Source organism: Salmo salar, chromosome ssa01 (assembly GCF_905237065.1).
Source record: "Salmo salar chromosome ssa01, Ssal_v3.1, whole genome shotgun sequence".
NCBI lineage: Eukaryota > Metazoa > Chordata > Actinopteri > Salmoniformes > Salmonidae > Salmo > Salmo salar.
The window spans coordinates 153193197-153464762 of NC_059442.1; the positions used below are offsets into that span (position 1 = coordinate 153193197).

General features: G+C 43.2%; 3 protein-coding genes across 3 annotated transcripts; all 3 read left to right on the forward strand.

The window, feature by feature from the left end:
* The first annotated feature begins 1532 nt into the window (after positions 1-1532).
* Positions 1533-204737, forward strand: LOC106568667 (laminin subunit gamma-3). Its single transcript, XM_014139189.2, has 28 exons — positions 1533-2088; positions 10208-10512; positions 49509-49639; positions 52462-52628; positions 58504-58692; positions 59028-59145; positions 63852-63950; positions 76733-76869; positions 77018-77137; positions 87548-87746; positions 90495-90604; positions 93305-93541; positions 162948-163136; positions 163710-163955; positions 168786-168939; positions 169853-169995; positions 171043-171221; positions 176184-176379; positions 178850-179103; positions 180565-180641; positions 181101-181235; positions 188470-188719; positions 188853-188996; positions 191502-191604; positions 199056-199258; positions 199415-199555; positions 202075-202174; positions 202940-204737. Exons 1-28 carry the CDS (start codon positions 1713-1715, stop codon positions 203200-203202), a joined length of 4965 nt encoding a protein of 1654 aa, XP_013994664.2. The 5' UTR covers positions 1533-1712; the 3' UTR covers positions 203203-204737.
* Positions 204738-207547: 2810 nt separating this feature from the next.
* LOC106568681 (allograft inflammatory factor 1-like) lies at positions 207548-242079 on the forward strand. The gene is made up of 6 exons (XM_045692325.1): positions 207548-207706; positions 207927-207988; positions 223644-223710; positions 226680-226721; positions 230140-230302; positions 239961-242079. The coding sequence occupies exons 1-6, from the start codon at positions 207682-207684 to the stop codon at positions 240046-240048; spliced, it is 447 nt and encodes a 148-aa protein (XP_045548281.1). The 5' UTR covers positions 207548-207681; the 3' UTR covers positions 240049-242079.
* Positions 242080-249246: 7167 nt separating this feature from the next.
* Positions 249247-270698, forward strand: LOC106568674 (5'-AMP-activated protein kinase catalytic subunit alpha-1). The gene is made up of 9 exons (XM_045692326.1): positions 249247-249636; positions 254437-254578; positions 262079-262172; positions 262648-262792; positions 263014-263101; positions 264213-264437; positions 264811-265330; positions 267162-267288; positions 267569-270698. The coding sequence occupies exons 1-9, from the start codon at positions 249540-249542 to the stop codon at positions 267895-267897; spliced, it is 1767 nt and encodes a 588-aa protein (XP_045548282.1). The 5' UTR covers positions 249247-249539; the 3' UTR covers positions 267898-270698.
* The last annotated feature ends 868 nt before the right edge of the window (positions 270699-271566 follow it).

The following is a 271566-nucleotide window of genomic DNA, read 5'->3' on the forward strand; positions in this document are numbered from 1 at the left end:
ACTGCAGGGCCTGGATTCACCTCTACATCACCAGAGGAACAGAGGAGGAGTAGGATAAGGATGCGGCTAAAAGCTATGAGAATTGGTCCTTTATGACGAATAGAGAGTAAAAGGAGCAGGTTTCTGGGGGCAATAAAATAGCTTCAATGTATAATGTACAGACAAAGGTATGGTAGGATGTGAGTACAGTGGAGGTAAACCTAGGCATTGAGTGATGATGAGAGAGATATTGTCTCTAGAAACATCATTGAAACCAGAAGATGTCATAGCATGTGTGGGTGGTGGAACTGAAAGGTTGGATAAGGTATAATGAGCAGGGCTAGAGGCTCTACAGTGAAATAAGCCAATAAACACTAACCGGAAGAGCAATGAACAAGGGATATTGACATTAAGCAGAGGCATGCTTAGCCGAGTGATTATAAATGTCCAAGTGAGATTCAGACAGCTAGCATGGCCATAGGTAGCAAGCTGGCAGAAGATGGAGGGAGGTCTGTTTTTTAGTTGGTGTAATTGATGTTAGCTCCGGGACCGACGTTAGCCAATAGTCACTCGGGTAGCAGCTAGCTAGCTGCAAGATCCAGGTGTAAATGTCCAGAGCCTGCTTTAGAAATCCTGGGATATGGAGAGAAAAATAGGTCCGGTATGCTCTGGTCTGAGTAGCGCTGTACAAAACTGCCGATAGCTTTTCGAGCTAAGGGATAGCTGATGACCGCCAACAGTAGCTAGCTGAACTCCAACGTTAGCCAGTGAACTGGCCAGCCTCTGGCTAACCTATGGCTAGCTTCTGTTGTGGATTTCAGATTTGAGGTAAATAATACTTCTTTTTTTTTAATTGGAGAGTGTTTTGAGGTTGAGTTTTTAGAAAAAAATATATAAAAAGATATGCGAGGAAAATATGTAAATATATATATACACGGGACATGACAAGAGGAGGACAACGGACGTCTGACTGCTATGCCATCTTGGAAATGTAAGATAATAGATGATAGGTTCTGAATCCGTTCAGCACCTGTAGTTATTCTGAAGAGTCTTACTGAAGTCAGCAATCCCCACTGTGATGCTAACCACTAACACAAGTATCACCATAATCATCATATTGCATTTCGTCATAACTGCTCATACACTCTCCAGTATAATGCAGATTGTGCCATGGAATGGTTTTAACAGTCTCTGTATTGGCCCCTATATTATTCAAATGGTTAATTTCAATGCTACTAGCATAGTGTTCTACCACTTGGGTAGTGTTCTGTAGGGGGAAAACGTTTTGAAATGGAGTGAAACAGGGAGGTGGTGCCTAAATTTGTCCAGCACAGATTTATGTTCTCTTGCCATGGTGCGCCCTAATGAACATGACCATGGTTTTACTGTGAATCTGCATCATTGCATTGCACTGGGGACAGTAGTACTTGCTGTAGCCAGCAGGAGGGGGAGTGTACATGCCCCCACTTCCCTCTCTTTCCTACCCCCTCTGTCTGTCCCTCCCTCCCATGTCTCTCTCCTCCTATCCCTGGTGAGAGGGGTTCACCCAGTAACTTCACTTAGTTCACAGAAGGAGAACACATGTTGGAGAAGAAAGGGACAAGGAAAGAGAGAGTGACAGAGAGAAAGAGAGGGAAAAACAGAGGAAAATAGACTTCTCTGAGACATCTGCAGGATTACTCTAATAGTGTGTTTGGGTGTGTGTGTGAGTCTGTATGTGACTTCTGCTGGACATGGATACCCCACTGACCACCCCACTCCTCCTCACCCTCCTCCTTCGCTCGCTCTCCCTCTTTCATGGGGCCATGGACTCCTGCTACGATGACAACGAGGGTGTCCCAAGCCGCTGCATGCCCAAGTTTGAGAACGCAGCCTTCAACCGCACGGTCATGGCCTCTAACGTGTGCGGTTCACCCCCGGAGGACTACTGCATGCAGACGGGCTCGACGCGGTCCTGCCACCACTGTAAAGTGTCGGACCCAGGCCTCAGCCACAACGCCAGCCTGCTGACGGATTTCCACACGGATGAGGAACCCACCTGGTGGCAGAGCCAGTCCATGTTCTACGGAGTCCAGCACCCTAACTCTGTAAACCTCACCCTGCACCTCAGTAAGACCAACCCTCTCTTTAAGTCTCTCTCACCCTGCACATCTGTAAAAAGTACACAATTGTTCACAATTAGTTGAGTTTGATTAATCCTGGTCCAGGTGTAACTATACAAGCTCACCCTGCATGCACCTGGATAAAACCGATGCTTAAGCTCTCTCTCTCTCTCTTATGCTCTCATAGGCTTCCATAGGCTTCCATAGGCTTCCATTGGCTTCCATAGGCTTCCATTGGCTTCCATAGGCTTCCATTGGCTTCCATAAGTACCCCGAGGTTGTGTTCATAATAAGTTGTGATAGGTGAATCCTCAAGTGGTGTTATGTTCAATTATTTGTATTTCATGTCATAGGTTACACAGGCTACAGACGTTTCCTATTGTTTAGTTCTGCCTTGAACATTCATATTTAACCTACACTTCTTTAAAATGACAAGGCGCTGCAAAAACTCTTTTTTGAGTTCACCTGCCTATAGGCTATGCTACATCTATTAGAATCCTGTATTGTCGCCGCATTTTAACAATTCACAGAATTGACTACGAGGAGTTCAATGACAGAAAGAGACTTGACAGTGAGGAGTTAAATTATATAAAGTGACTTGACTATGAGAAGTTAAATGACAGAAAGAGATTTGACTATGAAGTGCCAATCACCCTGAGAAAAAGTATCTAAAGCAGAACACGTCCCTCACAACCTCAACATTCTGAATTCCTCCACTAATGACACACACTAGTATTCCTCCGATAATCACTCAAAGCTTCTCTTCAGAAAACACCATCCTGTCCATCGCCCGTCGCCCGTTGCCCCAGGCATGGCTTAGTGTCACATTGTTGGAGTAATTGCAAGCATGTAGCCGTGAGGCTCAGGGTCTGTCTGGAAACCTTTCAAAGTGGTCCGGATGCATCCAGTAGAGTAGAGCACATACTGGATCACATTCAACAGAGCACATCTAACTCATATTTAGGTGTTGGCCTAAACGGAAGGAAGGGAGGGAAGGGAGGAGAATAGATAGTATACTAATAGACACAGTGTACCGTCTAGCCATACTTCCCACAGGTGTGATTACAACCTCTGAGGGTTTAGAGCTTGACTTAGTCACCTCATACAAGTACTTGGGAGTATGGCTAGACGGTACACTGTCCTTCTCTCAGCACATATCAAAGCTGCAGGCTAAAATTAAATCTAGACTTGGTTTCATCTATCATAATCGCTCCTCTTTCAATCCAGCTGCCAAACTAACCCTGATTCAGATGACCATCCTACCCATGCTAGATTACGGAGACATCATTTATAAATCGGCAGGTAAGGGTGCTCTCGAGCGGCTAGATGTTCTTTACCATTCGGCCATCAGATTTGCCACCAATGCTCCTTATAGGACACATCACTATACTCCTCTGTAAACTGGTCATCTCTGTATACCTGTCGCAAGACCCACTGGTTGATGCTTATTTATTAAACCCTCTTAGGCCTCACTCCCCCCTATCTGAGAAATCTACTGCAGCCCTCATCCTCCACATACAACACCCGTTCTGCCAGTCACATTCTGTTAATGGTCCCCAAAGCACACACATCCCTGGGTCGCTCCTCTTTTCAGTACGCTGCAGCTAGCAACTGGAACGAGCTGCAACAAACACTCAACCTGGACAGTTTTATCTCAGTCACTTCATTCAAAGACTCAATCATGGACACTCTTACTGACATTTGTGGCTGCTGTGCGTGATGTATTGTTGTCTCTACCTTCTTGCCCTTTGTGCTGTTGTCTGTGGCCAATAATGTTTGTACCATGTTTTGTGCTGCTACCATGTTGTGGTCATGCTGTGTTGCTATCATGTTGTTGTCATGTCGTGTTGCTACCATGCTGTGTTGTCATGTGTTGCTGCCTTGCTATGTTGTTGTCTTAGGTCTCTCTTTATGTAGAGTTGTGTTGTCTGGCTTGTCGTGATGTGTGTTTTGTCCTATATATATATATATATATATATATATATATATATATATATATATATATATATATATTTTTTTTTATTCCAGCCCCCGTCCCCGCAGGAGGCCTCTTGCCTTTTGGTAGGCCGTCATTGTAAATTAGAATTTGTTCTTAACTGACTTGCCTATTTAAATAAAGGTTAAATACATAAAAAAAATATAAGTATACTACAGTACTACAGTACCTAATCCACTTCCAGGGGGAGCAGAGAAGGAGGAAGGAGAAGAAGATAGAAAGATGCGATTTCTATGCCTACCACAGTCAGGCTACAGAACAGGCCTTTTATTACTTATGGTTCAACCATGTGATGGCATAATATCAACTAATGCCATCCATGACATACAGTACATGACAACCACTGTGGCCACATAACCTTAGAATTGCTATGATTTCTCAAGATGACTTAAAGCTGAGATCATCGCTAGTCAAAACAGCGCCACTGGCTACCGCAGATGCATTTCTTATTTGTTTTAAGGAAATCAGCATCCAGGATTGTGGTAAAGATAATACAGTCATAGTACATACTCTGCATGGTGTGCAATGATGTCAGATGGAAGAAAAAACTGTTGGTTGTTTGCAAACGGATGTGACACTTTCACCACTATGGAGTCCAGCTTTAAGTCCTGCTAAATAAGTGGGAGTAGGATTTCAAGTAGGATGACATTAGCGCATTATCAATGATGTTGTTAAATATTAATGGGGACAGAGATTATACATCAATCAATCATGTCAGAGTCCATTGTGACTGTAGTGGAAGCAAATTACTTTGTGACCCTTACCTTTCTCCCTCAAGATCTCTAAGGCTACCTCCCAAATGACACCCTATGCCCTTTATAGTGCACTACTTTTAACCAGTACCCATAGGGCTCCCGTCAGAAGAAGTGCACCATACAGGGAATAGGGTGTCATTTGGAATGTAGCCCTTCAGTACACCCACTTTATAAAGACTAGCTTTTCCTCCTATTCATCTTGTGTGTGTGACATGTGTGTGCAGAGTGAGCTCACATACATCAGTCAAACAGGATGGACCCAGCAGAAAGCAAAGGGAATTCTTTCTTCTGACAACTCTGAGTATAACCAACTTCCTCTCTATTGTAGGTGTAACGAAAATTCCAACCTGAGAAAAAAAAAGGTTTTGCTTCAAAAGAGAGAGAAAACGATGACAGGTCTTTGAAATGTCATAGTGTATGACTGACTGTCTGTGGAAGAAAGAAGTGTTTAAACCATAAGGTCTTGGAGCAGGAAACTCGTCTGTCTGTCTGCAGATATTGATTTTTACTAGGAGGAAGGAGGAGAGCAGTGCTCTATGGCTTTGTTGGTCATAATCTCGGGTTACTTCTCTCAGACAGAGATAGAGAGGCTAGGGAATGTCTGGTAATGTGTAATTCAAACACACCAGTCCTGGGTCTAGTAGACCTTAGTCAAGGAAGACCATACTACATTACACTGTACGGTCACATTGTTCAGTCTTTAGCCTCTGGGTATTCTGTCTCTTTCTCTTCAGAGTTATTCTGAGTAGCCTCCGCCTGGACTGGAGAGAGGTTTCTGTTGTTTTTGTAACAACTGAAAAACGTTTTATTCAAGTCAACATCCCCCATCCTGTGTCTCTCACAGAACCAGGGTCACAGTGTTTCTTCTTCCTCCATATTGAATACAGCCTGACCGTGTCCCATCTGTGTTCCACTGGGGGGGCCTGCCTGGGCTGCCCTTCTGTCTGTTTTCCTTTGGCTCTCCAAACAAAACAAGACCCCTCCGTCTCCGAGGGGGTCGCTGGGACGATAAACACAGAGAAACACACCAGCGGGACACAGAGACACACAGTTCAGCCAGGTCCGAAATGTGTCTGTGCAGAGGTAGGGGGGGAAATGAAGGAGGAGGAGGAGGAGGAGGGGGAGTAAACAAAACATGAAGAGGAAGAAGAAAAAGAAAAGAGCGCTGGGAGGTCTGGTGGTATGTAATTGGGGTCAGTTTGTTCCCAAGACACACACACACACACACACACACACACACACACACACACACACACACACACACACACACACACACACACACACACACACACACACACACACACACACACACACACACACACACAGCTTTTTGTCTGCAGCTGGTTTCCATTGATTGATGCTAAAAGAAAAACATTCCCTGTCTCAGATGTAAGAGAAGGATAAGAGCCTCCCATAGTTGGCACAGTAACACACTCACAGACTGACTCGACACTCAACACACTCACAGACTGATTCAACACACTCACAGACTGACTCGACACTCAACACACTCACAGACTGATTCAACACACTCACAGACTAGCTCAACACACTCACAGACTGACTCGACACACTCAACACACTCACAGACTGACTCATCACGCTCACAGACTGAATCAACACACTCACAGACTGGCTCAACACACTCACAGACTACCTCAACACACTCACAGACTGACTCAACACACTCACAGACTAGCTCAACACACTCACAGACTGACTCGACACACTCAACACACTCACAAACTGAATCAACACACTCACAGACTGATGCAACATACTCAACACACTCACAGACTGATTCAACACACTCACAGACTGAATCAACACACTCACAGAATGACGCAACACACTCACAAACTGATTTAACACACTCAACACACTCATAGACTGACTCAACACGCTCACAGACTGAATCAACACACTGAGAGACTGACTCAACACACTCACAGAATGAATCAACACACTGAGAGACTGACTCAACACGCTTACAGACTGAATCAACACACTGAGAGACTGACTCAACACACTGAGAGACTGACTCAACACGCTCACAGACTGAATCAACACACTGAGAGACTGACTCAACACACTCACAGACTGACTAATGACCTTTGCTGAAGGAACAATGCAGTGCAGAGGGAAAACTACTGATCATACACAACAGTCTACATACACAACAGTCTACATACACAACTGTGAACACACTCTTACTACTGTTTACGTATACTGTACCTTGTTACAAGAGACTTTCAATGCAAAAAATAAATAGATAAAGCTAAAATGTTTCTGGGGCAGATTCACACATTGGCCATATACTATCTGATCCTCCGTGACCAAGACCTTACACTTTCTTTTTCAGGCACAGACAGTTCAGTGACATCATTCCTTTACAGCTTGGTAAAGATAATCTACAAAAAGAGAAAACTCTCCCCAAACTCTCGAACCGAATAGAGAAAATGAGCATCCTGTAAACATCCAGTGTAGCCTAGTAAATATTGAGTCTAGTGTGGTGATGTTGAGTTTAGTCTAGGTCTGGGCCAATCAGGACAAATCAGAGCCCAGGCGGGGTGGGACACACAGCTGTGTTATGAACAGGTGGCTTGGCTGGAAAGGGGTCAAAGGTAGTTCCTACTCAACACAGTCATTATGATTCAGCTCCTCAGCTAAACTGTTTCACTTCTGCTCAGTTTGGAGAGTGAACACAGATTGAATATTGAACATAGAACAATTGTTCTATCATTTGATATTCCATGTTAAACTCTATTGGGATCCATAGGTAAATGGATCCATAGGTAAACGGATCCATAGCTAAATGGATCCGTAGTTAAATGGGTCAACTAGAGATACTGATAGAAATATTGCAGAAAACACACACATACTGCATGCACAACATACAGGCCCTTCTACTGACGGATGGACTAAGCGGGCTCATCAGAGAAAAACACACCTCTCAATTAGACTGAACATCATCACAGGGGACACAAACACTCCTTTTCTCTTTTGTATCCGTTCCAGCTGGACTAAACTCACCTCATGCAGAGAGTAAATGAAACTTAAATGATTTGAGTGCTGCTGTGGGAGAGATACTGTTGCTGACTTGGAAAAACAAGAGAGGATGTCTGGAAAGACAAGAGAGGGTGTCTCGAAAAACAAAAAAATAGGATGTCTGGAACGATGAGAGTAATGTGAAGATGTCTGATACCTTGGCAGACAGGAGTAGACAGATGTCATTAGGCTTCATATCAGGGTTGGGGGTATTCTACTTGAAGGGTTCAACTAAGGCCTAAGGGACAAGAGTCCTATATGTAGGGCCCTCTAGATAGTGTAGGGTGTAGGGTCTTATTGTTGCCTACTAGGTCAACCAAGAGGAAATAAGATGGGCATAATGCTCAGTGGTATAGAAAATGGCTGAACTACACCAAGTCAAGAGGAAGCTAGTGTTCATAACCAGTGTTTTGGATGCTCTGTTCTGTTTGGATGAAGGTGGTTGATGCTCAACATAAAATCAACTCCAATTCACACACATCCAACATCTAGGTCAATAATCATACGCCTTTACAGTTTACTTGTCAAGTAAAATGTGGGATGGAAACACGCACTAATTCTCAGCATCTTCTCAGGCTGGAGAGCCCATCAAGCAGCAGAGCAGCCACAAGTGGCCATGCAAGCACGACAATTGTGCAATATGCAGAAATATAGGGCCTTCATGGTTTAATTGAACCCGGCTTGTGAGACTCCTTTCTCCACTTAGTATGCAGCTCAAACAAAATGACAAAAAATGGCTGCTCACCCTGGGGCCTCAATTAGACTACAACACCAATTACAGCTAGAAGTTTCCAGAGCCTGCCAAATCCCCTTCAGACACCCCCACGAAGGAAATTCAGAGGAAATCTCGACTTTGCCGGGGATCCACCAGACAGGGGTTGAATTGAGCTTTTCTCAGCTTTGGCTTTTTCCTTTTATAAGGAGTGTTTTAATGAAATAATGAAATAATTTAGTTGAGTTGAGAATCATACAAAATCCCTGAGATAAAAGTGTGAGTCTTCATCCCCCCTCCCGCCCTCCATCTTTCTCTCTCTCTCTCTCTCAATCCATGCCCCCACCTCTCTATCTATCTATCTATCTATCTATCTATCTATCTATCTATCTATCTATCTATCTATCTATCTATCTATCTATCTATCTATCTATCTATCTATCTATCTATCTATCTATCTATCTATCTATCTATCTATCTATCTATCTATCTATCTATCTATCTATCTATCTATCTATCTATCTATATATATATATATATATATATATATATATACATATATGTCTCTCTCTGTCTCTCTCTCTCTCGCTATCTCTCTCATACACAAACACACACTCTCTCTCCCTCTCTCTCTCTCCCTCCTTCTCTCCATCTGTTTATCTATTTATCCCTTTATCTCCTCCTCTCCAGCCTGATAGATGTTTAATAAGGCACTAGAGGTACATCAACAAATCAATGACATCTTTAATTCCGTGGCATGCACAGTCCCCACTTGAAGGCGTCGGATGTTATGATTGTTTGTTTGTTTATTGGTTGGTTGGTTTACCTTTGAGGCCCACCGTGGTGTGCTCAGCATACCCACTAATCAGGGCCCTCGCTGAGGTGTGTGCCTTCTTGCCTGTCTGGAAACCATGCCGCCGATCAGATGTGAGGTTTTGCTAAATCGGTCCCACAGGAAGCCCATGAATACTCTGCGATGTTGTCTGGCTGTCTGCTTTCCAAAGGCTTAAGTTGCTTAATATTATTAGTGTAGCTATCAAAACAGACATGTATGTTTTGCTGACCCTTGGTTCATGTCTGGTCTCATACCAGTGCATGTAATGAGAGATTAGAGGAGATTTGTATATTTCTGGGAAATTAAGCTGATTCCCTCCCCATTGTTGTTGTTCATCTCACCAACTGATGAGATGATTCATGTTGCATAGATTACCCCCTTCTTTCCAACCCTTCTCTCCCATTGTAGCAGTAGACTACTAGGTTACTAGAACACCAGGCCACCAGGCTACCAGGCTACTAGACCACCAGACCAACAGACCAACAGGCTACTAGGCTATGAATACTACTAGGCTACGATTTTTTTTATATAGAGTTGCGCCTTTAATTTTGTCCCTAGTTTAGAGATATACATATATTTATTGTTTTTCATCTGAAGGGTATCACGTAGACCAACACAAATTAGTGGTCCAACAGAAACCCTTTTATTGAGAAATGGGGGGCAATGCCCAATGTCATGTGACGATAGCTCACAGGCACATCGCCCTCTACATAACATTACTGTAGACCAATTCCTGCATCCCCTCCACACTGTAGTAGACTGACTCCTGTATCTCCACAGGTAAAGCCTTTGAGATCACCTACGTGCGCCTCAAGTTCTACACCAGTCGACCGGAGAGCTTTGCCATCTACAAGCGAACAAGTGAGGATGGACCATGGATGCCCTACCAGTACTACAGCGCCTCCTGTACCAAGACCTATGGGAAGAACGCCAAGGGATACATTCGCCCGGGGGACGATGAGAGGATGGCAGTCTGCACAGACGAGTTCAGTGACATCTCCCCTCTGACCGGGGGCAATGTGGCCTTCTCTACCCTGGAGGGACGACCCAGCGCATACAACTTTGACCAGAGCGCCATCCTACAGGTGAGAGAGAGAGAGAGAGAGAGAGAGAGAGAAAGAGAGAGGGAGGGAGGGAGGGAGGGTGGGGTGAGGGTGTGTACATGTGCGGATTAGTGAAAATCCACTTCGACTGAGGATAACAGAAATTAGTGTAGGAGGAATAAGACCATAATATAGTATTCAATCTGACTACCTAATTTTTTATGCTATATGACCATAAATTAATCCATTGGCTCTAACCACTCAGAATACTAGAAGTTACATGTTCTCAAGATAACTTTTATGCAGCTATTAAGAAGTGAAGAGACAATGAGACAATGAGTCCCAGAGTAATTATTGACTTCATTTTAGCTCAGAGATGCACATTTAGAGGCCAAGCATATACAGTATGCCATGTGTAGTGTGAATAACATTTACCATTAGACCTTACATCAAAGAATAATTCAAGAAATATTACTCAGAAATATGAGGACTTCAGTACGTATCCAATTAAAAGCGATCAGATTTATTACAGTTATGCAATAAGTGTCACGCGGAACGGAACAGGTGAACCCAAGAGCAGACTCAGACGAGGAGACTGGGATGAGGTAACCAAGGTATTTATAGAAACACGGCGGGAAGATTGAGTGCAGGCCAGGGGAAGCTCGGGCGGGTTGCCGGAAACCAGGTACGGAGACTGAGGCTGGAGCGAGAGGTATTGGGACAGGGTGAGCAAGTCCGGAGGGGAATCCAAGGGAGCGTAGAGTGGGGAATCCAGGATAGAGTAGCAGGACTGACGAGAAGTCGGACTGGAGACAGGGACCAGAGTCAGAGAGGGCAGAATGAGTAGAGATTACGATCTGGCAGTGTGGAAGTGGCAGGACTGAGTATTTGTAGAGGTCTTGATTATGGAACAGGTTGCAGCTGGTGGGGATTTGCTCTGACTCCAGCACACCTGTCTCCGCCCATACAATCACACACACACACAGAGAAAGGGAGAGGGAGAGAGCACTGGGGGAGTGGCAGCAGGTCAAGGAGACACAGGATGAGCACAAGAGGGCGTGGTAGGAGCAGATGTGACAGTACCCCCAAGGGTGCCGCTCCTCAGGCCCCTATACCTCCCAGTCCACCAGGTACTGCCAGCCGCGACCCCGACGGTGCACATCCAAAAGCCGCCCGACGGTATAGGCAGGATGGTCATCGATGGAGGAGCTGCTGCAGGAGGAGACAGGGGACTGGAGCAGACAGGTTTAGCCTCACTAGGGTAGGGGGCACTATTTTCACCTCTGGATGAAAAGCGTGCCCTAAGTAAACTGCCTGCTCCTCAGGCCCAGAAGCTAGGATATGCATATAATAATGTCTGTGAATTTAACAGAACTGATATGGCAGGCAAAAATCTGAGAAAAATCCATCCAGGAAGTGGGATTTTATTATTTTTGTAGTTTTCTATTGAATGCCATTACAGTATCCATTGACTTAGGACTCAAATTGCACTTCCTATGGCTTCCACTAGATGTCAACAGTCTTTAGAAATTGTTTCAGGCTTGTATTCTGAAAAATGAGGGAGTAAGACCACTATGAATGAGTGAACACTGCAGTGTCCCAGAGGTTTTTCATGCGCACGACCGAGAGCACGCCTTTCTTGTTTTCCTTTTATATTGACGAAGCTATTGTCGGTTGAAATGTTATTGATTATTATGACTAAAAACAACCTGAAGATTGATTATAAACATCGTTTGACATGTTTCTACGAACTTTACTGATACTTTTCGGATTTTTCGTCTGTCTGTTGTGACTGCCTTTGAGCCTATGGATTACTGAACAGAACGCGCGAACAAAACGGAGGTTTTTGGATATAAAGAGGGACTTTATCGAACAAAACAAACATTTATTGAGTAAATGGGAGTCTTGTGAGTGCAAACATATGAAGATCATCAAAGGTAAGTGATTAATTTTATCACTATTTCTGACTTGTGTAACTCCTCTACTTGGCTGGTAACTGTTTGTAATGATTTGTCTGCTGGGCGCTGTTCTCAGATAATCACATTGTATACTTTCGGCGTAAAGCCTTTTTGAAATATGACACCGTGGTTGGATTAACCTGTTAGGGCTAGGGGGCAGTATTGACACGGCTGGATAAAAAACATACCCGATTTAATCTGGTTACCACTCCTACCCAGTAACTAGAATATGCATATACTTATTACATATGGATAGAAAACACCCTAAAGTTTCTAAAACTGTTTGAATGGTGTCTGTGAGTATAACAGAACTCAAATGGCAGGTCAAAACCTGAGAGATTCCTTTACAGGAAGTGGCCTGTCTGACCATTTCTTGAACTTCTTTTCCATCTCTATCTTTTACTAAGGATCTCTGCTCTAACGTGACACTTCCTACGTCGTCCATAGGCGCTCAGAGCCCGGGAAAAACCTGAATGTCTTCATCCCAGCCCCAGGCTGAAACACATTATCGCCTTTCTCAAGTGGCCGATCAAGGGACTGTGGGCTTAGGCGCGTGCCCTGGCTGCCCCCGTCTTTGTGATTTTTCCTCTGTTTGACGAAAAGGAGATTCCCGGTCGGAATATTATCGCTTTTTTACGAGATAAATTGCATAAAAATTGATTTTAAACAGCGGTTGACATGCTTCGAAGTACGGTAATGGAATATTCAGAAATTCTTTGTCACGAATTGCGCCATGCGCGCGACCCTGATTTACCATTTCGGATAGTGTCTAGGACGCACGAACAAAACGCCACTATTCGGATATAACGATGGATTATTTTGGACCAAACCAACATTTGTTATTGAAGTAGCAGTCCTGGGAGTGCATTCTGACGAAGACAACAAAAGGTAATCAAACTTTTATAATAGTAAATCTGATTTTGGTGAAGGCTAAACTTGCCAGTTGTCTAAATAGCTAGCCCGTGATGGCTGGGCTATGTACTTAGAATATTGCAAAATGTGCTTTCACCAAAAAGCTATTTTAAAATCGGACATATCGAGTGCATAGAGGAGTTCTGTATCTATAATTCTTAAGAGAGTCTTTGAGTTTCAGGTGCAAAGCAGAGGGGTTAATGACACAATCAATCTCAAAGGGACCAATGAATCAGGGGGCAAGTTTCCTGGAAGCCACTTTCAAAGGCAAGTCCTTCGACGAGAGCCATACCCTTTGGCCTGGAGTGTAGACTGGAGCTGAGGCACGGTGACGGGTAGCTTGTAATTGGGTCCTGGCAGAGGCACAGTGAAGGGCAGCCCAGGCCCTCCTCCAGGTGCGATGACAACGGCGAATGTGGTCATGGACTGAGGGCACCGCTACCTCAACCTCTTGGGCAGGGAACAAGGGCGTTGATAGCCCAGAGCACACCTGGCCTGGCGTTGATGAGGGTGTTGTGGGCATATTCAACCCAGGGTAGCTGAGCACTCCAGGAGGAAGGGTTTGCCAAAGTCAAACAGCGTAGGGCAGTCTCCATCTCCTGGTTGGCCTATTCGGTCTGTCCGTTGGTCTGGGGGTGATATCCAGATGAAAGACTAACATTAATACCAAGTGCTGAACAAAAGGATCTCCATACCTGGGATGTAAACTGGGGACCCCTGTCGAAAACAATGTCTGTGGGAATGCCATGCAGCCGAAACACATGGAATACCAGCAGGTCCACAGTCTCTCTGGAGGATGGAAGCTCGGAGAGGGGAATGAAGTGAGCCGCTTTGGAAAATCTGTTGATAATTACTGATTACTGAGCTACCGTTAGATGGGGGAAGGTCAGTGACGAAGTCCAGAGCTACAGTTGAAGTCGGAAGTTTACATACACTTAGGTTGGAGTCTTTAAAACTCATTTTTCAACCACACCACAAATTTCTTGTTAACAAACTATAATTTTGGCAAGTTGGTTAGGACATCTACTTTGAGCATGACAAGTCATTTTTCCGACAATTGTTTAGAGACAGATTATTTCATGTATAATTCACTGTATCACAATTCCAGTGGGTCAGAAGTTTGCATACACTAAGTAGACTGTGCCTTTAAACAGCTTGGAACATTCTAGAAAATTATGTCATGGCTTTAGAAGCTTCTGATAGGCTAATTTACATAATTCTTGTCAATTGGAGGTGTACCTGTGGATGTATTTCAAGGCCTACCTTCATACTCAGCGCCTCTTTGCTTGACATCATGGGAAAATCAAAAGAAATCAGCAAAACAATTGTAGACCTCCACAAGTCTGGTTCAAAACACCTGAAGGTTCCATGTTCATCTGTACAAACAATAGTACGCAAGTATAAACACCGTGGAACCACGCATCCGTCATACCGCTCGGGAAGGAGACGCATTCTGTCTCCTCAAGATGAACGTACTTTGGTGCGAAAAGTGCAAATCAATCCCAGAACAACAGCAAAGGACCTTGTGAGGATGCTGGAGGAAACAGGTACAACATTTTCTATATCCACAGTAAAACGAGTCCTATATCGACATAACCTGAAAGGCCGCTCAGCAAGGAAGAAGCCACTGCTCCAAAACCGCCACAAAAAAATCCAGACTACGGTTTGCAACTGCACATGGGGACAAAGATCGTACTTTTTGGAGAAATGTTCTCAGGTCTGATGAAACAAAAATAGAACTGTTTGGTCATAATGACCATCATTATATTTGGAGGAAAAAGGGGGGGCTTGCAAGCTGAAGAACACCATCCCAACCGTGAAGCATGGGGGTGGCAGCATCATGTTGTGGGGGTGCTTTGCTGCAGGAGGGACTGGTGCACTTCACAAAATAGATGGCATCATGAGGGAGGAAAAATAGATGGATATATTGAAGCAACATCTCAAGACATCAGTCAGGAAGTTAAATCTTGGTCGCAAATGGGTCTTCCAAGTGGACAATGACCCCAAGCATACTTCAAAAGTTATGGCAAAATGGCTTAAGGACAACAAAGTCAAGGTATTGGAGTGGCCATCACAAAGTCCTGACCTCAATCCTATAGAAAATGCGTGGGCAGAACTGAAAAATCGTGTGCGAGCAAGGAGGCCTACAAACCTGACTCAGTTACAGCAGCTCTGTCAGGAGGAATGGGCCAAAATTCACCCAACTTATTGTGGCAAGCTTGTGGAAGGCTACCCGAAATGTTTGACCCAAGTTAAGCTATCTAGGCTAGTGGGCGGTATTTTTACATCCGGATGAAAAGTGTTCCCAAAGTGAACTGCCTGCTACTCAGGCCCAGAAGCTAGGATATGCATAGGGGGAAGGGTAGAGGTCTTGATTATGGAACAGGTTGCAGCTCTTGGGGATTTGCTCTGACTCCAGCACACTTGTCTCCGCCCACACAATCACACACACACACACGGAGAGAGAGAGGGAGAGGGAGAGAGTACTGGGGGAGCGGCGGAAGATCAAGGCGACACAGGATGAGCAGTAGAGGGCATTGCAGGAGCAGATGTGACACTTTATTCTTCCTAGAGTATAATATCTGAAAATATGGCAGCACTCCTAACAAGTTTCCTTTAAGTGTCCGTCCCTCCTTCCCAGCTCCCAGACATAACTACTGCTGCGCACACATAAGAAACATACACACTTCAGATGTTGACAGCAACCACCGCAAGTAAGATAAAGCCGGATTCCACACACATGCTCTCTCTCTCTCTCTCAAGCTTTCTTTTGGTTTGTCGACATATGGACAGCAGTGTTACACCTCCCTTTACATGAGGGGGGCCAAGGGCTGGTGGACATTGGATCCAGACTGACAGCTTTCCTTCTACATGCTGCACAGAGACTTCTGTATCAGCAGGGCTTGTGCTGGAGAGACACTGCATGGACTGTTCTGAGGAGAGCAGGCAACCTTGGGTACGACAGATTACTGTTGGATCTGGAGCAGGTCGATATGTCAGCCATTACTCTGTTCTACCACGCTGTGCTTTAGGAGTGGACAAATCTGTTGACAGAGACGTTTCATGGATAGCATGGATAATGGAGGAGCCACTGTTTCACAACCCAGCTTGCAGGCCAGGCTTGTGAGAGCAGGGTTCACTAAGTTGGGTGACCTGAAAGAAGAGGCAGGGTGGAAATCTGCCAGCGACCGACATGGAGGCTTTCTCCATAAAGTCAACCAGGCTGCTGTATCAGGTGGTGGAGGGGGTCCATGCTGTACTACCAGGCTCGTTCAGAGAGCTGCTGGGGAGTAGGCAGAGACTGACCTACCGCCTTTCACCATTGCTGCCTCTGCAGGGGAACACCAAGAGTGTAGCTGGAGACAAAAAGGCCACAGCCAGCAAAAAGGCAGCTCAGAAAGACCTTCTCTATGGTCTGAGGGCATCGGGGTGGCCGGGGAGTTGGGACCAAGCTTTTCTCTGAGAGGATGTAGGCGATCCCAGTATAAGCCTCCCATAGAGAAGCGTATTGTTGATCTACAGTGGAGGATTATTCACAGGCTAATCGCTACAAACAGATATGTGTCACTCCTTGATCCATCATTGGGAAGGAGTTGTCTGTTCTGTGGGGATGAGTAAACAGTGAAGCTGTTTTTTTCCCAGGCTGGTAGGGTTGTTTTCCGTCCTGAGTGGGTGGTGTTCAGGAATTTGGTTGGGACCGACTCTGATTGCTTAAATTTGTCCTATTTCAGACATGCACAAGTGTGTAATTTATACACAGGCGTGAATTGGAAATGTGTTTTTTGCATGCCTCACTCTGCATGAGACATTCGGAGAGTGAGGTCACATCCAGGGTCAGCCATTATTAACGGCACCCCTGGACAATAAGGGTTAACTGCCTTGCTCAAGGGCACATCTACAGACATTTCACTTTGTCAGCTCAGAGATTCAAACCAACAACCTTTTGGTTGCTGGCCCAATGCCCTAACCGCTAGGTTACCTTCCACCGGAACCGTCTGGGGGACTTTGTTGGGGTGTGGACATCAGGGGGGTTCTATGTACAGTGGACAAGGAGGGGGGCTTGGTTCTAACGTTCTTGTCTGTTAAAATGAAATAAAGTTTGTACTTTTAATGATGTAACTATTAGGCCAATAAAGGTACTGTATTTTTTTATGGGAGTACTACGGAAATAATGATGTTTAAGGTGTCACAGAGATCATCTATTTGCGTCACAATCATACTCATCATTATTAAAAACAGAACGGGTCATGTCCTTATGAGAAGGATTATAAACAAGTCATTAGTCATATTGTCATATTTATGAATTCCTTCCGTATTCACTGTTTAGAATATTATGTGTGTGTACGTGTGGACATTTAAGAGTTGCTTTAACACACACACACACACACACACACACACACACACACACACACACACACACACACACACACACACACACACACACACACACACACACACACACACACACACACACACACACAGACACACACACGCACGCACACATATTAACCAGGATGATCATACAGTGTAGCAGCAAATAATCCTCTCTCAATTCATTTCAATTCAATTCAATGGGCTTTATTGGCATGGGAAACATTATGTTTACATTGCCAATACAAGTGAAATAGATAATAAACAAAAGTGAAATAAACATTGAAAACACAACAGTAAACATTACAATCACAAAAGTTCCAAAGGAATAGAAACATTTCAAAATACATATTATGGCTGTTTACAGTGTTGTAACGATGTCTCTTTCTCTCTCTATCTCTCATTCTCACACACACACAAACACACACACAGAACCATACAGAGAACCACACACACACACACACACACAAACACACACACAGAACCATACAGAGAACCACACACACACACACACACACACACACACACACACACACACACACACACACACACACACTCACTCACACACGTATACACACAGACACACTGGCTAACGCGCCTGTGCCTCTAGAACGGCAGCTGAAGAGGATTTCATGTTATATTTAGCTCCGATGAACATTGATGACGAATTAATAGCTTTATGATGATTTAGTACCAGGCTGTTGAGGGAGAAACGGGGAGAAAATGGACACAGTAAACTGTGACTAAAGATGAGGAAATAAAGCACCTGCCTTTTGGCTCTCTTCCCTCGACAACTGCAGAATGTGTGTGTGTGTGTGTGTGCGTGTGTGTATGCGCGCCGCTTGTGTGGTTCTGCAACTGTGTGTTGGATGTGCAGACGGTTTCATGCTCAATAAATAGCTAATAGATTTCAAAGCCTCTTCAGCTCAGTGAAATGAGCCCATGAAGTCTGTAATGCAGAAAAACAATAGAGAAGCATTATTCTATCAACTTACTGTAGGGTGTGACCTGAACTCTTGTACCTCCTTGTGGAAAGAGATTCTACAGATGGTGCAGGTGTGACATATGCCTGACAACCCCCAAGGCGGTACAGCACCCCCTCACTCACTTGCACACACACACACACACACACACACACACACACACACACACACACACACACACACACACACACCCTCTGGCCTTAAAGAGGTTCCTGTTTCCTTCTCTCATCTGCTCTAAAACCTTTTAATATGTGACATCTTCCCAACCTCCCAAAGAGAAGAAATAACCATTCTTTCTCCAAAGTACTTCTATTCAGAAAACAGACTGGAGACAACGAAGAGAGACAGTAAGAGAAGAAGAGAGACAGAAAGAGAGCCAGAGACAGACAGGCAGTGAAGGCCCATCAGCCAGCGAGGAGAGGAGAGGTACACTATATATACAAAAATATGTGGACACCCCTTGAAATTAGTGGATTCGGCTATTACAGCCACACGCGTTCCTGACAGGTGTTTAAAATTGAGCACACAGCCATGCAATCTCCATAGACAAACATTGGAACTACACTGGCCCATACTGAAGAGCTCAGTGACTTTCAACGTGGCACTGTCATAGGATGCCACCTTTCCAACAAGTCAGTTCGTCAAATTTCTGCCCTGCTAGAGCTGCCCCAGTCAACTGTAAGTGCTGTTATTGTGAAATGGAAACTATTAGGAGCAACAACGGCTTAGCCGCAAAGTGGTAGGCCACACAACATCACAGAACGGGATCGCCTAGTGCTGACGTGCGTAGCGATAAAAAAATCATCTGTCCTCGATTGCACCACTCACTACTGAGTTCTAAACTTTCTCTGGAAGCAACGTCAGCACAAGAACTGTCCGTTTGGGAGATTCGTGAAATGAGTTTCCATGGCCGAGCAGCCGCACACAAGTCTAAGATCACCATGCACAATGCCAAGCGTCGGCTGGGGTTGTGTAAAGCTCACCAATTAATCTGGGTTTGGTAGATGCCAGGAGAATACTACCTGCCCCAATGCATTGTGCCAACTGTAAAGTTAGGTGGAGGAGATATAATGATCTGGGGCTGTTTTTCATGGTTCAGGTTAGGCCCCTTAGTTCCAGTGAAGAGAAATCTTAACTGGCCGGCACAGAGCCCTTGACTGGCCTGCACAGAGCACTGACCTCAACCCCATCGAACACCTTTGGGATGAATTGGAATGCAGACTGCGAGCCAGGCCTAATCGCCCAACATCAGTGCCCGACCTCACTAATGCTCTTGTGGCTGAATGGAAGCAAATTCCCATAGCAATGTTCCAACATCCAGTAGAAAGCCTTCCTGGAAGAGTGGAGGTTGTTATAGCAGCAATGGGGGGACCAACTCCATATTAATGCCCATCATTTTGGAATTAAATATTCGACAAGCAGGTGTCCACATACTCTTGGTCATGTATTGTAAGTAGAGTAGAGGAGGAGAAAAGAGAAGAGAAGAGTAGAGAAGAGTAGAGAGGAGATGAGAGGAGAAGAGAGGACAAGAGAGGAGAGGGGGGAGAATAGTAAATGAACTAGAGTATTAGATTATGTTTAGTGTTAGTGAGGGGTAGGAGCATTGTGTGGGGAGGCAGTGGTGGAGAGAAGGATGGGGTATAGAGGAGAGACACAGGAACTTTAAAGAGAAAATCTGCACAGAGGAATGGATTTGGGCTTCTGAACTGAGAGAGAGAGAGAGACGAGGACTTCTGACTTCTTCTGTTCTGTTATGTCTGGGGAAAAAAGAAAGAAAGAGAAAGGATAGGATTTCTGTGACTTAGCAATAACCACTTAACTCACAGGCAAAAAAAAAGCTTTCCGGTAGCTTCCTTCGTTCAACAACCAAGACCATCTTCCCCACCCCTCATTCCACCTTCCTCAGTACTACCCAGTATTATTCTATTCTCTTCTTCTCTTTTGGTAACAGGGAGGCTGAGTTGCTGTTAAGAAGCAGAGTTGTACTGTTCTGATTCATCCAGATTGCGTACCAAATGGCACCCTATTCCCTATATCAAATACATCCTGGTCAAAAATAGTGCATTAAAAAGGGTATAGGGTACCATTTGGGATGCAGTTACTACTGTACACTCAGCATTAGCCCAGTGCTATTTCTTTCTCTGCTATCCTATCCCATCCTAACAGGGCTGGGGCCAGGGCTGGGGCCAGGGCTGAGGCTCTGCTACAGTAATGTCTCCTTTTGTTTGGTCCATCTCTCTTTTCTCCCAATTGAATTGTCTTGTAATCTGTCAAAATAGGATGTTGTTTGTTTACGTTTATCGCCTGTTACATAATAGGGTTTGAATTTCATTATTGTGACTGCTAACTGGAATTTGAATTTTCTTCACAGGAGGGGTGATAAAATGCAGTGTCATTGTGTGTTGCTGGGGGGGGGGGATTGTTTGTGAACAATGAGGAAGGGATTCACAGCAGGATTTTTAGTTTTAGTTTTAGTTGTATTACTTATCCTTTAAGACGCAATTACTAATACTGAGATAATGGGATAATTACTATAGTTTGTTGCCCAAAGGCTATGAATGGCCATGGACATGTTGATTAATACAGTAATTCAAAAAACATAGTCTACTCCTTGTATTACTGTACCTTCTCTCATGACTTAAATACCCTTTAAGTAAGCCCAAATACATATCAGATGTTAACATGGCAAGTTCATGAGTAGAGACATAATAACAGCCCTGTGGGACAGACTGTGGCATGGCTGCCTGGTTGCCTGGCTGTTCAGTAAATGGATGCTGTAGTTACACTGAAGCCTGTGGCGTGCTCCTAATGGGCCTGTTGGTCATATTTCACTGTGGTTTGGATGTCATCGACCCCCTGATTATAAAGCAGAGAGAGATCAATATGGAGCAGGGATACACAGATAAGGTGGCAAATCTCTCAGCAAGCCGGCATGCTTTCTCCCTTATCTCTCTATCCCTCTGATTCTCTCTATCTCTATCTCGCGCCACCTCTTTTGATCTCTCTCTTTCTCTCTCTCTCTCTCATTCTCTCTCTCTCTCTCTTGCTCCCCCTGTCTCTCTCTCTCTCCCTCCCATCTCCTTCCCCTTATTTTTCTCTCTCTCTCCTTTTTCTTGTCACTTATGCAAGAAGATGAGAAGTCCTATAATTGACTTTGATCTGTCCCCTCATCAGAATCAATGGCACTCGTTCCTTTCATTACATTCCGTTTTTTCTCTCTGCTCTATTTTTTCCCGACCCACTGGATCGTTCAGTACCAGTGAATGAAAAAGAAATTAATTAGATGTCATTTTCTTCTTGCGTTCATAGGTATTTTGTGTAACCTCTGGAGCGTGGCTGACATGCCACATTGTCACAGGGATGAGCTGACCTTTAGCTAGCCCTTGTATATAGCCAAGTTATCGTTACTCATTGTGAATTTATTATTACTTGTATTATTCATTGTTTTACTTTTCTATTATTTCTCTAATTTCTTTGTCTCTGAATTGTTGGTAAGTGAGCATTTCACTAATAGGCTTCACCTGTTGTTTACGAAGCATGCGACAAATAACATTTTATTTGAAATTGCTGAGCGAGAGACAATGGAGAGGGAGGAAGGCTGCTCTGCTCTGGTCTACTTCACCTGCAGTCAGCGTGACGCAGAGTGGGCCTGCAGAGGGACCCGCAACCCACTGCCCAGGCCTCAGGCCTACTCTATGGTTAATTTTAATGGACTACTTCCGCAGGATAAGATGAGAGAGGGGGGACATTTTACATTACATTTTAGTCATTTAGCAGACGCTCTTATCCAGAGCGACTTACTGTAGTGAATGCATACATTTCATTTCATACATTATTTTTTATTTATTTTTTCGTACTGGACCAGGCCTAGCTGCTAAATCAACAGATCCCAGAACATCCAGGGCTATAATATATCATCCTATTATACATCCTCCTTTAACCCCTATAATATATCCCCCTATAATATATCCTCCTTTAATATATCCTCCTATAATATATCCCCCTATAATACATCCTCATATAATACATCCTCCTATAATATATCCTCCTATAATACATCCTCCTATTATACATCCTCCTATAATATATCCTCCTATAATATATCCTCCTATAATACATCCTCCTATAATATATCCTCCTATTATATATCCTCCTATAATATATCCTCCTATAATACATCCTCCTATAATATATCCTCCTATAATACATCATCCTATAATATATCCTCCTATAATACATCCTCCTTTAATATATCCTCCTATTATACATCCTCCTATAATATATCCTCCTATAATACATCCTCCTATAATATATCCTCCTATTATACATCCTCCTATAATATATCCTCCTATAATACATCCTTCTATAATACATCCTCCTATAATACATCCTCCTATAATACATCCTCCTATTATATATCCTCCTATAATACATCCTCCTATAATATATCCTCCTATAATACATCATCCTATAATATATCCCCCTATAATATATCCTCCTATAATATATCCTCCTATTATACATCCTCCTATAATATATCCTCCTATAATACATCCTCCTATAATATATCCTCCTATAATATATCCTCCTATAATATATCCTCCTATAATACATCCTCCTATAATACATCCTCCTATAATATATCCCCCTATAATACATCCTCCTATAATACATCCTCCTATAATATATCCTCCTTTAATATATCCTCCTATAATATATCCTCCTTTAATATATCCTCCTATAATATATCCTCCTATAATATATCCTCCTATAATACATCCTCCTATAATATATCCTCCTATAATACATCATCCTATAATATATCCTCCTATAATACATCCTCCTTCATTTGCTGTTCACTCCTATAGAAAAGAGAGAAAAACACTGAGCCCAAAACTCTTCCCAGAAATGTCCTTACAACATTCCCACCTTTATTTTCAAAGCTTTTAAGGCTACCAATACTTAAGTTTTAGTGATTGAAATGGTGAAGTGTCATTTATGATAACACTCAATAACATTGAATTGATATATAAAATATTTGGTCTATTACGTTGTAATAATATTTAAAGAAGCCACGCAGCTCCATAATATACAATTAATCCCTCCACACAAATATGTGCTTTTCTATTTCCAGAATCACCCAATGGTGGAAAATCCCCTTCACTCTTTCCTGAGGGAAAGTTAAAGAGTGGATCACTTCGATTTGAATTGGATTCATAAAATTGTGATAAAAAAAAGGCTCTACTTACCATGTGTGTTTTTTAAGAGTAAATGGGTTGAGTGGGGGTTGGAGAAAGGTAAAACCATACTTACTCTCCACATTCAGAATGTCAACAGACCATACAATTATCTCTGTTGGTCTCTTGGACACGTGGCAGCTAGTGAGGCCGTTTCCCTGCTGTAAAGCGTATACAGAGAGCTATAAATATTTCATAAGTCTTAAAATGGGAATCGCATTCTGTCTGCTTTATTAGCATTTTAATCCGTCTGTAGACTCGCCGGATGCGTTTCCTTTCCCTGCCTGATGGGCCCGCTCCCTGTATAAAGACTTCACAGCCATTATTCCCCACGTTTCTAAACCTCTCTACTCTCCATCTTAGGGATGCCATAGAGGAGAAATACTGAAAAAAGGGGAAGGGGAAAGAGTGGGTGCTTACACACAATGGTTGGATGATAAATAGTTGAGGAACACTGGGCTAAGTGTACTGTGTTTTCTCTGTGTGTTCCCATAAATCGCCCCGAACTCCCCAAAAAACATTCAAAACAGGTCAGCTTTAATCGTGTTGTGTTTTCACATTGATTAGTATCAGCTTGCGTCGTGACAGCGCTCTCTGTTCTGCCATTAATCTACAGCGGTAAACATGTTTGCCTGATTCGTCATTACCAAACAAATTGTGTGGAATAAGAAACACTCACCTTGTAACAGAGTGTTTAGATGTTCTTCCTCTGAAGTAATGGCTTACTTCAAAGGGTGAGGCTGTTGTCAAGTTTGTAAAGCTCTTTTCCCCCTCCTTTTCAATATCCACACAGAAGATGAAAGCCACTCTATGAATTCAAATTTAATTTGTTCAGTCATCCATAAAACGTTTTCTCTCTCTATACCCTTCCCTCTCTCTCCCCCCTCTCTCTCCTTCTGTCTCCCTCCCCCTCTCTCTCTCTCTCCTTCTGTCTCCCTCCCCCTCTCTCTCTGTCTCTTTCTCTCTGTCTCTCTCTCTTCCTCTCTCGCTGCTCCCCTCTCGCTCTCACCTTCTCTCTCCCTCTTGCCCGGGTGAAGCTGGAAAGCAGTGTAGCAAATTGGAAGTACGGCATTGAATGACAATGAGAGAAACTGAAGAAAAAAATACATATTGGGGGCAAAGAGAACTTAAGCAATCAAACTAAAAAGTTATTAAGTTAGGATGGAGGCACACTGCTCTCTCCTGTCACTGTCTCCATCTGGTAGTCCTCCAAGTTAAATCAAATCAAGTCAAATCAATCAAATCAAAGTTTATTTGTCACGTGCGCCGAATACAACAGGTGTAGACCTTACAGTGAAATGCTTACTTACAGGCTCTAACCAATATTGCAAAAAAGGTATTCAGTGAACAATAGGTAAGTAAAGAAATAAAACAACAGTAAAAAGACAGGCTATATACAGTAGCGAGGCTATAAAAGTAGCAAGGCTACATACAGACACCGGTTAGTCAGGCTGATTGAGGTAGTATGTACATGTAGATATGGTTAAAGTGACTATGCATATATGATGAATAGAGAGTAGCAGTAGCGTAAAAGTGGGGTTGGCGGGTGGTGGGTGGCGGGACACAATGCAGATAGCCCGGTTAGCCAATGTGCGGGAGCACTGGTTAGTCGGCCCAATTGAGGTAGTATGTACATGAATGTATAGTTAAAGTAACTATGCATATATGATAAACAGAGAGTAGCAGCAGCGTAAAAAGAGGGGTTGGGGGGGGACACTATGCAAATAGTCCAGGAAGCCATTTGATTACCTGTTCAGGAGTTTTATGGCTTGGGGGTAAAAACTGTTGAGAAGCCTTTTTGTGCTAGACTTGTCACTCCGGTACCTCTTGCCATGCGGTAGTAGAGAGAACAGTCTATGACTGGGGTGGCTGGGGTCTTTGATAATTCTTTGGGCCTTCCTCTGACACGGCCTGGTGTAGAGGTCCTGGATGGCAGGCAGCTTAGCCCCAATGATGTACTGGGCAGTACGCACTACCCTCTGGCCTACCACTGTTGTGTCATCTGCAAACTTAATGATGGTGTTGGAGTTGTGCCTGGCCATGCAGTCATGGGTGAACAGGTGGGGACTGAGCACCAGTGTTGTGGATCAGCGTGTCAGATGTTTTGCTACCTACCCTCACCACCTGCGGGCGGCCTGTCAGGACGTCCAGGATCCAGCTGCAGAGGGAGGTGTTTAGTCCCAGGATCCTTAGCTTAGTGATGAGCTTTGAGGGTACTACGGTGTTGAACGCTGAGCTGTAGTCAATGAATAGCATTCTCACATAAGTGTTCCTTTTGTCCAGGTGGGAAAGGGCAGCATGGAGTGCAATAGAGATTACATAATCTGTGGATCTGTTTGGGTGGTATGCAAATTGGAGGGGGTCTAGGGTTTCTGGGATAATGGTGTTGATGTGAGCCATTACCAACCTTTCAAAGCACTTCATGGCTATGGACGTGAGTGCTACGGGTCTGTAGTCATTTAGGCAGGTTGCCTTTGCATTCTTGGGCACAGGGACTAAGGTGGTCTGCATGAAACATGTTGGTATTACAGACTCAATCAGCGACATGTTGAAAATGTCAGTGAAGACACCTGCCAGATGGTCAGCACATGCCCGGAGCACACATCCTGGTAATCCGTCTGGCCCCGCAGCCTTGTGTATGTTGACCTGTTTAAAGGTCTTACTCACGTCAGCTACGGAGAGCGTGATCACACAGTCGTCCGGAACAGCTGATGCTCTCATGCATGCCTCAGTGTTGCTTGCCTCGAAGCGAGCATAGAAGTGATTTAGCTCGTCTGGTAGGCTCGTGTTACTGGGCAGCTCATGGCTATGCTTCCCTTTGTAGTCTGTAATAGTTTGCAATCCCTGCCACATAAGACGAGCATCGGAGACGGTGTAGTATGATTCAATCTTAGCCCTGTATTGACGCTTTGCCTGTATGATGGTTCGTCGCAGGGCATTGCGGAATTTCTTGTAAGCTTCCGGGTTAGATTCCCGCACCTTGAAAGCGGCATCTCTACCCTTTAGCTCAGTGCGAATGTTGCCTGTAATCCCTAGCTTCTGGTTGGGGTATGTACGTACAGTCACTGTGGGGACGACATCCTCGATGCACTTATTGATAAAGCCAGTGACTGATGTGGTGTACTCCTCAATGCCATCGTAAAAATCCCAGAACATGTTCCAGTCTGTGATAGCAAAATAGTTCTGTAGTTTAGCATCTGCTTCATCTGTCCACTTTTTTATAAACCGAGTCACTGGTGCTTCCTGCTTTAATTTTTGCTTGTAAGCAGGAATCAGGAGGATAGAGTTGTGGTTGGATTTACCAAATGGAGAGTGAGGGAGAGCTCTGTACACGTCTCTGTGTGTGGAGTACAGATGATCTAGAATTTGTTTCCCTCTGGTTGCACATTTAACATGTTGATAGAAATTTGGTAGAACTGATTTTAGTTTCCCTGCATTAAAGTCTAGGAGCGCCGCCTCTGGGTGAGTGGTTTCCTGTTTTCTTATTTCCTTATACAGCTGACTGAGTGCAGTCTTAGTGCAAGCATCTGTCTGTAGTGGTAAATAAACAGCCACAAAAAGTATAGCTGAAAACTCTCTAGGCAAGTAGTGTGGCCTGCAATTTATTACAATATACTCTACTTCAGGCGAGCAAAATCTAGAGACTTTCTTAGATTTCGTGCACCAGCTGTTGTTTAGAAATATGCACAGACAACCCCCACTCATCTTACCGGAGTGTGCTGTTCTATCTCAAATCAAATCAAATTTATTTATATAGCCCTTCTTACATCAGCTGATATCTCAAAGTGCTGTACAGAAACCCAGCCTAAAACCCCAAACAGCAAGCAATGCAGGTGTAGAAGCACGGTGGCTAGGAAAAACTCCCTAGAAAGGCCAAAACCTAGGAAGAAACCTAGAGAGGAACCAGGCTATGAGGGGTCCTCTTCTGGCTGTGCCCGGTGGAGATTATAACAGCACATGGCCAAGATGTTCAAATGTTCATAAATGACCAGCATGGTCAAATAATAATAATCATAGTAGTTGTCGAGGGTGCAACTAGTCAGCAACACAAGAGTAAGTGTCAGTTGGCTTTTTCATAGCGGATCTTTGAGAGTATCTCTACCGCTCCTGCTGTCTGTAGAGAGTTGAAAACAGCAGGTCTGGGACAGGTAGCACGTCCGGTGAACAGGTCAGGGTTCCAGCAGGTCTGGGACAGCAGGTCTGGGACAGGTAGCACGTCCGGTGAACAGGTTAGTGTTCCATAGCCGCAGGCAAAACAGTTGGAACTGGAGCAGCAGCCCGGCCAGGTGGACTGGGGACAGCAAGGAGTCATCATGCCAGGTAGTCCTGAGGCATGGTCCTAGGGCTCAGGTCCTCCGAGAGAGAGAGAAAGAGAGAATTAGAGAGAGCATATTTAAATTCACACAGGACACCGGATAAGACAAGAGAAATACTCCAGATGTGACAAACTGACCCTAGCCCCCCGACACATAAACTACTGCAGCATAAATACTGGAGGCTGAGACAGGAGGGGTCAGGAGACTCTGTGGCCCCATCCGATGAAACCCCCGGACAGGGCCAAACAGGTAGGATATAACCCCACCCACTTTGCCAAAGCACAGCCCCCACACCACTGGAGGGATATCTCCAACCACCAACTTACCATCCCGAGACAAGTCCGAGTATAGCCCACAAAGATCTCCGCCACGGCACAACCCAAGGGGGGCGCCAACCCAGACAGGAAGACCATGTCAGTGACTCAACCCACTCAAGTGACGCACCCCTCCCAGGGACGGCATGGAAGAACACCAGTAAGCCAGTGACTCAGCCCCCGTAATAGGGGTAGAGGCAGAGAATCCCAATGGAAAGAGGGGAAACCGGCCAGGCAAAGACAGCAAGGGCGGTTCGTTGCTCCAGCCTTTCCGTTCACCTTCACACCCCTGGGCCAGACTACACTTAATCATAGGACCTACTGAAGAGATGAGTCTTCAGTAAAGACTTAAGTCTGCGTCTCTCACATGGGTAGGCAGACCGTTCCATAAAAATTGAGCTCTATAGGAGAAAGCCCTGCCTCCAGCTGTTTGCTTAGAAATTCTAGGGACAATTAGGAGGCCCGCGTCTTGTGACCGTAGCGTACGTGTAGGTATGTACGGCAGGACCAAATCAGAAAGATAGGTAGGAGCAAGCCCATGTAATGCTTTTTAGGTTAGCAGTAAAACCTTGAAATCAGCCCTTGCCTTAATAACAGGAAGCCAGTGTAGGGAGGCTAGCACTGGAGTAATATAATCAAATTTTTGGGTTCTAGTCAGGATTCTAGCAGCCATATTTAGCACTAACTGAAGTGTATTTAGTGCTTTATCCGGGTAGCCGGAAAGTAGAGCATTGCAGTAGTCCAACCTAGAAGTAACAAAGGCATGGATTAATTTTTCTGCGTCATTTTTGGACAGAAAATATCTGATTTTTGCAATGTTACGTAGATGGAAAAAAGCTGTCCTTGAAACAGTCTTGATATGTTCTTCAAAAGAGAGATCAGGGTCCAGAGTAACGCCGAGGTCCTTCACAGTTTTATTTGAGACGACTGTACAACCATCCAGATTAATTGTCATATTCAACAGAAGATCTCTTTGTTTCTTGGGACCTAGAACAAGCATCTCTGTTTTGTCCGAGTTTAAAAGTAGAACGTTTGCAGCCATCCACTTCCTTATGTCTGAGACACAGGCTTCTAGCGAGGGCAATTTTGGGGCTTCACCATGTTTCATTGAAATGTACAGCTGTGTGTCATCCGCATAGCAGTGAAATTTAACATTATGTTTTCGAATGACATCCCCAAGAGGTAAAATATATAGTGAAAACAATAGTGGTCCTAAAACGGAACCTTGAGGAACACCGAAATTTACAGTTGATTTGTCAGAGGATGGAGTCTGTCACTCCTCAACAGGCCAGGCTTGGTCCTGTTTGTGGGTGAGTCCCAGAAAGAGGGCCAATTATCTACAAATTCTATTTTTTGGGAGGGGCAGAAAACAGTTTTCAACCAGCGATTGAGTTGTGAGACCCTGCTGTAGATCTCATCACTCCCCCTAACTGGGAGGGGGCCAGAGACAATTAATCGATGCCGACACATCTTTCTAGCTGATTTACATGCTGAAGCTATGTTGCGCTTGGTGACCTCTGACTGTTTCATCCTAACATCGTTGGTGCCGACGTGGATAACAATATCTCTATACTCTCTACACTCGCCAGTTATAGCTTTAGCCAGCACCGTCTTTAGATTAGCCTTAATTGGCGTTCCTCTAGGATAGGGGGCGCTAAAGCGATTTTTGAAAAAAATTTGTGCCCATTTTAAACGGCCTGCTACTCAAACTCAGAAGCTAGGATATCTATATAATTAATACTTGTGGATAGAAAACACCCTAAAGTTTCTAAAACTGTTTGAATGGTGTCTGTGAGTATAACAGAACTCATATGGCAGTCAAAACCCCGAGACCGATCGTAACAGGATGTGGAATTCTGAATTGTGGACTCAACTTCACATCTTTGCCTATTAATCACACCGTGAGCTATGGTTCATTGAGCACTTCCTATTGCTTCCACTAGATGTCCCCAGTCTTTACAAAGTGGTTTGAGTCTCCTACTGTTAAAACTGAATGAATGAGACGCTGTTGAAATTGGTCACATGAGGAGGGCCATCACCATTATGATGCCGGCGGCCCTGTCTACCCTCCCCTTTCGAAACGTTTTGAAACACAATGCAATCGTCCCCCTTGAATCTTATTGGCTCTCTTGTTGAAACAGGCCCTGAAGATTTATGTTATACAACGTTTGACATGTTTGAACGAACCTAAATGGAAAAAAAATGCTTTTCTCGAAATAGCTGTCCCGTGGCCGACAGAAGTTTTGGAGCAGCCTTCAGACGCGCTAACAAGAACAAGCTCTTGGAACATAAAGGAGTAATTTTTTCGAACAAAAATACATTTGTTGTGGACCTGGGATTCCTGGAAGTGCTTTCTGATGAAGACAACCAAAGGTAAGGGATTATTGACAATAGTATACAAGACTAGATGTGATATGCGATTGTTCCAAGATGGCGCAGACCTATATTTACTAGGTAATTTTCTGAGTATCGCATCCCCTTATATCGCAATGTGTGATTACCCAGTAAAGTTATTTTTAAATCTGGTATTACAGGTGCTTTCAAGAGATATTCATCTATAAATCTTAGAATGACAATATTACATTTTAAAAATGTTTTCGTATAGTAATTTAATAAATTGTAGCACTGTTTCACCGGATGCATTTGAGGGAAAATAGTTAGTCAACGTTACGCACCGATGTAAAATGCTGTTTTTATATATAAATACGAACTTTATCGAACAAAAGAATGCATGTATTGTGTAACATGATGTCCTAGGTGTGTCATCTGATGAAGATTGTCAAAGGTTAGTGCTGCATTAAGCTGTTTATTGGTTATTTGTGATGCATGTGGTTGGTCGGAAAATGGCTATGTGGCTACTTTTACGATATACTCCTCTAACATAATCTAATGTTTTGCTTTTGCTGTAAAGCCTTTTTGAAATCGGACAATTATATATATTTTTTTGTAATTATTAAATTTTGTTATGCTAATGGCGATATGATTTTTCGCTGGATGTCCGTCCCGTATGCCGCACAAGGGTTAACGTCGGTAGCCCTGCCCCCTGGTAGACAGTGTATGATCGCTGGATGATTCGTTTTAAGTCTAATACTGCGGGTAATGGAGTCGCCAATGACTAGGGTTTTCAATTTGTCAGAGCTAACGGTGGGAAGCTTCGGCGTCTCAGACCCCATAACAGGAGGAGTAGAGACCAGAGAAGTCTCGGCCTCTGACTCCAACTCGCTTAACGGGGAGAACCGATTGAAAGTTTCTGTCGGCTGAATATGCGACACCGGTTGAGCATTCCTACACCGTTTCCCTCCAGAAGCCATGAGAAGGTTGTCTGGCTGCGGGGACCGTGCGAGGGGGTTGATACTAACGTTACTATCTGTACTTACTGGTGGCACAGACGCTGTTTCATCCTTTCCTACACTGAAATTGCCCTTGTCTAACGATTGCGTCTGAAGCTGGGCTTGTAGCACTGCTATCCTCGCCGTAAGGCGATCGTTCTCCTATATATTATGGGTACAACGACTACAATTAGAAGGCATCATGTTAATGTTACTACTTAGCTTCGGCTGTTGGAAGTCCTGACGAACCATGTCCAGATAAAACCTCCGGGGTGAAAAAGTTGAATGAAAAAAAGTTGAGTGAGGGAAAAACTAAAAATATACGGTAATCAAAAAGTAAAAACCGTGAAGTTGTCAGGTAGCAAAGTAAGATTGGCAACAAAACGCACAGCAGCACGTAAACAAGTCTGTATTGCCTGCATACAGCCTATACACCCTGTCATCCGATCTTGCCGCGTATATCCCGCTAGCTGAATATCCATGTCGTCATTCAGCCACGATTCCGTGAAACATAGCATATTACAGTTTTTGATGTCCCGTTGGTAGGATATACCTCGTCTAATTTATTGTCCAATGATTGCACGTTGGCCAGTAGTATTGACGGTAACGGCAGCTTTCCCCTTCTCCAGGTCTTGACAAGGCATCCGGCTCTTTGTCCTCTGTACCTGCGTCGCTTCCGCTTTCAAATAACGGGGATGTCGGCCCTGTGGGGTGTTTGGAGAATGTCTTGTGCGTCCTCCTTGTTGTAGAAAAAATCTTTATCTAGTCCGAGGTGAGTGATCGCTGTCCTGATATCCAGAAGCTCTTTTTTTGCCGTAAGATACGGTTGCAGAAACATTATGTACAAAATAAGTTACAAATAACGTGAAAAAACACATAATAGCACAATTGGTTGGGCGCCCGTAAAACTGCTGCCAAGTCAAGCCTCAGGGAGAGAGAGAGAGAGAGAGAGAGAGAGAGAGAGAGAGAGAGAGAGAGAGAAGGGGGAGGTGAGAGAGAGAGAGAGAGAGAGAGAGAGAGAGAGAGAGAGAGAGAGAGAGAAAGAAAGAAAGAAAGAAAGAAAGAAAGAAAGAAAGAAAGAAAGAAAGAAAGAAAGAAAGAAAGAAAGAAAGAAAGAAGGGGGAGGTGAGAGAGAGAGAGAGAGAGAGAGAGAGAGAGAGAAAGAAGGGGGTAGGTGAGAGAGAGAGAGAGAGAGAGAGAGAGAGAGAGAGAGAGAGAAAGAAAGAAGGGGGAGGTGAGAGAGAGAGAGAGAGAGAGAGAGAGAGAGAGAGAGAGAGAGAGAGAGAGAGAGAGAAGGGGGGGAGGTGAGAGAAGGAGAGAGAGAGAGTGTGTGTGTATCAGAGTGAGAAAGAAAGAGAGAGTGAGTCTCAGAAGGAAAGAGAGGGAGCGATTTGGGGCTCTTGTATTAGCTGATGTAAGTTAGGGGCCTCGGGCTACTAGCTGATGTAAGTTAGGGGCCTCAGGCTGCTAGCTGATGTAAGTTAGGGGCCTCAGGCCACTGGCTGATGTAAGTTAGGGGCCTCAGGCTACTAGCTGATGTAAGTTTGGGGCCTCAGGCTACTAGCTGAAGTAAGTTATGGGCCTCAGGCAACTAGCTGATGTAAGTTATGGGCCTTAGGCTACTAGCCGATGTAAGTTATGGGCCTCAGACTATTTGGACTAATATAAAACTGTCTTTGCTCAGAGTCTGGCTAATACCCAGGATGGAAATGATACTACAGTACTCCTCTCCTCACACAGTGGCTGGGCTGTAGAGTGGTCCACATTGGTTTTACTCCGGCTGGGGGAGTTTATAACATAGATAGATCATGGTGCCAAACTAAGCTTTGTTGAACAATGGCCTTGCTCTCTCAACGACGAACAGTATCATTTAATCCTCCCCCTCAATCAGCATCATCACAGCATTGTGAGTCTGAATATTGTGAGTCTGAATCCATGGGAGAGAACAGAACAGAACAAGTTTTTGCTGTGGTTTGCACAAATAATAAGCAATGAGCTACTAATTAACCTTCAGTTCTGTAAGTGATATTCAGGCCTATGTCTGTGTTGCCTTACACAATTAGCATTGTCCAACCGACCATGACTAATACTACCAGCAGCATATGATAATGGTTGGTTGTGATAATGGGATTATTTGCTGCCACACTGTATGAGCATCATGGACGGCTAACGGCTAAATAATGTGTGTATGCAGTATGTGTGTGTGTCTGTGTGTGTTAAAGTTACTCTTAAAGATCCAAACGCACACACAGACACACACAGACACACACAGACACACACAGACACACACAGACACACACAGACACACACACACACACACACACACACACACACACACACACACACAAAGACGCTATAAACAATAAATACAGCAGATATTCATAAATAACATGGTATGACTAACAACTTGTTTATAACCCTTCTCTTAAGGACATGTTTCATGAATGGTGTTAGGGGTAGGAATGGCAGATTTCTCCATCCCCTTCTCTGGTCATTGTATTGGGCAGTTCAATGGGGAGAAATGTCTCAGTCCCTGGAGCAAAAACATTGTGCTAACCAGGAGCATGAGTACAAGACATCAATAAGCTGCTCCCAAACATTTTAAATCTGCATCAGGAAATCTTGTCTATCATAGTTCATGTGGGATTCAATGGCATTATGAAAGCCAGCTTAGAACAGTTGAAGATGGATTTTAAAGAACTTATTCGTCTCTGCTTGACACCAACAAACACACCATAATATCTGGCCCTGTGCCCTCCCTAAATTGTGGCATTTAATGTTTCAGCAGACTTTTAGACCTCCATAACTGGCTAAGTGACTATTTGAGCTATATGGGTGTAACATTTATTGACAATTTTGATACCTTCTGGAAACAAAGCTTGTTTTATAAGGCGGATGGGATCCACCCAAATCATTTGGGTTCCAGGGTCCTGGGATAGGATAAAGTAATCCTTCTAACCCCCCCCCCCCCAAAAAAAAGATATAGATGTACTATTGTAAAGTGGTTGTTCCACTGGATATCATCAGGTGAATGCACCAATTTGAAAGTCGCTCTGGATAAGAGCGTCTGCTAAATGACGTAAATGTAAATGTAAAATAAGGCTGTGTTGAGACAATGACTTATCAATGACCCAAGCCCAGCTCAGTTAATCCCTACCATTGTCTCGCTGAGTTGTCATAATGCTTCAGCAAATGCACATTATCCCAGGGGTGTTGGAAGACACAATGTAAGTAACCTAATTGATGTCCCTCTAACTGCCCTGAATGCCTCTGTTGATCCTACAACTATTGCAGCAACTATTGCAGGAACCAGAATTATACTGTTAGCACTGAGGAGGTGTGCCCTAGTAGGAAGTCCACTGTGGGCAGCTCACCCTGCACTAACATAAATAACATGAACATGACTAATTCTGCTAACCTTCCCAGTAAAGCAATGAAAACAATCAAACATCCCAGAAAAGTGCTAAAAATAGCTCACGTTAGCATATATAGCTTAAGAAACAAGGTTCATTAAATCAATAATCTGCTAGTAACACATGACATTCATATTCTAACCATCTCTAAAACTCACTTAGATAATACCTATGATGACACAGTGGTAGCAATACAAGGTTATAACGTTTACAGAAAAGACCGAAATGCCAGTGGTGGAGGTGTTGCCATTTATATTCAGAACCACATTCCTGTAAAGATTATACAGGATCACGTGTTAATTTCTGTTGAAATAATATGGCTACAGGTTAATCTACCTCACCTAAAGCCCATTCTTGTGGGAAGCTGCTATAGACCACCAAGTGCTAACAGTCAGTATCTGGACAACATGTAAAATACTTAATAATGTATGTGATATCAACAGAGGTATATTTTCTGGGTGATTTAAATATTGACTGGCTTTCATCAAGCTGCCCATTCAAGAAAAAGCTTCAAACTGTAACTAGTTCCTGCAACCTGGTTCAGGATATCAGTCAACCTACCAGGTTAGTTACAAACAGCATAGGAATAAAATCATCAACATCTGTTGATCACAGCTTTACAAATGCTGCTGAAATGTGCTTTAAAGCAGTATTCAAATCCAACGGATGTAGTGATCACAATATATTAGCCGTATTTAGGAAAATCCAAAGGCTGGGCCGAATGTAGTGTATAAGAGGTCATACAAGAAGTTTTGTAGTGATTCCTATGTTGTTGATGTAAACAATATTTGTTGGTATGTGGTGTGTAATGAGGAGCAACCAGACGCCGCACTTGACACATTTATGAAATTTCTTATTCCAGTTACTAATAAGCATGCACCCATGAAGGAAAAGGAACCGACAGAGATGGTCCTTAGAAAACTATGCAGTAATTTGTTTTTTTACGTATTTTTTCTTATTATGTTAGCCCAGAAAATCTCAAGTGTTATTACATACAGCTATTGGATATAAAAGCGATGTCAACTTACCATCATTACGACCAGGAATACGTCTTTCCTGAAGCGGATCCTCTGTCGGCGCCATTTCCTTTGTCGGCGCCATTTCCAGACGGAGCAGCCTACTGGTCAGACTCAGAAGGCGAGCACACCATCCACCGCTTCCGAGCATATTACTCGCCAATGTCCAATCTCTAGATAACAAGGTGGACGAAATTAGGGCACGGGTTGCCTTCCAGAGAGACATCAGAAATTGTAACATTCTCTGTTTCACGGAAACATGGCTCACTCGAGATATGTTGTCAGAGTCGGTACATCCACCCGGTTTCTTCACGCATTGCGCCGACAGAAACAAACATCTCTCTGGTAAGAAGAAGGGCGGGATTATATGCCTTATGGTTAACGACTCATGGTGTAATCACAACAACATACAGGAACTCAAGTCCTTTTGTTCACCTGACCTTGAATTCCTTACAATCAAATGCCGATCGCATTGTCTTCCAAGAGATTTCTCTACGATTATAGTCACAGCCATGTATATCCCCCCCACAAGCAGATCCCTTGTCAGCCCTGAAAGAACTTCACTGGACTCTATGTAAACTGGAAATCATATATCCTAAGGCTGCATTTATTGTAGCTGGGGATTTTAACAAAGCTAACCTAAGAACAATACTTTCTAAATTCTATCAGCATATCAAATGCACGATACGAGCTGGTAGTATTCTGGATCATTGCGATGCATACAAAGCCCTCCCCCGCCCTACCTTCGGCAAGTCTGACCGTGACTCCATTTTGTTGCTCCCAGCCTAAAGACAGAAACTTAAACAGGAAACGCCCGTGCTCAGGTCAATACAATGCTGGTCTGACCAACGGATGTATGGATTCCACGCTTCAAGATTGAAGCGTGGAATCCATATGAATCCATACGCTTCAAGATTGCTTCAATCACGTGGACTGGGATATGTTCTGGACAGCCTCAGACAACAACATTGATGTATATGCTGACTCGATGTGCGAGTTTATTAGCAAGTGCATCGGAGATGTCTTACCCTCTGTAACTAAAACCTTCCCTAACCAGAAACCGTGGATTGATGTCAGCATTCGTGCATCATGGCAAGGCGACCGGAAACATTACCAAATACAAACTGTGCAGCTATTCCCTTTGCCGGGTAATCAAACAAGTAAAGCGTCAGTATAGAGACAAAGTAGAGTCGCAATTCAATGGCTAAAACACTAGATGTATGTGGCAGGGTCTACAGTCAATCACGGATTACAAAAAGAAAACCAGCCCCGTTGTGGACATCGACGTCTTGCTCCCAGACAAACTAAACCCCGCTCCTCCGCTCTCTCCACTGGCTTCCAGTTGAAGCTCGCATCCGCTACAAGACCATGGTGCTTTCCTACGGAGCTGTGAGGGGAACGGCACCTCCGTACCTTCAGGCTCTGATCAGGCCCTACACCCAAACAAGGGCACTGCGTTCATCCACCTCTGGCCTGCTCGCCTCCCTACCTCTGAGGAAGCACAGTTCCTGCTCAGCCCAGTCAAAACTATTCGCTGCTCTGGCACCCCAATGGTGGAACAAGCTCCCTCACGACGCCAGGACAGCGGAGTCAATCACCACCTTCCGGAGACACCTGAAACCCCACCTCTTTAAGGAATACCTAGGATAGGATAAAGTAATCCTTCTAACCCCCCCCCCCCACCCCTTAAAAGATTTAGATGCACTATTGTAAAGTGGTTGTTCCACTGGATATCATAAGGTGAATGCACCAATTTGTAAGTCGCTCTGGATAAGAGCGTCTGCTAAATGACTTAAATGTAAATGTAAATGTAAACAACTTCTTTGCTCGCTTTGAGGACAATACAGTGCCACTGACACGGCCCACTACCAAAGCCTGTGGGCTTTCTTTCTCCGTGCCCAACATGAGTAAAACATTTAAACGTGTTAACCCTCGCAAGGCTGCTGGCCCAGACGCCATCCCTAGCTGCGTCCTCAGAGCATGCGCAGACCAGCTGGCTGGTGTGTTTATGGACATATTCAACCAATCCCTATCCCAGTCTGTTGTTCCCACATGCTTCAAGATGGCCACCATTGTTCCTGTTCCCAAGAAACCTAAGGTAACTGAACCAAATGACTGTCGCCCCATTGCACTCTCTTCTGTCATCATGAAGTGCTTTGAGAGACTAGTGAAGGATCATATCACATCCACACTACCTGATACCCTAGACCCACTCCAATTTGCTTACCGCCCCAAAAGGTCCACTGAAGATGCAATCGCCATCACACTGCACATTGCCCTATCCCATGTGGACAAGAGGAATACCAGTCAAGGCACAAGGCAAGACCCAAATGCAGACACAGGAGGCAGATGGGTGGAGTCTTACAATGTTTATTCATCCAAAGAGGTAGGCAAGAGAATGGTCGTGGACAGGCAAAAAGGTCAAAACCAGCTCAGAGTCCAGGAAGTACAGAGTGGCAGACAGGCTCGTGGTCAAGGCAGGCAGAATGGTCAGGTGGGTACAAATTCCAGAAACAGGCAATGGTTAAAACCAGGAGGACTAGAAAAAGGAGAATGCAAAAAGCAGGAAAACTGGAAAAATGCTGGTTGACTTGAAAACATACAACGAACTGGCACAGAGAGACAGGAAACACAGGGATAAATACAGTGGGGCAAGTAAGCGACACCTGGAGAGGGTGGAAACAATCACAATGACAGGTGAAACAGATCAGGGCGTGACAATACCTATGTAAGAATGCTGTTCATTGACTACAGCTCAGCATTTAATACCATAATACCCTCCAAACTCGTCATTAAGCTTGAGACCCTGGGTCTCAACCCTACCCTGTGCAACTGAGTCCTGGACATTCTGATGGGCCGCCCTCAGGTGGTGAAGGTAGGAAACAACATCTCCACCCCGCTGATCGTCAACACTGGGGCCCCACAAGGGTGCGTTCTCAGCCCTGAGTGTGGGGATGGTGGAAGAACATCACAGGGTCAACATCACAGGGTCAATCATCAAGTTTGCAGACAACACTACAGTGGTAGGCCTGATTACGAACAACGACGAGACGGCCCACAGGGAGGAAGTGAGGGCCCTCGGAGTATGGTGTCAGGAAAATAACCTCTCACTCAACGTCAACAAAACAATGAGATGATTGTGGACTTCAGGAAACAGCAGCATCCACATCAACGGGACAGTAGTGGAGAAGGTGGAAAGTTTTAAGTTCCTCAGTGTACACATCACGGACAAACTGAAATGGTCCACTCACACAGACAGCGTGGTGAAGAAGGCGCAACAACGCCTCTTCAACCTCAGGAGGCTGAAAAAATGTGGCTTGTCATCTAAAACCCTCACAAACTTTTACAGATGCACAATTGAGAGCATCCTGTCGGGCTGTATCACCACCTGGTACGGCAATTGCACCGCCCTCAACCACAAGGCTCTCCAGAGGGTAGTGCGGTCTGCACAACGCATCACCGAGGGCAATCTACCTACCCTCCAGGACACCTACAGCACCCGATGTCACAGGAAGGCCAAAAAGATCATCAAGTTCATCAACCACAAGAGCCTGTTTACCCATCCAGAAGGCAAGGTCAGTACAGGCGCATCAAAGCTGAGATCAAGACACTGAAAAACAACTTCTATCTCAAGGCCATGAGACTGTTAAACAGCCATCACTAACATAGAGAGGCTGCTGCCAACATACAGACTCAAATCTCTGGCCACTTAAATAAATGGACTTAATAAAGGTATCACTAGCCACTTTAAATAACGCCACTTTAATAGTGTTTACATATCCTACATTACTCATCTCATATGTATATATACTGTATTCTATACCATCTACTGCATCTTGCCTATGCTGCATGCCATCGCTCATCCATAAATTATATGTACATATTCTTAATCATCCCTTTACATTTGTGCTTATTTGTGTGTATAAGGTAGTTGTTGTGAACTTGTTAGATTACTTGTTAGATATTACTACATAGTTGGAACTAGAAGCACAAGCATTTCGAGGGGGGAAAGGAGAAGATTAATTGTGTGTTGTCTGCGTAGCAATGATAGGAGAGACCATGTGAGGATATGAGAGCCAAGTGACTTGGTGTATAGCGAGAATAGGAGAGGGCCTAGAACTGAGCCCTGGGGGACACCAGTGGTGAGAGCATGTGGTGCGGAGAAGGATTCTCACCATGCCACCTGGTAGGAGCGACCTGTCAGGTAGGACGCAATCCAAGAGTGAGCCGCGCCGGAGATGCCCAACTCGGAGAGGGTGAAGAGGAGGATCTGATGGTTCACAGTATCAAAGGCAGCAGATAGGTCTAGAAGGATGAGAGCAGAGGAGAGAGAGTTAGCTTTAGCAGTGCGGAGAGCCTCCGTGACACAGAGAAGAGCAGTCTCAGTTGAATGACCAGTCTTGAAACCTGACTGATTTGGATCAAGAAGGTAATTCTGAGAGAGATAGCAAGAGAGCTGGCAAAGGACGGCACGCTCAAGAGTTTTGGAGAGGAAAGAAAGAAGGGATACTGGTCTGTAGTTGTTGACATCGGAGGGATTGAGTGTAGGTTTTTTGAGAAGGGGTGCAACTCTCGCTCTCTTGAAGATGGAAGGGACGTAGCCAGCGGTCAAGGATGAGTTGATGAGCGAGGTGAGGTAAGGGAGAAGGTCTCCGGAAATGGTCTGGAGAAGAGAGGAGGGGATAGGGTCAAGCGGGCAGGTTGTTGGGCGGCCGGCCGTCACAAGACGCAAGATGTCATCTGGAGAGAGAGGGGAGAAAGAGGTCAAAGCATAGGTTAGGGCAATGTGAGCAGGACCAGCGGTGTCGTTTGACTTAACAAACGAGGATCGGATGTCGTCAACCTTCTTTTCAAGATGGTTGACAAAGTCGTCCGCAGAGAGGGAGGAGGGGGGGAAGGAGGATTCAGGAGGGAGGAGAAGGTGGCAAAGAGCTTCCTATGGTTAGAGGCAGATGCATGGAATTTAGAGTGGTAGAAAGTGGCTTTAGCAGCAGAAACAGAGGAAGAAAACGTGGAGAGGGGGGAGTGAAAAGATGCCAGGTCCGCAGGGAGGCTAGTTTTCCTCCATTTCTGCTCAGCTGCCCGGAGCCCTGTTCTGTGAGCTCGCAATGAGTCGTCAAGCCACGGAGCAGGAAGGGAGGACCGAGCTGGCCGGGAGGATAGGGGACATAGAGAGTCAAAGGATGCAGAAAGGGAGGAGAGGAGGGTTGAGGAGGCAGAATCAGGAGATTGGTTGGAGAAGATTTGAGCAGAGGGAAGAGATGATAGGATGGAAGAGGAGAGAGTAGCAGGAGAGAGAGAGCGAAGGTTGCAATGGCGCAATACCATCTCAGTAGGGGCAGAGTGAGTAGTGTTGGAAGAGAGCGAGAGGGAAAAGGATACAAGGTAGTGGTCGGAGACTTGGAGGGGAGTTGCAGTGAGATTGGTAGAAGAACAGCATCTAGTAAAGATGAGGTCAAGCGTATTGCCTGCCTTGTGAGTAGGGGGGGACGGTGAGAGGGTGAGGCCAAAAGAGGAGAGATCCATGGCTACATGGAACTCTACTCCACATACATAGAGCCATGGCTACATGGAACTCTACTCCACATCAGAGATTTACATTCTTCACAATCCCCAAGTCAAGAATAGACTATGGGAGGCTCACAGTACTACATAGAGCCATGGCTACATGGAACTCTACTCCACATCAGGTAACTGAAGCAAGCAATAAAATGTGATAAAAAAAAATAATACACCTTATGGAACACACACACACAGCTAATGGGGATCCTTAATAAATACAAATACCTGTTCTGTTTTTAATAATGAACAAAAACCAACGATTGTGAAGGAAAATAGATGATCTCTGTGACACCTTAAAACATTCTTATTTCCTTATTATTCCCATGATATGGACACGGCTAAGAGCTATAAGCATTAGCATAACCCCCTGTGTGAAGCTTCTTCATGAAGCTACATCCTGTCATTGTCTGACAGCAGGTTTTAGACAAACCAAGAGAGAGAAAGAAATAGAGAGAGAGGGAGGAGGAGAGAGAGAGGGAAATAAGCATCAAAAAGAGGCTTGGGAGGGTTGAATCATCCTGAGTTGGTTGTTTTAAATCTATGCCGAGGAGGACTCCAGGATATAGTTGATCAAAGACTATTTCCTCTTACTTACTTCTGTTCTTTAACTTTTGCCTCTGGAGACATGAGGCTATTTATAACAGAGAGTAATGGTGGATGGATCCCTGATCACCTGCTTTTGGCTATTGATCATTGGTCAGAATGTATCACATGTCAGGAAGTGACTGCAGTAAGATGTCATCATCGTGAATTGGTTTCCGAAGCTGGACGCTTATCATCGACCAATCAGCATTCATTCGTGTCTATGATACAGCACAATGTTGTTCTCAGAATTCTGACCTAGACCCCAGCAAGGTGAGGGGGAAAGTTTTCTGAGACTAACTTCAAACTGATGTATCTCCCAAACTCTTGGCTCTATTCTAACCTTGCTGTGGTTGTTGAGGTGTGAAACAAAACAAGAAGGAGGGAGATAGAGCAGTTGAGAGAGTGAGAAAATGTATGGAGAAGTTATCTGTTTTGTTTCCCATCATTCCATTCCTGACCTGAATTTGAATAAGCTCTCCCCTGTATTCTTTCACTTCCCTATTCAAATTCCTTCTTCAAACATGGTTTGAAGACACTCGCTCCACTGGCATAAGTTCCTCTCCTTCTTTGCTCCTCTCCTCATCTTCCCCTCCTCTTCTCCTCCCCTCCTTATTTCCCCCTTCCTCTCCTCAATTTGTTACCAAACAGCCAGCACCGCCCCTGCTCCCCCACCTCCCCACCACCCCCCTTTTAAAACCCCCATTCCCTGTTTTCCCCCATTGACGATGGTACTGGGAGCGGCGGGCAGGCGGGAGTGCGTGAAGGATGAACGTACGCTTCCACCGGCAGCCCCTGGGCACTGGGGTCGTTCGGCAGCATCCAAACCCCATTAGCAGGAGCAGAGCCATGTCAAGCAGGGCCAAAGTCGATAAGCAGGCCCCAAAACAGTAGCTTGCCAGCTCCACTCTGCTCTGCACCGTGCTGCTGTGAAACAGGCAGCTCACAAACACAAGTCACACCCTCCTCAAGGGCTCCCTGAGGAAAGTGCCACCAGAAAGGGAGAGAGGGAGCGAGAGAGAGGTGGGAAGGAGGAGAGAAAGAAGTAGTAAAATAAATGGTTGCGAAAGGCAAGATGTCAAGGTAAGGTTGGGGGCATATGAGGAGAGAAAGAGAGACAGAGAGAGACAAAGAGAGAGAGAGAGAGAGAGAGAGAGAGAGAGAGACAGAGAGACAGGGAGAGACAGACGGAGAGACAGAGAGAGACAGAGAGAGACAGAGAGAGAGAGAGAAAGAGAGAGACAGACGGAGAGACAAAGAAATAGACAGACAGAGAGACACAGAGACAGAGAGATAATAAAGTAGCAGGAGAGTGAGAATAAAGGATACTTACTAATCACCACATTAGCTTTCCAAAGGACGTTGTCCACATATTACAAATGACCACTTTCTATGATTTTATTGGTCTAATTCTCAGCTACTTTCACTGTTATGTTGACCTGGATTTGAACATTTGATCCAGCTCCAGGCAGTAGTACCCATCCACAATGTTAACACGTCTGACCCAGGTCTAACCCAGGTCTGGCCCTGTTGACCCACATAAGTCACCAAGGTCCAGGAGTCCTACTGTTTCTGCCCCTTTAAGGGTTAAAGGGGTCATGGGACACGTGTTCTAGATTTCCACCAGGCTTCATGATCATTTGACTTCCACTAGTGTTCCAAACAGGCTTCATGACCATTTGACTTTCCACTAGTGATGTGCGGGTTGACTCATAACCAGTCCCCACGGTTATATCTGTGGGTTGGACGGGTTTAGGGTCATTAAACAATACCTTAAAAAATCCATAAATGTGTAATTATTGTGCAATTTATGTAGTCTACATTGAGGTTTTTCTTTCATTATTTTAGGCTATCTGGTATTAGTGCATAAGCCTAAGCTTTAGGGCTTAACTGAACTCACGCCAAATTGCCTACACAGCCAATCGCCAAATAATGCTTTTGGTGACGGCCAGAAAAAGTTAACATCAATCCACGGAGGCAAAGAGGACATTGTTGAAGTTTAATTCAAGAAGACAAAAGCTGCGAAAGGAGAGTTGAAAATAAAGAAAAGGGATGGCCAGAAAAGTAATGTTTTGAAAAGATTTGGTGAAGTGGCGAAGAGGATGATAGCAGTGTTAGGTGTGATGATTGTGAGGCGTTATACAAATTCGACAGTCACAAGACAGGACTTCAAATAGGCCTATGGCATGTCAAGGGAAATGTAGCCTACTGTTTAGATGGGTTAAATGGAAACTGAAATTTTGTTCATTGACTAACCAGAATAACCAAGTGTTTTTTGGCAAACTCCAAAGTCCTCTGATAATAGTAGTCCTTAGGCGAATCAACATCCCTGTGTTTTGAGAGAAATATCTGAGTTTTACAGGTGTTGCTCGCGGTTTGAGCAAGAAAACAATAACTGACTCGATAAATTTAACAAAGTGATGTGGATAAAATATATATGAAGGGCCTATATATATCAACTTTCACAATGAATGCTTTTGTTTATATGTTTTGTGCGAATTAATTGGACATCGGCAAATGCATCATAAAACATATTGTGCCTATTTAATGAAACACTTTCTGTTAATAGATCCCAAAGCAGCATACAACTGAGCAAAACATTTGGACAAGTTCACTTTCTCATCCATAGCCTAAAAATGCATATCAAGTGCAAGTTAGCTGTTTTGGCTCACATCTGAAGAATGGGGGGCATTTAGGATGTCTTCTACTGCGGATCACTAAAATATTCGAATGATTATGATCACACTTCTTCAATTCAAATATTATGGCAACACTATACCAAAGATGGTTTGATATGGTTTAGAAACTTGCGAACCAAGCTCAATTTGTTAGTGTAGCCTGTTATCGCCTGGACTTGTTGAAATATCTTCACACCTAGAAAAAACCTCCAGGCATAACAGTTGATTTATTAAAAAAATTACAAAATTAAAAAATAATTACAGGTGGCAGTTTGGTAAAAACTTATCCCACCTGAATCATCCTCTGGAATAATGGACATTCTGGGGTAATAAATACATAACCAACATTCTCTAGTAATACTAGCCCATGCGAATAGGGCTCAAGCATTAATAATAACTCCTGCAGAATTAAACATTTGATATAAAATTATATACCAAAGAAAAATTTGGACTTGGGAACAGGAGTGGAGGAATATGGTTTATTTCTTTCTGCACCTTGAGAGAATGCAATGCTCAGTTAGATACCATCTGTAGAGGTGCTGTCTTCATCATAAAAGCTGATAGTATTTCTCCCACATAAAATATGCATCGAAGATGAACTGAAATCTTATCAGAAACACATTGGGTTGTTTTCACAGCTTTGTTTTTCCTTACAACCAGTCAAACTTATGTCATTTGGACATTTTGCACAGAAAATCTTTCCTGTTTTTATTTTTGTTGCTTTATTATATTTTCTCCCCAGTCCCTTAATGTCTTTTCTCCGTGAAAGATGACAGAGAAAACTTTACCGATGTCAATTAGATTGAAGCATGAATTCTATTACATTATTCTGTTGAGCAAAGGTTTATTTTGTCTTCTAGGGCAACATATAATGACAAAAGAGAAGTTACATGTATCTAATTACAGACAAGTTGACTGACAAATAACCTACCAAAATGTCAGAAATTATAAGCAGACACCTATTTAAATCAGGCAAAACAACCCCCTGTCAAAAAATCATTCCGCAGTCTTTGACTGTAGCCTCTAGCGCATTTTCTATATTTGCGGTTTAGGGTTGGGTGTGGGCCTCATATTTTCACTTTATCACATGTAGTTGGGCGGATGCGGATGGGTTATTAACAGTTGTGGGCGGGTGGGGTGAACAAACAGCTGACCCACGCACCACTTCTCTCCACCAATCACAGGGTGAGAACTTAAAGTGGCTGACCTGCTCGCTAACTCACAGGTGGCCTTATAGAATCTCTTACTAACTACACTCAGAGAGACTCATAGACAGCCTGATAGAATAATAGTATTTGAGGCAGTGCTAAATATAACATTTTACTGCAGTAGCAGTGCTTTATATACACAGTGACAGATCACACAAAACAAGTTGTGAAGCTAACTCGAGAGGACAATTATTGGTTGCATTTTACATTAACTTGTCCAAATAATAGTTTAATTTAATTTAAGTTTTTATTGACTGTATGGTTGTTTATTCCATGTGTAACTCTGTGTTGTTGTATGTGTCGAACTGCTATGCTTCATCTTGGCCAGGTCGCAGTCGCAAATGAGAACTTGTTCTTAATTAACTAGCCTACCTGGTTAAATAAAGGTGAGAAGAAAAAATATATATATACTGCTCAAAAAAATAAAGGGAACACTTAAACAACACATCCTAGATCTGAATGAAAGAAACAATCTTATTAAATACTTTTTTCTTTACATAGTTGAATGTGCTGACAACAAAATCACACAAAAATAATCAATGGAAATCCAATTTATCAACCCATGGAGGTCTGGATTTGGAGTCACACTCAAAATTAAAGTGGAAAACCACACTACAGGCTGATCCAACTTTGATGTAATGTCCTTAAAACAAGTCAAAATGAGGCTCAGTAGTGTGTGTGGCCTCCACGTGCCTGTATTACCTCCCTACAACGCCTGGGCATGCTCCTGATGAGGTGGCGGATGGTCTCCTGAGGGATCTCCTCCCAGACCTGGACTAAAGCATCCGCCAACTCCTGGACAGTCTGTGGTGCAACGTGGCGTTGGTGGATGGAGCGAGACATGATGTCCCAGATGTGCTCAATTGGATTCAGGTCTGGGGAACGGGCGGGCCAGTCCATAGCATCAATGCCTTCCTCTTGCAGGAAGTGCTGACACACTCCAGCCACATGAGGTCTAGCATTGTCTTGCATTAGGAGGAACCCAGGGCCAACCGCACCAGCATATGGTCTCACAAGGGGTCTGAGGATCTCATCTCGGTACCTAATGGCAGTCAGGCTACCTCTGGTGAGCACATGGAGGGCTGTGCGGCCCCCCAAAGAAATGCCACCCCACACCATGACTGACCCACCGCCAAACCGGTCATCCTGGAGGATGTTGCAGGCAGCAGAACGTTCTCCACGGCGTCTCCAGACTCTGTCACGTCTGTCACGTGCTCAGTGTGAACCTGCTTTCATCTGTGAAGAGCGCAGGGCGCCAGTGGCGAATTTGCCAATCCTGGTGTTCTCTGGCAAATGCCAAACGTCCTGCACGGTGTTGGGCTGTAAGCACAACCCCCACCTGTGGACATCGGGCCCTCATACCACCCTCATGGAGTCTGTTTCTGACCGTTTGAGCAGACACATGCACATTTGTGGCCTGCTGGAGGTCATTTTGCAGGGCTCTGGCAGTGCTCCTCCTGCTCCTCCTTGCACAAAGGCGGAGGTAGCGGTCCTGCTGCTGGGTTGTTGCCCTTCTACGGCCTCCTCCACGTCTCCTGATGTACTGGCCTGTCTCCTGGTAGCGCCTCCATGCTCTGGACACTACGCTGACAGACACAGTAAACCTTCTTGCCACAGCTCGCATTGATGTGCCATCCTGGATGAGCTGCACTACCTGAGCCACTTGTGTGGGTTGTAGACTCTGTCTCATGCTACCACTAGAGTGAAAGCACCGCCAGCATTCAAAAGTGACCAAAACATCAGCCAGGAAGCATAGGAACTAAGAAGTGGTCTGTGGTCCCCACCTGCAGAACCACTCCTTTATTGGGGGTGTCTTGCTAATTGCCTATGATTTCCACCTGTTGTCTATTCCATTTGCACAACAGCATGTGAAATTTATTGTCAATCAGTGTTGCTTCCTAAGTGGACAGTTTGATTTCACAGAAGTGTGATTGGCTTGGAGTTACATTGTGTTGTTTAAGTGTTCCCTTTATTTTTTTGAGCAGTGTATATAGTGTTTGAAAACAATATTGTAGACTTAATTAGTCTTCACTATGTTTCCATCTTGCTATAGAGAAAAATCCCCTGCTTTTCTTTTTCTTGAAGTCGAGTTGTCACATGTTCTCATATATGTAGTCTTACAGGCTAACTATATGAAATAAGAATCAACATCATACATGGTGTTACCCAATTCCCCTAGTCCTTGGTACGGCATGCTAGCCAGTAGATCTTGAGGCAGGCGTACAGTACATGCACCCAACTGTTCCACATGTTGTTCGTCTGAGGCCTATCCTCTCCACTCTCCTCCCGTTCCTCTCATTCCCCTACTCTCCTACATCAAACACCACTCAGGGGAGAGTGTACAGAAAACACAACACAGGATTAAAACAGGCTTTTTCGGGATGCCGTACAGTCCACAGAGTCCCCAACCAGCCAAGTGAAAGACACAACGTTTCTGTAATCTATTTGTTTTAAAGTTGTGAGGAGAGAAATATTCCCTTATTCCATCTTTTCTCCTTTTGTTCTCTCCTCAACTGACCCTGTTTTATCTTCCTCCCCCTATTTCTCTCTTCTGTTTACCTTAATCCTGCTGTTTGTCTTTCCTTCTTTCTTTCCTCTCCCCTCCCTCGCTTCGTCTCCACCTCTCACATTCTATTCTATTTAACTGTTCCAATTCAGCCCCTCCATGGTGCATGCAGCCTTATATACTGTAGCTGTCATCATATCTGTGTGCTGCTAAAACCTTATCCATTATAATGAAAGAGTCTGGGAACCCTGTACCAAGTCTCCTCTCTAGCTTATATCATCTCTTTATCTCTTCTGCTCATTTCCTCTCTATTTATCCCCCTTTTCTTATTACTTGTTCTTCTATTATATCTCTTTCAGAGCCACACCCTGCTCTTCCCCTCTTTCTCTTGACTCCCATTTGCTTTCTATCTTTCTCTCTCTCCCCCCTTTCTCTCCCATCCTGTTCTTCCTCCACCTTCTGACCGAGCCTGAATCTGTCTTTACCTTTGCTTTTGTTCTCCATCTCAACCCATTACTTCCCTCCAACCGCTCTAACCCTTCCCCCCCATGTCCCTCTCCTCTCGGTCCCACTCTGTAGGAGTAGCTGACAGCCACCATCCCTCCATCCCCTCCTCCTCATCCCCCTCTCCTTGTCTCTGTCTCATCCTTTAGGAGTGGGTGACAGCCACTGACCTGCTCATCTCTCTGGACAGGCTCAACACATTCGGAGATGAGTTCTTCAAGGACGCCAAGGTGCTGCGATCCTACTTCTACGCCATCTCCGATTTCTCCGTAGGCGCCAGGTAACACACACCTGACGTCTAAGAGAGAGAGGGAGAGAAAAAGGGAGAGAACAAGAGAGGGAGCGAAGAAGAGAGGGAGAGAAGAAGAGAGGGAGAGCCTGTTTGCTTTGATTTATCTTTGTCTTTGCTCATTTCTCAGACAGACTCGACTATGAAACAACAACCCAGCTCGTTATAGTGCCCCATTTGATAGATAATAAAATAGATATTAAAACAGATAATAAAATGCTTCTCCACATTTCGTCCCTCTCTGTATCCTTTTTACATAACAAATAGTCTAACTCAACACAAGCCCTCTATGGTCCTGGACAGTAGATTGTAAGGCTAATAGATAGAACACACTCCCTCCCTCCGCCTACCAAGTTCCCCCACTAAAAAGAACAGAGCCACATCATCCTCCTCTGTCCCCATGTCTTTTCCATCATTGTCCCTGCTCTGTCTCTTGTCCTCATACCTGGGTTCAAATTCTATTTGAAATCATTCAAAAACGTCAAACCCGGTGCATCTGGCACTCCGGGTAGACCAGAGAAAACACTCCATGTATTTGAAAGATTTCAAATAATATTTAAACACAGGTCTGCTGGTCCTTGGGCTTATTCCTCACATTAACGAGAAGGGACAACAGGAGGCGGGCAGCACAGACAGGATGTCCATGGGCACGGCACAATAACATGAACCTTATTAAGTAGTTGAGATGAAGCCTTCACCCACTGCTTCAACAGGATCTGACACCTGTCATAAGTGTTTATGATCAAAGCGAGGGGTGACAGTCTGACAAATGACCCAACAATGTCACCATGACACCTGAGGGAATGAAGGAGGGCAAGCTGACAACTTGTTGGGCTTGCGTAGTCAGCCTAGCTTGTTGGATTGGCCATAGCAGTGCTAGCACTTGTCACTTGGTCAATTCGCACACTGATTGTTATGAATGGGCACAATTAGTGTCAGGGTATGTCAATGTGTTGGATTAAATGGTCAGCTAGTGGAGTATAGTACCGTAATTTCCGGACTATTAAGCGCACCTGAATATAAGCCGCACCCACTGAATATAAAAACAAATATTATTTTGAACATAAATAAGCCGCACATGTCTATAAGCCGCAGGTGCCTACCGGTACATTGAAACAAATTAACTTTACATAGGCTTTAACGAAACACGGCTTGTAACAAAAATAAATAGGCTTTAACGAAACACGGCTTGTAACAAAAATAAATAGGCTTTAATGAAACACGGCTTGTAACAAAAATATAATAATTAGCAGTAAGCTTTAGTTGTCTTTTTGCACTGAGTCAATTCCTCACGCTGCTGTTTCCAATGTCTTATCATCGACTCATTAAGACCAAGCTCCCGTGCAGCAGCTCTATTTCCTTTTCCAACAGCCAGATCAATCGCCTTCAACTTGAAAGCTGCATCATATGCATTTCTCCGTGTCTTTGCCATGATGAGGGTGACAAAATGACTACCGTAATCAGAATGATGGGAAGTTTGAGAGTGCGCGATTTTATCTAAACAGTAAACTAAAAAGTTGTTTGACCTTAACCCGTTCGGCAATTTCATTGGTCTAATGAAAGCTTCATGCCGGCAAAAAACTGAGCACGTCACAGAATGTGTTTTTTCGAGAGAAAAAAATTGAAAGCGGGAAAAATCCATATATTAGCCATGTCATTGTTTAAGCCGCGAGGTTCAAAGCCTGGGCAAAAAGTTGCGGCTTATAGTCCGGAATTTACGGTAACTCAAAATAGTAAAAAGAAATGGTCCAAAACTGACGGACTACTAAGCTGCTATATGAGCTATTCTCTGTGCCATATTCATTATTGTGGTTGTCAAGATTACCTCAGAGTTTACTACTAGAGACATCAGTTGGTGGTTGGGGGCAATTTTCACTTTCTTACTAACAACTTCCTTGTCACAACAACAACAACAGAAACAGAAATAACTGATTGGGAGCCGTTAGCATAAAGAGTCTGGATCTGGGACAGCTGGTTAAATCTGACAGGGACAGGCGATGATAAGCCCCCCTCTTCCCTCACAGAAAGTCCCTCTGCAGAACCAATGACAGAGGATGCTCCCCAAATGGCACCCTATTTCATGCAGTACTTTTTACCAGGGCCCAAAGAGCTCTAGTCAAAAGTAATGCACTATATAGGGAAGAGGGTGTCAGTTGGGATGCAGGCAGGCACTATACAGAGTCAACACAACAAGGAGAATAAGACACTGTCATCCTCACGGTGTCACAGTAAAGATAGGGCCTCAGCTAACAGCTATTGGCCAAACATCCTTGATCATTAAATGACTTCTAGACATAGGAAATTGTATTTTCTCGACTGGTTGGAAAGGATATGTATAACTTGATATATAGCACAATAACTCTCACACACACACACACACACACACACACACACACACACACACACACACACACACACACACACACACACACACACACACACACACACACACACACACACACACACACACAGTGACTGGTAGTTGAAGTTGTTTATGCTCAGGGACATCTTGTGCAGACGAGAGTTGGACACACAGGGGAGATGAGCAGAACAGTATTCACTGAAGGGGATAAAAACCCACGTTATCCAAGGCGATGTACTGTATCTGCCACTGATAGGTAATGGGAGGTGAAAAGTCACAGTGAAAATACTTTCTCACTTTACATCTCCTCTGTTCTGTCCTATTCTCTGTTCTCTGTTAATTTCCTTCTATGTGTGTGTGTGTGTGTGTTTGTGTGCGCTCAGTGCATATAAGTTTGTGTCTGTAAATGTGTGTCTGGGTACACACACACCTCTCCATCTTTATCCGCCAGGTGTAAGTGTAACGGCCATGGCAGTGAGTGTGTGTTGGACGAGCAGGGGGCTCTGGTGTGTGACTGCCAGCATCACACTGTCGGGGTGGACTGCCAGAGGTGTCACCCATTCTACCAGGATAGGCCTTGGGCCAGGGCCACCGGAGACTCTGCCAACCAGTGTATGAGTGAGTATTGGAGATTGGTTTAGTTCAGTCACCCCTGGGGAAATGTATAGTTGGTGTAGTGTATGAGTGAGTATTGGAGCCAAGTTCCTTTAGGAGTACATAAAGTATGAGTGAGTACCCAGGGATTTGTTCAAAGAACCCTGGGAGAAGGTTATAGAAGAGTTGGAGGGAGGACAGCTGAACCCTAGGAGTAGGTTATGGGAGAGTTGGAGGGAGTACAGCTGAACCCTAGAAGTAGGTTATGGGAGAGTTGGAGGGAGGACAGCTGAACCCTAGAAGTAGGTTATGGGAGAGTTGGAGGGAGGACAGCTGAACCCTAGGAGTAGGCTACAAGAGATTTGGATGGAGGACATCTGAACCCTAGGAGGAGGCTATAGGAGAGTTGGAGGGAGGTCAGCTGAAGGCTGGGAGTAGGCTATAGTAGAGTTGGAGGGAGGACAGCTGAACCCTCTGAGTAGGCTATAGGAGAGTTGGAGGGAGGACAGCTGAACCCTTGGAGTAGGCTACAAGAGAGTTGGAGGGAATACAGCTGAACCCTAGGAGTAGACTATAGAAGAATTGGAGGGAGGTCAGCTGAACCCTAGGAGTAGGCTATAGGGGGGTTGGAGGGAGGACAGCTGAACCCTTGGAGTAGGCTATAGGAGAGTTGGAGGGAATACAGCTGAACCCTAGGAGTAGACTATAGGAGAGTTGGAGAGAGGACAGCTGAACCCTAGGAGTAGGCTATAGGAGAGTTGGAGGGAGGTCAGCTGAAGGCTGGGAGTAGGCTACAAGAGAGTTGGATGGAGGACATCTGAACCCTAGGAGGAGGCTATAGGAGAGTTGGAGGGAGGTCAGCTGAAGGCTGGGAGTAGGCTATAGGAGAGTTGGAGGGAGGACAGCTGAACCCTCTGAGTAGGCTATAGGAGAGTTGGAGGGAATACAGCTGAACCCTAGGAGTAGGCTATAGGGAGTTGGAGGGAGGACAGCTGAACCATAAGAGTAAATTATGGGAGAGTTGAAGGGAGGACAACTGAACCCTCTGAGTAGGCTACATGAGAGTTGGAGGGAGGACAGCTGAACATTGATGTACAGTAACCCCATAACACTGTATTTACAAAGCATACCTACTGTAATGATATTGACCTTATCATATGTAAATGTAGGTGTTGGTGTAGCATAATGTAGATGAATTCCACCTGCACATGTGTACTGTAAGAGTCCTTGTGTGTATGTGTGTGTGTGTGTGTGTGTGTGTGTGTGTGTGTGTGTGTGTGTGTGTGTGTGTGTGTGTGTGTGTGTGTGTGTGTGTGTGTGTGTGTGTGTGTGTGTGTGTGTGTGTGTATAGGTTGACATTTATTGTCATGAATTTTGTTCTGGAGGCAGCTCTAACCATAATCCCCACCTTAACTTAACCTTACCCAAACTGCTAACCCTAACCTTACATTTTTGTTTTCATCCATTTTTACAATATATACAATTTTTGCAGCTGGCTCATCTAGCGGAAATCGCTCCCTTCCGCCTCCAGGTCAAGATTCATGACAATAAACATCAACCTGCTGCTGTATGTGTCACGTCCTGACCAGTATAAGGGGTTATTTGTCATTGTAGTTTGGTCAGGACGTGGCAGAGGGTGTTTGTTTTATGTGGTTCGGGGTTTGTTGGGATATGTATTTATGTAAGAGGGGTGTTTGTTTTATGTGTTCCGGGGTTATTGGGTATTGTTCTATGTATTTCTATGGTTTTTCTATGTTGTGTATTTCTTTGTTGGCCTGGTATGGCTCTCAAACAGGTATATCGTTGTTGCTGATTGGGAGTCATACTTAGGTAGCCCTTTTTTCACCTGTGATTTGTGGGAAGTTGTTTTTGCATAGCTGTGTGTGTAGCCTGCAATACTGTGCGTTCATTCGTTTTCTTGTTTTGTTTCGTTAAGTGTTCAATAAAAGTTAAAATGAGCACTCAACCCGCTGCGCCTTGGTCTACTCCGTACGACGACCGTTACAGTATGTGTGTGTGTGCGCATGTGTGTATATATGTACATGTGTACATGCCTGTGTGTGTGTGTGTGTGTGTGTGTGTATAAATTAGCGTGAGTGCGAATATCAGCGCGGTTCAGGCTTATCGCGCTGTGCACTGAGTGGTGAATGGTTCTTTTGAACACTGCTGAGGAGGAATTGTAATTGGTTGGACTGATAAACCCATAAAGGAGAGGCCTCGTTAATTGTTTTTATGTTTGATTCTATTAAGCAACAAGCTTGTTTTAATTACACTCATCCTGTGTTCTAAATAGCACCCTGTTCCCTATATAGTGTACTACCTTTGACCAGGGCACATAGAGCTATGGTCAAATGTATTGCACTATGTAGGGAATAGGGTGCAATTTGGGAGGAAGCCTGAGTCTCTGTACCAAACAGATGGCTTTTTTAAATAGACTGCCCCATGCAGCTGCACTGTACTGTAAAGGAAAAAATGAATATATTATTAAATACATAGAAGAAAATAAGCACTGAATGTGAAAGAACTAGAGAGTAAAAGTGAATGCTCTGTGTATTATAACGTTCACCCTCCATATTCAGCGAGATAGAAACTCATTTTGCCGCAGCTTACCGGGCCAAGCTCTGTCTCTCTCTTCTCTGCCGTGTATGGCATGTGTCTGGAACCAGTACCATATGCCCCTAGTTGTCAGAACACACACACTTTAATTGACAACGGGTGTCTTTTCTCTGCCGAGAGAGAGAGAGACAGAGAGAGAGAGAGAATGAGAGAGACAGAGAGAAAGAGAGAGAGAGAGACAGAGAGAGAGAGATAAAGAGAGAGAGGGGTGGAGGGGAAGAGAGTTGAGCAAAGTACACACAGACACATAGGCACGCACAGTTGTTTATATTTATGTTGTCGCAACATCCTTCTGGTTATTACTAAGTTACTTAGCAGACATAAGTGTCTAATTTAGCTTACTATCTACTTCCTAGTTAGGAAGCCATTTTACTAAGTGCACCTGAGATACCTGCCTTGAATACATGTGTAATTACTCAGGCAGATTCAATCTATTTGCAGTCAGACACATTATCACTCATGATCATCTTTAAAGGGTATATATGAACAATTTTAACGGGGAAAACAGCTTTTACAAAACAACTCAACATCCAGCCAGTAGCCTATTCACAACCAACAGTAATCTAATTTCCCCCCATTTAAGAAATCACACTATTGATGGATTTCCATCAATTGCGCTGTGACATCATTGGGGGAACCACTCGCTGAATTCTTGGCATAGTAATCAATGGTCAGCATTTTAGATCATGTAGCTAGGCTATCCTATGAAATAATTTTGCAACAAAATGTTCTGACACAACAGCCCAGTAGTCAAATGACATGTCACCACGTTTCATTTACAGATGTCCATGTCCATAGAGTGATAAATAGATGACAAGGTGCTTTGCAAAGTATAGGACTGGCTATTTATCACTGACATGTGCAGATCATAACAGCTGTAATATCATAATAATAAGTCCTTTTTTAATGTAAAATATGAGACGCAGGGATGGATTGATTAGGGGATGTTCATTCAACAAACAACCAGTTAGCTGTTCAACTCAATGCCAATCAAGTAGCCTACCCAGTACCCATATGTCCAAAAGGCTACTGACTGGGAGTGTACACTCATAAGCTGTGAATGGCAGCTGCCACGGTCTCTCCTTCGAAAACACGCCATGGTCTCTGCCTAGAAAACTCCTCAGACTAGCCTGTCATTCAGGCCATTATTGGAGGGACAGCGCAGTGCATGAACAAGGCAGGAAGAAAGAGAGATAGAGAGAGATAAAGAGAGAGAGTGAGAGAGAGAGAGAGAGAGAGAGAGAGAGAGAGAGAGAGGGGGGGGGGAGATGGCAGCCCACGGGACCACTGAGGTTGTAGGTGCGTACATTTTCCACCTCTCAAAATGTATGCTACTTCTAATAAAATTAACAAAGCACTCACTAGCCTAGCTAGCTACTGTAATGAATAGCTAGATGCAGATATGTTGATTACAGAAACTGTGCAAAGCTGGTGGACATGGAAATCAAATACGTCATTCTCCTCATTGATGGGCCGGACACCACTCGGAATAGACTTGAGCTTCTTCGTCTCCACATTTCAGCACCACATCCAACTTCCAACTATGCTAGGCTACTTTAGCTACTACTAAGCTACCTACTGTATTATGGTCACATCCGGCTACGTTCAGACAATGTTCAGAAATGCTACAGTCACTTAAATACATCAATAAAGTAGTTTAAAAGAGGTAGCATACCTTTGGCTGGATGCCATGTTCCAGTAGGCCTAAATGAGCTTAAGATGAAGTTTTCAACGGTGATTATTATCCAACCAAGAAGGTTAGGTAAGGTTATGTCTATGGCCACCAATTACATGGTCAATGTTGCAAATGTGAAGTGTAAGCCGTTGATCATATAGGCCTCCCACTGGGCACACACTAGTTGAATCGACGTTGGACCAACGTGGAATAGACGTTGAGTTGACTTCTGTGCCCAGTGGGCTGTCGCATATGTGGATGTTCAAAATAGAGATTTATTTGTATTTCTAGAATCAGATACCTATATAATTGACTAAGCAGGTCCATCTTAATTCTGCTATTAGGCAATGGGATATTGATTACATTTTCCCCTGTTTTTCGATGGCCTCTGCTATAGTAGACTATTATGCTGCAGTTGATTGACTCGTTCCCAGAGTGACCTCCATTGCTTCAAAATTACACATTTCCAGAACGTTTTCAAAAGAATGTTCACAAACTGTTGGTTTAAGTTCATATTGTTTCTTTTTTAGGAATCAAATGTTAATATATAGAATGAAAATAAGACTATGGTGCCTGGTGAAGAATGTTCTTCTCCATGACAACTTGTTTCATATACACCCCAAGGCCTTTTTATACCTCATATCTTCACGTCTGCTACAGCTACTATAAGCAAAAATCAACACATGTAAATAAAGTAATTGACTGTAGTAGGTGTTTTATTATGTCTTATGTTTTTCACATTTTAGTCATTAGCAGAATCATATCCAGTGGTTTACAAATCAGACTTTCATATCTTACTGTGTAGGCCCACCTGTATGCTCCCAAATCCAATAAACTGAGAATGACACATGTAAGGCATGGATGGACTGTAACTATGCAGCACTGGTTTAGACCTTGATGATCTTTCTGTGGCTCTGGGGCCTATCTCTAGATAGAGTCTCGTTAATATATGCCTAATCTCTATACACTAATAGCAAATACACTCACTTCCTACTCTGTAGAGCAAAATTCAACTAGAACGGAACCTCTCTTCTCTTCAATCAGGGAGGAATAATCATATAGTTATTGCAAACTTAACAGAAAATTTGATGTGTAATAAAATAGGATATTTTCTAGAATCCTGAACCTCATGTAGCCAGACAGAGAGACAGCAGAATACTGCAGTGGAGAGGAAATGCAGAGTACTCTACCAAGCCCTGTGATTGGAGGTTATCGACTGAGTAATCGTCTCTTGTACAAACACTTATTAGCGTTATCACGGTGGCCCCTGACTAAGTGATTGGCTGATCATTAGGCCCATGTGAAATGGGATTAGAAATGTACCTGTACATTAGGATCCAATCCCACACGCATAATCTCTCATAAACATACAGTAACCCCATCCATTCTCTCTCACCTTTCCTCCCCATCTCACTCTGCCTCTCTCGCCATTTCCCTTCCCTCATCTCCTCCCTCTCTCTCTCCCCTCCCTCTCTTTTTGCTCATCCTTTCCCCTCTCTTTCTTATTTACCTCTCACTCTCCCTCCCTCCCTTCCATACCACCCACCCACCTTCTCTTCCTCTCGCTATCCCCCCTGTCTCTCTCTCCTTCTCTCTCTCTCTCCTCAGAGTGTAACTGTAGTGGGCGAGCGGATGTGTGTGTGTTCGATGCGGAGCAGTATCGCAGCACAGCCAGTGGGGGGCGCTGTGTGGACTGTAGGGACCAGACTGATGGACCGCATTGTGAACGCTGTAGAGAGAACCACTACCGACGGTCACCACAGGACCCCTGCAGCCCCTGTGACTGTAACACCATGGGTAAACCATGTATTTTAGACTGCTTCATATTAAGGCATCATAAACATGAACTAACTATCTATCTATCTATCCATCCATCCATCCATCCATCCATCCATCCATCCATCCATCCATCCATCCATCCATCCATCCATCCATCCATCCATCCATCCATCCATCCATCCATCCATCCATCCATGTCTCTCTCTCTCTCTCTCTCCATCCCTAACTATCTCTCTGTATCTCACTCACTCACTCTCTCACCCTGTCATTCTCCCCCCTCTCTCCCTCCCACTCTCTCTCTCATTCTCTCTCTCTCTTTCTCCCTCCCTCCCTCCCTCCCTCCTCTCTCCCAGGTTCTGTGAGTTTGCAGTGTGGTGTGGAGGGGAAGTGTGAGTGCAGACCCAGTGTGACAGGGGAGAAGTGTGACACCTGTCAACCTGGTTTCCACTCCCTCAGCCCTGGCGGCTGCAGGTACACACACACACACGTACACAGAAAAATAAACAAACACTTTGAAGACAGAGGGAGAGTAACAGAACAATGCAGTTTTTTTTAAAGCCTATTTTTTCTGTCTGTATGCGTCTAATCTACGACCATGTTCAGTAGGCCACAATAATGTGGAACTATCTGCCGGGTCTGTACATTGCACTCCTGAATGCAACCCTATGTGGGGTGTGTGTTCATATTTAATTTCAACATGCAGACATGTTATTTTAGAAGCACATCTTAACTTTCCTTGAACCTCTGGTGTAGAGTAGAGCAGCAATCCAATTCTAGTTTGTGTTTATTGATTTATTTTGTCATGCTGCAGTGGTTCTAGCCATTAGAAACGCACTATCCCTGACCCTATTTACTTCTGTAGTGTTGAGGTGTACACCAGGGCTGAGCAGAATACCAAAATGTGGACTTTCATCCAGCTTGCAACAACTATCCACTATTGCTGGTGTTGCTAATTCATCACTACTGTTACCTGATCTATTACCAATATCGCTATTTGCAATGTCCTTACTATAAACTTGATATAGTAAACAGTAACTACACCTATCCCAATGATATAGTGAACAGTACCTACTCCTATCCCCTTGACACAGTAAACAGTACCTACACCTATCCCCTTGATATAGTAAACAGTACATAGACCTATCCCCTTGATATAGTAAATAATACCAACACCTATCCCCTTGATATAGTAAACAATACCCACTCCTATCGCCTTAATATAGTAAACAGTACCCACTCCTATCCCCTTGATATAGTAAACAGTACCTCCTACTATCACTTTCATATAGTAAACAGTACCAACACCTATCCCCTTAATATAGTAAAAGTACCTACTCCTATCCACTTGATATACTAAACAGCACCTACACCTATCCCTTTAATACAGTAAACAGTAACTGCTCATAACCCATGTATATAGTAAACAGTACCAACTCCTATCCCACCAATATAGTAAACAGTACCCATTCCTCTTAATATAGTAAACAGTACCTACTCCTATCCCCTTGATATAGTAAACAGTACCCACTCCTATCCCCTTAATATATAAAACAGTACCTAGTCCTATCCCCTTGATATAGTAAACAGTACCTAAACCTATCCCTTTAATATAGTAAACAGTACCTAATCATATCCACTTGAAATAGTAAACAGTACCCACTCCTATTCCCTTGATATAGAAAACAGTACCCACTCCTATCCCCTTAATATAGAAAACAGTACCTAGTCCTATCCCCTTGATATAGTAAACAGTACCGAAACCTATCCCTTTAATATAGTAAACAGTACCTAATCATATCCACTTGAAATAGTAAACAGTACCCACTCCTATTCCCTTGATATAGAAAACAGTACCCACTCCTATCCCCTTAATATAGAAAACAGTACCTACTCCTATCCCCTTCATATAGTAAACAGTACCTACACCTATCCCTTTAATATAGTAAGCAGTACCTACACCTATCCCTTTAATATAGTAAACAGTACCCACTCTTATCCCCTTCATACAGTGAACACTACCCACTCCAATCCCCTTAATATAGTCAACAGTACCTACTCCTATCCCCTTAATGTAGTAAACAGTACCTACTCCTATCCCCTTAATATAGTAAACAGTACCCACTCCAGTCCTCTTAATAGAGTCAACATTTACCACTCCTATACCGTTGATATAGTAAACAGTAGCCACTCCTATCCCCTTAATATAGTAAACAGTACCTACTCAAATCCCCTTAATATAGTAAACAGTACCCACTCCTATCTCCTTAATAGAGTCAACATTTTCCACTCCTATCCCCTTGATGTAGTAAACAGTACCTACACCTATTACCTTGAAATAGTAAACAGTACCTAAACCTATCCCTTTAATATAGTAAACGGTACCTACTCCTGTCCCCTTGATATAGTAAACAGTACCTACACCTATCAGCTTAATATACTAAACAGTACCTACTTCAATGCCCTTGATATAGTAAACAGTACCTACACCTATCCGCTTAATATACTAAACAGTACCTACTTCAATGCCCTTGATATAGTAAAAAGCACATACTCCTATCCCCTTGATATAGTAAACAGTACCCACTCCTGTCCCCTTAATTTAGTAAACAGTACCCACTCCTATCCCCTTGAGAAAGTGAACAGTACCTCCTCCTATCCCCTTGATATAGTAAAGAGCACCTACACCTATCCCCTTTATATTGTAAACAGTACCTACAACTGTCCTATTATTAATATAGTAAACAGTACCTCCTCCTATCCCCTTAATATAGTAAACAGTTCCCATTCCTATCCCGTTGATATAGTAAACACTACCCACTCCTATCCCCTTCATATAGTAAACGGTACCTACTCCTATCCCCTTAATATTGTAAACAGTACCTACTCATAACGCCTTAGTATAGTAAACAATACACAATCCTATCCACTTTATATAGTAAACAGTACCTACACCTATCCCCTTAATATAGTAAATGGTACCTACTCCTATCCCCTTAATATAGTAAACAGAACGTACTCATATCCCTTTAATATAGTTAACAGTACATACACCTATCATCTTGATATAGTAAACAGTACCTACACCTATCCCTTTAATATAGGATACAGCACCTACTCCTGTCCCCTTGATATAGTAAGCAGTATCTACACCTATCCCCTTAATTTGGTAAACAGTACCTACTCCAATGCCCTTGATATAGTAAACAGCACATACTCCTATCCCCTTAATGTAGTAAGCAGTTCCTCCTCCTATCCCCTTGATATAATAAATAGTACCTACACCTATCCCCTTGATATAGTAAACAGTACCTACACCTATCTTTTTAATATAGTAAACAGTACCTACACCTATCCCCCAATATAGTAAACAGAACCCACTTCTATCCCCTTAATATAGTAAACATTACCCACTCCTATCCTCTTTATGAGGTAAATAGTACCTACACATATCCCCTTAATATAGTAAACAAAACCTACACCTCTCCCCTTGATATACTAAACAGTACCTACTCCTATCCCTTCTTACCACCAAGTTGTTCCTGCAATGCCTCTATGACGCACCACCAACGCCTCCTCTCTGGCTGTCTGTTGGACCTCTGGATTTGGCAGAAATCAATGTCCAAATCAAAACTCATTGGCTCCTTGGCGACTCAAGGTGGTGGGAATTTTCATATCACAGCATGGACGATGTTTAGCTGAATCATTCACACTGCAGACTAAAGAAAGGAGAGCTAGGAAGGACAAACACACTGAGGTAGAGAATCACAGCAATGGCTATGTAAGGACCTCCACTGGTTTATAATACAGACACTCAAGGACAATAGGCATACACTTAATTAAAACTTTTTCGGGATTGGTGTCCCTTCCGAGGGACGGTTGAGCTAACGTAGGCTAATGCAATTAACATGAGGTTGTAAGTAACAAGAAAATTTCCCATAACATAGGCATATCTGATATTGGCAGAAAGCTTAAATTGTTGTTAATCTAACTGCACTGTCCCATTTACAGTAGCTATTACAGTGAAAGAATACCATGCTATTGTTTGAGGAGAGTGCACAATTTTGAACATGAAAAGTTATTAATAAACAAATTAGGCACATTTGGGCAGTCTTGATACAAAATTTGAACAGAAATGCAATGGTTTATTGGATCAGTCTAAAACTTTGCACATACACTGCTGCCATCTAGTTGTCAAAATCTAAATTGCAGCTGGGCTGGAATAATACATTATGGCCTTTCTCTTGCATTTCAAAGATGATGGTACAAAAAAAATACAAAGAATGGTTGTTTTTTCTTTGTATTATCTTTTACCAGATATATTGTGTTATATTCTCCTACATTCCTTTCCCATTTCCACAAACTGTAAAGTGTTTCCTTTCAAATGGTACCAAGAATGTGCATATCCTTGCTTCAGGGCCTAAGCTACAGGCAGTAAGATTTGGGTATGTCATTTTAGGCAAAAATTGGAAAAAAAGGGGCCGATCCTTATAAGCATATGGAGAAACACACTTAGACATGTACAGGTGTGTGGGCATGGTATGCTTGCTCCGTTTTTCACTCTCACACAGACAAGCACACACAAACTCTCCTTTTCCCTCCTCCCTCTTCCTCTCCATCCCTCCATCTCTCTCTCCCTCCATCCCTCTCTCCTTCCATCACCTTCTTCAGTCTGCCAGTGGGCTGATCTGAAGTGAGGTGTGAATTACACAGGCCAGTGGAGCAGAGCAGAGTAGAAGCCTGCCCATGGGATAATTGAATTATTCTTAATAGCAACCTTGTTAAAATATTGATTCTGTGTTACAGTTCTGGAGGCAAACAATCAATCAATGAAGGTGATCAAACATGTTTTCATAGAACAAAGCTTTTGATTGACACAGCTTGCGACCCCACCTAACCAATCACGGTCTGGTGATCAGGCTGTTTTCAGCGTGTGTGTGTGTGTGTGTGTGAAAAGAGAGCGAGCAAAGGCTAAACAACCCTTGCCAGAGTAATTAATCAATGAAACAACATGTGAAACAGAGACAAAACAAAATACTCAAACAAATATACATTCTGACTTTCTTACCTCTGTGTTAACCTACAGTAAGTGTCTCATGATGTTATGACCCCAGTCATAAGCAGTTTGACCTCTGGCTAACCTTTTACCTTTACTGGATGTTGTTATTGTCTCTCCTCAGGTTGTGCGACTGTGACCGTAGGGGCAGTGTGGGCGTCTGCTCTGTGCTGGATGGTGGCTGTCACTGCAGGGCTAACGTGGAAGGACAGGCGTGTGACAGGTGACTTTTATATTGTACTGTTCTCTCTTCAAAATTGAAAAATAGGCATGTGACAGGTGACCCGTGATAGGCTACTGCATCATCACCTTATATAACATAATACTACCCTCCGGTTACCACGGTGACACAGACTCCCAAGAACGTTTTCAGTGTTGCCTATTAAGTTACTTTGTCGCTATATTTAGCGAGTTTTCCAACCCCTCCAGCAACTTTTATTGGTAAAAGATGCTAGCAACACGTTCAGCTACTTTTCATGCTGCCTTTAAGAAGTTTTGACACTGAAGATTTCTATGGTTTTAAAAGTATTTAGCGACTTTTCACACTCAATTCTTCCGCAAACGAGAGTGGGAGACGCTGTCTGCAACAGAAGTCATCACAACGGTGCAGACACAGAAACACTTTGTTCTGCTTCCTACTGTTAGCACAATGGCGTACAGGATGAATCTTTGATGCCGCCTGCTGCCATTGTTCAACAGAACATATTTTGACATTGTTTGGCACCGCTCTTTAACTAACTGTATCCAAATGGAGTCGGCATGGTAACCCATTGAAAACAGGTATTCAAACTAACAGACGAGTACATTTTTTCCAGAGTACTATAAACATTATAAATGGTACTGTATACTGAACAAAAATATAAACACAAAATGCAACAATTTAAAAGATTTTACTTAGTTACAGTTCATATAAGGAAATCAGTTCATTTAAATGACTGAATTAGGCCCTAATCTATGGAATTCACATGACTGGGAATACAATCAATCAGTCAAATGTATGTATAAAGCCCTTTTTACATCAGCCAATACAGATACCCAAGAAAGCAAAGGTAACTGAACTAAATGACTCGCTGCGTAGCACTCACTTCTGTCGTCATGAAGTGCTTTGAGAGGCTAGTTTAAGATCATATCACCTCTACCTTACCTGACACCCTAGACCCACGTCAATTTGCTTACCGCCACAGACGATGCAATCGACATCGCACTGCACACTGCCCTATCCCATCTGGACAAGAGGAATACTTATGTAAGAGAGAAGGAATATTTATGCTGTTCAAAGACTATAGCTCAGCCTTCAACACCATAGTACCCTCCAAGCTCACCATTAAGCTCGGGGCCCTGGGTCTGAACCCCGCCCTGTGCAACTGGTTCATGGACTTCCTGACGGGCCACCCCCAGGTGGTGAAGTTAGGAAACAACACCTCCAGTTCGCTGATCCTCAACACAGTGGCCCACAAAGGTGCGTGCTCAGCCCCCTCCTGTACTCCCTGTTCACCCATGACTGCGTGGCCACTCACGCCTCCAACTCAATCATCAAGTTTTCAGATGACACAACAGTAGTAAGCCTGATTACCAACAATGACGAGACAGCCTACAGGGAGGAGGTGAGTGCCCTGGGAGTGTGGTGCCAGGAAAATAACCTTTGATTATATGTCAACAAAACAAAGGTACTGATCGTGAACTTCAGGAAACAGCAGAGGGAGCCCCCCCCATCCACATCGACGGGACAACAGTGGAGCAGGTGGAAAGCTTCAAGTTCCTTGGCGTACACATCACTGACGATCTGAAATGGTCCACCCACACAGACAACCTCAAGAGGCTGAAGAAATGCGTCTTGGCACCTAAAACCTTCACAAACTTTTTTAAACTACCTGCCCTCCAGGACACCTACAGCAATGTCATAGGAAGACCAGCAACCACCCGAGCCACTGCCAATTCACCCCGTTATCATCCAGAAGGCGAGGTCAGTACAGGTGCATCAAAGCGGGGACCTGAAGGCCATCAGACTGTTAAACAGCCATCACTAGGCGGCTTCCACTCAGTTACGTAACCCTGCACCTTAGAGGCTGCTGCCCTATATACATTGACTTGAAATCACTGGCCACTTTATTAATAATGGAACACTAGTCACTTTAATAATGTTTACATATTTTTGCTTTACTCGTGTTTTACTCATGTATTCTATTCTACTGTATTTTAGTTTATGCCCTCCGACATTCCTCATCCCAACATTTATATAGTCCTTAATTCCATTCTTTTACTTTTAGGTTTGTGTGTATTGTGTGTATTGTTGTGAATTATTAGATATTACTGCACTGTTGGAGCTAGAAACACAAGCATTTTGCTACACCCACAATAACATTTGCTAAACATGTGTATGTGACCAGTAAAATTTGATTTGATTTTCAGATATGCATTTGTTGATCACAGATAACTTGATATTTGCCTCACAATGGGCCTCAGGATCTCATCGCGGTATCTCTGTGCATTCGATTGGCCTTCAAATGACCTTTGATAAAATGCAATTGGGCAGGCTTATGCCTGCCCATGCCATAACCAAACCGCCACCATAGGGCACTATGTTCACAACATTGACATCAGCAAACTGCTTGCCCACACGATGTCATACACGTGGTCTGTGGTTGTGAGGCCAGTTGGACATACTTTCAAATTCTCTAAAACAACTTTGGAGGCGGCTTTATGGTAGAGAAATTAACATTAAATGCTCTGGCACCAGCTCTGGATTGACATTCCTGCAGTCAGCATGCGAGTTGCACTCTCCCTCAAAACGTCAGATATCTGTGGCATTGTATTGTGTGGCAAAACTGCACATTTTAGTGGCCTTTTATTGTCCCCAGCACAAGGTGCACCTATGTAATGATCATGCTGTTAAATCAGCTTTTTGATATGCCACACCTGTCAGGTGGATGGATTATCTTGGCAAAGAAGAAATGCTCACTAACATGGATGTAAACAAATGTGTGCAAACATTTTTGGACAAATAAGCTATTTGTGCATATGGAACATTTCTGGGATCTTTTATTTCAGCTTATGAAACATGGGACCAGAACTTTACATGTTGCGTTTATATTTTTTTCAGTGTAGTATGCTTTCATTCATAGTCAGTCAGGACACGTATCATTCAGTGACGATCGGTGGCATTTAAGATGAGGGAGGGCAATTATTTGTTTTATGAGCATGCCCTTATTTCTATTACAACATATTGGATGACTGTCATTCATATTCCATTCACCCAGCTCAATGTAACATCGATAGCTTTAGACTACTACATGATACTCACATTTTCCCTGTACCCATCATGAGGTTGCTTAAACCTAGCCTACGAATGAAAGTTTACAATGTAGGTGCACAGGTCGAGGCACCCAATGGTAGGACAACAGACTCCATGCCCATCTTCCGAAGACATCTGAAAACCTATCTCTTCAAACAGTATCTTAAATAAATAATCATCCTATTCACCTCAAGCCAGTGGGTCTGGCGACGAATATGAAGTGAGGGCCAGCCAACGAGAGCATACAGGTTGCAGTGGTGGGTAGTATATGGGGCTTCGGTGACAAAACGGATGGCACTGTGATAGACTGCATCCAATTTGCTGAGTAGAGTGTTGGAGGCTATTTTGTAAATGACATTGCCGAAGTCAAGGATCGGTAGGATAGTCAATTTTACGAAGTCTATGTTTGGCAGCATGAGTGAAGGATGCTTTGTTGCGAAATAGGAAGCCGATTCTAGATTTAATTTTGGATTCGAGATGCTTAATGTGAGTCTGGTAGGAGAGTTTACAATCTAACCAGACACCTAGGTATTTGATGTTGTCCACATATTCTAAGTCAGAACCGTCCAGAGTAGTGATGCTGGACGGGCGGGCAGTTGCGGGCAGCGATCGGTTGAAGAGCATGCATTTAGTTTTACTTGCATTTAAGAGCAGTTGGAGGCCACGGAAGGAGAGTTGTATGGCATTGAAGCTCATCTGGAGGTTAGTTAACACAGTGTCCAAAGAAGGGCCAGAAGTATACAGAATGGTGTCGTCTGCGTAGAGGTGGATCAGAGAATCACCCGCAGCAAGAGCGACATCATTGATGTATACAGAGAAAAGAGTCGGATCGAGAATTGAACCCTGTGGTGCCCCAATAGAGACAGCCAGAGGTCCGGACAACAGGCCCTCCGATTTGACACACTGAACTCTGTCTGTGAAGTAGTTGGTGAACCAGGCGAGGCAGTCATTTGAGAAACCAAGGCAGTTGAGTCTGGCGATAAGAATGTGGTGATTGACAGAGTTGAAATCCCTGGCCAGGTAGATGAATACTGCTGCACAGTATTGTCTCTTATTGATGGCATTTATGATATCGTTTAGGACCTTGAGCGTGGCTGAGGTGCACCCATGACCAGCTCGGAAACCAGATTGCATAGTGGAGAAGGTACGGTGGGATTCGAAATGGTCGGTGATCTGTTTGTTAACTTGGCTTTCAAAGACCTTAGAAAGGCAGGGTAGGATAGATATAGGTCTGAAACAGTTTGGGTCTAGAGTGTCTCCCCCTTTGAAGAGGGGGATGACCGCGGCAGCTTTCCAATCTTTGAGGATCTCAGACGATACGAAAGAGAGGTTGAACAGGCTAGTAATAGGGGTTGCAACAATTGCGGCAGATCATTTTAGAAAGAGAGTGTCCAGATTGTCTAGCCCGGCTGATTTGCAGGGGTCCAGATTTTGCAGCTCTTTCAGAACATCGGCTATATAGATTTGGATGAAGGAGAAATGGGGGAGGCTTGGGCAAGTTGCTGTGGGGGGTGCAGGGCTGTTGACCGGGGTAGGAGTAGCCAGGTGGAAAGCATGGCCAGCCGTAGAAAAATGCTTTTTTGAAATTCTCAATTATCGTGGATTTATCGGTGGTGACAGTGTTTCCTAGCCTCAGTGCAGTGGGCAGCTGGGAGGAGGTGCTCTTGTTCTCCATGAACTTTACAGTGTCCCAGAACATTTTGGAGTTTGTTCTATAGGATGCAAATTACTGCTTGAAAAAGCTAGCCTTTGCTTTCTTAACTGCCTGTGTATATTGGTTCCTAACTTCCATAATGCAGTACGCCACAGGATGTTTTTGTGCTGGTCGAGGGCAGTCAGGTCTGGAGTGAACCAAGGGCTGTATCTGTTTCTGGTTAAAATAGTTTTGAATGGGGCATGCTTATTTAAGATGGTGAGGAAAGCACTTTTAAAGAATAACCAGGCGGTTAGGATGATATCTATGAGGGTGCCCATGTTCATAGGTTCATTGATCATTTGTGTGAGATTGTGGGCATCTAGCTTAGAATGTAGGACGGCCGGGTTGTTTAGCATGTCCCAGTTTAGGTCACCTAACGGTACGAGCTCTGACGATAGATGGGGGGCAATCAATTCACATATGGTGTCCAGGGCACAGCTGGGGGCAGAAGGTGGTCATTAGCAAGCGGCAACGGTGAGAAACTTGTTTCTGGAAAGGTGGATTTTTAAAATTAGAAGCTCAAATTGTTTGGGCATAGACCTGGATAGTATGATAAAACTCTGCAGGCTATCTCTGCAGTAGATTGAAACTCCGCCCCTTTGGCAGTTCTGTCTTGTCGGAAAATGTTACAGTTAGGGATGGAAATTTCAGTGTTTTTGGTGGCCTTCCTACGCCAGGATTCAGACACAGCTAGGACATCCAGATTGGCAGAGTGTGCTAAAGCAGTGAATAAAACAAACTTAGGGAGGAGGCTTTTAATGTCAACATGCATGAAACCAAGGCTTTTACAGTTACAGAAGTCAACAAATGATAGCGCCTGTGGAATGTAAGTGGAGCTAGGCACTGCAGGGCCTGGATTAACCTTTACATCACCAGAGGAACAGAGAAGGAGTGGGATAAGGGTACGGCTAAAGGCTATAAGAACGGGTCGTCTAGTGCGTTCGGAAACAGAGAGTAAAAGGAGCAGGTTTCTGGGCACGGAAGAATATAGTCAAGGCGTAATGTACAGATAAGGGTATGGTAGGATGTGAGTACAGTGGAGGTAAACGTAGGCATTGAGTGACGATGAGAAAGGCATTGTCTCTAGAGACACCATTTAAACCAGGTGAGGTCACCGCATGTGTGGGAGGTGGAACCAAAGGGTTAGCTAAGGCATATTGAGCAGGGCTGGAGACTCTACAGTGAAATAAGACAATAATCACTAACCAAAACAGCAATGGACAAGGCTTATTGACATTAGGGAGAGGCATGCGTAGCCGAGTGATCATGGGGTCTAGTGAGTAGCTAGGTGGGCTGGAGACAGCTTGCGGGCCGGGGCTATCAGGCTAGCAGAAGGGCCTTAGGGGGACATTGCGATGGAAGAGTCAGTTGTAGCCCCCTCGGGTGATTTCGTCGGCAGACCAATCATAATGGATCGGCAGGGCTCCGTATAGTAAAAGGGTACAGGCCAATTGGCAAAAATAGCTATTGTAGCCCAACAAAATTGTCTGATGGACCTCTTCAGCCAACAGTCCGATATGCTTTAGACAACTAGCGGGCCGTAGCTAGCAGATGGGCATTCAAGGGACGTCGCGATGGAGAAGCCTGTTGAAATCCCCCTCGGGCCGCTAGAAATCCCCCTCGTCGGTAGACCAGTCGTGAAGAATCGGTGGGGCTCCGTATCAGCAGTAAATGGGGTCCAGGCCAATTGGCAAAATACGTATTGTAGCCCAAGGAAGTGGTTGATGGACCTCTTCAGCTAGCTGGGAGATGGGCCTAGCATAGGCTAGCTCCAGGCTAATTGGTGCTTGCTTCGGGACAGAGACGTTAGCCAGGAGCAGCCACTCAGGTAGCAGCTAGCTAGCTGCGATGATCCAGGTGAAAAGGTTCAGAGATTGCGGTAGGAATCCGGGGATGTGGGGAAAAGAGTCCGGTTTTCTCTGGGTTGAATCGCGCTGTGCAGACTGGCAGGAGTTGTCCGGGTTTAAGGTTAGCTGATGACCGCTAGCAGTGACTAGCTGACTACTAGCTAGTAGCTAGTTATCTGGCTAGCTTCTGGGGGTTCTGGTTCTAAAGTAAAGAAAATAGGAGAACCATACCACATTGGGTGAGGCTGGTTGCAGGAGAGTATGTTGGAGTTGAGGTTAAACATTTATTTTTTTTAATATATACGAAATATACACACCCAGACACCCACACACACACTCACACACACCAGTGATCTCCCCTACAGCAGTCTGTCTGGAGGTCATGGTAGTGTATCACAGTGTGAGACCAGCTGTGGGGTGATTGGCCTTGGCCTCCTCCTTGGCCCCAACACTGCAACAGAGACAGCAACACATGTTCACTTGGCAGATTCTCTCATCTACACTGACTCACATGGCCTAGCGATGGTCTCTGAGCTTGCTCCACAATATGGAGAGATTAGCCACAACAAGCTACCCAGAAACAGTGGGTAAAGTAGCACAGGAGTGCAATGACGAAGCATATAATGATTATATTTTTTGTGCGTGCATGTCAGGGTTTCCGTTAGCCGGCAATTGCCGGCTTTAATAAATACAAAAATATCAATAAAAAAACTGTTGCTGGCCAAACTGACCTTGATAAAAAAAAATCCATTGCGAAATAATGCTTTTTATTAATTGATGGAAATACCAGTCGATGTAAATACATCATGCTTATCGGTCTATAACTTAATTTCATCATTTAGTATAGTTAAATTGGTCTGTGTGTATTTTCGTAATTCATTATGTATCTTATTTATCCAACACAATCACAGCTTAAAGAGCATATTTTGAGCGAGATTTCTCCTGCAGCTCCTCAGCTGGATGCTGCTGGAGTAAAACATGTGCTTTTTTTCAGCCCGTTCATTGCACAACAATTCTAAATTCAATCATGTGTTAAAACCAGTTTTGGTGCACGATTAAAAAGAGCTGCTATTTAAATTTCTCAATTGGTAATTGAAGAGCGCCTCCCATTCACCATTCAAGTGCAGGCAACAGGCTATCACCCACCACTTTACAATGTGAGCTGGTGGAAGTATGCATTTTGAAAACATACTTAATTGTTTGAAACCTATTATTATATTTCATATTATGAGGCATGTCTTTTCTAAAGACTTCATAGGCGGCGCTTTTGGGGAAGCTTACAATTTATCCTACAATTTCTACCATTCTGCATGCCACTTAGGATTTTCATATGCGCATTTTCGTGGAACAGTTTCATTTCAATAATACGTTTTCATTTCTCTAAAGCATTGTCCTGTGGTTAATCATAAAAAATGTTATTAAAATTATAAAAAGCTAAAAGCTAAAAGTCAACTAATGCGAGATCCCCAGCCTCTGCCTATGCCCTTCCCAAAAGTGCATAGGCCTCAAGACACATTACCTTCAGACATATTTTAGATGATTTTCACTGACAGCCGCAACTCAATAATCAGCTAGACCTACTGCCAAGCTCGCTGCTCAAATTGCGGGCTTCCCAAAAAGGCATAGGCCTAAGAGTTATTTTTCCGAAGAAGGTAATCCTCAATTCCTCTGTGGCTAAGTCATGCTTTCTAGTGAAGTATTTTGAATGCTTTTATTTATTGCTGCATAAACAGGAATAATTATATGATTTTGGAAAATGTATTTCCATTTATCTCCTGTTCTATTGGTTGTTATATCAACTTTCTATTTGTTGTGCAGAAGCCAAAGGCACAATCCTAGTCATATTTGTAACCCATCCTCGTTGTTGCATGTTTAGATTCCCCCTCTTTCTAAGTTTCTAAAAGAGATGTTAATCTCTGTCACATATGGAATTGCTACCAGGTGCACTGTTTAGACTGGTGTTTTCCCAGGTGCGCTGTTTAGAATGGTGTTTTCCCAGGTGCTCTGTTTAGACTGGTGTTTTCCCAGGTGCTCTGTTGAGAATGATGTTTTCCCAGGTGCGCTGTTTAGAATGATGTTTTCCCAGGTGCGCTGTTTAGACTGGTGTTTTCCCAGGTGCGCTGTTTAGACTGGTGTTTTCCCAGGTGCGCTGTTTAGAATGATCTTTTCCCAGGTGCGCTGTTTAGAATGGTGTTTTCCCAGCTGTACTGTTTAGAATGGTGTTTTCCCAGCTGTACTGTTTAGAATGGTATTTTCCCAGGTGCGCTGTTTAGAATGGTGTTTTCCCAGCTGTACTGTTTAGAATGGTGTTTTCCCAGGTGCGCTGTTTAGAATGATGTTTTCCCAGGTGGGCTGTTTAGAATGGTATTTTCCCAGCTGTGCTGTTTAGAATGGTATTTTCCCAGGTGCGCTGTTTAGAATGGTATTTTCCCAGGTGCGCTGTTTAGAATGGTGTTTTCCCAGGTGCGCTGTTTAGAATGGTATTTTCCCAGGTGCGCTGTTTAGAATGGTGTTTTCCCAGGTGCGCTGTTTAGACTGGTGTTTTCCCAGGTGCGCTGTTTAGAATGGTGTTTTCCCAGGTGCGCTGTTTAGAATGGTGTTTTCCCAGGTGCGCTGTTTAGACTGGTGTTTTCCCAGGTGCTCTGTTTAGAATGGTGTTTTCCCAGGTGCGCTGTTTAGAATGGTGTTTTCCCAGGTGCGCTGTTTAGAATGGTGTTTTCCCAGGTGCGCTGTTTAGACTGGTGTTTTCCCAGGTGCGCTGTTTAGACTGGTGTTTTCCCAGGTGCGCTGTTTAGAATGATCTTTTCCCAGGTGCGCTGTTTAGAATGGTGTTTTCCCAGGTGCGCTGTTTAGAATGGTGTTTTCCCAGCTGTACTGTTTAGAATGGTGTTTTCCCAGCTGTAATGTTTAGAATGGTATTTTCCCAGGTGGGCTGTTTAGAATGGTATTTTCCCAGCTGTACTGTTTAGAATGGTATTTTCCCAGGTGCTCTGTTTAGAATGGTGTTTTCCCAGCTGTACTGTTTAGAATGGTGTTTTCCCAGGTGCGCTGTTTAGAATGATGTTTTCCCAGGTGGGCTGTTTAGAATGGTATTTTCCCAGGTGGGCTGTTTAGAATGGTATTTTCCCAGCTGTGCTGTTTAGAATGGTATTTTCCCAGGTGCGCTGTTTAGAATGGTGTTTTCCCAGGTGCGCTGTTTAGAATGGTGTTTTCCCAGGTGCGCTGTTTAGAATGGTGTTTTCCCAGGTACGCTGTTTAGACTGGTGTTTTCCCAGGTGCTCTGTTTAGAATGGTGTTTTCCCAGGTGCGCTGTTTAGAATGGTGTTTTCCCAGGTGCGCTGTTTAGAATGGTGTTTTCCCAGGTGCGCTGTTTAGACTGGTGTTTTCCCAGGTGCTCTGTTTAGAATGATGTTTTCCCAGGTGCGCTGTTTAGAATGGTGTTTTCCCAGGTGCGCTGTTTAGAATGGTGTTTTCCCAGGTGTGCTGTTTAGACTGGTGTTTTCCCAGGTGCGCTGTTTAGAATGATCTTTTCCCAGGTGCGCTGTTTAGAATGGTGTTTTCCCAGCTGTACTGTTTAGAATGGTGTTTTCCCAGCTGTACTGTTTAGAATGGTATTTTCCCAGGTGCGCTGTTTAGAATGGTGTTTTCCCAGCTGTACTGTTTAGAATGGTGTTTTCCCAGGTGCGCTGTTTAGAATGATGTTTTCCCAGGTGGGCTGTTTAGAATGGTATTTTCCCAGCTGTGCTGTTTAGAATGGTATTTTCCCAGGTGCGCTGTTTAGAATGGTATTTTCCCAGGTGCGCTGTTTAGAATGGTGTTTTCCCAGGTGCGCTGTTTAGAATGGTATTTTCCCAGGTGCGCTGTTTAGAATGGTGTTTTCCCAGGTGCGCTGTTTAGACTGGTGTTTTCCCAGGTGCGCTGTTTAGAATGGTGTTTTCCCAGGTGCGCTGTTTAGAATGGTGTTTTCCCAGGTGCGCTGTTTAGACTGGTGTTTTCCCAGGTGCTCTGTTTAGAATGGTGTTTTCCCAGGTGCGCTGTTTAGAATGGTGTTTTCCCAGGTGCGCTGTTTAGAATGGTGTTTTCCCAGGTGCGCTGTTTAGACTGGTGTTTTCCCAGGTGCGCTGTTTAGACTGGTGTTTTCCCAGGTGCGCTGTTTAGAATGATCTTTTCCCAGGTGCGCTGTTTAGAATGGTGTTTTCCCAGGTGCGCTGTTTAGAATGGTGTTTTCCCAGCTGTACTGTTTAGAATGGTGTTTTCCCAGCTGTAATGTTTAGAATGGTATTTTCCCAGGTGGGCTGTTTAGAATGGTATTTTCCCAGCTGTACTGTTTAGAATGGTATTTTCCCAGGTGCTCTGTTTAGAATGGTGTTTTCCCAGCTGTACTGTTTAGAATGGTGTTTTCCCAGGTGCGCTGTTTAGAATGATGTTTTCCCAGGTGGGCTGTTTAGAATGGTATTTTCCCAGGTGGGCTGTTTAGAATGGTATTTTCCCAGCTGTGCTGTTTAGAATGGTATTTTCCCAGGTGCGCTGTTTAGAATGGTGTTTTCCCAGGTGCGCTGTTTAGAATGGTGTTTTCCCAGGTGCGCTGTTTAGAATGGTGTTTTCCCAGGTACGCTGTTTAGACTGGTGTTTTCCCAGGTGCTCTGTTTAGAATGGTGTTTTCCCAGGTGCGCTGTTTAGAATGGTGTTTTCCCAGGTGCGCTGTTTAGAATGGTGTTTTCCCAGGTGCGCTGTTTAGACTGGTGTTTTCCCAGGTGCTCTGTTTAGAATGATGTTTTCCCAGGTGCGCTGTTTAGAATGGTGTTTTCCCAGGTGCGCTGTTTAGAATGGTGTTTTCCCAGGTGTGCTGTTTAGACTGGTGTTTTCCCAGGTGCGCTGTTTAGACTGGTGTTTTCCCAGGTGCACTCATCAGCCTTCCCTGTGGCTCAGTTGATAGAGCATGGTGTTTGCAACGCCAGCATGGTGTGTGCAACGCCAGGATTGTGGGTTCAGTTCCCACGGGGGGGCCAGTATAAAAAAAAAATGCATGAAATGAAATATATGTATTCACTACTGTAAGTAGCTCTGGATAAGAGCGTATACTAAATGACTGAAATGTAAAAAAAAATGTAGAATGGTGTTTTCCCAGGTGCGCTGTTTAGACTGGTGTTTTCCCAGGTGCACTGTTTAGACTGGTGTTTTCCCAGGTGCGCTGTTTAGACTGGAGTTTTCCCAGGTGCTCTGTTTAGACTGGTGTTTTCCTAGGTGCTCTGTTTAGACTGGTGTTTTCCCAGGTGCGCTGTTGAGAATGGTGTTTTCCCAGGTGCGCTGTTTAGACTGGTGTTTTCCCAGGTGCGCTGTTGAGAATGGTGTTTTCCCAGGTACGCTGTTTAGACTGGTGTTTTCCCAGGTGCGCTGTTGAGAATGATGTTTTCCCAGGTGCGCTGTTGAGAATGGTGTTTTCCCAAGTGCGCTGTTTAGAATGATGTTTTCCCAGGTGCGCTGTTTAGACTGGTGTTTTCCCAGGTACGCTGTTGAGAATGGTGTTTTCCCAGGTACGCTGTTGAGAGTGATGTTTTCCCAGGTGCGCTGTTTAGAATGATGTTTTCCCAGGTGCGCTGTTTAGAATGATGTTTTCCCAGGTACGCTGTTGAGAATGGTGTTTTCCCAGGTACGCTGTTGAGAATGATGTTTTCCCAGGTGCGCTGTTTAGAATGATGTTTTCCCAGGTGCGCTGTTTAGAATGATGTTTTCCCAGGTACGCTGTTGAGAATGGTGTTTTCCCAGGTACGCTGTTGAGAATGATGTTTTCCCAGGTGCGCTGTTTAGAATGGTGTTTTCTCGCAAATAGCTTTTTGGCAAATGTTTGAAAATGAAAATGTATTGGCTGCTTCATTACACGAGTGGTGTGTTCTGTTAAGATGCATTACCATAATCTACATGTGATTTCTGTTCTTCCGAGCACTGTGGGTGGAAGCCCTAATGGGTTATGCACCCAATGCATATGGGTCAGGTAAATTTCTCAAATGGCCGGTAAATTAAAATGTTCCCTGTCACGTTGTCTGGCACAACATTTTCCTAACAGAAGCACTGGTGTGTGTGTGTGTGTGTGTGTGTGTGTGTGTGTGTGTGTGTGTGTGTGTGTGTGTGTGTGTGTGTGTGTGTGTGTGTGTGTGTGTGTGTGTGTGCAGGTGTAAGCCAGGCTCCTTCAACCTGCAAGAGAACAATCCAGCTGGCTGTACGCCCTGTTTCTGCTTCAGACACTCATTGGCCTGCAGATCGTCCAATCACCATGCAGCTGTCAACATCACATCGGACTTCCTTGAAGGTATTCAGCCAATCATGATTCTCTTGAAAGTACTGCATTCAGCTAATAACTTTCATAAGTTATCAGCTAATTATGAAGTCCTTATATTGAGGTTATCATCCTGAGTCATTCTGCCATGTTCCTCCTCCTCCCCCCTCCCTCCCTGCAGACACAGATGGCTGGTCAGGACAGTTCTCCGGGGGACAGGAGTATCCTCTGCTGTGGAAGGAAGGGGAGGTCTACTTGCTACCACTCAGTGAGGATGATCTCGGCTTCTACAGAGCTCCAGGTGAGAGAGACAGAGCTGACACACACACATACATACATACATACATACATACATACATACATACATACATACATACATACATACATACATACATACATACATACATACATACATACATACATACATACATACATACATACATACATACATACATACATACATACATACATACATACATACATACATACATACACAAAGAGAGCTGATGTCACCTTTAAGGTGAGATATGAGTAGGACCTGGAGATTCCCCAAACATAAAACCTGGCCAGGAAAATGTATTTATAGGAGAATATCTGGACCATAGATTTATATGAGAAGATCTGGACCCTGGAGTTTATATGAGAAGATCTAGGCCTTAAAGTTTATAGGATATAATCTGGACCATAGAGTTATAGGGGAAGATCTGGACCTAAAGATATAGGAGGTAGATCTGGGCCCTAGTTTTATTAGGAGAATATCTGGACCATAGAGTTATAGGAGAACATCTGGACCCTAGCGTTATAGTAGAATATCTGGACCCTAGAGTTTATAGGAGAAGATCTGGTCCATAGCGTTTATAGGATAATATCTGGTCTATAGAGTTATAGGAGAATATCTGGACCTAGAGTTATAGGAGAAGATCTGGGCCCTAGAGATTGTTGGAAAATAAATAAAGAAAGATACCTCGTCAGTTGTACAACTGAATGTATTCAACTGAAATGTGTCTTCCGCATTTTATTCAACACCTTTGAATCAGAGAGGTGCAGGGGGCTGCCTTAATCGACATCCACATCATCGGTGCCTGGGGAACAGTGGGTTAACTGCCTTGCTCAGGGGCAGAACGACAGATTTTTACCGTGTCAGCTACGGGATTTGATCCGGCATCCTTTTGGTTACCTGCCCAATGCTCCTACCCGCCAGGCTACCTACCACCCAGATGGAGAAGATCTGGCCTCTAGTTTATAGGATAATATCTGGGCGCTAGAGTTATAGGAGAAGATCTGGGGCCTAGTTTATAGGATAATATTTGAGCCCTAGAGTTATAGCAGAAGATCTGGGCCCTAGAGTTATAGGAGAAGATCTGGGCTCTAGTTTATAGTATAATATCTGGGCCTTAGAATTATGGGAGCAGATCTGGGCCCTAGTTTACAGGATAATATCTGGGCCCTGGAGTTATAGGAGAAGATCTGGGCCCTAGAGTTTATAAGAGAAGATCTGGGCCCTAGTTTATAGGAGAAGATCTGGGCCCTAGAGTGATAGGAGAATTGTATGCATTTCCAGGATGAGGAAAGATTACACAAATATGGTCTGTGCTTGGAGAGAGCTCAGACACCCCCTGGTCTTTTAACATGTAAATATGTAAATCATATTACCGTCTGCCACCTTTAATACCCTTGGCTTGTTGCTCGAGATCATTCCCTTGTTCGATTAAACAATACCTCATAACGTTAGCCATAAGGTCATAAAGCACTTGCTGCAACACCATTTTGTCACAGCAGACTCTTAACACGACCATTAGGAGAGAGGAGTTATAGCTGGCTCTGCTACAGGACTTAGAGGCTCTCCCTATGACTGTGTCCCAAATGATACCTTATTCACTACATAGTACACTACACTACCTATAGACCCTGGTCAAAAGTAGTGCACTTAATAGGGAATAGGGTGCCATTTGGGACTTAGACTATATATCAGTAGGAGAGACTAGGCCTGATGGAATTGGATGTCTTGGCTATAGCTGGAAGAAGAACAAAGGGGAAATCGGCCTGGCTCAGCTCAGGCTGGCTACTCAGTGCACCAAGGACCAAGCCCAGCGAAGCAGCAGCCAACAGGGAGAGGGATAGAGAGAACCAGAAACAGCAGAAATCCCATTAACTACCAAAACATCCTGATGGTTTCATGTTCAAACTCTCTGATCACACTAAACAAGTTCATTCAGACAGGCGTCTGTCTATTTATGTATGAAAAGCCTTAGATCACAGAAGATGCCTCGGAGGGAAGATGCTTTGGTCCGCTTGGTCCAGGGATATTTTTAGAGTTTCTTATATGTCGTTAAGTCGACTTGGATATATTTAGTTTGTTTGTTTATTTATTGTTTTGTTTAGTTCACTGTTTTCTTGAAGCTCGTCCATCACTCCAGTGCCTCTGCAGGCCACCACACAGTGATTAGTGGCCAAACTCGCCGGGAGCTGCTTTGTGGCCATCCCCTTATCTTGCCGGAACAGCGCTTGTTGGTGTTGTTTTGTCAAGTAGTAAAATACAGAGATCTATTGCCACACCGCTTTAATGATCTAATTTTCTCCCTGCTTTTATTTTCCTCATGTGTACAGTTACTTTAAAGATTAGAGCAGAGAGGCAGGTAGGCTCTCTCTCTCTCTCTCTCTCTCTCTCTCTCTCTCTCTCTCTCTCTCTCTCTCTCTCTCTCTCTCTCTCTCTCTCTCTCCTCTCTTGCTTTCTCTCTTTTTCAACACTTCATTTGTATATCTTTGTGCTGTAATCCTCCTGCAGCCTGATCTCACTAAAGCGTCAGATAATTCTGAGTGACAATGCACCGCTACCAAACAACACGCAGAGGGAAAGCAATGTCTTATTAATCTGTTTGTCACCTATTTCAGTGTGTCTCGCGCTACGTCTGTCATTTAAACGTCTAGAATCAGATCAGTTGGCTTCTCAGTGTAATGAAAACAGATAGGAGGGTTGGGGAACAACGTGTTTCTTCCCGGCTTCCAGAAATACCAGGCGAAACTGCAGTGCCAAAGAACACAATCCCGACAAACAATGGAGGAGCCCAGATCACAGAGCATTATCCAGGGAAATTCAGCTGGAGTCTTTCAAAGAGAGAGAGAGAAGGCTGAGAGGGAGTTAGAGAAAAAGTCAGAGAGGTAGACAGAAAGAGACAGTGAAAGAGATAGTATAAGAGAAAGTGAGAGAGAGCGAGAGAGAGAGAGAGAGTGAGAGCGAAAGCGAGAGAGAGAAAGAAAGAGAGTTTGTGAATAAATGGTCCTCTCTCCAATTCATTTACCACCACACTTGTCCTCATCCTCTTGGCAAAGAAAAAAATGCTGCTAGCTGACACATAATAGAAAGGTCACGTTCCTATGACGACAGAGCACTTGTCAACAGATTCTATCATGGATTCCAAGCCAACACCACTTTCTTCAACAGCCTTTCTAATCCAGCCTCACTGATATGGCTTCCACTTTTAACTGCTGGACATTCACTGAAGCAATGCAGGTTATGTGCTACTCCTCTCCAATCCTCCAAGCTCAAGGGTCCAACAGGCAGCTAACATCCCTGATCCAGAACCAGCCACCTGTGCCTTAGTGCCTGACATGGTCATGGTCCATCTCCCTATCTACACCTGGCCATGCTGCTAACCCAGAAAACCAAGAGGGACATGTCCCCAAGAGAGGTATATTTCAGAATGCCAAGAGAGGGACATGCAGTTCTATCCTTTATATGGCTGGCCTCAATGGGGCCAGGGAGCATGTGGCTGGTTCAGGAGAGCAGGCTATGACATTCACCTCAGGAGCCAAAGGATCAGATCCCATATGTGTTCAATCTCCATCTCGATCCTTCCGAGGGCTCTCCTCGAGTGGGCACCAGTCAAAGGATTATGTGACTGGTTCTACACTGTATGACATAACCAAAGGATCACTTGTGGGTCTCATCTCCATCCTTCATTCCTATAGGGCTCGCCGAGAAGGGGCACCAGTCTAGGAAGAATGAAATGTGATTGGATAGAAAGTCATCTTTCAGCTCATGAGCCTAAGATTCCCTGGGGGCATCAAACCAGGTGGTGAGATCAGATCCAGCCCAGCTCTCTGCCATCGGGAGAGATGGTGGGGAGGGATGGAGGGAGAGATGGTCATTAAGAGCTTCACTTGACATGAATACCCCCACAGAGTCTGCCATCACCTCAGCTTGGCAGGTTCTCACCTATATAGACTGGACACGGAGAGGGGGAGAGAAAGGGGGAGAAGGAGAGAGAAATGGATATGGAGGGAGAAGGGAGAGAGGGAGCATACTGGCAGGAGAGAAAGGGAGAGGGGAAAAGGAGAGAAAGAGACAGGAGAGAGAGGAGGGTAAGCACAAAAGGATGAGGGAGAGAGTGGGAGAAGTTTCAGTATACATCCTCTGCAGTAACGTTCCTGCCAAGCTTCCTGGACAGGCTGCCTCTGCACTGGATGTGAGCCCCAGAACATTCAGGACAAACCACCACCCTGATCTCTGATTGGATGTTACCCCCAGAATGTTCAGGACAAACCTTCACCCATCACCCTGAATGGAGTCCTAAACTCAGCAAAAAAAGAAACGTCCCTTTTTCAGAACCCTGTCTTTCAAAGATAATTCGTAAAAATCCAAATAACTTCACAGATCTTCATTGTAAAGGGTTTCCCATGCTTGTTCAATGAACCATAAACAATTAATGAACATGCACCTGTGGAACGGTCGTTAAGACTCTAACAGCTTACAGACAGTAGGCAATTAAGTTCACAATTATGAAAACTTAGGACACTAAAGAGGCCTTTCTACTGACTCTGAAAAACACCAAAAGAAAGATGCCCAGGGTCCCTGCTCATCTGCGTGAACGTGCCTTAGGCATGCTGCAAGGAGGCATGAGGACTGCAGATGTGGCCAGGCAATAAATTGCAATGTCCATACTGTGAGATGCCTAAGACAGCGCTACAGGAAGACAGGACGGACAACTGATCATCTTCGCAGTGGTAGACCACGTGTAACAACACCTGCACAGGATCGGTACATCCGAACATCACACCTGCGGGACAGGTACAGGATGGCAACAACAACTGTCCGAGTTACACCAGAAATGCACAATCCCTCCATCAGTGCTCAGACTGTCCGCAATAGGCTGAGAGAGGCTGGACTGAGGGCTTGTAGGCCTGTTGTAAGGCAGACCAGACAGGACTGGCAAAAAGTGCTCTTCACTGACGAGTCGCAGTTTTGTCTCACCAGGGGTGATGGTCGGATTCGCGTTTATCGTCGAAGGAATGATCTTTACACCGAGGCCTGTACTCTGGTCTGGGACGGTGTGTCACAGCATCATCGGACTGAGCTTGTTGTCATTGCAGGCAATCTCAACGCTGAGCATTACAGGGAAGACGTGGTACCCTTCCTGCAGGCTCATCCTGACATGACCCTCCAGCATGACAATGTCACCAGCCGTACTGCTCGTTCTGTGCGTGACTTCCTGCAAGACAGGAATATCAGTTTTCTGCCATGGCCAGCGAAGAGCACGGATCTCAATCCCGTTGAGCACGTCTGTTGGATCGGAGGGTGAGGGCTAGGGCCATTCCCCCCAGAAATGTCTGGGAACTTACTGGTCCCTTGGTGAAAGAGTGGTGTAACATCTCACAGCAAGAACTGGCAAATCTGGTGCAGTCCATGAGGAGGAGAAGCACAGCAGTACTTAATGCAGATGGTGGCCACACCAGATACTGACTGTTACTTTGATTTTGAACCCATATCAGACTCCACTACACCCACAAAGTAGATTATGTTTTGGGGGTGTTTTTAGAGAAGAAAACATTGCTATATTGGTAAATTGTGTGTGTGTGTGTGTGTGTGTGTGTGTGTGTGTGTGTGTGTGTGTGTGTGTGTGTGTGTGTGTGTGTGTGTGTGTGTGTGTGTGTGTGTGTGTGTGTGTGTGTGTGTGTGTGTGTGTGTGTGTGTGTGTGTTTATAGTGTTTAGAGTAGGTCACCGGACTCGCTTGGCCAATTTGAGTGTCTCTCTCGCTCTCTCTCTCTCTCACTCTCTCTCTCTCTTTCTCTTTCTCTCTCTCTCTCTCTCTCTCTCTCTGCTGGTTAAAGGTAAAGCTTGTCTGTTCAGGTATTGCTTTCATGCCCATTGCACGGCAGTCAATGTCAGTTAGAGGCCTCCATGGGACTTAAAGTTGTTTGTGTGAGACAGCGGCTATCTAGTTGAAATAGAGTGGATTAATTAGTTTGGAGAGAGTCTAAACCCTTGATTGATTGCAGGACTCCTCTACCGTTCATCAAATGTCACTGGGACGTCAGGCATCTTGGCAGAGAATTTGTCTGTCCCTGGAAGTGGGTCAGTGGAGTTCAGCACATCAGTTAATAACAGACACACAGAGATTGAAATGACACATTCAAAAAACACACACACACACACACTCACAGCGTGCAGATTGAGTGGAAGCAGAAAACAATGACGTTCTGACTCACAGAACTGGCTGGTAGTGCTCTGTTATCTCTTTTCTGTTTCTCTCCTGTGACAAACCCATTAATAGTAATCCATGTTAATGGTACAATGGCATATGTGACTCATTTCAGGAAGTGCCTATGTCGCGCGTCAGTAGTTCACAGGAGAGCCATTTGAACCTAAACTTTTTTATGTTTTGGCAGAAATGCCCTCTGGAACATGTGAACTTTCATGTACATTAATAACAAACATGTATGCCATCTGTAAATACTAATAAAATTGTTAAATTACGAGCCTAGTTGGTTTAGCCACAGAAAAGGTATGCAACCTTCCCACCTGTCATGATTGTCTGAGATTATTTTTTATTTCTTATTTTACTAAGCAAGTCAGTTAAGAACAAATTCTTATTTTCAATGACAGCCTAGGAACAGTGGGTTAACTGCCTTGTTCAGGGGCAGAACAACAGATTTTTACCTTGTCAGCTTGGGGATTCAATCTTTCGGTTACTAGTCCAATGCTCTAACCACTAGTCTGTCTAGCCGAATAAGTTGGCTGGACATGCCGAGAGGTGAGTTTGAATTGGTCTGCCATGTAGCACGCTTCTGTCTATAACATGAGCTGGTCAGTATTCAGTTCTACTACGCCATTTTCTCAAAAGTGAGGTTACAAGTTTATCAACTTTCAAAGTAGAATTACTTTCCCATTGTTCCTCAACTGTAGTGTATGATATACCAGGCAACCAGGGAAGACCAGTCTGTGACAGCGCTGAGGTGAACTTTTGCAGATACAACACTTTATTCTCTCTAAGCAGCAAACACTAGATATTCTTTGAAGAGAGTGCACAATTTTGAACATCAAAAGTTATTAATAAACAAATTAGGCACATTTGGGCAGTCTTGATACAACATTTTGAACAGAAATGCAATGGTTCATTGGATCGGACTAAAACTTTGCACATACACTGCTGCCATCTAGTGGCCAATATCTAAATTGCACCTGGGCTGGAATAATACATTATGGCCTTTCTCTTACATTTCAAAGATGATGGTACAAAAAAAAATGTCTTCTTTGTATTATCTTTTACCAGATTTTAGGGTGGGCAGGTACCCTACTGGTTAGAGCATTGGGCCAGTAACCGAAAGGTTGGTGGATTGAATCCCCGAGCTGACAAGGTAAAAATCTGTTGTTCTGCCCCTGAACAAGGCAGTTAACCCACTGTTCCTAGGCCGTCATTGTAAATAAGAATTTGTTCTAGCCTGACTTGACTAGTTAAATAAAGGCAAAATAATATATATATATATTCTCCTACGTTCCTTTCACATTTCTACAAACTTTAAAGTGTTTCCTTTCAAATGGTGCCAAGAAAATGCATATCCTTGCTTCAGGGCCTGAGCTACAGGCAATTACATATGGGTATGTCATTTTAGGTGAAAATTTAAAAAAATGGGGCCGATCCTTAGAGTTAACTCACCACCACTAGTGAGCTGTGGAGCTTCTCAAATAAACGTCTCTTCACCTCAAACAGCAAGTAAACAATGTCTGTTTTTAGAATCAGTTGAGAATGACAATAGTTCCTCAAAATATTTCAAAAATATTTCCAGGTCTCTCCCTTTGATAACCACTCGGCATGAAAGGGAAAAATGTAATATCTGATTACTTCTTATCCATTGCACAACCAGCCTACAGCTGTGTCTGTCCCAAGGTCACTGGCGTGGGAAACTCTGAGGGCCCAGAATATGTTATACAATGTTTCAAGTTGGCTAGCGCAAGTTTCTGGGTGACCAAGTTGATAGTTGATACAATGTTTCAAGTTCGTTTCAGACATGCCATGCGTATAGCTGATGTGATTTATAGGATATTTATTTTTATCAGGATATTTTCTACCTGCAGGCTGCAATGTTTTTATGTGTTGGATTTATGTAGGCTTTTTTTTTACATAGTTGGCAATGAAAGTTACAGATTAGTAGAAATGGTAAGACAAATTGGCACTTCAAATGGAATAGATTGCCGGCCACTGCTTTAGCCTATTATGGTAACTTCAGGAGCATAACAGCAGAATCTGCCAAGTCCAGCATCAGCAGGAGAAGGAGGGTCGGGAACAGATTGTTTTTCTTCTGGTTACGCTATCTTGATCTCTGGCTCCCTCTTCAGTCATTTGTGTGTCTTAGTTAATTAATCAAACAGCATGCTTAAAGCATAATATCGTTGATTTTATTGAAAGACATATTTTATTTCTATATATGGGAAAATACACATTTTACAATTTGGACCAATCGATTGGTCAAAAAAAGACTACTCTTGGCAACAAAGATTGTTTTGGGTCGGGGAAAGCCCTAGCAGAAATACAGGAAATTAGCTATAGATGCCCCAAAAAAATCTGAGGGAGGAGTCCCAGACCCCCTGCCAGGTTATGTCCCCCCCACTTCTAAAACCAAAGTTGTGCCCCTGAAATATGACACAAACCGCACTAGGTGAATCAACTCTTCAACATCATCCTATAATGCTCTTCAAAATTCCTCCAAATATCCTAAAGCAGTGCAAACCTGTAGTGTGTCACACAGTAAATAACATTAACACTCTAGACAGACTGTAGGATCAGAGGAGGTCAACCATCAGCCCATAAATCCAGTCCATCAGACCATCAGCCCATAAATCCAGTCCATCATACCATCAGCCCATAAACCCAGTCCATCAGAGCATCAGCCCATAAACCCAGTCCCTCAGACCATCAGCCCATAAACCCAGAGAGCAGTCATCCGGCACTGGGCAGTGTGCTTGGGATGATAAAGGCTGGTCCTCCAAATATCAGATGTGACTGTGAGGTGAGCAGACAGGTGTGTGTGTGTGTGTGTGTGTGTGTGTGTGTGTGTGTGTGTGTGTGTGTGTGTGTGTGTGTGTGTGTGTGTGTGTGTGTGTGTGTGTGTGTGTCTGTGTGGTCAGACTGCAGCCTCGGGTACCACGTACCACCCACAGGATCACCTTCTGACATTCCACTGCAGTACTGACAATACCACAAGAGACCAGAATACATGACGCCCACAAATACACTCAAAACACACTACCTCAGCCAGCCACAGACTGACAGTGGAGGTTGCACTGCTGCAGCACAGACCTGGGTTCAAATACAATTTGACTGAGCTTGCCTTTTGCAATAGCACCAATACAACAGTCCCAAAAGTACAAGCCCAGCCCAGCCCAACTGTCACTCCAGGGAGGCTAAGATTTCAAATAGTATTTGAACCCAGGTCTGCTGCAGTATCATTCACACTGTGGCATATTATGCTGTTTCAGATTGCCTTACTGAGAAATGTCTGCCTCGTTTATAACAGTGCACTGCTGTTTTTATTGCTGCAATCAATCTTAAATGATGGATGCTTATCCATCTCCTCTTAGCATACTGATTATTGTTTTATTTTTACATATTTCCACAAACAGCATTTTATTGAGTCTCTCACCTCGCCCACCCATAACTCAAGATGTTGTATATTTCAGGGATAGTTTTTCCAATGTGTTGTTTTATTAGAGTCTATTTGGGCTCCCTGGCTGCTGATCATGTTGTATGCTGTGAGTGTGCTGGTTTGAAAAGTGGTGGTTGTGTGTGCATGTGTTTGTGTGTGTGTGCAGCTCTTTGAAGTGGTGTTAATGTGCTGTAATGAGGGTAATTACAGCCAGACTCCCACTGTGATCTCTGTGGGCTACAAGATCCTCGGCCCTCGCACTTTACCATACATACACACACATACACTCTCTCTCCCTCACACACTCACCCCAACGTGGACCCTCTCTCTTTCACACTTACACACACGCTCGTACAAACACACACTCATACTAAATCAATCCCTTTCTAGTTCACTCAGATGTACACACTTGCAAACATACACAAACACAAAACAATTGAAATCCCACACAGTAATGATAAGAGGTTCTCTCTCTCTCTCTCTCTCTCTCTCTCTCTCTCTCTCTCTCTCTCTCTCCTCCCTCTCGCTCTCTCCCTCCCTCTCGCTCTCTCTCTCTCTTAATTCAATTCAATGGGACTTATTGGCATGTCTCTCTTTCTCTCTCTCTCCCTCTCGCTCTCTCTCTCTCTCTCTCTTAATTCAATTCAATGAGACTTATTGGCATGTCTCTCTTTCTCTCTCTCTCTCTCTCTCTCTCTCTCTCTCTGTCTCTCTTTCTCTCTCTCTCTCTAGGAGGATGTGAGATAGCTAAAAGCATGTCTGTTTGTCTGTCTCCCCTCCCTCCTGTAGAGAGGTTCCTGGGGAACCATCTTCTGAGCTACGGCCAGCTCCTTTCCCTGACCTTCACAGCCGAGGCCCAGTACCTCCTCCCTCACAGTGTCACAGTGCTCCTGGAAGGATCGGGAACCACCCTGTCAGCTGACCTTTCACCCCAACATGGACCTGTCCACCAGCCGGGCCTCGCTCCCCAGCACACCTTCACTCTCAGGTAAAACCTGTGTAAGGTGGCAACATTAGCTGAGGTGTGCATATGTGAGTGTCGTGTATGTGTATAGCATGTGTGCACGTGTGTATGACATACTAAAAGGCTACTACCACTGCTACTATACATGATATTACACATGTCACACATACAGTAGAGTCCTGAACCTCAGGCTGTGTGGATGAACAGTACCATCTTCATGGCAATATGATCCCTATCTGGATTGAGATACTATGGAATCTGCCTTATGGCTTTGTGTCAGACATAGTCGTGTCCTTTACTGTGCACCACTAAAGGTGTCCTTATGCTTCCCATCCAAAACAGTTCGTAACAGTTTGTGCATATATTATGACGATATTTGGTGTCGGTTTCTTTTCTGCTGTTCGTGCAAAACATGTTTTTTCTCGAGCTAAGCCGAAGTTTGGAGCCGAAGTCTACTCACCTTCATCGGTCATGGGTCAACAGTCAGGATTCTTCAATTAAGTGTTTGTTGTCATTCAATAATAGACTACTCTTTTTCATGCAATTTTTTTCCCTTGAGAAATACTGCACCAATCATCTTAGTTAGATGTAAAATTGCGCGACTACGATGTCCTCTGCAAAAAATAAATAATGAATGACAGACTTCTTGAGTTATCTTAGATAAATGTTGACTACTTTTTCAAGCAAAGGCATTTTTAGGGAGTAGGCGAGCACATTCATTCAGTTCACCTAGCCAAGTTCGACTAGGCGCCAGCCAAACCGAAGAATGCGGAAGCCTTAATGCGTTCCCCCTGCCCCCCAGCCCTTGGTGAAGGGGCAGTTTGGTTCCCCCCTTAAAGCAGCGGGGCCTGGGGACTGGAGTGTCATTAAGTGGGCCATCTATGGAGACAGGCTCCACACATGTCATTAGAGAGACAGATATCTGTCCCTACACACTCTCTCTCACACACACACACACACACACACACACACACACACACACACACACACACACACACACACACACACACACACACACACACACACACACACACACACACACACACACACACACACACACACACACACACACAAACAGCATCCCCTCCTGCTGGAGCTCTCTTCCTGGCTCCACACGGTTACGTTGAGATGGATCAACTGGGAAGTGGAGTGGTGTTTCTGTGTGTGTATCCATGCCTGTGTTTGTGTCATTTGACTGCAGACAATAACACAACACACACTTCCCCATCCCCTGGCTATGTACTCTGAGTGACAGATAGCATGCTGTATGTTATGACTGTGAGCCTGCATGTGTTGTGTGAATGTGTTGAATGTATTAGCCAGGATAAGTGGCTCTGTGTTTCCAGCAGACACCAGGATCATTTATAATCACAGGGAGTAGGGGGTGGATAGGGGTGTTCAGAGACTGAGGGGGTGGTTGATGCCCACATGTTAAATAGTGTTGGAGGAGTTAGCCTTTGTTGTTCTCCATTACAGTGTAGACTGTGGGGAGACACAATGGGTGGATACTTCTCGTTCTAAATGTGTAAACAGGATACATGTTTGTGTATTCTGGTTCTCTTCTCTTCATCTTCATCCTCTCTTTTCTCTTCTGTCTACTTTCTCTTCTCCTCATCTCTCTCTCCTCTCCGCCCCTCTATGTCTCTATCTATCTGTGTGTGTGTGTGTGTGTGTGTGTGTGTGTGTGTGTGTGTGTGTGTGTGTGTGTGTGTGTGTGTGTGTGTGTGTGTGTGTGTGTGTGTGTTTGGTTTTACTATCCTTGTTAGGACCAGAAGTCCTCACAGGGATAGTAAAATAAAAAACATTTGGGGTCATTTCGCAGGTCCCCACAAGGTAAAAGGCTATTTTAGGGTTAGGGGTTAGAATTGGGATAAGGTTTACGGTTAGGAGTTAGGGTTAGGTTTAGGGTTAAGGTTAGAGGTTTGAGGTTAAGGTTAGGGTTAAGGTTAGGGATAGGATAAGGGTTAGGATTAGGTTTAGGGAAAATGGGAAAATTGGATTTTGAATGGGAATCCGTTGTTTGGTCCCCACAAAGATAGTAAAACAAACATGTGTGTGTCTGTCTATGTGTGGGCTCCCACCACACACTTTGCAGAGACCTCCAGTGGATTCCTGGTCACCTGATGATGTTCCTCTCATACTAGCATTCCTTAATTACAGGCTCAGTGTCTCTGGCTCTGCCCGGCTCTGATTAGAACCAAAATGGCCACTGCTCCATAGGGAAGACATGGCAGAGAGTTCTCTCACTTTCACATCAACCCCTGCTTATCGCTACACAGCAGCAGAGCAGCAGCTCCATTACGGGGGGCTGTGAGGCTGTGTTTGTAATTGTCTCCCTTTATAACTATGGCAGTCTAGGGGCCGGGGAACGAGGACCTCTGCAGAGAGGGAGAGGTCTGTGTGGTCCATAGACTGGACACACATTTTTTCACATACAGAGGAAGCTTAATATACTGTCAACACTAACTCATAGACACTGAGGACATATAGCTGATATACCTTGCCCAAATATAACACATTCACACACAGGACAGAGTAGGAACTGTATGTCCAACAGACAGCTTCCACATTCCCATTACTAACCCAAACATCCCATGCTACATTTCAGACGGTGGACATAAGATATGACTAATGCATTTATTCATTCCTACAAACATACTACACGTAACAATACTGTACAAACATGTTGCGGGCCTCGGTAATCATAGGGGCCTCAGTAATCGTAGGGGCCTCAGTAATCATGGAGCTGTGTTTGTGTTTGTTTTCCTCCAGACTTCACAAGGAGGAGACGAGGCTGAGGCCTTCTTTGTCTGCCTTCCAGTTCCACCATCTTCTCTTCAACCTCACTGCTATACAGATCAGCAACGCAGGAGGACACAACTGTAAGTGTGTGTGTGTTTACATGCGTGCATGTGTGTAGGAGTGGGTGTGTATAAGTGTGTGTGCATACATGCAAGGGGTACACGTCAAGCTAGCGTGTTGTTCATTATTTGTGCCTCCTGTACCCTATCACTAAGAGTATGTTCTTATTTAACCAAAGTAAAACAAATCCATCAGAAGAGTCATTGAGCTGGATGTGGTTCCTCTCTACCCTGTCAGTTCATTAATGGACAGCAGTCTGCTTCCTACTACTTGCTCTCAACCTGCTGCCCTCTCATTGGCTCCGGCCTCTTCTGGAACATCTCAGAGGAGAATCTGCGTGGTAACACCACTTGGCCTCGTGAACATCAGCTGTCAAGTTATTTCACTGGCAGGGGAAGTTCAGTACCAGAACTCTATCTCACTTAGTAACACTGCCTCAGTCACTCTCATATGGACCACATGCACCCACATACGTACACACACACATACACGCACACACACTCTTTCTAGTTTATACACACAACCACTTTGAGACTATTAAATGCAACAGAGGCACCCACGCACATTTTCATTACCAGTTAAGGCCTACTTTATATCGCTGAGTGTTCAACACACGCTTGCTCTCACTGAAGCATTGAGTTGTGCCAAATTCATCTATACAAGAGCAGCAGGACTTCTGCTCACAGATATTGCCTGTCTGTATTTCCACATCCTCTGCTCTTTAATGGAGTGGACGGGGGTACAGTGATGCTGCTCTCTCTCTCTCTCTCTCTCTCTCTCTCTCTCTCTCTCTCTCTCTCTCTCTCTCTCTCTCTCTCTCTGATAGTGTTTAGGTCAGTGTACTGAGAGGATGTGAGAGGCATTATATTAGATTAGAGCACATAGATGACAGAACAGCTGTTAAAAGTCACCATCTCTCACTTAAGTTAAAGCCACACACACCATCTCTCACATTGAGTCAAAGCCACACACACATTCACATACGCACTATGTGCATGCACACTCACACATTCACACTCATGTACACATAGACGCACACAGTCTCTCTCTCTCTCTACACACACACACACACACACACACACACACACACACACACACACACACACACACACACACACACACACACACACGCACACACACACACACACACAGCCTCTGCGCATCGCGGGGGAAAACACTGCTAATGATTTGTGTTCGGTCTCAAATGTATTCTCAAACAGTGTTAGAAGTGCCTTATCTCCGCAGGCCGCCAAGCAAATGCTAATATGAAAAAGTGCAATTTCGCCTTTTTCTCCCTCCCTGCACCAAAAAACAGATTAAGACATTCATTATTATTTTAATGACAGGATTGTCTGTAGGCGATGGTTGTCACATTGTTGGGTGAGGATCCTGTGTGACAGCTGAGTAGTGTTGAAGATGTAAGGTTAGGGTAGGAGGCTTCCACACAATCAGTAGAGGGAGAGGTGTGCGGGGTGGAGGGAGAGAGAGAGAGGAATGAAGAGAGGGGCAGAAAGAATGGGAGAGAGAGAGAAATGTAGAGAGAATGGAAAAGGGAGCGAGAAAAAGGGAGAGGGGAAGAGTGAGGAGAGAGAGATGGAGAGAAGGAAATGGAGAAAGGGTATAGAGATGGAGAGCGAGAGAGGCATAGAAGGAGAGAGAGAGAGGGGGAGAGTGAGAGAGAGAGAAAGAGAGAGAGAGAGAGAGAGAGGGAAAGGGGAATACCTAGTCAGTTGTACATCTGAATGCATTCAACTTAAATGTGTCTTCCGCATTTAACCCAACCCCTCTGAATCAGAGAGGTGCGGGTGGCTGCCGAGAGACAGGGAGAGGGAGAGGGAGATGGTTTAACTGGCAGCCAGGAGTATGGTAGTCGGAGGGGATGAGTTGGTTGGGGGCTGATTTGAGGTTGGTAAATTAACTGTGTTGGATCGTTGCTTAAGGATCAGGGTGATCACGACTTGTTAGAGCCCCAGGTCTCTCTCTTCCTCATGCTTATTCTGTCTTTTTTAAATGTCTCTTTCCCTCCCTCACTTTCTCTCTCGTTACACATTAATTCATTCATTCACACATTCTATATTTTTGATCTCATGAAAATCACACATCCCTTACTCACCGTGATGCACGCACACACACACACATCCTCACTGGCACTGGTAAAGAGCCTCTGAAAGCCCGGGCACTGGACCTTGAGTGGTGGTGGTAGTATTCTGTACAATGGCTGAGGAGGATTCAACCTGGACTATCCTCATCACTATTCATGGAGGAAGAGAGGAAAGAGGAATCAGTAATCCCAGTGGGTGCAGGCTCCCCCAATACCTCCACTTTTCTTCTCTTCCTTTCCTCCTTTCCTCCTCCTCTCCTCCCTCGCTCCACTGCTCTGATTTATTCATTTGTTTTATCAGAGATTCTCAGAGTGAGGTAGATAGGTGTGTGCCCACATTTACATCACAAGAGCGCAGGTATGCACACACACACACACACACACACACACACACACACACACACACACACACACACACACACACACACACACACACACACACACACACACACACAACTTGCTTAAATTCCTAGATGAATCTTGTTTCTGATGATAAAACTCAGTATTAGTGGACCATTGTCTTCTGGATGTGAGAGTAACCTTTTGAGGACGTGTGAGTATTCATGACCTCTCCAGATTTGGAGATAAAGTATTAATGATCTCCATCCTCTCTCCCCAGACACGTCCCAACTCTCAGGGGTAACCCTGGCTTCCGCTGCCCCCTTCTCCAGTCCTGTTACCCCCTCTACCCCCCCTGCTCCCTGGGTAGAGGTGTGTACATGCCCTCCTGGATTTGGGGGTCAGTTCTGTGAGCTCTGTGCCCCAGGATTCAGCAGAGAGGTCCCTAATGGAGGACCCCTGTCTCCCTGTGTGCCCTGCACCTGCCACCAGCATGGACCCTGCCACCCTGAGACAGGTAGAAGTCTCTCGTGTTTTTCTTTTTTTCTTGTTCTCTCATTTTCTCATTCCCTCTCTATACCTCTATTTCTCTCTTCTCTTAACCTCTTCTTTTTCCTTCTCCCCTCTTCTCTACTCTTTTCTACTCGACTTTCCCTCTCTCTCAATTCAATTCAATTCAATAGACTTTATTGACATGGCAAGTTAAATTACTTACACTGTCAGTATACATATAACAAAAATGGTGGGATCAACAGCAATAAGAATAATAGTAGTGAAAATGGGATTACCATTAACAGCAACTACAACAACAATATTAATGAGGATAATAATAATACCAAGCAATGGTAGTAGACCAGTCTCAACATGAATGAGAAGCTACATGGCATGATATGAAAGCCAAAACAAAACTAAATGGGAAATATTATTGACATTACATAGCACTTTTCACTGGCTGTCCCTCAGGTTGTGGCAGGAGAACACATTTTGTCTTTTCACCCAATAAATATTAGATCTTTGTCTCTATCTCTCCCCTGGAGCAGAGTGAGCACGGCCTGTCCTCTCTGGGCAGCCAGGTTTGCCTGTGACGACCGGTCTCTATGGCCAAACTGTGCTCACTGTGACTGAACCTAGTCAGTGTTTTCCTCAGTTTTCTATCAGTCACAGCGGTCGATAGTCTGCCACCATGAACTGTCTGTTTAGAGCCAAATAGCATTGAAGTTTACTTAGATTTTTTTGTGATGTCTTTCCAATAGGTGATATCTTTTTCTTTTTTCTTTGTGATGATTTGGTTGGGCCAGATTTTCTGAACGCTGTTTTGAGGCTCTATGGGGTCGGTTTGGGTTATTGAACTGAGCCCTTGACTCTTTTCTTGTAGGGATGTGTAATGAAATGTTTTGGAGTCACTTGTTTTTAGATGGTTGTAAAGTTTGATGGCTCTTTTTTCTACTAGAATAAGGAAAGGGTATTGGCCCAATTCTGCTCTACATGCATTATTTTGCTCTGCATGCAGTATTTCGATTGGATGTTTGTCACATTTGGTAAATTCATTATTAGAGAGCGGACTCCATACTTCACTGCCATATAGAGCAACTGGTTCTTTTGCCAGATTCTAATTGGAATTTCGATTTTAATGTTCCTTTTAATGGCATAGAATGCTCTTCTTGCTTTGTCTCTCAGCTCATTCACAGCCATGTGAAAGCTACCTGTGTTGCTGATATTTAGTCCTAGATACGTGTAGTTTTTGGTGTGTTCTAATAGAACTGTGTCGAAATAGAATTTATATTTGTCATCCTGATTTCCGGACCTTTTTTGGAATATCATTATATTCATTTTTTTTAAATTAATGGTCAGAGCCCAGTTCTGACCGAACCTGTGCAGATGATCTAGGTGCTGCTGTAACCCCTCCTTAGTGGGAGACAGTAGAATCAGGTCATCTGCGCACAGCAGACACTTGATTTCAGTGTTGTGTAGGGCGAGAACAGGTGCTGCCAATTCTTCTAATGTTTTTTCAGATTGATTAATGTAGATGTTAAATATTGTTGGACTTATTGGGCAGACCTCTTTCACTACACGTCCCTCAGAGAAGAAGTCTGTTTGCTTGTTGCCAACTTTAACCGCACATTTGTTTTTAGTGTACATTGATTTAATAACATCATATGTTTTATTAGTTCTATTAGTTTATAAAAAAATACATTTGTGCCAAATTGAATTACATGCTTTCTTGAAGTCTACAAAACACAAGTAGATTTTGCCTTTGTTTTGGTTTACTTGTTGTTATTTGGAGTGTGCAGGGTGTAAATGTGGTCTGTTATACGATAATATATTTTTTTAATAATAATAATAAAATGTAAAAAATCCAATCTGGCTTCCGCTTAGGACATTGTGTTCATCAAGGAAATTATGTAGTCTGCAATTTATGATACTGCAGAGAATTTATCCTAAGTTGCTGTTAACGCAAATTCCTCTGTGATTATTTGGGTCAAATTTGTCAACATTTTTATAGACTTGAATTTGGATTTGTGGTCTGTATCTTTGATCATTTCATTTAAAATACCATTAGCACCACAGGCCTTTTTTGGTTGGAGAGTGCATAGTTTTTCCAATAATTATTTTTCTGTAGCTGGGGTTATCCACAGGATTCTGATAGTCTTTGACTGCTGATTCAAGGATTTGTAATTTTTCTTGTATATCATTTTTTTCTGGGCTCTTTTTTATATTGCTGTAGAAGTTTGCAAAGTGATTTCTCCACATACAGTGGGAAGAAACAGTATGTGAACCCTTTAGAATTACCTGGACTTCTGCATAAATTGGTCATAAAATTGCATCTGATCTTCATCTAAGTCACAACAATAGACAAACACAGTCTGCTTAAACTAATAACACACAAACTATTAATTGTTCATGTCTTTATTGAACACACCGTGTAAACATTCCCAGTGCAGGTTGGAAAAAGTATGTGAACCCATGGATTTAATAACAGGTTGACCCTCCTTTGGCAGCAATAACCTCAACCAAATGCTTTCTGTAGTTGCGGATCAGACCTGCACAACAGTCAGGAGGAATTTTTCCTCTTTACAAAACTGTTTCAGTTCCACAATATTCTTGGGATGTCTGGTGTGAACCGCTCTCTTGAGGTCATGCCACAGCATCTCAATCGGGTTGAGGTCAGGACTGACTGGGCCACTCCAGAAGGCGCATTTTCTTCTGTTGAAGCCATTCTGTTGTTGATTTACTTCTGTCTTTTGGGATGTTGTCCTGTTGCATCACCTAACTTCTGTTGAGCTTCAATTGGCGAACAGATAGCCTTACATTCTCCTGCAAAATCTTTTGATAAACTTGGGAATACATTTTTCTGTCGATGATAGCAAGCTGTCCAGGCCCTGAGGCAGCAAAGAAGCCCCAAACCATTATGCTCCCTCCACCATACTTTATAGTTGGGATGAGGTTTCGATGCTGGTGTGCTGTGCCTTTTTTTCTCCACACATAGTGTTGTGTGTTCCTTCCAAACAACTCAACTGTAGTTTCATCTGTCCACAGAATATTTTGCCAGTAGCACTGTGGAACATCCAGGTGTTATTTTACGAACTTCAGACTTTTTTTTGGACAGCAGTGTCTTCTTCCACGGTGTCCTCCCATGAACACCATTCTTGTTTAGTGTTTTACGTACTGTAGCACGGTGTCCTCCCATGAACACCATTCTTGTTTAGTGTTTTACGTACTGTAGACTCGTCAACAGAGATGTTAGCATCTTCCAGAAGTCTTTAGCTGATTCTTCTTAACCTCATTGAGCATTCTGCGCTGTGCTCTTGCAGTCATCTTTGCAGGACGACCACTCCTAGGGAGAGTAGCAACAGTGCTGAACTTTCTCCATTAATAGACAATTTGTCTTACCGTGGACTGACTTTTAGAGATAGTTCTGTAACCCTTTCCAGCTTTATGCAGGGCAACCGTTCTTAATCTGAGATCTCTTTTGTTCGAGGCATGGTTCACATCAGGCAATGCTTCTTGTGAATAGCAAACTCTTTTGTGAGTGTTTTTTATGGGGCAGGGCAGCTCTAACCAAAATCTCCAAACTCGACTCATTGATTCGACTCCAGGTTAGTTGACTCCTGACTCCAATTAGCATTTGGAGAAGTCATTAGCCTAGGGGTTCTCATACTTTTTCCAACCTACACTGTGAATGTTTAAATTATGTATTCAATATAGACAAGAAAAATACAATCATTTGTGTGTTATCAGTTTAAGCACACTGTGTTTGTTTATTGTTGTGACTTACATGAAGATCAGATCAAACAATGTAAAATGTATGCAGAAATCCAGGAAATTCCAAAAGGGTCAGATACTTTTTCTTGCCACTGTATCCCCATTTTGCATAGCCAATTCCTCATGATGAGGTTTGTTTAATTTATTCAAATTCTCCCAGAAGTGGTTTGATTGTATGGATTCCTCAATTACTTCCAGCTGACTTCTAATGTGCTGTTCCTTTTTTGTTCTTATGGTGAGTTTGTATTGCTTCAGTGTTTCCCCATATTGAAGGCATATATTTTTGTTGTCTGGGTCTCTGTATTTTTGAATAGATACACAGTTGAAGTCGGAAGTTTACATACACCTTAGCCAAATACATTTAAACTCAGTTTTTCACAATTCCTGACATTTAATCTGAGTAATATTCCCTGTTTTAGGTCAGATAGGATCACCACTTTATTTTAAGAATGTGAAATGTCAGAATAATAGTAGAGAGAATGATTTATTGCAGCTTTTATTTCTTTCATCACATTCCCAGTGGGTCGGAAGTTTATATACACTCAATTAGTATTTGGTAGCATTGCCTTTAAATTGTTTAACTTGGGTCAAATGTATAGGGTAGCCTTCCACAAGCTTCCCACAATAAGTTGGGTGAATTTTGTCCCATTCCTCCTGACAGAGCTGGTTGTAACTGAGTAAGGATTGTAGGCCTCCTTGCTCGCATAAGCTTTTTCAGATCTGACCACAAAGTTTCTATAGGATTGAGGTCAGGGTTTTGTGATGGCCACTCCAATACCTTGACGTTGTTGTCCTTAAGCCATTTTGCCACAATTTTGGAAGTATGCTTGGGGTCATTGTCCATTTGGAAGACCCATTTGTGACCAAGCTTTAACTTCCTGTCTGATGTCTTGAGATGTTGCTTTAATATATCCACATAATTCTTCTTCCTCATGATGCCATCTATTTTGTGAAGTGCAGCAGTCCCTCCTGCAGCAAAGCATCCCCACAACATGATGCTGCCACCCCCATGCGTCACTGTTGGGATGGTGTTCTTCGGCTTGCAAGCCTCCCCCTTTTTCCTCCAAACACAACAATGGTCATTATGGCCAAACAGTTCTATTTTTGTTTCATCAGACCAGAGGACATTTCTCCAAAAAGTATGATCTTTGTCCCCATGTGCTGTTGCAAACCGTAGTCTGGCTTTTTTTTAATGGAGGTTTTGGAGCAGTGGCTTCTTCCTTGCTGAGCTGCCTTTCAGGTTATGTCGATATAGTACTCGTTTTACTGTGGATATAGATACTTTTGTACCTGTTTCCTCCAGCATCTTCACAAGGTCCTTTGCTGTTGTTCTGGGATTGATTTGCACTTTTCGCACACCAAGGTATGTTCATCTCTAGGAGACAGAACACCTCTCCTTCCTGAGCGGTGTGACAGCTGCGTGGTCCATTGGTGTTTATACTTGCTTACTATTGTTGGTACAGATGAACGTGGTACCTTCAGGCGTTTGGAAATTGCTCCCAAAGATGAACCAGACTTGTGGAGGTCTACACTTATTTTTCTGAGGTTTTGGCTGATTTCTTTTGATTTTCCCATGATGTCAAGCAAAGAGGCACTGAGTTTGAGGCCTTGAAATACATCCACAGGTACACCTCCAATTGACTCAAATGAGTAGTAGCCTATCAGATGCTTCTAAAGCCATGACATCATTTTCGGGAATTTTCCAAGCTGTGTAAAGTGTGTGATACAGTGAATTATAAGTGAAATAATCTGTCTGTAAACAATTGTTGGAAAAATGACTTGTGTCATGCACAAAGTAGATGTCCTAACCGACTTGCCAAAACTATAATTTGTTAACAAGAAATTTGTGGAATGGTTGAAAAATGAATTTTAATGACTCCAACCTAAGTGTATGTAAACTTCCGACTTCATCTGTATTTTTCAATTACTTTCTTCGATTTTTGCAATCATTATCAAACCATTTTTCATTATCTATTGTTTTTGCTTTGCTCGTATGTTTCTTTAGATTAGCCAACGAGGCTAATTTGTCAAATATAAAGTTTATGTTCCAAACGGCCAAGTTTACACCTTCATTGCTGTAGGAGAATGTTAATGCTAAAAAGCTGTCCAGGAGAGATTGTATTTTTTGGCTACTAATTGCTTTGTGGTAGATGTCTGTACTGTTTGCATTCCATCTATAGGCCTGTTAAGTATCATGTAATTTATTGGGCCTTGATGCTTCCTGGTTGGGTTCAGCTCTTCTCAGATCCACTATGATTTTACTGTGATCTGAGAGAGGTGTTAGTGGGCTGACTGTGAAGGCTCTGAGAGACTCTGGGTTGAGGTCGGTGATGAAGTACTCTACAGTACTGCTGCCAAGGGATGAGCTGTAGGTGTACCAACCAAAAGAGTCCCCTCTTAGCCTACAATTGACTATGTACAGACCCAGTGTACGACAGAGCCTCAGGAGCTGTACTCCATTTTTGTTTTTCACTTTGTCATAGTTGTTTCTGGGGGTGTATGTGGGGAGGGAAAGGTTGTTGCTTCCCGGTAGGTGTTTGTCCCCATGACTGTTAATAGTGTCTAGTTCTTTCCCACATACCAGTACATTGCCTAGGGCCTGAAAGTGACTTATCTCCCCCTCTAGAATGGAGACACTCTCTTCATTGAAGTAGGGTGACTGAGGGGGGAATATATGTGACACAGAGGAAGACGTTTTTATCTGATAAGATAGCCTCCTTGTTGATTTTTAACCTGATAAAGAATTCTCCTGTTTTGGTCAATTCTATTGAATTAGTTAGTTCAGATTCATACCATATTAGCATTCCCACCGAGTCTCTGCCCTGTGTGATTCCTTTTAATTTGGTTGATGTTATGATTATCTATGTCACTCCCTGATCTGTTCCACCTGTCCTTGTGCTTGTCTCCACCCCCCTCCAAGTGTTGCCCATCTTCCCCATTGTCCCCTGTGTATTTATACCTGTGTTCTCTGTTTGTCTGTTGCCAGTTTGTTTTGTTTCGTAGAACCTACCAACGTTTTGTTTTCCCTGCTCCCGCCTGTTCCTTGCTGTTGTTGTCTAGTTTCCCGGTTCTGACCGTTCTGCCTGCCCTGAGCCTGCCTGTCATCCTGTACCTTTGCCCCACTTCTCTGGATTACTGACCTCTGCCTGACCTGACCCTGAGCCAGCCTGCTGTTCTAGTGCCTTACACCTCTCTGGATTATTGACCCCTGCCTGCCTTGACCTGTCATTTGCCTGCCCCTGTTTAAAGAATAAACTTTCGTTTCTTCAACACTGTCTGCACCTGGGTCATACCTTAAAGCAGGATAATCTCCCTATAACCTAATGGACAGCCAATGGAAACATCACCTCTGCACCATGTGTCCTGTAGCAGTACAATATCAACATCAATTTCCTTCAGGAAATCTTGGTTGCTGGTCTTTAGCCCAAAAGCAGAGGACTTCAATCCTTGTAAATTCCAACATGCAACTTCAAAATACCTTCAAAATGAGATAAACACTCACAATCCAACAAGAACTATTAAAATAGGATTTTTTAATTAACGTACCTCTTATTATGCAAATGTGATTTGTTTATCATTTAAGATAGCATTTGTGTCATGCCACTTGGATGTAGTGTGAGGATGGTGGAGCTCTTGTGCTCATCTTACCATATAGTAGACTCAACATTTGTTTAATATCACTAATTTTGTTGGTGGAGGATGGGCCAGTTGCTCCTCTCACAGCCTGTGTGTAGCTCAGGGGGGTGGGGGGTGGAGATTGCTCCACTGTTCCTGGGTAGAGCGGTCGGGCTGCGGTTTAAAGTGACGTCCTTGAGAGTCTTGGCAAGGTTGGGGACTGTCTCCCTGTACAGGTGAACATGGTCATAGAGACAGTCCAGATCGAGGGTGGGATGGTGGGCCAGGTCTACATTAGGTAGCACGGCACAGTCCCGGGAGAGACTGACGTTTATTCTTTGGATTGTGGCAGGGTGGAAGTCCTTCCTCCGTAAAAGGGTTGACACCACGATCCTTGAGTTGGGGAAGATTGCGGGGGCCTTCTCAATCATTCCTCGGAGTGAAGTTGCCACCCTCTCATACTGAGCACGCAGGCCGTTGCTTCTGGTGTGTATGATTATGTGGCTTGGCGACCCAAGCTGGGCCTTATGAAGCTCCATGGCACTCTGCATTGTTGGGCACCACACCTTTCTCGTTTTGTGTCTAGGGAAAAGTTTATTCTCCTGAACAAACATCCCATTTGAGTCCATCAACAGGACGATGTCAGCCAGTGTTTCTTCTGGACTAGAGGAGGTAGAGTGGAGGCTGGTGGGTGTTGGAGCTGGGATGTGGCTGGTCTGTGCCGGTGCCACTGTCAGTGGGAGGCTGCTCTGTGGGCTGGGGCAGGCGTACAGTAGGCAGGGCTGGGTAGGCCTGGCTGGTTGAGTCGGGCTCCTCTGCTGTGTGAGGACAGGTCATAAAGTGATGATCTATGATGACCTGTCCTCTGATCATTTTCTCACCTGCAGCTCCTCTCTTAGTGTGGTCAGCTCATTATTACTGCTCTGCCTGTCTTTTTGGAGCTCTCTCACTTCCTTTGTTAGATCAGCCAGCTCTCTATTGAGTCCGTCTCGCTCTTGCTGAACCTCTTTCAGCTGTGTTGCAAGGCTGCTGTCCTGCTCTGTCCGCACCTTGGTTAGGAGCTCCTCTAAGATGTGGATGTCTGGTTGCTGTTTGCTCACACTCTCCCTGAGCAGAACCACCTCCCCCTCCAGTCTGGTGAACTCATCCCTCATGGCAGCCATGGTGGTGAGGAGGACCACCTCCCCCTCCAGCCATGATGGTGAAGAGGGCCTGAGTCTGCTCTGCACTGAGTGGGTCGCTCTCCACCTGGGCCGTGTCCTCCACTATGGTGGGAAGAGAGGTGCTGGATGTGCCTTTTTGGTTGGGGATAGTGGGGGTAAGGCTGGTGCTGGTGGAGTTTGTCTTGTGGGAGGGCATGCCACTGGTTGGTGTCCTCTCTCTCTGCTCTCTCCTTAATGGTCGTAAGTCTGTTTCAAACAACCTAATGTTACCTTGCACGATGACAGTCCCAGTCTTGTAGAGGTTGATTGTTATCATGGTGCTGTCAGAGTCGTCTGTGTCTTTGACTTTCAGCTTCCAGCCATTACAGATTCCCTCTTTCTTTATGGATGGGTAGGGAGAGCAGACTTCTGAGCACCATGCATTTGGCTGGTCAGTGAGAAAGATAAGATTACTCTCATCACTGTTTTTGTAGAGGTCTGCAAAAAGGGTTTCTGGCCTCCCTTTTAGTAGTTTTTGTTTAAAGGCCTTCCTCGTTGTGTCATTTTTGGCCTCTGGAGGGTAGAGAATGTATTCAGCGCTGAGAGGGAGTGGGGACATGGTGCCTGTGGACTCTGCTACTACTGCTGCTGCTCTGTTCTGATGCACCGTTGCCATGGCAACCCGTTTTGTTTGTCTGCTGCTGTTGCTAGCTAGTTCTAAATTTAGCTAAGAAAAAACTGCAAAAAGTGAAAAATCTTAACACAAACAAATGGAAGATATGTTTAAAGTTAGAGTCTGTGCTCCTTTTTGGTTTTCTCACTCAGTTTGGTAGTTTGATGTAGTTGTATTAACTCTCTAGGTTTGTTCTAGCTACATTTTTCTGCCTATCTTGTTAGCCTGCTGGCTAGGTTTTTGTTATGTAGCTAGCTAGTGAGAGTCAAAACTTATTTATTTCATGCGCAAAGTTCCTTTTTTTATATTGTGATTTAATATAGTTGTTGTTCATCACTTCTTGTCTTGAATTATTTTTAGATTCGAGTGTTTATCTCATTCTAAAAACAAAAAATCAGGAGCTAACGTTGAACATGCCTGTAGCTTTTTCTCTCTCTCTCTCTGTCTCTCTCTCTTTCCTTCTCTCTTCATCTCGTATCTCTTTATTACTCTCTTAGATGACTCTTACAGCCAATGACAGCAAAACATAGATTTCCGCCCTCATTCCATATTTCTATCTTTATTCTCCTATCACTCTCTGATTTCTCTCCAGCCAGAGACAAGAACGATGACCCTTTACCCTTTTCTCTATCTCCCTCCATCTCGTTCTACCTCCATTTACTGACAGAACTTTCTGTCCTTATTTCACTCTTTGGCTTTCTGTTTCTCTCTCTCTCTCTTCTAACAAGAGACAGGTAAAGGGTCACCTTACATCCTCCCATCTCTCTTTCTCTCAGACTTTTTCCAACTCTCCTAGACACAATGAGTACCCACCCTGCCCTCTATCTGTTTATCTCCATCTCTTTTTCATTTCCTTCTCCTTCTTTCCCTGCCCCTGTATTCATCTCAGACTCAGACAGAGATATGACCTAGTTAGGAGTTGCCTGGAGCCTCAAGTGTCTGTCTGTCTGTCTGTCTGTCTGTCTGTCTGTCTGTCTGTCTGTCTGTCTGTCTGTCTGTCTGTCTGTCTGTCTGTCTGTCTGTCTGTCTGTCTGTCTGTCTGTCTGTCTGTCTGTCTGTCTGTCTGTCTGTTTTTTATTTGTCTTTATCTGTCTTTCGTTTTTTATTTAGTTAATTCATTGTCACAAAACAGAGCAGAACAGGAGTTTCACAATATAATAATATCACAAACATGATTTGCTGCCTTTACACCCTGAGTGAGTATACAGTTGAAGTCGGGAAGTTTACATACATCTTAGCCAAATACATTTAAACTCAGTTTTACACAATTCCATTTAATCCTAGTAAAAATTCCCTCTCTTAGGTCAGTTAGGATCACCACTTTATTTTAAGAATGTGAAATGTCAGAATAATAGTAGAGAGAATGATTTATTGCAGCTTGAATTTCTTTCATCACATTCCCAGTGGGTCAGAAGTTTACATACACTCAATTAGTATTTGGTAGCTTTGCCTTTAATATGGGCAGGTGGGACGGTAGCGTCCCAACTGGCCAACATCCGGTGAAATTGCAGAGCGCGAAATTCAAACTACAGAATTATAAATATTTAACTTTCATAAAATCACAAGTGTAATACATCAAAATAAAGCTTAACTTCTTGGTAATCCAGCCGCTGTGTCAGATTTCAAAATGGCTTTACGGCAAAAGCACACCATGTGATTATCTGAGGACAGCACCCTGCATACAAAACCACAAAAAAACATATTTCAACCAGACATGTGCGACACGAAAGTCAGAAATAGCGATATAATAAATGCCTTACCTATGATGATCTTTTTCTGTTGGCACTCCAAAAGGTCCCAGTTACATCACAAATGGTCCTTTCGCTCGATAATGTCCTTCTTTAAATCCATAAAAACTCAGTTTAGCTGACTTGTTTCAGTCAATCATCCACCCAGTTTCCCTCCATCAAAATGCATACAAAATTAATCCCAAACGTTACTAATAAACTTTTCCAAACAAGTTAAACAAAGTTTATAATCAAACCTTAGGTACCCTGATACGTAAATAAATGATCTAATTTAAGACGGAGAATCGTTATTGTCTTTACCGGAGAAAAATACCAAAGAACGCGTTCTCAATCACGCGCTTGGAAACACTACAGCCAAAATGGGAGCCACCTAGAAAAACTACAATTTCTGGCTCCTTTTTCCAAAAACCAGCCTGAAACTCTTTCTAAAGACTGTTGACATCTAGCGGAAGCCCTAGGAACTGCAATCTGGGAGGACTTCACCTTATAATAAAAGTGACAGCCATTGAAAATAGTGGAAGGCTGATTTTTTTTTTGGGGGGGGGGGGGGGGATGGTTTGTCCTCGGGGTTTCGCCTGCCATATCAGTTATGTTATACTCACAGACATTATTTTAACAGTTTTAGAAACGTTGTAGTGTTTTCTATCCAAATCTACCAATTATATGCATATCCTAGCTTCTGGGTCTGAGTAACAGGCAGTTTACTTTGGGCACGCTTTTCATCCAGACGTGAAAATACTGCCCCCTACCCAAGAGAGGTTAAATTGTTTAACTTGGGTCAAATGTTTCAGGTAGCCAAAAAGTTCAATCTTTGTTCCCATGTGCAGTTGCAAACCATAGTCTGGCTTTTTTTATGGCGGTTTTGGAGCAGAGGTTTCTTCCTTGCTGAGTGGCCTTTCAGGTTATGTCGATATAGGACTTGTTTTACAGTGGATATAGATACTTTTGTACCCGTTTCCTTCAGCATCTTCACAAGGTCCTTTACTGTTGTTCTGGGATTGATTTGCACTTTTCGCACCAAAGTACATTCATCTCTAGGAGACAGAACGCGTCTCCTTCCTGAGCGGTATGACGGCTGCATGGTCCCATGGTGTTTATACTTGCGTACTATTGTGTGTACAGATGAACGTGGTACCTTCAGGCATTTGGAAATTGCTCCCAAGGATGAACCAGACTTGTGGAGGTCTACAATTGTTTTACAAGGTCTTGGCTGATTTCTTTTGATTTTCCCATGATTTTCCCATGATATCAAGCAAAGAGGCTGAGTTTGAAGGTAGGTCTTGAAATACATCCACAGGTACACCACCAATTGACTCAAATAATGTCAATTAGCCTATAAGAAGCTTCTAAAGCAATGACATAATTTTCTGGAATTTTCCAAGCTGTTTAAAGGCACAGTCAACTTAGTGTATGCAAACTTCTGACCCACTGGAATTGTGATACAGTGAATTATAAGTGAAATTAATCTGTCTGTAAACAATTGTTGGAAAAATTACTTGTGTCATGCACAAAGTATATGTCCTAACCGACTTGCCAAAACTATAGTTTGTTAACAAGAAATATGTGAAGTTGTTGAAAACGAGTTTTAATGACTCCAACCTAAGTCTATGTACATTTCCGACTTCAACTGTATGTGCAGAGAGAGAAACATAAGTAAGAAACAGCGAGTAGGAGTCAAGGAGAGAAGGGAGGGAAAGAACAAAGGATAAGAAAAGAAACACAGTGCAAATGGGTTTGTGCGTGTGAGAGAGAAGAGCAAAAAGAGAGATGGAGACAGGTTGTATACACATCTGTACATGTTCAGAGTTAAGGGGAGGAGATGTATTTTATTTATTTATGAACCTTTTTAACTTCAAAACAGATTGGGTTTCCACTCAGAAGGTTGAGTGGAGCGAGCGTCGTTTAGCATATCTTAATGCCTCCGCAGGTTTGTAAATATAATTACACCCAGTCACGTCCCAAGGGGACACCTAGTGAAGTTTTTATTAATATGCATACATGTGTTCTCTCAAACATATTTGCAAATCATATTTCTCTATAATTTCTGGCTGCGAACTCCAGCCAAACACACAAACGGTATGGGTTGTGAACAGACCTGAGTTCAAATACTATTTCAAAAATGTTTTGTGTTTGCTTTAGCCTGCCTGGAGTGCCAGATGGGCAGTTTGTGACTATTATATTTGATCTATTTTTCCAGGAAAGCTCAATCAATCATAGCGAAAGTATTTTGGTGAAGCAGTAGAGAGGGCACAAGAAAGAGAGAGAGTGAAAGAGTGAAAGAGAGAGACATAAAGGGACACATGTCCCTAGAGTGGACGGTACAAGTCCCAGACGGCGGGAGAAAGACAGCCATACTGCAGCAACAATGTCCTTAAGCACTTCATCTGAATTGCCTCTGTGTAAAGTGACATCTGGGGATACAAGCACAAACTGTTAGCCATTCAAGTCACAAAGAAGTATGAAATGGTAGTCATTCAAGTCACAAAGAAGTACGAAATGGTAGTCATTCAAGTCACAAAGAAGTACGAAATGGTAGTCATTCAAGTCACAAAGAAGTACCAACTTTAGAGGTGTCATAGCCATTTACAATTAACGAAACCTAAAGCTAGGTAAGAGTCTGTGTCGGTTCAGGTCAAGGAGAACTTTCAAGGTAGGTTGAGGAGTAGACACGGTGGACACACCCTTCACCTCTTGCCTCCAGTGGGGGCGTGGCCACCAGCTGTGTTGTCCTATCAAAGTCTTGATTGTTCATAATTACTTAACAACCTGTGTCATCATCCAGGGTTTAGTTTAGCCCACAGCATAGACAGACAAGAATGGAGTTCACACAGTGGATGCACACACAGAAGGCTGTGGCCAATGCTGCTTCATAATCATGATTTATGAACAGTACCACAATTATGTCGCTTCTATTTGCTGCAGCACAACACAACAGATTGGAAATGTTAATATTTGTGGTGGAACGAGGCAATTGCGTTTTCGGTCGGCGGAGTGCTAGTGCCGCTGGGCTAATAAAGTCAAACATATGTCCTTCAGATACGCATATACACAGCATACTCCCTTGTCTCGCTGTGTGTGTTTGTGTGCGTGTGTGGTTGTGTGTGGGCCTGTGTGCGTGCAAGTGAGTGTCTGCCTGCGTGCTTTCCTGTGTGTGTCTGTGTTCATGCGCAGCGCATATATATGAGTGTGTTTGTGTTTGTTCCTCCATCTTAATTGGAAGCATGCCATCCATAACATTGGGCAGAGGGCGTAATTCATAAGACCTCAAGGGAGGGTGAGAGTATACTGCACCATGTCTGCCTGGTAAGAAAAGAGAGTGTTCTCTTATTCAGGGGTTTATAAACCTCTCCTTGGGGACCCCCAGTCATTCCATGTATTTGAACTAATCCAGAGCTAGTATACCTGATTCCACATCAATGAATGGTGAATCAGGTGAGCTACTGTAGGTCAGGGCTACAGCATAATTGTGAAACGTCTGTGGGTCCCCGAGGAGAGGTTGGAACACATTCATCAGAGTAACAAATGAACCACGCCGCCATACTCTCTGCACCCACTATGCTCCCTGTCCTACCGCTATCTCCCTGAGAGGTACTCTATTCCCGGTATAGTGCATTACTTTTGATCAGAGCCCTTTGGTTCAGTCTTTGTGTTCCTCCCACGCTGTTTACCAGAGATGTTTCTGCTGTGATCTCTGCTCAGAGAGGTCAGAGTCAGGTTTATAATGTTTTGTTAATTTGGAGAACCAGGCTGTTTAGGCTGGGGAAATGTGTTGATATTGGGGAACCAGGCTGTTTAGACTGGGGAATGTGTAATTGGGGAACCAGGCTGTTTAGACTAGGGAAATGTGTTGATATTGGGGAACTAGGCTGTTTAGACTAGGGAAATGTGTTATGTGTTTAGTGTGTTTCTCTCTGTTGGTAATGTAGCATATTTTTCATGTTGGCTGCATATTGAATTGCTGCTGCTTGTGTTTGCTTTTCTGCCTCAGAACTAATTCTGTCAGGGGACAGGCTCAGACCTTTTCAAATCAGAGATATATGACAGGCGCGACTAGAAAAGTGTCAGAGCAAGAGAGCCATCGAGAGAGACAGAGAAAGAAATTAAGTGTGGTTCTGTGTGTGTGTGTGTGTGTGTGTGTGTGTGTGTGTGTGTGTGTGTGTGTGTGTGTGTGTGTGTGTGTGTGTGTGTGTGTGTGTGTGTGTGTGTGTGTGTGTGTGTGTGTGTGTGTGTGTGTGTGTGTGTAAAGGTTTTTTTTTTGGAGCAGGAGAAAGAGAAGGGTAAAGAAAGAAAGAGAGAGAAGGGTAAAGAGAGATAAGGGTAAAGAGAGATAAGGGTAAAGAGAGAGAGAGAGAGAGAAGGGTAAAGAGGGAGAGAGAGAGAGAGAGAGCGAGAGAGAAGGGTAAAGAGAGAGAAAGAGAGAGAGAAACAGGGACAGAGAGAGAGAGAGAGAGAGAGAGAGAGAGAGAGAAAGAGAAAGAAAGAGTTAGAGAGAGAGATGGAGAGAGAAAGAAAGAGAGAGAGTTGGAGGGAGAGAGAGAGAGACAGGGACAGAGAGAGAAAGAGAGAGAGAGAAAGAGGAACAGAGAGAGAAACAGGGACAGAGAGAGAACTTGGATTTTTCCACAAGGAAATATACAGGATATTACCCTCCACAACATAAACGTCAGTCTAAATCAAAACTTCTACAACCAACATACTGATTTTGGACAAGGACTATACAGTAAATGCTCTGGCAAACCAACAACCAACAAAAGAAGCACAACACAAGCCTGAAAATACCATCCAATTTGGAACTTAGTGAGTAATGTTCAGTCAGAAGTTACTGAACATTACTCAATCGTCCGCTGGACGATTGAGCTAACGTAGGCTAATGTGATTAGCATGAAGTTGTGAGTGACAAAAAAATCCCAGGACATAGACATCTGATATGGGCAGAAAGCTGAAATTCTTGTTAATCTAACTGCACTGTCCAATTTACAGTAGCTATTACAGTGAAAGAATACCATGATATTGTTTGAGGAGTGCACAATTATGAACTTAAATGTATTAATAAACCAATTAGGCACATTTGGGCAGTCTTGATACAACATTTTGAACAGATAAAACTTTGCACATACACTGCTACCATCTATCAATCAATCAAATCAAATGTATTTTTATATAGCCCTTCGTACATCAGCTGATATCTCAAAGTCAAATAATAATAATCATAGTAGTTGTCGAGGGTGCAACAAGCACGTCCGGTGAACAGGTCAGGGTTCCATAGCCGCAGGCAGAACAGTTGAAACTGGAGCAGCAGCACGGCCAGGTGGACTGGGGACAGCTAGGAGTCATCATACCAGGTAGTCCTGAGGCATGGTCTTAGGGCTCAGGTCCTCCGAGAGAAAGACAGAAAGAGAGAAAGAGAGAATTAGAGAGAGCATATTTAAATTCACACAGGACACCGGATAAGACAAGAGAAATACTCCAGATGTAACAGACTGACCCTAGCCCCCCGACACATAACCTGTTGGGGCTAGGGGGCAGTATTTGCACGGCTGGATAAAAAAAATGTACCCGATTTAATCTGGTTACTAATCCTACCCAGTAACTAGAATATGCATATACTTATTATATATGGATAGAAAACACTCTAAAGTTTCTAAAACTGTTTGAATGGTGTCTGTGAGTATAACAGAACTCATTTGGCAGGCAAAACCCTGAGACATTTTCTGACAGGAAGTGGATACCTGATGTGTTGTATTACCTTTAAACCTATGCCATTGAAAAACACAGGGGCTGAGGAATATTTTGGCACTTCCTATTGCTTCCACTAGATGTCACCAGCCTTTACAAAGTGTTTTGAGTCTTCTGGAGGGAGATCTGACCGAACAAGAGCCATGGAACGATGATGGCCCATTAGACACCTGGCGCGCGAGTTCATGTTGGGTACCCTCGTTCCAATACGTTATAAAAGAGTATGCATTCGTCCACCTTGAATATTATTCATGTTCTGGTTAAAAAAGGCCCTAATGATTTATGCTATACAACATTTGACATGTTTGAACGAACGTAAATATATTTTTTCCCCTCGTTCATGAAGTGAAGTCCGGCGGGCTTAGATCATGTGCTAACAAGACGGAGATTTTTGGACATAAATGATGAGCTTTTTTGAACAAAACTACATTCGTTATGGACCTGTGATACCTGGAAGTGACATCTGATGAAGAGAATCAAAGGTAATGGATTATTTACATAGTATTTTCGATTTTAGATCTCCCCAACATGACGACTAGTCTGTATCGCAACGCGTATTTTTCTGGGCGCAGTGCTCAGATTATTGCAAAGTGTGATTTCCCAGTAAGGTTATTTTTAAATCTGGCAAGTTGATTGCGTTCAAGAGATGTAAATCTATAATTCTTTAAATGACAATATAATATTTTACCAATGTTTTCTAATTTTAATTATTTAATTTGTGATGCTGACTTGACTGCCGGTTATTGGAGGGAAACGATTTCCTCAACATCAATGCCATAGTAAAACGCTGTTTTTGGATATAAATATGAACTTGATAGAACTAAAAATGCATGCATTGTCTAACATAATGTCCTAGGAGTGTCATCTGATGGAGATTGTAAAAGGTTAGTGCATCATTTTAGCTGGTTTTATGGTTTTGGTGACCCTGTCTTTGAATTGCAAAACATTACACACAACTCTTGTAAATGTACTGTCCTAACATACTCTAAATTTATGCTTTCGCCGTAAAACCTTTTTGAAATCGTAAAACGTGGTTAGATTAAGGAGATGTTTATCTTTCAAAGGGTGTAAAATAGTTGTATGTTTGAAAAATTTGAATTTTGACATTTATTTGGATTCAAATTTGCCGCTCTTGAAATGCACCTGCTGTTGATGGAGTGCACCACGGGTGGGACGCTTGCGTCCCACCTAGCCCATAGAGATTAAATGTAAAGCAAAATTGTCAATTTCTCACATCCCTAATGAAAACCACCTAAATCAGGGATCATCAACTAGATTTAGCCGCGGGCTGATTGTTTCTTGAGCGGATGGTCAGGTGGCCGGAACACAAGAATACCAAACATATAATATTTAACTAAAACATAATAATTTCAAACCTTGATTACATTTGTATACGATCACATGTATCTCTATTATGCGTGGGAATACTTGGGAACATACAGTTGAAGTCGGAAGTTTACATACACCTTAGCCAAACACATTTGAACTCAGTTTTTCACAATTCCTGACATTTAATCCTAGTAATAATTCCCTGTTTTAGGTCAGTTAAGATCACCACTTTATTTTAAGTATGTGAAATGTCAGAATAATAGTAGAGAATGATTTATTTCAGCTTTAATTTCTTTCATCACACTCAACGTGGCATCGTCACAGGATGCCACCTTTCCAACAAGTCAGTTCGTCAAATTTCTGACCTGCAAGAGCTGCACCGGTCAACTGTAAGTGCTGTTATTTTGAAGTGGAAATAGCCCATAGAGGTTAAACTACTGCAGCATAAATACTGGAGGCTGAGACAGGAGGGATCAGAAGACACTGTGGCCCCATCCGATGATACCCCCGGACAGGGCCAAACAGGCAGGATATAACCCCACCCACTTTGCCAAAGCACAGCCCCCACACCACTAGAGGGATGTCTCCAACCACCAACTTACCGTCCTAAGACAAGGCCGAGTATAGCCCACAACGATCTCCGCCATGGCACAACCCAAGGGGGGGCGCCAACCCAGACAGGAAGACCACGTCAGTGACTCAACCCACTCAAGTGACACACCCCTCCCATGGACGGCATGGAAGAACACCAGTAAGCCAGTGACTCAGCCCCTGTAAAAGGGTTAGAGGCAGAGAATCCCAGTGGAAAGAGGGGAACCGGCAAGGCAGAGACAGCAAGGGCGGTTCGTTGCTCCAGCCTTTCCGTTCACCTTCACACTCCTGGGCCAGACTATACTTAACCTCTTGGGGCTATGTGGGACGCTAGCGTGCCACCCGTGGTGCACCCTATCAACAGCAGGTGCATTTCAAGAGTGGCAAATTTGAAACCAAATAAATGTCAAAATTCAAATTTTTCAAACATACAACTATCTTACACCCTTTGAAAGATAAACATCTCCTTAATCTAACCACGTTGTCCGATTTCAAAAAGGTTTTACGGCGAAAGCATAAAGTTAGATTATGTTAGGAGAGTACATTGACAATAGCTGTGTGTAATGTTTTGTCAATTCAAAGACAGGCGTCACCAAAACCATAAAACCAGCTAAAATGATGCACTAACCTTTGACAATCTCCATCAGATGACACTCCTAGGACATTATGTTAGACAATACATGCATTTTTAGTTCTATCAAGTTCATATTTATATCCAAAAACAGTGTTTTACTATGGCGTTGATGTTCAGGAAATCGTTTCCCTCCAATAACCGTCAGTCAAGTCAGCACAACAAATTAAATAATTAATATTAGAAAACATTGGTAAAATATTATATTGTCATTTAAAGAATTATAGATTTACATCTCTTGAACGCAATCGACTTGCCAGATTTAAAAATAACCTTACTGGGAAATCACACTTTGCAATAATCTGAGCACTGCGCCCAGAAAAATACGCTTTGCGATACAGACTAACGGCCATGTTGGAGAGATCTAAAATCGAAAATACTATGTAAATAATCCATTACCTTTGATTCTCTTCATCAGATGTCACTTCCAGAAATCCCAGGTCCATAACGAATGTAGTTTTGTTCAAAAAAGCTCATCATTTATGTCCAAAAAGCTCCGTGTTGTTAGCACATGATCTAAACCCGCCGGACTTCACTTCATGAAAGAGGGGAAAAAATATATTTACGTTCGTTCAAACATGTCAAACGTTGTATAGCATAAATCATTAGTGCCTTTTTTAACCAGAACATGAATAATATTCAAGGTGGACGAATGCATTCGCTTTTAACCTCTTACATCTAGACGTTCCGCTAGCGGAACACCTGCTCCAATATCCAATGATGGGCGTGGCGCGAAATACAAACTCCTCTAAAATACAAAAACTTCAATTTTTCAAACATATGACTATTCCACAGCATTTTAAAGATAAGACTCTCCTTTATCTAACCACACTGTCCGATTTCAAAAAGGCTTTACAACGAAAGCAAAACATGAGATTATGTCAGCAGAGTACCAAGCCAGAAATAATCAGACACCCATTTTTCAAGCTAGCATATAATGTCACAAAAACACAGAAGACAGCTAAATGCAGCACTAACCTTTTATGATCTTCATCAGATGACAACCTTAGGACATTATGTTATACAATACATGCATGTTTTGTTCAATCAAGTTCATATTTATATCAAAAACCAGCTTTTTACATTAGCATGTGACGTTCAGAACTAGCATACTAGCATTCCCCGCAAACTTCCGGGGAATTCGCTAACATTTTACTAAATTACTCACGATAAACGTTCACAAAAAGCATAACAATTATTTTAAGAATTATAGATACAGAACTCCTCTATGCACTCGATATGTCCGATTTTAAAATAGCTTTTTGGTGAAAGCACATTTTGCAATATTCTAAGTACATAGCCCAGGCATCACGGGCTAGCTATTTAGACACCCGGCAAGTTTAGCACTCACCAATATCAGCTTTACTATTATAAAAGTTTCATTACCTTTTGTTGTCTTCGTCAGAATGCACTCCCAGGACTGCTACTTCAATAACAAATGTTGGTTTGGTCCAAAATAATCCATCGTTATATCCGAATAGCGGCGTTTTGTTCGTGCGTTCCAGACACTATCCGAAATGGTAAAGAAGGGTCGTGCGCATGGCGCAATTCGTGACAAAAAAATTCTAAATATTCCATTACCGTACTTCGAAGCATGTCAACCGCTGTTTAAAATCAATTTTTACGCCATTTTTCTCGTAGAATTGCGATAATATTCCGACTGGGAATCTCCTTTTCGGCAAACAGAGGAAAAAATCACAAAGGCGGGGGCGGTCGGGTCACGCGCATAAGCCCAGAGTCCCTTGATCGGCCACTTGAGAAAGGCGATAATGTGTTTCAGCCTGGGGCTGGGATGACGACATTCTGTTTTTTCCCAGGCTCTGAGAGCCTATGGACGACGTAGGAAGTGTCACGTTAGAGCAGAGATCCTTAGTAAAAGATAGAGATGGAAAAGAAGTTCAAGAAATGGTCAGACAGGCCACTTCCTTTAAAGGAATCTCTCAGGTTTTGACCTGCCATTTGAGTTCTGTTATACTCACAGACACCATTCAAACAGTTTTAGAAACTTTAGGGTGTTTTCTATCCATATGTAATAAGTATATGCATATTCTAGTTACTGGGTAGGAGTGGTAACCAGATTAAATCGGGTATGTTTTTTATCCAGCCGTGAAAATACTGCCCCCTAGTCATAACAGGTTAAAACGTATTGGAACGAGGGTACCCAACATGACCTCGCGCGCCAGAGTTTAATCGGCCATCACCGTTCCAAGGCTCTTGTTCGGTCAGATCTCACAGTAGAAGACTCAAAACACTTTGTAAAGGCTGGTGACATCTAGTGGAAGCAATAGGAAGTGCCAAAACATTAATAAGCCCCTGTGTGTTTCAATGGCATAGGCTTAAAGGTAATTCAACACATCAGGTATCCACTTCCTGTCAGAATCTGTCTCAGGGTTTTGCCTGCCAAATGAGTTCTGTTATACTCACAGACACCATTCAAACAGTTTTAGAAACTTTAGGGTGTTTTCTATCCATATATAATAAGTATATGCATATTCTAGTTACTGGGTAGGATTAGTAACCAGATTAAATCGGGTACGTTTTTTTATTCAGCCGTGAAAATACTGCCCCCTAGCCCCAACAGGTTAATCATAGGACCAACTGAAGAGATAAGTCTTCAGTAAAGACTTAAAGGTTGAGACTGAGTCTGCGTCTCTCACATTGGTAGGCAGACCATTCCATAAAAATGGAGCTCTATAGGAGAAAGCCCTACCTCCAGCCGTTTGCTTAGAAATTCTAGGGACAATTAGGAGGCCTGCGTCTTGTGACCGTAGCGTACGTGTAGGTATGTACGGCAGGACCAAATTGGAAAGATAGGTAGGAGCAAGCCCATGTAATGCTTTGTAGGTTAGCAGTAAAACCTTGAAATCAGCCCTTGCCTTAGGGAGGCTAGCACTGGAGTAATATGATAAATTTTTTGGGTTCTAGTCAGGATTCTAGCAGCTGTATTTAGCACTAACTGAAGTTTATTTTGTGCTTTATCCGGGTAGCCGGAAAGTAGAGCATTGCAGTAGTCCAGCCTAGAAGTAACAAAAGCATGGATTAATTTTTCTGCGTCATTTTTGGACAGAAAGTTTCTGATTTTTGCAATGTTACGTAGATGGAAAAAAGCTGTCCTTGAAACAGTCTTGATATGTTCTTCAAAAGAGAGATCAGGGTCCAGAGTAACGCCGAGGTCCTTCACAGTTTTATTTGAGACGACTGTACAACCATCCAGATTAATTGTCAGATTCAACATAAGATCTCTTTGTTTCTTGGGACCTAGAACAAGCATCTCTGTTTTGTCCGAGTTTAAAAGTAGAAAGTTTGCAGCCATCCACTTCTTTATGTCTGAAACACAGGCTTCTAGCGAGGGCAATTTTGGGGCTTCACCATGTTTCATTGAAATGTACAGCTGTGTGTCGTCCGCATAGCAGTGAAATTTAACATTATGTTTTCGAATGACATCCCCAAGAGGTAAAATATATAGTGAAAACAATTGTGGTCCTAAAACGGAACCTTGAGGAACACCAAAATTTACAATTGATTTGTCAGAGGACAAACCATTCACAGAGACAAACTGATATCTTTCCGACAGATAAGATCTAAACCAGGCCAGAACTTGTCCATGTAGACCAATTTGGGTTTCCAATCTCTCCAAAAGAATGTGGTGATCGATGGTATCAAAAGCGGCACTAAGATCTAGGAGCACGAGGACAGATGCAGAGCCTCGGTCTGACGTCATTAAAAGGTCATTTACCACCTTCACAAGTGCAGTCTCAGTGCTATGATGGGGTCTAAAACCAGACTGAAGCGTTTCGTATACATTGTTTGTCTTCAGGAAGGCAGTGAGTTGCTGTGCAACAGCTTTTTCTAAAATTTTTGAGAGGAATGGAAGATTCGATATAGGCCGATAATTTTTTATAATTTCTGGATCAAGATTCGGCTTTTTCAAGAGAGGCTTTATTACTGCCACTTTTAGTGAGCTTGGTACACATCCGGTGGATAGAGAGCCGTTTATTATGTTCAACATAGGAGGGCCAAGCACAGGAAGCAGCTCTTTCAGTAGTTTAGTTGGAATAGGGTCCAGTATGCAGCTTGAGGGTTTGGAGGCCATGATTATTTTCATCATTGTGTCAAGAGATATAGTACTAAAACACTTTAGTATCTCCCTTGATCCTAGGTCCTGGCAGAGTTGTGTAGACTCAGGACAATGGAGCTTTGGAGGAATACCCAGATTTAAAGAGGAGTCTGTAATTTGCTTTCTAATGATCATGATCTTTTCCTCAAAGAAGTTCATAAATGTATTACTGCTGAAGTGAAAGCCATCCTCCATTTGCGAAGGCTGCTCTTTAGTTAGCTTTGCGACAGTATCAAAAAGAAATTTCGGATTGTTCTTATTTTCCTCAATTAAGTTGGAAAAATAGGATGATCGAGCAGCAGTGAGGGCTCTTCGATACTGCACGGTACTGTCTTTCCAAGCTAGTTGGAAGACTTCCAGTTTGGTGTGGCGCCATTTCCGTTCCAATTTTCTGGAAGCTTGCTTCAGAGCTTGTGTATTTTCTGTATACCAGGGAGCTAGTTTCTTATGACAGATGTTTTTAGTTTTTAGGGGTGCAACTGCATCTAGGGTATTGCGCAAGGTTAAATTCAGTTCCTCGGTTAGGTGGTTAACTGATTTTTGTCCTCTGACGTCCTTGGGTAGGCAGAGGCAGTCTGGAAGGGCATCAAGGAATCTTTGGGTTGTCTGAGAATTTATAGCACGACTTTTAATGATCCTTGGTTGGGGTCTGAGCAGATTATTTGTTGCAATTGCAAACGTAATAAAATGGTGGTCCGATAGTCCAGGATTATGAGGAAAAACATTAAGATCCACAACATTTATTCCATGGGACAAAACTAGGTCCAGAGTATGACTGTGGCAGTGAGTAGGTCCAGAGACATGTTGGACAAAACCCACTGAGTCGATGATGGCTCCGAAAGCCTTTTGGAGTGGGTCTGTGGACTTTTCCACGTGAATGTTAAAGTCACCAAAAATTTGAATATTATCTGCTCTGACTACAAGATCCGACAGGAATTCAGGGAACTCAGTGAGGAACACTGCATATGGCCCAGGAGGCCTGTAAACAGTAGCTATAAAAAGTGAGTGAGTAGGCTGCATAGATTTCATGACTAGAAGCTCAAAAGACGAAAACGTCATTTTTTTTATAAATTGAAATTTGCTATCGTAAATGTTAGCAACACCTCCGCCTTTGCCGGATGCACGGGGGGTATGGTCACTAGTGTAACCAGGGGGTGAGGCCTCATTTAACACAGTAAATTCATCAGGCTTAAGCCATGTTTCAGTCAGGCCAATCACATCAAGATTATTATCAGTGATTAGTTCATTGACTATAACTGCCTTGGAAGTGAGGGATCTAACATTAAGTAACCCAATTTTGAGATGTGAGGTATCACAATCTCTTTCAATAATGGCAGGAATGGAGGAGGTCTTTATACTAGTGAGATTGCTAAAGCGAACACCGCCATTTTTAATTTTGCCCAACCTAGATCGAGGCACAGACACGGTCTCAATGGGGAAAGCTGAGCTGACTACGCTGACTGTGCTAGTGGCAGACTCCACTAAGCTGGCAGGCTGGCTAACAGCCTGCTGCCTGGCCTGCACCCTATTTCATTGTGGAGCTAGAGGAGTTAGAGCCCTGTCTATGTTCGTAGATAAGATGAGAGCACCCCTCCAGCTAGGATGGAGTCCGTCACTCCTCAACAGGCCAGGCTTGGTCCTGTTTGTGGGTGAGTCCCAGAAAGAGGGCCAATTATCTACAAATTCTATCTTTTGGGAGGGGCAGAAAACAGTATTCAACCAGCGATTGAGTTGTGAGACTCTGCTGTAGAGCTCATCACTCCCCCTAACAGGGAGGGGGCCAGAGACAATTAATCGATGCCGACACATCTTTCTAGCTGATTTACACGCTGAAGCTATGTTGCGCTTTGTGACCTCTGACTGTTTCATCCTAACATCGTTGGTGCCGACGTGGATAACAATATCTAGTGGCCAAAATCTAAATTGCACCTGGGCTGGAATAATACATTATGGCCTTTCTCTTGCATTTCAAAGATGATGGTACAATTTTTTATTTTTTTATTTACACATCTCGTCTTTGACCCATATACATTGAAGAGGGTGTTTCTTAAGCTGCATCCCTGTCTCACCCCACATCCATGTGGAAGGAAATGTGTGTGTTTTTTTGGCAATTTAAACCTCACACTTGTTGTTTGTGTACATGGATTTTATAATGTCGTATGTTTTTCCCCCAACACCACTTTCCATCAATTTGTATAGCAGACCCTCATGCCAAATTGAGTCAAAAGCTTTTTTGAAATCAACAAAGCATGAGAAGACTTCATTTTGGTTTGTTTGTTTGTCAGTTAGGGTGTGCAGGTTGAGTACGTTTCTGTCGTACAGGAATTTGGTTAAAAGCCAATTTGACATTTGCTCAGTACATTGTTTGCACTGAGGAAATTTACGAGTGTTGCTAATGATAAAGCAGAGGATTTTCCCAAGGTTGCTGCTGATGCATATCCCATGGTAGATATTGGGGTCAAATTTGTCTCCACTTTTTGGGTGATCAGTCCTTGGTTCCAAATATTTGGGAAGATGCCAGAGCTAAGGATGATGTTACAAAGTTTAAGTATCGCCAATTGGAATTTGTAGTCTGTATATTTTATAATTTAATTTAGGATACCATCAACACCACAGGCCTTTTTGGGTTAGAGGGTTTGTATTTTATACTGTAGTTCATTCAATGTAATTGGAGAATCTAGTGGATTCTGGTAGTCTTTAATAATTGATTTTAAGATTTGCAATTGACCATGTTTAATTTATTTAACCTTTATTTAACTAGGCAAGTCAGTTAAGAAAACAATTCTTATTTACAATGATGGCCTACCCTGGTGATGCTTGGCCAATTGTGCACCACCCTATGGGACTCCCAATAACAGTCAGATGTGACGCAGCCTGAATTCAAACTAGGTACTGCAGTGATGTCTCTTGCACGGAGGTGCAGTGTCTTAGACCATTGCATCACTCGGGAGCCCATGTACAGTACCAGTCAAAAGTTTGGACACACCTACTCATTAAAGCTTTTTTTCTTTCTTTTTACTATTTTCAATATTGTAGAATAATAGTGAAGACATCAAAACTATGAAATAACATATTTGGAATGATATAGTAACTACATTTTATTTACATTTTTTTGATTCTTCAAAGTAGCCAACCCTTTGCCTTGATGACAGCTTTGCACACTCTTGGCATTCTCTCAACTAGCTTCAACTGAAATGGTTTTCCAACAGTCTTGAAGTTCCCACATATGCTGAGCACTTGTTGGCTGCTTTTTCTTCACTCTGCGGTCCAACTCATACCAAACCATCTCAATTGGGTTGAGGTCGCATGATTGTGGAGGCCAGGTCATCTAATGCAGCACTCCATCCTTGTTGAAAAACAAATGATAGTCCCACTAAGCGCAAACCAGATGGGGTGGTGTATCGCTGAAGAATGCTGTGGTAGCATGTTGATTAAGTGTGCCTTGAATTATAAATAAATCACTGACAGTGACACCAGAAAAGCACCCCACACCGTCACACCTCCTCCATGCTTCAAGGTGAGAACCACACACGCAGAGATCCGTTCTCCGTTCTCCAACCGTTGTCCTGCTCTGCGTCTTACAAAGACATAGCAGTTGCAACCAGAAATTGGTTGTCCTCATGAGAGCCAGTTTCATCATAGCGCTTGATGGTTTTTATGACTGAAAAGTTCTGGATTGACTGCCCTTCATGTCTTAACCTGTTATGGATAGGGGGCAGTATTTTCACGGCCGGATAAAAAACGTACCCGATTTAATCTGATTATATACTCCTGCCCAGAAACTAGAATATGCATATAATTATTAGCTTTGGATAGAAAATACTCCAAAGTTTCTAAAACTGTTTGAATGGTGTCTGTGAGTATAACAGAACTCATTTGGCAGGCCAAAACCTGAGAAGATTCTGTACAGGAAGTACCCTGTCTGACCTTTTCTTGGCCTTCTTGATCATCTCTATCCAAAACAGGGGATCTCTGCTGTTACGTGACACTTCCTACGGCTCCCATAGGCTCTCAGAAGGCGGCAAAAAGCTGAATGGTGGCTTTGCAGGCCCTGGCTGAAAAACATTACCGCATTTTGATAGTGGTCGATCAGAGAACAGAGACTGGAGGCGCGTGCACGAAGCGACTCCATGTTTTTAATTATTTCGTCTTTGAACGAAAACAACGACTCCCGGTCGGAATATTATCGCTTTTTTACGAGAAAAATAGCATAAAAATTGATTTTAAACAGCGGTTGACATGCTTTGAAGTACGGTAATGGAATATTTAGAATTTGTATGTCACGAAACGCGTCGGGCGCGTAACACTTCGTCACCCTTGGATAGTGTCTTGAACGCACGAACAAAACGCCGCTATTTGGATATAACTATGGATTATTTTGAACCAAACCAACATTTGTTATTGAAGTAGAAGTCCTGGGAGTGCATTCTGACGAAGAACAGCAAAGGTAATCCAATTTTTCTTATAGTAAATCTGAGTTTGGTGAGGGTCAAACTTGGTGGGTGTCAAAATAGCTTGCCTGTGATGGCGTGCTATCTACTCAGAATATTGCAAAATGTGCTTTCACCGAAAAGCTATTTTAAAATCGGACACCTCGATTGCATAAAGGAGTTCTGTATCTATAATTCTTAAAATAATTGTTATGTTTTTTATGAACGTTTATCGTGAGTAATTTAGTAAATTCACCGGAAGTGTTCGGTGGGAATGCTAGTTCTGAACGTCACATGCTAATGTAAAAAGCTGGTTTTTGATATAAATATGAACTTGATTGAACAAAACATGCATGTATTGTATAACATCATGTCCTAGGCGTGTCATCTGATGAAGATCATCAAAGGTTAGTGCTGCATTTAGCTGTGGTTTTGTTTTTTGTGACATTATACCCTAGCTTGAAAAATGGGTGTCTGATTATTTCTGGCTGGGTACTCTGCTGACATAATCTAATGTTTTGCTTTTGTTGTAAAGCCTTTTTGAAATCGGACAGTGTGGTTAGATAAAGGAGAGTCTTGTCTTTAAAATGGTGTAAAATAATCATATGTTTGAAAAATTGAAGTTTTGGGATTTTTGAGGAATTTGTAATTCGCGCCACGCCTATCATTGGATATTGGAGCAGGTGTTCCGCTAGCGGAACGTCTAGATGTAAGAGGTTTAAATATGTTTATGTGTGAAATCCATCATTCAGTATCACGCTTGTGTCCTTCAGCACAACAAAAGTTTCATGTTATACCACAATGTCACCCTGTCACGGTCATCGTAAGGAGTGGACCAAAATGCAGCGGGTATATTGATAATCATCTTATATTATTAAAGAAAAAACACTTAAGCCAAAACAAACGACGAAAACAGTCCAGTAAGGTACACAGACTATACCGGAAACAACCACCCACAAAACACAAGTGAATAAAAACCCCAACTAAATATGGCCTCCAATTAGAGGCAACGACAACCAGCTTCCTCTAATTGGAGGTCCTACCAAAACCCCAACATAGAAATAGAAAAACTAGATAAACACATAGAAATAGAAAATGTAGAACATAACCAAAAAACTTGAACCACACAAATACAAACACCCCCTGCCACACCCTGACCAAACTACAATAACAAATAACCCCTTTTACTGGTCAGGACGTGACAGTACCCCCCCCAAAGGTGCAGACCCCGAATGCACTTCAAAACAAAACCCCACAAAAATTAACCCCAAACTTAAAGGGAGGGAAGGGAGGGTGGCCACCGTCAAAGGCGGCTCCCGTGCTACACCCCCCCACCCAATCCTCCAACTACGGAGGTGGCTCTGGCTCAGGCTTTAGTCCCCATTCTAACCTGCCCACCCCCGCTGAAGGCTCAGGGCTGTAGACCACTGCTGAAGGCTCTGGGCTGAGGTGCGTCGCTGGAGACCTCGGGCTGAGGTGCGTCGCTGGAGACCTCGGGCTAAGGAGTGTCGCTGGAGACCTCGGACTGTGGAGCGTCTCTGCAGGCTCCGGACTGTGCGCCATCTCTGCAGGCTCCGGGCTGTGGGCCGTCTCCGCAGGCTCCGGACTGTAGGACATCGCCGGAAGCACTGGACGGGGAACTGTCGCCGGAAGCTCTGGACGGGGAACTGTCGCCGGATGCTCTGGGCGGGGAACTGTCGCCAGATGCTCTGGGCGGGGAACTGTCTCCGGATGCTCTGGACGGGGAACTGTCGCCGGAAGCTCTGGACGGTGAACTGTCGCCGGATGCTCTGGACTGGGACTGCGCACTGAAGGCCTGATGCGTGGGGCTGGCTTAGGAGGCGCCAGACTAGTAACCCGCACCACAGGGCTAGTGCGAGGAGCAGGAACAGGACGTACTGGACTGGGCAGGTGCACTAGAGGCCTGATGCGTGGGGCTGGCTTTGGAGGTGCCAGACTATTGACACACACCTCAGGGCTAGTGCGAGGAGCAGGAACAGGACGTACTGGGTCTTGAAGATGCACTGGAGGTCTGGAGCGCACGGCCTGCACAACCCGTCCTGGCTGAGTTGTTACTGTATCCCTGCACGGGCGGAGTGCTGGCACAAGGCGAACTGGGCTGTGCTGAGGAATGATGGCTGCCGTGTGTAGAGCAGGCGCAGGGTAGCCTGGGCCTAGGAGACGCACTGGTGGCCAGATGTGCTGAGCAGGCATACTCCTTTCTGGCTGGATGCCCACTCTAGCACGGCAGTTTTGGGGGGCTGGTATCGACCGCACCGGACTGTGCGTGCGGATGGGCGAGACCGTGCGCACTTCCGCATAGCACGGTGTTCTCCACGCCAAATACTCCCCACGGTAAGCACGGGGAGTTGGCTTAGGGCTCACCCCTGGCCCAGCCAAATTACCCGTGTGCCCCCCGCAAAAAATGTTTTTGGGGCTGCCTCCTCTCCTCCTGAAATGGAGGATATAATGCCTCATACCTCCGTCGTTCCCTCTTAGCTTCCTCCAGCTCCTCCTTCGGGCGCTGGTACTCCCCAGCCTGGCTCCAGGGTCCCTTTCCATCGAGGATCTCCTCCCATGTCCATGACTCCAAGTAGCTCTCCTTCTGCTCCTTCCTCCGCTGCTGGGCCCTTCTTTGGTGGGTGGTTCTGTCACGGGCGTCGTAAGGAGTGGACCAAAATGCAGCGGGTATATTGATCATCTTCTTATTTTATTAACCCCTGTGTGGCCTCCGGACATCCAGCGAAAAATCATATCGCCATTAGCATAACAAAATTTAATAAAAAAAAAAAAATCAATTTTTTTTTCAAATTATATCGTTTTATAGATACACCTCTCCTGAATCAAACCACGTTGTCAGATTTCAAAAAGGCTTTACAGCAAAAGCAAAACATTAGATTATGTTAGAGGAGTATATCGTAAAAGTAGCCACATAGCCATTTTCCGACCAACCACATGCATCACAAATAACCAAAAAACAGCTAAATGCAGCACTAACCTTTGACAATCTTCATCAGATGACACACCTAGGACATCATGTTACACAATACATGCATTCTTTTGTTCGATAAAGTTCATATTTATATATAAAAACAGCATTTTACATCGGTGCGTAACGTTGACTAACTATTTTCCCTCAAATGCATCCGGTGAAACAGTGCTACAATTTACTAAATTACTATTCGAAAACATTTTTAAAATGTAATATTGTCATTCTAAGATTTATAGATGAATATCTCTTGAAAGCACCTGTAATACCAGATTTAAAAATAACTTTACTGGGTAATCACACATTGCGATATAAGGGGATGCGATACTCAGAAAATTACCTAGTAAATATAGGTCTGCGCCATTTTGGAACAATCGCATATCACATCTAGTCTTGTATACTATTGTCAATAATCCCTTACCTTTGGTTGTCTTCATCAGAAAGCACTTCCAGGAATCCCAGGTCCACAACAAATGTATTTTCGTTTGAAAAAATGACTCCTTTATGTTCCAAGAGCTTGTTCTTGTTAGCGCGTCTGAAGGCTGATCCAAATGCTTCGTCGGCCACGGGACAGCCATTTCGAGAAAATGCATTTTTTTCCCATTTAGGTTCGTTCACACATGTCAAACGTTGAATAACATAAATATTCAGGGCGTTTTTCAACAAGAGAGCCAATAAGATTCGAGGGGGACGATTGCATTGTGTTTCAAAACGTTTCGAAAGGAGAGGGTAACAAGGGGCGCCAGCGTCATAATGGTGATGGCCCTCTCCGTGTGACCACGTTCCACAGCGTCTCATTCATTCAGTTTTAACAGTAGAAGGCTCAAACCACTTTGTGAAGACTGGGGACATCTAGTGGAAGCAATAGGAAGTGCTCAATGAACCATAGCTCACGGTGTGATTAATAGGCAACGTGATGAAGTTGAGTTCGCAATTCAGAATTCCACTTCCTGTTTCCATCTGTCTCGGGGTTTTGACTGCCATATGAGTTCTGTTATACTCACAGACACCATTCAAACAGTTTTAGAAACTTTAGGGTATTTTCTATCCACAAGTATTAATTATAGGCATATCCTAGCTTCTGAGTTTGAGTAGGAGGCCGTTTAAAATAGGCACAATTTTTTTTCAAAAATCGCTTTAGCGCCCCCTATCCTAGGGGAACGCCAAGAGGTTAACCTCTCTGGGCCAGTGGGACGCTTGCGTCCCACCTACTCAACAGCCAGTGTAATCCCGTGGCGCGATTTTCAAAACCTTAAAAATCCTATTACTTCAATTTCTCAAACATATGACTATTTTACAGCCATTTAAAGACAAGACTCTCGTTAATCTAACCACACTGTCCGATTTCAAAAAGGCTTTACAACGAAAGCAAAACATTAGATTATGTCAGCAGAGTACCAAGCCAGAAATAATCAGACACCCATTTTTCAAGCCAGCATATAATGTCACCAAAACCCAGAAGACAGTTAAATGCAGCACTCACCTTTGATGATCTTCATCAGATGACAACCCTAGGACATTATGTTATACAATACATGCATGTTTTGTTCAATCAAGTTCATATTTATATCAAAAACCAGCTTTTTACATTAGTATGTGATGTTCAGAACTAGCATACCCCCCGCAAACTTCCGGGGAATTCGCTAACATTTTACTAAATTACTCACGATAAACGTTCACAAAAAGCATAACAATTATTTTAAGAATTATAGATACAGACCTCCTCTATGCACTCGATATGTCCGATTTTAAAATAGCTTTTTGGTGAAAGCACATTTTGCAATATTCTAAGTACATAGCCCAGGCATCACGGGCTCACTATTTAGACACCCGGCAAGTTTAGCACTCACCATAATCATATTTACTATTATAAAAGTTTGATTACCTTTTGTTGTCTTCGTCAGAATGCACACCCAGGACTGCTACTTCAATAACAAATGTTGGTTTGGTCCAAAATAATCCATCGTTATATCCGAATAGCGGCGTTTTGTTCGTGCGTTCCAGACACTATCCGAAATAGTAAAGAAGTGTCACGCGCATGGCGCAATTCGTGACAATAAAATTCTAAATATTCCATTACCGTACTTCGAAGCATGTCAACCGCTGATTAAAATCAATTTTTACGACATTTTTCTCGTAGAAAAGCGATAATATTCCGACAGGGAATCTCCTTTTCGGCAAACAGAGGAAAAAAATCCCAAAGGCGGGGCGGTCGGGGTCACGCGCATAAGCCCGTGTCCCTTGATCGGCCACTTGAGAAAGGCGATAATGTGTTTCAGCCTGGGGCTGGAATGACGACATTCTGTTTTTTCCCGGGCTCTGAGCGCCTATGGACGACGTGGGAAGTGTCACGTTAGAGCAGAGATCCTTAGTAAATGATAGAGATGGAAAAGAAGTTCAAGAAATGGTCAGACAGGCCACTTCCTGTAAAGGAATCTCTCAGGTTTTGACCTGCCATTTGAGTTCTGTTATACTCACAGACACCATTCAAACAGTTTTTGAAAATTTAGGGTGTTTTCTATCCATATGTAATAAGTATATGCATATTCTAGTTACTGGGCAGGAGTGGTAACCAGATTAAATCGGGTATGTTTTTTATCCAGCCGTGTCAATACTGCCCCCTAGCCCTAACAGGTTATTGTGCTTCTTCTTGAGCCAGTCCTTTGTTGCCTTGGCCATGTGTTTTGGGTCATTGTCAAGCTGGAATACCCATCCATGACTAATTTTCAATGCCCTGGCAGAGGGAAGGAGGTTCTCACCCAAGATCTGACGGTACATGGCCCCATCCATCGTCCCTTTGATGCGGTGAAGTTGTCCTGTCCCCTTAGCAGAAAAACACCCCCAAAGCATAATGTTTCCACCTCTGCATGCAGAGTTTTGCAAGACTGTATTGCCAGTGAAAAAAAACCCGCAAAATAACGCATGTAGAGCAGAATTGGGCCAATACCCTTTCCTTACTCAAATAGAAAAAAGAGCCATCAAATTTTACAACCATCTAAAAACAAGTGACCCTAAAACATTTCATTACACATCCCTACAATGTCATGAGATGAAACAAGAAAAGAGTCCCATCAGTCAGCTGGTTCCGAAGCTTAGTTCAATAACCCAAACCAACCCCATAGAGCCTCAGGACAGCACTCAGAAAATCTGGTCTAACCAACTCCTCACAAAGAAAAAAGATATCACCTATTGGAAAGACATCACAAAAAATCTAAGTAAACTTCACTGCTATTTGGCTCTAACCAGACAGTACATGGTGGCAGACTGACCACTGTGACTGATAGAACATTGAGGAATACACTGATTAGGTACAGACTCAGTGAGCACAATCTGGCTATAGAGACCAGTCGTCAGAGCTGCACTTCCTATTACACTGTGACAAATACTCAGACCTAACAGAATCTATCTTTCCAAAAATGATCACTCAGTACAAAGAATTTGAAACTATAAAATATGAAAAAAGAGAGAGAAAGACAGAGAGAGGGGTAGAGAGAGTGAGAAAGAGAGAGAGAGAGAGAGAGAGAGAAGGGTAAAGAAACAGAGAAAACAAGTAGCTGGAGAAAAGTTGAAGTGTCTTCATAAACTGTCATCATAAACTGTCATCTATTTGCATTTCAATAGTAGATATCTCAAATAAAGAGCTTTCCCACTGGGCAAACATTGGTTGAATCAATGTTGTTTCTATGTAATTTCAATTAAATTATGTTTAACCAATGTGGAAAGACGTTGAATTGACATCTATGCCCAGTGAGCTCTCTTTCTTTCATCCCCCTGGGCGTTTTCTCAGCTCTGTGTATGTTGACTGTCATCACCTCTCTCTCTCTCTCTCTCTCTCTCTCTCTCTCTCTCTCTCTCTCTCTCTCTCTCTCTCTCTCTCTCTCTCTCTCTCTCTCTCTCTCTCTCTCTCTCTCTCTCTCTCTCTCTCTCTCTCTCTCTCTCTCAATTCAAAGGGCTTTATTGGAACAGGAAACATAGAGGATTTTACATTGCCAAAGAAAAATAAATAGATAATTAACATAAGTTAAATAAAATATTAAAAAGTAAACATTACACTCACAAGAATTTCAGAGGAATAAAGACATTTCAAATATCATATTATGGCTACGTACAGTGTTATAACTATGTGCAAATAGTTGAAGTACAAAAGGGAAAATAAAACAACATACATTTGGGTTGTATTTACAATGGTGTTTGTTCTTCACTGGTTGCCCTTTTCTTGTGGGGCTCAAGCTGCATCCTTGTCTCACCCCACACCCCTGTGGAAAGAGACGTGTGTGTTTTGGGGTACTTTTAACTGCACACTTGTTGTTTGTGTACATGGATTTCATAATGTTGTATGTTTTTCCTCCAACACCAATTTCCATGAATTTGTATAGCAGACCCATTTTTTTTAAATCAACAAAGCATGAGAAGACTGCCTTCGGTTTGTTTGTTTGTCAATTTGGGTGTGCAGGGTGGATACGTGGTCTGTCATACAATAATTTGGTAAAAAGCCAATTTGACATTTGCTCAGTACATTGTTTGCACTGAGAAATTGTAGGAATCTGCTGTTAATGATAATGCAGAGAATTTTCCCAAAGTTGCTGTTGACGCATATTAGTCTCCACTTTTGTGGATTGGGGTGATCAGTCCTTGATTCCAAATACTGGGGAATATGCCATAGCTGAGGATGATGTTAAAGAGTTTAACTTCTTATGGCTCAAATTCCGTTAACCTGGATCGATTTGACAACATCCGGTGAAATGGCAGAGCACCAAATTCAAATTAAATTACTATAAATATTAAACTTCAATGAAATCACACATGCAATACACCAAATTAAAGCTACACTTGTTGTTAATCCAGCCAACGTGTCAGATTTCAAAAAGGCTTTATGGCGAAAGCAAACCATGCAATTATCTGAGGATAGCACCCCACCAAACAAACACAGACCATCATAATTCAACCAGCCTGGCGCGACACGAAACTCAGAAATAAAGATATAATTCATGCCTTACCTTTGACGAGCTTCTTCTGTTGGCACTCCAATATGTCCCACAAACATCACAAAAGGTCCTTTTGTTCGATTAATTCCGTCGTTATATATCCAAAATGTCCATTTATTTGGCGCGTTTGATCCAGAAAAACACCGGTTCCAACTCGCGCAACATGACTACAAAATATCTCATAAGTTACCTGTAATCTTTATCCAAACATTTCAAACAACTTTCCTAATACAACTTTAGGTATTTTTTAATGTAAATAATCGATAAAATGTAAGATTTAAACTGTGTTCAATACCGGAGGAAAACAAAGTGGAGCGTGCTTTCAGGTCACGCGCCTCAACCACAACAGTACACTTCACTCGACCCTTGTTCTGAACAGGGCTACTTCTTCATTACACAAAGGAAAAACATCAACCAATTTCTAAAGACTGTTGACATCCAGTGGAAGCGATAGGAACTGCAAGCAACTGCCTTAGAATTCTAGATTCGCATTGAAACCTTATTGAAAAGAGAGTGACCTATAAAAAAAAATTCCTGGATGGTTTGTCCTCGGGGTTTCGCCTGCCAAATAAGTTCTGTTATACTCACAGACATCATTCAAACAGTTTTAGAAACTTCAGAGTGTTTTCTATCCAAATCTACTAATAATATGCATATCCTAGCTTCTGGGTCTGAGTAGCAGGCAGTTTACTTTGGGCACGCTTTTCATCCGGACGTGAAAATACCGCCCCCTAGCCTAGAGAAGTTAAGTATAGCCAATTGGAATTCATGGTCTGTATATTTAATCATTTAATTTAGGACACCATCAACTCCACAGGCCTTTTGGGTTGGAAGGTTTGTATTTTGTCCTGTAGTTCATTCAATGTAATTGGAGAATCAAGTGGGTTTGGTAGTCTTTATTAGCTGATTCTACATTTTGTAATTGATCATGTATAGGTTTTTTGTGTCTTTGTTCTTTGTTATAGAGCCAAAAAGATTGGAAAAGTAGTTTATCCATACATCTCCATTTTGGATAGATAACTCTTCATGTTGTTTTTTGTTTAGTGTTTTCCTATTTTACCAGAAGTGATTAGATTCTATGGATTCTTAAATTACAATGAGCAGATTTTTTATGTGCTGTTCCTTCTTTTTACAGAGTGTATATCTGTATTATTTTAGTGATTCACCATAGTGAAGGCATAGACTCTGGTTTCTGGGTCTCTGTGTTTTTGGTTGGATAGGTTTCTCAATTTCTTTCTTAGGTTTTTGCATTCTTCATCTAACCATTTTTCATAGTTGTTAATTTTCTTAGATTGTCTGCTTGAAATTTGTAGATTTGATATGGAAGCTGAGAGGTCTTATATTTACGGTTTAGTTTTTACTCTTTAGGTTTTTTGTCCAGAAATTTGTCTAAAAGGGATTACATTTGTTGTTGCCTAATTGTTTTTTGGTAGGTTTCTACACTACTTTCCTTCCATCTATAGAAGTCATTGTTGTTCATTTTCTTAGGTTGTCTGCTTGAATTTTTGTTGATTTGATAGGGAAGCTGAATGGTCAAATATACTGTTTAGGCATTCTACTGCCAAGTTTACACCTTCACTATTACAGTGAAATGTTTTGTCCAGGAAGTTGTCTAAAATGGTTGAATTTGTCATTGCCTAATTTTTTGGTAGGTTTCTACAATACTTTCCTTCCATGTATAGCATTTCTTAATATTGTGTAGTTCCTTTGGCTTTGATGCCTCATGATTGAGTATTGCTCTGTTCAAGAGACTTTCTGAAGGAGAGAGAGAGGTCATGAGCAGATGAGCTCCCACATTTTTCAGCATGTTTTAAAAAAATAGATAGATTTAGAGTTAGACAAGCTTTGATTTTTTTGGCAGGGACATATACAGGATGCTACCCTAAATAACATAACCTTCACTCCAAATCAAAACTCCAACCTACAACCTGATTTTGGATGGAATTACCTGGAATTACCTGGAATGCTTCCTACACCCAAGGATTATATTCCCAAACCATCCAACCTGGAACTGAGTGAGTAATGCTTAGTCTGAAGTTATTTTTTACTTTCAAAAGCCAAGAAGAAAAATACATTACAATGATATATTTTACTTTATAAGGACTGAATGCTAAGGCTACCAAGCTTGCTAAGACAAAGAGATACAACTTCAATGGGCACTGACGTGTGAAGCGAGAGGTGTCGAAGCCTTTGTGCCCAACAAATGGCAGGCTACCCAACCCAAATCCAGAGGCCTTGAAGCCCCCTCCTGATGTTCAGAGACTGGCATTTTCTACAAGAAATCTGCCTCCAGAAATAAAAGCTTCTCCCAAGTGGGTGTGACACCTACTCCTGTTGTCTGCTGCAGTACTGCTTGGATTCCACCTGGCGATCTGTTCACAGTCTGACCTGGTTGTCTCCCCCTGTCTGGTACAGGTACCCCCACCTGGTTATCTCCCCCCAACATGCACTGTTGGGGCGAGTGACTCTGAACTAACAATGGCTAGCCCCAAGTCTATTTATACATTTTTTTTAAATCTTGTGCATTTTGCTATTTGCGCCATGACTATGAACTTTCTTCACCCAATCATGGGACAGACTATGTTTGTTCCCACACTCGGGACTCTGACTATTGGCCTCCCATCCGTTACACTGACTTTTGGCCTCCCATCCCAGCCTAATCACCTCTCGCTGGCTTTGTATTCATGTTACCTAATGAAATTGCTGTACAATATGATCTTGTTGCCATCTGATGCACATTCAGATGTATAAAATCAGCACTACAGAGCTCTCCTTGTCCTATGCCGTGCCTTGATTGTATTACTGTTGATGATATCTGGAAATGTGCATGTACACCCTGGCCCATCTACTGTTGCTAGCAACAATTCTGACTTGTGCTCTGATATCTGCTTCACTGATTTATGCTCTCATAAAAGCCTATGTTTTCTGCACATTAACACTAGAAGCTTATTACCTAAAATGGATCAATTGAAAGTGTAGGTTAACAGCTCCAATCCAGATATGTTGGTCATTACTGAGACGTGGTTAAGGAAGAGTGTTTTGAATACTGATGTTAACCTTTCTGGTTATAACCTTTTTTGGCAAGACAGATCTTCCAAAGGTGGGAGAGTGGCAATCTTTACCAAGGATCACCTTCAGTGCTTGGTTGTCTCCACCAAGTCTGTCCCCAAACAATTTGATTTGCTGGTTTTAACTATTAAACTTTCAAATAGCTCATTGTTGACTGTTGCTGGGTGCTATCGTCCTCTATCAGCACCGGCCTGTACCCTACCTGCCCTAAGCTCTCTCCTGGCCCCTTATACTAAGTCTGAATTTGTCCTGCTAGGTGAACTAAACTGGGACATGCTTAAACCACCTAACCAAGTCCTAAAGCAATGGGACTCCCTAAATCTTTCTCAGATTATTACCAATCCCACAAGGTATGACTCCAAACACCCAGACAAGGCTACTCTTCTTGATGTTATCCTCACAAATAATCCTGATAGGTATCAGTCTGGTGTTTTCTGTAATGACCTTAGCAATCACAGTTTTACAGCCTGTGTTAGTAATGGCTGTTCAGTGAAATGACCTGTCCTGATTTGTCATAGATGCTTGCTAAAAAACTTTAATGAGCAAGCCTTCCTTCATGAACTGGTCTCTGTAAAATGGTATAAAATCACCTTGATCCCCTCTGTCAAGGACGCTTGGACCTTCTTTTTTGATATTTTCAGTGGTGTTGTTAACAAGCACGCCCCATAAAGAAAATTAGAATTAAAAACAGGTTCAGCCCCTGGTTTGATCGTGATCATGCAGAGTTACTCCACCTCAAGAATAGCATTTGCAGAAAATGTTCGGCACACACATACTCAGGCTGACTGGCTCTCATTCAGGCAAACGAGAAATAAGTGCACTCAAGCTATCCGGAGGGCAAAAGTTAGTTACTTTAACCTGTTAGGGCTAGGGGGCAGTATTGACACGGACGGATAAAAAACGTACCCGATTTAATCTGGTTACTACTCCTGCCCAGTAACTAGAATATGCATATAATTATTGGCTTTGGATAGAAAACACCCTAAAGTTAAACGATAAACGTTCACAAAAAAACATAACAATTATTTTAAGAATTATAGATACAGAACTCCTCTATGCACTTGCTATGTCCGATTTTAAAATAGCATTTCGGTGAAAGCACATTTTGCAATATTCTCAGTAGATAGCCCGGCATCACAGGGCTAGCTATTTAGACACCCACCAAGTTTAGCACTCACCAAAATCAGATTTACTATAAGAAAAATGTTATTACCTTTGCTGTCTTCGTCAGAATGCACTCCCAGGACTTCTACTTCAATAACAAATGTTGGTTTGGTTCAAAATAATCCATAGTTATCCTCTCTAGGCTAGGCGGGACGAATTCGTCCCACCTACGTAACAGCCACTGCTATCCTGTGGCGTGATTTTCAAAACCTTAAAAATCCTATTACTTCAATTTCTCAAACATATGACTATTTTACAGCCATTTAAAGACAAGACTCTCGTTAATCTAACCACACTGTCCGATTTCAAAAAGGCTTTACAACGAAAGCAAAACATTACATTATGTCAGCAGAGTACCAAGCCAGAAATAATCAGACACCCATTTTTCAAGCCAGCATATAATGTCACCAAAACCCAGAAGACAGCTAAATGCAGCACTCACCTTTGATGATCTTCATCAGATGACAACCCTAGGACATTATGTTATACAATACATGCATGTTTTGTTCAATCAAGTTCATATTTATATCAAAAACCAGCTTTTTACATTAGCATGTGACGTTCAGAACTAGCATACCCCCGCAAACTTCCGGGGAATTCGCTAACATTTTACTAAATTACTCACGATAAACGTTCACAAAAAGCATAACAATTATTTTAAGAATTATAGATACAGACCTCCTCTATGCACTCGATATGTCCGATTTTAAAATAGCTTTTTGGTGAAAGCACATTTTGCAATATTCTAAGTACATAGCCCAGGCATCACGGGCTCGCTATTTAGACACCCGGCAAGTTTAGCACTCACCATAATCATATTTACTATTATTAAAGTTTCATTACCTTTTGTTGTCTTCGTCAGAATACACAGCCAGGACTGCTACTTCAATAACAAATGTTGGTTTGGTCCAAAATAATCCATCGTTATATCCGAATAGCGGCGTTTTGTTCGTGCGTTCCAGACACTATCCGAAATAGTAAAGAAGTGTCAACCGCTGTTTAAAATCAATTTTTACGACACTTTTCTCGTAGAAAAGCGATAATATTCCGACAGGGAATCTCCTTTTCGGCAAACAGAGGAAAAAATCCCAAAGGCGGGGGCGGTCGGGGTCACGCGCATAAGCCAGTGTCTCTTGATCGGCCACTTGAGAAAGGCGATAATGTGTTTCAGCCTGGGGCTGGAATGACGACATTCTGTTTTTTCCCGGGCTCTGAGAGCCTATGGACGACGTGGGAAGTATCACGTTAGAGCAGAGATCCTTATTAAATGATAGAGATGGAAAAGAAGTTCAACAAATGGTCAGACAGGCCACTTCCTGTAAAGGAATCTCTCAGGTTTTGACCTGCCATTTGAGTTCTGTTATACTCACAGACACCATTCAAACAGTTTTAGAAAATTTAGGGTGTTTTCTATCCATATGTAATAAGTATATGCATATTCTAGTTACTGGGTAGGAGTGGTAACCAGATTAAATCGGGTATGTTTTTTATCCAGCCGTGTCAATGCTGCCCCCTAGCCCTAACAGGTTAAGTTCAAATATCCTCTGTTTTGTTCGTGCGTTCAAGACACTATCCGAATGGTAAAGAAGGGTGACGCGCCCGACGCATTTCGTGACAAAAAATTCTAAATATTCCATTACCGTACTTTGAAGCATGTCAACCGCTGTTTAAAATCAATTTGTATGCCATTTTTCTCGTAAAAAAGCGATAATATTCCGACCGGGAAAGCGTGTTTAGGTTCAAAGACGAAAGAAAATAAAAACATGGGGTCGACTCGTGCACGCGCCTCAGCCCACTGTCCTCTGATAGAGCACTTGCCAAAAGCGCTGATGTTTTTCAGCCAGTGGCTGGAATTACATCATTCAGCTTTTTCCCGCCTTCTGAGAGCCTATGGGAGCCGTAGGAAGTGTCACGTTACAGCAAAGATCCTCAGTCTTCAATAAACAGAGTCAAGAAGCTCAAGGAATGGTCAGAGAGGGCACTTCCTGTACAGAATCTTCTCAGGTTTTTGCCTGCCATATGAGTTCTGTTATACTCACAGAAACCATTCAAACAGTTTTAGTAACTTTAGGGTGTTTTCTATCCAAAGCCAATAATTATATGCATTTTCTAGTTTCTGGGCAGTAGTAATAACCAGATTAAATCGGGTACGTTTCTTATCCGGCCGTGTAAATACTGCCCCCTACCCCCAACAGGTTAAAGACCTGGAGAATATACCCTCCTCCTCACAGCTGCCCATGTCCCTTAAAGTTGATGATGTGGTTGTTACTGACAAGAAGCACATGGCTGAGCTCTTCCTTTATTTAAAGGGGAAGATCAAGCTGATCCGAACTGTTTTAGGCCTATTTCTATTTTACCCTGTTTATCAAAAGTGTTGGAAAAACTAGTCAATAATCAACTTACTGGCTTTCTTGATGTCTATAGTATTCTCTCAGGTATGCGACCTGGTTTCCGCTCAGGTTATGGATGTGTCACCGCAACCTTAAAGGTCCTCAATGATGTCACCATCGCCTTTGATTCTGAGCAATGTTGTGCTGCTATTGTTATTGACTTGGCCAAAGATTTTGATATGGTAGACCATTCCATTCTTGTGGGCCGGCTAAGGGGAATTGGTATCTCTGAGGGGTCTTTGACCTGGTTTGCTAGATACCTCTCTCAAAGAGTGCAGTGTATAAAGTCAGAAAATCTGCTGTCTCAGCCACTGCCTGTCACCCAGGGAGTACCCCAAGGCTCAATCCTAGGCCCCACACTCTTCTCAATTTACATCAACAACATAGCTCAGGCAGTAGGAAGCTCTCTCATCCATTTATATGCAGATTATACAGTCTTATACTCAGCTGGCCCCTCCCCGGTTTGTGTGTTAAATGCTCTACAACAAAGCTTTCTTCGAGTCCAACAAGCTTTCTCTACCTTTAATTTTGTTCTGAACACCTCCAAAACAAAGTTCATGTGGATTGGTAAGAAGAATGCCCCTCTCCCCACAGGTGTGATTACTACCTCTGAGGGTTTAGAGCTTGAGGTAGTCACCTCATACAAGTACTTGGGAGTATGGCTAGACGGTAGACTGTCCTTCTCTCAGCACATACAGTATCAAAGCTGCAGGCTAAAGTTAAATCTAGACTTGGTTTCCTTTATCGTAATCGCTCCTCTTTCACCCCAGCTGCCAAACTAACCCTGATTCAGATGACCATCCTACCCATGCTAGATTACGGAGACAGGTAAGGGTGCTCTCGATGTTCTTTACCATTCGGCCATCAGATTTGCCACCAGTGCTCCATATAGGACACATCACTGCACTATATACTCCTCTGTAAACTGGTCATCTCTGTATACCCATCGCAAGACCCACTGGTTGATGCTTATTTATAAAACCCTCTTGGGTCTCACTCCCCCCTATCTGAGATATCTACTGCAGCCCTCATCCTCCACATACAACACCCGTTCTGCCAGTCACATTCTGTTAAAGGTCCCCAAAGCACACACATCCCTGGGTCACTCGTTTTTTCAGTTTGCTGCAGCTAGCGACTGGAACGAGCTGCAACACTCAAACTGGACAGTTTTATCTCCATCTCTTCATTCAAATACTCAATCATTGACACTCATACTGACAGTTGTGTCTGCTTTGCGTGATGTATTACTGTCTCTTCCTTCTTGCCCTTTGTGCTGCTGTCTGTGCCCAATAATGTTTGTACCATGTTTTGTGCTGCTATCATGTTGTGTTGCTACCATGTTGTTTTCATGTTGTGTTGTTACCTTGCTGTGTTGTCATGTGTTGCTGCCTTGCTATGTTGTTGTCTTAGGTCTCTCTTTATGTAGTGTTGTGTTATCTCTCTCGTGATGTGTGTTTTGTCCTATATTTATACATGTTTTATTTATTTATTTTTCTTCCCAGCCCCCATCCCCGCAGGAAGCCTTTTGCCTTTAGGTAGGCCGTCATTGTAAATAAGAATTTGTTCTTAACTTGCCTAGTTAAATAATGGTTAAATACAAAATAAATCAAATAAAAAGTGGACTGTGATTTTGCTGTCAGTGGGCTGAGAGACTCTGGTTTGAGGTCAGTAATAAAGTAATCTAGAGTACTACTGCCAAGGGATGAGCTGTATGTCTACCATTGACTATGTACAAACCCAGCGTGTGACAGTGCTGCAGGAGTTGTGACCTGTTTTTGTTGGTTGTTTTGTCATAGTTTTGTCTAGGGGAGCATATTTGGGAGGGAATACTGACACCTCCAGGTAGGTGTATGTCCCCCTGTGTGCTGAGAGTGTCAGGTTCTAGTCCAGTTCTGTCATTTATGTTGCCACAGACTAGTACATGTCCCTGGGCCTGGATATGGTTGATCTCTCCCTCTAGAATGGAGAAGCTGTCATTGTTAAAGTATGGGGATTCTATTGGGGGGATATAGGTAGCACACATGAGGAAATTGTTCTCTGTTGTTCTCCATCATTTCCTTATTAACTTCTAGCCAGATGTAAAATGTTCCTGTTTTAATAGAGTGGGCTATGTCTGCTCTGTAAGAAATCAGCCCTTCCCTGTTTCACACCTGGTAGTTTGTGGATGGGACTACCAGCTCTCTGTAACCTAGAGGGCAATAAGTGGCTCTGATTTCTCTATGCCATGTTTGTAGTAGGATGACAAGTCTGTATTTCCAATTTCTTTGATGAAGTCTGGGTTCCTGCTCTTTATGTCAAAGGCGGATGACTTCAGACCTTGTATATTCCAGGATGAGATTGTAAAAGCTTTGTGTTCCATAGTGTCTAGTGTTGTTTTTGTGTGGTTTAGACTCGGACCATTACACTAGGTGTGAGCAGAGTATGTTGAGCATCTGATACATACCTCTTAGGTTGCAGGATGGGGCTTGGGCAGTTGTATTAGTGGGGGTTGGGCCTGTTGCTCTGCTCACGGCCTGTGCATACATTGGCATGAAAAATTATGTGAACCCTTTGGAATTACCTGGATTTCTGCATAAATTAGTCATACAATTTGATCTGCTCTTCATCTAAGTCATAACAATAGACAAACACAGTGTGCTTAAACTAATAACACACAAGTTATTGTATTGTTCTTGTCTATATTGATTACATAATGTAAACATGCACAGTCTAGGTTTGAAAAAGTATGTTAAATCCTAGGCTAATGACCAAAAGTTAATTGGAGTTAGGAGTCAGCTAACCTGGAGTCCAATCAATGAGACGAGATTGGAGATGTTGGTTAGAGCTATTTTGCCCTATAAAAAACCCACATAATTTGAGTTTCCTATTCACAAGAAGCATTGCCTGATGTGAACCATGCTTCGAACAAAAGGGATCTCAGAAGACCTAAGATTAAGAATTGTTTACTTGCATAAAGCTGGAAAGGCTTACAAAAGTATCTCTAAAAGCCTTGATATTCATCAGTCCACGGAATAACAAATTGTCTATTAATGGAGAAAGTTCAGCACTGTTGCTACTCTCCCTTGGAGTGGATTGTCCTGCAAAGATGACTGCAAGAGCACCGCCCAGAATGCTCAGTGAGGTTAAGAAGAATCCTAGAGTTTCAACTAAAGACTTAAAGAAATCTCTGGAACATGCTAACATCTCTGTTGACGAGTCTAGAATACGTAAAACACTAAACAAGAACAGTGTTCATGGGAGGACACCACGGAGAAGCCACTGCTGTCAAAAAAATACATTGCTGTATGTCTGAAGTTCGCAAAAGAGCACCTGGATGTTCCACAGCGCTACTGGCAAAATAGTCTGTGGACAGGTGAAACTAAAGTTGAGTTGTTTGGAAGGAACACACAACCCTATGTGTGGAGAACAAAGGCACAGCACACCAACATCAAAACCTCATTCCAACTGTCAAGTATGGTGGAGGGAGCATCATGGTTTGGAGCTGATTTGCTGCCTCGGGGCCTGGACAGCTTGCTATCATTGGCAGAAAAATGAATTCCCAAGTTCATCAAGACATTTCGCAGGAGAATGTTAGGCTATCTGTTCGCCAATTGAAGCTCAACAGATAGTTGCGTGATGCAACAGGACAACACCCTAAAACACAGAAGTAAATCAACAACAGAATAGCTTCAACAGAAGAAAATACGCCTTCTGAAGTGGCCCAGTCAGAGTCCTGACCTCAACCCGATTGAGATGCTGTGGCATGATCTCAAGAGAGCAGTTCACACCAGACATCCCAAGAATATTGCTGAACTGAAACAGTTTTGTAAAGAGGAAGGGTCCAAAATTCCTCCTGACCGTTATGCAGGTCTGATCCGCAACTACAGAAAACATTTGGTTCAGGTTATTGCTGCCAAAACAGGGGCAAACCGTTATTGAATCCAAAGGTTCACGTACTTTTTCCACCCTGCACTGTGAATGTTTACACGGTGTGTTAAAAAAAGACATGAAAATGTATAATTTTGTGTGTGTTATTACCGTAATTTCCGGACTATTAAGCGCACCTGAATATAAACCGCAACCACTGAATCTAAAAAAATATATTATTTTGAACATAAATAAGCCGCACATGTCTATAAGCCACAGGTGCCTACCGGTACATTGAAACAAATGAACTTTACACAGGCTTTAACGAAACACGGCTTGTAACAAAAATAAATAGGCTTTAACGAAACACGGCTTGTAACAAAAATAAATAGTTTTAACGAAACACGGCTTGTAACAAAAATAAATAGGCTTTAACGAAGCACGGCTTGTAACGAAAATAAATAGGCTTTAACGAAACACGGCTTGTAACAAAAATAAATAGGCTTTAACGAAACACGGCTTGTAACAAAAATAAATAGGCTTTATCGAAACACGGCTTGTAACAAAAATAAATAGGCTTTATCGAAACACGGCTTGTAACAAAAAATAAAAAATTTGCAGTAAACAGTAGCCTACCAAGAAAGTCATTGGTCACTATCTTCCTCCTCCTGTGCACTGAAACCACTGAACCACTGAACCCACTCGGAGTTGAATAGCCTCAGAATTGCTTAATCCGATATTGGATCGTTTTCATTGTCGCTCTCATCACTTTCATCCGGAGGCAAATCCCCCGCTGAGCCCTCTTCAACACGCAGCAGTCCAGCCTTTCAAGACCCGTTGATGATAGTGGATTTTTTGACAATGCTCCACGTTGTCAGGACCCACTGGCAGACTTGACCATAAGTTGCTCTTCGCATGCGGCCCATTTTAGTGAAGGATTTCTCCCCAGTTGTCATCCAAGCCTCCCACTGAACACGGAGCGCCACCTTAAATGCACGATTTACACTGATGTCGAGTGGCTGCAAATACTTTGTTGTACCCCCAGGAATCAGGGTGACAAAATGACTACCGTAATCAGAATGATGGGAAGTTTGTGCGCGCTCGATTTAATCTAAACGGTAAACAAAAAAGTTGTTTGACCTTAACCCGTTCGGCAATTTCATTGGTCTAATGAAAGCTTCATGCCGCCAAAAAACTGAGCACGTCACAGAATGTGTTTTTTGTTTTTTAAATGTGAAAGCGGGAAAAATCCATATATTAGCCGCGTCATTGTTTAAGCCGCGAGGTTCAAAGCGTGGGAAAAAGTTGCGGCTTTTAGTCCGGAAATTACGGTAGTTTAAGCAGACTGACTTTGTCTACTGTTGTGACTTAGATGAAGATCAGATTACATTTTATGACCAATTTACTTAGAAATCCAGGTAATTCCAAAGGGTTCACATACTTTTTCTTGCCACTGTATGTGCTGCTGTCATCTGGAGGTCGTTGCTGCAGGGGCGGGGGGGCTTGGGCGGGCGGTAGTGGCATAGGTCTGATCTTGGGAGGCCTATATAGGGTGTGGCCAGGGTTTATTTGGGGGGGGGATCTCAGCTGGTTGGGTGTGGCTGGTGATGGTGTCACTGGTGATGATGTGGTCTCTCTCTCTCTCTCTCCCCCTCTCTCTGATGATTCTCTTCTGTATCTCCTCTCATGCCTGGGGTGTGCTGGGTGTGAGGCCTCAGACAAACATGGTTCCCCGGAGAGCTTAGGAGACAGAATAAACCCTGCCTACAAACTCTTTAACAGTCCGCTGTCTCTCTCTCTACTTCCATATAGATGTTATAACTAACAACCTTGCAATTCAGAAGATGACATCAAAACAGGCTTTGTGGGAAATCGGAATGGTCTGGTTTCTCTGTCTGGCCTCTCTTTGTTGACAAATAGGAAGAAATGAGTCACAATGCACTAGGTAGTCTAAGTATTCTAACAAGGAGTAAGTATTTTCATCTGAGTGTCTGTTCTGTTTTCTCTAATGGTGCTGTTCCATGGGACTTATTCCAAAAACCTGTGTGTCACCAGTGTTTAATGTTAATGTCAGCTCTACTGTTGTTGTGTTTGCATCAGGAGTGTGACACTAGGGACTTGTGGCGAGCAGAATCAACAACCTCTGCATCATTCAAGATTGTTGCTTTGTGAGAAGGTGTTAAAGTTCACGGTTATCAATTCAAGCTGAAAAGTACCCAGGGCCTTGCCTTGGCTCCAAGTCAGAGCAGGTCTGCCGGAGTCATGGCCGAGTGAGACACGGGTGCTGGCCCCCGTAGATGGAAACATAAAAGTCTGAGTGTTTTGGGTAACCACTGGGGTGAATCATGATTGATGCAAAGTGACAGACATTCTGTGTGATGGTGGCCTTTATTAGACTGATTTCAATGGCTTTTGCTTTCACTTTCTCTTTCTCTCTCACGCGTTCTCTCGCTCTCTCTCTCCCCTTTCCTTATTTCGTCCTTTCTTTCTTTCTATCTATCTATTTCTCTCTCTTTCTTTCCTTATTTCTTCCCTTGTTTCCTTCTTTCTCTCCACAACCTCCAAAGGGCTCCTTATGTATGGCTGTGACATTTAGGCATGCAAAACCACAGTCAATTATTCAGCAGTTTGGCCCTGCACAAATGTCACGGCGTCTGTAACACCATGTGTGACCTAAAAATAAGGAATGAACTGAACACTGTTTGAAAAGAAACAAGAAAGAAAGTCAGCTTTAAAATTGGTCTGTTTTTTTGTCTGGATTATATCGTTCAGCCCTATATAGAATAATTTACAATCAATCAATGCAAGTTTTTTGTTTTTGCATGTATGAAGCATATCTGAACATTTGATTGCCAACCATTCAAGTTAAAAGCGATGGGATAAAGACTTAAAAGGTTGGGAGAATGTGTGTATGGCTTGAAGCTACAGTCCATGAAGATAAACATACTGTAGATTCTTTTCATTTTTTATTTTACATTTATTTAACCAGATAAATCAATTAAACCTCTACAGGATCGGTGTCCCCCCCACGGGATGGTTAAGCTAAAGTAGGCTAATGTGATTAGCATGAGGTTGTAAGTAACATGACATTTCCCAGGACATAGACATATCTGATGTGGGCAGAAAGCTGAAATTATTGTTTATCTAACTGCACTGTTCAATTTACAGTAGCTATTAAGATGGCAGACATTTTACATGGCAGACGTTTTACATGCCCCCAGCCGATTGTGTTTTTTTTTTGTTTTTTTGCGTTGTTTGCAACTTATTTTTTTACTTATTTTGTACATAATGTTGCCGCTACCGAAAATAACGACTCTGACGAGCCCGACGCGAAGGATATACTGCTTCTTTGGGAACAGGCCCCGATCCCTGTGATCTGCATGTGGAGGAGGCGGAGAAAGATTGAATAAACCCCCACTTCCCTGCATTTTGCTAGCAAACGTGCAATCCTTGGAGAATAAAATTGACAAGTTACACAGAAGATTAAACTACCAACGGGACATTCAAAACTGTAGCATCTTATGCTCACGAAGTCGCGGCTGAACGACAACAATATCAAAATACAGCTGGCTGGTTATACGATGTACCAGCAGGATAGAACAGCGGCGTCTGGTAAGACAAGGGGTGGCGAACTATGTATTTTTGAAAATAACAGCTGGTGCACAATATCTAAGGAAGTCCCGAGCTATTGCTCACCTGAGGTAGAGTATCTCATGATAAGCTGTAGATACCTACCTACCGAGAGTTTTCATCTGTATTCTTCATAGCTCTTTACATACCACCACAGTCAGAGGCTGGCACTAAGACAGCATTGAATGAGCTGTATTCCGTCATAAGCAAACAAGAAAACGCTCACGCAGAGGTGGCGCTCCTAGTAGCCAGGGACTTTAATGCAGGGAAACTAAAATCATTTTTACCAAATTTCTATCAGCATGTTAAATGTGCAACCAGAGGAAAAATAACTCTTGACCACCTTTACTCCACACACAGAGACGCATACAAAGCTCTCCCTCGCCCTCCATTTGGTAAATCTGACCATATTTCTGTACTCCTGATTCCTGCTTACAAGAAAAAATTAAAGCAGGAAGCACCAAGATCAATAAAAAAGTGTACAGATGAAGCAGATGCTAAGCTACAGGACTGTTTTGCTAGCACAGACTGGAATTTGTTCCGGGCATCCTCCGATGGCATTGAGGAGTACACCGCATCAGTCATTGGCTTCATCAATAAGTGCATCGATGACGTCATCCCCACAGTGACCGTACGTACATACCCCAACCAGAAGCCATGGCTTACAGGCAGCATCCGCACTGAGCTAAAGGCTAGAGCTGCAGCTTTCAAGGAGCGGGACACTAACCTGGAAGCTTATAAGAAATCCCACTATGCCCTATGACGAACCATCAAACAGGCAAAGTGTCAATACAGGACTAAGATCGAATCATACTACACCGGCTCTGACACTCGTCGGATGTGGCAGGGCTTGCAAACCATTACAGACTACAAACGGAAGCACAGTCGAGAGCAGCCCAGTGACACGAGCCTACCAGATGAGTTAACCTCTCTGGGCTAGGCGGGACGAATTCGTCCCACCTACGCAACAGCCAGTTGAATCCCGTGGCGCGATTTTCAAATACCTTAGAAATGCTATTACTTCAATATCTCAAACATATGACTATTTTACAGCATTTTAACTTCTTTGGGCTAGGGGGCAGTATTTTCACATCCGGATAAAAAACGTACCCGATTTAATCTGGTTACGACTCCTGCCCAGTAACTAGAATATGCATATAATTATTGGCTTTGGATAGAAAACACCCTAAAGTTTCTAAAACTGTTTCAATGGTGTCTGTGAGTATAACAGAACTCCTATGGCAGGCAAAAACCTGAGAAGGTTTCATGCAGGAAGTGGCCTGTCTGACAAGGTGTTGTTGTTCTTGCTTCTGTGTATTGAAGAGTCAGGATCTTAGCTGTAACGTGACATTTCCTAGGGCTCCAATAGGCTCAAAGAGCCCGGGAAAAACCTGAACGATGACGAGGCAGCCTCAGGCTGAAACACATTATCGCCTTTTCCAAGTGGCCCATCAGAGGACAATGGAATTGGGCGCGTGCCCGATTCGACCCCGTGCAGTATTTTCCTTCGGCTGTTTAGCTAATTGCAGATTCCCGGTCGGAATATTATCGCTTTTTTACGAGAAAAATGGCATAAAAATTGATTTTAAACAGCGGTTGACATGCTTCGAAGTACGGTAATGGAATATTTAGAATTTTTTGGTCACGAAATGCGCCATGCGCGCGAATGTTATTTACCATTTCGGATAGTGTCTGGGACGCACGAACAAAACGCCGCTATTCGGATTTAACGATGGATTATTTTGGACCAAACCAACATTTGTTATTGAAGTAGCAGTCCTGGGAGTGCATTCTGACGAAGAACAGGAAAGGTAAGACCATTTTTGTTATAGTAAATGGGATTTTGGTGAAGGCTAAACTTGCCGGGTGTCTAAATAGCTAGCCCTGTGATGCCGGGCTATCTACTCAGAATACTGCAAAATGTGCTTCATCCGAAAAGCTATTTTAAAATCGGACATATCGAGTGCATAGAGGAGTAATGTATCTATAATTCTTAAAATAATTGTTATGCTTTTTGTGAACGTTTATCGTGAGTAATTTAGTAAATTGTTAGTAAATTCCCCGGAAGTTTGCGGGGGGTATGCTTTTTCTGAACGTCACATGCTAATGTAAAAAGCTGGTTTTTGATATAAATATGAACTTGATTGAACAAAAAAATGCATGTTTTGTATAACATAATGTCCTAGGTGTGTCATCTGATGAAGATCATCAAAGGTTAGTGCTGCATTTAGCTGTCTTCTGGGTTTTTGTGACATTATATGATAGCTTGAAAAATGGGTGTCTGATTATTTCTGGCTGTGTACTCTCCTGACATAATCTAATGTTTTGCTTTCGTTGTAAAGCCTTTTTGAAATTTGACAGTGTGGTTAGATAAAGGAGAGTCTTGTCTTTAAAATGGTGTAAAATAGTCATATGTTTGAAAAATGGACGTTTTCGGATTTTCAAGGAGTTTGTATTTCGCCCCACGCCCTATCATTGGATATTGGAGCGGTGTTCCGCTAGCGGAACGTCTAGACGTAAGAGGTTAACAACAAATGTCAGTACATAGAAGTGTCTTATATCGGCTGAAAGCTTAAATTCTTGTCAATATAACTGCACTGTCCAATTTACAGTAGCTATTACTGCAAAAAAAATGCCATGCTATTGTTTGAGGAGAGCTCCTAACAACAAAACACTTTTTTCAATGCGATAGGTTTGATAAATTCACATCTGAAAGTGAAATGTGTACTTACATTCTGAAATCTAGCTCTGATTTATCATCCAAAGGGTCCCAGATATAACATGAAGTGTCGTTTTGTTAGATAAAATAATTTTTATATCCTAAAAAGGTTCATATAGCACGCACAATCGATTTTGTAGTTCCACTCATTCAATTTGTAAAGAAAGGAATCTGTGAAAATCTCACCCTAAACATTGTTTGAACGAGTCAAATCACGTTCGTATCTATTCCTCGGAGACCCTATAAGGTAACAAGACTACACTATTTCATTAGGGGTGTAGTATATCCTATAGGACACCATATTTGGTTAAAGAGCGATGACGTCTTCATGGCACGCCGATGACGCGGGTGGACATCACTGGAACAACTGTATCTTTGTCTAATAAGCACCAATCGGGGTCAAACAAAGCTAGCTAGATAGCCAATGAGCTGGGCTTTATGGGAGTATGTCATAAAATGTAGCTTCTAACCTTGTACGACAGCATGCCTTTTTATTTTGGACAAAAATTATATGGATATTCAGAGTTATGAAGTTATGAGAACTGGTTGTTTTGCAAATGTTGAACTTATAATATGGCTACTAATACTTGGAAAGCTCAATCAAAGTCCAAGTATACAGATTTGATGATATTCTTGCAGAAAAAAAATGAATATGAATGCGAACTTCTCCTTCACGATTTGCCCAAATGTATCTGGGGACTATAAACTAAAAGTCTTGAGGATCAGTCATACTCCAAGTTATCCATCTGAAACTTTGCACATACACTGCTACCATCTTGTGGACACTATCGGAAGTACAACCAGAGTGATGGCTATAACAGTGACTTTTGTTTTGCATTTCAAAGATGGTGGTAAAAAAACACTGGTTGTTTTTTTCTTTGTATTTTCTTCTATCAGATCTATTGTGTTATATTCAACAGATCAACAGATGATGCAATCTCCATCGCACTCCACACTGCCCTTTCCCACCTGGACAAAAGGAACACCTTTGAGAGAATACTGTTCATTGACCACAGCTCAACGTTCAACATCATAGTGCCCTCAAAGATCATCAATAAGCTAAGGACCCTGGGACTAAACACCTCCCTCTGCAACTGGATCCTGGACTTCCTGACGGGCCGCCCCCAGGTGGTAAGAGGTAACATCACATCCACCACGCTGATCCTCAACACAGGGGCCCCTAAGGGGTGCGTGCTAGGTCCCCTCCTGTACTCCATGTTCACTCATGACTGCATGGCCAGGCACGACTCCAACACCATCATTAAATTTGCAGATGACACAACAGTGGTAGGCCTGATCACCGACAACGACAAGACAGCCTATAGGGAGGAGGTCAGAGACCTGGCCGTGTGGTGCCAGGACAACAACCTCTCCCTCAACATGATCAAGACAAAGGAGGTGATTGTGGACCACAGGAAAAAGAGGGCCGAGCACGCCCCCATTCTCAATGACGGGGCTGCGGTGGAGCAGGTTGAGATGTCCACATCACCAACAAACTAACAAGGTCCAAGCACACCAAGACAGTAGTGAAGTGGACACGACAAAACCTATTCCCCCTCAGGAGACTGAAAAGATTTGGCATGGGTCCTCAGGTTCATCTCTCTGCAGGTGATGGCTTTATTATGGAAGGTTTGAGAATCGATTCCTTTTAGGAGATTGTCAAATTTAATGGCTCTTTTCTGGATTTTGATCATTAGTGGGTATCGGCCTAATTCTGCTCTGCATGCATTATTTGGTGTTTTACCTTGTACACTGAGGATATTTTTGCAGACTTCTGCATGCAGAGTCTGATGTGATGTGTCAGTGAACCCAGTGAACTCTTTGAGAGACTCTGGGTTGAGGTCAGTGATGACGTAGTCGGCAGTACTACTGCCAAGAGAAGAGCTATATGTGACCCTACTATAGGAGTCCCCTCGAAGCCTAGCGTGCGACAGAGCTGCAGGAGCTGTGACCCATTTTTGTTGGTTAAGTTGTTGTAGTTGTGCCTAGGGGGGCATATGGGGGAGGGAATGCTGTCACCTCCAGGTAGGTGTTTGTCCCCGTGTGCTGAGGGTATCAGGTTCTTGTCCGTTTCTGGTATTTAGGTCGCCACAGACTAGTACATGTCACTGGGCCTGGAAATGATTGATTTCCCCCTCCAGGATGGAGACGCTGTCTTCATTCAAGTATGAGGATTCAAGTGTGGTAGCATACAGTAGGACATTTTTTCTGTTAAAATCATTTCCTTTTGAATTTCTAGCCAAAAATGTAAAATGTTCCTGTTTAGATTAATTTAATAGGGTGAGTTAGGTCTGCTCTATACAAAATTAGCATAGCCCCCTGACTCCCTTCCCTATTTCACACCTGTTAGTTACTATTACTAGCCTGTTCAACCTCTCTTTCATATCGTCTGAGATCCTAAAAGATTGGAAAGCTGCCGCGTCATCCCCCTCTTCAAAGGGGTAGACACTCTAGACTCAAACTGCTACAGACCTATATCTATCCTACCCTGCCTTGCTAAGGTCTTCGAAAGTCAAGTTAACAAACAGATCACCGACCATTTCTAATCCCACCATACCTTCTCCGCTATGCAATCTGGTTTCCGAGCTGGTCATGGGTGCACCTCAGCCACACTCAAGGTCCTAAACTATATCATAACTGCCATCGATAAGAGACAATACTGTGCAGCTGTATTCATCGACCTGGCCAAGGCTTTCGACCCTGTCAATCATCACATTCTCATCGGCAGACTCAACAGCCTTGGTTTCTGAAATGACTGCCTCGCCTGGTTCACCAACTACTTCTCAGACAGAGTTCAGTGTGTCAAATCGGAGGGCCTATTGTCCGGACCTCTGGCAGTCTCTATGGGGGTGCCAAAGGGTTCAGTCCTTGGGCCAACTCTTTTCTCTGTATACATCAATGATGTCGCTCTTGCTGCTGGGGATTCTCTGATCCACCTCTACGCAGACGACACCATTCTGTAAACTCCTGGCCCTTCTTTGGACATTGTGTTAACCTCTCTGGGACATGTGGGACGCGCGGGACACACTAGTCAACAGCCAGTGAAATAGCAGGGCGGCAAATTCAAAACAACAAAAATCTCATAATTCAAATTTCTCAAACATACAACTATTATATCCCATTATAAAGATACACTTCTTGTTAATCCAACCACATTGTCCGATTTCAAAAAGGCTTTACGGCGAAAGCATAACATTAGATTATGTTATGACAGTGCCGAGACAAGAAAAACCACACAGCCATTTCCAAGCAAGAAATACAGCTAAAATGAATCACTAACCTTTGATGATCTTCATCAGATGACACTCCCAGGACTCAATGTTACACAATACATGTATGTTTTGCGCGATAAAGTTGATATTTATATCCAAAAACCCCACTTTACATTGGCGCGTGATGTTCAGCAATGTTTTGCCTCCCATAACTTCTGGTGAATGAGCACATCAATTTACAAAAATACTCATCATAAACGTTGATAAAATTTACAACAGTTATTGAAAGAATTATAGATACACTTCTCCTTAACCTGTTAGGGCTAGGGGGCAGTATTGACACGACTGGATAAAAAACGTACCCGATTTAATCTGGTTACTACTCCTGCCCAGTAACTAGAATATGCATATAATTATTGGCTTTGGATAGAAAACACCCTAAAGTTTCTAAAACTGTTTGAATGGTGTCTGTGAGTATAACAGAACTCATATGGCAGGCAAAATCCTGAGAAGATTTCATGCAGGAAGTGGCCTGTCTGACAAGGTGTCGTTCTTCTTGCCTCTGTTTATTGAAGACTGAGGATCTCTGCTATAACGTGACACTTCCTACGGCTCCCACAGGCTCTCAGAAGGCGGCAAAAAGCTGAATTGTGGCTTTGCAGGCTCTGGCTGAAAAAAAGTAGCGCGTTTGGGTAGTGGCTGGTTACAGTACTGTGAGACTCAGGCGCGTGCCCGCGTCGACCGAATGCTTTGTTTTCTTTCCTCTGTTTACCTAAACGCAGATTCCCGGTCGGAATATTATCGCTTTTTTACGAGAAAAATGGCATAAAAATGGATTTTAAACAGCGGTTGACATGCTTCGAAGTACGGTAATGGAATATTTAGAATTTTTTTGTCACGAATTGCGCCATGCTCGTGACCCTTATTTACACTTCGGATAGTGTCTTGAACGCATGAACAAAACGCCGCTATTTGAACGTCAGAACTAGCATACCCCCCGCAAACCTCCGGTGAATTTACTAAATTACTCACGATAAACGTTCACAAAAAACATAACAATTATTTTAAGAATTATAGATACAGAACTCCTTTGTGCAATCGAGGTGTCCGATTTTAAAATAGCTTTTCAGTGAAAGCACATTTTGCAATATTCTGAGTAGATAGCCCAGCCATCACGGCTAGCCATTTAGACACCCACCAAGTTTAGCCCTGACCAAACTCTGATTTACTATTACAAAAGTTTGATTACCTTTGATGTTCTTCGTCAGAATGCACTCCCAGGACTGCTACTTCAATAACAAATGTTGGTTTGGTCCAAAATAATCCATCGTTATATCCAAATAGCGGCGTTTTGTTCGTGCGTTCAAGACACTATCCGAAGTGTAAATAAGGGTCACGAGCATGGCGCAATTCGTGACCAAAAAATTCTAAATATTCCATTACCGTACTTCGAAGCATGTCAACCGCTGTTTAAAATCTATTTTTATGCCATTTTTCTCGTAAAAAAAGCGATAATATTCCGACCGGGAATCTGCGTTTAGGTAAACAGAGGAAAGAAAACAAAGCATTCGGTCGACGTGGGCACGCGCCTGAGTCTCACAGTACTGTAACCAGCCACTACCCAAACGCGCTACTTTTTTTCAGCCAGAGCCTGCAAAGCCACGATTCAGCTTTTTGCCGCCTTCTGAGAGCCCATGTGAGCAGTAGGAAGTGTCACGTAACAGCAGAGATCCTTTGTAATGGATAGAGATAATCAAGAAGGGGAAGAAATTGTCAGACAGGCCACTTCCTGCATGGAATCTTCTCAGGTTTTGGCCTGCCATATGAGTTCTGTTATACTCACAGACACCATTCAAACAGTTTTAGAAACTTTAGGGTGTTTTCTATCCAAAGCTAATAATTATATGCATATTCTAGTTACTGGGCAGGAGTAGTAACCAGATTAAATCGGGTACGTTTTTTATCCAGCCGTGTCAATACTGCCCCCTAGCCCTAACAGGTTAATGCAACCGCTGTGTCAGATTTCAAAATAGCTTTACGGCCAAAGCACATTTTTCAATATTCTGAGTACAGAGCTCAGCCATCAAAGCAAGCTATACAGTTACCCACCAAGTTCTGGAGTCAACAAAACTCAGAAATAGTATTATAAATCTTCACTTACCTTTGCTGATCTTCGTCGGAATGCACTCCCAGGACTCCCACTTCCACAAGAAATGTTCGTTTTGTTCGATAAAGTCCATCATTTATGTCCAAATACCTCCGTTTTGTTCGCGCGTTCAGATCACTATTCCAAAGACATAATGTGCGAGCGCAAAACCCGAGACAAAAATTCAAAAAGTTCCATTACCGTTCGTAGAAACATGTCAATCGATGTTTACAATCAATCCTTAAGGTCTTTTTAACATAAATCTTCGATAATATTCCAACCGGACAATAGCGTATTCATTACAGAGGAAAAAGAAGGAACGGAGCGCCTGCGTGACCGCGCAGTAAACAACTCATAGGTCTCAGGCTTGAGTCAGCTCTTATTCTCTCCCCATTCACAGTAGAAGCATGAAACAAGTTTCTAAAGACTGTTGACATCTAGTGGAAGCCTTAGGAAGTGCAAAATGACCCCACAGCCACTGTAGTTTGGATAGGCAATCACTTGAAAAACTCCAAACCACTTCCTGGTTGGATTTTCTTCTCAGGTTTTTGCCTGCCATATGAGTTCTGTTATACTCACAGACACCATTCAAACAGTTTTAGAAACTTCAGAGTGTTTTCTATCCAAATCTACTAATAATATGCATATCCTACCTTCTGGGCCCGAGTAGCAGGCAGTTTAATTTGGGCACGTTATTCATCTGAATTTCCGAATACTGCCCCCTGTCACCAAGAAGCTAACTTCTTCAGGATTGGTGGGTCCCCTGTGGGATGGTTGAGCTAACGTACGCTAATGCGATTCGCATGAGGTTGTAAGTAACAAGAACATTTCCCAGGACATAGACATACTGTATCTGATATTGGCAGAAAACTTAAAGGACATCGCCCTCAAACGCAGCCCCAACACTTAACACAGGAGCAACAGATCAATAGACATCCCCACCCAGACCAGCAAGACACTCTCCCAGACCTGCGGGACCCTCCCTGGATCTACACATAGAGGACCCATGCCAAGAGGACCTAGATCCAGACCACAGCACCACCAGCCACATCCACACCACCACCTCAACCAATCAACACCACCAAATCAACCATACCCACACCCCATTTAGACCCCCTCAGATCAGACCAAGGCCTGACCTTGAGCAGGCAAACAGGCCCAACCCCCACTCTTACACTATGCCAAGCCAATGGCATGTACCAGATGCTCAGCAGGCTCTGCTCACACTTACTGGCCTGAGGCCAAACCACACGACCAACAACGTTGGGCACTTTATGGAACACAAAGCCTTCAATATCTCATCCTGGAATATCCAGGGCCTGAGGTCATCTGCCTTAGGCCTAAAGAGCAGGACCCTGGACGTCACCAAAGAAAACGTAAATGCAGACATTGTCATTCTACAAGAAACATGGTATAGAGGAGACGGAACCACTGGTTGCCCTCTAGGTTACAGAGAGCTGGTAGTGCTATCCACTAAACAATTTCTTTACATTTTATTTCACCTTTATTTAACCAGGTAGGCTAGTTGAGAACAAGTTCTCATTTACAACTACGACCTGGTCAAGATAAAGCAAAGCAGTGCAGCACAAACAACAATGCAGAGTTACACATGGAATAAACAAACATACAGTCAATAATACAGTAGAAAAAGTCTATATAAAGTGTGTGCAAATGAGGTAGGATACTGGAGGTAAGGCAATAAATAGGCCATAGTGGCGAAATAATTACAATATAGCAATTAAACACCGGAGTGATAGATGTGCAGAAAATGAGTGTACAAGTAGAGATACTGGGGTGCAAAGGAGCAAAAATAAATAAAAGAGATAACAGTATGGGGACGAGGTAGTTGGATGGGCTATTTACAGATAGGCTATGTACAGGTGCAATGATCTGTGAGCTGCTCTGACAGCTGGTGCTTAAAGATAGTGAGGGAGATATGAGTCTCCAGCTTCAGCGATTTTTGTAGTTCGTTCCAGTCATTGGCAGCAGAGAACTGGTTGGAAAGGCGGCCAAATTAGGAATTGGCTTTGGGGGTGACCAGTGAAATATACCCGCTGGAGTGTGTGCTACGGGTGGGTGCTGCTATGGTGACCAGTGAGCTGAGATAAGGCAGGGCTTTACCTAGCAAAGACTTATAGATGACCTGGAGCCAGTGGGTTTGGCGACGAATATGAAGCTAGGGCCAGCCAATGAGAGCATACAGGTTGCAGAGGTGGGTGGTATATGGGGCTTTGGTGACAGAACAGATGGCACTGTGATAGACTGCATCCAATTTGCTGAGTAGAGTGTTGGAGGCTATTTTGTAAATTACATCGCCGAAGTCAAGGATCGATAGGATAGTCAGTTGTACGAGGGTATGCTTGGCAGCATGAGTGAAGGATGCTTTGTTGCGAAATAGGAAGATGATTCTAGATTTAATTTTGGATTGGAGATGCTTAATGTGAGTCTGGAAGGAGAGTTTACAGTCTAACCAGACACCTAGGCATTTGTAGTTGTCCACATATTCTAAGTCAGAACCATCCAGAGTAGTGATGCTGAGCCGGCGGGCAGGTGTGGGCAGCGATCGGTTGAAGAGCATGCATTTAGTTTTACTTGCATTTAAGAGCAGTTGGAGGCCACAGAAGGAAAGTTGTATGGCATTGAAGCTCGTCTGGAGGTTAGTTAGCTACATGTGCTTTGGGGAAAGTAGAAGAAGCTTTTTCAAACACTCCCTTGAGTGCCGTGGCCACCCTTTCCTGCTGTGCTCTTAGGTTGTTTGTGACCCTAGTTGGTCCTCAAACAGAAGGTCTAGGGCGCGCTGGATGTTCGAACACCAGAGTTTAGACACTCTGTGTTTGGGAAAAGTATATTTTCTTGTATATATTTCCCATTTGAGTCCATAAGGAGTACATTCTGTGTCTTGTGTATATCCTCAGTGGTTGTGTTGGGGGGGGGGGGGGTGTGGTCCCGTGTGGTCCCGTGTGGCTCAGTTGGTAGAGCATGGTGTTTGCAACACCAGGGTTGTGGGTTCAATTCCCACGGGGGACCAGTATGGAGAAAAAAAATAGAAAAAAAAAAATGTATGAAATGTATGCATTCACTACTGTAGGTCGCTCTGGATAAGAGTGTCTGCTAAATTATGTAAAATGTAAATGGGTGTGTCAGGAGGCCTATCAGGGTGACTGACAGGGGGTGGGATTCCCAGGGCTTGGTGTTCTTCATTTGTCTGTCCTACTCTGTTGTCAACACTATGGTCAGGGTCTGCGGTGCACTGTTCTGCTGGTGTGTCAAGACCAACTCTCTCCTGACTGTTTTTGGTGCTGACTGGAGTGTGTTTACCTCTTGTTCCAGCTCCACCTGCCTTACCTCCAGTTGGGTGAATGTATCCTTCATTTCAATGAGGGAGTAGTACTCTGTGCTGGGAGGTTGACTTTCCCGCTTGGGGTTGCTCGTCTGTGGGGTTGTTTAATGAAGAGGTCTGGTTTGACATGCTCGGGATGGGGGTATCTTTCTCAAGAGAGCACTTATTCTGCTGAGCTATCTCTTTGATAATGTGAAAGTCCAGCTGAAACTGTTTGGGGTTTCCCTGTACTATTACTGTTCCAGATTTGTACACGTTCACATTTGCTGAGTCAGAGTCCTCGTTGTCTAGTATCCTGAGTTTCCACCCATCGGTAACACCCCGATGGGTGGAATATAGCACTGTGTGTTAATATAGCACTGTGCCATGCCAGGGGATGGTCTGCGTGGAAGATTAAGTTGCTTATGTTCCCATTTTTATAACAGTCAGCAAAAAGTGTTTCTTGATTTTCCAAAGGAGCTTCATTTTGTACTCTTTCATGCCTTATCATTTTTTACATACAAGAGTGTACTGTATTTTAATTACCTTTGAACAGCGTTTCAGGTTTCTGTTTGTTTGCCAGAGCATTTGCTGTATAGCTTGGGAATAATAATCATTGGCAGTAGGAAGCCTTCCATGTAATTCCGTCTTGGTTATGTTGTGGAGAGTAGCACCCTGTATATGTCCCTGCCAAAAAATCCAAGTTTATCTAACTCTAAATCTATCTTTTTTTAAAAACATGCTAAAAAATAAGTGAGATCATCTGCTCATGACCTCCCTTAGCCCCCTCTTCTCCTCTCTCTATCCCCTCCCTGATCACCCTCCCCTCTTCTGTCTATTCCCCCAGCCCCCTCCCCTCTTCTCTCTATCCCCTCCCCTAGCCCCCTCTCCTCCTCTCTCTGTCCCCTTCCTTAGCCCCCTCTCCTCTTCTCTCTATCCCATCCCCTAGCCCCCTCTCCTCCTCTCTCTATCCCCTCCCCTAGCCCCCTCTCCTCCTCTATACTGTTTATCCCTTCTATACTAGGCTAGCAGCTCATCTGGGTTAGATTTTAAGAGCGCTACAGCGACATAAGCATCAAACAGCCCTGGAGCAGATGGAAGCAGGCAGCCCGTCTTTACACCGAGACCTCTCACTCCAACTGGGGCCTGATTCTATCATCCAGTCACTGATACTGGGTGCTGGCATGCATTAACCAACAGATTCCTCTTCCCGTCATCCTTCCAAAAGCCTCTTAGTATTCCAGAGAGCTACGGACACAATCAAACCCAACTAAGACCTAACCGATCGCTCTTGAAAAATAAAGAAATGTTTGTTTGATAAGTTCATGTTGAAATCATGAAATTAATAATATCTGTTTGAAACAACAGGTCAAGTTTGCATGTTGTAATTGTGCTGTAGAAATTTTTTTTAAAAATGGGAGCAGCTGCTTGCCTGGCACTGCTTGAATAAACCGGCTGCTGGAAACGAGATAATGGGTTCAGATATGGAGCCAGTTTCTGTTAGTCCATCCAAGCCTTACGTTCCCTGGCTCTCTGACTACTAGACTAGTGTGTATGTGTGTGTGTGTGTATGCCTGCATGTGCGTGAGTGTGTGCTGCATTTATATTCATCCCTATTTCCTACTGCACCAAACCCCCCTCCAGACCTCCCAGGTCTTCCACAGAGGGGAGTCTTGGAAACAGAGTTTGGTTGGGTAAATAAATAGTGAGATTTAGAGGATGGCGTGAAGGACGGGGGGGGGGATCAGAGAGAGGAGGATAGAAGGCAGCCGTACTGTATGTATTTGAACAGGATGCTGCTATAATCTCATAAACAACATTACACCCCAAAACCTTCCTTTCTTTTCATTTCATCACTGCTTTTCACCTAGATCACAACCTCCATCAAACTCAACATTCTCTTTGATTGAAATATACAATGTTCTGTTCCTAGCATTTAGAAGACTTCATAAAAGCAAAGTACAATTGTATTGTACTACTGTAAACTGAGTACAGAACAGTGCCATTTCAATTGAATATGCCTCTTGCTGTCTCCTAATGTACACTCAGGCATTTGTCTTTTGCCTTTAGCTAAGACGGGGAAATGTACTTGGTCTACTTACGCATTTCCAAAAGTGTTTTCTGTGAGTGGCTTTCTCAATGGAGTGCAATTAGGCTTTATGTGTAGAGAGCACTGCATGTAGATAGATAGGCACTGTTAGACGGGTGAGGCAGAGGTAGGGATTCAGGTTGGCTGTGGAGAGAGATGGAGGGAAGGGAGGATGGGGGAGCAAGGGAGGTGAGCAGAGAGGCACTGAAGGAAAGAAGCAAGGATGCGGGAAGGAGCCAGGATGGTAGTGAGGGAGGGAGGGAAGGAGAGAGGGTGGGAGGGACAGAGAGAGAGAGAGAGGGACAGAGAGGGTAAAAAGAGAATGTGAGATAGAGACAGAGAGAGAAAGAGAGAGAGGGAGGGAGGGAGAAGGGGAGGCTCCACTCCTGAGAAGTCTGCAGCTGTTGCGGGAAGGAGCAAGAATGAGGAGTGAGGGAGGATCAGGTAGGGAGAGAGAGAGAAAGACAGAGAGAAAGACAGAGAGAGCGTTAGAGAGCGAGAGAGTTAGAGAGAGAGGGAGAGAGAGAGAGATTTGAGAGAGACAGAGAGAGAAAGAGGAAGAGAGAGGGAGGGAGGGAGAAGGGGAGGCAGGGATGAGGGCAGCAAAGGAGATGAGAAGGTCTGCAGTGTGTTTGTGATGAATGGGCTCCACTCCTGAGAAGTCTGCAACTGTTTGTCTCACATACAGAAACATGGTACACTGCTGGAGAGTGGAGGAGGGGAGGTGAGGGGAGGGGAAGGGGAGAATAGAGAAGGAGAGGGGGGAGAGGATGTGGACAGGATAGGAAAGCAGGAGAGAGAGGGAGAGGAGAGGAGAGGAGAGGAGAGGAGAGGAGAGGAGAGGAGAGGAGAGGAGAGGAGAGGAGAGGAGAGGAGAGGAGAGGAGAGGAGAGGAGAGGAGAGGAGAGGAGAGGAGAGGAGAGTACATAGCAGTGCAGAGTACAGCAGAGTAGAGCTGGTTGGGGTAGAGTATAGCTGGGTAGATCATAGTTGAGCTGGGTAGATTAGAGTAGAGCTGGGTAAATCAGAGTAGAGCTGGGTAGAGTAAAATATAGCTGGGTAGATGAAAGAAGAGCTGGGTAGAGCAGACTAGAGCTGGGTAGAGCAGACTAGAGCTGGGTAGAGCAGACTAGAGCTGGGTAGAGCAGAGTAGAGCTGGGTAGAGCAGAGTAGAGCTGGGTAGATCAGAGTAGAGCTGGGATGAGCAGTGTAGAGCTGGGTAGATCAGAGTAGAGCTGGGTAGAGCAGAGTGGAGCTGGGTAGATTAGAGTATAGCTGGGTAGATCAGAGTAGAGCTGGGTAGAGCTGGGTAGATCAGAGTAGAGCTGGGTAGAGCTCAGTAGATCAGAGTAGAGCAGAGTAGAGCTGGGTAGAGCAGAGTAGAGCTGGGTATATCATAGAAGAGCTGGGTATATCAGAGCAGAGCTGGGTAGATCAGAGTAGAGATGAGGAAATCAGAGTCGAGCTGGGTAGATCAGAGTAGAGCTGGTTAGAGTATAGCTGGGTAGATTATAGTGGCGCTGGTTAGATCAGAGTAGAGCTGGGTAGATCAGAGTAGAGCTGGGTAGATCAGAGTAGAGCTGGGTAAAGCTCGGTAGATCAGAGTAGAGCTGGGTATATCAGAGCAGAGCTGGATAGATCAGAGCAGAGCTGAGTAGATCACAGCAGAGCTGGGTAGCGCAGAGTAGAGCTGGGTAGCGCAGAGTAGAGCTGGGTAGAGCAGAGTAGAGCTGGGTAGATCAGAGTAGAGCTGGGTAGAACAGAGTGGAGCTGGGATGAGCAGTGTAGAGCTGGGTAGATCAGAGTAGAGCTGGGTAGAACAGAGCAGAGCTGGGATGAGCAGAGTAGAGCTGGGTAGATCAGAGTAGAGCTAGGTAGATCAGAGTAGAGCTGGGTAGAGTAGAGTGGAGCTGGGTAGATTAGAGTATAGCTGGGTAGATCAGAGTAGAGCTGGGTAGAGCAGAGTGGAGCTGGGATGAGTAGAGTAGAGCTGGGTAGATCAGAGTAGAGCTGGGTAGATGAGAGTAGAGCTGGGTAGAGTAGAGTGGAGCTGGGTAGATTAGAGTATAGCTGGGTAGATCAGAGTAGAGCTGGGTAGAGCTGTGTAGATCAGAGTAGAGCTGGGTAGAGCTCAGTAGATCAGAGTAGAGCAGAGTAGAGCTGGCTAGAGCAGAGTAGAGCTGGGTATATCAGAGCAGAGCTGGGTAGAACAGAGTAGAGCTGGGTAGAGCTCAGTAGATCAGAGTAGAGCAGAGTAGAGCTGGCTAGAGCAGAGTAGAGCTGGGTATATCAGAGTCGAGCTGGGAGGATCAGAGTAGAGCTGGTTAGAGTATAGCTGGGTAGATTATAGTGAAGCTGGTTAGATCAGAGTAGAGCTGAGTAGATCAGAGTAGAGCTGGGTAGATCAGAGTAGAGCTGGGTAGATCAGAGTAGAGCTGGGTAGATCAGAGTAGAGCTGGGTAGATCAGAGTAGAGCTGGGTAGATCAGAGTAGAGCCGGGTAGATCAGAGTAGAGCTGGGTAGATCAGAGTAGAGCTGGGTAGATCAGAGTAGAGCTGGGTAGATCAGAGTAGAGCTGGGTAGATCAGAGTAGAGCTGGGTAGATCAGAGCTGGGGTGAGCTAGGCTGTCTCTCCAGATTCCTATTTCAATTCAATAGTGGAGGGGAAGTTCATTGTAAATTAGCTCCAGTACATGCTGAACTTAGACTTTACATGAATGTAATGAAGCAATGATGTTGAAGATGAAGATGGTGATGGTGAGCATGAGGAGGAAGATTATGATTATGATGATGAATGACTTTGGCAATGGTGAGTATAATTTGATCTTAAAATATGCAGTAACAGCTGATGTAATTGGTAGAGCAGAACAGGTCCATTTACAGAAGAAGCAATGAACTAAAAACAACAGTAACACTAGTCCAGACCCATGCAGGAAGAGCCTCAGTAACTGAACTGTGCTCAGTCATCTTCACAGTCAGTACTGTCTGTCAGCACTTTGTGACCATTAAGTCTATTATGGCTCATTTGACATAGACACAGACGCACAATCAGTTCTTAGTGCGATTCAATAACCCTCAACTCTTTGTGTTATGATGAACAATCACTATATTTTATTAGCTAGCCTATTATATTGAATGACTGGCATTACATGCTTGGATGTCAAGCATTAGTATTAGCCACCTCAGTGAAGACCTAATATGCTATGGCCCAAACGACACCCTATTACCTATGTAGTGCACTACTTTTGACCAGAGCCCACTGATTGGTGGAGTAATTTAATGAGGTAAATGTAAAAACTATGTTGATTTCAGAGGTAAAAAAAGAACCAGAAAGGAACAGTATAAACCAGTACTTTATTATTATGCTAGTCAGAACTATGGATCAGAACAAAACAACAGTGCCACAAAAGTGGCAAAGTCGATATCCACATTTTATAAACACAGTTATTGTTATTTGTGGTCGGAAACATTATTTACAATTAATTATCTGACGGGGACGGTGTGCAATTTTTTTTACAGAACAAGGGAAGTGTTATGTCAAAATATGTTTCATGTTTGGGAGGGAGGTACATTTATTTTTATTGCACCTTGAGTTGGACCAGCACCCCCAGTAGATGTCAAACTGTCTCTAATTGCAACATTAGTGAAGTGAAGTTTGATGAATTGCAGGATGTTATTTTTTTAACTTATGTTAGGGTTTGCAGAGTGTTTATTCTTCCAACTGTGTTTCTCCAACGTAATGACCAAAGAGCATATTCAACAGTTAAGGGTCTGTGGCTAATATCCCAGCAAATAGTTTATTTTCTATATTTAAAGACAGAGAAAAAAACGATTTAACTGGTCAAAAGTGATTAATTCCATAAGAGGGGGGTTTCCATGGAAACCTGATGTTATTCTTAGGACTGTCAAACAATAAAAAAAAAATGTCATTGAGTTAATCGCAGGATTTGCTTTTATTTCACAAATTCAGAATTTGCTGAAATTGAGCTGTAATTTAAGATTCTGTAATCTAAGCGTTACTATAATATTGATGTCTTGATTTTGTCCAAAGTAACGGTAAGCAAAATCAAGGAAGTTGATAAAGCTACATGTGCTTTATCAAATTTAACCTCAATGTCTGCTTGTTTTGATATAACATTGTTGTTTTTAGTTGTATAGATATTTTTTAAATAAACCTTTATTTAACTAGGCAAGTCAGTTAAGAACAAATTCTTATTTACAATGACGGCCTACACCGGCCAAACCCGGACGACGCTGGGCCAATTGTGCACCGCCCTATGGGACTCCCAATCACGGCCAGTTGTGATACAGCCTGTATATTGGATGTTTTCAGTTTTTATTCAAACAATTTCAGACCATGCGATTAATTGTGATTACAAAAAGTTAACTAGATGTGAAGAGCTGGAGCTACATACAGCCCAAAAGTTATCTTCCCTGAGGCTTTAGAAGACATATGCATTTAACAGTTTGTTTTTGGGACATAATAAATATGATTATCTCGTTCACTTGGGGGAAATTAATTTACTTCTTGAAAGTCTTTCTGTCTGAAGCCAGCTCTTGTATTTCCCAAAGCAATTACAGTCAGGTTGAATTTAGACCAGTTCTTTCTGCTCGCTAGCTCTCTTTGCGGTGGAGGCCTGGGTTTCAGTATTGAGTGTTTCCTCTTATTCCTCTTCCATTCTGCTGTGGCTGTGTGAAGAGCTTTAGTACATGTATGGTGGCTGTTTAGAGACACAGCCACACGGCACACTCTACTGGTGGCTAAAGAAACTACACTCACTGTGGCTAGAGAAACTACACTCACTGTGGCTAGAGAAACTACACTCACTGTGGCTAGAGAAACTACACTCACCGGTGGCTAGAGAAACTACACTCAGTGGTGGCTAGAGAAACTACACTCACTGGTGGCTAGAGAAACTACACTCACTGGTGGCTAGAGAAACTACACTCACTGGTGGCTAGAGAAACTTCACTCACTGTGGCTAGAGAAACTACACTCACTGTGGCTAGAGAAACTACACTCTACTGGTGGCTGGAGAAACTACACTCTACTGGTGGCTGGAGAAACTACACTCACTGGTGGCTAGAGAAACTACACTCACTGATGGCTAGAGAAACTACACTCACTGTGGCTAGAGAAACTACACTCTACTGGTGGCTGGAGAAACTACACTCTACTGGTGGCTGGAGAAACTACACTCACTGGTGGCTAGAGAAACTACACTCACTGATGGCTAGAGAAACTACACTCACTGTGGCCTGGATCTGTCAGAGAAGAAAATTGTTACAGCATCCATCCTCCTTGGTGTGTGTGTGTGTGTGTGTGTGTGTGTGTGTGTGTGTGTGTGTGTGTGTGTGTGTGTGTGTGTGTGTGTGTGTGTGTGTGTGTGTGTGTGTGTGTGTGTGTGTGTCTGTCTGTCTGTCTGTCTGTCTGTCTGTCTGTCTGTCTGTCTGTCTGTCTGTCTGTCTGTCTGTCTGTCTGTCTGTCTGTCTGTCTGTCTGTCTGTCTGTCTGTCTGTCTGTCTGTCTGTCTGTTTGTGTGTGTTTGCGACTATGTGTGAGTGTGCCTGCTACTGAGAGCCGGTATGATGGTCCTGTAAGACACACTTTACATATCTATCTACGGGTGTGTGTGTGTTGTAAATGCCTCCTCTCATCTCTCTAGTCCAGGTGTGTGTGTTGTAAATGCCTCCTCTCCTCTCTCTAGTCCAGGTGTGTGTGTTGTAAATGCCTCCTCTCCAAGCTCTACTCCAGGTGTGTGTGTTGTAAATGCCTCCTCTCCTCTCTCTAGTCCAGGTGTGTGTGTTGTAAATGCCTCCTCTCCTCTCTCTAGTCCAGGTGTGTGTGTTGTAAATGCCTCCTCTCCTCTCTCTAGTCCAGGTGTGTGTGTTGTAAATGCCTCCTCTCCTCTCTCTACTCCAGGTGTGTGTGTTGTAAATGCCTCCTCTCCTCTCTCTACTCCAGGTGTGTGTGTTGTAAATGCCTCCTCTCCTCTCTCTACTCCAGGTGTGTGTGTTGTAAATTCCTCCTCTCCTCTCTCTAGTCCAGGTGTGTGTGTTGTAAATGCCTCCTCTCCTCTCTCTACTCCAGGTGTGTGTGTGTGTATCGACTTCACCACAGGACCAACCTGCGAGCGTTGTCTGGATGGTTACTATGGCAACGCGTTGATTGGCACGCCCAATGACTGCAGACCTTGCCCCTGCCCGGACCGTACCAGCTGTGCTCAAATGACGGAGACGGGGGAGGTGGTCTGTACCAACTGCCCTTCAGGACAGAGAGGTGAGCTGAGATCATATTACATGACTGGTAGATGTCGGATAATGGGAACAAACCATTCCATTTTCCCATGATGAGCAGACCTCACCAGGGTTAAACTGGGCTGCATCCCAAATTGCAACCTATTTCCTATATAGTGCGCTACTTTTGACCAGAGCTTGGGCTCTATTCTAAAGTAGTGCAATATGTAGGGAATAGGGTGCCTTTTAGGACACAGCCATTGAGTTCATTGCTTGCTCAGTGAAGCAGATTTCCACAAATTGGCTGACAGATTTTTAATAAAACCTGTATTGGTGTCCTCGCTGTCTTGATAAAATTAGTCATGATTCTATCATGTAGAGCACAGTGTTTGAATTAAAAATATTCCATATTCCTTTGTCAGGTTTGGGCCATTCATTCATTTCCAGAATTTCATTACCAGATATTGATTTAGGTTGAAATGAAAATGGCCCCCAAACCCTCTAGCCCAACATCATCCATAACTCACCTATCAAAAACCCTGTCACCTGTCACCCCCCGACACACACACAAACACACATATACACACGCACATACACACACACCTTCTCTCCACAGGCATCAGATGTGAGATGTGCGAGGACAGTTTCCACGGCGACCCCCTGGGCCAGTCAGGGCCAGTTCAACCGTGTGAGAAGTGTGACTGTAACGATAATGTGGACCCCAACGCGCTGGGCGTGTGTGATCACATGACGGGCCATTGCCTGAAGTGCCTGGGACACACCGAGGGAGACCATTGCCAACGCTGCCGACAAGGTTACTATGGGGACGCCCTGAACCGCACTGTGGCCCAAAAGTGCAAACGTGAGTATGGAAACTTGGGAAGGGTGTATATAGGGTTGGGTTAGAGTTACAGGTTTTTAATTAAGGGGAAATATACAATTTTACATCTTAAATGTAACTAAATGTAATGGAAAATGTAATCTACATAATCCCCAAAAGTAATTATTTATCATGAGAGGGCCATTAACAATAACTAGTAATGATCCAGACTGCAAGAATGGTTCAAATCTCACCTTTGGGGTAAAAAATAGTTATAAATTGCTGAGGTGTAGTCACTTTTGAGAAGACAAGCTCAAGTACACAGTACAAATATGATAAAAAATATGAAAATATAAAAAATGTTATATAATGTATTTCCTATTCAACAAAACTGTAAGAATAAGGCTTGAAATAACTTATATTTTTTAATAAATAAAGAATAATCAAACGACTAAGTATAAGATTTCACCTTCTTTATAACTGTAAAATACATATTTGTATATTTAGTGTCAGAGAAAATGTACATACAGTATTTTCTAAAGGTCTCTCTTGATCAAAACATCTGCCCCATCGCTGTGAACATCTCACAGAGCTCTAGTTTAGCTTCCTGAACTCGTTAGGAACACGCCCCATATTAATCTCGTCTGTCTATGACAAACCAAAAAAACATTTTTGGTTTCAAATCTATTAATTATTTTAGATTACTGGCTATAAATCGATCTCTGAATGTGCTACTGTGACGAAACCACTCTCCTGCTGCGTTATGATGTAAGGGTTCCAGTGGTTGTGATGTAGGGTTCAGCCAGGAGTTGATGGACAGTCGGAAGAGTGAATGAAATGGTAGGAGGGACATCCCTGCTTCGTACAGGCAGAAGAGACATATTCCTGTGTCTGTGAGAATCAGGGCTACCGCTCATTGCAAGCCACTTCGATCTACAGTGTCCACAGATCGTTTTCTAAGTAAAATGTTGGTTGGAACCGGTACCAGAACCACGCAGGTCCCCTAAACAGGGGACTTTACATCGAAGAGATCTTAAATGAAGAATGTATTGACACTGAATGTATTTGAATAGAAATATGGTGACATGTATCTGAATGTGTGAGTCTGTACATTTCAAAGTGTGTTAGTGCATGTGTTATATTGTGTGTTTGTGTATCTGTGTATTTGTCCATTATGTGTGGGTGTCAGTGTGCCTTCAAGAGCTCTTCTTGAGGGTTTTGAAAGTGCTTCCCTCTTACTGATATATCAACTGGATTTCAGCAATTCTCACAATTCCAAAGAGTCTAAAGATTCTTGATAGCAGATGGATGGAATGCTCAGGAAAATAATAATTAGGAAAAGAGTCCTTTTTTTGTACAATTTTGTACAAACAATAACAACCCTACATAAACAAACAAACACACACATTTCTACAAACATCAATGACATCACACCTGTTCAGACCCACATGTTCCCACCACAACCATACACATAATGTATATCTCACAACCACACTCCCCCTCATCCTTCATCCCTGGAACGTTCCAGTGCTTGTAGCACTCTATGCCATATGGTGTGAAATTGTACTGTTCTATTTTTCTCCGTAGCCCAGACCTTTCCAATATTTCAATAATAATATATTAGATTCATCCACTGTTGTAGTGATAGAGGACCATTTGATTTCTAGTTTTTAAGTAGACGTTTTTTCAAAATCATTGACGAGAAAAGTATGGTCACCTCACCCTCCTATTCCATGTCTTGAAATATGCAGATAGGCGGATTAAAAGTAAATTTACATCGTAAAACTTCTGACAGCCAGCTTTCTAACTCCGCCCATAACTTTTGGACTTTATAGCACTCCCAGAAGGCATGGATTATTGAGTCTTTCTTAGTTTTATACTTTACACATGACTCTGCCGTTGTGCTGTAGAACATGTGAATTTAGTCTCTTGTATAATACATTCTATACATTATTTTGTACTGGATTAAGCGTACATTTTTGTTAACGGTAATTTCATTACTTATGTTCCAACACTCCCTCGATCTTGTGCCTATAATCAGGTATTTAGAATTCTTGATTCCAAGAGTTTATATTTTTTTCTAAGAGATTATCAGTTGGATAGTCTTTCTGCATGGTTTTGTATATTTCACCTATCATATATGTATCCTTTTCTGAGTCAAAGAAGATTTCCTCAACATTGCTTTTATGTCCAAAAGATTTCAGGTCGAACAAAAGATTTCAGGTGCAGTAAAAGAGTCTTCCTTAGAGTTAGGTGGTTAAAAGTGCCATTAGGAACTCCACATGGACTGAAGTGGCGTTGGAGTGGTTGGAAAGTGGGAGAAGATTTAGTTTTACAGGTTCTCTCAGAGTGAATAGAAGTCATACACCTACAGATTCTTTATCTTAATTAATCTTTATAAGGTAATGGTGTCACTTAAAAGGAGCTCTGGGAAAGATGCAGAGAGCAGTCTGCCCTGATCAGTTGACCTTCCAACTACAGTATTTTGTTAGTAGAAAGAGTACATTTTCTTATCAGCAAGTTTTTCTCCTGATAAACATGAAGAGACTTGGAAGATTAGGTTACTGTAGGGTTATGAGAGCGAGATATAGAGAAAGAAAGAGAGAGGTACAGATTGAGATAGAAAGAAAGAAAGAAAGAAAGAAAGAAAGAAAGAAAGAAAGAAAGAAAGAAAGAAAGAAAGAAAGAAAGAAAGAAAGAAAGAAAGAAAGAAAGAAAAAGAGTGAGATAAATAGAGAGAAAGAGAAATAGAGACACAGAGGTACAGGGAGAAAGAGGAAGAGAAGGAACATACACAAATGTAGAGAGAGAGAGCGAGAGAGAGAGATGTTCTGAGATGTCTGTGTCCCCCAGTAGCCTATAGCAACAGATATGTTCTGAGATGTCTGTGTCCCCCAGTAGCTTATAGCAACAGAGATGTTTTGCGATGTCTGTGTCCCCCAGTAGCCTATAGCAACAGAAATGTTCTGAGATGTCTGTGTCCCCCAGTAGCTTATAGCAACAGAGATGTTTTGCGATGTCTGTGTCCCCCAGTAGCCTATAGCAACAGAGATGTTCTGAGATGTCTGTGTCCCCCAGCAGCCTATAACAACAGAGATGTTCCATCTACAACCCCAGGAACCAACACAGTCGTGAAGAGGGCACGACAACACGTCTTCCCCCTCATTAGAAGGGTGAATAGAGTCGGCATGGGCCCTCAGATCCTCAAAAAGTTCTACAGCTACACCATTAAGAGCATCTTGACTGGCTGCATCCCCGCTTGGTATGGCAACTGCTCGGCATCCGACCGCAAGGCGCTACAGAGGGTAGTGCATACGGCCCAGTACATCACTGGGGCCTAGCTCCCTCCCTGTCATCCAGGACCTCTATACCAGGCGGCGTCAGAGGAAGCCCCTAACAATTGTCAAAGAATCCAGTCAACCAAGTCACAGTCCGTTCTCTCTGCTCCTGCACGTCAAGTGGTACTGGAGGGCCAAGTCTGAGACCAAAAGGCTCCTGCACAGCTAATATCCCAAATCCATAAGACTGCTAACCAAATGGCTACCCGGAGTATCTACTTTCACCCCTGCCTACAGTATCTGTGGGGTGTCTGTGGGGCAGCCATATCATCCTGTGTGTGTGTGTGTGTGTGTGTGTGTGTGTGTGTGTGTGTGTGTGTGTGTGTGTGTGTGTGTGTGTGTGTGTGTGTGTGTGTGTGTGTGTGTGTGTGTGTGTGTGTGTGTGTGGAAGGAGACAGTAAGAGTCAGGGACCCTCTCCCTCTGTCATCTACTGTTTTCTGCATCCCAAATGGCACCCTATTCCATATATAGTGCACTACTTTTGACCTGGGCCCATAGAGCCTTTAGGCTGGCAGGTAGCTGTTAGAGTGTTGGGCCTGAAACTGAAAGGTCGCTGGTTTGAGTACCCGAGCTGACAAGATGAAACCTGTCGATTTGGCCTTTGAGCAAGGACCTTAACCCTAATTTCCTCCAGGGGTGCAGTGCTAACATGGCTGACCCTGTAAAACAACACATTTTACTGCACCTATCCAGTCCATGTGACAATAAAACATGTATTTTTTGTGCAGTGTGCCAGTTGGGACGCAACCTCTGTCTGCTTAGCTCAGTCATTCAAATAAAATCTAATTTTATTTGTCACATGCGCCGATTACAACAAGTGTATACTTTACCGTGAAATGCTTACTTACAAGCCCTTTCCCAATGATGCACTTAAAAAGTAAGAACATTTGCAAATGAATGCAAAGAAAATAGTAACACAATAAAATAACAATAATGAGGCTTTATACAGGCTATATACAAGGAGTACCGGAACCGAGTCAGTGTAGTTGGGGTGATTGATTGAGGCAATATGTTCATGTAGGTTTGGTTAGGTGATTGATTGATTGATTGATTGAAGTACAATGTACATGTACAGTAGATGGTCTCTTCTTTCTCTGCACTGTCCTAGATAACAAAAGCCAGGCACGCAGGGCAGACAGGACACGCCCTACAGAGAGATAGGGGTTTTTACTTTAACTCTGTCTAGACGATAGAGCGAAGGATAGAGCAAAGGAATAGAAGATTGAGTGAATGAATAGCAGATAGTGAATGGACAGAGGACAGGAAATATACAATTGCCACAACATTGATAGAAGAATAAGCTTCAGTGGTTGACTTCATTTGTGACACTGTGTTCAGTGTACTGTTTGGATGATGTATATGACATGTGTACCTTTTGCATACTTTGTTGGATTTGTGTTCTGTTTTGATAATGCTTTTGCCCGTTTAGGCTACTATACTTTTTGATACAGTATTTGATATGAGATTATGTGATTTACATGTGTTTTTTGTGTGTTTGACATGACGTTGACGTGTGGTTGTGTCTTCTCCCAGGCTGTGGCTGCAGTCCTGCAGGGACTTCTGGGTCGTTGGAGGACTGTGACCCCCAGACAGGAAGTTGTCTGTGCCTTATTCATGTGACCGGGCGAGACTGTGGTCAGTGTGAGGTGGGCTTCTTCAACCTGCAATCTGGAGTAGGCTGTGAGAGGTACAGGAAATCCTAAAGTGATTCTGGAATCTTCTATATGGTTCTATTGTCATGCATTCTGACTCTATAATTGGTTCTGATCATAGAAATAGAATAAGTCATTATTATTAATGATAAACTGGGTGGTTCGAGCCCTGAATGCTGATTGGCTGACAGCTGTGGTATAGCAAATCAAATCGAATCCAATTTTATTGGTCACATACACATGGTTAGCAGATGTTAATGCGAGTGTAGAGAAATGCTTGTGCTTCTAGTTCTGACAGTGCAGTAATATCTAACAAATTCACAACGACTACCTTATACACACGACGTAAGGGGATGGAATCAGAATATGTACATATAAATATATGGATGCGCGATAGCAGTGCGGCATAGGCAAGATGCAATAGATGGTATAAAATACAGTATATACATATGAGATGAGTAATGTAGGATATGTAAACATTATTAAAGTGGCATTATTTAAAGTGACTAGTGATATCATTATTAAATACATTTATTAAAGTGGCCAGTGATTTTAGTCTGTATGTTGGCAGCAGCCTCTCTATGTTAGTGATGGCTGTTTAACAGTCTGATGGCCTTGAAATAGAAGCTGTTTTTCAGTCTCTTGGTCCCAGCTTTGATGCACGTATATATCAGACCGTATACCAGGGGTATGACAAAACATGTATTTTTACTGCTCTAATTAGGTTGGTAACCAGTTTATAATAGCAATAAGGTACCTCTGGGGTTGTGTCGTGTCTAAGAACAGACCTTAGCCGTGGTATATTGACCATATACAACACCCTCTTGGGCCTTATTGCTTAATTAGAATAGTAATTATTAGATATCTATGGTTCCATACTTAGAAATTCAGTGGTTCTGTTTCCTTTCATTAGTAAGTGTTATGTGAATCACTTTCAATGTTTCTTAGGTGCACCTGTAACCCCATTGGCTCATCTTCCATGGCTTGCCACCAAATCACAGGCCAGTGTGTGTGTCGGCTGGGAGTGGAGGGGCAGCTGTGCAGCACATGTCGTATGGGCTTCTTTGGTTTTTCCTCACGGGGCTGCAGAGGTAGCTACAGTAGCCTATACTGTGATTGGGGCTAGAAGTCCTTATGTGCAAACACTAAGACATATCAAAACGTGCTAAAACAAGTCATTCTGATAACAATAAGAAGTTAGAAATGTAACACGCACACATGCAATGTCTAATTCTTCAACAACAAATCTATTTGTCTATATGCCATTCATGCCCCCTTTCCCCTCTCTCCATCCCTGCCTCCCCCTCTCTCCATCCCTGCCTCCCCCTCTCTCCACCCCTGCCTCCCCCTGTCCCTCTCTCCACCCCTGCCTCCCCCTCTCTCCATCACTGCCTCCCCTTTCCCCTCTCTCCATCCCTGCCTCCCCCTCTCTCTACCCCTGCCTCCCCCTCTCTCCATCCCTGCCTCCCCTCTCTCCACCCCTGCCTCCCCCTCTCTCCACCCCTGCCTCCCCCTCTCTCCACCCCTGCCTCCCCTGTCCCTCTCTCCACCCCTGCCTCCCCCTCTCTCCATCACTGCCTCCCCTTTCCCCTCTCTCCATCCCTGCCTCCCCCTCTCTCCACCCCTGCCTCCCACTCTCTCCACCCCTGCCTCCCCCTCTCTCCACCCCTGCCTCCCCCTCTCTCCACCCCTGCCTCCCCCTCTCTCCACCCCTGCCTCCCCCTGTCCTTCTCTCCACCCCTGCCTCCCCCTCTCTCCATCACACCTCCCCTTTCCCCTCTCTCCATCCCTGCCTCCCACTCTCTCCACCCCTGCCTCCCCCTCTCTCCACCCCTGCCTCCCCCTCTCTCCACCCCTGCCTCCCCCTCTCTCCATCCCTGCCTCCCCCTCTCTCCACCCCTGTCTCCCCCTCTCTCCACCCCTGTCTCCCCCTGTTCCTCTCTCCACCCCTGCCTCCCCCTCTCTCCACCCCTGTCTCCCCCCTCTCTCCACCCCTGTCTCCCCCTGTTCCTCTCTCCATCCCTGCCTCCCCCTCTCTCCACCCTGTCTCCCCCTCTCTCCATCCCTGCCTCCCCTTGTCCCTCTCTCCACCCCTGTCTCCCCCTCTCTCCACCCCTGTCTCCCCCTGTTCCTCTCAGCCTGTAATTGCGACCCAATGGGTTCCAGCTCCATGCAGTGCCACACCAACGGCACCTGTCCCTGCCGCCAGGGCTTCGTGGGGTACAAGTGTGACCAATGTGAGCTCAACTACTTCCACAACAGAGCCACACACCAGTGTGAGGAGTGCCCTGTCTGCTATGGGCTAGTCAAGGAGCAGGTAAGAGTGTTGCTCCTGTCTGTCTTTCTCTCTCTCTCTCTCTCTCTCTCTCTGTCTGTCTGCTATACTCTTTTCGACCAGAAAGTATCAGATACATGTATAGTAAGAAAGAGGGGTTCTGTTTTGCTCGCTCGGATGCATTCTGTGGTGAGATAGTTACGGTGCACTGTTCGGATGCTGGAGTTATTTTGGATGAAAGTGCGAAGGTAACTTACTTTTTAACGTGATTTGTTTGACAATCCGATGAAAACATCATGACTGGTTGTGTTCATGCCACATTTAAAGTTAGTAAATTGTTACAGTTATGTTGCATGGGTAAATAGTCACAAACACTGAATTTCCAAATCATTAGTATTTATTAACCAAAATAAGTAGTAAGATAACGGCTGGGCTCAGCACATAATGTTTTGTTTTCACAAAACTAGGATAAGACACACAAGGCTATGAGCTATTAGAGGATGCTACTAAGATACGACATGAGGCTATAAGCTACTAGAGGGTGCTACTAAGATGAGACACGAGGCTATAAGCTACTAGAGGGTGCTACTAAGATGAGACACGAGGCTATAAGCTACTAGAGGGTGCTACTAAGATGAGACACGAGGCTATGAGCTACTAGAGGGTGCTACTAAGATGAGACACGAGGCTATAAGCTACTAGAGGGTGCTACTAAGATGAGACACGAGGCTATAAGCTACTAGAGGGTGCTACTAAGATGAGACACGAGGCTATAAGCTACTAGAGGGTGCTACTAAGATGAGACACGAGGCTATAAGCTACTAGAGGGTGCTACTAAGATGAGACACGAGGCTATAAGCTACTAGAGGGTGCTACTAAGATGAGACACGAGGCTATAAGCTACTAGAGGGTGCTACTAAGATGAGACACGAGGCTATAAGCTACTAGAGGGCGCTACTAAGATGAGAAACGAGGCTATAAGCTACTAGAGGGTGCTACTAAGATGAGACACATTAGGCTTTAAGCCATTAAGAGGCCATATCATCATACAGGAATATATCTCAATCAATACTGGAAATAGAATCTGTGAATCTGAATGCACGCTTTCAAGTCACCCCACCCTGTTCATCTGGCCGCCCCTCTCATCAAACCTGCCACTCAAGCCTAGAAGTCTTACTCCCTCCGAAATCACAAATTCTCTTTCTGGTCGTTTCTCCCACCGGTTGTTTCTCCCACACTAGCTGCAAGTGCTATCTGGGCCTCTCTGTGGCATGCAGGCTGAGTTTGTACAGGGAAATGCCTTTCTTGCTAATCCCAACTAAGCAGTAATCAATATCAATATAGTACTAAAAATAAAATACGATACAACAAACACGAGAAATAAAAATGTGCATTAACACGAGAAAGTAAAAGCTATATACACGGTCAGTTCCAATACCATATTTACAATTTGCAGGGATACTGAAGAGATAGAGGTAGATACAGTATGTATAGGGGTATGTTGACTAGCCATTTTAAAAATAAATAAAGGGTTAACTCAGATAGTCAGTGTAGCCATTTTGTTAGCTGTTTAGCAGTATTATGGGTTGGGGATAGAAGCTGTTCAGGAGCCTGTTGGTGTCAGAGCCTGATGCACCGGTACCGCTTGCCATGCGGAGCAGAGGGAACAGTATATGGCTTGGATGGCTGGAGTCTTTCATGATTTTCTGGGCCTTCCTTTCACACCACCTGATTTAGAGGTCCTGGATGGCAGGTAGCTCGGCACCAGTGATGTACTGGGCTGTCCGCAACACCCTCTGTAGCGTCATGCAATCGAGGGCGGTGCTGTTGCCATTTCTATTCTGAAACCAATTTAATCACTTCACAAACAAATAATTAAGATTTTTGAAAACAAACCAAGCTGTTCAAATCAAATTCAAATTGTATTTGTATTGGTCACATACACATATTTAGCAGATGTTATTGTGGGTGTAGCGAAATGCGTGTGTTCCAAGCTCCAACAGTACAGTAGTATCTAACAAATCACAACAATGCACATAAATCTAAAAGTAAAATAATGTAATTACGAAATATTTAAATATTAGAACGAGCAATGTCGGAGTGGCATTGACTAAAATACAGTAGAATAGAATACAGTATATACATATGAAATGAGTAAAGCAGTATTTAAACATTATTAAAGTGATTAGTGTTCCATTATTAAAGTGACCAGTGATTCCATGTCTATGTATACAGGGCAGCAGCCTCTAAGGTGCAGGGTTGAGTAACCAGGTGGTAGCCGGCTAGTGATGGCTATTTAACAGTCTGATGGCCTTGAGATAGAAGCTGTTTTTCAGTCTCTTTCCCAGCTTTGATGCACCTGTACTGACCTCGCCTTCTGGATGGTAGCGGGGTGAACAGGCAGTGGCTCAGGTGGTTGATGTCCTTGATGATCTTTTTGGCCTTCTCGTGACATCAGGTGCTGTAGATGTCCTGGAAGGCAGGTAGTTTGCCCCTGGTGATGTGTTGGGCAGACCGCACCACCCTCTGGAGAGCCCTGCTGTTGCAGGTGGTGCAGTTGCCGTTCCAGGCGGTAATATAGCCCGACAGGATGCTCTCAATTGTGCATCTGTAAAAGTTTGTGAGGGTCTTAGGGGCCAAGCCAAATTTCTTCTGTCACGTCCTGACCAGCAGATGGAGCTGTTGTAGTAGTTTTGGGGTCAGGACGTGGCAGTCTTGTGTGTGTGATTGTTCTGTGTTGGTCTTGTGACTCCTGATCAGGAACAGCTGGGGATCGTTGTTCCTGATTGGGAGTCATATATGTAGGAGTATGTTTGTCACTTGGTTTTGTGGGTAGTTGTTTTTGCACTGTGTTGGTGAGCCTGCAAAACTGTTTAGTGTTGTGGTTATCATTTATTGTTTTGTCAAGTGGATGCTTTACTCTTTTTTTGTTAATTAAAATATGAGTATCCACAACTCCGCTGCATTTTGGTCTTCCCTGCAACACAACGAAGGATTTTGTGACATCTTCAGCCTCCTGAGGTTGAAGAGGCGCTGTTGCGCCTTCTTCACCAAACTGTCTGTGTGGGTGGACCATTTCAGATTGTCAGTAATATGTACGCCAAGGAACTTGAAGCTTTTCACCTTCTCCACTGCAGTCCCGTAGATGTGGATATGGGCGTGCTCCCTCTGCTGTTCCCTGAAGTCCACGATCAGCTCCTTCATTTCGTTGACGTTGAGGGAGAGGTTATTTTCCTGGCACCACTCCTCCAGGGCCCTCACCTCCTCCCTGTAGGCTGATCCGTCATTGTTGGTAATCAAGCCTACTACATCATCCACAAATATAATTTATTCAGTCTGGATAGCTTTAAGCAGTATGTAGATGCAAGCCTTGTCTTTAAGATCCTGCATGGTCTTGCCCCTCCACCCCTATGCCGACATATCAAGCTCAAGGAAAGCACCTCCATGATAACAAGGGCAGTAACTACAGGGGTAAGAGGCACTGTCACACCTTCTTCTCATCTGTGCGTGTGTGTGGACCATTTTAAGCCCTTAGTGATTTGGAGGAGGAACGAGGAACTCGAAGCTCTCGACCCGCTCCCCTGCGTGTTGCTAAGGGCACAGCCATCATAGTTAAAGGTCTTACCTACCTGGCACTCATGAGAGTATTTGTAACCCCTCCCCTTGCTCACTGCCACAGTTAAATACTGTAAATGTCTTTACTATAAAACCCATAAAAACATTTCACACATACGAGGTCCCTTATACCCCCCCTCCCCGCTGTTGTTATTGACCCATCACCATTGTATAATGAAATTTGCTCCAAACCAACAATTAGTAAGTCTATTCTAACTCCTACCCATGGGTGTGTTTGTAGTCTAACAATGGTGGCCATCTGGCCTCTTTTCAAAAACCAAGATAAATAATAAATCAGACTGAAGTCAATGTGAAGTCACTGATACAAAAACAGCTACAGAAATAGATGCTGACTGCATCCCAAATGGCACCCTATTCCCTATACAGTGCCCCTATGGGCCCTGGTGAAAAGTAGTGCACTGCACTATATAGGGAACAGGGTGCCATTTGGAAAGCAGACAGTTGCTTTAATGATCCAGTTTCTTTCTCATGTCTCCAGAGATTAGCACCAAATACATGTCCCATACAGTATGCTCCAGACTCTATACAGTGGCTGCTCTCTGCAGGCAAAGCTAATAGCAGAATTTTGTCGCTTCTGTAAAGTATACCTGTTCTTGCTAAAGTAGTTTGTTTTCTCTCTCTCTCACCGCTGGCTTTCTGCACACCTTCATCCCTTCTAAAGACAGCAGAGAAAAAAAGGGGGTGGAGAGGGATAAAGGAACAGTAAAGAAACAGGAAGAAATCCTTTCCTTTCCTCGCTTGTGCTGTATGTTCCTTTGTTCATGCAAGGAGAATTTAAAACACAAGATACACTATTGTCTTATATTGTGAGTTGCCTAATTGTGGTACTTGGCCTAGTATAAGAACTGTGATTTTACCTATGGGGGGCTGCAGTGAATAAATGAAAGGGTATTATTATAATTTTTGTAAATTAACCTTTATTTAACTAGGCAAGTCAGTTAAGAACAAATTCTTATTTACAATGACATCCTACCCCGGCCAAACCCAGACAACACTGGGCAAATTGTGCACCACCCTATGGGGCTCCCAATCACAGCCAGATGTGATACAGCCTGGATTTGAACCAGGGACTGTAGTGACACCTCTTTCACTGAGATGCAGTGCCTTAGACCGCTGCGCCACTCAGGAGTACAGGAGTGCCATCTCCACCGACCTGCTCACCTACTAGTGCTTAGCAGCCACACACACACACACATTCACACACATTCACACACAGGTTTAGCCTGCTAATTGCCTACTTTGAGAGTGTTTGGCACCCCAGCCAGTAATGTGTTTAATCACAGAGGCCTGGCTTTATATTTTTTTTATCATTGACAATCTCTCCCACAAATCATCCATTGTCTGCTGTTCTGGTGTTTTCCTATACAGGCAGGGAGGTTGAAGGCTCGGTTGCAGGATTTGGAGAATCTCCTAGCACGCTTCGACTGCCGGAGTGGCTATGGGCACTACCATCATGTGCGCGAGTATCACATGCGACAGCTTCACGAGCGACAGCATCATGAGCGTGGGCATCAAGGGGAGGACAGCCTGCCCAATGCGCTGGAGGACTTCCTGGCTATCCAAGGTAACCAATCATCAGCCACCCACTCATTCCACACGACCAATCAGAAAACATTCTAACAGTTTGTCCTTTTCATTCAACCAGTCAGGACATATCAGCAGAAATCTGACTGCCAATGCTGTTTACCACTGCCATTATATCTGACACATGGCCTAGCTCATACTGTAGATAACAATACCATCATGCTATCCCGTACTAGACTGTCTAGTATACCTAGAATAGTGGACACCGAGCTGCACCCGGAATGACTGTCCATGCCTAGCTGACTCTGTTCAGCTTGACATTGTTAAAGATATAACACAACAATATAATGATAAAACCAAACATAATTGGATGGAAAGAGTCAGAATCAGCATGAATCAGGAGTCAACCAGCCTTACAATCTTCTCTCCACACTTGCTGACTTTCTCATTATCTTATGAGCAGAGGGGAAAAAGTACCATAAAAGGCTTACATGCTCATTGACATAGACCGAATGGAGGCTAAATCCCCACAATACAGTTCATAGCAGGCAGGACTGTGTGTGACCATCTTAATCCCTGTTTGTATGACAGACATGCAGCTAGCAAATTTTTAATCCCTCTTCTTCATTATGATGAAAACTCCAATCAGGATTATGCCTGTCCGACCGCTCCCCACAGCACGCTGGTACCCCGCCACATTGCTAAAAAGGCTACACTGCTCTGTAGTAACCAAAAAAGTGTTCAACAAATCAAAATATATTTGATATTTGAGATTCTTCAAAGTAGCCACCCTTTGCCTTGATGACAGCTTTGCACACTTTTAGCATTCTCTCAACCAGCTTCATGAGGTAGTCACCTGGAATGCATATATATTAACAGGTGTGCTTTGTTACAAGTTCATTTGTGGAATTTCTTTCCTTCTTAATGCGTTTGAGCCAATCAGTTGTGTTATGACAAGGTAGGGGTGGCATACAGAAGATAGCCCTATTTGGTAAAAGACCAAGTCCATATTATGGCAAGAACAGCTCAAATAAGCAAAGAGAAATGACAGTCCATCATTACTTCATGACATGAAGGTCAGTCAATCCGGAACATTTCAAGAACTTTGAAAGTTTCTTCAAGTGTAGTCGCAAAAACCCTCAAGCTCTATGATGAAACAGGCTCTCATGAGGACCGCCACAGGAAAGGAAGACCCAGAGTTACCTCTGCTGCAGAGGATAAGTTCATTAGAGTTAACTGCACCTCAGATTGCAGCCCAAATACATGCTTTACAGAGTTCAAGTAACAGACTAATCTCAACATCAACTGTTCAGAGGAGACTGCGTGAATCAAGCCTTCATGGTCGAATTGCTGCAGAGAGACCACTACTAAAAGACACCAATAAGAATAAGAGACGTGTTTGGGCCAAGACACATGAGCAATGGATTTTAGACCAGTGGAAATCTGTCCTTTGGTCTGATGAGTCCAAATTTGAGATTTTGGGTTCCAACCGCTGTGTCTTTGTAAGACGCAGAGTAGGTGAACGGATGATCTCCGCATGTGTGGTTCCCACCATGAATCATGGAGGATGAGGTGTGATGGTGTGGGGGTGCTTTGCTGGTGACACTGTCTGTGATTTATTGAGAATTTAAGGCACATTTAACCAGCCTGGCTACCACAGCATTCTGCAACGATACGCCATCCCATCTGGTTTGCGCTTAGTGGGACTATCATTTGTTTTCAACAGGACAATGACCGAACACCCCTCCAGGCTGTGTAAAGGCTATTTGACCAATAAGGAGAGTGATGAAGTGCTGCATCAGATGACCTGGCCTCCACAATCCCCCAATCTCAACCCAATTGAGATGGTTTGGGATGAGTTGGACCGCAGAGTGAAGGAAAAGCAGCCAACAAGTGCTCAGCATATGTGGGAACTCCTTCAAGATAGTAAAAATTAAGAAAAACCCTTGAATGAGTAGGTGTGTCCAAATCTTTGACTGGTACTGTACATACACACACACACAGAGACAGAGACAGAGACAGAGACACACACACACAAATGCAGGATAACATCCCACAGAGGATGCAGTAAACACCCACCTCTCACAGATAGAGCCAGAAGGTCACACCAGCGAGGCACACTGCAATAAACAACTTAACAATAAAGCTACAACAATAACCAAAGGCACCCGGACACACAGAGAGCATTTTTAGCACAAACGGTGAATTCAGTCTGAGAATTGACGACTGCCCACATGCAATCCATGATCATATGTAGGCCGTCATTGTAAATAAGAATTTGTTCTTAACTGACTTGCCTAGTTAAATAAAGGTAAAAAAATAAAAATATATATATATATATATATGAAAATAAAATCAAAAGCAACAGTTCCACTACAAAGTCCTACTATAAAGGGGTTGGCAGTACTTGTGTCCTAAATAACAACATTGAAATGGAATCAAAAGGATCCATTTAACGATCCATGCTGTGTGTTTTTCTATCACATCAGTGTTTTTCTGTTTCTCTGCAGAGGCAAAGGAAGCCTTGGTTAAACAGTTTGCTCTCATGGAGACGTCTACACACACTCTCTCAGCCCAGCTGCACAATGTTACCCCAGCTATGAACTGTAGTGCCAGCATGGAGGAAGAGCAGGAGGAGGAGAAAAAGGAGGAGGGGAAGGAGGACAGGCGGAGAACATTGTGTAGTACCCTTGCTGATGCTGTATCCGTGGTCAGAAGTGCTCAGACACAGCTGAAGCAGGCAACACTGGACCTGGACAACATGGTCAGTGGGACATTTACTCTCACTTTGGCTATGTCCTAATTACAGATGTCGGATCTTAATGTGAGCCAGTTTGCTACAGCCAGAAAATAATCATACAGCAACAGGAAATGTGAATTATAGTTATTTTAATTAATCAACATTTTTGTAGGGGTTGATACATTTTTCGTAAGGGAAAATTATGTCTGAAATTTCAAAGTAGAAATTAAAAACTTCAGAACTCTTTTTAAACCTCAAATACACTACAATTATTAAATCCTGAAACAGGATGGTCAAATTAAGATCCTACATCTGTATTTCGCCTTCCTCCCAAAGTGTGCACTTCTTCACTTCCCTTCACTGATTTGAAAGTAAATGACTCCATGCCTCCATCAATCCAAGGCTATTGTGTTTGTGGGAAGTAGTGAACGTGTGCACATTTCAGTAGAAAGGGGATTTTATTGGGACACAGCCACTGTCTCTGACACATCAATGACTGCTGTTGAGTCATTTGAAGCAGTCATAACTATAGTTTATCTTATTATAATAAGCAGTATCATACATTCATGTATACAGCAGAGCTCACATGTATACAGTGGAGCTCACATGTATATAGTAGAGTTCACACAATAAATGCTGACGAGGTCGATAGTCATTTGTCCATTTCAAGTATTTTGGCATTTTTTTATCCTGGGAAGGATACTGATAATTCAGTAGAGGTGTAATGTATTGATCCACAGTGATGGCTAAAGTGCAGTATTTCTCCCTCTGAAGCTCCATATCCCTACCATAAAGAGAGAGCAGAGAGAGAGCACACAGTTTCTCTGACTGACGCTCAAATGAAATGAACAATTTGTTCTGCACCCACAGCTCAATCTTTTCCCAGTCGCTCCATGCTCACTAGCAGCAGCTTGGAATCTATTATGAATATGGCTGCCATGTTATGTGGTTTTGGGGAAATGAGAGCGCTTGTTTTGGCGGTGTGTGTGTGTGTGTGTGTGTGCGCAAGCCTGGAGCCAGAGCAATGCAATTCCACATTAACAAGCAGAACGGCTCTGAAATAGGAAGAGAACATCTTTGCGTGTCATATACTGTGATTCACTTTCCTCTCTTTTATTAGCACTTTCTCAAAATAAATGTCACACAGTGAAATAGTCAACATTTATGCACTAGGACTTGTAAATGGAAACATTGACTCTGTCTACGTTAGTGAGTGAATATGTGCTGTAGTTGGAGCCTTCAGTATGACTTCCTGAAATGACTTTATTGAGTCAGTCTACTTTCTGTGAGTTTAACACTGGTCCTGGGGTCATGTAAGGTTAGCTGATAACTGTGCATGGTCACAATTCAGGTTTTAAATCAACTGACGTCACGTCCCATCCAGAGCACGTGTAGCACCTTGTCCTCAGACAGTTTTCTTTGTCTGCTAGCCTGCCACCTCTGCACGCTTTCATTTCATCCATTTTTTTCTATGCTTTTCCAAAGGTCATTCCTTTCGAGGTGCCACCGGTGCCCAACCGATGGAACTTAGCGGTGAACCAATCAGAGGTCCTTATGAAAAGGTAAGTCAGTGGAGTTCAATAGACTTTTAAGTGGCCAATTATGGCAAACAAAGGTCATCTCCCCTAATGTAGGCCCTGCCTCTTCCATCTGTCAGTCGCACAATGGCTGGCCTGCCACAGACACCCTCAATCAATGACCACAATACAAAACGTTATTATGCAGAAGTAATACATTAGGTCTAGTGAGAGGAAATGGAGAGATTGACTCAATAGCTGGAATCCATTTGACTTCTCCTCAGCAGACCAGTTGTTTTTTTGTCAAATAATTGAAAGCGTTTCATCAAACCTGCCTGGAGTGCCAGATGGGCAGGGTTTAGGCTTGCATTTTTGGCTCTATTCAGTTCCATTGCGGCAGACAAGATCAACCAAGCTGAAGTCAAACAAATACTATTTGAACCCAGGTGTGGTTGTCAGGCCCATATATCTAATACCCTATCTGTTTTTCTCTCTATCTGTCAGCCACACAGAGATGTCTGGTCGTATAGAGTCTATAGCTACCAAGGCGTTCATGGCCTCCAACCAGACCTACTCTCTACTGATGGACCTACTGGAGGACAACTCTACAAAGGAATACATCAGCAACCTCACGGAGCAGTGAGTAACTACACATAACACACACACACACACACACACACGTATGCAGGCATGTGGAAGCACACACGTATGCAGGCATACAGGAACACACACACACACACACACACAGGCACAGACACACATCATGAAGTGCTTCAAGAGGCTAGTCAAAGACCATATCACCTCCTCCCTCACCGACACACTCAACCCTCTCCAATTCACCTACCACCCTGACAGATCCACGGACGACGCAATCGACAATGAACTGAACACTGCCCTCACCCACCTGGACAAAAGGATTACATATGTGAGGATGCTGTTTATTGACTACAGCTCGGCCTTCAATAACATAGTGCCCTCTAAGTTCACCACAAAGCTAACGGCCCTGGGACTGAACTCCTCCCTATGCAACTGGGTCCTGGACTTCCTGACGGGACACCTCCAGAGGGTGAAGATAGGCAACATTACATCCTCGACACTGATTCTCAACACGAGGGCCCCACTAGGGTTCGTACTCAAATCAAATTTATTTTTATATAGCCCTTCGTACATCAGCTGATATTCTCAAAGTGCTGTACAGAAACCCAGCCTAAAACCCCAAACAACAAGCAAAGCATGTGAAAGAAGCACGGTGGCTAGGAAAAACAGGGAGTACAGTCCCCTCCTGTACTCCCTGTATACCCACGACTACGTGTTCGCACACAGTTCCAACTCCATCATCAAGTTTGCTGACGACACAACAGCAGTAGGCCTGATTACCAACAAAAACGAGATGGCCTACAGGGAAGAGGTAGGCACTCTGACAGCGTGTGACCACTTCACGTGGTAGGAGCTGAAACGGTCAAACCACACGGACACTGTAGTGAAGAAGCCACGACAGCGACTCTTCAACCTCAGGATGCTGAAGAAATCTGCCCTGTCCCCGCGGGCCCTCACAGTGTTCTACAGGAGTACCATCGAGAGCATACTGACGGACTGCATCACAGCCTGGTATGGCATCTCCACTGCCGCGGACCACAAGGTGCTACAGAGGGTGGTACACTCAGCCGAACGCACCATTGGGTGCACACTGTCTGCCTTCCAAGACACTTACAATACCAGGTGTCGCAGGAAGGCCAAGAATATCATCAGGGACCCCAGCCACCCAAGCCATGTCGTGTTCTCCCTGCTTCCATCACTCAGACGCAGGCAGTACAGGAGCATCATGGCAAAAACTGGAAGACTGGCCAATAGCTTCTACCCCCAGACCATCAGACTGCTGAATAACCACCACTAGTCAGCAACCTGCTCCCACTGTCTCCCTTCTGCCACCCCCCTGCTGCTCCCCCCTGCTTCCACCGCAATGGAAATGTATCATTGCCAAAGTTGTTAATATGTCCTGCATTTTTGGAGCTCAGAGCTCAAGAATTACACTGTACCCTGTAATACATTTGTAACCCTGTACATGTGACTATTAAACTCTCTAATCTATAATGTAAACATACATACAAACCTACACAGTACACACACAGATACACACACGGCCCCTCTTTTTCTCTCTCTCTCTCTCTTTCTTGCCGCACCATTCCTCCAACACAACATCATTTTAAAGGCTCCACATGAGGTACAAAAAAGCCTTTTAACCTGCATGGATAAAAACAGACATGTCCCTTGAAGCAATATCTCAACACAGTACTTAATTTACACAATGTTGTTGCTCCTCTCCTTTTCTCTTCGGTATATTTCTCCCAAATAGCACCCAGGTGTGGTGTTAGCTGTAGTGGTGCCCCACAAAACAAGGTCATGAATCCTGCTCTTTATAGCAGCTGTTTAGAGCACACTGGAGTTAGCCTGGGTACCAGTCTCTTTAGCTAACATTCCACTCCTTGCCACCCCTTGTCATTGCCAAAGAGGCTGGCCTTTCGGCAATCTCAACGTTCAATATGCAGACGGATTTACAGCAGTTGCTGATTGGGAGTTGGAAACAACATTCATATTTTGCATGACAAAATTTCTGAATGGACATGGAGAGAATTAGCAAACTCACACAGACACACACACACACACACACACCCTAAAAAGACTCATCAATCAAAGTCACCAGCACACCTCAGACACACACAAATCACATTTTTCCTTTCCTAAAAACGTATAAAGAAAAACTAGGCTCATCTTCCTGGCTGTAGTCGATCAGAAAAAATGTCTAGGCTACATGTTAGCATAGCCTAACGCCTAACATTAGTTGACTATCAAATTAATTGTCAAGGAAGGTTTGAAGGTGGGATAGAAAGACAGCTATAGTATTATTAGAGACGTTGGTTATGTCATGATTATCCCAGCATGTGCCTTATTCCAGAGGAAGATTTGCACTGGATTCATTTTTCTAAACTGCCCCATGTATTTTTTTCATTCAAATGAGTCTGGTGGTTTTTATTCTAGCCATGAAGATATTTCAACATCTAGACGATAAAAGGCTACAATGATCACTAGTACTGGTCTGCCAAATGTAGGCTATATGTATCCCCATAGGTCTAATATTTAAATTGAGGAAGTGTTTATCATTATTTTAGCTATCCACGGTAGACGCCCCTCCTAATAAAAGGCCCCCCATCCTGGGAAGCGTACTTGCACTTGATGTGCATTTATGGAGGAAAAAGTGAACTTGCCATTTCCAAAAATTTGCTCAATGTGGAATGGGGATTCCCTGCTTTGCGATCTATTGCGTATGTGAACAGCCAGGTGTTTCTTTAATAAAATAGGCCCAGGCACTACACTTTTGTATTGCACATTTAATTCAACAGATGCATTAGACGATGTTCAACTTCAATTCACTGGCACAAAATGTTCTTGCATAGCACAGGTGGTTGTCGCCTAAATTGACTGTAGAAGGCCCAATACAGTGCATTCGGAAATTATTCAGACCCCTTGTTCATCATCAATCTACACACAATACCCCATAATGACAAAGCGAAAACAGAGGTCTCTCCAGAGATGTTCGATCGGGTTCAAGTCTGGGCTCTGGCTGGGCCACTAAAGGACATTCAGAGAATTGTCCCAAAGCCACTCCTGCATTGTCTTGGCTGTGTACTTAGGGTCATTGTCCTGTTGGAAGGTAAACCTTCATCCCAGTCTGAGGTCCTGTGCACTCTGGAGCATGTTTTCATTAAGGATCTCTCTGTACTTTGCTCATTCATCTTTCCCTCTATCCTGAGTAGTCTCCCAGTCCCAGCCACTAAAAAACATCCCCACAGCATGATGCTGCCACCACCATGCTTCACCATAGGGATGGTACCAGGTTTCCTCCAGACGTGATGCTTGGCATTCAGGCCAAAGAGTTTACTCTTGGTAATATCAGACAAGAGAATATTGTTTCTCATGGTCAGTCCTTTAGGTGCCTCATGGCAAACTTCAAGCGGGCTGTCGTGCATTTTACTGAGGAGTGTCTTTCTTCTGGCCACTCTACCATAAAGGCCTGATTGGTGGAGTGCTACAGAGATGGTTGTCCTTCTGGAAGGTTCTCCCAATTCCACAGAGGAACTCTGGAGCTCTGTCAGAGTGACCATCTGATTATTGGTCACCTCCCTGACTGAGGCCCTTCTCCCCAATTCATCAGTTTGCCGGGCGGCCAGCTCTAGGAGAATTCTTGATGGTTCCAAACTTCTTCCAATTAAGAATGATGGAGGCCACTGTGTTCTTCGGGACCTTCAATGCTGCAGACATTTTTTGGTACCCTTCCACAGATCTGTGCCTCAACACAATCCTGTCTCAGAGCTCTACGGACAATTCCTTGGACCTCATGGCTTGGTTTTTGCTCTGACATACACTGTCAACTGTGGGATCTTATATATACAGGTGTGTGCCTTAACAAATCATGTCCAAATCATACATTTGCAAAAATTTCTAAAAACCTGTTTTTGCTTTGTCATTATGGGGTATTGTGTAGATTGATGAGGGAAAAAAATATTTAATCAAATTTACAATAAGGCTGTAACGTAACAAAATGTGGAAAAAGTCAAGGGGTCTGAATACCTTCCAAATGCACTGAAGACTAGCATACGAATGATGGATTAATAAACTAACATATGAATCAACTTCTAACTTCAACTTCTAACTTTTAACTCTGTCTATGTATACAGTACCAGTCAAAAGTTTGGATGTTTTTTGCAATTGCACTTGAAGGAACTTTCAAAGTTCTTGAAATGTTCTGAATTGACTGACCTTGTCTTAAAGTAATGATGGACAGTCATTTCTCTTTGCTTATTTCAGCTGTTCTTGCCATTATATGGACTTTGTCTTTTACCAAATAGGGCTATCTTCTGTATACCACCCCTACCTTGTCACAACACAACTGATTGGCTCAAACGCATTAAGAAGGAAAGAAATTCCACAAATGAACTTGTAACAAGGCTCACCTGTTAATTGAAATGCATTCCAGGTGGCTACCTCATGAAGCTGGTTGAGAGAATGTCAAGAGTGTGCAAAGCTGTCAGCAAGGTGGCTACTTTGAAGAATCTCAAATACAAAATATATTCTAACCTCTATGGGCTAGGTGGGACGCTTGCGTCCCACCTACTGAACAGCCAGTGGAATCCCGTGGCGTGATTTTCAAATACCTTAGAAATGCTATTACTTCAATTTCTCAAACATATGACTATTTTACACCATTTTAAAGACAAGACTCTCGTTAATCTAACCACACTGTCCGATTTCAAAAAGGCTTTACAACGAAAGCAAAACATTAGATTATGTCAGCAGAGTACCCAGCCAGAAATAATCAGACACCCATTTTTCAAGCTAGCATATAATGTCACAAAAACCAAAACCACAGCTAAATGCAGCACTAACCTTTGATGATCTTCATCAGATGACACTCCTAGGACATTATGTTATACAATACATGCATGTTTTGTTCAATCAAGTTCATATTTATATCAAAAACCAGCTTTTTACATTAGCATGTGACTAGCATGTGACTAGCATTCCCACCGAACACTTCCGGTGAATTTACTAAATAACTCACGATAAACGTTCACAAAAAACATAACAAATATTTTAAGAATTATAGATACAGAACTCCTTTATGCAATCGCTATGTCCGATTTTAAAATATATTTTCGGTGAAAGCACATTTTGCAATATTCTGAGTAGATAGCCCAGCCATCACAGGCTAGATATTTTGACACCCACCAAGTGTGTCACTCACCAAACTAAGATTTACTATAAGAAAAATTGGATTACCTTTGCTGTTCTTCGTCAGAATGCACTCCCAGGACTTCTACTTCAATAACAAATGTTGGTTTGGTTCCAAATAATCCATAGTTATATCCAAATAGCGGCGTTTTGTTTGTGCGTTCAAGACACTATCCGAAGGGTAAAGAAGGGTGACGCGCCCGACCCGTTTCATGACAAAAAAAATCAAAATATTCCATTACCGTACTTCAAAGCATGTCAAACGCTGTTTAAAATCAATTTTTATGTGATTTTTCTCGTAAAAAAGCGATAATATTCCGACCGGGAAACCCTGTTTTCGTTCAAAGACTAAAAAATAAAAACATGGTGTCGGCTCGTGTACGTGCCTCAGTCTCATTGTTCTCAGATCGACCACTATCCAAATGCGCTACTGTTTTTCAGCCATGGCCTGCAAAGTCACCATTCATCGTTCTGGCGCCTTCTGAGAGCCTATGGGAGCGTTAGAAAATGTCACGTTATGCCAGAGATCCCCTGTTTTGGTTAGAGATGATCAAGAAGGCCAAGAAATAGTCAGAGAGAGCGCTTCCTGTTTGGAATCTTCTCAGGTTTTGGCCTGCCAAATGAGTTCTGTTATACTCACAGACACCATTCAAACAGTTTTAGAAACTTTAGGGTGTTTTCTATCCAAATCAAACAATTTATATGCATATTCTAGTTACTGGGCAGGAGTAGTAACCAGATTAAATCGGGTACGTTTTTTATCCAGCCGTGCAAATACTGCCCCCTATCCCCAACAGGTTATTAATTGGTTTTACACTTTTTTGGTTACTACATGATTCCATATGTGTTATTTCAATGTTTTGATATCTTCACTATTATTTTACATTGTAGAAAATAGTTTTGGAAAAAAAAGAAAAACCCTTGAATGAGTAGGTGTGTCCAAACTTTTGACTGGTACTGTATATAGCACCTTGCTCTTGATTGCTGGATATAAAATAGGCTACAGCGTTCACAATGAACTGAAGGGGAAGTTTGAATGGCGAGAGCTTCTCTGGTGTGATGTGATCATATGGGCTGGTGTTAAAAATGCAATAAATGGGAATCCTCTGTTCTCCCCACGCCCAATGTTTATTTTTACAATTAAATGTATTACATCAGAATGCCCAATGATAGAATGTTACCAATCAAATTCATGAATTAAGTTAGGAAAATATACTACCAGTCTAATTTGCATAAACATTGTGATTGGATGATAGCTGTGAGGGTTATCGAATCAGGATCAAATCCTCTGATCTCCTCAAGCTCATTAATGATAGAATGTTCATATTTGAAGATTGCAGAAAGCCAGTCTCTTTTGCAATGACAAGAAGTGGCAAGGAGTGGAATGTTAGCTAAAGAGTCTGGTCCTTAGGCTACACTGGAGTTATGAAAATAAGACATTCAGCCACAGGGGAACAGCTCTCTTCCCTCCTCTTTAAGATAATTGCTTTCTGGGGCTGCTTTCATGGAGGGAGCAGCATGGAGGGAGCAGCATCTCCTGGAGTGAGATTGTGCTGAGGATTACCCCCAAAGCTCAACGGAACCATGCAAAAACCACTGGTGGCAACGCCACGCCACGATGGGAACAGGCAGGAGCCAAGAAATGGATTACCCTCATACCAGCACTAGTGTGCTTGCTTCTGGGGATTTAATCGTAATCTTTCAGAACAATTTGGTGGGTGCATGGGTGGAAGGGTGTGTGTGGGAGGGTGTGTGAAGGAGGGTGTGTGTGGGAGGAGGTGTGGCCACCCCTCAGAGCCTGGTTCATCTCTAGGTTTCTTCCTAGGTTCCTGCCTTTCTAGGGACTTTTTCCTAGCCATCGTGCTTCTACATCTGCATTGCTTGCTGTTTGGGGTTTTGGGCTGGGTTTCTATATAGCACTTTGTGACATACATTTGATTGGTTGATGATTGATTTGTGTGTGTTTGTGTGCGTGTGTGTGTATGTGAGCATGTGTGTGCACGCGAGTGTGTCAAGAATCAAAACACTGAATGATCTAACACTCTCTCTCTCTCTCTCTCTCTCTCTCTCTCTCTCTCTCTCTCAGACTGGCAGACATGCAGCAGATAAAGGAGAATCTGACTGCCCAAGTGAATAGAACTCTAGCCAATCAACTGTCTCTGGAGGAGGAGTCTGCTGATGTCTTGGTTGCCCTAGGTAACCTCACCTCCTCCCTATTGGAGCTGTCCCAGAGGAGGCCCAAATCCACATCAGGAACCAACCAATCAGATCTCAGACCAACACAGGGTTACAACCAATCACACCCCAGCCTCGCACCATCTGCCAATCAATCAGAGGTCAGTGGCTACCGGGGTCAGGGGTTATAAGAACTCATTGTACTCTCAAGTCGACGGACTGACTGACTGACTGACTGACTGACTGACTGAATGTCTGAATTAATGAATGACAGCTGTTCGCCCCTTTCCTCAGGATGTTGAGCTAAGCAACAGGACAGCTGAGCTGGCGTTTAATGTCCAGTCTAAAGAGGAGCTGGTCAATAAGATCAGAGAGGAGATGGAGCCTCGCATACAGACCGCTCACAACAACATGGCCGCTGTAAAGGATATTTACAAGGTAGAGGGGGTTTTATCTGCACACTAGACATTTACATGTACCAGGAATATGACCTGGTGAAATGGTGCTGACAGCAATAAACAGTATATACTGACAAAAATAGACAATAGAATGTACACACAATCCACATACAGTTCAATATCCTGTAGAGCAATGGTTCCCAAACTTTTATAGTGCCATACCCCTTCAAACGTTCAACCTCCAGCTGTGTACCCCCTCTAGCACCAGGGTCAGCGCACTCTCAAATGTTGTTTTTACCATCATTGTAAGCCTGCCACACACACACTATACGATACATTTATTAAACATAAGAATGTGTGAGTTTTTGTCACAATCCGGCTCGTGGGAAGTGACCAAGAGCTCTTATAGGACCAGTGCACAAATAATAATATAATAATAATAAATTATTTTGCTCTTCATATATCCATCTTACATATAAAACCTTATTTGCTCAACGAAAATTGTGAATAACTCACCACAGGTTAATGAGAAGGGTGTGCTTGAAAGGATGCACGTAACTCTGCAATGTTGGGTTGTATGGGAGAGAGTCTCAGTCTTAAATCATTTTCCACACATATTCCACACACATATGTCTTTAGTTTTCATGCTAGTGAGGGCCGAGAATCCACTCTCACATAGTTATGTGATTGCAAAGGGCATCAGTGTCTTAACAGCGCGATTTGACAAGGCAGGATACTCTGAGTGTAGCCCAATCCAGAAATCTGGCAGTGGCTTCTGATTAAATTCAATTTTCACAGAACTGCTTGTTGCAATTTCGATGAGGCTCTCTTGTTCACATATCGGTAAGTGGGCTGGAGGCAGGGCATGAAAGGGATAACGAATCCAGTTGTTTGAGTCATCCGTTTTGGGAAAGTACCTGCGTAATTGCGGACCCAACTCATTCATTTGACATTGTCCGTAAGCTTGAGTTCATTTGCACACAAAAAATCATACAATGATGGAAAGTCCTGTGTGTTGTCCTTGTTAATGCAGACAGAGAAGAGCTCCAACTTCTTAATCATAGCCTCAATTTTGTCCTGCACACTGAATATAGTTGCGGAGAGTCCCTGTAATCCTAGATTTAGATTATTCAGGCGAGAAAAAACATCACCCAGTTAGACCAGTCGTGTGAGAAACTCATCATCATGCAAGCGGTCAGACAAGTGAAAATTATGGTCAGTAAAGAAAACTTTAAGCTTGTCTCTCAGTTCAAAAAAATGTGTCAATACTTTGCCCCTTGATAACCAGCGCACTTCTGTATGTTGTAAAAGTGTTACAGGGTCGCTGCCCATATCATTGCATAGTGCAGAAAATACACAAGAGTTCAGGGGTTTTGCTTTAACAAAGTTAACCATTTCAAATGTAATGTCCAAAACGTCTTTCAAGCTGTCAGACATTCCCTTGGTAGCAAGAGCCTCTCGGTGGATGCTGCAGTGTACCCAAGTGTCGTCGGGAGTAACTGCTTGCACACGCGTTACCACTCCACTATGTTTCCCTGTCATGGCTTTTGCGCCATCAGTACAGATACCAACACATCTTGACCACCAAAGTCCATTTGATGTCACAAAGCTGTCCAGTACTTTAAAAATATAATCTCCTGTTGTCCTGGTTTCCAGTGGTTTGCAGAAGAGTGTGTCTTCCTTAATTGACCCCCATAAACGTAACGGACATATACCAGGAGCTGGGCCAGGCCCGCCACGTCTGTTGACTCCATCCAGCTGTAATGCATAGAATTCACTGGCTTGTATGCGAAGCAGTAATTGTTTCAAAACATCTCCAGCCATGTCACTGATGCGTCGTGAAACAGTGTTGTTCGATGAAGACATTGTCTGTATAGTTTTTTTGGCCTTTTCCCCCAGCATTGTCCCAGCCATATCCGCGGCAGCAGGAAGAATTAAGTCCTCCACAACAGTACAGGTCTTGCCTGTCCTAGCCACTCGGTAGCTCACCATATAAGACGCTTCTAGCTCCTTTGTATTAATGGTATCTGTTGCTTTTATACTTCTTTCTACTCGAAAGTCGTCTGAATTCTTGCTCAAAAACGTATTTAATCAGGACAACAGTTTTCAGCTGTGCTATCATAATTGCGAAATGGTTTTCTAATGATCAATTAGCCTTTTAAAATGATAAACTTGGATTAGCTAACACAACATGCCATTGGAACACAGGAGTGAGGGTTGCTGATAATAGGCCTCTGTACGCATATGTAGATATTCCATAAAAAATTTGCCGTTTCCACCTACAATAGTCATTTACAACAACAATGTCTACACTGTATTTGTGATCAGTTTGATGTTATTTTAATGGACCAAAAAATGTGCTTTTCTTTTGAAAATTGTTTTATTTCAATTGTTTTATTAGAACTACAGTAGATGGTAGATGCTTCTGCGTCAAATCAGTCAGTGACCCCATAGTCAGGATGCTGTGCTGTCTGATGTGTAACTCTTGAGGTTCTGTGAGGTTCACTCCCTACTCTCTCTCTATCCCTGGTACCTCCCTCTGCAGCTGACAGCTCATGCCCAGGGGTCAAAGGTCCTGGCCCTGTCATCGGTGGTGACAGGGAAAGAAATGGAGTCAGAGGCCATCGCCCTGTGGAGAGAACTGGAAGGTGATGTTTGCAGCATGTTCTATTTCTGTTTCTTTTTCTGTTGTTTTACATTTCAGACTTTTTGCTTAGTTTTCATATTACCATCACTACAATATCAGCCCATGGAGTTATTCTAATCAAAATATCAAAATGCTTAGAAAAACAAATGTAACACAAATGTAACCATTTGTTTCTCCCTGCTAAGCTCCGCTTGTCATTTTGTGAAGGGAAGAAGAGCAGCTGTGATTGTGGGAAATAATAACAAAGCCTCAAATGCACTCTGAGTTTCACAGCCTCCAGTTCATTTCAACAATATATTCACTGTTAATAAAAATAAATAAAAAGTGTCATGTCATATTTGTTGTTGGAAATCTCATCAGGGTAGTCTGAATAGAAACCCTTACAAATCAAAGCACGTGAAATTTGCAGCTTCAGTTGTCAAAATCTCATTTTCACATGTGAAATTGAATTTTCACAAATTAAATAGTTGTTTCACATGTTGAGCCTATGTTTTACATATGAAACCATATTTTCACATGTAGTAGAGTTTCCACATATGAAATTCTGTAAAAAGATAACTTAGCCTACCTGAGTATAATAATGAAAGTGTTTTAAAAAGAATGATTTATTATTTCTGAGCCAACCATTTGGAGTGTTACTGCTGCAGGTGCATGCCTCTCTTCTTCATACGTTGGTCAGTGACCATTGGAAGAAATTAATCAAAAAGGACAGAGAAGCTAGCGTTCTGTCTCCTTCTTTATTATATTTAACATGTTAAAAGTAAAGATCTCAGATTTAATCATTTAACTCAAGTTTACTTTTTGTAATTGTTTTGTGCAAAAAAAGTAATCACATTGTCTGAAAGCATTCAAAATACACTGGAAACATCAAATACATAATCTGTACAGCTAAAAACAACAATGTGATTTCAAAACAAATTGACTTTCAAAACAGTTTAGCAGATGTTTTAACGCGTGCAGCAAAATGCTTATGTTACTGACTCTTAACAATGCAGTAAAATGTCATACAAGTACACAAATAAATCTACACACAATCTACACACAATACCCCATAATGGCAAAGTGAAAACAGGTTTTTAGAATATTTTGCAAAATAGAAAACAGAAATATCTTATTTACATAAGTATTCAGACCCTTGAAATTTAGCTCAGGTGCATCCTGTTTCCATTAATCATCCCTGAGATGTTTCTAAAACTTGATTGAAGGCCACCTGTGCTAAATTCAATTGAATGGACATGATTTGGAAAGGCACACATCTGTCTATATAAGGTCTCACAGTTGACAGTGCATGTCAGAGCAAAAACCAAGCCATGAGGTCGAAGGAATTGTCCGTAGAGTTCCAAGACAGGATTGTGTCGAGGCACAGATCTGGGGAAGGGTACCAAAAAATGTCTGCAGCATTGAAGGTCCCCAAGAACACAGTGGCCTCCATCATTCTTAAATGGAAGAAGTTTGGAACCACCAAGACTTTTCCAAGAGCTGGCCGCCTGGCCAAACTGACCAATCGGGGAAAAAGGGCCTTGGTCAGGGAGGTGACTTTTGGCAAACTCCACTTGGAGTTTGCTAAAAGGCACCTAAAGGACTCTCAGATCAAGAGAAACAAAATGCTCTGGTCTGATGAAACCAAGATTATAGTCTTTGGCTTGAACGCCAAGCGTCACATCTGGAGGAAACCTGGCACCGTCCCTACGGTGAAGCATGGTGGTGGCAGCATCATGCTGTGGGGATGAATTTTAGCATCAGGAACTGGGAGACTACTCAGGATCAAGGGAAAGATGAACGGAGCACTCAAGACCTCAGGCTGTGGTGAAGGTTCACCTTCCAACAGGACAATGACCCTAAGCACACAGCCAAGACAACGCAGGAGTGGCTTCGGGACAATTCTCTGAATGTCCTTGAGTGGCCAATCCAGAGCCCGGACTTGAACCCGATCTAACATCTCTGGAGAGACCTGAAAATAGCTGTGCAGCGACGCTCCCCATCCAAACTCATAGAGCTTGAGGGGATATCTAGAGAACAATGGGAGAAACTCCCAAAATACAGGTGTGCCAAGCTTGTAGCATCATACCCAAAAAGACTTGAGGCTGTAATCGCTGCCATACAGTGGCTTGCGAAGTATTCACCCCCCTTGGCATTTTTCCTATTTTGTTGCCTTACAACCTGGAATTAAAATAGATTTTTGGGGGGGGTTGTATCTTTTGATTCACACAACCTGAATTCCAAAATATGTTTTATTGTGAAACAAACAAGAAATAAGCCAAAAATCTGAAAACTTGAGCATGCACAACTATTCATGCCACAGATTCTCAATTGGATTGAGGTCTGGGCTTTGACTAGGCCATTCCAAGACATTTAAATGTTTCCCCTTAAACCACTCGACTGTTGCTTTAGCAGTATGCTTAGGGTCATTGTCCTGCTGGAAGGTGAACCTCCTTCCCAGTCTCAAATCTCTGGAAGACTGAAACAGGTTTCCCTCAAGAATTTCCCTGTATTTAGCGCCATCCATCATTCCTTCAATTCTGACCAGATTCCCAGTCCCTGCCGATGGAAAAACATCCCCACAGCATGATGCTGCCACCACCATGCTTCACTGTGGGGATGGTGTTCTCGGGGTAAAGTTGAGGTGTTGGGTTTGCGCCAGACATTGCATTTTCCTTGATGGCCAAAAAGCAACAGAGTCCCTTCTTCCATATGCCTTTTGGCGAACAATAAACGCGTTTGCTTATTATCTTCTTTAAGCAATGGCTTTTTTTCTGGCCACTCTACCCTAAGCCCAACTCTGTGGAGTGTACGGCTTAAAGTGGTCCTATGGACAGATACTCCAATCTCTGCTGTGGAGCTTTGCAGATCCTTCAGGGTTATCGTTGGTGTCTTTGTTGCCTCTCTGATTAATGCCCTCCTTGCCTGGTCTGTGAGTTTTGGTGGGCGGCCCTCTCTTGGCAGGTTTGTTGTGGTGCCATATTCTTTCCATTTTTTAATAATGGATTTAATGGTGCTCCCTGGGATGTTCAAAGTTTCAGATATTTTTTTATATCCCAACCTTGATCTGTACTTCTCCACAACTTTGTTCCTGACCTGTTTGGAGAGCGCCTTGGTCTTCATAGTGCTGCTTGCTTGGTGGTGCCCCTTGCTCAGTGGTGTGGCGGACTCTGTGGCCTTTCAGAACAGGTGTATATATACTGAGATCATGTGACAGATCATGTGACACTTAGATTGCACACAGGTGGACTTTATTTAACTAATTATGTGACTGGTTGCACCAGATATTATTTAGGGGCTTCAAAGGGGTGAATACATATGCACGCACCATTTTTCTGTTTTTTTTATGTACTTTTATATATATATAATTTTTTTAACAAGTAATTTTTTTCATTTAACTTCACCAATTTGGAATATTTTGTGTATGTCCATTACATGAAATCCAAACAAAAATCCATTTAAATTACAGGTTATAATGAAACAAAATAGGGGGGTGAAAACTTTTGCTAGGCACTGTAGGTGCTTCAACAAAGCACTGAGTAAAGGGTCTGAATACTTATGTAAATTTAATATTTAAGTTTTTATTTTTATACATTTGCAAACATTTCTAAAACCTGATTTTGCTTTGTCATTATGGGTCATTGTGTGTAGATTGATGAGGGGAAAAAAAGTTTTTTATCAATTTTAGAATAAGGCTGTAACGTGACAAAATGTGGAAAAAGTCAGAGGGTCTGAATACTTTCCAAATGCACTGTATTAATAAATATGCGTTGTATATAAGCAGTGAAACTAAGATGCATTTTACAGTAGTAGAAATATTAGGATGAGCTATGTCGCGAATGCAGTATTGAAATACACAGTACAAAACCCCATAGCAAAATGGCTGGAATTGCAGGAAATTAGCTTCATCATCCCAGACTCACTCCAATTTGCATACTGCCACAACAGGTCCATAGATGACGCAATTTCAATTGCACTCCACACTGCCCTCACCCACCTAGATACAGTTGAAGTCGGAATACACCTTAGCCAAATACATTTAAACTCAGTTTTTCACATTTTCCTGACATTTAATCCTAGTAAAAAATCCATCCCTGTCTTAGGTCAGTTAGGATCACCACTTTATTTTAAGAATGTGAAATGTCAGAATAATAGTAGATAGAATGATTTATTTCAGCTTTTATTTCTTTCATCACATTCCTAGTGGGTCAGAAGTTTACATACACTCAATTAGTATTTGGTAGCATTGCCTTTAAAATTGTTTAACTTGGGTCAAACGTTTCGGGTAGCCTTCCACAACAAGTTGGTTGAATTTTGGCCCTTTGCTCCTGACAGAGCTGGTGTAACTGAATCAGGTTAGTAGGCCTCCTTGCTCGCACACACTTTTTCAGTTCTGACCACAAATATTCTATAGGATTGAGGTCAGGGCTTTGTGATGGCCACTCCAATACCTTGACTTTGTTGTCCTTCAGCCATTTTGCCAGAACTTTGGAAGTATGCATGTATGTATGTCCATTTGGAAGACCCATTTGCAACCAAGCTTTAACTTCCTGACTGATGTCTTGAGATGTTGCTTCAATATATCCACATAATTTTCTTTCCTCATGATGCCATCTATTTTGTGAAGTGCACCAGTCCCTCCTGCAGCAAAGCACTGCCACAACATGATGCTGCCAACCCATGCTTCACTGTTGGGATGGTGTTCTTCGGCTTGCAAGCATCCCCCTTTTTCCTCCTTGCATAACGATGGTCATTATGGCCAAACAGTTCTATTTTTGTTTCATCAGACCAGAGGACATTTCTCCAAAAAGTACGATCTTTGTCCCCATGTGCAGTCGCAAACCGTAGTCTGGCTTTTTTATGGCGGTTTTGGAGCAGTGACTTCTTCCTTGCTGAGCTGCCGTTCATGTTATGTCGATATAGGACTCGTATTACTGTGGATATATACTGCTCAAAAAAATAAAGGGAACACTTAAACAACACATCCTAGATCTGAATGAAAGAAATAATCTTATTAAATACTTTTTTCTTTACATAGTTGAATGTGCTGACAACAAAATCACATAAAAATAATCAATGGAAATCCAATTTATCAAACAATGGAGGTCTGGATTTGGAGTCACACTCAAAATTAAAGTGGAAAACACACTACAGGCTGATCCAACTTTGATGTAATGTCCTTAAAACAAGTCAAAATGAGGCTCAGTAGTGTGTGTGGCCTCCACGTGCCTGTATGACCTCCCTACAACGCCTGGGCATGCTCCTGATGAGGTGGCGGATGGTCTCCTGAGGGATCTCCTCCCAGACCTGGACTAAAGCATCTGCCAACTCCTGGACAGTCTGTGGTCCAACGTTGGTGGATGGAGCGAGACATGATGTCCCAGATGTGCTCAATTGGATTCAGGTCTGGGGAACGGGCGGGCCAGTCCATAGCATCAATGCCTTCCTCTTGCAGGAACTGCTGACACACTCCAGCCACATGAGGTCTAGCATTGTCTTGCATTAGGAGGAACCCAGGGCCAACCGCACCAGCATATGGTCTCACAAGGGGTCTGAGGATCTCATCTCGGTACCTAATGGCAGTCAGGCTACCTCTGGCGAGCACATGGAGGGCTGTGCGGCCCCCCAAAGAAATGCCACCCCACACCATGACTGACCCACCGCCAAACCGGTCATGCTGGAGGATGTTGCAGGCAGCTGAACGTTCTCCACGGCGTCTCCAGACTCTGTCACATCTGTCACGTGCTCAGTGTGAACCTACTTTCATCTGTGAAGAGCACAGGGCGCCAGTGGCGAATTCGCCAATCTTGGTGTTCTCGGTGTTGGGCTGTAAGCACAACCCCCACCTGTGGACGTCGGGCCCTCATACCACCCTCATTGAGTCTGTTTCTGACCGTTTGAGCAGACACATGCACATTTGTGGCCTGCTGGAGGTCATTTTGCAGGGCTCTGGCAGTGCTCCTCCTGCTCCTCCTTGCACAAAGGCGGAGGTAGCGGTCCTGCTGCTGGGTTGTTGCCCTCCTACGGCCTCCTCCACGTCTCCTGACGTACTGGCCTGTCTCCTGGTAGCGCCTCCATGCTCTGGACACTACGCTGACAGACACAGCAAACCTTTTTGCCACAGCTCGCATTGATGTGCCATCCTGGATGAGCTGCACTACCTGAGCCACTTGTGTGGGTTGTAGACTCCGTCTCATGCTACCACTAGAGTGAAAGCACCGCCAGCATTCAAAAGTGACCAAAACATCAGCCAGGAAGCATAGGAACTGAGAAGTGGTCTGTGGTCCCCGCCTGCAGAACCACTCCTTTATTGGGGGTGTCTTGCTAATTGCCTATAATTTCCACCTGTTGTCTATTCCATTTGCACAACAGCATGTGAAATTTGTCAATCAGTGTTGCTTCCTAAGTGGACATTTTGATTTCACAGAAGTGTGATTGACTTGGAGTTACATTGTGTTGTTTAAGTGTTCCCTTCATTTTTTTGAGCAGTGTATATACTTTTGTACCTGTTTCCTCCAACATCTTCACAAGGTCCTTTGCTGTTCTGGGATTGATTTGCACTTTTCGCACCAAAGTACATTCATATCTAGGAGACAGAACGCGTCTCCTTCCTGAGCGGTATGACAGCTGCGTCGTCGCATGGTGTTTATACTTGCATAGTATTGTTTGTACAGATGAACGTGGTACCTTTGGAAATTGCTCCAAAGGATGAACCAGACTTGTGGAGGTCTACAATTTTGTTTCTGAGGTCTTGGCTGATTTCTTTTGATTTTCCCATGATGTCAAGCAAAGAGGCAGTGAGTTTGAAGGTAGGCCTTGAAGTACATCCACAGGTACACCTCCAATTGACTCAAATGATGTCAATTAGCCTATCAGAAGCTTCTAAAGCCATGACATAATTTTTTTTAATTTTCCAAGCTGTTTAAAGGCACAGTCAACTTAGTGTATGTAAACTTCTGACCCACTGGAATTGAGATACAGTGAATTGTAAGTGAAATAATCTGTCTGTAAATAATTGTTGGAAAAATGACTTGTGTCATGCACAAAGTAGATGTCCTAACCAACTTGCCAAAACTATAGTTTGTTAACAAGAAATTTGTGTAGTGGTTGAAAAACGAATTTGAATGACTCCAACCTAGTGTATGTAAACTTCCAACTTCAACTGTACATGTAAGAGGAATACCTATGTGAGAATACTGTTCATTGACTACAGCCCAGCTTTCAACACCATTGTCCCCTCCAAGCTCGTCACCAAGCTTAGGACGCTGGGACTGAACATGGGTTTTTTGTAAGAGAAGGAATATAATTGAATGGAACTAGAACTCATATTTTCTCGTTACTTTGTTACTTGTACATGGATTGTGAAATAGAATAGGCTAGGATAGAATAAACAACTTTTTGTCAGTTGCTATCACACTTCTTTAACCATGTCAGTGGCCAACCTGCCTTGCCTCTGTCCATCCCCCACCCTAGACATGCAGAGAGAGTGGCCTCGAAGGCAGGCCCAGACCAAGGCTGCTCTGAAGAAGGAGACGCTGCTGAGGGAGAAGGTTCTGGAAGACATCAATAAGAAGGTGAACCAGACAGAGAGAGTCCTGAGGCCTGCCCTGGATAACGCTACCCTCTCCAACGCTACCGCAGAACAGGCAGGACACACTGCACACGCCCTGTCTAAAGTGAGTATGGGGGGGGCAAATGTGTGTGTTGTTGTGTGTGTGTGTGCGCAATTTAAATTCCATTCACATGTCACATCACACCCCTATGAATCCTGTTTATTTGTCTCCTTTCTTTTTTCTTTGTATTCATTTGTCTGTGTTTTTCTCTGAACCCAGGAGGCCAAGGCCACCCTGACCAAGGCCAAGTACGCGAGGACAGCGTCTGCCCAGCTCAGCTCCTCTGTGGACACAGCCCTGCAGCAGCTGGCTGAGCTGGAGAACCACACTGCCCAGGCACAAGCTCAACTCAACCTAGAGGTAACCACAACACAACCAATAATCAACCACACTGTCCAGGCACAAGCCCAACTCAACGTATAGGTAACCACAACACAACCAGTAATTTACCAAACTGCCCAGGCACAAGCTCAACTCAACTCATATGTAACCACTACACAACCAATAATCAACCACACTGCCCATGCACAAACCCAACTCAACTCATAGGTAACACAACACAACCAATAATCTGGGACCTGAAAGAATATTTAGTACAATACTATATCCAATCACTTAGGGTTGAAACCTAGCTTGAGATTTGCATGGGCAAATTTTCACACAAATATACAACTGACATTGCTCCATGAATCCTTGAAAGTAAGCATTTGTAAGCATTTCATGGTACCGTTACACCCGCTGTATTCTGTGCAAGTGACAAAAACACTTTGATTTGAAAGTTATGAGGAGTTACACATGCGGATCTGAAGGGGGATTCAGCCCCCACATTGTATGCTATAATGTTGCCATCTATCTATCTCTCTATATGCAGTACCCGTCAAAGATTTGGACACACCTACTCATTCTAGGGTTCTTCTTATTTTTTACTGTTTTTTACATTGTAGAATAATAGTGAAGACATCAAAACAATGAAATAACACATATGGAATCATATAGTGACCCCCAAAAATATTTGAGATTCTTCAAAGTAGCCACCCTTTGCCTTGATGACAGCATTGCACACTCTTGGCATTCTCTCAACCAGCTTCACCTGGAATGCTTTTCCAACAGTCTTGAAGGAGTTCCCATATATGTTGGCCATTGTTGGCTGCTTTTCCTTCACACTGGGGTTCATCTCATCCTAAATCATCTCAATTGGATTGAGGTCGGGTGATTGTGGAGGCCAGGTCATCTGATGCAGCACTCCATCAATCTCCTTCTTGGTCAAATAGCCCTTACGCAGCCTGGAGGTGTGTTGGGTCATTGTCCTGTTGAAAAACAAATGATAGTCCCACTAAGCGCAAATCAGATGGGATGGCGTATCGCTGCAGAATGCTGTGGTAGCCATGCTGGTTAAATGTGAATTCTAAACAAATCACTGACAGTGTCACCAGCAAAGTACCCCCACACCATCACACCTCCTCCTCCATGCTTCATGGTGGGAACCACACATGCAGAGATCATCCGTTCACCTACTCTGCGTCTCACAAAGACACGGCGGTTGGAACCAAAAATCTCAAATTTGGACCAGACCAAATGACAGATTTCCACCAGTCTAATGTCCATTGCTTGTGTTTCTTGGCCCAAGCAAGTCTCTTATTCTTATTGGTGTCCTTTAGTAGTGGTTTCTTTGCAGCAATTCGACTATGAAGACCTGATTCATGCAGTCTCCTCTGAACAGTTGATGTTGAGATGTGTCTGTTACTTGAACTCTGTAAAACATTTATTTGGGCTGCAATCTGAGGTGCAGTTAACTCTAATGAACTTATCCTCTGCAGCAGAGGTAACTCTGGGTCTTCCTTTCCTGTGGCGGTTCTCATGAGAGCCAGTTTCATCATGACGCTTAATGGTTTTTGGAACTGCACTTGAAGAAACATTTAAAGTTCTTAAAATGTTCCATATTGACTGACCTTCATGTCTTAAAGTAATGATAGACTGTCGTTTCTCTTTGCTTATTTGAGCTGTTCTTGCCATAATATGGACTTGGTCTTTTACCAAATAGGGCTGTCTTTTATATACCACCCCTACCTTGTCACAACACAACTGATTGGCTCAAACACATTAAGAAGGAAAGAAATTCCACAAATTAACTTGTAACAAGGCACACCTGTTAATTGAAATGCATTCCAGGTGACTACCTCATGAAGCTGGTTGAGAGAATGCCAAGAGTGTGCAAAGCTGTCATCAAGGCAAAGGGTGGCTTCTTTGAAGAATCTCAAATACAAAATATATTTTGATTTGTTAAACACTTTTTTGGTTACTACATGATTCCATATGTGTTATTTCATAGTTTTGATGTCTTCACTATTTTTATACAATGTAGAAATAGTAAAAATAAAGAAAAACCCTGAAATGAGTAGGTGTATCCAAACTTTTAACTGCTCTGTATATTTACATTACATATGTGTAAGGTTCTGTATTTATTTTCTTAGTCAACCTTGTGTTCTGTTTCGTTGTGTTCTTGAACGTAGCCCTGTTTCTTTGTGTTCTTGAACGTAGCCCTGTCTTTCATTTTTGTTCATTGATTTCACCAATGAACCAATGGTGTCATCAGCTCCTTATTTAGTTCAGTACATTCTGTTTGTGCCTTTGTGAGGTATTGTTTGTTTTGACTCTACTAAGCCTTTTCCTAGCTCTTTTGTGAGAACCAGTTATAGCCTTCAGTCCTAGTTTTGATTCACCTGCCTGTTTGCTTACCTGTGTATTACCTGCCTGTGACCACGATTCCTGCCTTCTGCAAAATAAACACCTGCTGTGCTTTGTGCATGAGTCTACATCTTTTTCTCCCTGAGTATTCATTACAAACTGTCCCTGTCTATTTGTCCCTCTGTGATCTCCAGCCTGTAGAGACTCTGACCAGTGTGAAGGGGGACATCCAGGCAGCTAAGTTTCAGCTGGAGGCCTATTCACTCACACTCACCCAGCTCATCAGTAACATGGGTAAGTTCAAATCTGACGTTTACTGGGCTGTCCCAAATGACACCCTACTCCCTATATAGTGCACTACTTTTAGCTGGGGCACATGGGGAATAGGGTACGAATTTGGACGCGCAGTAAATTTCATGCAGTAACAAATCCAACATGTCAGCTCAACCAGAAGCATCTAAGCCTACATGTTACTGCCCTCCTCACCACTGATCACTCACACCTGACTTCCATCAGATCAGTAATGCTATGTCAGAATGGTTGTTAGTAAAGTGATACAGATGGATTTCTCAGATGAAGGAAGAATGTTGACCCACCTCTCTAGGAATTATATGAATTCAGATATCCTGATTACCAGTAGAATTAATCAAACCAGATATACTGTTACAAATGTTGTTTTTATTAAATGCCTAAACCAGGTGACTAAATGGTTTCCCACAGTTCCCCTCTGTCCCTGTTAATGAGTCAGTTGTAACTGTCGTGATGTGGGCACCATCCTGATGGAGAAACGTCCAGTCATTATGCTGGTGGAGTTTGGGCACCATCCTGATGGAGAAACATTCACTCATAACGCTGGCCAACCCCCATCGTTGAGTGGGCACAACAGGGTGGCACATAGACCACACAAGACAAGAGCCTTGCTGATGGCAAGAGTTAAATACTAGGCCTGTTCAACACTCATAGCTTTGAAGTACAAATTCATCCCTCTTTCTGTCTCGCTATACTTTTTCACAATAACTGTACAATGTAGTATCTCAAATAGTGTTTTCTGTCTTTCAGATGGGAGCATGGTGCTGGAGCAGTTTGACCGTATCCTGAGTGAGACAGCGGTGCGGTTGGGTGTTCTGCGTGGCAGCGTGGAGAGCCCTGCCCTGAACATGAAGATCCAGACCCTATGGTCAGCTGCCCGGGACCAGAAGAGCCAACTGACCCACCTGGAACAGGACCTGCAGGAGATAAGGCAGGAGCGAGACAGTTTGAAGGACATCGCCCTGCACCTGCCCCAGACCTGCACCCAGGCCTCGGGGATAGAGGGACACTAGGACGGGGCTCCTGGAGGACACTGAAGTTGTATTCCATTCATTCTACTCCCTCCCTGACGTGCACACACTCGTTCACTCAACCTCAATGATTTAAAATAGGGTCTACCATGTTTCTTACACCAGGAAAATTGGAATTAGACATAAGAATGCTGAGAGGACTCTAGAAGGTCAGATAGTGGGTAGGACTCAGATATTTGAATGCTTTAGGGGAGATGAAGTCTGTCCCAAATGGCACCCTATAGTGCATGACTTTTGACTAGTGCCTGTAGAGCTTTGGTCAAAAGTAGTGCACTATGAAGGGAATGTGGCTCCATTTGGGACACATACATAGAAGTGTAGGTGGCATTCTTCTCAGTTTGTTATTGGTGTTACTGGACAATACTGTGGTTGTGCATCCCCATCTACTGCAGTGCAGTCACACAGTTCTACCACTTTGTCTCTATACTTTTCAACCTCCACTATATTTTTCTGACCTGGCTGATACCACTTTGATACTACTATCTAGTCATAGGCAGTTTTCCATGCCCTCTTTGAGCTTCTACCATCATGCTCTTTCCTTTAGTTCTACCCCTCAGTCCTTTTTGGCTTTACTTCGCTTTCCGTTGCTCGTACAGCTTCCGACTCCACATTACCCCTGTCTCCATAGCAGTGACTTTTCTTTCTCATTTCCTTTCCCCCTGTAATATTTCCAACAACATCTGCAGTGTAATTCATCAGTGAGTAATAACAGTCAGCTATAGCTTCCTGTTCAACAGCCCAGTGTGTCTTGTCAACTTTAAAATAATGCTGATTTTCCACTTTGGTGGTAGGTGTGTCTGAACTGCGGTGCTTCTCCAATGTGACACCTTCATTTACACTTGAGCAATTTTCATCAGCCTTCCGTAATTAACAATTAGTCATTTTGCCCTCCATAGGGTTCAACTGCACACACACCACACCACGCACACATAGTCATTCAGTTTGGGATTCTGCATGTGCCTCTCGCTTTCCCTCAGTCTCTTTTCTCTTTCTCTCTGAGCAAATGATCTGTTGTCTGTCAAATGGAAAAGGACAAAAACAACCAACCTGTTGACTTTCTCCATGTGGGTAACAGTGGCTGGAATACCTACTGAATTATTGAAGGTATAGAAATCTGTCGCTAGAAATGGGACCTTTCTAGTTCAGATGGAATTTTGTCAGACCACAAATAGGATATGATTGGTTTTAGATGATAGCCCGGTAAACAAAGTAGAAAACAAGGCCTGAAAATGTAATGTATTCTCTCTCTGCGTGTGTGCTCACCCCCAAAATTGTGTGATTTTTGTTGATGGTGCTGTTGATTACTATTGGAGAAACTAGCAGAGCTATTGACAAAGCCATAAATAAGACTATAAAGCACACTATAAATATATACTGGATCAAATACTGATGATTAAAAGCAATAATAGAAGTGCATAATATCAATACAAATTGTATTACATTCATAACTTCAGTCTTATGGACTATATTTCTGTTAAATGTTGGATCCTTTGTTTGATATTAAACTGACAAACGTCCCTGCAGTTCTTTCATTTACCACACGGTGGTGACCAAGAGTCACTAGCGTTCCTGGCAAACCAGAGGGCATCACTTGCTGTGAGTTAGTTGACCCACTGTGGTGGAATCATACAGGACTCTGGGACCTCTGCACTACTTTATATATCTGTACTGCACAAAGCCCAAACCCCCACACTACTTTATACTGTATATCACACATACTAACACTCACAGGATTGTGACAGTTTCTGATTGCTCAGACCAACCAGAGATTCAGGTCTGTTTATCACTGCCTGAAGGGAAAACACTGGACAGTCTAGTGTTTAACTATATGAGGGCCCTTCCAGGAACTTTTTAAGGTATGTCCTGTACATAAGTGAATGCTAAAACAGGCACCCCAATTTTGATCTTTTTCCCAATCACATCAGATCTTTTTTGAAAACCAATTTGGTGGCTAGAGTGACATAATAGTTTATAAGGGGGGTTATTTAGCGATTTTAAAGGTTTTATAAGTTACAGACATATGTGGTTTGTATTTATAAATCATTAGTAAACTGTTATAACTCAATGGTTCAAATGGTTTCATTGTGATTCTAGTGCTTACTAAGCGATGAGTAGGCCTATATGACTGCATGGGTTTATACATTTAATAGAACGTCAATCATGATGTTTTGGGTACACAAGTCATATGAAGACTGTGGTCGCATTCCCCTGCTCAGACCTTGTATGCATCAACCAATGGTTACTTGCCACCTCATCGACTGTGCAGTCGGGCATCAGATTGCTATAACATATTAGCTGATGCTTAAAATGCCTATCCGGGCGTTGTAAGATCTGTCAGGCGTCAGCGACGCCTGGGCAGAGAAACACATACAAATTTACACAAAGGCTGCGTTTACACAGGCAGCCTAATTCTGATATTTTTCCACTAATTGGTCTTCTGACCAATCAGATCAACTCTTTTGCCAATAATTGGGGAAAAGATCAGGATTGGGCTGCAACACAGCCAGAGTGATGTGACAACCCCGCTATCTGTGAACGTGAACGATTTAAGGCTACAGCCCAGTTAGCCCCGAGGTAGCCTGGCATGCTGGACATTACAATGTGGCTGCATTTACACAGGCAGCACAATTCTGTTTCATTTTCTTCACTTATTGGTCTTCTGACCAATCAGATCTGCTCTTTTGCCAATAATTGGACAACGATCAGAATTGGGCTGCCTGTATAACATAGCCTAAATTCTTGTTGAAGAATCAGGTTTGTTTAGGTAAGATACCTAAAGGGCTGGGGGTGAGACTATGGCCTACTAATGCTAACTTTACTGTAAGCTACTTTATTGAGGGAAAAAGTACTTGCTTAGACTGTCATATGTGGTTGTCTCATCCAGCTATCTAAATTGTAAGGATATAAGAGCATCTGCTAAATGACTAAAATGTCAAATATATGTCACAAACCTAGATATAATAATGTACACACTGATCAGATGGTCAGAGGATTCAGACTAATTAACAGTTTTTTTTCTTCTCCAGATTGTCACAGAGTTCCTGCATGCCTACACAAAACAACACATTCATGTCTGTCAGACCGTCACTGCTTGAGGGTCGTCAGTGTAGTCACTCTACCACACCAAACATATAATTAAAATGCTAGAGTGTAATGATCTGAGAGCCCCTGGCACATATCTAGGGAGGAACAGGGGGTTTTTAGATAATGCTGATCTTAATGACCTCCACACAGTCGATGGACACTATAATGTGGGTACTGAGTCCTGACAACCATCTATGCAGGAAATTCGCTTCCCAAATGAAATCAAATAACATTTTGAAAAACATATTAAAATTATGACATGGAATAGTTTTTTTCAGCAAAACAGCAGTCCCACCACTTCAGTTAGATATGTGTTTCAGTATCACTAGGGAAATGTAGCCTTACTAATTTCATAGACAGAGCTCTAGATGCAAGGACGGAGAGACAATCCCTGATATGGACTTGAACGTTTATTTTACCTAGGCAAGTCAGTTAAGAACAACTTCTTATTTGCAATGATGGCCTAGGAACAGTGGGTTAACTGCCTTGTTCAGGGGTAGAACACCAGATTTTTACCTTGTCAGCTCAGGGATTCAATCGTGCAACCTTTCAGTTACTAGTCCAATACTCTAACCACTAGCCTACCTGCCTCCCCAAAGTTAGGCCAGGATTCAAACCGATCAATGGTAGATCCGCATTACAACACGTTTGACATTGAAATGTAACTCTTCATAAATTCATAGACAGCACTCTAGATGCAAGAACTGACAGTCCATGACATCTTGTCATGATAGTTATACTAGAAGCTATACTGTAGGCTACATTGTTTACATTCCTGTTGTTTGTAAACAATCATCAAATGTATTCATTAAAGCAAACCTAAGCACATGAAGTATTTATTTGTTATATTTTTTAAGAATCAAGGAATAAATATCAAGAATGGAAATTACCATTGAACAGACCCGATTTCTTAGAAATTGTTCAAATGCAGTACTAACTTGAAGGGGTGTCCACATACCTTTGTATACATAGTGTATATAAAAGCACACCAATACATGTATACAGAGTCAAATAAAGACAATGAAGAGCAATATTATAATTTGTTTGAGGAAAATTGACTTGAAAACTCACACGTCCACAATGAGGCCTAGGTCTACCTTTTTAGGCATTTTGTTTCAAATCTTTTTAATATATATTTTTTAAAGATTGTGTACCTTGCACTTGCAGTTATTTAATGTACCACACGAGGGTGACCAAGTGTCACTAGCGTTCCTGGCGAACCAGAGAGCATCGCTTGCTGTGAATTGACCAATGCCTGTCTGGAATTGACAGACCCACTGTGCGTGCGTGCCACTGCCCGCGAAGGGAAGAAGAGCGAGGTGCTGTGTGCTGATTTCTCCTTCTCTATCTGTCTCACCATATCAAACTCATTCCACAATGCCTGTAAATCATAAGTTTCAAGGTAATTACAAATATCCGAGTGGGATATTTCGGGGGGGTCTAGTTAAAGGGCTAACGCTCATAGTCGACTAGTTTTGTATTATATTAGAACGGAAAGCTAATAGCCACTCTTTTCAATTGATCTTGCAAGAGGGCTAGCTAGTAGTAGCCAGCTACTGTATTAACGTTACTGATTACTAGCCACATGATGAAATTAGGCTAACGAGCTATTTTTCTTGCAGGAGGGAAAGCCTTTGGATTATTAAAAGCTCAACAAAGGGAGAGATGCGAGGAAATAAACAAGGTAAGTCTGGTGATCTTTCTAATGAAGACGTTTTGTGTATTTTGTCAATGTATTGCGATGGTATTTTCGACAGAATTAAAATACACTTGGCTTTGAACCTGCTTTGAATTAGACGAGCTTGTTAGTGCATATGTTATAATTAAGCAATAAGGCCGAGGGGATGGGTGTGTTATATGGTCAATATACCAAGGCAAAGGGCTATACTTGTACGACGCAACGCGGAGTGCCTGGATGTAGCCTTCAGCCTTAGCCATGGTATATAGGCCATATACCACAAACCCCTGACCTGCCCTATTCCTATTATAAACTGGTTACCAACGTAATTAGGGTAGTAAAATAAATGTTTTGTCATACCCGTAGTATATGGTTTGATATACCACGGCTGTCAGCCAATCAGCATTCAGGACAGTTTGTAACGTGGTTTTAGCCAGGTAGCTAACGTTAGTAGCTAGCAGCATTCTTACTAGCCACATTATGTGAACACTAGTTCCACCCACATGATGATCTGCCTGTACTGACATTTGCATGTGATAAAATCTGTCATTAATTTTGCACATCGTTATCGACCCAGCGACCTGTTATCTTGCAGGCGGTCATAAACCATGCTTGTGGCCGCCCCTGTGTTGTGAGAGCGACAGACACTTGTTGCATGGCATGCCCATCAGTCAGGGAGTTATCCCTCTTGCTAGACCAGATCGATCCTTGTCACCCTAAGTATTGCTTACTATTTATCCAATTCCCTATTCCCAACGTGATTCCTGACTCGGATCAGAAAAGTGCAGGCCCTTTGATGCCCTGTGGCCCATCTCCCTTGGCGTTTAGATGGAAACAGGTGTCTGGGCGGTGGGCTGAATGAGCCCTTTGTGTGGGGGGCGACTGTCTGAAAGAGAGCTTGAACAGGCACATGGCATTGAGTATCAGCCTCAACGGCTGTTCCCATATCTTTTCATGCAACACACTTTTGGCCATGTAGTGTATGTGTACACCCGTTCAAATTAGTGGTTTCGGCTATTTCAGCCACAGCCATTACTGATAGGTGTATACAATCAAGCACACATACAAGCAATCTCCATAGACAAACATTGGCTGTAGAATGACCCATACTGAACAGCTCAGTGACTTTCAACGTGGCACCGTCATATGATTTCACCTTTCCAGCAAGTCAGTAAGTCAAATTTCTGCCATGCTAGAGCTTTCCCGGTCAGCAGTTGTAAATGAGAACTTGTTCTCAAGTAGCTTACCTGTTATTTTAAAGTGGAAACGTCTAGGTGGAACAACGGCTCAGACGCGAAGTGGTAGGCGGCACAAGCTCACAGAACAGGACCACCGAGTGCTGAAGCGCATAGCGTGTAAAAATCGTCTGTCCTCGGTTGCAACACTCACTACTGAGTTCCAAACTGCCTCTGGAAGCAAGGTCAGCACAAGAACTGCTCGCCAGGAGCTTCATGAAATGGGTTTCCACACACAAGCCTAAGATTACCATGCGCGATGCCAATGTAACAGTATAGCTTCCATCCCTCTCCTCGCCCCAACCTGGGCTTGAACCAGGGACCTTCTGCGCACATCAACAACTGACACCCACGCATCGTTACCCATCGCGCCACAAAAGCCGCGGCCCTTGCAGCGCAAGGGGAACAACTACTTAAGGTCGCAGAGCTAATGACGTCACCAATTGAAACGCTATTAGCGCGCACCACCGCTAACTAGCTAGCCATTTCACATCGGTTACACCAAGCGTTGGCTGGAGTGGTGTAAAGCTTGCCGCCATTGGACTCTGGAGCAGTGGAAACACGCACTCTGGCGTGATGAATCAGGCTTCACCATCTGTCGTCCGTCAGACTGTATCTGGGTTTGGCGGATGCCAGGAGAACCCTTTACCTGCCCCAATGCATAGTGCCAACTGTAATGTTTGGTGGAGGAGGAGGAATAATGGTCTGTGGCTATTTTTCATGGTTTGGGCTAGGCCCCTTAGTACCAGTGAAGGGAGATCTTAACGCTACAGCATACATTGACATTCTAGACGATTCTGTGCTTCCAACTTTGTGGCAACAGTTTGGGGAATGCCCTTTCCTGTTTTAGCATGACAATGCTTAATCGCCCAACATCAGTGCCTGACCTCACTAATGCTCTTGTGGCTGAATGGTCCCCGCAGCAATGTTCCAACATCTCGTGGAAAGCCTTCCCAGAAGAGTTATAGCAGCAAAGGGGGACCAACTCCATATTAATACCCGTGATTTTGGAATGACATGTTCGACGAGCAGGTGTCCACATACTTTTAGCCATGTAGTGGATCTCTTTCTCAACTCTCTCTAAATCTCTTGCTCTCTTTCTCTCAGGCTGGCAGCCTGTCAAGAGCGCTCTGTTCACATGAAAGCAAACCTAGATGTGAGGAGAGAGAATCAGGTCACAAAGAGAGGGCATCACTGATATTGTGGGCCATTTGACAAAATAATAATCCCCATTTCTGCAATAACATCAGTAAAAATGTAGACCCATATGGGCAAACTGATGACATCGGCCATACATGCACAAGGATAAATGTTAACCATTGTAAACAGGGCATAAAATGTACTTTTTGGTCCAGCAACCACTACCAGGTAGATTTAAAAATCTACCAGCCGCTCAGATTTTTTTACCAGTCAAAATGTTGTTTTCATGCTAAAATTACAACAACAAAACACAAAAAGTTTCTAAAACCAATGTATTACTAGTATGAAATAACTAATGTCGTATATTGTTTAATTTAACTTTTTGTGCCCTGAGTCTTTAAAATAGCACAGGAGACAAACGTTCACCTGCCCCTTTAAGGACGAGAGGTTACCGTGGTAGCGCGACTCAAATCATGTTTGTACCTGTGAGTCTGACGAGTAGAAGCGTTGTCTTCTCTTCCCAAGCAGCTGAAAGGCATAGAAAACAACCTAGCACGTGAACAAAACAATGTAAATAGCCAAGAAACACAAGAACAAAGTATCACTTTAGTAGACCTTCGTTTCAAGGCAATTGTGCATGTGCGTAGCGCATCTAAAAATGTGTACTGAGCAAAAGAAGAAACGTTCTCTCACTGTCAACTGCGTTTATTTTCAGCCAACTTAACATGTATAAATATTTGTATGAGCATAACAAGATTCAACAACTGAGACATAGACTGAACAAGTTCCACAGACATGTGACTAACAGAAATGGAATAATGTGTCCCTGAACAAAGGGGTGGTCAAATGTAACAGTCAGTATCTGGTGTGGCCACCAGCTGCATTAAGTACTGCAGTGCATCTCCTCCTGACAGACTGCACCAAATTTGCCAGTTCTTGCTGTGAGATGTTACCCCACTCTTCCACCAAGGCAGCTGCAAGTTCCCAGACATTTCTGGGGGGAATGGCTCTAGCCCTCACCCTCTGATCCAACAGGTCCCAGACGTGCTCAGTGGGATTGAGATCCGGGCTCTTCGCTGGCCATGGCAGAACACTGACATTCCTGTCTTGCAGGAAATCAGGCACAGAACGAGCAGTATGACTGGTGGCATTGTCATGCTGGAGGGTCATGTCAGGATGAGCCTGCAGGAAGGGTATCACATGAGGGAGGAGGATGTCTTCCCTGTAACGCACTGCGTTGAGATTGCCTGCAATGACAACAAGCTCAGTCTGATGATGCTGTGACACACTGCCCCAGACCATGACGGACCCTCAACCTCCAAATCAATCCCGCTCCAGAGTACAGGCCTCAGTGTAACCCCCGGTGAGACAAAACCGCGACTTGTCAGTGAAGAGCACTTTTTGCCAGTCCTGTCTGGTCCTTTGACGGTGGGTTTGTGCCCATAGGCAACATTGTTGCCGATGATGTCTGGTGACGACCTGCCTTACAACAGGCCTACAAGCCCTCAGTCCAGCCTCTCTCGACCAATTGCGGAAAGTCTGAGCACTGATGGAGAGATTGTGCGTTCCTGGTGTAACTCGGGCAGTTGTTGTTGCCATCCTGTACCTGTCCTGCAGGTGTGATGTTCTGATGTACCAATCTTGTGAAGGTGTTGTTACACGTGGTCTGCCACTGCGAGGACGATCAGCTGTCCGTCCTGTCTCCCTGTAGCGCTGTCTTAGGCGTCTCACAGTACGGACATTGCAATTTATTGCCCAGGCCACATCTGCAGTCCTCATGCCTCCTTGCAGCATGCCTAAGGCACGTTCACGCAGATGAGCAGGGACCCTGGTCATCTTTCTTTTGGTGTTTTTCAGAGTCAGTAGAAAGGCCTCTTTAGTGTCCTAAGTTATCACTACTGTGACCTTAATTGCCTACCGTCTGTAAGCTGTTAGTCTTAACAACCGTTCCACAGGGGCATGTTCATTAATTGTTTATGGATCATTGAACAAGCTATGGAAACAGTGTTTAAACCCTTTACAATGAAGATCTGTGAAGTTATTTGGATTTTTATGAATCATCTTTGAAAGACAGGGTCCTGAAAAAGGGCCGTTTCTTTTTTTGCTGAGTTTATATTTCACTCAGCCCTTCACGTGCGCACAACCCCCACCCAGGCAGTGTTGCAGCGCAAAGTGGAATAGGTTATTTAGGATTTGTAGTTCTTTGTGCTATTAATTTACCAGCATTGAAACATAACAGCAGAAATACATTGAAAACAGCTGCTGCATAATTTATTTTACTATAAATATGATCATACTTGACTATTGGTATTCACAAATGTGAGTGAAATGCTCGCACTGTGGCGTGCAGACCACCCGCCAACGTGACTGGTGAAATAGATGTGTTTACCCGCATTTGGCAGGTAGCGGGTGTTCATTTTAGGCTTTGATTGTAAATGAAAGTTGTGTTCGAATACTCCTACTAACCATACTTTTTGTGACATAAATTGAGTATGTAGTATGCTTATTGGTCATAGTATGGATATAGTGTGTCAAAAGTTCCCCGACGATGTACTAAATTCGTCAAATTACGAAGTATACAAGCAGTGGCCACTTATTTCTGTGCTTTTTAGGGCCCATAATGCAATGCTTTAGAAAATGGGCGTGACATCACAACGTTTTCAAATTTGAAGAAAATGGCAGAAAATCTGCAGTCCAAGTCCGACGAGAGAGGCAGTATATTAACTATAATGTTACTAACTATCCAATGTTTATTGACTTGATTATTCTTAGCTAAGTGGTATAGTCGTTGTGTGTTCTCAATGGACATTGTTAATTCTGGCTATCTACGCCGATTTAAGAGCACTCTTGTCTGAATGTGCCAGATCGCAGAATAACTGAATTTACAAACGCTCAACAGCTGTTTAATATATGGCCAGTGTCAGTAAATGTCTGCAAAAAAAGCATCATTAAATTGTTGCCAGCAGAACAGTTCGTCACCAACGCTCTGGATAACATGAAAATGGCCTAACCAGCTCTGCTAGGGCTAGTAAAATGGTCAAAGTGAGGTGTTCTCTCATTTGTGTCTGGAAATAGCTAGCGAGTTAGCTTGGTTGCTTGACACCCGTTGTGAGGTCAGAATGCTCGGATCAACCCTACTCCCCGGCCAGAGTGTCCAGTGACACACTCTGAGAGCAAAACGCTCTGACCGTTCATAAATTCAATCTGACAATGCCCTGGCTTTACTAACGCCCAGTAGTACGCACTCTGGCACTCCAGATTGAATTTACGAACAAACCCAAAATCTTAATGTCTAGCTAGTCTTTTGTTATGCTAACAAGCTAGCAATAGGTTGCATAGCAACAACATCAACTTTCGGTAGACAAGCGAAGCGCTGGTATGCTCAACTGAAAGGATACCGTTCGTTTACAGTATTAAAATGAACTAATAGTATGTAGTATATACTCATTAAGTGTGTAGTATACAGTATGTTGGTATGGGTTTTCGAACACAGCTAGTGTTTCTCGTCAATGAATGCAGTGATGTTCAGCAGATTACAATAACGCTTTGATTTAGCCACTCCATTTCCATAATAATAATAAATCCTTGTCTGACCTCCATGATGAGACCTGCTTTTTATAGGCTGTTAATACCGTAGATTGCTAGTAATACCCTCTGGTGGGGTGTTGCAGTGATGAGTCAGACCCACTGAATCGTGCCGCTGTCGTTGAGATTGGCTGTAATGCTGATACTCATATTCATCTACTATTTAAATTCCACTCCTCACACTCTGTAGTAACTTTCACTCCTGCTCAATCTGTCTCTGTCTCTCTCTCTTCTCAATTCTCTCTCCCACTCAGACTCTCTCTCGCTCTCTCTCCATTAGACATACACTCACTCTAACTTACCAGTTTTAGAAAGATTCTTGAGCAGGGTCCCCACTTCTGTTTTTCAGGGGAAATGGAGGTCAGGTTGAAATACTGTATCACTGAAAACCAGAAACATCAAATCAAAGTGTATTGGTTGCATCCACAGATTTGCAGATCTTGTTGCAGTGAAATGCCTGTGATTCCAGCTATAACAGTGCAGTAATAATACCTAGCAATACCAAAACAATACGCACATAATCCAAAAAGTTGAAAGAAATATCAGAAAGAGCAAAGCCCCCCCCCGCCCCCCCCCCCAAAAAAAAAAATTGCCCTCAAAACAGCATACATTTGTTGGGAATGGACTCTACCAGGTCTCAAAAGTGTTCCACAGGGATGCTGGCCCATGTTGACACCAATGCTTCCCACGGTTGTCAAGTTGGCTGGATGTCCTTTGGGTGGTGGACCATTCTTGATACACATGGGAAACTGTTGTGTGAAAAACCCAGCAGCGTTGCAGTTCTTGACACACTCAAACCGGTGCGCCTGGCACCTACTACCATATCCCGTTCAAAGGCACTTAAAAATGTTGTCTTGCCCATTCACTCTCTGAATGGCACACATACACAATTCATTTCTCAAGGCTTAGAAATCCTTCTTTAACCTGTCTCCACCCGTTCATCGACACTGATTGCAGTGGATTTAACAAGCGACAGTCATAAGGGATCATAGATTCACCTGGTCAGTATGTAATGGAGAAAGCAGATGTTCCTAATGTTTTGAACACTCATCCCAAACCATCTCAATTGGGTTGAGGTCGGGTGATTGTGGAGGCCAGGTCATCTGATGCAGCACTCCATCACTCTCCTCCTTGGTCAAATAGCCCTTACACAGCCTGGAGGTGTGTTGGGTCATTGTCCTGTTGAAAACAAATAATAGTCCCACTAAGCGCAAACCAGATGGGATGGCGTATCACTGCAGAATGCTTTGGTAGCCATGCTGGTTAAGTGTGCCTTGAATAATCAAAAAAATCACAGACAGTGTCACCAGCAAAGCACCCTCACACCTCATACATGCTGGTGGTGGGAACCACACATACAGAGATCATCCGTTCAACTACTCTGCGTCTCACAAAGACACAGTGGTTGGAACCAAAAATCTCAAATTTGGCTCATCAGACCAAAGGACAGATTTCCACCGGTCTAATGTCCATTGCAGGGATGTGAACTAGTTACCTTTGGCAAAATTCGTGACCTACATGATTCGTGTAGATCCGATGAGAAAAGTTTGCTTCACACTACTGGCTGTAAGCGAGCGAGTGATGCACATTTGGAGCAATACTGGCTTTGGCTGCCCCTTGGATAATCTTTCACATAACAGCAGAATGCAGCACGCAATTTGCTAGTTATAGCATCAGCGCGGTGCTCTGGAAAGACGACAGCATCAGCGCGGTGCTCTGGAAAGACGACAGCATCAGCGCGGTGCTCTGGAAAGACAGCATCAGCGCGGTGCTCTGGAAAGACAGCATCAGCGCGGTGCTCTGGAAAGACAGCATCAGCGCGGTGCTGTGGAAAGACAGCAGAGAGTAGAAAGGCAGTTTGCCATTTACAGCAGTGCGTCCCCTGAACGATAACAAAGATGTTGGATTAGAAGCCTGACCATGGAGACGGGGGTGAGAAGGTGATGAAGAGTACTTCATGAGCTGTAACTGAAAAACAACTGGCATTTGGAAAGTTTGAGGTGAGGGAGAAAGTGTGGTGGAACAAGTATCGTTAGTAATGTTATCTTGCTAGCTGGATTGAATTCTCTGTTAGCTAGCCAGAGAAACGTTGAGCGACATTAGCCAGCTTAACTGTTCAAATAATTGAGTTTATGGTGTGAAAATTAGCTGGCTAATGAAGTCAGACAGCTAACTTTAGCTAACGTTACATCAGATGAGCTAACATTAGTAACCTAACCAATTTGCTATAGTATTAACTGGTATAACGTTACGACTCCTTGCCGTTCCTCAAATTATAACGCGTTAGTTGGAAGGGAAATGGGGATACCTAGTCAGTTGTACAACTGAAAGCCTTCAACTGAAATGTGTCTTCCGCATTTAACCCAACCCCTCTGAATCAGAGGTGCACGGTGGGCTGCCTTAATTGACATCCATGTCTTCGGCACCTGTTGCTTACTAGACCCTGGCAATCGCTGTGAAATGTTGAGGACTTAACTAGCTAACGAACTAACCACTATCTGTGAACTAATGTTTTCCCTCTACAATGTGGTTCATTTTCAGAATGAGAGAATTAGGTGAATATGGGGCGTTGCTTGTTAAACAAGTGGATTCAGGGATCAAGTGTAGCTGGGCCTGGCTTAAGCTGGATGCCGCTATAGAGGTGAAAGGAACACCACACACTTTCCCGCTTTCTCACTTTTTCAGTACACTGGATAAAAAGGGGTATGCCAGGTGTGCACTCTGCCTGAAAGAGATCAATTATGCCAACAAAGGGTCTCATGCTCTGCTGCTGGCACATTGTAGACAGATGTCCACAGGCAGAAAGCTTGCGATGTAATAACCTGCAGTGTAGCCCCAAGATATTGCTTTTGTTGTGTTGAACTTGACAGTACCACTTGTGTATGAGTGGGGGGGATTATACATTTTTTTTCCTCTGCAAACGTTATTTTTGGACAAATGTAGCCTTGTGCACTTGCTCGACGTCTACTATAGTAGCCACTATAATAGAGCAAAAATGGAATGCCTGTTTGTTTCATTCTATTTCTACTTTAAATTTCTACTTTAAGATGTTTTTTCCCCCAAGTGCAATATTTTGATGCGTGTGGTCACAAGCTTTCTATTATAAAGGCTGTCATGGCTAACTGCAATATTCTTTTCTCAAGACTTGTCATTTGCAGTAAAGTCTAGGCAACAAATAACATTGGATTGCTTTCTTTACATGTTTTAGCTGTGAGTTAGGTTCACATGAACCACTTTTTATTTTACACACAGCGACTGTGTGTAAATCATATAGATCATATTCTTTGTTTAATTAGTTAACCTGCATTTCCCCCTAGCAGGGATTTTTTGCATGTTTGTGCAAAACAAAGTCACCTTTTTGGGCCCTCACCGGTTTGCATCCCTGATCCTTGATGTTTCTACAACTTGATTGGAGTCCACCTGTGGTAAATTCAATTGATTGGACATTATTTGGATAGGAACACACCAGTCTATATAAGATCCCACAGTTTACAATGCATGTCAGAGCAAAAACCAAGCCATGAGGTCGAGGGAATTATCCGTAGAGCTCCGAGACAGGATTGTGTCGAGGCACAGATCTGGGGAAGGGTACCAAAAAATGTCTGCAGCATTGAAGGTCCTCAAGAACACAGTAGCCTCCATCATTCTTAAATGGAATACGTTTGAAACCACCAAGACCTCCTAGAGCTGGCCACCCAGCCAAACTGAGCAATCGGGGAGTTGATCAAGAACCCAATGGTCACTCTGACAGATTTCCTCTGTGGAGATGGGAGAACCTTCCAAAAGGACAACCATCTCTGCAGCACTCTACCAATCAGGCCTTTATGGTAGTGGCCAGACGGAAGCCACTCCTCAGTAAAAGGCACATGACAGCCTGCTTGGAGTTTGCCAAAAGGCACCTAAAGACTCTGACCATGTGAAACAAGATTCTCTGGTCTGATGAAACCATCCCTACGGTGAAGCATCTGTAGGGATGATTTTCAGCGGCAGGGAGTGGGAGACTAGTCAGGATCGAGGCAAAGATGAACGGAGCAAAGTACAGAGAGATCCTTGATGAAAACCTGCTCCAGAGTGTTCATGATCTCAGACTGGGGCAAAGGTTCACCTTCCAACAGGACAACAACCCTAAGCACACAGCCAAGACAACAAAGGTAGTGGCTTCAGGACAAGTCTCTGTATGTCCTTGAGTAGCCCAGCCAGAGCACGGACTTGAACCCGATCAAACATCTCTGGAGAGACCTGAAAATAGCTGTGCAGCAATGCTCCTTATCCAACCTCACAGTGCTTGAGACGATATACAGTGAAGAATGGGAGAAACTCCCCAAATACAGGTGTGCCAAGCTTTTAGTGTCATACCCAAGAAGACTCGAGGCAGTAATCGCTGCCAAAGGTGCTTCAACAAAGTACTGAGTAAAGGGTCTGAATACTTAAGTCATTTTAATATATATATATATATATATATATATATTTATATATATTTATATATTTTTTTTACGTTTGCAAACATTTCTAAAAACCTGCTTTTGCTTTGTCGTTATGGGTTATTGTGTGTAGATTGAGGGGAAAAACTACCAACTGAGCTACAGCCTTCCCTGTAGCTCAGTTGGTAGAGCATGGTGTTTGCAACACCAGGGTTGTGGGTTCGATTCCCACGGGGGGCCAGCACAGAAAAAAAAATCTATGAAATGTATGCACGCTCTTATCGCTCTGGATAAGAGCGTCTGCTAAATGACTAAAATGTAAAAAAAAAAAAAATGTAAAAATGTTAATACATTTTAGAACAAGGCTGTAACCTAACAAAATGTGGAAAGTCAAGGGGTCTGAATACTTTTCGAAGGCACTGTATACTGAACCGCAACATGCAACAATTTCAAAGAGTTACAGTTCATATAAGGAAATCAGTCATTTGAAATTCATTAGGACGTAATCTATGGATTTCACATGACTGGGAATAAAGATCTGCATATGTTGGTCACATACCTTTAAAAGAAAAAGGTAGGAGTGAGGATCAGAAAACCAGTCAGTATCTGTTTTGACCACCATTTCCCTCATGCAATGTGACACATCTCCTTCGCATAGAGTTGATCAGGCTATTGATTGGAATGTTGTCCCACTCCTCTTCAATGGCTGTGCAAAGATGCTGGGTATTTGGGTGCCACCTGACTGAAACTGGAACATGCTGTCGTACAAGTTGATCCAGAGCATCCCAAATATGCTGAGTGAGTATGCAGGCCATGGAAGAACTGGCACATTTTCAGCTTCCAGGAATTGTGTATAGATCCTTGCGACATGGGGCCGTGCATTATCATGCTTGAACGTAAGAGGATAGCGGTGGATGAATTGCACGACAATGGACCTCAGGATCTCATCACGGTATCTCTGTGCATTCAAATTGACGTCGAAAAAATACAATGACAAAATGACTAAACTGCACATTTTAGTGGCCTTTTATTGTCCACAGCGCCAGGTGTACCTGTTTAATGATACTGCTGTTTAATCAGCTTCTTGATATGCCTCACCTGTCAGGTGGCTGCATTATCTTTGCAAAGGAGAAATGCTCACTAACAGGTATGTAAACCAATTTCTGCACAGAATTTGAGAGAAATAAGCTTTTAGTGCATATGGACCATTTCTGGGATCTTTTATTTCAACTCATGAAACATGGGACCAACACTTTACATGTTGCATTTATATGTTTGATCTAGAGGTCGACCGATTAATCGGAATGAGTGATTTAATTAGGGCCGATTTCAAGGTTTCATAACAATCGATAATCTGTGTTTTTGGCCACCGATTTGCCAAAAAATGTTTGTTTTTTTCCCTTATTTGTACTTTTTTTTTACACCCTTATTTAACTAGGCAAGTCAGATTAAGAACACATTCTTATTTTCAATGATGGCCTAGGAACGGGGGTTAACTGCCTTGTTCAGGGGGATTTGTTTTTGCAACCTTCCATTTACTAGTCCAACGCTCTAACCACCTGCCTTACATTGCACTCCACGAGGAGCCTGCATGGCAGTCTGACTACCTGTTACGCGAGAGCAGCAAGAAGCCAAGGTAAGTTGCTTGCTTGCATTAAACTTATCTTATAAAAAAACAATCAATCTTAACATAATCACTAGTTAACTACACATGGTTGATTATATTACTAGTATATCTAACGTGTCCGGCGTTGCATATAATCGATGCGGTGCCTGTTAATTTCTCATCGAATCACAGCCTACTTCGACAAACGGGTGTTGATTTAACAAGCACATTTGCGAAAAAAGCACTGTCGTTGCACCAATGTACCTAACCATAAACATCAATGCCGTTCTTTAAAATCAATATGTAAGTATATATTTTTAAACCTGCATATTTAGTTAATATTGCCTGCTAACATGAATTTCTTATAACTAGGGAAATTGTGTCACTTCTCTTGCGTTCCATGCAAGCAGTCAGGGTATATGCAGCAGTTTGGGCCGCCTGGCTCATTGCGAACTGTGTGAAGTCCATTTATTCCTAACAAAGGCCGTAATTAATTTGCCAGAATTGTACATAATTATGACACAACATTGAAGGTTGTGCAATGTAACAGGAATATTTAGACTTAGGGATGCCACCCGTTAGATAAAATACGGAACGGTTCTGTATTTCACTGAAATAATAAACGTTTCCTTTTCGAAATGATAATTTCTGGATTCGACCATATTAATGACCAAAGGCTCGTATTTCTGTGTATTATGTTATAATTAAGTCTATGATTTGATAGAGCAGTTTGACTGAGCGATGGTAGGCAGCAGCAGGCTCGTAAGCATTCATTCAAACAGCACCTTTGTGCGTTTTGCCAGCAGCTCTTCGCAAGTCTTCAAGCATTGCGCTGTTTATGACTTCAAGCCTATCAACCCCCGAGATTAGGCTGGTGTAACCCATGTGAAATGCCTAGCTAGTTAGCGGGTGAGCGCTAATAGCGTTTCAAACGTCACTTGCTCTGAGACTTGGGAGTGGTTGTTCCCCTTGCTCTACATGGGTAACGCTGCTTTGAGGGTGGCTGTTGTCGATGTGTTCCTGGTTTGAGCCCAGGTAGGAGCGAGGAGAGGGACGGAAGCTATACTGTTACACTGGCAATACTAAAGTGCCTATAAGAACATCCAATAGTCAAAGGTATATGAGATACAAATTGTATAGAGAGAAATAGTCCTATAATAACTACAACCTAAAACTTCTTACCTGGGAATATTGAAGACTCATGTTAAAAGGAACCACCAGCTTTCATATGTTCTGAGCAAGGAACTTAAACGTTAGCTTTTTTACATGGCACATATTGGACTTTTACTTTCTTCTCCAACACTTTGTTTTTGCATTATTTAAACCAAATTGAAAATGTTTCATTATTTATTTGAGGCTAAATTGATAGTATTGATGAATTATATTAAGTTACAATAAGTGTTCATTCAGTATTGTTGTAATTGTCATTATTACAACAAAAAAAATCGGTATTGGCTTTTTTTGATCCTCCAATAATCGGTATCGGTGTTGAAAAATCATAATCGGTCGACCTCTAGTTTGATCTATATGAACAAAATATAAACTCGCATGTAAAGTGAAAAACGAATGTGAGACAGATTCCCCATGCCATGTCTCCAGGGTGTGTGTATGTGGTGGTGATGTATGAACAGTATATGAATAGAAAAGGTATGTACAGCAGTAGTTATATAGGTTGAGCCATGACTAGAATACAGTGTATATACACATAAAGTAGGTTAAACGGTATGTAAACATTAGTGACCAATGTTCAATTACTCTATGTAGGACAAATCAGTCTCTAATGTGCAGGGTAGAGTCCCGGGTGGTAGCCAGCTAGTAACATTGACTAAGGTTTAGGACCTGGTACTGGGCGGAGGCCAGCTAGCGGTTACTGTTTAAGTCTGATGGCCTGGAGATAGAAGCGGTGTCTCAGTCTCTCGGTCACAGCTTTGATGCACCTGTACTGTCTCCTCCTCCTAGATGGTAGCTGGTGAACAGGCCATGGCTCAGGTGGCTGAAGTCCTTGATGATCTTCTTGGCCTTCCTGTGACACTGGTTGCTGTAGATGTCCTGGAGGGCAGGCAGTGTGCCCCTGATGATACATTGGGCTGACCGCACCACCCTCTGGAGAGCCCTGCGGTTGTGGATGGTGCAATTGCCGTACCAGGCGGTGATACAGCCCAACAGGATGCTGTCAATGGTGCATCTGTAGAAGTTTGAGGGTCTTAGGAACCAAGCTGAATTTCTTCAGCCTCTTGACAGCGCACTCTGTGTGAAAGGACCATTTCAGGTTGTCAGTGATGTGCACGCCGAGGAACTTGACGCTTTTGACCCTCTCCACTGCGGCCATGTGGATGGGGGCGTGCTGTCTCCTGTGGTTCACGATCAGCTCCTTCATTTTGTTGACGTTGAGAGAGGTTATTTTCCTGGCACCACTCCGCGAGAGCTCTCCTCCTCCCTGTAGGCTGTCTCGTCATTGTTGGTAACCCGGCCTACCACTGTTGTTGTCAGCAAACTTTATGATTGAGTTGGAGACGTGCATGACCACGCAGTCATGGGTGAACAGGGAGTCCAGGAGGGGCCTGACCATGCACCCCTGTGGGGCCCCCGTGTTGAGGATCAGCGTGGCAGAGCTGTTGTTGCCTAACTTCATTGCTTGGGGTCGGCCCCTCAGTAAGTCCAGGACCCAGTTGCACAGGGAGGGGTTCAGCTCTAGGGCCCTGAGCTTGTCACTATGGGGTTGAAGGCTGAGCTGTAGTTGATGAACGCATTCTTACATCGGTATTTCTCAGGTGGGATAGGACAATGCGATGGCGTCGTCCGTGGATCTGTTGGGGCGGTATGCAAATTGTAGTGGGTCTAGGTTGTCGGGTAAGGTTTCTGCTTTTTTCCGATTCCACAGGGAGCTCATTATTACCACTCACACATGTACTGTACTAACACACCTTAAGACATTAAAGGTATCTTCATCCCCTGACAACACTTGAACAGTCAGTCAGTCACAATAGCGGTCTACCTTTCTTTACTGACTCCGGTATCAGTCATTCATCCAACTTGTTTAATGAGCCCAATAGGAACACACTCTATGGGTGCTTGCATCCTAAATAGCTCCCTATTCCCTATATAGTGCACTAAATTGGGAATATGGTTCCATTTGGGAAGCAGCCTGTGTCTTTACAGACCCTTTAGACTTGGCATGGGGAATCTGTCTCACACTGCAGATTGCTCCATTAGTTTTACATTAACTGCCAGAAATGTCCAGAGATGTTCTCGCTTTCCTTCACCCTTGTGGGGTGTTCCATTTTACCAAGACAAAAGATTTCTGAGGAGGACATCTTTGAGGTCGAGATGATTTCATTGTCCTGTGCTGTAGTTAAGCTAATTAGCTCAAGTTTCTGACACATTGAAACCTCTTTCAGATACATTGAAACCTGAAGTGTATACGCGTTCACTTCTTCCCACCAATCGAAAAAGCATTGTATTGGTGGAGGAATGGGATATTTGGAGTTCCCACCATATTTCTTATCCCAGTTTTTTCCTTACAAACCAGTGAAGGGAAGTGCACACTTTGGGCAGAAGAAGAGATAATTGGGAGGTAACCATGATGGTAACATTTTAAATCTGATGCCATGTTAGACCTGATACTCAGCAAGGATCTAAGATCTATTTCTCCCCTCTTCCTCTCTCCTTCTTAGGAATACATGGAAGACCAGAAATACCGGGATGAGGAGGACCTCCTGGAAAAACTGGATTCTTTTAAAAGTAAGGAATTCTGCCAGGAAAGACCTACCCGACCTGGAATATCTGATGTATCGCTGTCCTATTTTAGCTCTTAATCACAGAGGAGTGGGAGTGAGTTGCCTGTGGGGGTGTGTGTGCCATATGTCAATGTGTTTGTTTGTGCTGCCATCTCATTACTGTTTAAGTGTCATTACGTGTGGGATTGCATGGTGTTCCGTGCCAGGTCTACTTGGACAGGCAAACTAACAGCATGATAATGTAGTCGGTTATTACTGATCTTTGTTTTTTAGTGTTTGTGTGTTCTGTACTGATTTCTAAGTGGGTTGTGAGGCCCGACCTGTCCCCAGCAGTCCAGGCAGCAGGAATGTGGCTACTCCACTCCTCTGGTTGTTGTTGTTATATCCAGGGCTCTGGGGAACATGTGGTTATAGGGAGTAGAATAACAGGACCAGATAAACTACCATACCACAGCATTGAGACCGGGGCTTACCTCAAAGACTCCCAGATTCTTGCCATATTACTGTCTACATTAACTCTGTGTCGGCGTGCGTGCGTTTGTCATCGTTCAAGGGACAGGCATGAGAGTTGTTAGTCAGTGTAGTGTGTGTGTGTGTGTGTGTGGTAAGTCCTAAGATTATAAACATGGGAGACCAGACCTAGATAGAGCCCCAATGCTGTATGTATTTCTCATACTCCACCGTGCAGTGCAGGAAATGGTGTATAAACATGCAGGGTTCCAGGCAGGTCCTGAGAGGATGGCTCTCTCTGCTTCTCTCCATGCTACAATCTCGTTCTAGTCTCTATGGTATCTCACTGACCCCTGACTTCCTCACCTTTGCACCCTCGGTTCCTCCTCCCTGCTGATTGGCCGCTGTGCTTCAAAGCTGGTTTCCTGTCTCAGTTTAGATCTTATGCTTCTAGATCAGAGCTCTCTCAGCCTCTGAGATGTGATTAATAACACAGGAATAATATAGAGCTATCAAAAGCTGTTACAGCAATTGTTTGTAGGTATTGTTATTTTTTGATAGTGAGAATAAACAAAGAGCAAGACCGGAGGCTTTCCATGTAGCATCCTTCTGTCTCAGCTGAGGCTTCAAACCAACCGCTACCCACGCTCCAGGGGTTGATGTCTCTCTCATACAAATATGTCTGTCAAAACAAACTCCTGACCATGGAGAGAAGAAAGGGAGGGAAAGAGGGGTGAGAGAGAGAAAGGGGTGGGGAAGAAAGCGAGACAATGTGTGATTGTCAGTCCTTGCCCTTAAGCACACAGCCAAGCCCGAAAAGGTGAATAGGAGGGCACAGGGGAAATGGGGAGCGGGAAGTCCTCAGAGAGAGGATAAGCTACTTCACTCACCTTTTGGAACATGAGAACATTGAGGAATATAGGAGAAGAGGAAGAAGATAGTTGTTTAGTTGAGACTGTCAGTGTGTGGATGGATGATTTACAGAGGGCTTTAGGACGAGGCCCACTCACAGAGCAGTGTTTAGGTGGGAGGCGGGAACTGGAGGGGCCCTCTCCTCAGAAGTTACGTACAGGGTCAGCATTGTACCCCTACTACTTACTGATAAAGTATCAGGCTACTTTATGAAGGATCTGACCTACACTCACCAGACCGTTTATTAGGTACAACACCCCGTTCCCGAAAATGGATCGCTCCTACAGACAGTGAATCACGTGGTCGTGGCTTGCTTTATAAAGCAGGCATCAAGGTATTCAGTTACTGTTCGATTGAACGTTAGAATGGACAAAATCGTCCTTATCGACTTTGGCGCGCCAGATCCAGTATCTCAGAAACAGCCGCCCTCCAGGGCTTTTCACCTAGAGGCCTTCACATGCCCAAAAAGTTGGACCCGTTCCAAAATGGACTTGGGGCTTTCCCATTTGGACCTGATTTGTGTGTGTGTGTGTGTGTGTGTGTGTGTGTGTGTGTGTGTCTGAGAGAGATCAGTTCCGAACAGACCCGAGACAACTCGACCTGGTCGGATGCAAACCCCTTCCGATCTGGGTGAGAAGCAGCAGAAAAGTCCCATTTTTAAGCTACTTTATTAACCAGAGCTGATAAAGCGCGAGGCAAAGGAGGTAGAGCGGTGACCCTCTCTAAGCAGGGGCCGTGCTGTCTGTGTAGGCTACTGTGAGGGACACAGGGAGGAGGGAGAGACGGCAACCAACCAAGCTGACTCCCGCTATAGTAGACTAATCGCTGCCGTACCTCGGGTTATTTATCATCCAATATGATTATGTAGTACCTGTCTTGACTGCATTAAACCATGATACTTCAGAATTTTGGCAATGAGGACCTTTGTCCACTTCCCCAGAGTCAGATTAACTATTGGATACCATTTGTATATCTCTGTCCAGTATGAAGGAAGTTAGTTGTTTTGCGAGCCAATGCTAACTAGCGTCAGAGCAATGACTGGAAGTCAATGGGTATCTGCTAGCATGTATCCATAGACTTCCAGTCATTGCGCTAATGCTAGTTAGCAATTACGCTAGCGCTAGTTAGCAATTACGCTAGCGCTAGTTAGCAACTTCCTTCAAACTGCATGCAGAGACATACAAATGGTATCCACAAGTTCATCTTACTCTGGGGAACTAGATAAAGGGCCTCATTACCAATCCCCTTAGCATCCCTTTAAGCTAGCTAGCCGGCTAGGCTAATTGAGGCTGCATGCACTTTCTCACCTTTTTTACATGTTTTTGCTTTGTCATGTGGGGTATTGTGTGTAGATTGATGAAAATAATAAAATATTTAATTAATTTTCTAGAATAAGGCTGTAATGTGAAAAGGTGAAGGGGTCTGAATACTTTATGAATGCTGTGTGTGTGTATTACTGTATATATTAGGTGTTATATGCTGTGTTTGAGAATGTTGTGGTGTGTGTTGTCTGATGTTGGTGTGTTGTTTGTGTCTCTCTGGAGGGTATGAGGGGGTGTTACATTGATTCACCACACTCCTTATTTAGTCTGCTGTGTGTTTGTTTTGCAGACAAATATGCAGAATTTGACCTGAACGAACAGGGAGAGATTGGTAAGTAGTGGAACCAGCAAGCAGCCAGGTGCTCAGCAGTGATACACAACTGCAGTGCTAAAGTCATAATAAGGATAATTTACGTGTGTGTGTGTGTGTGTGTGTGTGTGTGTGTGAGATATCACTGAGTAGTAGTTCAGACGAATGTTCCCTCTAAGCTTTGCGCAGTAGCCCAGAGACTGCCGTGCAGAAATATCAGCCCACAGAGAGAAACATGAGATTGAACTTCACTCAACTTTCTAGAGTAGTGGTCACAGAGGCCATCAGACTGTTAAACAGCCATCACTAACATAGAGAGGCTGCTGCCAACATACAGATTAAAAATAACTAGCCACTTTTAATAAATGGATTTAATAAAGGTATCACTAGTCACTTTAATCATGTTTACGTATCCTATATTACTCATCTCATATGTATATACTGTATTTTATACCATCTATTGCATCTTGCCTATGCCGCACGGCCATCGCGCATCCATATATTTATATGTCATATTCTGATTCCAACAAATTCCGAAGTCGTTGTGAATTTGTTAGATATTACTGCAATGTCGGAACTAGAAGCACAAGCATTTCACTACATTCGCATTAATATCTGCTAACCATGTGTATGTGACCAATAAAATTTGATTTGATCGACTGGTCGATCTCCGGCGTTCTTAGTCAATCGCCAAATATTTCTGTAAAAAAAACAACGATAAAGCCTTGTTCTTATTATAATTTTTTTCTGGCTGTTGGCAGTTGATGCACCTGATTTCACCTGCCCAGCGCACCCGGTAGGCAAACACATTTCATGTGTGTGAGGGTACAAACACTGCCTTCCCGGCGGCCCTAGAGAGCAAATCAAGTTCACTATAGACCTACTGCTGGCCAATCAGATGGCTCAGAATACTGTGTCTGCAGTAACGTAGCAGGCATAAAATAAAGCTACAGCAGGCCTCTCGAGTTGCGAAGCGGTCTAAGAGTCGTTGAGGCGTCACTACAGACCCAGGTTCGATCCCAGGCTGTGTCATAACCGGCCATGACCGTGAGTCCCATAGGGCGGCGCACAATTGACCCAGCGTCGTCCGGGTTAGGGGAGAGTTTGGCCGGGGGGGGGGCTTTACTAGGCTCATCGCACTCTAGCGACTCCTTGTGGCGGGTTAAGCGGACGGGTGTTAAGTAGCAAGGTTTGGCGGGTCATGTTTCGGAGGACACATGGCTCGACCTTCGCCTCCCCCGAGCCCGTTGGGTTGTTGCAGCGATGAGACAAGATTTGCAATTGGATATCACAAAAAAGGTTAAGAAAATAAAGCTACAGCAAAGTTGATACTTTGAGATTTCAAAAATGTTTAAAACATTACTAGAGAGACTGTCAACAGATACAGCAAAGAGCTGCTGTTTTTATGACTGAGTTAATCTTTAAGTTCTTACTCAGCACTGTGAACTTTATTCAACACTTATAAGCCATAAAATGCGCCTTCTTCCTATTTCCACACAGCGCTACAACAAGCAGTGCAGCAGTAAGGAATGAGTAGGAAAGTGTATTTATAGGCCTGCGTTGTTGTTAGCAGCTTGGGTCTCTTTTTGAATATCGCGATATATTTCACTTTCTCTGTTCATAGGATTAACAACATGAATTTGTGCACGAGGCAGAAATAATGCGGTACGACTCGGTTTTCCCTATCAGCTGGAAGACGGTGTCCCTTTTTGGTCAGTGTCAGTGGAGGAAAGGGAGAGCGGAGGGATGTTGAGGCGGACCCTCAGTCTGCTGCTCTCTCCCTCCGCTGAGACTGACCATCAGATGCATGCAACATCTGCCCAGTAAAATAAAAAGCAAATTATTTAAATGTATGCTCACTCAGCTGTGTCTCACAAATAATTAAACAACAGATCTATTACCGGTGTGATCATATAGCCTTCCTCAAATTTTGAAATATAATTTTTTTAAATGTCCCAATCAGCAATGCATTGACAGGGCAATTCAAGCAAAGCCAATATGCAGTGATAATGTATTGGGCCTATAGCTTACTGCACAAACCTCATTGTTACAGTACTGTTTTTAATTGGTTAATGTTACATAATTTAACTTTTTTTTTTGTCATGTATCTGAGCGGTAGGTCTCGGCTTGCGTTTTGACTCCGTGATCTTGACAGCGACCACTTCTATAGTTTTCCCTGTTAACACTATCAATGTCTCCCTTAACTGTGGCAATTGTGATCAAATCAACCCAATATTAGCCACTTTCAATGCAACTTACCAAAACAAACAATTTATGAGATTTTGTTGTAGGCGGAACGCATCGGAGTAGGATTCTATTGCATTGACACGTAATACGCAGCCCATACTCTACACAGACTGGTGCGGCATAAACAATCAGAGCTACAGTAGGCCTATATGTAAATAGACCATTGCCATATATGGATCTGTGCCATTTACTTTGAACTGGACTGTGTTTACAGCAAGATCGGTCGTAAATAAATGTGCTTGTTTTGAGATCAAAGCGAGAGCTGCATGTAGCCACATATGCACATGTTCATATCCTTTGCTAGGTAGTGAGTTATTAGCCAGTTAGATCATTTATAGTCAGCAATAGGAGAGTGATTACTTCCTACAAGAGCACCAAATGTGTGCATTTCTAGGCATATTTGAAAAGCGAGTCCGGTAAAGAGCTTTTTTTTTTTTTTTTGTATTAAAGGGCGGTTTTGTATTTTGAGACTAGCTTTAATAAGTAGCCAATAGGCAGAGGGTAGAATAATTTGTCAGATTTTTCTAATAATGGTATGGGAATAACAATGCATTTTATTTTGTAAAGTGATTTCTTGCATCAAACAACACATTTTCAGTCACCTCCTTGTCTGAAGGACAAGTGGATAAATGTATTAATGTCAAAAGTCTCATGGAATGTTGGCCTACATTGAACACCACACATTGGCTGCTACTGTAGGCTGAATGCTAGAACAGTTATTTCTATGTTAAAATGTTATTGGATGCATTTTCTCCATAGTTTTTTATGGTAGGCCGCTCTGGTAGGACTACATTATGATAAAGTAGCCTACTTGGCCACTGTTAAAACTGTAACTTAAAGTGGTACAACCTCAGTGTTCACAGTATACGTGCGCTGGAAGTTGCACAGAATTTCTACGGCGTTCAAGTTTGCGCTCAGCAGACCTGAAATTTGCTCAGTGCCGGAAAAGAATGTGAGGGAACATTGGTTAATACCTCAGTGTGTTGTCTGTATTGGATGAACTAGAGGTCTATAAGGGGTTCATTAGTCACCATTGTGTCTCACTAGAAAGGTGATACTGTAGTTGACCTACTGGCCTTGAAAACAGGTGTCAGGCAAGCACATTTGGCTGCTTGCGTATGTGTGTTTGCCAGGTGTGGTGTGTGTGTCGTTCTCGTTTTTGTGTTAACCATTCTCCTGTGTTTTCCTCCAGATATGATGGGTCTGAAGAGGATGATGGAGAAGCTGGGTGTTCCTAAGACCCACCTGGAGATGAAGAAGATGATCTCTGAGGTGACCGAAGGCATCAGCGACAGCATCAACTACAGAGACTTCGTCAAGATGATGCTGGGCAAGCGCTCGGCCGTTCTCAAACTGTGAGTGTTTGTGGTGTGTGTGTCTGTTGTGGTGTATTGGGTTGGTGTGTGTGTGTGCGGCACCTGTCGCCGACATATGTGCTTTTTATCGCGTCATGTTTCATTGGCATCTGTTTTTCTTCAGTGTGGGTGTGTGAGTGACCAAATGCATTGTTACCTACAATATGTCTCGGTTGACGTTCTTTGTATTTTGGCGTGTGTGTCGTCACGATACCAGAACTTTGACTTCAATACCGAAACCACGTTTAGTATCACAGTACTCGATACCATCACGATACTCCATACCAAAACGATACCACCAAATAAAAGAAGGCATATTAGCCTAAGTCACACAATGGCACTTGATCCAGAGAGAGAAACTCAGCTACTGCTCTGTTAAATCGTTGGGCATCTTGAGTTCAATATCATTACATTTAAACATTATGTGCTTTTAGAGAGAGCCATGTATGCATTAATGAATCAATTACACAATCAGACAGTCAATTTGACTTTTTACCAATCTAACTACAAAAACGACAATGGCAATCATTTATTTGAACTTTAAATCTCTCTATTGATAAACTGGGTAAATCAAAATGTAGCCTAGGTCTATTCACAATACACGTGAATGCGTATTCTTCAATAGGAGTGTGTGCATGCATTGAGTTATTGAGCTTGTTTTAGCTGATTTCATTGGTCAACAGATTACAAACAATCCCTTCCATTTAGGACTTATTTTATTGGCAGCTGCTTGGAGAACATTTTACTGTACTGATCAACAACATTTGCATAGAAGTGTGCTCTCTCTTTTAGCTCCTTAAACTCGTGTGAATTGGCTTTTATGGATAGGGCTAAATTTAAATGTTTCTTACGGAATAAATATGCCTTGAGCAAGGCACTTTAACCTAATTGCTCCTCTAAGTCGCTCTGGGTAAGAGTCTGCTAAATTACTAAAATGTGAAATGAAGCTGGGTATGCATAACCATGGTAGGAATTTAAAGGGAACTGTTTGGATATTATGGAAAAAGTATTAGACTAAAGGTGAGGACACAACAGTTCACCTAACACAAGACTGAATCCAAACATTACACTGTTGATTTTATGTGCATTATCATTTACTGTACTTTTCGCCACATTTTCTGATAACGTAATCTGAAAATATCTGAATGCATTCAGTAACATGATAAGATTCTTGGAAATGTGGGGTAGGTGCAACATAAGACAAACTTACATGGGTTTGAGTGCGAGGTCTAACTGGTGTTTCCAAGTGACACATCTCTCCAAAGTGTGCACTTTTATGACTCAAAGTTTTCAACTATAAGTGTTTATTTTTTATTTTTTTTCAGCTTTCCTAGTTGTGCCGTTGAAGAACTAGAGCAAGCACATGTGGTTGTTTTGTTTGGAACACAGCCCTGCATGTCTGCCTTTACACAATTACTTCTGTTTACGCAATCCAAAAACGGGCCATTTTATATATCGCAATCTGGGTCAGGTGGGCATAATTTGAAACGCTTGTTCTATTGCCAACATGACTAGCTGAATTATTGAATACAATCTTAGTGTTAGGCTTTCACAAGGCAGAGAGACAGATTTGTAATTTTGGTGCGCAAAGAATGGAGTCATGAGTGCATTCAAATGCATGGTCTGTGTCAAATTTTCTTCACAATACAACAAATGGGCTTATTCTTTTCAGGACAACCCAAGGTATAACGCCATGTCATCTTCTAACTGTACATTCAACGTATTTATCGTAAACGCTGACACTGAATATTACATTCGTTTTATGATGTGGAAATGTGAAGGGCACATTTGGACTCATGGGTCTTTGGCTTCCTTGTATGACATCAAAACGGTATTTATTATAATCCTCAATGTCTTTCAAAATACATTGAGCATTCATAATTTACAGCCTTTACACCTCACTCGAACAACAAAACATTTGCAGAAGTCAGGGATTTTTCTGCCATTGTAATCCATTAATATATTATGATAACATGTTTTCTACATTTCTGGGATGGAAAACACATAAGTATAAACTTAAACGACTAAAACGGATATAAAGTATGTAAAAAAAGAGAATGGATCTATATTTTTTTATAATATAATTTTAGAGGACTAACAATCACCAAAATAAAAGCTAGAAAGTCAGGGAGAATTTAACATTTAAAAAAAACAATGGATTTAGCAGAATTCATTTTATGTTTGAGCAAAAGAACACAGCATTATCCATGACAGAATATGTAGAATTGCAAGAAATTAGCTTTAAAACTGCAAAATTGTCTCTCCGCTCTATGGAGAAATTTGTATAATTGTAAGAAATTGGCTTTAAAATTCTAAAATGTAGCTGCGCCGACAGCCAAACGCACTCATTGCCATGCCATCTGCCACGTCCACCACCTAAGCCCCTTTTTGATTTTGAAATAATACCTTGAAGTTGCCCAATTAGCTGGAGGGATGGGGGGCCAGTACAACATTTTTTTTTATTTTTTTTTAAATGCATGAAATCAAATTTCAAATCAATGAAATGAAATGTATGCATTCACTACTGTAAGTCGCTCTGGATAAGAGCGTCTGCTAAATGACTAAAATGTAAAAAATGGGGCAACTTCTTGTCACGCGCATTGCTAAATTTCAGAACCGCTGTCAGTCAAAACCCATGCAGAGCTGTGAAGCAGAGACCCTGAGCTCTGACATGTACAGTGCATTCGGAAAGTATTCAGACCCCTTCACTTTTTCCACATTTTGTTACGTTACAGCCTTATTCTAAAATTGATTTTTAAAAAACAATCACAATACCCCAAAATGACAAAGTAAAAACTGTTTGCGATCTTTGCAAATATCACATTTACATAAGTATTCAGACCCTTTACTCAGTACTTTGTTGAAGCACCTTTGGCAGCAATTACTGCCTCGAGTCTTCTTGGGTATGACGCTACAAGCTTGGCACACCTGTATTTGGGAGTTTCTCCCATTCTTCTCTGCAGATCCTCTCAAGCACTGTCAGGTTGGATGGGGAGCTTCGATGCCCAGCTATTTTCAGGTCTCTCCAGAGATGTTTGATCAGGTTCAAGTCCGGGCTCTGGCTGGGCCACTCAAGGACATTCAGAGACTTGTCCCGAAGCCACTCCTGCGTTGTCTTGGCTGTGTGCTTAGGGTCGTTGTCCTGTTGGAAGGTGAACCTTCACCCCAGTCTGAGGTCCTGAGCGCTCTGGAGCAGGTTTTCATTAAGGATCTCTCTGAACTTTGCTCCGTTCATCTTTCCCTCGACTAGTCTCCCAGTCTCTACTGCTGAAAAACATTCCCACAGCATGATGCTGCCACCCATGCTTCACCGTAGGGATGGTATTGGCCAGGTGATAAGAGGAGCCTACTTTCTTCCAGACGTGACGCTTGGCATTCAGGCCAAAGAGTTGAATCTTGGTTTTGTCAGACCACAGTATCTTCTTTCACATGGTCTGAGAGTCCTTTAGGCAAACTCCAAACGGGTGTCATGTGCCTTTTACTGAGCATTGGCTTCCGTCTGGCCACTCTACCATAAAGGCCTGATTTGGTGGAGTGCTACAGAGATGGTTGTTCTTCTGGAAGGTTCTCCCATCTCCACAGAGGAACTCTGGAGCTCTGTCAGAGTGATCATCGGCTTCTTGGTCACCTCCCTGACCAAGACTCTTCTTCCCCGACTGCTCAGTGGCTGGGCGGCCAGCTCTAGGAAGAGTCTTGGTGGTTTCAAACTTCTTCCATAGACCGGTGTGTGCCTTTCCAAATCATGTCCAATCAATTGAATTTACCACAGGTGGAGGAGAGGGTGACGAAGAAGTTGATTCGTTTTTGGTAGCCTACAGTCAAAGCTGGAAGCTACTGTTGTCTTGCATTGTAAATGTGGTCTAGAATGCATGAACTTTGTTTTGCAAATAGTCATGCATGCCGTGTTGCATTATTCAAGTGTGTTAACGTCTGTGCAGCATGAGTGGGGAGATAACAATGCAGCCCAGACAGCTCTAGCAATGAATGAGGAAGTAGAGCAGGCCCTTTGCGTTATAAAGGGGCTGCTCTGATAGACAGACTTGATCCTCTCAATCACGTGAGACACATTTTGACAGAAGTGCAGAACTTAACAAAAATTCTAGTACCGAACCAGCGTTAAATCGCCATGGTAGCAAAACACCTTCTGGTGTTCATGGTGGGAAACAAACAATGTCGAGTACATTCCAAAACTTCACCTTGTAAAAAGTCACTTTTCACGTAAGGGCAACACTGTTAAAACCTGTTTGGGGCAGTAGTTTCACGTTCGGATGAAAAGCGTGCCCAGAGTAAACTGCCTGCTACTTGGGCCCAGAGTCAAATATTTGCATATTATTAGTAGATTTGGATAGAAAACACTCTGACGTTTCTAAAACTGTTTGAATGATGTCTGTGTGTATAACAGAACTCATATGGCAGGCATAAACCTGAGAAGAATCCAACCAGGAAGTGGGAAATCTGAGGTTTGTAGTTTTTCAAGTGATTGCCTATCCAAACTACAGTGTCTGTGGGGTCATTTTGCACTTCCTAGGGCTTCCACTAGATGTCAACAGTCTTTAGAACCTTGTTTCATGCTTCTACTGTGAATGGGGAGAGAATAAGAGCTGACTCAACAAGCGAACTAGGCTGAGGCCAAGAGTTGTTTACAGCGCAGTCACGCAGGCGCACCCACGCAGGCGCACCGTTCCTTCTTTTTCCTCTGTAATGAATACGCTATTGTCCGGTTGAAATATTATCGAAGATTTATGTTAAAAAGACCCTAAGGATTGATTGTAAACATCGTTTGACATGTTTCTACGAACGGTAATGGAACTTTTTGACTTTTCATCTAGGGTTTTGTGCTCGCGCATTGTACCTTCGGACTAGTGATCTAAATGCGCGAACAAAACGGACGTATTTGGACATAAATTATGGACTTTATCGAACAAAACAAACATTTCTTGTGGGAGTCCTGGGAGTGCATTCTGACGAAGATCAGCAAAGATAAGTGAAGATTTATAATACTATTTCTGAGGTTTTGTTGACTCCAGAACTTGGCGGGTAACTGTATAGCTTGCTTTGATGGCTGAGCTCTGTACTCAGAATATTGAAAAATGTGCTTTCGCCGTAAAGCTATTTTGAAATCTGACACAGCGGTTGCATTAAGGAGAAGTGTATCTATAATTCTTTGAATAACTGTGTTGTAAATTTGATCAACGTTTATGATGAGTATTTCTGTAAATTGATGTGCTCATTCACCGGAAGTTTTGGGAGGCAAAATATTGTCTGAACATCACGAGCCAATGTAAAATGGGGTTTTTGGATATAAATATGAACTTTATCGAGCAAAACATACATGTATTGTGTAACATTGAGTCCTGGGAGTGTCATCTGATGATAGTCAAAGGTTAGTGATTAATTTTAGCTGTATTTCTGGTTTTTGTGACGCTTCTCCTTGCTTGGAAAATGGCTGTGTGGTTTTTCTTGTCAAGGTGATGTCCTAACATAATCTAATGCTATGCTTTCGCCGTAAAGCTTTTTTGAAATCGGACAATGTGGTTGGATTAACGAGAAGTTTATTTTTAAAATGGTGTAAAATAGTTTGATTGTTTGAGATTTGAATTATGAGATTTTTGTTGTTTTGTATTTCACGCCCTGCTATTCCATTGGCTGTTGGCGAGGGGTCCCGCTGGCGGAACGTCTGTCCTCAACAGGTTTTAAGGGGAAAATCTGAGAGGAAAAGCTGAGGGGAAAAGCTGAGTCGAGATGAATGGACCTTGGAAAGCCAGACAAGTGTTTTTGGGCAGGGTTACTTCATGTGTAAGCCCTTCTCAAACAGGACAACATCCTGGGTTGGATTTGGGCAGAGATCTAAGGGGATGGTCAGTGTGTGTTTGCTATTGCGTGTCAGCTCTAACTGGAGTAAGCTGGCCAGGCAGACCCTTAACCAGGCAAATCTCTAAAATAATCTAAAATGCACTAATCGTCATCAGGAGGAAACAAAACTGTTCTCCACTGCCCTTACACTCTCTTTGTTTCTCTCGCTCGCGCTCTCTCCTCCATCCTTCCGCAGTAGGAGTGAGGACCCTGTCCTAATTGAACTAGATGGTGTAGTTATCCATGTTCACTTCTGATGAACCTCTTGCCGGAAGGGAGGGGTGAGGACGGTTCAGAAAGTTAGAGCCTAATAAGTTAGCCTATTTATTCTGACTGATATATTAGACATGTTTGAGTGTTTATTATATATTATTATATAGAGGGCAAGTCACTGAATTCCATACTGTTGCCTTATTCAAGGGGACTAACCAGATGTTGGCCTTGAATCTCGCTCTCTCTCTCTCATGCGATGTGCAGTTGTCCGCCTTCCTCTCCATTAAGAGTGAATTAGATAGGGCCTCATTCACTGCCCTAAGAGAGAAAAAATACAAATGTTGCTAAACTCTATTCTTTGAGTGATTTGAGAAAAGCACCCCACCCTTTTCAAAAACCTTTCTCCCGCTCCAGCCTTTAATGCATGCATCTGATTGGACGTTGTCCAAGTTAGCCACAGCGATCTCCAACATCTCTTGTTTTATTATATTATGTAGTTTCTCCTGGGATGGAGAGTGAGAGTTGGAGAGAGGGATCGGAAAGCTGAGAGAGTGGGTGAGGGATTTGCGGGCAGAAAACAGGAGCTATTATATGGTTAGTAAATTGTTATTCATAGATAATTTTTTTCCCCAGGCCTATTTTCCAAGTCCAGTCCTATTGTTTCTTGGATTGGCCGTTTGAGTGTCAGAGTAAACTAAACACACATTTGGCTTCACACGCACACGTACGCACACAGACACACAGCATATTATTTATATCCTGTACTTAGTTACATTAACATATGTTTCTCACATTTTGGTTTACATTCCAAGTGTATTTAGACACCCAGGTGAGAAATGGCACAAGCGGTGAAATCCCTGTCCGGCCTAACCCGGACGACGCTGGGCCAATTGTGCGCCGCCCCATGGGTGGTCGCGGCCGACTGTGACAGAGCCTGGACTCGAACCAAGCTCTCTAGTGGCACAGCGATGCAGTGCCGTAGACCACTACACCACTCGGCATGTAAAACGTTTACATGCTTTGCAAGAAGAATGATTTCCCTAATAATCCTGTTTACATGGACACATCTGAAATCAAGCTAATGATGGGACTTTTGATAAATGCAGAAAATCACCAATCAAAATAAACGTTCTACCACAGTGACCATGTTATTTTTGCGAATACTATTTAATTCGGAGTTCGGACTTATTTTCGGTTTTTCTGAACACACTTCACTGGCACTAAAGAGGGAGGCTCTCTTAGCTGGTGCTGGCACATGCGCAGATCTAATACACCGCTGGAAACGCTGTTTAAGGTATACACGTATCCTAATAATTTGAATGATTGCTCAGAAAACCAGGTGTTTTAATTGACGTATGCTTACTTTGATTTTTAACTACACACCAATTAAGATAAGCAGAGTAAGGTGTTTACAAGACTATTGCATAATCTGCCTATTGCCATAATCAGTTTAATATCAAATTTTTGCGCTTGTAAGTATACTCATTGATAGAGGAAGATGCAGACAAGACCGGTGAAACATTCCTCTTCACAGCACCAGAGGACAAGGATGTATCTATTAGATAGAGACAGGTGACACGTTCCTCTTCACTGCACAAGAGGACAATGATGTATCTATTCTGTTTACTTCTAACTTGAAGAACGAGGGATTATCTGAAGAGTATTGATAGAGGTATTTGTCCATATCAGTTAACTAGTGATTATTACCATAGCATTGTGTAGTTAGCCTAGTTATTATGGATAAAAGGTTAGATCTACAGAGGTTGACCATGGAGTAAGTAGTTGATCGGTAACTGTATGGTTCTGTGTAGTGAATCCTAGTTCAGGTCAGTGTGATAGGCTTTCCAGGGTTAGTGTGTGAACCACCACACAGTGAGATGAGGAATCCCTCTCTTTCCTCATGGAGCCCAGCCAGCCAATTAGATAATCCCGGCTATATTAGTGGAACCGGTGTGGCTGTGCCTGACAACTGAGGCTGCATTGTCAGAGAGGAATTTAGAGGCATAGTGGGCGTTCGCGAGAGGGTCGGCCTGAGCAAGGCTTTGCAGAATGACTTATCTACAATACAAATCATCTTACATCCCAAATCACTACTCATTACATTATTTAAGATGAGCAATCCCCTCAAACACACTGATCCAGTAGCCACCGTCAGGCAGATACAGCTGGAGGTAGCTGATTGAGCCATCCACTGAAACACTGGGTAACGTAGTCAGGAACAGAATGGGCCATGGTTGCCAGGGAGCCGTGCACCAGCATTCAGGTTGCCGTGGCAGCGGTTTGGTCTCCATAGGGATCAGCGCTCATTATGAGCTTATAGGAGCTTTGCTGAGGTTAACCAAAAAGGAATGTAAAGATGCCTGCTCGCCCTGAATAGAACCTGTCAGCTCTCTCTCTCTCTATCTCTTGTTTTCTGTGTGCATCTCTCCCTTGCTTTCTCCCTTTCTCCCTTCCTCCCTGGCTCCCTCCTTCATTCTCTCAAGGCCTTTCATGGTCTCCATCTTTTTTTTTCAGGTTTAATTTGTTGTATTTGGACTCCTGCCTCTCATATTCCTCTCTTATCTCACTATTATTTCTCTTTCCGTTTTGTGCCTCACCCCCTCTATCCCAATCTCAGTTTGTCCCTCTCTCTCTACTCTCTCTATTTAGATCAGTGTGTCAGATTGGTGACATAAGCCCCTTATTAAACTCTGCAGGGTGTCCTGTTCTGATCGCCTTCTCTGACCTGGCCGCTTGTTAGGGACTGTGTTGTTAGTGACTGGGGGTGTCCAAATACCCATACTAGTGTACTACATACTTAAACTGAAGACTAATTTCTGTGTTTGAGCTATCACTCGTCTTTTCCGACTCAGGTGTTTGACAACAGTTGATAATCAGATAAATTGAAGCGCTGTACCAAAATGAACGAATGGCGGGAGTCAACGCAATCGTGCATTAGATGACCCATTCGGAGTACAAATTTACAAATTTCACATACTATAAAACATATGCTATTAGTACACTAGTATGGGTGTTCGGCCATGGCCACTATCTTCGTTAGTGTGGGACACTGGTTGGACACTGCAAGGCAACCATCTTAAATCCTGCTCAGCTCCCAGCTCCCATGCACCGTGAAGTGAATAGAGGCAGTCTAGGCAGGGTTGCCAACCACGTTCCCCAACCCCATCCCTTGGTGCATGGCCCAAATCCTGCTATAGCCTATATGCATACACAGGCATATGTTCACTTGCTCTCTCTCTCACTCACTCGTGCGCACACACACACACACTTTCCCAACACCACATTTCCAGTAACTCTTCAAGCTAACTGTAAACCTAGAGCTAAAAGTGCTTAGTGTGTTTGTCTGGGCATGTATGTTTCATGCTTGTGAGTGTGTGCTGCTTAAAAACACTCTACTCTATGTTCTACAGCTGGACACCCCCATTGACAATGTTGTGCAATGTACTTTTAGAAAAGCGCCTACTATTCCCTTAGCTCTGGGAGACTTTGAGTTTGTTTTGCAGTCCGCCACTGACCTCTCTCTCTCTCTCTCTCTCTCTCTTTCTGTCTGTCCCCCATCTCTCTTTCTTTCTCTTTCTCTTTCTTTCTGCAGGGTGATGATTTTCGAGGACAAGGCTAACGGGGCCATCTGTAAGCCTGATGGGCCTCCACCCAAACGGGACATAGCCAGCCTGCCATAGACCTAGGACATCCAGAGCCTCTAGACTATATCACCATTCTAGGACCCTACCAGGGCCCCTGCCCTCAGCCAGGGACGTGTACATAGCCTTATCAACTCCCCACCTCAGGATGTGCACGCGTCCCAGAAGGGGGGGGGTTCTCCTCCTCTGTTCAAAACATGTGGGGAGAAAAAAGAGAGAAGGAAAAATATATATATATATATATATATATGCTGTGAAGACATGGCAGATTAGCTTTTTTAAGACCAGTACATAACGTACATGTATATATCTATATTGATGATGACGACAATGAGAAAATAAGTATTTTTAATTAGTGTGAACACTCGTAACCCCTTGGCGATAACCGTGTAATTTGAGTCGTTTTGTGAATATGAGCAATGTGTTGTTTGCTGGGATCAAACTAACAGAGGTGACAATTTTGTGATATCCTCAGTATGTATTTGCAAGTGTAATGTGTTGATGCAAAGATTGTGTGTCAACAACTCATCCATTATGAGTGGTCTGCGTGTCTGGATACTAGTGAATTTATCAGTGGTCCTGTTTTATCATGATTTCAATGTAGTATTAATCGTTTTACAGATGTAATCAATTCGGTATAGTTTTAGTCAGTGATGCAGTGGAGGGTAAACGCTATTTAAACAACTTTTGCAAAAAAAATTTACGGAATAGGAAGCGCATATTTTTTCACTGTGACCGGCAATCAGAGTTTACACACCAAATTTTTTTTACTGGTTGTGTTTAGAGGGTTTGTAAGGGAAACAGATTGAACAGTTATTAGGGAAACTAACCCAAGTCATTCAGATATTATTTTACACATCTCTCATTTTACTCCTCCCCACCAAATGATTTGATATTTTTAACCATGTGAAGGTACCATGCTGGTTATGAAGCACAAGGAATAAAAAGAACACCGTTTTTGGAAAACCTTTTCTACACAGTTGTCAATCATCCCACATGATGGATGGTTGCCATGCTGCAGACTCCGCTTGGTCATTGTCTCACTATATGTCAGGTGTGACAGATTATGGCCCAACCCCATTCTTCCAGACTAGAGGTGGGTTACTGTATTTGGGATTAGGAAGGGGTCGGTGGGGCGATGGATTAAGAGTCAGAGTATGACTAGATCCGGTGTTGTAGCTTGACACTGGCTTCCTCAACCTAAAGGAGCAGGATGGATGGGGTCGGTGGAGTCGAGTTTAGTAGCACTTCACGTGGATTTATGGAAGATTAGTTTTAAGGCACATGCACACACTGAAGATTCTCAGCATGTTAGTATAAATTATGATGAAAACACGTTCTTTCCAAGTGCCTAAAGTAATGTTGAGAGAAGAGGAGAGGAAGTTAGTTACGCTCTATTTTCCCTCCTGACCTGTATTTGGGAAAATAGTTTTAAAGGTGTTTATTCATGTATATGTTAGGGTTAGGTGTTCCTTTTTTGGTAATGTTCCCCTAGGTCTACGCTGTCTCAGGTACTGCTTTGAATGATTGGATCTCCGAATACATATACAGTACATCTATGAAGTGATGTTAGATATGCAGTTCAATCATGCCAGTTTCCCAAATGTCCCCGTCTGACTATCCTAGTCTTCATAGTGGTACTCTTCTCATTTCTATCTCGTCTGTAAAATGTTTTGAACCTGTCCCATTTCAAATTGTGTTATCCCCGTCTTGCCATGTTTTACTATAATCTTGTTATTTTCTCGTCTTTCATCTCGTCTCATTCTTCGTCTTTCATTCCCCCCCATCAGTCCGGGTTAATTTGTTTGTCCCATAAATTCTCCAGTTTCTGTGCCTCACTGTTGCTCTTCTATTCTTTATTTTTTTCTCACGCTTAACATGGAATATAATAGTAGTAGTAGTAGTAGTTTAATGTGTTCGCTTTACATGTTTTTGAGTATGTCAGTTATGTACTTTTATTCCCAGTGTGTTGGGTGGTGGTCTTTTCAGTGTTCTTTTCTTATGACCACCACTTTTTTTCTTTTTCTTTTTGCCAAAACCAAAGCAATTAAAGTTATTTGTTACACTGGCGTATATGTTCTTGGGTAGTTTGTTGTATGAATAATTCCACCATTGTACAAAATATTTCATCAAACACTGAAACCAGCTTTCCAGTTTTTCCTGTACTGTTTGTAGATTGAAGGGTATAAAGGTTTGATGCTGTAACTTTTAGGAATGGACAGGATTCCCTTATGTTAGTGTTTAATTCACATAACCAAATCCATGTCCATTAAGTTTATTTTAAGATAACGTGTTTTAATGCATTTTTATTTCGTTACTTCATTGACTATTAACCATAGCCTTAGTTTTAATCCTATTTATAGTTACTGTAGCCCCAGAGTATGACTGTTACAGTAATTTACGTAGAGAAATAATAACAGGCACTGTAAAACGGTTCCATCAGTGCTTGACTTGGGCCGGAGCTGTCCGGAGCGCCATACCTGCACTACATATTTTTAGGGAATTGTGTACCGGCTCCTCTATTAAAAACAAAGCAGCCTATAGCCGGCCCAGATTCACACACTGACGCAAAGTTTATTTGCAACTAGTCTGTAAATCTGCGTGACTGTAGGTTGTTCGAGATTGTGCAGATTTAAAATTGAGAAAAATATATACATATTTTTTATTTCACCTTTATTTAAATAGGCCATGGTGGTGAAGTAAATACAATATATCAAGTAAAACACCGGAATGGTAGATTTGCAGTGGATGAATGTGCAAAGTAGAAATACTGGGGTGCAAAGGAGCAAAATAAATAAACATGGTGGCGAAGTAAATACAATATAGCAAGGTAAACACTGGAATGGTAGATTTGCAGTGGATGAATATGCAAAGTAGAAATACTGGGGTGCAAAGGAGCAAAATAAATGAATACAGTAGGGGAAGAAAATGTCAAATTAGGGTTTGTAAAGTAATGGAAATTAGTTGCATAATTGTTTATTATATTTGTTTTATTTATTTTTTAGGGGGTGGATCAGCTTCAATATTGCAGATTGTTGCTTCCATCAGTGTAATTATCTGCATCATTTCCAATGGGGGTGTGTGTGGATATATATGCATGCATGCACTACCATTCAAAAGTTTGGGGTCACTTAGAAATGTCCTTGTTTTTGAAAGAAAAGCACCTTTTTGTTTGTCCATTAAAATAACATCAAGTTGATCAGAAATACAGTGTCGATGTTGTAATTGACTATTGTAGCTGGAAACGGCAGATTTGTTTTATTTTTTTTATGGACTAACTACAGCGTTGTACGAAATCTTCAGTTTCTTGGCAATTTCTTGCATGGAATAGCTTTAACTTCTCAGAACAAGAAATAGACTGACAAGTTTCAGAAGAAAGTCTTTGTTTCTGGCCATTTTGAGCCTGTAATCGAACCCACAAATGCTGATGCTCCAGATACTCAACTAGTCTAAAGAAGGCCATTTTTATTGCTTCTTTAATCAGGACAACAGTTTCAGCTGTGCTAACATAATTGCAAAAAGTTTTTCTAATGATCAATTAGCCTTTTAAAATGATCAACTTGGATTAGCTAACAGAACGTGCCATTGGAACACAGGAGTGATGGTTGCTGATAATGGGCCTCTGTACGCCTATGTAGATATTCCATAAGAAATCTGCCATTTCCAGCTACAATAGTCATTTACAACATTTACAATGTCTGCATTATATTTCTGATCAATTTGATGTTATTTTAATGGACAAAAAACAAGGACATTTCTAAGCGACCCCAAACCTTTGAAAGGTAGTGTACATACATCTATCATATATACCATTTTTTTTTTTAATATACCTTTGTTATTCCCTGCAAACCCTACCACACTTCCCCCAATTGGAGTAAACTAATAAACAATAACACTTAGGCTTCTACTTCCAGCTTCTAAACTTATACATACAATACACATTTTAGACACAATCTATTTTACAATAGTTATATTTTGTTTGTTTTTAGTCCTGGCCTTTCTCTATTTCTAATGTCAGAAATAATTTTTGTTAATGTAATTCATGAAGGCACACTTAAGTAATCACTTAATCGACATATCAGCCATTATCCGAATGACCCTTCAGTGCGTGTCTGTGTCTGCCAGTGCGAGTAGACCATTGTCCAAGGAAAGAGCGTGAAACATTACAGCAGCAGATATAAATAAATGACAGACAACAAACTAACTAGGCAGCCAATTCAAAACAACGTGTAGCAGTTATCTCGCAAGTTAACCATAGTTAACTAAGCATTAATGTCATTGTCCCCTTTAAATCGGCACCTTTGGAAAGCTGGGATTCTCCTCTAAACCGTAGCAATGTAATTGGGACAACAAACATATTTTAAGAATATGTTAATTGACAAAACTTGCTGTGCATAGATCTCCCCTGAAATATTCAAATTTTAGGCTTATATATAAACAGTTAGATACCTTGCTTTGAAGTTGCCCACCTTTTAACCATTTCATCCCTGATTCATTGAATGAGGGAATCATTTTATGAAGACAATGATTTGGTTGTAACGTTGCAATATTTTATATCAAGGGTGGCACCATCCTCCAGGATAGCTACTGGGTGTGCAGGCTTTGTTCAAGCCCTGATCTAACCCCATTTTAGCCTTAACATCAGCTTGACCTTGAAAAGCAGACTTGGGTGTTCCAGGGCTGGATCAAAAGCCAAGTCTGCACACCATGGAGCTCTCCGGATGGCGGGTTGACAACATGACTAACAGTGCAGTTCTACTTTGTGGGAGGTTTAGTGCCTTGATCAAGGGCACAACGGCAGGAGATGGAGGGCCTACATGCGATCAGACACTGCAGCCTTCCAGTGTCAATAATGGTTACTTTTTCATGTAGGCTATAATAGTCATGAACATTTGGTTAAGTCATGGAAAATGAGTTTGAACCCTTAACAGTGAATATTCAGAGGTCTCTATGAATCAAATTGTATTGGTCACATACACATTTATCAGATTATTGCGGGTGTAGCGAAATGCTTGTGTTTCTAGCTCCAACAGTGCAGTAATATCTAACAATTCACAACAATACACACAAACCTAAAAGTATTAGGATGAGCAATGTTGGAGTGGCACAGACTAAAATACAGTAGAATATAATATAGTATAGACATATGAGATGAGTAAAGCAAAAATAAGTAAACATTATTGAAGTGACTAGTGTTCCATTATTAAAGTGGCCAGTGATTTCAAGTCTATGTATATGGGGCAGCAGCCTGTATGGTGTAGGGTTGAGTAACCAGGTGGAAGCTGCCTAGTGATGGCTATTTAACTGTCTGATGGCCTTGAGATGGAAGCTGTTTTTCAGTCTCTCTGTCCCAACTTTGATGCTCCTGTACTGACCTCGCCTTCTGGATGATAGTGGGGTGGACAGGCAGTGGCTTGGGTGGTTGTTGTCCTTAATTATCTTTTTGTCCTTCCTGTGACATCAGGTGCTGTAGATGTCCTGGAAGGCAGGTAGTTTTCCCCTGGTGATGTGTTGGGCAGACTGCACCACCCTCTGGAGAGCCCTGCTGTTGCAGGTGGTGCAGTTGCCGTTCCAGGCGGTAATATAGCCCGTCAGGATGCTCTCAATTGTGCATCTGTAAAAGTTGGTGAAGGTCTTAGGGGCTAAGCCAAATTTCTTCAGCCTCCTGAGGTGGAAGAGGCGCTGTTGCGCCTTCTTTGCTACACTGTCTGTGTGGGTGGACCCTTTCAGATTGTCAGTGATGTGTACACAGAGGAACTTGAAGCTTTCCACCTTCTCGACTGCGGTCTCGTCTGCTGTTTCCTTAAGTCCACGATCAGCTCCTTTGTTTTGTCGACACTGAGTGAGAGGTTATTTTCCTGGCACCACACATCCAGGGCCCTCACCTCCTCCCTGTAGGCTGTCTCGTCATTGTTGCTAATCAGGCCTATAACTGTTGTGTCGTCATGGGTGAACAGGGAATACAGGAGGGGGCTGAGCACGCACCCTTGTGGGGCCCCTATAGCATAATGTCATTTGTGAATTTCGGTGAACAAAGTCTAATGGACTGACTTGGAAAAAGACAGCTCCTGCACTTCTTTCATCCCAAGTCAAGCACTGTGTTCCACACATATGTATCCATGTGTATTTCTGAAAACACACAAAAACAGCTCAAAGTTGTCATTATAGTAGGCCTAGTAGTGCAGCCATTTAGTCAAATGAACATGTACATTGCAAGCAAATCTCATCTCGACACGGGGACCTCACTTTCCTGTTCACCTTCCACATATGTTCACAAATGCATGGCTATTGACTTCTACTGTTCACTGGTTTGTAAACACACGGCACCCAGAAGCCATACTGCTTGCTTTTGGGGAATTATGTTAATCTTTTGGAGCAATTTGGATACAGAGGGAATACACTAACAAGCCCAGCACACTGAGGGAATCTGATGGGACAAAAAGCACCGTAAGCACTTGTGTAATTAAAATAATAATCAGTGCTCCATGTAAACACCTGCCACTGCTGCTCTACTATGCCATAGGCTGCCTTTAGCCCTGGTGCTCTTGTTAAGTGCTTTGCTTTGTCACTGTTCCCTGTCTATGATATTAAATGGGGAAAGTCAATAAAGTAGTATCTGTATCTATTCTCCAAAAGGCACATCTCCAACAGCTACATCGTATAGCTGCCTCCTATAGGCCTGTGTGATAGTGTCCTGATAAACATAGACTTACAGATGTGTACTGTCTATTGCTACTGCTGCAATTTTCTCAGAGCTTGCGTCCATCTAAAGCAGTGTTTCATCACAGGTTTTCCCCGACTGACACAGTCTAGACAGACTAGAGAAACACTTCAAATGCTTTAAAACATGAATGCGGTCTGTCTGTCTGGTTGCAGCCTGGTCTAGTCTGATTCCCTGTGGCAGGTACCCTGCTGTGTGGTGGAAATGCAATATCCAGGGCTCCCAACAACCCCCCTCCCTCAACCTCTATCTTTGCTCTCTTTCTATTAATTCTTTCCATAGTTCCAGGCTTTCAACAACACCCCTCCCTCAACCCCTCAACCCCTTTCTCTTGTCTTGCTTTATTCTATGATCAATTCCTTCCTCATCAACCTCTCTCTCTTTTCTTTCTCTATTCTTTCTTTTCTCTCTCTGTCTCTATCTCTAATCCAGGGTCAGTCCTCCTGAGCTTCAAAGCACAACATTATTAGGCATGATTGAGAGAGCAAGAGATTAAAGGTCTTCCTCTCCTCCTCCGTACAGTGAAAAGACGGTGTCAATCATACATTTCTGGCTTTAATTTCTCACTGTTGCACACTCCTCTGCTCTCTCATTGTATCTTTATCCATCCATCCATCATTCAACTATTTATAATGTGAAACCACTGGGTGGCACCCTACTCCCAAAGGGTTCTGTCAAAAGTAGTGCACTATGTAGGGAATAGAGTGCCATTTGGGATGAAGTCCCTGTTTGGAAAGGAAATTATGCATGAAGCAATCACTATTAGTAGTCCTGCCTGAGGCTTATCTGTGTCTGGCTGTGACCTTTATTCTATGCTAAATAGTTCCACTCTCAGGCCTCCCTCTCCTCTCTGGAAATACATTGACATCTACTGGAGACACACAGCAATGGTTGAACAAATACTGTTTCACGTTTCTAATCAACTCAAACAGTGAGTTTGACTGTCATCTGGTGGCTGCAAAGTAGACATGTGCATGAGTCAGACTCATACCATATACAGTCATTGGTCAGACTGATTATTGATCAGTGATCATCACTTAGATGATAAGAGGGGGAATATGTTTTAAGGTTTTATTCAACAACATTTTTACAATAGTCTACATTGCAGGGGCCAGGGCCCTTTAGCCCAGATTACTTGTTTATGCACACACACACATACATACACAGTGGTGGGGGAAAGTACCCAAGTGTCATACTTCATTTAAAGTCAAGATACCTTAATAGAAAAGGATCAGAGGCATTTGGGATGACCAGGGATGTTCTCTTGATAAGTGTGTGAATTTGGCAATTTCCTCTCCTGCTAAGCATTCAAAGTGTAAGGAATACTTTGGGTGTCAGGGAAATGTAAAAAGTAAAATATTTTCTTTAGGAATGTAGTGAAGTATAAGTAAAAGTTGTGAAAAATATAAATAGTAAATTACAGATACCCCCCAAAAATGACTTAAGTAGTACTATAAAGTATTTTTACTTACAGTGCATTCGGAAAGTATTCAGACCCCTTCCCTTTTCCACATTTTGTTACGTTACAGCCTTATTCTAAAATTGATTAAATTATTTGTTTTACTCATCAAGCTACACACAATACCCCATAATGACAATGCGAAAACAGGTTTGTATTTTTTTTGTGCAAATTTATTACAAATAAAAAACAGATAGCTTATTTACATAAGTATTCAGACCCATTGCTATGAGACTGGAAATTCAGCTCAGGTGCATCCTGGAAACAGATCTGGGGAATGGTACCAAAAGAATTCTGCAGCATTGAAGGTCCCCAAGAACACAGTGGCCTCCATCATTCTTAAATGGAAGAAGTTTGGAACCACAAAGACTCTCCCTAGAGCTGGCCGCCAGGCCAAACTGAGCAATCAAGGGAGAAGGGCCTTGGTCAGGGAGGTGAACCCACCAAGAACCCACGATGGTTACTCTGACAGATTTCCTCTGTGGAGATGGGAGAACCTTCCAAAAGGACAACCATCGCTGCAGCACTCGACCAATCAGGCCTTTATGGTAGAGTGGCCAGATGGAAGCCACTCCTCAGTAAAAGGCACATGACAGCCCTCTTGGAGTTTGTTAAAAAGGCACCTAAAGGGCTCTGACCATGAGAAACAATATTCTCTGGTCTGATGAAACCAAGATTGAACTCTTTGGCCTGAATGCCAAGCTTCACATTTGGAGGAAACCTGGCACCATCCCGACGGGCATATTTCAGTTTTTATTTTCTATACATTTGCAAAAATTTCTAAAAACCTGTTTTTGCTTTGTCATTATTGGGTATTGTGTGTAGATTGATGAAAAACAAATACAATGTGATCAATTTTAGAAGAAGGCTGTAACGAAACAAAATGTGGAGAAAGTCAAGGAGTCTGAATACTTTCTGAATGCACTGTAAGTACTTTACACCACTGCACATACACACAGTTTGACAGCAATTTGTCTAGACTTTTATTTTGAAAATCCACTTCAACTAGTCCCTATGATGACACGGAAGAGTATTTTTTTCCACGACCCTTCGCAATCGCAGAGTTGTCTAGTTACCACAGTCACAAAGTCTGATTTGGTTATAACGTGAAAAGGTATGAAAACAGAAATGTGCGTTTTGGTCTTAATTTCAGGTTAGGGTTTGGCATAGTAGTGTGGTTAAGGTTAAGTTTAAACAGATGTTTAGAAGGTACATTGTAGAAATAGGCGGGTTTTAGTCATTTGTGGCTGTGGTATCTAGTGTCGATCCAGTCGCAGTTGCTTGCTCGCTTCTGCTAGTCTGCTCGCAGCAGCATAAGCACAGCATCAAGGCTTGGTCACTGCGGGAAAGATGGCGACGGATAAACAGAAACATGAAGGCAGAGTAAAAATTGGACACTATATTCTCGGAGACACACTTGGGGTGGGGACGTTCGGGAAAGTTAAAGGTAAGGGTCTTGACTTTTCAAGTTTCGATCAGATACCCGCGAGACGATGGGATTTCTCGCACTTGTTGGCCGCTAAACTTAGCGAGCTAGGCTAGCTCGCTAAGGTTAGCTTGTTTGATTTTAGAGCCTGGCTGAGTAGCTAGCCGGTGTACATTTTAATCTATCAAAAGATAGAACATGACAAAGCACTAACTAGTAAGCTTGCTAGCCAGCTAGTTATGTGGTCGAATGACAGAACTTAAACTAACCAAGTTTACTTGATAGTTGGCCAACTAGCATAGTCTCCGCTCAAATTGCTAACCTATGCTAAGTTAAATTAGTGGTTTCTCAGTCAGTAAGCCTGCTTCAGCTGACTAGTTAAATCAAATCAAACTGACCAGCTAACGTTAGTCGTGATCCCACAGGCTCAACATTCATGGAAGTGTCTTTGATGGAAGCCATACAAACTGAACTATATTGGACCTGGCTGAATTATTAATGAGGACATATAACGTCGTTACACATACCCTTCCACCCCTCAACACCACATCCGAGTACTATAGTAGTGTTGACATTAGCCAGAATTTATCCTCAACAGGGTGGAACATTGTCCCTGGGTAAAAAAAAAAAAACATTGTCCCTGGGTTGCACACAATCTACACCATGTCAAAATCATTTTCTAATGTCATATCACCTAAAATGATTAACGTTGACTAACGTTATGTCTAAACTTTAAGTAGAGGACCAAACTGACTTGTATAGCCTTGCTGCAAGGCCATAATCTGTTAGGCCTGTTTCAAACTAGAAAAAGGTACATTTCCTTGGTATTTGAAAACACAACTTTTATTATCAAGCCACCACCAACTAGGCTTATAGGTAGACTGTTAATATCTTTACTACTTTCTCCCAGTGGTCAGAATGGAACACACTGCACATTGGGCCATTTACTACATGGTTGTATTCTAGGTGACTACCTGCTGGTTAATGCATCACCAGCATAACAGTTTAATCAATAGCAGCTATTTGTGCATGCCCCTTCCCTCACTCGTTCTCATTCCCCTCTGTACAGTCCTGTCTAATATATTTTCACTTGTTCTTCTGACCAGTTTTTAGGTAGGCCTTTATTTGCTTACATTTGGCATTGAACCATTGTGTAGGCTACACAGTAACTTACATCTGTAAACTGATATAAACATAGGCCTATAAACCATGCGGAATAAGACGTTTCCTTCTACTGTTAACCACAGTGATTGCATTGCAAGTGTCATTCTGCTGTTAACCACAGTGTTGCATTGCATGTGTCATTGTGTAGCAGTTTGGGACTGATAAGAAACCAGACATAAAAACAATCCTATTACAGTATTTCCCAACTCTTCCTCCCTCTCGCTCTCTCCCATGCCCTCTTTCTCTCTCTTTCTCTCTCCCATGGCCCCTTTCTCTCTTTCTCTCTCCCATGGCCCCTTTCTCACTCTCTCCCATGGCCCCTTTCTCACTCTCTCCCATGGCCCCTTTCTCTCTCTCTCCCATGGCCCCTTTCTCTCTCTCTCCCATGCCCCCTCTCTCCCATGCCCTCTCTCTCTCTCTCTCTCTCTCTCTCATGCCCCCCTTTCTCTCTCTCTCTCTCTCTCTCTCTCTCTCTCTCTCTCTCTCTCTCTCTCTCTCTCTCTCTTCTCTCTCTCTCTCTCTCTCATGGCCTCTCTCTCTCTCTCTCTCTCTCTCATGGCCTCTCTCTCTCTCTCTCTCTCTCTCTCTCTCTCTCTCTCTCATGGCCTCTCTCTCTCTCTCTCTCTCTCTCTCTCTCTCTCATGGCCTCTCTCTCTCTCTCTCTCTCATGGCCTCTCTCTCTCTCTCTCTCTCATGGCCTCTCTCTCTCTCTCATGGCCCCTTTCTCTCTCTCTCATGGCCCCTTTCTCTCTCTCTCTCTCTCTCTCTCTCTCTCTCTCTCTCTCTCCCCATGCCCCTCTCTCTCTCTCTCTCTCTCTCTCCCCATGCCCCCCCTCTCTCTCTCTCTCTCTCTCTCTCTCCCCCATGCCCCCTCTCTCTCATGGCCTCTCTCTCTCTCTCATATGCTCTCTTTCTCCCATGCCCCCTCTCTCTCATGGCCTCTCTCTCTCTCTCTCCCATGCTCTCTTTCTCCCATGCCCCCTCTCTCTCATGGCCTCTCTCTCATGGCCCCTTTCTCTCTCTTTCTCCCATGCTCTCTTTCTCCCATGCTCTCTTTCTCCCATGCCCCCTCTCTCCCATGCCCCCTCTCTCTCATGGCCCCTTTCTCTCGCTCCCTCTCTCCCATGCTCCCTCTCTCCCATGCCCCCTCTCTCCCATGCCCCCTCTCTCTCATGCCCCCTTTCTCTCTCTCTCTCTCATGCCCCCTTTCTCTCTCTCTCCCATGGCCCCTTTCTCTCTCTCTCCCATGCCCCCTCTCTCCCATGCCCTCTCTCTCTCTCTCTCTCTCTCTCATGCCCCCTTTTCTCTCTCTCTCTCTCTCTCTCTCTCTCTCTCTCTCTCTCTCTCTCTCCCATGCCCTCTCTCTCTCTCTCTCTCTCTCTCTCTCTCTCTCATGGCCTCTCTCTCTCTCTCTCTTTCTCCCATGGCCCCTTTCTTTCTCTCTCTCTCTCCCATGGCCCCTTTCTCTCTCTCTCTCTCTCTCTCTCTCTCTCTCTCTCTTTCTCCCATGCCCTGTCTTTCTCCCATGCCCTCTCTCTCTCTCTCTCCCATGCCCTCTCTCTCCCATGCCCTCTCTCTCCCATGGCCTCTCTCTTTCTCCCATGCCTCTCTCTCTCTCTCTCTCTCTCTCTCTCTCTCTCTCTCTCTCTCTCTCTCTCTCTCTCTCCCTCCCTCCCATGGCCTCTCTCTCCCCCATGGCCCCTTTCTCTCTCTCTCTTTCTCCCATGCCCTCTCTCTCTCTCCCTCTCTTTCTCCCATGCCCTCTCTCTCTCTCCCTCTCTTTCTCCCATGCCTTCTCTCTCTCTTTCTCCCATGCCCTCTCCCTCTCTTTCTCCCATGCCCTCTCTCTCTCTTTCTCCCATGCCCTCTCTCTCTCTATCTCCCATGCCCTCTCTCTCTCTTTCTCCCATGCCCTCTCTCTCTCTATCTCCCATGCCCTCTCTCTCTCTTTCTCCCATGCCCTCTCTCTCTCTTTCTCCCATGCCCTCTCTCTCTCTTTCTCCCATGCCCTCTCTCTCCCTCTCTCTCCCATGCCCTCTCTCTCCCTTGCCCTCTCTCCCATGCCCTCTCTCTCCCTTGCCCTCTCTCTCCCATGGCCTCTCTCTCTCTCTCTCTCTCTCTCCCATGGCCTCTCTCTCCCCCATGGCCCCTTTCTCTCTCTTTCTCCCATGCCCTCTCTCTCTCTTTCTCCCATGCCCTCTCTCTCTCTTTCTCCCATGCCCTCTCTCTCTCTTTCTCCCATGCCCTCTCTCTCTTTCTCCCATGCCCTCTCTCTCTCTTTCTCCCATGCCCTCTCTCTCTCTCTCCCTCTCTCTCCCATTCCCTCTTTCTCCCATGCCCTCTCTCTCCCATGCCCTCTCTCTCTCTCTCTCTCTCTCTCTCCCATGCCCTCTCTCTCTCTCTCTCTCCCATGCCCTCTCTTTCTCCCATGGCCCCTTTCTCTCTTTCTCCCATGCCCTCTCTCTCTCTTTCTCCCATGCCCTCTCTCTCCCATGCCCTCTCTCTCTCTCTCTCTCCCATGCCCTCTCTTTCTCCCATGCCCTCTCTTTCTCCCATGGCCCCTTTCTCTCTCTCTCTCTCTCCCATGCCCTCTCTCTCCCATGCCCTCTCTCTCTCTTTCTCCCATGCTCTCTCTCTCTCTCTCTCTCTCTCACATGGCCTCTCTCTCTCACATGGCCCCTTTCTCTCTCTCTCTCTCTCTCTCTCTCTCTCTCTCTCTCTCTCGGCCCCTTTCTCTCTCCCTCTCCCATGCCCCCTCTCTCCCATGCCCCCTCTCTCTCTCTCTCTCCCATGCCCCCTCTCCCATGCCCCCTCTCTCTCCCATGCCCCCTCTCTCTCCCATGCCCCCTCTCTCTCTCCCATGCCCCCTCTCTCTCCCATGCCCCCTCTCTCTCTCTCTCCCCCCCTCATGGCCTCTCTCTCTCTCTCTCTCACGGCCCCTTTCTCTCTCCCTCCCATGCCCCCTCTCTCTCTCTCTCTCTCCCATGCCCTCTCTCTCTCTCCCATGCCCTCTCTCTCTCTCCTCTCTCTCTCTCCCATGCCCTCTCTCTCTCTCCCATGCCCTCTCTCTCTCTCTCTCCCATGCTCTTTCTCTCTCTCTCCCATGCTCTTTCTCTCTCTCTCCCATGCTCTTTCTCTCTCTCTCCCATGCTCTTTCTCTCTCTCTCCCATGCTCTTTCTCTCTCTCTCCCATGCTCTCTTTCTCCCATGCCCTCTCTCTCTCTCTCTCTCTCTCTCTCTCTCTCTCTCCCATGCCCCCTCTCTCTCTCCCATGCCCCCTCTCTCTCTCCCATGCCCCCTCTCTCTCTCCCATGCCCCCTCTCTCTCTCTCTCCCCCCCTCATGGCCTCTCTCTCTCTCTCTCACGGCCCCTTTCTCTCTCCCTCCCATGCCCCCTCTCTCTCTCTCTCTCTCCCATGCCCTCTCTCTCTCTCCCATGCCCTCTCTCTCTCTCCCATGCTCTTTCTCTCTCTCTCCCATGCTCTTTCTCTCTCTCTCCCATGCTCTCTCTCTCTCTCTCTCTCCCATGCTCTCTTTCTCCCATGCCCTCTCTCTCCCTTTCTCTCTCTCTCTCTCTCTCTCTCTCATGCCCCCTTTCTCTCTCATGCCCCCTTTCTCTCTCTTTCTCTCTCTCCCATGCTCTCGCTCTCTCTCGTAGTGGGGCAGCACGAGCTGACCAAACACCAGGTGGCTGTGAAGATCCTGAACAGACAGAAGATCCGCAGTTTGGATGTGGTGGGGAAGATCCGTAGAGAGATCCAGAACCTCAAGCTCTTCAGGCATCCACACATCATTAAGCTGTAAGTCTAGAATACATAGGGTTGAAAGGTGGGAACCCGATTACCAGGATTTGTTGCCCAAAACCACTGTCTTTTCCCTGGATAACTAACTGTGCCAAACCGGTAAATTATAATCAGTTATTTATATTAACAGCATGGTGAGAAATGGAACTATATTACATTTATATTTGTGAAATGGAACTGTTTAAAGTTGTATGCTTCTCTATGGCCTCTGCATGATGAATCAACGCTCAGGGTGGCGACTTTTTGTTTTTAAACTTTTTTTTCTTGTGACAGGTAGGCCAACATTTACTGCAACATCCTGTAATATAAAGACAGAATGTGCGTCTAATTTACCCATCTATATCTGGCTTTCGGGGTCACCTTTTTATTTAGTCGTTTTTTATTGCAGCTAGAGTTTTAAAACGGCCTTGAATATTGTTGCTTTAAATCAGTGCACGCGTGAGCTCGCTCTTTCTCTCCATTAACTCCATTCAAATTGCATACAAAATAGATAATCCTGTTCTAGATTGATTATATAGATGTCCTAGCCAACCTCTTTCGGGTCATAAATTCAATGGAGCATTATCCTTATATTTAGCTAATAATGATGGGTTATGCATAATACGCTTTAACTTGTAGCCGGTCTCTTGCGCAATACACAAGCACCTGTGCTCTGCTGGCCTCTCCTTAAAAAAAAGCTCCTTAGCGTTTGGAGGGCCCTGCAGGAAAAGCTAGACTAGAATAGCTTGCTGGACATTTTTATTTGAATTTGTTATACCTATAGACTATTCAAAGAGGGATGCAAGCTCTTTCTTGATTAACCTGTTAGGGCTAGGGGGCAGTATTGACACGGCTGGATAAAAAACATACCCGATTTAATCTGGTTACCACTCCTACCCAGTAACTAGAATATGCATATACTTATTACATATGGATAGAAAACACCCTAAAGTTTCTAAAACTGTTTGAATGGTGTCTGTGAGTATAACAGAACTCAAATGGCAGGTCAAAACCTGAGAGATTCCTTTACAGGAAGTGGCCTGTCTGACCATTTCTTGAACTTCTTTTCCATCTCTATCTTTTACTAAGGATCTCTGCTCTAACGTGACACTTCCCACGTCGTCCATAGGCGCTCAGAGCCCGGGAAAAAACAGAATGTCGTCATTCCAGCCCCAGGCTGAAACACATTATCGCCTTTCTCAAGTGGCCGATCAAGGGACACGGGCTTATGCGCGTGACCCGACCGCCCCCGCCTTTGTGATTTTTTTCCTCTGTTTGCCGAAAAGGAGATTCCCTGTCGGAATATTATCGCTTTTCTACGAGAAAATTGGCGTAAAAATTGATTTTAAACAGAGGTTGACATGCTTCGAAGTACGGTAATGGAATATTTCAAATTTTATTGTCACGAATTGCGCCATGCGCGCGACACTTCTTTACCATTTCGGATAGTGTCTGGAACGCACGAACAAAACGCCGCTATTCGGATATAACGATGGATTATTTTGGACCAAACCAACATTTGTTATTGAAGTAGACGTCCTGGGAGTGCATTCTGACGAAGACAACAAAAGGTAATCAAACTTTTATAATAGTAAATATGATTATGGTGAGTGCTAAACTTGCCGGGTGTCTAAATAGCGAGCCCGTGATGCCTGGGCTATGTACTTAGAATATTGCAAAATGTGCTTTCACCAAAAAGCTATTTTAAAATCGGACATATTGAGTGCATAGAGGAGGTCTGTATCTATAATTCTTAAAATAATTGTTATGCTTTTTGTGAACGTTTATCGTGAGTAATTTAGTAAAATGTTAGCGAATTCCCCGGAAGTTTGCGGGGGTATGCTAGTTCTGAACGTCACATGCTAATGTAAAAAGCTGGTTTTTGATATAAATATGAACTTGATTGAACAAAACATGCATGTATTGTATAACATAATGTCCTAGGGTTGTCATCTGATGAAGATCATCAAAGGTGAGTGCTGCATTTAGCTGTCTTCTGGGTTTTGGTGACATTATATGCTGGCTTGAAAAATGGGTGTCTGATTATTTCTGGCTTGGTACTCTGCTGACATAATCTAATGTTTTGCTTTCGTTGTAAAGCCTTTTTGAAATCGGACAGTGTGGTTAGATTAACGAGAGTCTTGTCTTTAAATAGCTGTAAAATAGTCATATGTTTGAGAAACTGAAGTAATAGGATTTTTAAGGTTTTGAAAATCGCGCCACAGGCTGCAAGTGGCTGTTACGTAGGTGGGACGCTGGAGCCCATAGAGGTTAATGTTAAATCCAGCAGCCAATAGAATTCACGGGTATTTTTGAAAGAAGAGTGAACGCACGATGGCAGTAGGCAATGGCAGTTATTTATTCAGACCAATAACCATTCAATGTTCGTGAAGAGAAGTGAAAGCCTTCTGCATCTAATTCTAGTCCTATATTATTCAAGGATGGCATTTGAATGATGAGGACAACTAAACTTATTTAACTGTTGAAAGCGAGGAAGGAATGAAGCAACAATAGAGCTGTAGGTAGGAAAATAACATTAAGGGAAATATTATGAAAGGTATAAAGCAATCATGAACTGTCATTTCTCTTTGCTTATTTCAGCTGTTCTTGCCATAATATGGACTTGGTCTTTTACCAATAGGGCTATCAAACGCATTAACCTTTCTGGCTCAGGCATCCCGCTAGCGACCCACCTCGACAACATCCGGTGAATTTGCAGAGCGCCAAATTCAAATTACAGAAGTAGAAATATTTAACATTAATGAAAATACAAGTGTCATACATCAAAATAAAGCTTAATTTCTTTTTAACCCAGCCGCTGTGTCAGATTTCAAAAAGGCTTTACGGCAAAAGTACACCATGTGATTATCTGAGGACAGCGCCCCGCATACAAAAGCATGAAAAACATTTTTCAACCAGGCAGGTGCCTGGTTGCAATATAATAAATCCCTTACCTTTGAAGATCTTCTTCTGTTGGCACTCCAAAAGGTCCCAGCTACATCACAAATGGTCCATTTGTTTGATAATGTCCTTCTTTATATCCCCAAAAACTCAGTTTAGCTGGCACGCTTCATCCAATAATCCACCGGTTTCCCTCCTTCAAAATGAATCCCAAACGTTACCAATAAACTTCTCCAAACAAGTCAAACAACGTTTATAATCAAACCTCAGGTACCCTAATATGTAAATAAATGATACAATTTAAGACGGAGAATTGTTATTGTCTTTACCAGAGATAAACAACAAAGAACACACTCTCATCCACACGCATGAAAACACTACAGCCAAAATGGAAGCCACTTAGAAAAACTACAAATTCTAGCTCATTTTTCCAAAAACAATCCTGAAACTCTTTCTAAAGACTTTTTGACATCTAGTAGAAGCCCTAGGAACTGTAATCTGTGAGGGTTTCGCCTCATAATAAACATGACAGCCAGTGGTAGGATGATTTAAAAAAAAATTTTTAGTGATGTTTTGTCCTCGTGGTTTCGCCTGCCATATCAGTTCTGTTATACTCTGACATTATTTTAACAGTTTTAGAAACCCCCTAGCCCAAAGAGGTTTTAAGAAGGAAAGAAATTCCACAAATGACCTTTTAAACAAGGCAGACCTGTTCATTTGAAATGCATTCCAGGTAGAGGTCGACCGATTTATGATTTTTCAACACCGATACCGATTTATCGGTGGACTAAAGAAAGCTGATACCGATTACTCGGCCTAATTTTTGAATTTATTTTTTTAAATAGATTTAAAAATATATATATTTGTAATAATGACAATTCAAACAATACTGAATGACCAATGAACCCTTTTATTTTAACTTAATACATAAATAAAATGTATTTAGTCTCAAATAATGAAACATGTTCAATTTGGTTTAAATATTGCAAAAACACAGTGTTGGAGAAGAAAGTAGAAGTGCAATATGTGCCATGTAAAAAATACAAACGCTAACGTTTAAGTTCCTTGCTCTGAACATATGAAAGCTGCTGGTTCAATATTCCCAGTTAAGAAGTTTTAGGTTGCAGTTATTATAGGAATTATGAAGCGTTGACTATTTCTCTCTATACCATTTGTATTTCATATACCTTTGACTATTGGATGTTCTTGTAGGCACTTTAGTATTGCCAGCCTTATCTCGGGAGTTGATAGGCTTGAAGTCATAAACAGCACTGTGAATCAAGCATTGCTAAGAGCTGCTCGCAAACACAGTAAAGTGCTCTTTGAATGAATGCTTACGAGCCTGTTGCTGCCTACCACCGCTCAGTCAGACTGCTCTATCAAATATCAAATCATAGACTTAAATATAATAAACACACAGAAATACGAGCCTTTGGTCATTAATATGGTCAAATCCTGAAACTATAATTTTGAAAACAAAACGTTTATTCTTTCAGTGAAATATGGAACCATTCCGTATTTTGTCAAACGGGTGGCAACCCTAAGTCTAAATATTGCTGTTACATTGCACAGCCTTCAATGTTATGTCATAATTATGTAAAATTCTGAAAAATTAATTGCGGTCTTTGTTAGGAAGAAACACAGTTCGCAACGAGCCAGGCGGCCCAAACTACTGCATATACCCTGACTCTGCTTGCACTGAATGCACGGGAAGTGACACAATTTCCCTTGTTAATGTTGCCTGCTAACATGCATTTATTTTAACTAAATATGCAGGTTTAAAAATATATATATACTTCTGTGTATTGATTTTAAGAAAGGCATTTGATGTTTACGGTTAGGTACATTTGTGCAACGAATCTGCTTTTTTCGCGAATGCGCTTTTGCTAAATCATCACCCGTTTGGCAAAGTTGAAGTAGGCTGTGATTTGATGATGGATTAACAGGCACTGCATTAATTATATGCAATGCAGGACAAGCTAGTTAACCTAGGCCCAGAAGCTAGGATATGCATATAATTGGTAGATTTGGATAGAAAACACTCTAAAGTTTCCAAAACTGTTTAAAAAAAATGTCTGTGAGTATAACAGAACTGATATGGCAGGCGAAAACCTGAGAAATCCATCAAGGAAGTGGGATTTTTTAAATGTTTTGTAGTTTTCTATTGAATGCCATTTACAGTATCCATTGACTTAGGACTCAAATTGCACTTCCTATGGTTCCACTAGATGTCAACAGTCATTAGAAATTGTTTCAGGCTTGTATTCTGAAAAATGAGGGAGTAAGACCACTGAGTGAGTGGACCCTGGGAAGTCGCCAGACCTGTTTCCTGCGCACGACCGAGAGTGTGCCTTTCTTGTATATTGACGACGCTATTGTCCGGTTTAAATATTATCGATTTATTTAGGCTAAAAACAACCTGAGGATTGATTATAAACATCGTTTGACATGTTTCTACGAACTTTACAGATACTATTTGTATTTTTTGTCTGCCTGTTGTGACTGCCTTTGAGCCATTGGATTACTGAACAAAACGGAGGTTTTTGGATATAAGAGTGACTTTATCGAACAAAACAAACATTTTATTGTGTAACTGGGAGACTTGTGAGTGCAACCATACGAAGATCATCAAAGGTAAGGCATTTTTTATATCGCTATTTCTGACTTTAGTGTGGCACCTGCCTGGTTGAAATGATTTTCATGCTTTTGTATGCGGGGCTCTGTCCTCAGATAATCGCATGGTTTGCTTTCGCCGTAAAGCCTTTTTGAAATCTGACATGGCGGCTGGATTAACAACAAGTTAAGCTTTTATTTTGATGTATAACATATATATTTTCAAGAATGTTAAATATTTGAATTGAGTATTTTTGAATTTCGCGCTGTGCAATTTCACTGGATGTTGGCCAGGTGGGACGCTACCGTCCCAGGTACCCATAAGAAGTTAATGCTAGCTAGCAACTTACCTTGGCTCATTGCAGCCACAAGGTCCTTTTGACACTGCACTCGTGTAATAGGTGGTAGGCCTGCCACTCAGTTTCCTCATGGATTGCAATGTAATCAGCGTCCAAAAAGGCCGATTACCGATTTGTTATGAAAACTTGAAATCAGCCACACACTTTCCCTCTTTCTCACTTTTGCTGGCACTTTGTAGAACAGATGTCCACAGGCAGAAAGTGTACAATGTAATAATGTGCAGTGTAGCCCAAAGATATGACTTTTGTTGGGTTGAACTTGACAGTAACACGTGTGTGAGGGGGATTATATAATTTCTTTACTCGATGAACGTTATTTTTGCACACATGTAGCCTTGTGCTCTTGAGCAATGTCTGCTATAGTGGCCACTATAATAGAGCAAAAATAGAATGCCTGTTGGTTTCATTCTATTTCAACTTTAAGATGACTTGAGTGTCATTTGCAGTAAAGTCTAGGCAACAAATAACATTGGATTGCTTTCTTTACATTTTTGGCTGTGATTTAGGTTCACATTAGCCACTTATTTTACACACAGAGACTGATTCATATAGATCATATTCTTTGTTTAATTAGTTAAAAGCTGCATTTCCCCTAGCAGGGATTTGTTTGCATGTTTCAGTGCAAAAAAAAGTGTTGCCTTTTTGGGCCCTCACCAGTTTGCATCCCTGAACATTACATTCTCTGGCAACGGCTCTGGTGGAATTCCTGCAGTCAGCATGCCAATTGCACTCACCTTCAACTTGAGACGTGTGGCATTGTGTTGTGTGACTTAAGTGGTGGGTTTTATAGAGTAAGTCACACTTTCTCTTTATCTCTGCATCTATGCTACTCTCCCTACCTCTTCAAAAAGCATCTTGATTAAATGCAGTGTTTCCATGATTTATCTCATAGGTTATGAAGGGTCAGATTTCCCCTATGTTTCTGGCTGTTTTTTTTTATTTTTATAACTCGTCCTATTACTATTCACTAAATGAAAAATCCCCTTACATGAGTAGTCTTCATGACCTAGCAGTGAGCTCATTGTGTAGGCCTAGTTGGGGCATTTCTGGGGGCCTGCTCCCTTGTGACTAGACCAGAGTTTTTCCACTTTAAAAGAAAGGTCACCCCCTGGAGTCAAATTTAATACAACACTTGTGTTGATAACCTTGTTACCAATATGTGGCACATGAATGAAGAAATGTAGCGGTTTGCACAAGGAGGTTTGCTCTAGTGAAGTAGACCTATGTTTAGCATGTTGAAGTGTTCCGTGGCTTGTGGCCAGTCTCCCTCACACTGTCCAGTCATTGAACCCAATGGCCCACAAAGGAGTTGTCCTGCCTCTAAGTTAAGAATCAATTAATGGCTTTTGAGAGGATAAATTTGTCCTAAAACACCTACCTCTTATTCTCAGATGTTATATTGCAATTTTCTTCCATTTTATTGCTGTGGTAAAGCTGAAATATAGCTGTGTTTCTTAAAAATAGGTTTGTCAAAGTTAGGCGATCCTTAACTGTTTTTGTCTGGTGTTTGAATAGGGTCCAGAGTAAATAAATCCCGATGGGCCGCATGGTCAGAGAAATCTCTTGGTCCAATCATAACTAGCCTATTTTGTGTGTGTGTGTGTGTGTGTGTGTGTGTGACTCTGTTTTTCCTGTGGGGCTGTAGGTACCAGGTGATCAGCACCCCAACAGACATCTTCATGGTGATGGAGTATGTGTCCGGAGGAGAGCTCTTCGACTACATCTGCAAAAATGGAAAGGTAAGACCCCCCCCCCCCTCTAAGGAAAATACACTCTAATGTGTGCAGGCTTTGTGACAATTATGGACCTGTTTTTAGTTTAACAACAAAATACATTAGGGGTTATTCTACATTAAGCCTATCTGTTACAATTAACTCTGTTGTTTTGGATTGTGGATAGTCTTTTGCTCACCTGAATCTTAATCACTTTGGTAATTAGCTATCTATTGTCAGGCTAGTATAATGGTTGTGTCAATAGTCATGTTATAACCTGCCTCTTGTATGGACTACCCTCTCCTTCCGTACACAAACATATATCACAAAACTCTATCTATGCACTGCATTCTTTCTAAGCGGTTTTTGAGGACTACTAAATCATTCAAGCAAAGTCACTGACCAAATATCCAGAGTGGTTACTTACAATACTGAATGGACATATCTCACCTTGCGTGTGTTTCTGTGTGTCTGCATTTCGTGTGTGTGTGTGTTTCTCCAGTTGGATGAGAAGGAGAGCCGTCGTCTGTTCCAGCAGATCATCTCCGCAGTAGACTACTGCCACAGACACATGGTAGTGCACAGAGACCTGAAGCCTGAGAACGTCCTGCTGGACGCACAGATGAACGCCAAGATCGCTGACTTTGGTAAGTCACTGTCACCCTCAACCCTAACCCCACACAAACCAAGCAGCAGCTTTCTACACCTATACCTGATTTACACTTCCAAATCGAGCCACGCCTAACTGTACTGGGTTGGCTTGGTTACACATCCACCAGGGTCTGAAATGACACCCCATTTCCTATATAGTGCACTACTTTTGGACACAAACACACAATTATGTGATATTGTCTGGTGTTTTCTGTAGGTTTGTCAAACATGATGTCGGATGGAGAGTTTCTGAGGACAAGTTGCGGTTCTCCGAACTACGCTGCCCCTGAAGTCATCTCTGGAAGGTAGTCTTGTCCTCTCCTTTTCACAATAAAACTATGGCAGACGTGATGGGGAATGTGCTAATGTATTCAAAAAACGCTGTTATATTTCAATAAGGAAGACTGTTCATGTTAAATGGACTGATCAATTTCACGGTTTTGCTTTGGTGAAAGACCTCCCCCTGTTCTTGATAGAAGTCTCACTGAATATTCACCATGCGAATGGTTCATGTTTTATGCAGGTAGTCTTGTTCTCTATTCTTCTGCTTGCTCTTTGGAGTCTAGACTGTGTTACTCTAAACTACTTTGTGGCAGCTGTTGATGTAAAGCAGGGATGTGCAACTGGCATCCCGTGGGCCACGTTTTGTAGGCCCGTGGACCAATTTCAAACAAAACATTTTTATTAAAATGATTTGTATTTATTTTTTTAGGAACTGTCTGGGTCTCAACTTACTGTTGAGTTAGAATAATAGAATACACAAGGTGCAATAAAGAAATTTGGTTGTGCATCATCAGTCACTCAATTAGCCCATGTCAGCTAAAATCTTTTAGATTGGTAAGTTAGTCTAGCGGCCAGCTAACTGAACTTGTAGTAAGCATGGTCGAATTACCGATCGGGGTGGGGCCCATTGATCATCAGTTTATCATATAAAAACTGCAAACATGGGCCCCCGAATGGCGCAGCATCGCGGTGCTAGAGGCTTCACTACAGACCCAGGTTCGATACCAGGCTGGCTGTCACTGGGAGACCCATGATGCGGTGCACAATTGGCCAGTGTCGTCCGGGTTAGGGGAGGGTTTGGCCGGCTGGGATTTTTGTCCCATCACGCTCTAGCGACTCCTTGTGGCGGGCTGGGCACCTACAAGCTGACTTCAGTCGCCAGCAGGATAGTGTTTCCTCCAACACATTGGTGCGGCTGGCTACCAGGTTAAGCAAGCAGCGTGCCAAGAAGCAGTGTGTCTTGGCAGGGTCGTGTTTCAGAGGACGCGTGGCTCTCGACCTTCGCCTCTCCTAAGTCCATTGGGGGGGGGGTAACCCTAACCCAGTTTTTTGTGGCCCCCCCACCCCCATCAAAGTTGCCCGTACCTTATCTAAAGGGATTCATCGATGTTTAATTGGCCTGTTTCCTCCCAGGTTGTATGCCGGTCCTGAGGTGGACATCTGGAGCAGTGGGGTGATCCTGTATGCTCTGCTGTGTGGGACGCTGCCCTTCGATGACGACCATGTGCCAACGCTCTTCAAGAAGATCTGTGACGGGATCTTCTTCACGCCTCAGTACCTGAACCCCTCTGTCGCCTCCCTACTCAAACACATGCTGCAGGTGGATCCCATGAAGAGAGCCACCATCAAAGAAATCCGGTAAGAAGGGGCAAGTGAATCAACTTCGCCTAAATGCATTCCATTCAAATACAAAGTGTATTTAAACACCTACACTCTGCAGTAGATTAATGGAAGATAAAATACATTAAAAACAAAAATTAAACTGGCTCCACATTAAACTGTAACTGAGGTTTCATATGCTGTACTACCTATCATGGGTGGAAAACTCCTGTCCTGGGGAAGCTCCTGCCTTCTCTGTGCAGGCTTTAGTTCCAGCACTAACAAAATGAACCCACCCCTCCTGGTCCACACATTATCTAGCTGCCCTGTTAAGATTTTTTTTGTTCTTCCTATGGGATAATAAAGACTAGCTTGACCCAGACTTTAACCATGCTCTGTCTTCCCTCGCCAGAGAGGATGAATGGTTCAAAGAGGAGCTCCCCAAGTACTTGTTCCCAGAGGACCCGTCCTACAGCAACAACATGATCGACGACGAGGCCCTGAAGGAGGTGTGTGAGAAGTTTGAGTGCACTGAGGAAGAAATCCTGACTTGCTTGTACAGCCGCAACCACCATGACCCCCTGGCTGTGGCCTACCACCTCATCATCGACAACCGCCGCATCATGTCCGAGGCCAAAGACTTCTATCTGGCCTCCAGTCCTCCAGACTCCTTCTTGGACGATCAGCACCTGACCGCCTCCGCCGCGGCTGCCGCAGGCCTTAAGCCCCACCCCGAGCGCATGCAGCCGTTCCTGGCAGTGGAGACCCCTCCCAGGCCGAGGCACACGCTGGACGAGCTGAACCCACAGAAATCGAAGCACCAGGGGGTGAGGCGGGCTAAGTGGCACCTGGGGATCAGGAGCCAGAGCAGGCCAAATGATATTATGTCTGAGGTGTGCCGGGCCATGAAGCAGCTGGACTATGAGTGGAAGGTGAGTGGAAGGGGAGGGAGAATCATAGAGAGTGAGGATGGTGGGAAGGAAGAGTAGAAAGGGGAGGTAAGGGAGAGTCTGGAGTGGGTAAAGACGTCAGGTAGAAATACACAGAAAACCATCAAGGGTTCCTCATGTCAAGGGGTAGGGGACCGAAGTTTATTTGGAATTGGGAAATAAAGTATATTGAACAAAAATTTACGAAATCTGTTATGTTGGTTTCATGAGCTGAAATAAAAGTTCACAGAAATGTTCCATACGCACAAAAAACGTATTTCTCTAATTTTGTGCACAAATTTGTTTACATCCCTGTTAGTAAGCTTTTCTCCTTTTCCAACATAATCCATCCAGCTGACAGGTGTGGCATATCAAGAAGCTGATTAAACAGCATTATCATTAAACAGGTGCACCATGTGCTGGGGACAATAAAAGGCCACTCTAAAATGTGCAGATTTGTCACACAACACAATGCAACAGATGTCTCAAGTTGAGGGAGCGTGCAATGGCATGCTGATTGCAGGAATGTCCACCAAAGCTGTTACAAGATAATTTAATGTTAATTTCTCTACCATAAGCTGTCATTTTTCAGCATAATGCAAGACCCCATGTCATAAGGATCTGTAAACAATTCCTAGCTGAAAATGTCCCAGTTCTTCCATGGCCTGCATACTCACCAGACATGTCACCCATTGAGCATTGGGATGCTCCGTTCATGTACAACGTCGTGTTCCAGTTCCTGCCATTATCCAGCAACTTCCTAACAGCCATTGAAGAGGAATGGGACAGCATTCCATAGGCCACAATTAATAGCCTGATCAACTGTATGCGAAGGAGATGTCGCGCTGCTTGAGGCAAATGGGGGTCACACCAGATACTGACTGACTGGTTTTCTGATCCACACCCCTTCCTTTCTTTGTAAAGGTATCTGTGACCAACAGATGCGTATCTGCATTCCCAGTCATGTGAAATCCTAGATTTTAATGAACTTATTTCAGTTGACTGATTTCCTTTCATGGTTTTTTGTTAAAGTACTTGCCCTTATTAGTATTTTTCTGCTTGGTGTGCATTACTGGCTTTGTCAGGTTTAGTTCTACCTGACCTGGAATGGAATGCGGCTATTTCCTCCTTGGGTTCTATTTTAGTATGGCACAACTTTTAGACTATCAGCTCACTGACTCAACTTAAAAATCTATCTTGAGGAAAAATGAGAGCAATTTCTGAAGGAAATGCTCGGTTTCCTGTTTATCCTTCTCTTGCCCTGATAGACAGAAGGCAGCTATTTATGGTTTTATGTGTTTGGGTACACAGTAATAAAACATACTGAGCTTCATATACAGTCCCACAAAGTTAACCACTGTTCTGTCTAGACTCTAAACGTTCTAATATGGTTATAGTGCTCTTGTAACATTGTTGCTTCCGTCCCTCTCATTGCCCCAACCTGGGACCCTCTGAACAAATGGACAATGTTCACCTGTGAAACATCGTTACCTGTCGCACCCCAAAAGCTATGGACCTTGCAGAGCAAGGGAAAAAACGACTTTTAATAACCGATTGAAACATACTAGTGCACACCGCTAACTAGCTAGCCCTTTCACAGCGGCTACACTCTTCGTAATCTTTTTTGCTGTTATACACAAGTTATCATTTTGATGACGAAAGGCAACATGTTCTAAACGGTCCCTGAAGTCACTTAAATACAGATCACCACTGAAGCAGCTACAGGAGCCATATTTAAAAATGTAATGTGCTGTATGTTATATCTATGACATATTATACCCAGCTTCTGACATCCAGTTGAATGCATCACTAATCTCCATATCCTCTTCCCCAGGTGGCGAATCCGTACTACCTGCGTGTAAAGAGGAAGAACCCAGTGACAGGCATGCAGACCAAGATGAGCCTTCAGCTCTACCAGGTGGACAGCAGGACCTACCTCCTGGACTTCCGTAGCATAGACAGTATGTCAATCTGGAATTAATGAGAACATGTCTAGAACTTGGAAGTGGTTTTCTGCACTGCTGACTATGCCATCACAGAAAATTGCCTATAAAATATGAGGCTTTTCCATGCTGAGTGCAATACAAATTGACTCGTCAGACTTCAAAATCGTTCATATTTTTTTGATCACCTTAGACATGTCACAGGTCTGTCTAGTGGCTTTTGGGTGTTTGGTTGTAACCACCTGTGTGTTTTTAACATTCTCTTCTCTTTACCCTCTTTCTTTCTCTCTGTCTGTAGATGACATGTTGGAGGCTAAATCTGGGACTGCCACTCCTCACCGGTCTGGGTCAGTGGGAAACTACCGCATGGCCCTTAAGAACGACACTGCTGCAGAGGGGGGGTCCCAAACCGAGGGGGCTAAGGAGGACGCTACCCCGACCCCTGCCACCTCCATCCCTCCCACCCCCACCAAGGCCTCGGAGAGCTCCCTGGCCTCCTCCCTCACCTCCTCTGTTGACTCAACAGGAGGCGACCTCGCCCTGACGACAGTCTACCCGCGGCCCGGCAGCCACACCATTGAGTTTTTTGAGATGTGCGCCAATCTCATCAAGCTACTTGCACGATAGCTCACAATCAAGTCAAAACATTAGCCTTTTTTTCTCTCCGAGTGTCCTTATAAGCAATAAGCATACAACCGATTCATGGCTCAATTCATCCCCACCTCGGGCGGTTGAGCTGGCTAGGGTTGTTCCATGGCACTGATGATGCAGGTTTGGTGTGCACCTACCCTGACTCACGGAGGGGGGGGGGGGATTTGTCAGAGCAGAGGTGTGGGCGGGGTTTAGAGAACGTTGAATGACAATGACCAAGCCACTTTATTATATTCATGATGACAGAATACTATTTTAGAGATGGTTTTACATTTTCACGATCATTATAGTTGGCAGACGATGATTTCTTCCTCCTTTTAGATCACATTCCACCCTTACATATATAGGCTAAGTCTGAGTGATACACTGAATTTTCTTTACTGTACTCAGTGGGCTTTGCTGTCCTTTTTTTCAGTAGAGAAAACAAAACTCCAAGTTTTTGTGGGCAGGAGAGCTATGGGGAAGGATGCAGGAGGCACTTTTGCTAAGTAGTTTTCTTATTTCTCTCCTGCTCTGTCTGTTTCTCTACAGTAGATGTCTGAGAACCTGTGCAGAAAGATAGGAAGCTGAACTGCAGGCCTTTCAGGGTTAGCTGCACTGACCATAACAAGGGTTGTCATGCCAACTATGCCCATTAACTCACTGAGGAAGTGCAATGACCCTGTATATTTCTTACTCGATCGTGTAAGGTGGATGAAAGGAGTTGGCACTTAATCCAAATTTTTGTTTAGATGTTTTTTGTTAATTGAATTAAGACGTCCATGTTTTTTCTCATTATTGTAAAAAAAAAAAAAATGTTTGGATTTGTTTGTCCTCTACATTTTATATATAAATAAAAAATACATTTGGATATATTTATCAGTGCTTTAAGTGGGAATTGTAGATTATATTGAGAAATGATTATGGAGTGAAAACTTTCTTGAATTTTTGCATTACGACTATTGCTGGATGACATCTTATTCCTTTTACTGCTTTCTTAAAATCAATTTCACAGTTTTTAATCAGTTATTCTATACAGTTTTTCCTCACACTCTCTCCAAGAGAGTTCTTTGCTGTTAGTAAAAATGAGACGTACACTATCCTATACTTAATTCAAAATTACTTGTTTATTTGACCAATTTATCTTTGAGGTTGAGGGCTATATACATTCATACATCTGAATGTGTCTTGACTGAGTGACATGCCTTTTAGCAGGATTTAACCAACATTCAGTTTGTACACATGCCTATTCATCAAGTTACATATTGAGAGATGGGGACCATTGAGTGGTGATTTGCAGCAAGTACATGTGCATGGACAATGTAAATTGATAAAGGAAACAATCGCAACAATCATTTCACTTTTCTTGGCCCACATTCCCCACAATAGGTAACTTTGGATGTAAGTTTACATATTTGCCCAAACCTTACATTTATTTAATGTGCTCCTGGAGAATGTGTTATTTGTTTTTAAATGTGAGTGTCAAGACGGAGATTCTCATTCAATGTCACTTCGATTGCATCATTCTGTTGGCTGCCTTATCATTATCAGTACTGTTGATCAGTTTTATATCAGTGAATATAAAAACATCTATCTACTTCTATCCTCTTATGTGGGGCTGGTTTTGGTCTGAATAAATGACGTGTATGGATTGTGACCGCAAGGTCTAATTTGTAGACCAAATTATCATTAAAACATTTGTAGGACTAAAAACAAACTTTTTTTTTTCGTTTTCAAGGACCGTTGCAAGTTCTATTCCAAATAGTGCATAAGGTGAATTGTGGGGTTGTTTGAAATAAGTTAGTGTGAGACCATGTTCTTCTAACGGCTTACTGAGGAAGTGCAATGACCCTGTGTCTTTCTCTCTCGACCATGTTCTAACAGCTTACTGAGGAAGTGCAATGACCCTGTGTCTTTCTCTCTCGACCATGTTCTAACAGCTTACTGAGGAAGTGCAATGACCCTGTCTTTCTCTCTCGACCATGTTCTAACAGCTTACTGAGGAAGTGCAATGACCCTGTGTCTTTCTCTCTCGACCATGTTCTAACAGCTTACTGAGGAAGTGCAATGACCCTGTCTTTCTCTCTCGACCATGTTCTAACAGCTTACTGAGGAAGTGCAATGACCCTGTCTTTCTCTCTCGACCATGTTCTAACAGCTTACTGAGGAAGTGCAATGACCCTGTGTCTTTCTCTCTCGACCATGTTCTAACAGCTTACTGAGGAAGTGCAATGACCCTGTGTCTTTCTCTCTCGACCATGTTCTAACAGCTTACTGAGGAAGTGCAATGACCCTGTGTCTTTCTCTCTCGACCATGTTCTAACAGCTTACTGAGGAAGTGCAATGACCCTGTCTTTCTCTCTCGACCATGTTCTAACAGCTTACTGAGGAAGTGCAATGACCCTGTGTCTTTCTCTCTCGACCATGTTCTAACAGCTTACTGAGGAAGTGCAATGACCCTGTGTCTTTCTCTCTCGACCATGTTCTAACAGCTTACTGAGGAAGTGCAATGACACTGTCTTTCTCCCAACCATGTTCTAACGGCTTATGATGTAAGTTGCACATTTGGTGAGTAGTTTTTCTCCTTTTGAGTGGGAGTGTTAAAAGCTGACTATTTGCAGGAGAAATATCTTCATTGTATTTGTATTACCTGCTTTAGTTAAGAAATCTTGTTTTAATTTTATTTGGTGTGTAAAGGGACCCTACTACTATAGTGACCAATGTAAATGTATCAAATGGACAGTGTGTTTAAATCATTTGTACACACAACTGCCTAATAAACAGCTAAATTGCACACATTTTCATGTCTTCCCTTGTTTCTGTTGGCATTGGAAAATGTGTAAAATAAAAAGTTAACAATACTACAATGCATAGCTGCAGATATAAAACTGTCCCAGATTTAAAGAGTAGCAAAAGACCTGGAAACATGTAAAGCATGTAGCTATGTAAAAAATAAAAATGTATTGGTCACATACACATTTAGCTGTTATTGTGGGTGTAGCGAAATGTGTTTCTAGCTCCAACATTGCAGTAGTATCTAACAATTCACAATACACACATCTAAAAGTAAAATAATGGAATTAAGAACTATATAAATATTAGGACGAGCAATGTCGTAGTGGCATTGACTTCAAAGTAGAATAGAAAATAGTATATACATTTGAGATGAGTAAAGCAGAATACAGTAAATACAGTTGAAGTTGGAAGTTTACATACTTAGGTTGGAGTCATTAAAACTCGTTTTTCAACCACTCCACAAATGTCTTGTTAACAAACTATCGTTTTGGCAAGTCGGTTAGGACATCTACTTTGGGCATGACACAAGTCGTTTTTCCAACAGTTGTTTACAGACAGATTATTTCACTTATAATTCACTGTATCACAATTCCAGTGGGTCAGAAGTTTACAGACACTAAGTTGACTGTGCCTTTAAACAACTTGGAAAATTTCTGAAAATTATGCCATGGCTTTAGAATCTTCTGATTTGCTAATTGACATCATTTGAGTCAATTGGAGGTGTAGCTGTGGATGTATTTCAAGGCCTACCTCCAACCTCAGTGCCTCTGCTTGACATCATGGAAAATCAAACGAAATCAACCTCCAGAAATGTTTTTTCCAAACGCCCGAAGGTACCACGGTCATCTATAAACACCATGGGACCACACA

Excerpts from the sequence above, each read along its gene's own strand:
- LOC106568667 (XM_014139189.2), top strand. The coding sequence starts at position 1,713 with ATGGATACCCCACTGACCACCCCACTCCTCCTCACCCTCCTCCTTCGC. Across the intron at positions 63,951-76,732 it reads GAAGGACAGGCGTGTGACAG|GTGTAAGCCAGGCTCCTTCA; the intron begins GTGACTTTTATA and ends GTGTGTGTGCAG. Across the intron at positions 181,236-188,469 it reads ATCAGCAACCTCACGGAGCA|ACTGGCAGACATGCAGCAGA; the intron begins GTGAGTAACTAC and ends TCTCTCTCTCAG.
- LOC106568681 (XM_045692325.1), top strand. The coding sequence starts at position 207,682 with ATGCCTGTAAATCATAAGTTTCAAG. Across the intron at positions 207,707-207,926 it reads TGTAAATCATAAGTTTCAAG|GAGGGAAAGCCTTTGGATTA; the intron begins GTAATTACAAAT and ends TTTTTCTTGCAG. Across the intron at positions 226,722-230,139 it reads GAACGAACAGGGAGAGATTG|ATATGATGGGTCTGAAGAGG; the intron begins GTAAGTAGTGGA and ends GTTTTCCTCCAG.
- LOC106568674 (XM_045692326.1), top strand. The coding sequence starts at position 249,540 with ATGGCGACGGATAAACAGAAACATGAAGGCAGAGTAAAAATTGGACAC. Across the intron at positions 254,579-262,078 it reads CATCCACACATCATTAAGCT|GTACCAGGTGATCAGCACCC; the intron begins GTAAGTCTAGAA and ends GTGGGGCTGTAG. Across the intron at positions 264,438-264,810 it reads GCCACCATCAAAGAAATCCG|AGAGGATGAATGGTTCAAAG; the intron begins GTAAGAAGGGGC and ends TTCCCTCGCCAG.